This window comes from Vanacampus margaritifer, chromosome 14 (assembly GCF_051991255.1).
Source record: "Vanacampus margaritifer isolate UIUO_Vmar chromosome 14, RoL_Vmar_1.0, whole genome shotgun sequence".
NCBI lineage: Eukaryota > Metazoa > Chordata > Actinopteri > Syngnathiformes > Syngnathidae > Vanacampus > Vanacampus margaritifer.
In genome coordinates, this window is record NC_135445.1 from 17399995 (window position 1) to 17655927 (window position 255933).

The window sequence follows — 255933 nt, forward strand, 5'->3', positions numbered from 1 at the left end:
AAGAAGGATTCAAGGAATTCACTCTGGGGTAACATAACATAAAATTAATCTGTATGCCGATGATATTTTACTTTATTTAGAAAACCCGGCGATTTCGTTAGGGGAAGTATTTAACTTAATAACTAAATTCTCACAGTTATCAGATTATTCTATTAACTGGACAAAATCAACACTTCTACCTATTACAGAAAATTCATGGAACCCTGCAAGCCAGGACCCACACTACTCATTTCCTGTAGGTAATTTAAAATACTTAGGCATAAAAATCTCACCTAAATTAACTGATTTAATTCATTTAAACTTTTCTCCACTTCTGGATAACATTCATAGTGACTTGGAATGCTGGAATAAGCTTCCTATTTCTTTAATAGGACGAATAGCCACCATTAAAATGAAAGTTTTACCTAAAACAAACTATTTTTTCTCAATGATTCCATTTAAACCTACGGCTAACTGGTTCCAGTTGTTGGACTCAGCCGTTACAAAATTTTACTGGAATAAAAAAAAAGAAGCAAAGATTAGTCTATCTACTAAAGGAATCTAAGAGTTTGTGCAAGTGGGGGTTGCAGGAATGGAATGTTGCAGAACAAAGGATGCTAATTGCAGGGGGAGATGCAGAGCCGCGATAAGATCAAAGTATTTTGTAAATCACATTTGTTTTACACCGGGGCGGAAAAGTACAAAACAGGAGAAGCCACCCAGGGACGCTGCGGATGAAGATCGGCCAATGAAAAGCAAGCTAAAGTTAAACTGCAGAAAACACGTAGCCAATAGAATAATGTCAGGATGCCTTTGTTTCTGTGTCATTTAAATACTGTGTAGTATAACTATTCACTGGGGCAACTCGGATGAGACTACGTCGGCTGCTTGAGACAGAGACGTATAGAATTGTATTGATAGGGACCCGGGACCCCAGCCGTTTTGTATTAGATTTGAGTGTTAGGAATAAATCAACTCGTGTGTGAAAATGCCGGCTTCCTGATACCTTTCTATTGCAGAACGAGCATGCTATTGTTGGATGGGTGATAGTTTGGTAAGGTCACAAATTGGAGTCAGATTATTAACTTGAGTTTATATTAATATAGAAACAAATTCCAACAATTTATGGTGACCCCGACGTGATGCAAGAGAGGTAAAAAGAAGTCCGGGACTTCGAGAAAAACCACAAGAGTCTGGGACTCGGGGATCTGGGATCCACGTCCACACCAGGTGACGACCTGATAAAGAAGCCATACCTCCGACCGTCTTTTCTCTTGGGCCCACAGTCAAATAAGGTAAGCAGATTCCTTTTCAAATTCTGCACATTGGCAACGCTAAATTATAAGAGGAAGGAGGAGCGGAACGGCGTAAAAGTGTAACAGTGTGGACGTTAGTAGGGTTTAAAATCTGGGATTTACCTACTAGAATAGTTTGGAACTATTCGTGGTTAGATACGGTTTAAAATCTGGGATTTACGTATCGATACGGTTTAAAATCTGGGATTTACGTATCAGTGTGGAAGCGGTGTGAATGTAAAAACTAAAATTGTTCTGCGTAAAAAGTGGTTGGGACACGCGCGAGTGGATTTAAGGATGGCAGATAAGAGAAAGTGTGATAAGGGTCTCGGGTCCCTGAAGTCTGGTCGGAGATTAATGGTCATTACGCTAAGCTGGAATCACAGTTGATTAGTGGAATAGAAAGTAAGAAAATTAAGAAGGAAAAAGAACGGTGTCAGAAGTTGTTTCTGAAATAAAAGAAGGATGAATTGTTTCGCGGAGAACCTGGAACATGGGACATGGCAGTTACAGAAAAAGGAAAGCAGAATGTTGGCAAATATTCGAGATATGAAGGAGGAACAGAGCCAAGTCGGATGGCGACAGCGTAATAAACTTGAGAAGGAAGTGAAGGAAGTGGAGAGTGATGAGGAAGATGAGGTGATGTTACGTGAGCAGTGGCAGATGCTCAGAGCGCTGAGTGAGGAAGAGAGGAGGGGCGATAGTGAGGAGAGCAGGTCCAGGGGGGAGCGAGGCTATCACACGCGGAGTAAAGGGAGAATAATGGTAAGAAGGAAATCTGCATATTTTGAAAGGATGGGGGCCGTGAGCTGCTGTTTTAAGAAGGTGGTGATTTGTACTGTTGTCTGTTAAAATTAAATTAAACTAAATAAAAAGGACAGGGGGTGTGATAAGTTTAGTCCTCTCTCCCATTGTCTCCATTTGGGAGACTTGTAGTCTGTTGTGTGTGTGAATAGCAGGGGTCTTCTAATGCTAGTCTGTTAAAATCAAATTGTTCCTGTTATGCGGAAGGATATAGAGGTCTAGGTGTTAACTACAGGCCACTATCATATTATTTTTAAAATCAGATCTGTGTAATATAGTTGAATAAGTAATGAAACCAAATTTTAATTGAAATAGACTTTTCATTTTTGATTTTTTGATTTCCCCTGCATCTCTGATAACTTATTCGTAGGTGTGAAAATGATTTAACCTTTGTCCTTATCTGAGTCCCATTCTAGAAGTCTGAGAAGTCCTGGAATTTGAGACTTCCCTCCATGTGGAAGCATAATTTAAGGTAACATGTAATGAAGAAGGAGTCTATGGTAGACATATGCGTAAATATAGTAATACTACTTGCTATAGTGTAGTGAACATATTTAAATAAAACTACAAAATACATATTTTTTGAGAAAATTATATTTTTAATTATAACAAGCATATAAATCTCTTGCTGTGATCTCATCTCCCTCTATCTGTTCCGAGTGTATAAGTGTTTCAGGCAGGTTCAATCTTTGACTGAAAGGTGTTTCACTTGGGTGACTCAACCAAAAAGTGCTGGAAATGGAATGAACAGCATTCTCCTGCTATGCTTGATGTTCAGAGTGGAAGGCGAACTGAACAATGGTCACTTTCGGGGGGGGAAGTGACCACACGGACTGCGAAAAGGATGGTACACTGTAAATCCGCTCGTCCTGTGACTGTTCAATGACTCTTATGCATTGTTTGAGCATAATGTCCAGCAACTTTTTGAGCAGACAGGATTATCATCGATTCTGCCATGATGAACTTTTCCTGAGAACTCCAGTACACAAAGCCCAGTGCCCGCTTTGAACTTTGCCCTGCATAAACTGCTATCGACAAGGACAGGAAGGAATATGAACTCCAGTTGTGGACTCAAAGTTCTGGAATCATCTGAGTTTGGTGCCTGAGGTCGTATGTTGTATTCTGTTTGTAGACATTTGCACTCTGTACTATGTCAGAAAGGAGATGTGATCTATAGCAACGCAGTTTCGGAAATTGAGAACGGCTTATGTGAATTAGGGTAGTATAAAATTTATTCTAATCTTTAATTCTATATTTTCCGTTGTTTGATGCTTGTTGAATTTGGCCTTCTATTTTTTTCCCCATTTCTCTTTTATAACTTTGGCTTCTCAGAGTGGACTTAGATATGGAACACTTACGGCGAATTTGCTGGTTAAATTTTTAATTTTTGATTTAGGTCGCAGCACTGATTTTTAATTGGGTCATGGTCTGCAAAGTTCCCTGCTGTGTTTTTACAAAGCCCCCACTACTCTGTAGAAGAGGTGAGGTTAGTTAGCATTTTAAGAATACTTTTTGGGTTGGTTTAAAGTAGGGATTTTGTTTTGTTTTTCTGATTATAACTCGTTTCTTTTACTAGTTGAGATGGCAGATATTTGGAAGATTTGTGACCTGCAATAGATTAATGGGGTTGTTTAAAAAAAAAAAAAAGATTTTCTTCTCTTCCTGACCCTAAAAGTCCTCCGCTGCAGTATCTTAATTTACATCTGCTTGAGTTGTTTTTCTCACTTTAAGTTACCTGAACAGGATTCAAATTTACATTACAAACTCTTGCCTCAAAGGCTTTTGTTTTGATGGCTCATGGCTAGCTCAGCTGGAGATCTTTTTATAGTTCTGGTGTTGGCCAAATTGTCACAATTTGGTTGTTTTTTCTAATCTACAGGACACAAGGTGTCTGTTTTTTTTTCCTCTTTGAAGCAGCAATTTGGAAGCGGCTGCAGTTTTCACATTCAGGTCTGAAATGATCAAAATTGATCTTTATCAGATGGGGGAATGACTGGTCTGTCTGTGTATGGTTGAAAAGGAAGTCTGATGTGAGAATGGCTGGTCTGTCTCTGTATCAAAAGGAAGTCTGATGTGAGAATGATTGGTCTGTCTGATGTGAGAATGAAGTTTGGTGTGAGGAATTTACAGGCGAAGAATGGAGCGAGAATGGGGTGGATTTGACTTGGAGGAAAAGTAAGTTCTACAAAGATGACAAAAGACGACCCTTATAGCAGAAATACGGTAAGTATGTTCCATCTCAGAAACGATTGAAAAGTATCATTTCTAGAGCCCATGGAATATGCCATTTAGGTGTGGAAGGAACATTGACACACCTAGGTGACATTTTTTCATGAGACAAGTTGTTAAAAATAAACTGCGGTGTTTATTTAAGGTATAAGTATAAATCTCTTCTCAGACTGTTCATGGCCCGGCCGGACATGAATAGTTCTGAGTTAAGATGATGTTGTTTTTAAATGATTTACACTGCTGTAATAAGAAACCAGCGTTAAAAATACAGAAATTTGATGTACGACAAAGAGCAACATTATGCTCAGGCATTGGAGCTGTGGATTGAGACCACAGGTAAACACCCAGGCAGCTACCCTGAAGCTGAGATGATGTTCAGGACGGCGATGCTGAACGGCCTCCCAAATGAGGTGCAAGCGATTATGAGAATTGAAACTAAAGGACAAAAGTGGTACCATTACTCACAGTTGCGCCCGGCCCTAGACTTTGTGCCTGCCAATGGTGAGCTTAAAGATTGACTGCCCGGACGGGCAGGTCAAGAGAGGGAATGTGAGGATGGCGAGAATTGGATCAAAATCGGACTCGGAAGTGTCTGAACAAAAACGACGACGATGCAAATGTTTAACTTTATTGACTATTTTGTTTGCAGGCTTGTGCTTTGTGTGGACTATGTTAGCGTTTGAACATATGGTGCGGGATGATAGAAGTGATGGAACGAAAGGAGAACGAGTGATGGTGTATCATTCCTGTAATGGAACGGTATGGTATGAAGCAGAGCAAGATGGTGGTAAGACGCTGACACAGACACAACAACTACTGTTAAATCTGAAGTGTAAACAACCGACACAGGTATTTCTATGGTCACTAATAATTGTCTCCTGATGGCTGAACAGGCCGCTAAGAATACTAACGAGGATTGTTTGGTATGTTTAGGTGCAAGACCAGTTTTGAAAATCATGGCAGCAACTGTTGTATGCAAAACCTGTCTCTTTGGTTTCCTGTATAACAAAACTCTCCAAGGAAAGTGCAGCCAATTGGATTCGGTCTTTCCACTGACAAATATGGAAAAGCAAAAGCCCATTTTTGACATCCATGTTGCACAACAAAATTTTACCTGCCTAAAGTTACATGGGAGTGGCCCTGGGATTGGAAACATCCAGGAGTCATGGTGTAATGAAAATGTGTCTTTGCCAGCAGGAATACCTCTCGCTCGGGCTGATGTTTGGCTGTGGTGTGGAGAGAGAGTGTTGTACGATAGGCTTCCCCCCAATGCCTCAGGTAAGTGCGCCCTAGTAACGCTGATCATGCCAATTAGTGTGACAGCATTAGACATGGCTAGGATAAATTGGGAAGGAGTTAGACAGTGGGGAAGAATCCCCTTCCTTGGGAGGAAGAAAAGGGACATGCAAGAATGGTTGAATGCAGGAGACCCCACATACATAGATGCAATTGGAGTTCCGAGAGGGGTCCCGGATGAATACAAATTGGTGGATCAAGTGGCGGCAGGATGGGAGAGTATTTTTCTGTTTATTACAGTAAACAAATGTGGACCGGATTAATTATGTCCACTATAATGTCCAACGATTGGCGAACTTTACCACCTCGGCACTCCAGGCAGTGCACGAGCAATTAGCAGCCACGTCTCTTATGGCATTCCAAAATAGAATGAGTTTAGATATGGTGTTAGCTGAAAGAGGAGGAGTGTGTGGTATTTTTGGGGAGCAGTGTTGTACTCTGATCCCCAACAATACATCTCCTGATGGTCGCCTTACTAAGGCATTGGAGGGTCTGCGCACGCTAAGTAATAAAATGAAAGAGCATTCAGGCGTGGACACCAGTTGGTACTCTGACTGGTTAAACGTCTTTGGCAAATATAAAAGCTTGATTGCATCAGTATTGATTTCTATCGCGATGTTTGCCGCTATTATGGTGTTATGCGGATGTGGCTGTATTCCATGTATCAGATCATTGACTGTTAAGACAATTGAACGCACGTTGGGGCCACTACCGCCGGGTGGTCAGTATATGATGATCCCTCAGAAGGACCCCCAGGAAGCGGAGACAGCTGTGGCCCTCCGGGAGTCCGGGATGTGAGTATGTGAAGGTGGCCTCAGGGATCTGAGGCCATGAGAGAGAATGAAATTTTATACTGATTTTCTACTAGAATGAAAGTTTATACTGATTTTCTACTAGAATGAAAGTTTATTAACAATAAAAAACAAGGTATTCGAGTGATGACCTCAGTCGTCTGAGGTCATGAGAGGGAATAAAGGAATCTAAGAGTTTGTGCAAGTGGGGGTTGCAGGAATGGAATGTTGCAGAACAAAGGATGCTAATTGCAGGGGGAGATGCAGAGCCGCGATAAGCTCAAAGTATGTTGTAAATCACATTTGTTTTACACCGGGGCGGAAAAGTACAAAACAGGAGAAGCCACCCAGGGATGCTGCGGATGAAGATCGGCCAATGAAAAGCAAGCTAAAGTTAAACTGCAGAAAACACGTAGCCAATAGAATAATGTCAGGATGCCTTTGTTTCTGTGTCATTTAAATACTGTGTAGTATAACTATTCACTGGGGCAACTCGGATGAGACTACGTCGGCTGCTTGAGACAGAGACGTATAGAATTGTATTGATAGGGACCCGGGACCCCAGCCGTTTTGTATTAGATTTGAGTGTTAGGTATAAATCCACTCGTGTGTGAAAATGCCGGCTTCCTGATACCTTTCTATTGCAGAACGAGCATGCTATTGTTGGATGGGTGATAGTTTGGTAAGGTCACAAATTGGAGTCAGATTATTAACTTGAGTTTATATTAATATAGAAACAAATTCCAACACTACTCTTCAGAAAAGTAAATCCAAAGGTGGTCTAGAGGCACCAAATTTTATGTACTACTATATAGCCAACCAGCGCAATATATCGTTCTATGGGCACAACCCAACAGAGATACTAACTGTTGGCTGGAACTAGAACAGAAGGATTGTAATAACCTCAGACTTCTAGATTTACTCTTTATTACAACATCAATTAAGCGACATAATTGTTTTAAAAACACAATGATTTGCGCCACCCTGACTGCTTGGTGGAAGGCATTAGAAATTACAAAAGCCCAAGTGGAGCCCTGTGGGCTTTCTCCCCTATGGCATAACCCCGACTTTCAATTTAACAACCAACCATTTTATTTAGGTGTGTGGGAGCAGAAAGGAATTACACATCTCCATCATCTCTTCTCAGATAATATGTTTATATCATATACATCCTTGCTCCAAAAATACAAAATAACAAACGGAAATTTTTTACATTATCTGCAAGTTAAAAATATGATAAAGAAACACATTCCAACACTTCAGGGTACGCTCCAACTGCCTGTTTTAGCTAAAGATATTACCAAGCTTTCTCAACAAAAAATCTTTCAAAAATATATGTTACTTTCATATACGGATAAAATGTCTTTACCCATCTTAAAATGGGAGACAGACTTGTCTATAGCTCCGGAATCTGACTTTAGGATTCAAGTTTGTGAAAATGCATTTAAAATGACAAAACACAGAAATTTACAACTTATCCAATATAAAATTATCCATAGAACATACATTACTCAAAAAAAAAAAGTGGGACTCTCCGACTCCGACATTTGTCTCCAGTGTTTACAAAACACTACAGACACTTATTTTCATGCTTTATGGTTGTGCACTCCGGTTATGTATTTCTGGACTAAAGTCTTAGAAAAACTTTCCGCTATCTTGGACTGTAGGATACCTTTATCTCCAAACTTGTGTTTGCTAGGTGACCTAACAACAACTGACCTACCACATAAACAATTTCAATCTACACTTGTAGCCCTTACTATCGCAAAAAAAACAATTCTTGTTAACTGGAAAAATAAACAAACTCTGAATATCGACCAATGGTCTAACCTCCTCATAAATTACATTTTAATGGAAAAAATATCGGCCTCAAATAAAAAACAAATATCAAAATTCATAGAAATATGGTCTACGTATATAGAACATTTTAACCTAATTCTGGTTATTTAATTCTGCCTGTTAGCGAGAGCCACCACATCGTGATAATTTACATTGATGTCTCTGCATTTGGCAGTTTGCAACTAATGGTTGTGTTTTTATAGTCAGGAACCCAGTTGCTGCCAACAGGATCGAGCAGATTCACCTCCAATGGGCACTAAGGGCTAATATTCAGATTCACTGCATGCCAGGGGACTAATTCTACAGGCGCTGTCCCCCCCCTTGCTGGGCGTGGGCGGGTCTGCCCCTCTGTTGGCTGCTGGGTGGCGGCTGCGTCTTGGTCGTTCCCTGGGTCTCGTGGGGGGGTGCTGTGTTGCGGGGCTCTCCCTGGTGTTTGGGGTGGCGCCGCCCCGGCCCGTCGCTCTGGGCCCGGCGACGCGGTTCGGGTCCTGTGGGCCGCCGGGGTGCCCCGTGGTTCCCTCTCCCCTACCCCTTCCTCCCCCTTGCTTCCTCTCCCTCTTCGCCTCTCCCCGCCCGTCCTCCGCCTCCCTGTCCCTTCTCCCTCGTCGCCCTTCCTCCTCCTCTCCCCCTCTCTCTGCGGCCCTGCTGCTGCCTCCTGCCCTTCCTGTCGTCTCCTTCCCCCATCCCCTCCCCCTCCCCTGTCCGCCCTCCTCCCCCTCCCCTGGGCCGGGGGTTCCATCCGTGGCCCGGGTCTCGGCGCTCCGGGGGCCGGGAGGGTGGGCGGGATTGGTGTTGTGCCCGCCCCGTGGGGTCACACTCACGGTTTAGGGGTAGAGTTCGCCAGTCGGCGAGCTGGCGAACTCAGTAACAGGGTTAGTTTTTCACTTAGATCGTTGGGGTGACGACCGGGGCCTCTCCCCGCTGGGCCTGGGGTTCGGGGGTGCCGCCCGTCCTCCGGTGCCCCCATCTCCCCTTCTGCCCCTGGTGTTCCGTCCCTCCGCGTGGTGGGGGGTGGGGCGGGCGCGGATGCCCTCTCCGCTCGGCTGCCCGGCCCCTCTTCGGCGCCGATGCCTGGGTGCGGTGTGTCCCCGGGGTCTGGGGGTCGGGGGCTGGGGGGCTGTTGGTTGGTGGGGCGGGGGGCGGGGGCGGCTTGGTTGGGGTGGTGGTGCTGGGGTGGGGGGGGTGTCTGGGGATTTGGGGACCTGGGGGCGGTTGGGGCTGGGTTGGGGTGGATGGCGGGGGTGGATGGGGGCGGGGGAGTCGTAGGGGGAGCGGGGGTTGTGGGCCGGTGGGGTGCCTGGTGGGCCTGCAGTGCCCCGTCCTGCTGCGTTGGGTTGGGGTGGGGGGCGCTCCTGCTCCTGGGTTTGCTCTCCAGCCGGTGGCCCCTGCGGGGCCCGGGGGTCGTCCTTTGGCGCTGCCGCGGCCTGGGGGGCCCTGAGGTGTTGCGCTTGCTCTGTCCTGGCGGGGGTCGACGGCTCCCCTCTTTGGTGGAGATTTTCATGCATGACAGATCCACCACACCAGCATCTATCGAAACTCAGACACAATCTGTTTCTCCCTCAGGTCATTGAATCGGTGGAGGCTGGTGTCTGTGGATCTCACTCTGCTTCGTCTGTCCTTTCTACCTTTCCTCAGTTTCTCCTTTGGGCCCCTGAGGTCTCCCTGATTTGTTGGAATTTAGATGTCTCTGGGGTTGGTGAAGGACTCTGGTTAGTGGCCCGGTGGGTGGTGTCTGGTCGGTGCTGGGCTTCGCTTTCTTTTCTTTTCTTTGGTCCTTCTTCGGGTCTCCTGGCGGCCCCACGACTCTGGCTGGATTTTGAAGTGTTCGGTTTAGGTGAACGGTATGGGATTTTTTTTTTTTACACGCACGCACGCACGCACACACACACGCACAAACACACATCCACATACAAAAAAAAAAAAAAAAGGGAGAACAATGATGATGACATGTCAAATGATCAATACTGAGCTCTCCCAAAAAAAAAAAAAAACAACAACCAGCAAAACACCTAATATAATATTTCATAAAATAAATTACATCGCCATGGTGTCAGCTTCTCTGTCAGAGCTTTCAGAGCAAGATGGGGAACATGTACTCAATCCCTGACGGTGAAGTTGACCATTTTCAAGACTTTCTGCACTTTTCTCTCTTTTGTGTTCTTCTCACAGTGTAACAAGTGTATTTTTGTCAGCAGAGGGTCCCCTGAGGATCGTGATGATTGGAAGAACTGGAGTTGGAAAGAGCGCAGTCGGGAACACCATCGTGGGGAAAAAAGTCTTCCGCTCTTCAACAGGAACACAGTCAGTGACAAAACACTGTGAGGTGGAGCGGTTTCAGTGTCTGCGAAAGATTCATATTGTGGATACCCCCGGGATTCTGGACACATCTAAAGATCCTGAAAATGTTGGGAGAGAAATTGCCAAATGCATCCAGATGACTTCTCCCGGCCCCCACGTCTTCCTGCTGGTCGGGCAGATAGGAAGGTTTACAAAAGGAGAAGAAAAGAGCGTAGAAGCTTAGGAGAAATTATTTGGTCCTAAGGCATCCTGCTACATGATCGTTTTATTCACATGTGGCGACGAGCTGAAAGGAAAAACCATAGAGCAATATGTGACAAATGCCCATCCAAAACTCCAAGAGGTGATCTACAAATGTGGTGGCCGCTACCATGTCTTCAACAACAAGGACAAACGCAAGACAGATCAGGTGGTGCAGCTGATTCAGAAGATTGATGACATGGTGGCAGTTAACGGAGGTCAACACTTTACTGAAGAGATGTTTGAGGAGGCAGAAGAGACAATCAAGAGGCTAAATCTCGACAGAGATGTTGCAGATGGGCAACCTTACAAGTTCGCTTTCATGGGGCAACTGTTGCAGAGAATCAACGAGATGCAACACATGCTCATCTTGCTTCGAAAAGTAACCTTATCTGTGTGACAAGGGTTCTATATTACAAGATAGTTACAATGTGTTGGGTAAAATGTTCATGTGGGTGGGGGGTGGGGGGACAATAAAAAATAAATAAATCATTTGTGGACAGCAAAATCAATAATTTGTAGTCATGAATTAGCTGTGGCTCCCTACTGGATAGTAAATTCTCCAGAAACAGTAAGGTGCTGGTCAGCTAACGAAAATTGACAGATAGTATGATTGAATTTGTTTTTGGGCCGGAGAAAAACAGGAAAGACATTCTGGAAAGTAGTGAGCCTAACTGAACATATAGTCTAGTCTAGTGTGTGTGTGTGTGTCTGTGTGTGTGTGTGTGTGTGTGTGTGCGTGTGAAAGCGCGGGCTTGTGTGTTTAATTTCAAAATGGGATGTGGCTCAGAGGGCTTTCTTTTTCTTGGGAGGTGGTCCCAAGAAACCTGAACCATACCACACACAACTAATGCCTAGTTGAAATACAGCAATTTGCATGCCTAGTTTCTGTTTTTTTTTTGTTTAACTTCTTTATATTTGACAAAGTGTCAGGTCAGGTTTCTCTCTTTCTCAATTATGGCCATCTTGCAAGGTCGCTGGAAAAGCTGTCAGCTGGATGATAACTGCCTGACATCGAGTTATAATGGCCATAAATCATATGCTTTGCCACTCACGCATACACACTCACTGGGAGAGAGATTGCCAAATGCATCCAGATGACTTCTCCCGGGCCCCACGTCTTCCTGCTGGTCGTGCAGATAGGCAGGTTTGCGGAGGAAGAGGAAAAAACCGTGGAAGCTTTGGAGAAACTGTTTGGTCTTAAGGCATCCTGCTACATGATTGTTGTATTCACACGTGGCGACGAGCTGAAAGGAAAAAACATACAGCAATATGTAACAAATAGCTGATTCAGAAGATCGATGACATGGTGGCAGCAAACGGGGGCAAACACTTTACTGAAAAGAAGGCAGAAGAGACAATCTGGAGGCTTGATCTTGACAGACCCAAGGACATCGAGTGGGCATCTTTACCAACGCCACCTAATCTCGCTCTGGGTCTATCCCAGTAGGGATGAACAAGAACAGCATTATCTGTGTCTGTTTAACAGTCTAAATTATCTGTATCTGAACAGGTATTTGGAGGAGGCGGGGCCTAAACCATAAGTGTCCGTGGTTTAACCGAAAATGGATAAAACTGGAAAAAAAAATAAAAAATAAAAAATGTTTGAATTTGATATGGATTGATAAAAAGTTGCTCTATTTTTTTGTTTATTCTAAAAATGATTGACAAAAGAGCCTAATTAAGATTCAAATCAATGCTTTTGATCACAAAAGGACAATTTTTTCATGTTTCAACAAGTTTTTATAAACTCAGAAAATGGCCAAACGCAGAGATCCAGCAGCAGGCTGCAGCCGGCTCGCTGGGGGCATGGCAACCACACGGGGAGAGGCGGGGTTTTACCGAACTGGACCTCTTACTTCCGCGTAAAAAAAGAGAGTGATAGAACTAGTTTGTTAAAATGAGACAGAAACAGGTTGATTAAGGATACAAACAATGCAAACGTGCCCTTATTGTTGTTTGTGGGTTTAAATGTGGTTTAATTTTGAAGAGCCTGTTTAGCAGGTTGTTTTAAAGAATATAAAAGTCAGCTTCTCTGTCAGAGATTTCAGAGCAAGATGGGGCACCTGTACTCAATCCCTGATGGTGAAGTTGACCATTTTCAAGACTTTCTGCACTTTTCTCTTTTGTGTTCTTCTCACAGCGTAACAAGTGTATTTCTGTCAGCAGGTGGTCCCCTGAGGATCGTGATGATTGGAAGAACTGGAGTTGGAAAGAGCGCGGTCGGGAACACCATCGTGGGGAAAAAAGTCTTCCGCTCTTCAACAGGAACACAGTCAGTGACAAAACACTGTGAGGAGGCGCGGGTTCAGTGTCGGCGAAAGATTCATATTGTGGATACCCCCGGGATTCTAAACACATCTAAAGATCCTGACAATGTTTGGAGAGAGATTGCCAAATGCATCCAGATGACCTCTCTCGGTCCCCACGTCTTCCTGCTGGTCGTGCAGATAGGCAGGTTCACGGAGGAAGAGGAAAAAAGCGTAGAAGCTTTGGAGGAATTATTTGGTCCTAAGGCATCCTGCTACATGATCGTTTTATTCACACGTGGCGACGAGCTGAAAGGAAAAACCATACAGCAATATGTGACAAATGGCCATCCAAAACTCCAAGAGCTGATCTACAGATGTGGTGGCCACTTCCATGTCCTCAACAACAAAAAAACCTGCAACAGAGCTCAGGTGGTGAAGCTGATTCAGAAGATCGATGACATGGTGGCAGCAAACGGGGGCAAACTTTACTGAAAATATATTTGAGGAGGCAGAAGAGACAATCTGGAGGCTTGATCTTGACAGGCCCAAGGACATCGAGTGTGCACCTTTACCAACCCCACCTAATCTCTCTCTGGGTCTATCCTAGTAGGGATGAACAAGAACAGCATTATCTGTGTCTGTTTAACAGTCTAAATTATCTGTATCTGAACCGGTATTTGGAGGAGGCGGGGCCTAAACCATAAGTGTCCGTGGTTTAACCGAAAAATGGGTAAAACTGAAAAAAACAAAAAAAAATTGAATTTGATATGGATTGATCAAAAGTTGCTCTATTTTTTGTTTATTTTAAAAATGATTGACAAAAGAGCCTAATTAAGATTCAAATCAATGCTTTTGATCACAAAAGGACAATTTTTTTAAGTTTTTATAAACTCAGAAAATGTATGTGTATGAATGAATACTCACAGAACAGTCTGAACATTTATATTCATTGTTTTTCTAGTAACAAAACTATTTAAAGAACATGTGTTTTATAAACTTTTTTTGTTTTTGTTTTTATTGAGAGATGGACGCCACACGATACTCTCTATAAATGAGGATAGTAACGTAGATCGACCGATAAATGGAAAGCTTCCGGCTCAGCTCCCTCGACTGATACAGAGTCCGCAATGGATGTAAGTGCATAACATGATTATATTTAGAAAACCGTGCACTAAAAAGGAAGGCGAAAAAGAAGCAAGATAAGGTTAAAATTGAATTGAAAGTTTTTAGTTTAATTGAATATTTTGTTTGAATCTCTGAATTGAATGATAAAATATTTCATTATTTATGACACATTGTTGTGCAGATTATAAATGTATTGCTGTTGTTTATTCTATAATATTCGATAATTTATTAAACACAACCATAATTTCACTTCCTGTTTATATGAGAACATTTGTGACATTGAATTTTAATGGCGCCTGCTGAGGACGTCATGCCGTCGGATGGAAAACATGGGTAATTAACTCGTTCACTGCCAGACGTTTTCAGAAACGGGTTGTCCCCAGTGCCAGCCGATTTAAGCATTTTGACTGATCTTTCAAGGTCCACAGAAATTGTTGTGTTTGGACTATGGAAACACACATACTACCAAATGAAAGATTGGACTCTCATCTTTCATCAGAAAAAGTTTGTTTCTACCTTATTCCGTTCTTCAGTAATCAACAATAGAAAATGGTTACTTTCACCGAAATTCACTGTTTTGAAACAAAAAACGGAGAAAAAGCTTTTTGTGAAACAATGTTATTTCATGCACTCTAGTGAATTGTACACTTCTTTTTGTCCATGAATGATGCCACAAACACCTAAATACAGTAGTGCTTTACTTCTGTAAAACGCTTTCACCAACAAGTGTTTTTAGTTTGCAAAATACATTTATTTCCATTCAACAGTGTAACAATTTGACAAAACAATTTCGCAAACTATTTACAAATGTGTGCAACTGTAGTACTACAGTACTTACAATTATCTGGATGTTTCAAATACAGTTTTTCCTTTTGTAACGCTCCCCTGCGTGCAAGGAGACGCCAGGACTCGCACAACAGTTTACTTTCACTTTCGCATTTGTCCGTTTCGCGTGCAAACGTTACACTTTCTTGAAGGCCTTTTTTTCCGGGGAATAAATAGCAAGTAGCAGACTGTACACACTCCTCCGATGAATATGCATTGGACTCGGGGCACTCTCCGTCGTCCGATTGAACGTCAGCCTGAACGTGCTCGGTTGTGCTCCGCGTTTATGACGTGGTCATAGCCGCCGCGTCAGCGCTTCCAACTTCGCCGTCAACCTCGGATTCACCATCATCATCATCGATGATGATCATCGTCGTCATCAAGTGCTCTTTTAGCGTTGGTCGATGCCTTTCTTCTTGTAAGTGTAGAGCTGCTTGCAAACGGTCGCCTTGTCCGTTTCCTCCTCCTCCATCTAGCTCCCCCCCCACGTCTCCTACTGCCGCGTCAATGCTTTCCAACCACGGAGTCACCATCATCTCATCATCATCATCGATGATGATCATCGTCGTGTTGGAATTTATTTCTATATTAATATAAACTCAAGTTAATAATCTGACTCCAATTTGTGACCTTACCAAACTATCACCCATCCAACAATAGCATGCTCGTTCTGCAATAGAAAGGTATCAGGAAGCCGGCATTTTCACACACGAGTGGATTTATTCCTAACACTCAAATCTAATACAAAACAGCTGGGGTCCCGGGTCCCTATCAATACAATTCTATACGTCTCTGTCTCAAGCAGCCGACGTAGTCTCTTCCGAGTTGCCCCAGTGAATAGTTATACTACACAGTATTTAAATGACACAGAAACAAAGGCATCCTGACATTATTCTATTGGCTACGTGTTTTCTGCAGTTTAACTTTAGCTTGCTTTTCATTGGCCGATCTTCATCCGCAGCGTCACTGGGTGGCTTCTCCTGTTTTGTACTTTTCCGCCCCGGTGTAAAACAAATGTGGTTTACAACATACTCTGATCTTATCGCGGCTCTGCATCTCCCCTTGCAATTAGCATCCTTTGTTCTGCAACATTCCATTCCTGCAACCCCCACTTGCACAAACTCTTAGATTCCTTTAGTCGTCATCAATGTGCTCTTTATCGTTGGTCGATGCTTTTGGTCTTTGAAAAAAATGGCTCGGGCGTGAGCTGCTCGCAACCGGTCGCCATTTTTCCTTTGTCTTCCATTCTCATCTCTCGCTCTAGCTCCGCCTCTACTGACGCCCACCCGATCTTGTCAAAAGAGAGTCATCGCTGCCCTCTAGGGGCCAAAAATAGTCATTAGGCACAACAGACCGGCTGGAAACTTTCACCACAGCTCCGGAAGGCTTGCCCGCACCCGTTTCCAAAAAAAAATTTGTAAAAATTGGATGACGTCATTTAACGTCATTGGGAGCCCTCCGTAGGCTTTTACTTGACGTCTTTTAACGTCAGTGGCAGTGAAAGAGTTAATAATAATAATAATAATAATTAATGTCTTCAAGACACCCAAAAAAATTTTTTTTGGGGTGGGGGGGGCATCCAATGTGCTGTTCTGTGGCATTAAATGTTTGTCTTAAGACGTCTTAATGTACCAAATTATTGTTTAGTTTGGTTATGAAGACATTTTAGGACATCTTGAGACACTTTGATGCCTGGGAATCTATGGACTTTCAAGTGTTCTACCAGTTGCTGTATGATGCACTGGGTGGCGCTCCAGTGATTATTAGTGATGGTGAGATGACACTCCTTGAAGCATTGAGGCTTTCCATAAAATGGATGGCTGGTTCAACTCCTGTCGAGGCTTCAAGAAGTGGTTCAGTGAGAGAGAGACAGAGAGAGAGAGTACTGTACTGTATTTAAACCATATTGTCACTCTGCCAGACGCATATCAAACGATACTCCTTGCTGCACCGGCCCGACCAAACCGGTCTACCAAGTTGGCCAACTTTGTTTGGATTAAAATAATAATAATAATAAAATTAGAAAAAATCTGAAACCAGAATGACGAGAATAGAGTCTTCGGTTAACCTGCTGTACATGTTTTTGGACTGTGGAGGGAAATCCCAGAAAAATCCCAGGCAATCACAGGGGGCAAAAAATAAATAAATCAAAATTCTACATATGAGGGCGTCAGCTGATAAACTAAAGCTAACCCAGAACCACTAAATTACATTTTAAAATTACATTACAAGCTGTTATGCAGTAAAGTTTGAAACCAAAATAGTGACTTTTTTCTGTTGTTGTTTTTTTAAGTTTGATGTTGGAAGCCAATCCTCCATTATGCCTCGGTCCCTTACAAAGTGGACAGTGATATTGGAAAAATGCTGGCTTAGATGGCCATTAAAGAGGCTTCAGAATGTATATAATTGCTGTGCAAGAGTTTGCAGATTTCTGATAGTTGGTCTCCAGTAATTAGTATTGTAGCTAAATTGACATACTGCAAATCACTAAATATAAAATCGATTAATCATAATCAGTGAAAAGTCAATGTTAGTGTTCTTAAAAAATCCTGGTCACATCAACATTTCAGGATCTGGTCACTGTTGACAATTTAAATATAGAATATTATTAAAGATGTGTAAGATTGTTGTGCCTCTACTACTTCCTGTACCATCCTCGCTGGCGTTTCTGCGTGTAAGTCTACCAAAGTCATGATGATGTACCTTGGCAGGGGTAGGCGCGTGAACAAATTTTAAGTGTCTATCATTCGCCAACAGTCAGGACATCCTTCCATCATCGTCGATCTGTCAATATATGAGGCCCAACCACCCTGTCATCATCAGTAATTCGTCATCCCTCAGAGAAATGGGCATCCGTCAATGTTTCTGTTCTGCCATTCGTCAGCAAAATGGGCATTCTGTCATCGAGGATTTGATTTACGATTACATTGATGGATGAAAACCCACTTCCGACAATGCATAGTCCATCGGTTTAAAAAAAAAGTTCACCGTCATTCGTTAATCATCAACAAAACAGGTGTCCGTTACTGCCGTGCCCCATTCTGCTGCGTTGGGCTTGGGGCGCGGGCCGTGTTGGGGTGGGGGGCGCTCCGGGCTCCTGGATTTGCTCTCCAGCCGGTGACCTCCGCGGGGGGCGTGGGTCATACCCTGGCGCTGCCGCGTCCTGGGGGGCCCTGGGAGGTTGTGCTTGCCCTGTCCTGGCCGGGTCGATGGCTCCCTTCTTTGGTGGAGGTTTTCATGCATCCCAGATCCACCAGCATCTACAAAAATTCAAAAACAATCTGCTTCTTCCTCTAGTCGCTGAATCGGTGGAGGCTGATGTCTGTGGATCTCACTCTGCTTCATCTATCCTTCCTTCTTTTCTTCAGTCTTTCCTGTGGTCTCTTGAGGTCTCCCTAATTTGTTGGAATTTTGATGTTTTCGGGGTTGGTGAAAGATTCTCGTTTGTAACACTATGGGTAGTAGGTGGTGTCTGGTCGGTGCTGGATTTCACTTTTCTTTCTTTTCTTTGATCCTTCCTCGGGTCTCCTGACAACTTCATGACTTCATGAAGCGGGATTCTGAAGTATTCGGTTTAGGTGAAGGGTATGGGATTTTAAGGTGAATTAATGAGCACAAACTCACAAGCACGAACGCACGCACACACATATTAACGCACAAAAAAAAGGAACCTTTTTAGGTTCACCAGCTTGTCCTCATAGGAGAACCCTTTTTTTGGTTCCTGTTAGAACTGTTTATAAAAGTTCCACCTGGAACCCTTCCAAAGGGCTCTACCGAGAACATAGCAGGTTATTCCCAGGACCATGTATGAAAGGTTCCACACAGAACCCTGTATGAGAGGTTCAACAAAGAACCCTTTAAGGGTTTCATCTAAATCTCACACAGGGAGTTCCACTGAGAACTCTTTTGTATTTCAATGCGTTCATCTAAAACCTCCGCAAGATCCACAACCAACCCTTTTATGTAGCAAGAGTTTCATCAAGAACCTTCACAGAAAGTTCCATTGAAAATCCTTTTATATATCAAGGGTTTCATAGAGAACCTGCACAAGTTTTTTTTTTTTACAAGGGTGTTCATCATTATTGATGACACATGAGAAACATTCAAAAAATAAGAATAATGAGGATTTTGTTTTTATTGTTTAAAAATCTTACAACAATGATGGATAAGGACAGCAGACGGTCTAAGGAAAAGCTATTATGAAGGTCCCACAAGGAGGACAGGACAGAAGCAGCAACATGATAGCTAGACGCACGCAAGCCATGCACACCTGTCCTCAGCAGGAGGATTCATATCATCTCCAGCAATCGCCACATGGAAAGGGAGGACAAAAAAAAGACAGTTAGTAGCACCAATACAAGGCATACATACTGCACCAGATGAAGCCATTTATAAAAAGTTAAATAAAGCCATGAATGGTCAATGAGAACAGTCAGGGTATGCATTTATTTATTTTATCAGCACATTGTAATGGTGACAGTGGAACAGACTGAATCAGCCTGCCTTTGAACTCCTTTGTCCATTTGCACCGACGTCACCTGATCACGTGACTGCTCTATGACGGACCGCGGAAGGAAATTATTGTTGAATGGAAGTGGACGCGACCCGGAGCAACTTAGTGACTTGGTGACTGTTATTTTACAAATTAAAAGCTATTATTGCCCATAGAGCTATGGAATCTACTACTTCAACCGAAGTTCGCCTGTCAGTCGAAGTTGCACATTTAGTCGGGACTCATAGAGCACGATATTTACTGAAGTTGGAGATCGCTAGTTTGAAAACAGCCCTTTATCTTCTGTTGCCTGCTGTTTTTAACAAGTTACTGACTTTGCCGGAATTCACAGCACACGACCTATATCATTATGTAGTCAATGCCGTCTCTTCTCCTTACACCGGGGCTAATTCAAAAGCTTGTCGCTGGCTGAGTCTCTAGGACGAGATGCTAAGTTCACACCCGGGGACAATATACCTCGTAATGCAAAGGTAAAGTTTATTATGCAAACTGACTTATTTTTACACAGGCCGTTCTATATTGAAACGCTGTGATGATGTTATGTTACTATGTTTACTATCATGAAACAAATGACTATCGTAGTGGCAAGCTATGCAGTAATTTCATGAATATGACTCCGGCTCCAGAGTGAAAAACTCCAAGCACAAAGACAAAATCCCCCATTATTAAACAGTCAAATGCACTTAATAGTTTTGAAGAAGGTGCATTTTAAAACTAAGCTGTGTGTTCGTGCAGTTGGAGTGGACGCTAACTATCTGGCTCGTTAATGTGATTTGAAACACGCAATTCGACACCTCTGTTACAATCTAGTATATGTTTACTAATAAAATGTATGAACATTTATCTACTAACCTCGCAAAAAATGATCGCTGCAAATCCATGAATACCTTGTGGGCTGCCAGTCCTTTCTGTTAATTGCTGCTATCAATCGACGTCTTTTGTCGTCATTAGTAGGTATGTGATAAAAAAGCAACATTTGGTTTACTCCTTTGTCTGTCTGTACAACCGACCACACAAGCAAGACATGACCATTTTATAAAATAATCGATTAGATAAAGGACTTTATGCTGTACGAGATTCAATCGTTACAATACAGGCAAGTGGCTCTTTTGCCGTCTAGCGTCCTGTAGGGGGCATTCCCATGAGGGCTGTGACATCACGTGCAAAAGCCTGGAGACCGCCTCGTTTATGCGACTGCAATAGCGGAAGCGTGATGAACGGAAGTGGTTGAAGCCGGATATATATATATATATATATATATTATATCTGTGAAACTGTGGACAAATATGTTTTAAACAGATGGCTTTAAAGAGATGTTTCCATTTTTGGAAGGGTTTTATTAACATAGATGGAGAGCCTGTCAAGAGTCATCTACCCTGCATTTTCTTTACCAATTTCGACTAAAATGATTAAGATAATAAACACTATACATTTTAGATTCATATGGAGGAACAGATGCCAGTACATAAGGAAAAATGACATGGTCAAAAGGTATGAAGAAGGCGGTATAATGCCATTGATTTTGATGTTATGAATGGAGTCTTGAACTTAAGATGGCTGAAATGTTTTGTTACGAATCAGGATTCATTTTGGTTTATTGTTCCTAATGTCATTTTCAAAAAAGTGGGGGATATAGAACTTCTGTTGCGATGTGACTTTGAGTGTAGATCACTACCGGTTAAACTGTCTGATTTTCATCAACAAGCCCTTCTCTATTAGAAATTACTGTACTGTTATTTTACTCCTACAATACCAAATCTGGAATAATCGATACATATTGCTTTACAGGAAATCAGTTTTTAAGGCAGAGTGGAATTCAAAAGGAATATGGGCTGCAGCGCACTTGTTAGACAAAAATGGGAACCTGTTGTTGCATGAAGACTTTTGTCAAAAATACTATATAAAATGTAGTTTAACAGAATACACAAAGATAACAAATGCAATTCCGATCTCTTTAAGAGCGATGGTGAAAGAAGATATTTGACATTCTGAAGTCAATCAAAGATTGAGACAATTGTGCATTGGGGGACTGGATTTTTGTGGTTATAAGTGTAATAACAAGGTTATCAGGAAAGTGCTCTTAGATGAATTTGAGCCTAATCCAATTAAGAGGTCATTTATTTGGAAACAATTTGAGACTGACAAAATTAAAAGAACAAGAAAGAATGATATATCATTCCTAGTACCTCCCAAAGCAAAAGAGGTCCAATTCAAAATTTTGAACGAACTTTACCCGACGAAGGAGTTTTTAAGACTGAGTTTTGATTTGGATGTAAACAATTGTGTGTTCTGTGATTTGGATGTGGAAAACTTGAACCGTGTTTTTTTTTTCAATGCAATGTAGTACATTCCTTCTGGACTAATTTAAAGACTTGGTTACAATAAAAAAAAACATTGATCCCCCTGACAGAAGAGTCAATTTTGTTTGGTGTATTTTAGGAAGACAAGAAATTAGAATTTGTTTTGAATGTTTTGTTGCTTTAAGGGAATTTTTTTTATTCATAAATGCGGATATTTTAAAACAAAAAACGTGTTTACTACACTGGAAAAGTAACTTTCTATTATTTTGTAAGTCTTTGAAATTGGTTATGGACAGTAAAGCCCCTCATTTAGTTTTTTAATTGGAAAGATTTGATTTGTTGTCGTCCTTTTACAAATGTCATTTCTGTAATGTTCAATTATATTATTAGAATGCTTTTGCTCGATCTTTGTCATTTGATGATACATGTTTGCCTTATTTGTTTGTTATAACTGCTTAGTAAAAAAAATCTATATTTATTTTTCAAAATAATTAAAAATTAACGAGCGCCCATAAAGAAGAAGAAGAAGAAGGAGGAGGAGGTCACTGGTAAGTTACATTATGATGCAAAAGCCTATCTACAAAAGTAGACTTTAGAGAATGTTGTGATCTAACAATGGCGTCATGTTAGCGACTGAAATAAAATAACAATATGGAGTCACGGGTAAGTCGTGTCATTCTGCAAACGTAGCTCCACAAATGTAGACTTTTGATAATATTAGCTAACATTAGTGTATCATGTTAGCAGGTGAATTTAAATAATATGGAGTCACAGGATGACGTTTGCATAAAGACACAATGTCATTTGCATGGGTCCACAATTGTTTCTGAGTTGTACTTTTTCTTGTGCATTTATGTATTTTAGGATCTCCCAAGACAAGAAGGTGGCAATGGCTGTGAGATCTTCATTGTAATGGTACAATTGAATTTTGTCTGCATGCAGGTACTGTATGTAGTCACTCGATAACTTACAAGGTGTAAAATATTGTATACCGCTGATGTTTAGCTTATATTCTGTTCCATATTTTCTGTGGATACCGTGCAATAATTGTAATAAGGGACATCTTTTGTGATGATTACATTTTTCAGAACTTGAACAGATTGATGATTTCTCTGTTTTATTATAGTGCGCTTTTTACTTGGTGCTGGGGCCAAATGTTGACTTCTCAACAGTAAAGTGCCCGGAAAGCATCCAGAATAAACACTGTGCACTGTTGTCTTCAATGTTTATAATACTGTGTACTGATATTTTTAGGATGATGTACACAATCAGGAGGTAGTGATGTCTGTTTAGTTTGAATCCAAATTTAGTTGACGAAAATAAAGATCAATTTTAGTCGACGAAATAAAGAGCAATTTTCGTCGATTAAATTATTTTCCTTCAGCATACATTTCAACTTTTATACAGAAAATTATAACACGCCTATTTGTAACCGTAGTTTAACATGCAAGACACATTTAAGACATTAATGTCTTTATTATTTGTTTCAATGAAACATGTTGAACTGACAACAATATTCCGTCTTATAACTTAGTTTTCAACCCTAAACATAAATAAAGGATAACTCAACAGGAAGTGAGACTCTTGCTCCACCCTTCACTAAAATTTTTAAATCAGCGCTCAAAGGGGATGTTGCCTTGAGGACCGTTGGGTTGCGAATGGGGAGGGGGTTGGGCGTGGTCAGGCTGTGATTGACAGCAGCAACTCATGAAGAAGCCGTTTAAGGAGACGTGTACGAGAATGAGCTGGTGGGTGGCCGGGGCGACTATGTCATGCAGAACTAGTGACATAGTATGTATCGTCTCGTGTATGAGAGGACAACCAGCCAAATTTAGTTTATCCCAGTATGTTACCTGAAGATGGCGCCAAATACATGGTTTTTGCCCCAAATTTAAGCTTTCAACAAACATGCACTAAAATCTCAAAGTAATGACCAGGGCATGTAAACCACATTTGTAGACACCAGTTTATACAGTTTATCAGCAAAATTGATTTAGTGTTGAGTTATCCTTTAAACGGCTTCTTAGCGATTCGCTGTTGTCAATCATAGCCAGACCAACCCTCTCCCCATTCGCAACCCAACGGTCCTCCAGGCAACACCCCCTTTGAGCGCCGATTTCAAATCTTAGTGAGTCTGTCTCTTTCTAGCTTTTGCATGTCCCTTCATCTTATCTTAACCACATCCGCGTATGAGATGCAGCTGCTTTCCTACCTTCTTATCTGCTGTACCTTGTTCTGCCTTCTCAGTACCTCACACCCCCAGTCGGCCGCATCCAACCACTTTTACAGGATATCACCCTCATTCCCAATCCCTCTCCACACTCTCCATACTTACACTCACAACAACTCAAGTATCACCTTCTTACATTAGCTGCATGTCACTCCTTATGAAACTCCCTCAGATTTTTGAATCGCTGTTGACGTCCTCTCCATCCTTGTCAGCTGTGCACCTTTTCCGGCCTTATTCCCCCTTCCTCTTAACATCTGTTCATGTACTTTGATACCGCACTCTGTGAGCATCCATCTTCTTTTACAATTTCTTTCTAAGACCTTTTCTCCTTGTGGAGTGTGTCAATGGTGGTGTTCTGTACAACCATCAAGTCAGCAGCCTTCCCCAGGATTCTGAAGCGTACTAAACTAGACTCTGACCATTTAAAGGCTGAGGAAAACCTCTGCAGTTGTTTTGCATTAACTAGCTGACAAGATTGAGACAAAGGGATCGACCAGCTACTTGATGATACAATAAGTGGCAGTCCAGTGAATTATCCTCTTGCACCCCTCTGTCTGCTCCTCTCAACACTACCGGCACCTTTATCGGTATGGTGAGATATGCGCTGGCTCTTTTTTTTATTAAACAAGTTTTGAAAGGCAACATACAATCATAGATTAACACTTTGTTAAACTGGTCTCATTATAACCATTCAATACATTCAAGCTTCCTGCTCCAAATTTCTCAAACTTGTTTAAACCGCTCGTTTTTCTGCTGTATTGTCAACAGTCACCATAAAATTTAACACAATTGTATAATTTCGAAAATATGAGCAGAACTATTTTGCCTTTTAATGTCACTTTTTTTTTTTTTAAATAATGTTTGCGCTCAGGTTGTGTAAAGTAGGCTATTTCTGTCCTACAGTATGTCCTCTTGGCATCTTTGAAAATTAGAACCCTCACCCTAAGCCTCTAACTCTAACCCTGAAAATGATTTTCAGGTTTTGAATTAAGTTTTAAAATTTAAATATTAGCATGAATAATTTTTTTTGCTTAAAGCTTCCCAACGCAGAAAATTGAATTTCGAATCACTATGAAAAATTAAACTACACGCTCACTTCTTCACGTACACAATGCACACATAAAAAAAAAAATCACTAGCTGGTGGGCATAAGTACAAATTGGTCACGTAATGATTAGTCATGTGGCAAACAAGATGTCAACTACAAATATGGCAGACACATCCATACATGAACACCTATTTATGAATAGCAAAGAAACACTTTCTATAGGAGTAAAATAACAATAAACAGCAAAATATCATGAGTATGAATGATGGAAATTAAAAATGTATAGGATCACTGCAGCAGAAAGGGAATAGGCTACATTCTTAAACTCAAAATAGAGTTACAGAGGTGCTTTTGGCTAATAATTAAACAAGTTATGGCACCTGAAGGACCAAGTAAGAATTAGAAAAATTTGGTTAGGTGGCGTACATCATCACGTGAGTAATTGGTAGGGGAGACTTGTATCACGGGTAAGTTGTCACATCGCAATTTTGTTCTCCACCAGAGGGCGCTACTAGTTTTCTTCATCAAAATGGTCAGGTGTTGTGCACTGTCTGAGAAGAGAATAGCACATTGTGAGCTGACAGGAGTGCCAGTTATATGTTTTGCACAACCCAAAGTAATTTTTTAAAAATTTAATTCATTTTGAAACAGACGTCGTACATAGAGCAATTCTAGCAGCTAATCATGTGTACTCGTTAGAGAAGAGATTCAGGCATCTTGTCATGCCTCAGTCACTGCTCTGTTTTAAGTTAACTTTAAATTAGGGCAAGTATTACCCAACATGGTAGTTTGGGGCAACTTGTCTCAGTCATTTTGGGGTTTGTTGTCACATATGCAAAGAATGGGCCAATGAAAAATGCACCTCTTGCAACTCGGTTTACGGATGCTGGGATTGTTCTTCAGATGATAGAGTCTGAAGAGTGAGGACATGAATTTGCCATGATCTCTTTCATTGTTTAAAAAAAGATGTTCCAGTTGTTGGAACTTCAGTATGACCACATGTCAGAACTGGTTTAAGTTTAATCATGAACCGTCTATTCATTAACCGAAATGCTTTATTTTTTAAAATTCAATTTAATATCAAATTTCCAGTTTAAGGGAAGCAAAACAGGCATTTGAGGCTGAGAGCTGCTCTGACCTATATACCAGCAGTTCCTAAGGGACTTTAATCTCTTTCATAATATTTTATGTTAAAGTTTGCTTAATGACTATGGTAAATTTTCAAGAACAATGATAAACAATTTCTCTGGCTGAAAAAACAAAAAGACAAGAGATCAAGGATAATTTTGTCCTGGTTTTATTATGTGACATCCTACCCCATATAGTGTGACAACTTACCCATTGGTGGGGCAACATGTCACATGTTCACTCCCTCTATTTGATGGCTCTTAACTCTGCACTGACACACAGTATGAAAATGACATGAATACAACAACAAAAAATACCTAAGACCTTGGTCTTTCATCTGGTATACAGTTTGTTTATATATAATGTATTGTTTACAATATATAAAAGTATAATAAGTGATACAACTCCCCAACTTACACACACTTTAGTTTTACTTTGCTCTGATCAAGACATGCTAATATTGATACGCGTCGGAAGTCCATGCTCAATAAAGGACTTTTTACAGACTACAGCGTGCCTCTGACTTTTGAACCCCACTTGAGCGCTCAGTCACTCCATCTGCCTTCAAATAAATTGAAGTTCCTTTGGAAACATTTCCAGCATGAATTGATATCATTTTTTTGTAGTGCATTTTCATTTAGTGTCTGAAATATGGAAATATGAGCTGTATCAAATGTTGGTTCACGAAGCATTTGCTAGATGAGACATGAGTACTGACTCTACACGTCTATTTGTATCCCCTGTAACTACCTATATGTATGCCAGGAACACCAAAATGAAATGTATATCGCTGGTGTCGGGCTGAAACCTTGTACCTCCCAAATAGTTACTTTTCAAGAGACCCGTAATTTTTGTGAAACCATTAACATTGCATCCTCAAAGAGAGTAAGCCATTTCCCACATTTCAGATTGGTAAGTAATTTGTAGAAATAACACCATTGAAATAGCCATTCGTATATCACATAAATGCTCATGGCAGACAGCCATCTACAGATATTCTCAACCCTGGCTAAACCCAAAAAACATTTTGATTCATCCATTGTTTTTCATGTTATCATCACTTCATCATTGAGCGACTGAATGAATGAAGCAACACTGAGTACCATGCCCTTACAAGCTATTAAACTCAACACAATCTTTATTGCTGTTTCACTTAATGTATCTTTGTACAGTGTCATATATTTAGCCAGGACAGCCATTTAAGCATGTAAGTAATGATAGTTGAGTCTCAGAATGACAGTATAAATAGCTGGAGAGCAGTGTATCCACACAGAACTGCAATTCTTCATGTAAGGTACAGTACATCATCTCCTCTAAAATTATTAGCGTCAGCATGCACAAAAAGAGAAAGGCATTTAATAGTAAGGTTGTACAATTCTATACAGAATGTATGATCATGGACACAATTTCTTGATATTTGCAGGGAATTTGAAGCAGTTGCAACATGTCCAGGGAGAAGAACCTTCAGGTGGTTGGTTCTAATACTGCCATAATGAAGAACATCTGGAAAATTAGAGAGCGAGATTATGGACATAAACTGCATCAGGAGCAGAAACGGCTCCAGAACAGTGCCCTGCCCTCGTAAGAACCGCTAATTGTTTGCATTTACACACAAAGTGCCTGTTAAAAAGATCACACATTTTTTTGTCAATCATACAATTTGTTGACATTTGTTACATCTTTTAGGTAGAAAAATAATGATGAGAAGCTTAATTGCAGTTGTAATGTTTCGTTAAATATTATATGGACCACATTTGATATTGACGCTACATGAAGCCAAAGTACTGTATTAATGCTGTACTGTAATCTTAACTAACTGTAATCTAACCCTAACCCTAACCTTAATCTGATTTTTTATGTTGAGTGAGGTTGACTCTACCTACCATTTCTTTATCTTTGGTTTCATTAACTAAATGGTCCAGCCAAAAACTAAAAATATGAATAAAATGTTTCCTTTAGTAAAGCATACGATTATTCATTCACTATTTATTTTATTTAGTTTGGAGAGCAGACTTTAGCTGATTTTGAAAGCGATCTTGTAACTCACTCAATTGCGATTCGAGGAGGAGAAAATGGCTGTCTGGAAGCAGCGCATATCACTATTAATGTTCTTTAAACAATTATTTTATGGTTTCAAAATAATTTAAGTGTTGGTGAGGGAATGTTGTTTAAATAATTAAATTTTTGCAACTTGTGTGACATCCCCTAAAGTTCAAGTCTACCTGTATCTGTATAGTACTTTGTTACTTGTATTGTATAGGCTTGTAAAAATATAGCCTATACATTTTTCTCTAGTAACCTACATTTTCCCTAAACATCTCCGTTAGTTTTTCCTTTTTTTATTTATTTTTTATTTTTTTTTTTCTAAGGAGAGCTCAGTATTGTTCATTCGATTTGACATCATCATTGCTCTCCTTTTTTTAAAAAAAAATAATAAAAAAATGTTTTTTTGTTTTTTTTAAATTAAAAAAAAATATATATATATATATATACATTTTGTATGTGGGTGAGAATGTGTATGTGCGTGTGTGTGTCCGTGCGTGTGTGCGTGTGTGTATTCATCAGTTCACCTAAAGCCCATTAAAAAAATCCCATACTAATAAAATAATATAATAAATTGCCAAATGCAGAAACATCAATGTAAGTTATCACGATATAGTGGCTCTCGCTAACAGACAGAATTAAGTAACCAGAATTAGGTTAAAATTTTTTATATACGTAGACCATTAGTTATTCCTACAAAATAAACTCAGACGAAATTGCTCCCTGACGTAATGCTTGAATCATGGTGCTGCTTGGGAGAGGTCATGAAAATGAAATGCAGGGAATCAGGAAATTATTGTATGGGCGCACCGGTTGCTTCTTTCTGTCTCTCCATATCTGTGCCTTTCTTTCCTTATGGCTTGAGGCCAGCAGATGCCAGTGTCGCATGATGGCCTTATGAACTGCAGGTATTAGCCAATATACAGATCTTTAACTACTGCAAACCATTCACATAAACGAAATAAAAATGCAATTAACAATAAGTAAAAACTATCAAAATTCTAATTACTAGTTTAAAACAATATTCACAACACTTTACACTGACAATCAACGTCTATATTTTAACATATAGGTTTTGTGAAAGACTGTCTTAAACGTGTTTTTTAACTTTGTCTTCCCTGCCTTCTTATTTCAACAGCATTAATATGGACTGGGATAATCGTCTCACAAACAGGAGGGAAAACAAGAAAACATTTGAAACGAAGACTAAAATGGTGCATGGGGCTCAAAGAGACAACAATAATATTTGGAAGGGCAAACACGTCCCTAGTGTACCTACTATCAAAGATTCTTTTCTTCTAGTGAGGCGTGAAAACAAAAATGCAGGCTCATCTACTCCTGCTGTCAACAACTGCAAGTTTGAAAATTCCCTGATGCTTATTGCAGGGAATCAACCCTCTACTGTGGACTGGGGCAAGGCATGGCAGTACACTAAGGATTTGCCATCACCACTAGAGGGCACTGTTGGATCAGACTGGGGTCAATGCTGGACCTCTGTAACTGGGAAACACTTCTCTGGGATTGCTGAGTTTTATCCGTACAAGCTTGACAGGATGAATCGTCACAGCTTTCCTCTGTCTGGGAGACCTTTCTACAATGTGATGGAGTCAGCAACCTGGAATTCCCGTCACTCTGATGAATGGCTGAGAAAGACAAATGAATGTAAGAATAAGGAAGATACATTTCCCCTCCTGGGACATAATAGGCCCAAATCAAAATTGTTAGTGTTATTGGAAAAGAAACAACATGACACAGGATTGTTCTCATTAGAGTGGATGGATTCATGGAAATCCATCAAGCACACAAGTTGTCTGAACAATCCCAAGTTCAATCATTCTGCAATGGATACATTGATTGATATAAATCAAGACAATGGAGGTGAAATGAACTACAATGGAATGTTGGTAATTGTTGATAACTACAAGAAAGTTTGTACTTCTCATGAACAGGATTATACTATGGATGACTGTTGCCAAAAGAAAGCCTTGCATCCCAACAAACGTATGCTTAAGTCTACTGAAGAGAAGTTCACAGATTTGTGCATTCAACACGGCAAAAAAATGGAATTTTTTTCTGAATGGAACAGGTCCTGGCAGATGGTCAAAAACGACTCAAATTCAGGTGAAAAACTGGAGGAGGTTTTGAAGATTTTGCCATCAGAGGAGATATATCACCCAAAGGTCGATATTTCTCATTTGAGACTTCTTCTGGAACAACTTCAAGTTATCAAAGCTGTTTCAACTGATTGGAAAGAATCCTGGAAGATGGTGAAAAATAAAAGGAGGATTGACAAGCGAAGAATGAGACGAGACACATCAAGTCGCTTTGGAGACGCTACGAATGGAGGCAACATGAATCCTGTTGCCTCAGAGTGGAAAGGCTCATGGAAAATAAAACGCCAACGTCAGGAGCCTGAGATGTGGCAACAGGCTTGGCTTTTAGCACCCCAAATAAGAGTAGCTAGGTTGAAAGCCCAGAATTTATTTGAACCTGTGCTTCCGGCCAAGAACGGAGCAACCACGGCACAAAATTGGCTCGACTCCTGCAGGACTTCAAGGCAGCACGAGTATCCGCAAACCCGGCAGAGTTACGCACAAAACACCTGGAGTGGGGCAACCGAAACTTCCTACCGCCCTGCACATTCATATACACGCTGTAGGAAGACTAATTCAAATTCTGACTGGCAGGCAGCCTGGATGGTCTCAGAAACGGAATTCCATCACGATACACCGTCTTTTAACGAGTGGCTGGAGGCCTGGAGGTTCCACACGGGGAATTGGACAGAGCTGTATCCTTATGAGAAGTGATCAGATGGCTTCATGGAGATCCATGGCGTGAGCCGTTCTTCACAGGAAGCCAAAGTTAAACCTATCTGACTTTTAACACTCAAAACTTCAGTGAAATGTACAATATGAAGATTTGGAGTGCTGTGCCATATCTGAACTGTATCTCAGAGGTCAGAAAGCTCGTCCCTAAAATGCTATGAATTCATTTCAATTATTATAGCTGCCCTGTGTCACAATTTCAACAAAAGATATCTATAGACAATAAAGACGCATGGTAAAATCTTTTGTCCCGCGTTCATCTCATTTAGAAAATGAGTTCTTCAAAGAAACATGCAGACAAAAGTGTGAGTGGCACAGATGCTTAATTTGAAACAAGCTGGATGGAGAACGTTTCATTGCCAATGAAATAATGTATGATCATGAGCTGTAATTTATACGTAAGAGCATTGTTCTCCCTAACATTACGAATGGATTCTCAATAAAGGGAATGAAACGAACAATGTGTTCAGTGCGTTTTTTTTTTTTTTTTTTTTACAAAATATTGCCATGGCCCCTGAGATCCTCTTTGACTTTACTTTGTCACAGCAGCCACACCCCAGAAGCATCACGCTGACCTTTGGCTCCATGAGATTTATATATTTATATTTATTTCTATAGACACATAAGCATTCACCCACAAAAGGTTCACAACAGGCTTCAGAGGTGTTTATTTGATTTGGTTAGAATATACATTATCCATCCATCCATCCATCCATCCATCCATCCTTCAATTTTGCATACCGTTTGTCGTGTTCAGAATCATGGGAAGCTAGAGCAGGGATGGCAACTTTGCTGCTGCATGACAAGAACAGGTAGCGGCCGCAGGAACAGGGACGGTAGGTGGCTGCAGTTGCCATTTGGGAACGAGACAGGGAATACACAGCACAGTTCACATTGGTGGGAGTCCACTCGCTCTAAGGTCAAACGCATAGCCCTTAACCTCCTGTATTACTATGTTGCATGCTAAATGCTAACTGCTCAAGTGAAGTTGCACAAAGGCCACTAAAAGCCTTTTTAGATTTGTCTTGTGTTTTTGATACAAGAAATGCAAAGTTGAACTATAAACTATAAAACTATAAAATTATATTAATTTGAAATTGCCCCAGAGAAAATGTTTGTAGACAATAAAATAGTTTGCTGCTACGCACAGTGTAGATTTAAGAAATAAAATATTTTGACTGTATAAAAAAGGAAACAAATTATGATTATGATACATGATTAACCGGTAGAATTTTTCAAAGACCGAAATATCCTATAGCTGCAGCCCTTCATTAACCGCCCCGTTATATTGTGTATTGACATTCACTGATTATTTCAATGCCTCCATTACAGTTACCTTACCCTACAATATGAAGTACCCTACCCCACTACCCCCTTTACCCCACATCACTCCCCCAAATGCCACTCCTCCCATACTCCAACCCCCCTCCATTTCACCTACCCCTCTTTAGCTTGCCCTGTTCTGACCTCCCTCCCAGATTATACTGCCCCTGCATTCTGAGCTCACTTTTGATATTGCATGGGATGCGTCTGGGTTTTGAACCCAGGTTCGCAAGAACTCCACTCCATTTCACTGACCATCAGGCCACAATAGGAGCAAAGATTACTGTCCTCCATGCACGCTTGTTTTTGCAAATCTGCCATGGCACAAAACATAAAATTGATAAGTCCAGTCAAGTCAAGTTTATTTATATAGTCTTAAATCACAAAAGAAAAGTGTTGAAAATATACTGTATGGACGAGGAGTGGTAGTAACACTCGGGTCTTTGCTAGCTGACAATTTCCAGGCGGTCCCCCATCCAAGTCTGTTTAGCTTCCATGATGGGATGAGATCAGGCGTTCTCAGGGTAGTTTGGCCATAAGTGAAAGTGTTATTGAAAAATGATTTTTTTTTTTATAGCTGATACCGAGCTAGAAAAAGCTTACCCTGTAGACATTTAAAGGACATTTTGGTTGGGTGATATGGAATGTACTGTATTTAGATGATTCTTGAATGTATAGCCTGGAATTACAATATTTCTCGATAGTGAATAAGTGATCACCACAAATGCTGTACATTTGGTTTTATTGTAGTTGCTGTACACATCATATGTCACATGTGTTCAAGTTACTCTGAACAATCAGTCTTACTGCGGCTGCACTTGAGCAGCCTTTTTATTTATTTTTTAACTTCCGGTGAACCATTTAGACTACCTTTAGCCACAGAGAAGCTGCTTCTTCATTCAAGTCATTGTAGCTCAGGGTGACATCTCCTCCTTCTTCTTCTTCTTCAACTCCATCTCAGTCTGCATGCGCATGGACTAAAGGTAGGCAGAGGGACAATTATGGCTAATTACCAAACTACCAGGATTTTTTTTAATGTTAATGAGACCACAGTAAATCAATTGTACAAAAGTAGCATAAATTGCATCCGCCTGAAATGTGTACTTTTTTGATGCCCGATATTCAGTAGTTTAGAAGTGCTTGGAGTGCTTTAGGGGAGATGAAATGGGATGATAACAATTCTAAGAACCCATGACTAACATGAGTGCAGTGGGGTTTTTTTTCTCTCCAATTTGTGGTATTGTTAGTGCTTGGGCACAAAGTTATTTTGTACAGCCTCCCAAATCCCTGGTAGTATCCCTGTTAGGACTACAAAGAAAAGGGGAACAAGTGTGATAAAAGCTCAAAAGATACACGAATAATATTGTCGAAAAAATATGTAACGGCACAAGAATACAGTTGTTATATCGCAAAGAAAATGTAGTGTTTTTTTGTTGTTTTTTTTGGGATGAAAACTTCATGTAACCCTTAATACAACAGCGACAGTCCACCAGTCCAAAAAAAACAACATTTAACATTTCTGGCTGTGGAACAAACCCAACAACAAAGGATTTCAGTCCATGTAATTTACATAACCAAACATTGACTATCCGATTGTTGGTAATTATTTTTACAATTAGAATAAGTTTCTTGCTATCCATTATTTTGCTATCCATTATTTTGTTGTATTGTTTCAAATCATTTGACGGCAAGGGCCAAAAATGTACTGCTATTTTGAACTCTCTCTCCACTTTGACTAAAGCCTTCGTTCCATTTAAAGAAAAACAGCCCAAAAGCATAATATACCATTACCGTGCCTCAAAGTGAACATGGTGGTGTTCTGGGAATATGCAGTGTTTTTTGTACTAAGTCAAGACTTTGCTAGAAAATGCAACTTTAGACTCTCACATATTTTTCAACTGTCCACAGTACTCTACACACCCACATTAAAAATAGCATTACACAAATTAAACGATTAATGTGGGAAGATAAGTCCACCACATTGTGCTGCAAAAATCCACTATATCGTCTTTATTATATCACTGTACCTCCAAGTCTTTGGTGATAGCATGGTTGGGTCCGTGGGTGACCAAAAGAATGCCGTAAGCTTTGCAGATCATGCTATGGCCCAGCTCAGTCTGCCCCGACTGCCAGTGTATGACGCCTGCACGCATGATGGCCAAGCCCAGCTGGGCGTTGTTGTGGGGATACAACTTCCTGTTGATGAGGGCAGTGGGGGTTATATTTTCTCAGGTTGTAACACTATATATTCATTAGTAATACGTATATTATGTTTAATACCGTGTAAATGATCTGCTTATGTGCACACATGGCACACAACGTAACAATATTGTTACGACCGCACCCATTACATGCACTGTGTATTCCTCCGTCAAATACAACGATCATATTTACCATGATGTGGAACATTTATTTGCCATTTTCTCAAATTCTTGTTTTGTTTGTCCACTTCAATGTTTAAGATCATCAAGCAAATGTAAATATCAGACAAAGATAATCCATATAAACATAAACTACAGTTTTGAAATTATGGTTTTAATTAAATGGGGGGAAAAAAACAGTTCCAAACTATCTGGCCATGAGTGAAAATGTCAAACTAAACCTAATAACTGGTTGGGCCCCTCTCAGCAGCAACAACTGAAATCAAGCGTTATCTAAAACTGTCAATGAATCGTTCACATCTCTGTGGAAATATTTTGTTCAACTCTTCCTCGCACAATTGTTTTAATTCTGCAACACTGGAGGGTGTTTGAGTACCGATATGTATACTTCTTGCCCTCCTCGGGTAAGAGGTGGGGCACACTGGACTGATCACAAGCATATAGAAAAAACACAAATACCACTCACATTCACACCAATGGATGATTTAGAGTCTTCAGCTAATCAAACATGCATTTTTTTGGGAATGTGGAAGGAAGCCATAGTACCCACGCAAGCGCAAGGAGAACATTCACACTCCACACAGGGGTCAAATGTGAGAAACCTCAGAACGGTAGGGCAGACAAGCTAAGCACTTGGTCACTGTGCTATTGTGTTAAAATTATATCTGACATTTTAAAATTTAGTCCTAATTTTAGTCCAGTTTCAATCAAGCTTGTTAGTTTTTATCATAATTATTCAACATCACACAGTATTTATTTAGTCTATTTTTAGTCGACTATAAATCTAGCATGTTAGTCTTTAGTCCAAGAAATTCGTCTAGTTTTAGTCAACAAAAACTGTGAACGTTTTAGTCTAGTTTTAGTCGGGACAATCATTTTACCCCTGTATATTTTATTCCCTGTATATTTTTTTGTCAGCAGATAATGTTGAACATTTCGGATCTAAAACTTACACCTAAAATGTTCTCTCATCTTTCTCTCATCTTTTTAATGGAAAAACAACTTCACACACACTTACAGTATATCAACAAGTGGCTACTATGGCTCCATGATACGAGCTAGTAAATTAGCTAGCATTAGTTAGAGGTCGGATTAACATTACTGTTGGAACGTTTTAGCCGTTGGATTTATGTTACATTATCACTAAAATGTACTCTTTAAAAAGTAAATAAATAAAAAATATTTCACCATGAATCCACCTCCTGTCTGTCCCATGTGTTTGTGCATGTTGCACTCGCTATAGCTACAGATTTGCAAGAGGCTGTGTCACTGGGTGTCACATGACAATGTCAGTGACAGATTAGCAAAAACAGGATTTTACAAAAATCTAACAATTTCCGTCTCGTCTTTGTTAATGAAGTTAAATGTCCATAGATTGTGGTCCACTTTTCATTAAGTGAAGTACATTCTCATCTCGTCTTCATTAGACAACGAAAATACATACTGATTAAGTCCCATTATTTTGTTTTAATTAGGTTTTTAGTATAGTATAGTTTTCGTCCGATGAAAAATGTGTGTTTGACGGAAATATTTTTGCTTATTTTTTGTTACCGAAATTAACACTACTGTGCTATATGTAAATAATTACAGGAAAAAAAACATGGTTTTAAAATGTCCGTATTTGTTTGTGTTAATAGTAGGCTATATAACAGATTTGTGTTGTCTTGTGTTCAGAACAGGGGGGGGTTGGTGGGGGTTAGTGCTCGAGTGTACTGTGTTGTTCTGGTATGTAGTGAGGCATGCCTTACATGTATCCATCCACCATCCTCTGGGCGTACACTGCAGCTTCAGAAAACAACCGCTGGTATGAAAGCACTTCGCTGGCTACACTGAGCACTCGAAGTTTGTTCAGGTGAGTGTCAGCCAGGACATTCTCCTGCTTCTCCAAACATTCAACACACAGCTTCACCACCTAAGAGCACAATAGGCCAGTTAGAGCAAAGACCCGTGGCCATGGCCATGTCGGTTGGTCAGAAAATAAGTGAGGCTCACATGTTCATCTTCGGCAACCGCTGTCCTAACAGTTTCCATGTCTCGACCTCCACCAACACACCTGATTCGATTAACTAGATCGTTATCAGGCTTCTACATAGCTTGCTGATGAGCTGATTGTTTGAGTCAGCTGTGCTGGAGGAGGATGACATGGAAAACGGGCAGGACAGTGGCTGTTGAGGACCAGGGTTCCCCACCTCTGCTTTGGTGTCTCCTCCAGCCCACCTGCTTTCCTCAGTCAGTAATTTTGTGCCTCATGCCACCATGCCATACGTATACCATTTCATGGGGGCTTAGAACAACTAATGCCTGTGAGTAGAACTAATTTGCCACTCTATTGCATTCACCTGTGCTGTCCTCTTCGTAACTATATCCACCACTTGAGCCCAGCTGCTATTTATTGCATTCTCCAAGTTAGTACTCAAGACTTTAAAAGGGGAAGTCAACCACCTCAAAAATTCTTGACAATAATGTTATATGTGACCGCACTAGTCTAAACATGACATTCTGATTAATATTACATTTGTGGAAAATGAGTTAAGCAGCAAAATCCAGCCATTTTTATCCATCTCAGGTGCGGCCATTTTCCCACTTGCTGTCAACTGAAGATGACATCAATGTTGCTCAGGTCTCAGGTAACAACCAATCACAGCTCAGCTTCAGAAAACAGGTAAGCTATGATTGGTCGTAGCCAGAGTCCTGAGCAACATTTATACCATCTTCAGTCGACAGCAAGTGACAAAATGGCCGCCCCTAAGATGATAAAACGGCTAGATTTTGCTTCATAACTCATATTCCACAAATGTAATATGAATCAGAATGTCATGTGTAGACTCAGTGAGGTCACATATAACATATTGTCAAGAAATGTTTAAGGTTGACTTCCACTTTAAACTTATGTTGTAGTGATGATTTGTGCATTTGGGTTCAGAGACAAGATGAGACAAAAGCGAAGAAAACGCACCTCATGGAAGTCTTTCTCAGAACGGTACCTCTCGATCTTCTCCAGATACTTTTTACTGAAGTCAGTCACTTCTTTCAGCTTCTCAGCAGATGGCTATGAGGAACACACAATCATGAGGCACCTGTATTATGTGTGACTCTTCCAATCAAACTTAGACTCAAATATGCCCCGCCGCATCTCACTTTGCCCTCTGCGGCAGCCATCATCAGGTCATCCTTGAGGTGCTGGCTACAGTGTTGACACATGCACTCAAAGTGGTAACGTTCCATCAGCTGCTTCTTGCGGTCACCTGACAGGTTTAGGAAGTCGACGTAGCTGACAGTCAACTCTTGACCCTCAGGGATTTTGCCTAAAGCTCGCAGCTCGATCCTGAAAGGAAAGACCAAACTATTGTAGTTATCATGTCAAAGATTGCAAATGACAAAAGCAAAACATGTTTATTGCCACTATGCAGGTTTTGTTTTCATCGTTTGTTTGTTACCTCTGCCAAGGGTGAGAGGTTTCATTTTTTCCAAGAGTTTTGTGAGTATCAACAAAAGTGCGGATTTGGTGGTTCACTAACTTCACTTGTCTCATTTTTTATAGTCACAATGGGAATTCCTCCCAGTTTGAGAATGCTTCCATCTGAGAATGATGTATATGTCCATGGACCATGAAGGGTAATACAAACACTCCACCGCTTTTGTTGAAGAAGTGCATTATCTCTTTTTCAGTTTTGAATTACAGTGACCAGTACAGATTTCATAAATAACTGTGATGGAATCAACACATTTTTGCTTTTTTAAAATATCTAATATTCAATATTTTGAGTGTTATCCAATTGATCAGTCACCTTTGCTCCTCTTAGCCTTGCTGTGCACATTTGATCACCCCTATTCAATGTGCATTGTGCGCTGCATACTCACATGCATTTAGAGAATTATGAATTTTGTTAAGTATTGTTTTAAATCATTATCTACTGCTTATATTGGGGAGTCAAGAGTATGGGTTATTTTTAAGCGGCTGCCTTAATCACCCAATCACGCAATACTTGCATACATTTTGGCCACTAAGACTACAGGCTTCTCTACTTCACCCATTTGTATGCCAATATACAGTATAATTATGAATTTTGTTAAGTATTGTTTTAAATCCCTATCTATATACTGGAGGGAGTGGAGAGTGTGGATATTTTCTGATCCCCTCTACTTGTATGCATTTTGGCTGCTGAAACTATACACGCTTCACTATTTTATCCATAGGTAGCTCTATATACGTAAATATGAATTGAACTTGGCTCATGGTGAGAGATTGAGATCAAACTATTCAACTCTTCCACCCGAGATACTCAAACCAATTTTTATCCAGATCTGACCCAGAATGTGGATACCGCACAGTGTTTGTTTACCCCTTGAATAGTTCTTAGTATATATAATATATATATTATATGTTTCTATATTCATATCTGCTTCCTTTCAGTCAACCCAAAGATTTTCTTTACAATAATATGTTGTATGTGCCCCCACTAGTCTAAACACAGCATTCTGATTAATATTGTGTTTGGGGAATATGAGTTAAGCAGCTAAATCCACCAGTTTGTATTCATCTGAGGGGGTGGCCATTGTGTCACTTGCTGTCCACTGAAAATTACATCATAGTTGCTCAGGCACAGGTAACGACCGATCGCGGGTCAGCTTCAGAAAACAGGTGAGCTGTGATTGGTTGTTCCCTGAAACCTGAGCAACTATGATATCGTACGTGACAGTAAGTGACAACATGGCTACGCCCTCAGATAAGGACAACAAATGGCAAAATGTCCGCCCCCTGGGATGGATAAAAATGGGTGGATTTTGCTGCTTAATTCATATTCCACAGACACAATGTTCATCAGAAGACACTACACAGTTATAGACTAGTATGGCTGCATAGAACATACTATTGTAAAGACAATGTTGGGTTGACTTCCCATTTCAGTGATTTAATTCTAGCATTTATTTTGATAAACACATACCTCCTCTGAGAATGGAGAGCAGAGCTCATAGCAGTTTGGCTGCAAAAGAAAATGGAAAATTCAACATTTATTTAGGATGCACCAAGCACCCTTTATTAATATGATAGAGCAATAAAATAAACCAGCTACATAATTCTCTCTCTTCAAAATGTGAAGCAAATGGTTATATGGTTATATGTTATACATACTTGCCATGGTTGAGGGCAACGGAGCAGTTGGGCAAGCAGTCATGGTTGACCAGACTCAGGTTGGGGAAAAGCCCCACACCGACAGCTTGCAGCCCCTTCTGGTCCCTCATTGTGAAGCCATTACACATAATCTGCATGCACAAAGAAGAGGCATGTCAAGATGAATGTGGTAATACCAGAAGTGAAAGTAACGGATCTGATTGTTCAACGTTACAATGCCAAAGATGTGTGAGATGTAGTCGACTGAGTGCTGTTTCCTTCCATAGGACCAATATTGAAGGAAACTCTGAACGTCGGTCTCGAGTTGTTGAAAGTTCTTCTTGGGCAGGTCAGACACATGGTCGTCCAGCTGTTCCACTGAGATCAACTGACTGTCTGACACAATGCCAGTATCCTTGTGAAGACGCCACAGCACACGAGCAGCAAGACTGCAGGCGAAATAAAAGCAGTGAGAGAGAATGATAAATTCTTAAAAAACAAAATGGCTTGTTTTATTCTAGACAATCAAAGAGGCTAGTGTCATCTTCAAGAGAGAACATAATAATGTTGCAGCACATGATGCACAAAACTGCTCCAATCTGCATCAGGACAAGTCAAACAGTAAACATTATTATTGTCATTCTGATGCACTGCCTCTGGAGTGATTTTGAATCTTCTTTGACCCAATTTGAACAACATTAAACAAGATGAAAGAGACGGAGCAGGGGTAAAAGCTTGTTAATAACATTAGAAACCGAATGGGAATTATTTCCTTTTAAAGTGGAAGTCAACCTTAAACATTTGTTGACAATAATATGTTATATGTGACCTCATTAGTCTAAACATTGCATTGTGATTAATATTACATTTGTGGAATATGAGTTATGAAGCAAAATATAGCCATTCTTATCCATCTCAGGGGGCGGCCATTTTGCCACTTGCTGTCGACCGAAGATGACATCAATGTTGCTTACGGCTCAGGCAACGACTAATCTCAGATCAACTGTTTTCTGTAGCTGAGTTGTGATTGGTTGTTGTGGCAAAATGGTCGCCCCTTGAGATGGATAAAAACGGCTGGATTTTGATGCTTAACTCATATTCTACTAACTCAATATTAACCTGAACATTATATTTAGACTCTTGGGGCTGCATAGAACATTTTTTGGGGTTGACATCCCCTTTAAGGAATAGTTTTGAACTGATATCTGATATAAAATTTGGCAGGTCCATTAGAATTTGGCTTTGGGATCTGTGTGGAACTGCCAATGTGGAGTAAACATTTTTCACCAGCAAACACGTTTAACATTTTCACTGATTTTAAGACATGTTATAAACCAAACTAATAATAGATTCATAGTCAATTTATCTTGTACATTTTCCGCACTGCCAATTTGAAATTATGTGCTGCTTGAATGTAGTGAAGTTGCCCCAATCCTGCTAAAACATTTTCAACACAAACTGGGTTTGATCCAGATTAAAATCTACATTGGAATACGTGATTTCCTCTGATTTCAGAATCCGTTTTTTGTTCTAACAACCCATTATCAAGAATTGATCCAATCCATTATCCAAAATCCATTCAGATTAAAAAGGAATATAGGCCATAAATATGAAAAAATATAAACAAAAAGCCATTGTTTGTCCCAGCCGTCTACCTTTACTGATTTTCTGTTTAACTTTAAAAAACAAAAAACAAAAAACAAAACAATTAATCATTTGAGCTTTTTGGCATCTGCTTTTAAAGTTGCATGTTTGGGTTCAGCCCTGTTTTAGTTGTGACATAGTAAAAGGAAATATGAGTCTTCATATTATGAGACGATCAATCCCGTTTTCACTCATTTTAAAAGTGGACTGGATCTTTCTTACCGAACATTTTCATTGGGTGGTTTGCCAACTTTCTTGATGGCTGCACACTCCATCTTATGTTCATCCCAGCATGCAGTCTGGCAGGTGCGGTTGCAGTAGAAGGCAAATTGGCATTGGGCGCAGCGGTGTAGTTTGGCCTGCTGACGGAAGCAGCTGTGGCACACGTCCATGAACAGGCTGAGAGAGTGTAGAATAATAAAGTCTGTAAATGTTTTATGACACATTACACCAAAAGCATCAAATGAGCCTTGAGAGCATCTTCATTTAGTGCAGCTGTGTCCAAACTACGGCAACTCTATTGGGTTCACCTGACAACTAATAATAATAAACTTGATGTGCAATTAAACTATTTAAAACTAAAATAGTAACAAAATAATGCCTTATGAATTAAGATCCTGTATTTCCGTTTCAGAAGCAAAAATGGTTTCATCCACTTAATGCCGACAGTGTCTGATTTGTGAACATATCACATGAATGATTAAGATCCTCAAGTAAACACCGCTTAAAAAATTGTCATCTTATTGTCAATTACTCTTGTTTTGATTCTGGATGTGGGGATCTGCACAGGGCAAGGGTGGATCTATTCTAGTGGGATATAGGGCTGTTGGCACCCCAAACTCATGAATAGTCCCAAACGGGTTCCCTTAACACATTTAACAGCTAAAATAACTCTATAATGGATTAGGTGATTGGTTTTAGTGTGTTTCAATGTCAATTTTTTTTCTGTATGTGGCCCTCAAAGGAAACATTTTGGACATCCCTGTTTTAGTTGATATATTTTTGCTTTAATTTGGATATAAAGAAATTGAATCCAAGTTTGTTCTCCAAGTACAGCAAATTAAAATGATTTATTTTCATTACATTGCATGTATAGCTCACACAGTGAATTTATTGCACTGTGTGAATACTCGTGATAAGTTTTTATTTGTTTGTTTGCATAATGGTGCACAAGTGTCTTATATTTGTCACTCAATCATATTTTAATGATATGGAACTAAAAAATAAATTGTGTTTTTAAAGTCAGAAGATACTTTTACTGTGAATTTATTGCACTGTGTAAATACTTGTGATATAGTATTAATATAACTTATTTTTTTGTTTTTGCACAATGCTTTACAAGTGTCTTTTATTTGTCATTCACTCATTTTTTAATGATATGGAACTAAAAACTAAATTATATTTTAAAAGTCAGATGCTACTTTACTGATATTGCAGCGTCGACTGTTTTTTTTTAAGAACCATAAAAGTAATTGTTTTCAATTAGTAATTAGGATCCGAAGGTCACGCAAATAATACAAGCAAGTCCAAAATAAAATCATGTGCAGGTTTAAAAGACACCTTGTCAGCTACTGTATCTCGTTTCGCTGATGTCATGACAGTTGGAGAATTTAGAAATGAGCTCACATCGTATACAAGGCTGGTGGAGGCACCTTCAGTCAAAACAACAATAAACAACTCTTGTTGCTTTAGTCTGTCTAACAGAACAATAAACGGATCCTCCTACCTGTCAAAGACCACAGCGGCAAAGCTGGCCTCTGCAAAGATCACCTCCCCAGTGCTGAGGTCTCTGATAACTCTTAGGCCGCGACCTTTCTGCCCAGCATCAAACAGCTCAACACTATCCATATTTCCCACCGTCATTGTGCAGGCTGAACAAAACAAAAAGGAGGCTGACGGGAAGAGAACGGTAGCAGAAGGTGGGGCGGCCTAGAAAAGCTACAGGGAAGTGCTCGGTTCTCACAGAATTCTCAGACACGTTAAGGGGCGCTGGCTCCTTGGCCCGACCCCTGCCATGGCCAAAAATACATTCACCTTCTCTAAGGGGGGCTCCATGTCCCAAGTGTGGGACGGAAAAGCAGCAGAGGGAGGTGAGAGGGTCTGAGATGCCAAAGCTGGGAGTCGTTCCCTTGTTGGGTTGCCTCCCCCCTATTTATTTTTGTCCGCGGCAGCTGTCGCCTTTCATTACAGGCACATGAAAAGCGAGTCACTCCCATTTGTTTCGATTTCATGCGTGGTAAACAACCAATAGGTAAGATGTATGTGGGCAAAAGATTGATTACGTTTTATCATTGTTATGTTCTTGTTTGTGTAATCTTTTATTTCTTGTACATTATTTTATGGCACCATAAGTTTTTTCTCTCTTCAGTTTGATGACTTAACTCACACATAAACTTACATGAATATTTTATGAGACATATTTATTCCATAACTCTCATTATTGTTTTCATTATATTAGTCTGCCAAATATACCGTGCATAAAGTTTATTAGCCTGTTTGTTAAATTTTCAGAACTGCAGAGTGAGTGCTACCTAATCAGCATCTTGATATGCCGCACCTGAGGTGGATGAATTATCACGGCAAAGGAGAAGTGCTCACTAACACAAAGTTCAACAGAACTGAATCCTTTTGTGTACATGTAAAAAGTCTTAGAGTTTTGAGTTCAGCTCATGAAAATGGAAGTACTAACAAAAGTGTTGAAGTGGCTGCAATCCCCGAGCATCGTTTGTGCGCCGTAGATGCTGCTTCATGCTACGACAAGTGGTAAGGGGCTGGGAAAATGCTGAACTAGTTTCACTCAAGATTGGAATGTCAACCTGTGTCAAACAAGAGGAGGTTGGATCCAGTGAACAAGAGATTACTCTTATATGTTTTTTACTATAATTTTATTGATTTTGGGATATAGATGTATATATAATATATATATATATATATATATATATATATATATATATATATATATATATATATATATATATATATATATATATATATATATATATATATATATATATATATATATATGGTAATAATACAATACACATAAGTATCACGAAAAACAATTTCTTCCTGATTTGTCGTATGGAATGGTATCATTATGAGACATGCAGTACAACAACAGGAGAGGAAAATCTCAAAGACATTAAGACTTTGGTCCATTTTTCAATTAAGCTTAAAATACAAAGAAGTGATAGTACATGTGTGGTCCTCATTTAGGGAAAAGCTGATTCATAACTAAAAATCTGAACTTTTAATTACATTTTAATCAATATTGAACTTCAACCAAATGCTGTGCAGTCTACTTTCAAAGTGCAATTACCATGACAGATTTAAGGCCACAGAATCAATGTTATTTTAATAAATAAAAGGCTACGGGATGTATTCAGCACGTTGGCATTGGAGAAAAAAAAGAAAAAAAGATCATTGCTTAAAAAGTTTGAGCAACTACTGTGTTTAGAAATAACTTTGCAAATATGTACCATTGATTTTATCAAAATAAATGCAACTTCAATTGTATAGATATATAAGTGGAACAATATAACATACGTTTTCAAAGCATATAAAAAGCTCTGAGTTTCCTCGGGTCTATACGTCGTAGAAATCAACGTGTTCTCCTGATGTGTATTTGTCTTCTAGCAGCAGCTTCATCATCTTGGCACACGAGGCCTCACATGTGATCAGCTGGCCTTCGTCAAACATGTCTGAAAATGTCTTCCTTAAGCCCAATTCCCCCGTTTGTGTCCTAGCTATTAACTGCATATCTGTGTCCAAAGGACCTGGTTAAATGCAAAAAAGAGAGAAAACACATTTAAGAAAATATATAAATAAAAATAAATACATATACATGAATGTAAACAAGCCCTCACCTGGAGCATAGTTGAGCACACGCAGGTCTGGCTCCTCTTCTGCCAGAACCTTGAACATCATATCTCGGGCCGCCTTGCCAGTACAGTAGAGCACCCAGGAGCAAAATGGCTTCAGGGCGCACAGTGAGGAGATGTTGATCACGCAGCGGCGCAGACCTGACTGCTTTGGAAAGGCCTGCAGCATGCTGGCAGTAAGGCACAAAGCAGAGCTGACGTTGCAAGATAGGTAGGAGTTCACCTCGGCCATGCTGGTGAAGCTTTTGGTGAAACGGGACACGTCACCGAGTGCGGCTGAAAAGAGAGTGAGGAAGTTGCTACATTGAATATTGAACTTGACTAGATAAGTTAAAAAAAACATCCATCCATCAATTCTCCCTAATTGAATGTCCTGTTTTGGGTCACAAGGACTTTTCCCATCAAATATTCAGGTATTAAGAAAAAAAAATACAACATTTATATATTTTTGCTTGGTTACACAATTCTAAAAAACAAAACAAAAACACATTTCCACTTAATAATCAACTGTTTTCATTTAAAATTTAAATTGTGCGAAGGAGCATAGTGCTTTCCTCTCTAGTAATATAAATAAAAATTTAGACAAATCTCTTGATCACATAAGATTTTGGTCTATAAGATGAAGTGGCATCAGAAGCACAGTAGTGATTTTGCCAGCTAAACGGCACATTTAAGTATGGCGGGTTTGTTAAAAAATAATAAAAAGTGATCAGTAGGAACGGAAACTGTGACAGCCTGTCGGCATCAAAATGTGCAAAATCATTCAAGTCTATTGAATTGCCTTTGAAAAGTAATTTGATGGCTTGCATCAGCCAAGCGCTGCTAGCCGCTAACACTGAAGCCGACGCTAAATGCTGGCAACAGGCGTGGGCCCGTACAACACGTCATCTTAATTATGTCTTTTTTTAATTGGCTATTGAAAGTTATTTCAGGACAAGATGTGTTGTTGACTTCAGTTGCAACAGTTTGTGACATTAATTTAAACACCCCAAACACAAAGATGAGTCAAGTCAGCCATTAGCCGCCCCAACTTAAAAATAAGAGTAACAAGGCAATGATTTTTGTTAAGGTATGGTGTTTTTTTGGCCTTCACACTATGTGGAGATATTTATCTCAAAATTATTCACACAAACACATTTGTGATTTTCACATGTGTTTTTCACATCCACAAACATTTTCACGATTTTCAAGTGTTTTTCAGAGGCACCAATATATCCGCGATTTTCACGTCCTTTTGTGTGTGTATTTTCCATTGCTTATGGCGAGTTGTCAAATGTGCGTTTGTGGATCGTTGCGCATGCGCATTTAGACAAATACGCTGTTTCGAGATATTCACACATACAAGTCCTCAGATTTTCACGTGTAAGGCCCGTTTCTCCTCTGTCGACGCGGAGGCAGTATTGCTGTCTCCATTCATCCGGTTTGTTTCCCTTGAGCTTGTTTTACACTCTTCTTCTATTGTTACCTCTTTGGCCGCTGTTGCTTTAGCTCAGTAGAAGAAAAAAAATTAAACAGTAGAAGAAGAGTGTCTTTCGAGTGAAGGCAAAAGATGCTTAAGGGAAACAAATTAAGGTTGCAAATTGTTTCCCGACTTGTGCAAAATAAACACATTAGACTCATTTTCCGGTTTACAATTTCCAATTTTAAAGAAATGGCTCGTTCCCGTTCAGTGGAAACAGCAACACATTCTCCGCAGGACACGTGAATATCTGAGGACTTGTGTGTGTGAATATCTCAAAACAGCGTGATGTTTGTCGCACATTCGACAACACGCAAGCATAAGTCATGGAGAAAATGCACACACAAAATTAAAAAAGATGTTAAAATCATGAAAATGTTTGTGGATCTGAAAAACGTGAAAATCACGAATTTATTTGTGTAAATAATTTTGAGACAAATCTCTCCCTATATCTCACCGCATTGGTTTCAACCCTGCATAGTATGTACAATTGTTGCTGCATTTTGCTGGACAATTTCTTCCTGTTAATAAGCATGTATGAGGCCGGAAAAAAAAATGCCTCAAGCATTTCTTTTAACCGAGGTAGTTGAATTACTCAAACTCGTCTCCACCCTAGTTTTTATTTTGAATTGAAATTTTTAAATATATCCGTGTGTTCTTTTGTTGTTTCTGTTTTCTCGTACTCCCATGCACAACTGATATTCTATATATGAAAAAAAAAATTATGCCAACTTTTTCTATTTTAATTAACACGGTCTTCTTTAAATAATACATTGATTGGTATCATATTTATTCACTATTATTGCTGAAAGATAAGAAGAGTGAGTGAATGTTTCACTCTTTAGTGACATGGGTTGCGTTGACTTATTTTGTCCACTAGATGTCCCGCTTTCACCAGGGTTCTTGCAGGAATCACTAAATTATATTTTAGACATGTTTTTAAATCTTTTTAGACCATTATGAGAAACATTTTAGACCAACTTCAAGTCATAGCAAGCTGGTGCTTTCCGGCTTTCGCGTGTGAGTCAAGGGCCTTTACGCCCAAAGTCACCAACTTTATAAAAAAAATGTCATACTTTGCAACGAACAGAGTGTCTATCGCCTGCTACCTCTTCCAACCAGTTGGATAACTCTACTTTCAAGCCAATTCTTGGTAAACTGGCATTTAGCCATTTTTCAGAAACACGTTGTCGGCACTCCTCATTCTGACTAATTGCATAAACTTGGTGGAAACGAAAACTTGAAAGGTATGGTACGCGGTAGTGACCACATTCACACCAAAAGCATTGGGAGCGTTTCGTTTCGTTTTACTTACTAGCGTTTCGCTGCTGGAGTGTACACGGGCGCTTCATTTGCGCACACCGGAGAGAGGGCCTTTGCTTTGCTTCACTTATCGCAGCCACTTACACTACGGCAAAACTCCTCTCAGAAAAAAAAAAGTTTCAACATTGCAATCAAGTGGACAACACTGTGCTACAATGCTGTAGCGAATGCCGGGTTCTACGTTAAGACTTTTCGGGTGGTGGCCCTGCCAGAACCAGTTAGCCTGGCAAGTCACAACCACTTTCTTGAAAGAGAAAGTGGGTCTGGACAGGCGTCCATAGACAGCGATTTGGCTCTGGACAAAAACATGCCAGCCAATCAAATTTGTCTATTAGCATGACGTCGTCTTCATGAGCAACGTCACTCTTCACTCTGAGTTTTTCCCGCAACAACGACATAAGTTATTCTGTCTCTTTTCGGCTAGATGTTGGATTTTTACTCCGTCTCCGCAGAAAAAAGAAAAAAAAGAAAAGACTTCAACAAGTCGCTTTTCTGACGTCACTCGGCTCTTTGCTCATTGGTTCATTCCACTGTCTCAGGTTTGCCCCGCCTGAGAAATGCAACTGATAGGACGGTGGACCAGACTCTCCAGCAAAGCCGCGAGTGAGTCTGGATTTCCAGGCTAAGAACCAACACTGGCCCTTTATACCACTAGCCTTGGGCCGATACCTCACATCAGAATTTGGTCAATTTAACATTTTTCAAATCAATACTATTCATTGTCCCCACATGATTATTTTTCATTTATTCATGTATTTATTTTACAAATGATTCACCAATCGCCAGTGTTGAAAATGGCTTTCTTTCTTTGATGATCCAATGTCAGTGATTGAACAACCATTCCGTGTTTGACGATGACGACAACACAGCACATCACCAGAATTCATCACTTTATCACCGCAAGCACGACACCACTTGGCAAAACAAAAACACAAAAAAACATAGCTGTAATTTTCTTTTCTTTTCGACTTTTCTTTTCAGGGGTCGCCACAGCGAATCAGTTGCCTCCATCTAACCCTATCCTCAGCATCCTCTGCTCTCACACCAACTTCCTTCATGTCCTCTTTAACTACATCCATAAACCTCCTCTTTGGTCTTCCTCTAGACCTCCTGCCTGGCATTTGGAAAGTCAGCATCCTTCTGCCAAAACACTCACTATCTCTCCTCTGGGCATGTCCAAACCATCTCAGTCTGGCCTCTCTGACTATTTCTATTTCTATTTATATTACTTTAGCTTCTCCTCCACCTAGTCCCTGCTCTCACTATAGATCATAATGTCATCTGCAAACATCATTGTCCATGGAGATTCCTGTCTAACCTCGTCTGTCATCCTGTTCATTACCATAGCAAAGAAGAAGGTTCTCAGAGCTGATCCCTGATGTAGTCCCACTTCCACTTCGAACTCCTCCGTCACACCTACAGCACAGCTTACCACTGTCTTACAGTCCTCATACATGTCCTGCACCACTTGAACATACTTCTCTGCCACTCCAGACTTCTTTATACAAAACCCCAGTTTCATTCTGGGCACCTAAGCTTTCTCCAGATCTACAAAGACACAATGCAGCTCCTTCTGACCTTCTTCGTACTTTTCTATCAACATCCTCAAAGCAAATACTGCATCTGTGGTACTTTGCTCACAAATGTTCACCTCTGCCCTCAGTCTAGCTTCAATTACTCTTTCCCATAGCTTAATTGTGTGGCTCATCAGCTTTATTCTTCTGTAGTTGCCACAACGTCTCCCTTGTTCTTAAAAATGGACACCAGCAGACTTCTCCTCCATTCCTCAGGCATCTTTTCACTATCTAAGATCCTGTTGAACAACCCAGTCAGAAATTCTACTACTACCTCTCCTAGACACTTCCATACAGAATAAATAATGTAATGATTCCTAATAAGATATAAAGTAATTTACAATTAGTAAAACATAACACTAAAAAATTGTATATTATATATTAAAGTGTTGATTTCATCACATATATTGATCAAATTTCTAGGGCCATTTGTATTTTTACTGATGATCAGACACCCTGTAAATTAATTTTAAAAACTAAATGCGTAAATAAAACAAAAGGAAAAATACGGGCTGATTCAAAAGCTTGTCGCTGGCTGAGTCTCTGGGATTAGATGCTATGCTCACACCAGGGGACAATATACCTCGTAATGCAAAGGTAAAACTTGTTTATCATGCTAACTGACTTATTTTTACACAGTCCGTTCGATATTCAAACGCTGTGATGATGTTATGTTACTATGTTTACTAGCATGGAACAAATGATTATCGTAGTGGCAAGCTATGCAGTAATTTAATGAATATGACTCCGGCTCCAGAGTGAAAAACTCCAAGCACAAAGACTAAATCCCTCTTTATTTAACAATCAAATGCACTTAATAATTTTGAAAAAGGTACATTTTAAAACTAAGCTGTGTGTTTGTGCAGTTGGAGTGGACGCTAACTATCTGACTCGTTAATGTGATTTGTAACACGCAATTCGACACCTTTGTTAGAGTGTACGTTTATTAGTAAAATGTATGAACATTTATCTACTAATTACAACATTTATCTACTAACCTCGCAAAAAATGATCGCTGCAAATCCGTGAATACTTTATAAGATGCCAGTCTTTTCTGTTGATTGCTGCTATCAATCTACGTCTTTTGTCTCCATTATGTGTATGTGATAAAAAGCAACATTTAGTTTACTCCTTTGTCTGTCTGTACAACCGACCACACAGCAAGATATGACCATTTTATAAAACAATCGATTAGATAAAGGACTTTATGCTGTAAGAGATTCAATCGTTACAATACAGGCAAGTGGCTCTTTTGCCGTCCAGCGTCCCGTAGTTGTGACGTCACGTGCAAAAGGTCAATACTCGCCCATCTCAAATGATAACTGCGTGATGACCCGAAGCAGAAGCTTTACCTCGTCATGCTTCCAAATTCAATTTTCCGTCCATGATTGTGTTGAAATAACGGCCATCATTGCACCAACTCTTCATTGCTGATTCTTCTTCTTTAATGCTCTGGTTCTTGTATGTTTTCTGGGGACTTTTTGTGGCTGCACTACAGCGCCATTTCAGAATTGGCATATGCATTACAGCTGTTAAGTGACTTCTTGTGGACACACACAAGTCTTGAAGCGTTTACATGTGTACACATTTTTTGGGAGGAACGAAGCTGGCTCCGTTTCCGTGTGGACATGGACTCAGTTCGCTGGTTTATTTTAGTCTTGTTGGTTAATTTTTGCTGTCACATTAATTTAGTCATGTTTCCTTTTGCAGTGAATTTATTATTTCCTGTGCTTTGTTTCCCCTTTGATAATTTTGTATTTTGATCCTTCCCATTTGCAACATTTTTTTGAAAATAAATGCTTTTTTGGGAGCTCGATCAAGCCTTGCCTGAACCTCTCCGCTTCCCCGAATTCCCACAGTCCACATTGACAGACATTCTGCACTTAATTTACCGTACCCTAACTGGTAGCTACCCTAACCTAACTACCCTAACAAACAAACAAACAAACAAACAAACAAACAAACAAACATGACTGTAACCATAGTCTTCATTATATTTCAAGTATATGGTGAACTCCAAGTTCACACCTTTTTTGTTCATAAAAAAATAAATGCTAATTTTACAGTGTTGAATGTTTATTGATTAATTTAAATCATCCAAACATCAAAAGGTAATGGGAAAAAAAAACTGCTACATGAGTACAAATATTGTTACACGGAAGCCTCTCTAACAGAGTCAATTAAAATTTAAACACTTCACTGCTTTGAATATACATGCTAAGGCTTATTTGCTCACTATATATTCATTTAAACAAGGGTACATAACTGTGGTTTGCAAGAATAATCAGAAACCTGTTGTACAATTTGAGTATGCTTTTTACATAAAGGTAAGCTTTAATCAGTGTTGTACCTGAACGAGTTCATTGGCAAACGTGAACTGAATGCGTATCTCTGTTCCGTAAACGTTTTTGTGAACGAGTTCATCCTAGGGCCAATGAATGGTTTTGAACGCAGTTCATTTTTGTTCAAGGTTTGCTCTTGTTAGACTACAACAAGAAAAATTACACCGCAAGCGAACCTGAATTAGGCGGGAAAGGTAAACCCCAGAGACCAACAGAAAGTCACAAGGCTCATACGTCATCAAAATTCGATGTGTGCTTGTCCGATGTAAACACAGCAGTGATCTGTGTGCTGTTTGCGTAGCAAACGCAGAACGTATGTAATTCTGTTGTTCAGAAACATACTTTCAGCTGTTTAATTACATTACCGTCGGAGGTTACTGTGGAACTAAACGTACAATAAAAAGAATTACACACTTAATTAAACATTGCGGTGTAATTTGCCATTAGGCAAGGCAGGCAATTGCTTGGCGCCCCTTAACCAGCAGGGCCCCCCAGAGTCCAACAGATTTGACACAAACTGCATATCCTTCACATTAGCAGTGCAGCAATGACAATTGACTATCAGGTGAGTCAGGTGTTTTTCTTTTTTCTTAAAGGTGCATGTCGCAATATTGACGAAAATTGTAGTGGTAAAATAACCATATTTTTCACCCACACGTTTTAAGAATTGTATAATGGACAGGTCGCAAATCTGCGCAAACTCTGTATCTTGCGACATGACCTTAAAAAACAACAATAACCATGTATAGTAAGGCTGATTATTATTTTTTTTTTGTAAATGATCATGAAAAGTAGTACAACTTTTGTTTAAAAAAAAAAAATACCTTTATTCAAAATGACCGTAGGTTTTTTTTTTTTAAACAAACATGTATAAGTAAGGTGTTAAAAAACGAAAAAAATGACCACATAGATTAAGGTGTTTTTTTTTTTTGTTTTTTTTTAAACAACCATGGTGTTTGTTTTCAAACAACGTTGTTTTCTGACTCACTTAGAAGGCTTTTTGCTCTTTACTTAAACAAACTAAAACAAAACAAGTCACTTGAATGAAGCACAATTAAGGATGATTGTTTATTGAAGAAGCAGATGTGAAATTTTAAAATGACTTACTATGTATACTACGAATGGCCGCCAGGGCACCCAATCCCTTCTTGCTTGGGGCCCCTGGGGAATGTTGCTACGCCACTGCCTACAGTCATTTGTTGGTTTTTGGTAAATATTTTGGCACATTGGTAATTTTTGTCCGTTAAATGTCCCCAAATTGTCCAAAAAGAGCGATATGATAAATATTGGACCTGTAGTAGGTCGTTGCTTATCATTGCCAGTTACAATAGCAGACAGAATTAAAAAAAATATAAAAAAAACATTATGGTGATTTGATGATACGTCACCCTGGAGAATGTAATTTGTAGACGGTCCCTATGTTAGACGGTAGTAGTGAATATCAAACATCAAACGTCAAGCCAACTTTTTCTCGCTCTATCAGCGTGCAGAATTATGTGCAGTCGGAAAGTCAATAGTTGATCAAATCTGACGCGATTGGTGATTAAAGCACAAAAAATCAAGTAGTCAGATCCGCGGAGAGCAGCTGCAACATGTTTATTTTTCATTATTAATTTTTTCTTCATTTTCTTTAATTCCTATTTTAATGATATATTATTAAATATAATAACTTATTGTCTATTTTAATGATATATTATTAAATATAATAACTTATTGTCCATTATCATGATATAAGTTAGGGCTATACATTTTCCTACTCCCTTTGACCATGTAAATTCTGACTTTACTAATAATTATTTTCCTTTATCTTCTTTCTTTTAACTTTTACTTCATAATTTGTATTGCATTTACATGTTCAATAAACCAAACCAAACCAATTCATGAAGTATTCCAAAACAGCATCTGCAAAACAGTTGGTGCCCAAGTGTGACCTAACCTGCGTTATTAACCAGAATAAGGTGTTCTATGTCCGGTGAAAAGGCCTCTTTCGCGGTCCGGACGACCATCTCCGGTGCTTCCATCAGGGACAGATCCACCACCACGCAGCGGACCTCCAGGTCGGACTCGACCAGCTCTTCCTGAAGAGTCTGCAGCTCGTTACCGGATCGGGCTACCAGGACGAAAACCGACCTGGGCTTTACCAGCCGGGCCATCTCCTTCGCAACAGTCCGGCCAAAACCTCTGGAGGCTCCGGTGATGATGCACAGAACTCGGCCAAGCTGCTCCATTCTCTCTGCTGCGCAGTGTAGTGCGAGGAATAGTACAGTGACGTGGTAGAACTAAACGATGTGCCTGGCTGTCAGCTCGCTACACTTGTTTGTGGCTCTTCTTCTTTTATTTAATAGGCGTGGCTCGCCACCACTTGTTGCCCTATCGCCATCTGTCGGTTTCACGCTACTTTGACACAGATAATTTTACAATGTCACATGAAGAAACAAATTTATGATCACGCCCAAGTCACACTAACATACATTTGTGCAATAGAAAAGGTGTTAAAAGAGACTATAAGATATATTATTTGAAAATATCACTGGTCAACAGAAATTTATTTATTTATTAATCATTTATTCATTCATTTTCATCAGAGATGCATTTATGTATTTTTTATGCTGATTTAGAAAAAAATTCTTTACTTTTTTCAAGCACATTAGGAATATATATATTTTTGTTTGAAGTAGGAAATCTTTTACCATGGTTAACCAAAACAGGGTTGGACACTGGCTGCTGCACATAACCCTAATTTATGATTATTAGTAAATAATATATATTAATATCCTTGTTTTATTGTGTGAATGCTGACAACGTTCCAACATGTTACTAACTTTATTTTTATTGTGTGAATGCTGATCGAAAACTGTTTTTTTTTTTCAATTCAACATTTTTACCCCATAAATTCACATTCAACAATTGACTCCCACTAGAATTTTAAACTCTTCAGATCATCCAATTTATTTTGGATCCATTTTCAGTATTCTCCCCAAAAGTCCTAATTTTCCCAATAAATATTGCATATTTTTCAGCAACAGAATTTCTTAGGGTAGGTGGTTTGGTGAGGGTTAGGATTTATAAGGTTTGTATCGTTTCTATGAGAAAATCAGGGCCAAATTCCAAACATTTCCCTCATTTAATCTCCAGAAATTACTTAATCTAGTATTCAAAACCAAATGTCCTTTTTATTCAAAGTAACAAAAACCTGTAAATCCCAGTCGTGGCTGAAACAGGCCTGGCGATTGTGTGTGGCATAAAGGTGAAAGATCTAAGAGGCATTTCATATTCTCTATTGGTTCAAGTTCAATCACTCAAGCCCTTAAAATGCAAGCAAGGAAACTGAAGTAACACAATCCCACGGAGTCACCGACACACATAAACAGATGCACACACACAGTCAGTTAGGGTGTGTAAGAGTTAGCATGGGTGTGGAATGCTTGGACGTGACTTGTAGCCTATAAATTTTCGCACAAATATGCATTCTGTTGTCACTCGTGGATTTGTGGTAATAAAGTGATTGAAGTTCATCGGTGACTGTGTCATCCTTCACCACAGGCAAAGACATTACATCACGAGCTTTAAAAAAAGAATAAGAAAGAAACAGATCAAACAAATAATTTTCATTTTGACATACCTGTAGATTAAATTATAGACATGACTTGAAATATGAGTTTAATTTGTTCAATGGCCACAGACTTTACTCAGATATACACTCCAATCATATTTTTTCCTTTGAAATGAATGGAAATTGTATTTATGTGATCCAACCTACCCAAAAAACATTTTAAAATTTTAACAATAAAACGCTTACAACCGCCCCCTCATTTGAATAACATTTCAACCTGACAGAACATCTGCAGCTTGAAATAAATACATTTATTTATTGATTGATATTCATTTCTTTTTATATATTTCTTTTTGTACTTATTTCAACTTTTCCTTTTAGAAGCTCATTCTTATTATATTTATTTACTATGCGATATATATATTTATATATATATATATATATATATATATATATATATATATCTAATCCACAACCCCGAGATAAGGAGTCTCATGCTCTACCGACTGAGCTAAACAGGCTTCTACTTGTTCTGTACAGAGTGTTTAAATCTGGTTTGGAGCCTAGAATATGCCTAAAACAAGACAAAACAAACTACCAGCATAATGTGGGGCTTGAACCCATGACCCTGAGATTAAGACTCTAATGCTCTACAGACTGGAGATATCCGGGATTCTTCTTCTTCAGTACTGTGTCTTTAAAATCTTTTTGAAGTCTAGAATACACCTAATATTTAGGACAAAACAAACTACTGCTTAACATGGGGCTCGAACACATGACCCTGAGATTAAGAGTCTCATTCGCTACTGACTGAGCTAACTGAGCTTCTTCTTGTTAAGTACTGTATCTTTAAATCTGGTTTGGAGTCTAGAATACACCTACCACTTAAGACAAAATATTTGACGAAACAAACTATTGCCCAATGTGGGGCTCGAACCTATGACCCTGAGGTAGCCGGGCTTTTACTTGTTCATTACTGTGTCTTTAAATCTGGTTTGGAGTGTATGACATGCCTAAAACAGGACAAAACATAACAAACAAAAAAAAGCATTTATTTTTGTACTTATTTCAACATTTACTTTTAGAATCTCATTTTTATTATATTTGTTTACTTTGCGATATATATATATATATATATATATATATATATATATATATATCTAATCTACAACCCTGAGATTAGGAGTCTCATGCTCTACCTACTGAGGTAACCAGGCTCCTACTTTTTCTACACAGAGTGTTTAAATCTGGTTTGGAGTCTAGAATATGCCTAAAACAAGACAAAACATCCCACAAAACAAACTACCAGCCAATGTGGGGCTTGAACCCATGACCCTTAGATTAAGAATCTCATGCTCTACAGAAGGAGCTAACCGTGCTTCTACTTGTTCAGTAGTATGTTTTTAAATCTGGTTTGGATTCTAGAATGTGCCTAAAACAAGACAAAACATCCCACAAAACAAACTACCACCCAATGTGGGGCTCGAAAAGACTACCATGAGATTAGGAGTCTCATGCTGTACCGATTGAGCTAACCGTGCTTCTTCTTGTTCAGTACTGTGTCTTTAAATCCTTTTTGTCCAGGTTACACCTAAGATTTAGGACAAAATCAACTACTGCTTAACATGGGGCTCGAACACACAACCCTGAGATTAAGAGTCGCATGCTCTACTGACTGAGGTAGAAAGTCTTCTACTTATTCACTACTGTGTCTTTAAATCTGGTTTAGAGTCTAGAATATGCATTAAGACAAATCCCACCGCCCAATGTGGGGTTCAAACCCATGACACTGAGATTAAAAATTTCATGCTCTACCAACTGAGTTAAAGAGGTTTCTAATTGTTCAGTTCTTCTTTAAATCTGGTATGGAGTCTAGAATACGCCAAAGAATTCCCTGAAATATACTACCGTCAAATGTGGGGCTTTAACCCATGACCGTGAGATTAAGATTTTTATGCTCTACTGACTGAGCTAACCGGCCATTAATTAGTTCAGTACTGTGTCTTTAAATCTCTTTTAAAGTCTAGAAGACACCTAAAATTTAAGACAAAACAAACAAAAAGTGGGGTTCGAAAACACAAACATGAGATTAAGAGTCTCATGCTCTACTGACTGAGCTAAATGGGTGTCAATAAATTCAGTACTGTGTCTTTAAAACTGTACCCCCCCCCCCCCCATTTATATATATATCATTTCCCTCTGCTCCGGTTCACCTGCTCCCAATTTCAATGCACCACACACACACACTTGTATATACACTGGGTGGGGTCACGTTCAAGGTTTAGGGGTAGAGTTCGCCAGTCGGCGAGCTGGCGAACTCAGTAACAGGGTTAACTTTCACTAAGAACGCTGGAGTGATGACCGGGGCCTCTCCCCGCTGGGCCTGGGGTAGGGGGCGCCGCCCGTCCTCTGGTGCCCCCATCTCCCCTTCTGCCCTCGGTGTTCCGTCCCTCCACGCGGTGGGGGATGGGGTGGGCACGGGTGCCCTCCCCGCTCCGCTGCCCGGCCCCTCTTCGGCGTAGTATAGTATAAAGTATAAAGCAGATCTAGTTAGTATAATGCCTATTTTTGGGCACTAGATGGCAGCGATGACTCTCTTCGGACAAGATTGGGTAGGCGTCAGTAGAAAACGTGAGGCGGAGCTAGAGTGTTGAGGGGACAATGGCTGAGGAAGCCATAATGGCGACCGGTTGCAAGCAGCTCATGCTTGAGCATTTTTTTCAAAGACGAAAAGCATCGACCAATGCTAAAGAGCACATTGATGACGATGATGATGATGATGGTGACTCCGAGGTTGACGCCGAAGTTGGAAGCGTTGACGCGACGGCTATGATCACGTCATAAAGCCTCACCGGCTAGCGATGCTAACGCCGGAAAACGCGGAGCACAACTGAGCACTTCTGCTCAGGCGGACGTTCAATCGGACGACGAAGAGTGCCCCGAGTCCAATGCATATTCATCGGAGGAGTGGGTACAGTCTGATCATGGGGAAGACACCGGTTATGGACTACAATGCCACCATGACGGAGCGCATAAGATGGATCAACCACCCGGTATAGGAACTGAAGGACAATAAGGAAGTCAGACGAAACACCACCGTAACGTCACCGTATCATGATCCTGAGAGTAGACTTGATGGCAACATGGCCAAACACACACTGCAGTATATACTTGCTATTCCCCGGAAAAAAAGGCCGGCAAGAAAGTGTATCGTCTGCACGCGTAGGAGCCATCGCAGTGAAACTAATCTGTTGTGCAAATCCTGCTGCGTCCACTTGCACGTAGGGGAGTGTTACAAAAAGAAAAACTGTATTTGAAACATCCACACAATTGTAAATAGTACCACGGTTGCGCACATTTGTAAATAGTTTGCCAAATTGTTTTGTCAAATTGTTACACTGTTGAATGTAAATAAACGTATTTTGCTATCAAAAAACACTTTTTCATTGTTGGTGGTAGTGTTTTACAGAAGTAAAGCACTGTTTACTGTACTTAGGCCTATTCGAGACTCCATACCAGATTTAAAGACAAAGTATTTACCTATTAATCTCAGGGTCATGGGTTCAAGTCCCACATTGGACAATCTTTTATTTTATGGAAAGTTTTGTCTCTACTTAGTCCTATTCTAGACTCCATACCAGATTTAAAGACACAGTCCTGAGCTAGCTAACGCCTGGTTAGCTCACTTGGTAGAGCTTGAGACTCTTAATCTCAGGTTTGTGTGTTTGAGCCCGAGTTTGTTCGGTAGTTTCTTAAATCTTAGGTGTATTCTAGACTCCAAACCAAATTTAAAGACAAATTGCTTAACAAAATGCAACACGGTTAGCTCAGTCGTTAGAGCATGAGACTCTTAATCTCAAGGTCGTGGCTTCAAATCCCACATTGTGCGCTCATTTTTTTGGTCAGATGTTTTGTCTTAGATGTATTCGAGACTCCATACCAGATTTAAAGACACAGTACTGAACAAGGAGACGCCCGGTTAACTCAGTCGGTAGAGCATGAGACTCTTAACCTCAGGGTCGTGGGTTTGAGCCCCACATTGGGCAGCAGCTTGTTTTGTGGGATGCTTTGTTTTAGGTCTATTCAAGACTCCATACCAGATTTAAAGACAAAATATTTACCTATTAATCTCAGGGTTATGGTTTCAAGCCCCACATTGGAGGATCCTTTGTTTTATGGAATGTTTTGTCTATACGCAAGCGTATTTTAGACTCCAAACCAAATCTAAAGACACAGTACTGAACAAGGAGAGCCCGCATTAGCTCAGTCGGTAGAGCATGAGAATTTTAGTCTCATGGTCGTGGGTTTTAGATCCACGTAGTTTTTTTTTGTTTTGTTTTAGGCTTATTCTAGACTCCAAATCAGATTTAAAGACACAGTAGTAAACAAATTGAAGCCTTGTTTGTTTAGTTGGTAGAGCATGAGACTCTTAATCTCAGGGTTGTGGGTTCGAGCCCCACATTGGGCGGTGGGATGTTTTGTCTTGTTTTAGGCATACAGTATTCTAGACTCCAAACCAAATTTGAAGGCACAGTACTGAACAAGAAGTATCCCGCTTAGCTCAGTCGATAAAGCATGAGACCCTTAATTTCAGGGTTGTGGGTTCAAGCCTCACATTGGCCAGCAGTTTGTTTTGTGGGATGTTTTGTCTTAAGGCATATTCTAGACTCCAAACGAGATTTAAAATCATTGGACTGTTCAAGTACAAGCCTGATTAGCTCAGTCGGTAGCGCATGAGACTCTTAATCTCAGTGTCATGGGTTCAAGGCCCACATTGGAAGATGTTTTTTTTTTATGGAATATTTTGTCTATTCTTAGACATTTTCTAGACTCCATACCAGATTTAAAGTAACATAACAGAATAAGTATAACCCTGGTTAGCCAAGTCGGTAGAGCATGAGACTCTGAAACTCAGATTCCTGGGTTAGAGCCTCACATTGGTCGATAGTTAGTTTTGTGTGATGTTTTGTCTTGATTTAGGCTTATTGTTAAATACCTGTTTAGCTCACTCAATGGAGCATAAGACTCTTAATCTCAGGGTCATGGGTTCAACCCCCACATTAGACGATTGTTTGTTTCATGGAATGTTTTGTCTGTACTTAGGCCTATTCTAGACTCCATACCAGTTTTCTTTTTCTTTTTTTTCTTTTTGGAGAGCTCAGTATTGTTCATTCGGTAATTTTACCGATTTGACATGTCATCATCATTGGTTTGGAGTCTAAAATACACTTAGGATTTAAGACTAAACATCCCACAAAACAAACTTCCGCCCAATGTGGGGTTCAAACCCACGACCCTGAGATCAAGAGTCTCATGCTCTACAAACTGAGCTAAGCAGACTTCCACTTGTTCAGTACAATGATTTTAACAAAACATAGTTAACGTCTTTTGTGGTCCGTAGGATTTTACTAAATGTTATTAAACGTTTTTGGAGGTCAAAGAGTCTCATGCTCTACCGACTGAGCTAAACGGGTACCTTCTTGTTCAATACTGTGTTTTTAAATCTGGTATGTTTTGAACACACCTAAGACAAAACATCTGACTAAATATACAAGCACCCAATGTGGGGCTCAAACCCACGAACATGAGATTTAGAGTCTCATGCTCTACCGACTGAGGTAACCAGACTTGTACTTGTTTAGTACAATGATTTTAAATCTGGTTTGGAGTCTATAATATGCCTCAAACAAGACAAAAAATCACAGAAAACAAAACTTCCGCCAAATGTGGGGCTCAAACCCACAACCCTCAGATTAAGAGTCTCATGCTCTACCGAATGAGCTAACCGTGAGTCTTCTTGTTCAGTACTGTGTCTTTAAATCTGGTATGGAGTCTATAATATGCCTAAACAAAACATCCCCCAAAAGAAATAACTGCCCAATATGGGGCTGTACTTTCCTAAGATTAAGAGTCTCATGCTCTACTGACTGAGCTAACCGGACTTCTTCTTGTTCAGTACTGTGTCTTTAAATTTGGTTTGGAGTCTAAAATACACAGGATTTAAGACAAAACATCCCACAAAACCAACCGACATACAATGTTGGTCTTGAACCCACAACCCTGAGATTAAGAGTCTCATGCTCTACCAACTGAGATAACCGGGTATCTTCTTGTCAAGTACTGTGTCTTTAAATCTGGTATGGAGTCTCGAATACACCTAAAACAAAACATCTGACTAAACAAACGCACAGAATGTGGGCTTTGAAGTCACGACCCTGAAATTAAGAGTCTCATGCTCTACAAACTGAGCTAAATGGGGGTTAACTAGAGCAGTACTGTGTCTTTAAATCTGGTATGGAGTCTGGAATACACCCAAAACAAAACGTCTGACTAAATATACAAGCACCCAATGTGGGTCTCCAGCCCACAAGCGTGAGATTAAGAGTCTCATGCTCTACCGACTGAGCTAACCAAACTTGTACTTGTTCAGTACAATGATTTTAGATCTAATTTGGAGTCTATAATATGCCTAAAACAAGACAAAACGTCCCACAAAACAAACTTCCGTCCAATGTGAGGCTCAAACCGACGACCCTGAGATTAAGAGTCTCATGCTCTACCTACCGACTGAGCTAACCAGGTTTCTTCTTGTTCAGTGCTGTGTCTTTAAATTTGGTTTGGAGCCTAAAATACACAGGATTTAAGACAAAACAACCCGCACAACCAACTGACACCAAATTTTGGTCTTGAACCCACGGCCCTGAGGGTAAGAGTCTCATGCTCTACCGACTGAGTTATTCGGGAATCTTCTTGTTAAGTACTGTGTCTTTAAATCTGGAATGGAGTCTCAAATACACCTAAAACAAAACATCTGACTAGATATACAAGCAACCAATGTGGGGTTCCAACCCACGACCGTGAGATTAAGAGTCTAATGCTGTACCGACTGAGATAACAAACTTGTACTTGTTCAGTACAATGATATTAAACCTGGTTTGGAGTCTATAATATGCCTAAAACAAGACAAAACATCCCACAAAACAAACTTCCGGCCAACGTGCGGCTCAAACCGACGACCCTGAGATTAAGAGTCTCATGCTCTACCTACCGACTGAGCTAACCTGGCTTCTTCTTGTTCAGTACTGTGTCTTTAAATTTGGTTTGGAGTCTAAAATACACAGGATTTAAGACAAAACGTCCCCCAAAACCAACTAATATCCAATGTTGGTCTTGAACCCACGACCCTGAGATTAAGAGTCTCATGCTCTTTTTTTTTTTCTTCTGTTTTTTTATGGAGAGCTCAGTATTGTTCATTCGATTTGACATGTCATCATTGCTCTCCTCTTTTCTTTTTTCTTAATTTTTTTTTATACATATATATATATATATATATATATATATATATATATATATTTTTTTTGTATGTGGGTGAGTATGTGTATGTGCGTGTGTGTGTGCGAGCGTGCGTGCGTGTGTGCGAGCGTGTGTGTATTCATCAGTTCACCTAAAACCTATTAAAAAAAATCCCATACTAATAATATAATATAATAATAAATTGCCAAATGCAGAAACATCAATGTAAGTTATCACGATGCGGTGGCTCTCGCTAACAGACAGAATTAAGTAACCAGAATTAGGTTAAAAAATTCTATATACGTAGAGCATGTTTCTATAAATTTTGATATTTGGTTTTTATTTGAGGCAGATATTTTTTCCATTAAAATGTGATTTATGAGGAGGTTAGACCATTGGTTGATATTCAGTTTGTTTATTTTTCCACTTAGCAAGAATTGTTTTTTTTGCGATAGTAAGGGCTACAAGTGTAGATTGAAATTGTTTATGTGGTAAGTCAGTTGTTGTTAGGTCACCTAGCAAACACAAGTTTGGAGATAAAGGTATCCTACAGTCCAAAATAGCGGAAAGTTTTTCTAAGACTTTAGTCCAGAAATACATAACCGGAGTACATAACCATAAAGCATGAACATAAGTGTCTGTAGTGTTTTGTAAACATTGGAGACAAATGTCGGAGTCTGAGAGTCCCATTTTTTTCATCATATATTGAGTAATACATGCTCTGTGAATAATTTTATATTGGATAAGTTGTAAATTTGTGTTTTGTCATTTTAAATGCGTTTTCACAAACTTGAATCCAAAAGTCAGATTCCGGTGCTATAGACAAGTCTGTCTCCCATTTCGAGATGGGTAAAGACATTTTATCAGTATATGAAAGTAACTTAAATATTTTTGAAAGTTTTTTTTGTTGTTGTCGGAGAAAGCTTGTTAATATCTTTAGCTAAAACAAGCAGTTGGAGCGTACCCCGAAGTGTTGGAATTTGTTTCTTTATCATATTTTTAACTTGTAGATAATGTAAAAAATTTCCGTTTTTTATTTTGTATTTTTGGAGCAAGGATGTATATGATATAAACATATTATCTGAGAAGAGATGGTGGAGATGTGTAATTCCTTTCTGCTCCCACACACCTAAATAAAACGGTTGGTTGTTAATTGAAAGTCGGGGTTATGCCATAGGGGAGAAATTCCACAGGGCTCCACTTGGGCTTTTGTAATTTCTAGTGCCTTCCACCAGGCAGTCAGGGTGGCGGAAATCATTGGGTTTTTAAAACAATTATGTCACTTAATCGATGTTGTAATAAAGAGTAAAACTAGAAGTCTGAGGTTATTACAATCCTTCTGTTCTAGTTCCAGCCAACAGTTAGTGTCTCTTGGGTTGTGCCCATAGAACAATATATTGTAGCTGGTTAGCTATATAGTAGTACATCAAATTTGGTGCCTCTAGACCACCTTTGGATTTACTTTTCTGAAGAGTAGATAGACTAATCTTTGCTTTTTTTTTATTCCAGTAAAATTTTGTAACGGCTGAGTCCAACAGCTGGAACCATTTAGCCGTAGGTTTAAATTGAATCATTGAGAAAAAAATAGTTTATTTTGGGTAAAACCTTCATTTTAATGGTGGCTATTCGTCCTATTAGAGAAATAGGAAGATTATTCCAGCGCTCCAAGTCACTATAAATGTTATCCAGAAGTGGAGAAAAGTTTAAATGAATTAAATCAGTTAATTTAGGTGAGATTTTTATGCCTAAGTATTTTAAATTACCTACAGGGAATGAGTAGTGTGGGTCCTGGCTTGCAGGGTTCCATGAATTTTCTGTAATAGGTAGAAGTGTTGATTTTGTCCAGTTAATAGAATAATCTGATAACTGTGAGAATTTAGTTATTAAGTTAAATACTTCCCCTAACGAAGTAGCCGGCTTTTCTAAATAAAGTAAAATATCATCGGCATATAGATTTAAATTTCATGTTCTGTTACCCCAGAGTGAATTCCTTGAATCCTTCTTTCCTGGCGTATGGCTAATGCAAGTGGCCCAATAAATATTGCAAATAATAAAGGGGATAGTGGGCATCCCTGTCTTGTGCCTCTCTGTAAAGTAAAGCTCTGAGATATAATCCCATTAGTAGTAACTGTAGCTTTAGGAGAATCATATAATACTGATACCCAGTGGATAAATGATTTCCCAAAGCCAAATTTATTTAAAACAGCAAAGAGGAAGGACTAGTTAACTTTGTCGAAAGCTTTTTCTGCATCCAATGATATAATAACTGCCTTTTTATCATGCCGCTGTGACATGCTAATAAGGTTAAAGAGTCTCCTAATATTATTAGTAGAGTGACGATCTTTAATAAAGCCTGTTTGGTCGCTATGAATGATTGTCGAGATTACTCTTTCTAGTCAAGATGTGAAAGCCTTAGTGATAATTTTAATATCAGTATTAATAAGTGAAATCGGACGGTAACTTGATGAAAGGGTGGGGTCTTTTTCTGGCTTTAATAAAAGTTTAATTGCTGCTGTATTCATGTGTGGGCGTATGTAACCATTAGTTTTGATTTCTGTTACTACTCTTAAGAATAGTGGAGCAAGCATTAACCAGAAGTGCTTAAAAAATATAGCCGGATAACCATCCGGGCCAGGTGCTTTGCCATTAGGCATACTATCTAGCGCACTGTACAACTCGTTTATAGTAAGTGGCGCATCTAACGTGTCTTTATATGCGGTATTTAACTGAGGTATATTTAAGCTACTGAGGAATGCCTCAATATGCTCAGGGTTAGGCTTATTAGTTTCTGAGTATAGGTTGCGATAATAGTTATAAAAATTTTGATTAATTTCTTCTGGTGATTGTGTACATTCACCAGTTGTCCTTTTAATAGCCGTTATAAAACATTTTTCCCGATTGCGCTGAAGTTGGTTTGCAAGAAATTTACCTGATTTGTTATTATATTCAAAGGTGTTGTATCTCAATTGTTGTATTATAAATTCTGTCTTTTTAGTTAGCATATCGTCTAATTGTATTTTTGTATTTTGTAAGTCAATCCATATTTGGTTATTTGGGTTTATTGCGTACTCATCCATCAGTTGTTTAATTTTATCTTCCAAGTCTTTTTCTAATTTTTGCTCCTGTTTCTTTTTATAAGATGAATATGATATAATTTTACCTCTAATTACTGCTTTCCCAGCTTCCCAGAGAAGAGATGGGGATAGGTCTGAAGAATCATTTATTTCCAAAAAGTCTGCCCACTCTTTTCTTATAATTTTATCAAACTCTGCGTCGTTTAGCAGTGAGATGTTAAAACGCCATGTCGGTGGTGGTTTAAAGGTATAATCAACTTGTAGGGAAAGGGAGACTGGTGCATGGTCGCTAATAATAATAGGATGTATTTTTGTAACAGTTTTATCAGCAATAGAGTTATTTGTAAGAAAATAATCGATTCTTGAAAAAGACCTGTGCACAGCGGAAAAGAAGGTAAATTCCTTCTTATTTGGATTTTTAAGTCTCCAGCTGTCGACGAGGCGAAAATCATCCATATATTTCCGTATTACTTTAGTAGATTGTAATCGCCTTATACATGTTGTATTATTAGAACGGTCAATTTATAGATTTAAGACTGTGTTAAAGTCTCCTCCAACAATAATAGTAGAGTTCGCTGCTAAATCAAACAGCTGAGAGAAAAATTCATGGAAAAAGGGCGAATCATCATTATTAGGGGCATATAAATTACCAAGTGTATATATTTTATTAAATATAGTCACCTGAATAATAATGTATCGGCCCTCTGGTAACCTAAGCGAGATTTTTTATTTAAATATACTTTAGATATAGTTATGTATTTAATAATATATTTATAATATAGCCTAAACATAATGAGTATTCATTCGAACCCACGACCCTGAGATTAAGAGTCTCATGCTCTAACGACTGAGTTAAACACATTTCTTCTTGTTCAGTACAATACACCTAAGACTTAAGAAACTACCAGACAAACTCGGGCTCAAACACACAAACCTGAGATTAAGAGTTTCATGCTCTACCAACTGAGCTAACCAGACTTTAACTAGCTCAGGACTGTGTCTTTAAATCTTGTATGGAGTCTCGAATACTGTACACCTAAGACAAAACATCTGACGAAACAAACTAGCGAACAATGTAGGATTTTAACCCACGAACCTGAGATTAAGAGTCTCATGCTCTACAAACTGAGCTATCCGGGTATTAACTAGCTCAATACTGTGTCTTTAAATCTGGTATGGAGTCCGGAATACACCTAAAACAAAACATCTGACTAAACATACAAGCACCCAATGTTGGGCTTGAACCAACGACCGTGAGATTAAGAGTCTCATGCTCTACCGACTGAGCTAACCGTTGGTTTGGAGTCCATAATACAGACGCTCCCCTACTTACGAACATTCGAGTTGCGAACAACGGTACATACGAACATTTCTGCGCGTACAGTATGTCGAAAAATGTTTGGAAAGAAATGCTGTAAGTTAGATTTTGTATTGCGCGTAGTGCTTCTTTCCGCCGCTAATACCGACGATTGGCGCTGTGAGAGCTCATTGGAGGCTGAGCAACGTGGCGAGGAGGAGGAGGAAGAAAACGCCGGTCCCCATGAAGCAGGAAATAACTTTTGAAGCCGATTCCAGCGACGACGAAGAATCTCTCATGATATAAATTCCTCCTCTTCCTCCTCCTACATCATCTCCTTAAGCATCGAGTACATCTTCCAAAAGTAAGTTAAACTTCATTTTATTTATCTTATTACGTACATGTACATACTGTGTGTGTGTGTCTCTCTCTCTCTCTCTCTCTCTCTCTCTCTCTCTCTCTCTAACATACGTAGTACAGTACAGTACTGTACGTATTCTCTCCATTTTATTAAGTTTTTTTCAGTACAAACCAATGCAGGTTACTTGTACAAGCCTTAAACATACTTATATAAACCTTCAATATACTTATATAGGCTTTAAACATAAATTATAATACAAAATATAGCACTGAAGCAATTTGCGAACAAATTCACCTTATGAACGAGTTACGTTCCGGACGATCGTTCGTAAGGTGAATTTGGAGAGCGTCTGTATGCCTAAAACAAAACAAAACATCCCACAAAATAAACTTCCACCCAATGTGGGGCTCAAACCCACGACCCTGAGATCAAGAGAATCATGCTCTACAAACTGAGCTAAGCACACTTCCACTTGTTCAGTACAATGATTTTAAATCTGGTTTGGAGTCTATAATATGCCTAAAACAAGACAAAACATCCCACATAACAGAACTTCCCCCCCAATGTGGGGCTTGAACCCACGACCCTGAGATTAAGAGTCTCATGCTCTACCGACTGAGCTAACCGGATGTCTTCTTGTTCATTATTGTGTCTTTAAATCTGGTTTGGAGTCTATAATATGCTTAAAACAAGACAAAAAATCCCGCAAAACAAACTTCCGCCCAATGCAGGGCTTGAACCCAAAACCCTGAGATGAAGAGTCTCATGCTCTACTGACTAAACTAACCAGGTATCAACTAGTTCAGTACTGTGTCTTTAAATCTGGTATGGGGTCTGGAATATGCCTAAATATGGACCCTGTATACGACCCTGAGATTAAGAGTCTCATGCTCTACAAAAGGAGCTATCTGGGTATTAACTAGCTCAATACTGTGTCTTTAAATCAAGTATGGAGTCTGGAATACACCAAAAACAAAACATCTGACTAAATATACAAGCACCCAATGTGGTGCTCGAACCCACAAACGTGAGATTAAGAGTCTCATTCTACTGAGAATCATGCTCTACAAACTGAGGTAACCAGACTTGTACTTGTGCAGTACAATGATTTTAAATCTGGTTTGGAGTCTATAATATGCCTAAAACAAGACAAAACATCCCACAAAACCAAACTTCCGCCCAATGTGGGGCTCAAACCCATGACCCTGAGATTAAGAGTCTCATGCTCTACCGACTGAGCTAACCAGGTGGATTCTTGTTCAGTACTGTGTCTTTAAATCTGATTTGGAGTCTATAATATGCCTAAAACAAGACTAAACATCCCTCAAAACAAATTTCCACCCAATGTGGGGCTCGAACCCACGACCCTCAGATTAAAAGTCTCATGCTCTACCGACTGAGCTAACCGGGGATCTTTTTATTAAGTACTGTGTCTTTAAATCTGGTATGGAGTCTCGAATACACCTGAAACAAAACATCTGACTAAACAAACAAGCGCAGAAGGTGGGATTTGAACCGACGACCCTAAGATTAAGAGTCTCACTCTCTACAAACTGAGCTAACTGTGTGTTAAGGAGCTCAGCACTGTGTCTTTAAATCTTGTATGGAGTCTGGAATACACCTCAAACAAAACATCTGACTAAACAAACTAGCGCACAATGTGGGATTTGAACCCACTACCCTGAGAGTAAGAGTCTCATGCTCTACCAACTGAGCTAACCGGGGATCTTCTTGCTCAGTACTGTGTCTTTAAATCTGGTTTGGAGTCTATAATATGCCTAAAACAAGACAAAAAATCCCACAAAGCTAAACTTCCGCCCAATGTGGGGCTCGAACCCACGACCCTGAGATTAAGAGTCTCATGCTTTACCGACTGAGCTAACCAGGGTCCTCGTTGGTTAATCCTGTGTCTTTAAATTTGGTTTGTAGTCTAAACTACATTTAGGATTTCAGACAAATCATCCCACAGAACCAACTGAGAGCCAATGTTGGTTTTGGACACAGGACCCCGAGATTAAGACTCTCATGCTCTACCGACTGAGCTAACCGGGTATTAAGTAGCTCAATACTGTGTCTTTAAATCTGGTATGGAGTCTTTAATATACCTAACCAGACTTGTACTTTGTTCAGTACAATGATTTTAAATCTTGTTTGGAGTCTATAATATGCCTAAAACAAGACGAAACATCCCACAAAATCAAACAAACCAATGTGGGGCTCAAACCTACGACCCTGAGATTAAGAGTCTCATGCTCTACCGACTGAGCTAACCAGGGGTCTTCTTGTTCATTATTGTGTCTTTAAATCTGGTTTGGAGTCTATAATATGCTTTAAAACAAGACAAAAAATCCCGCAAAACAAACTTCCGCCCAATGGAAGGCTTGAACCCATGACCGTGAGATTAAGAGTCTCATGCTCTACAGACTAAACTAACCAGGTATCAACTAGTTCAGTACTGTGTCTTTAAATCTGGTTTGGAGTCTATAAAATGCCTAAAACAAGACAAAACATCCCACAAAACAGATTTCCGCCCAATGTGGGGCTCGAACCCACGACCCTGAGATTAAGAGTCTCATGCTCTAGCAACTGAGCTAACCTGGCGTCTTCTTGTTCAGTACTGTGTCTTTAAATCTGGTTTGGAGTCTATAATATGCCTAAAACAAGACAAAACATCCCACAAAACAAATTTCCGCCCAATGTGGGGCTCGAAAACACGACCCTGAGATTAAGAGTATCATGCTATACCGACTGAGCTAACCGGGCTTCTTGTTCTTGAGTACTCTGTCTTTAAATCTGGTATGGAGTCTCGAATACACCTAAAACAAAACCTCTGACTAAACAAACTAGCGCACAATCTGGGATTAGAACCGACGACCCTGAGATTAAAAGTCTCACTCTCTACAAACTGAGCTAACTGTGTGTTAACTAGCTCAGTACTGTGTCTTTAAATCTTGTATGGAGTCTGGAATACACCTAAAACAAAAAATCTGACTAAACAAACTAGTGCACAATGTGGGATTTGAACCCATGACCCTCAGATTAGGAGTCTCTACCGACTGAGCTAACCGGGCGTCTTCGTGTACATTACTGTGTCTTTAAATCTGGTTTGGAGTCTATAATATGCCTAAAACAAGACAAAAAATCCCACAAAACAAATTTCCTCCCAATGTGGGGCTCGAACCCACGACCCTGAGATTAAGAGTCTAATGCTCTACAGACTGAGCTAACAGGGCTTCTTCTTGTGCCGTACTGTGTCTTTAAATTTGGTTTGGAGTCTAAAATACACTTAGGATTTAAGACAAAACATACCACAAAACCAACTGACAGCCAATGTTGGTCCTGAACCCATGACCCTGAGATTAAAAGTCTCATGCTCTACCGACTGAGCTAACCTGGCATCTTCTTGTTACGTACTGTGTCTTTAAATCTGGTATGGAGTCTAAAATACACAGGATTTAAGACAAAACATCCCACAAAACAAACTGACAGCCAATGTTGGTCCTGAACCCAAGACCCTGAGATTAAAAGTCTCATGCTCTACCGACTGAGCTAACCTGGCATCTTCTTGTTACATACTGTGTCTTTAAATCTGGTATGGAGTCTGGAATACACCTAAAACAAAACATCTCACTAAACAAACTAGCGCACAATGTGGGATTTGAACGCACGACCCTGAGATTAAGAGTCTCATTCTCTACAAATTGAGCTAACTGTGTGTTAAGTAGCTCAGTACTGTGTCTTTAAATCTTGTATGGAGTCTGCAATACACCTAAACAAAACATCTGACTAAACAAACTAGCGCAAAATGTGGGATTTGAATCCACGACCGTGAGATTAAGAGTCTCATGCTCTACCGACTGAGCTAACCAAACTTGCACTTGTCCACTACAATGATATTAAATCTGGTTTGGAGTCTATAATATGCCTAAAACAAGACAAAACATCCCACAAAACAAATTTCCACCCAATGTGGGGCTCGAACCCAGGACCCTGAGATTAAGAGTCTCATGCTCTACCGACTGAGCTAAACGGGCTTTTTCTTGTTCAGTACTGTGTCTTTAAATTTGGTTTGGAGTCTAAAATACACTTAGAATTTAAGACAAAACATCCCACAAAACCAACTGACTGCCTTCCAATGTTGGTCCTGAAACCCACGACCCTGAGATTAAAAATCTCATACTCTACCGACTGAGCTAACCCTGGCATCTTCTTGTTAAGTACTGTGTCTTTAAATCTGGTATGGAGTCTGGAATACACCTAAAACAAAACATCTGACTAAACAAACTAGGGCACAATGTGGGATTTGAACCCAATACCCTGAGATTAAGGGTCTCATGCTCTACCGACTGGATTTAGGATTTAAAACAAAACATCCCACAAAACCAATTAACAGCCAAGGTGGGATTTGAACCCACGACCCTCAGATTAAGAGTCTCTACCGATTGAGCTAACCAAGCTACTTCTTCGTCAGTACTCTGTCTTTAAATCTGGTATGGAGTCTCGAATACACCTAAAAGAAAACATCTGACTAAACAAACTAGCTCACAATCTAGGATTTGAACCGACGACCCTGAGATTAAGAGTCTCACTGTCTACAGACTGAGCTAACTGTGTGTTAACTAGTTCAGTACTTTGTCTTTAAATCTTGTATGGAGTCTGGAATACACCTAAAACAAAACATCTGACTAAACAAACTAGTGCACAATGTGGGATTTGAACCCACTAACCTGAGATTAAGGGTCTCATGCTCTACCGACTGGATTTAGGATTTAAGACAAAACATCCCACAAAACCAAATGACAGCCAATGTGGGATTTGAACACACGACCCTCAGATTAAGAGTCTCTACCAACTGAGCTAACCGGGGGTCTTCTTGTACAGTACTGTGTCTTTCAATCTGGTTTAAAGTCTATAATATGCCTAAAACAAGACAAAACATCCCACAAAACAAATTTCCAAACAATGTTGGGCTCGAACCCAGGACCCTGAGATTAAGAGTGTCATGCTCTACCGACTGAGCTAAGCGGGCTTCTTGTTGCTCAGTACTGTGTCTTTAAATTTGGTTTGGAGTCTAAAATACACTTATGCTTTAAGACAAAACATCCCACACAACCAACTGACAGCCAATGTTGGTCCTGAACCCACGACCCTGAGATTAAAAAACTCATGCTCTACCGAATGAGCTAACCTGGCATCTTCTTGTTTAGTACTGTGTCTTTAAATTTTGGTATGGCGTCTGGAATACACCTAAAACAAAACATCTGACTAAACAAACTAGCGCAAAATGTGGGATTTGAAAGCACGACCCTGAGATTAAGAGTCTCATGCTCTACAAACTGAGCTAACCAGGAATTAACTATCTTAATACTGTGTCTTTAAATCTAGTATGGAGTCTTTAATACACCTAAAACAAAACATCTGACTAAATATACAAGCACCCAATGTGGGGCTCGAACCCACGACTGTGATATTAAGAGTCTCATGCTCTACCGATTGAGCTAACCAGACTTGTACTTTGTTCAGTACAATGATTTTAAATCTGGTTTGGAGTCTATAATATGCCTAAAACAAGACAAAAAATCCCACAAAGCCAAACTTCCGCCCAATGTGGGGCTCGAACCGACGACCCTGAGGTTAAGAGTCTCATGCTCAACCGACTGAGATAACCAGGGATATTTTTATTAATTATTGTGTCTTTAAATCTGGTATGGAGTCTCGAATACACCCAAAACAAAACATCTGACTAAACAAACTAGCACACAATGTGGGATTTGAACCGACGACCCTGAGATTAAGAGTCTCACTCTCTACAAACTGAGCTAACTGTGTGCTAAGTAGCTCAGTACTGTGTCTTTAAATCTTGTATGGAGTCTGGAATACACCTAAAACAAAACATCTGACTAAACAAACTAGCGCACAATGTGGAAGTTGAACCCACTACCCTGAGAGTAAGAGTCTCATGCTCTACCAACTGAGCTAACCGGGCTTCTTCTTGTTCAGCACTGTGTCTTTAAATCTGGTTTGGAGTCTATAATATGCCTAAAACAAGACAAAACATCCCACAAAACCAATTGACAGCCAATGTTGGTCCTGAAACCACGACCCTGAGATTAAGAGTCTCATGCTCTACCGACTGAGCTAACCTGGCATCTTCTTGTTAAGTACTGTGTCTTTAAATCTGGTATGGAGTCTGGAATACACCTAAAACAAAACATCTGACTAAACAAACTAGCACACAATGTGGGATTTGAACACACAACCATGAGATTAAGAGTCTCATGCTCTACAAACTGAGCTAACCGGGCATTAACTAGCTCAATACTGTGTCGTTAAATCTGGTATGGAGTCTTTAATACACCTAAAACAAAACATCTGACTAAATATACAAGCACCCAAAGTGGGGCTCGAACCAACAACCATGAGATTAAGAGTCTCATGCTCTACTGATTGAGCTAACCAGACTTGTACATTGTTCAGTACAATAATTTTAAATCTGGTTTGGAGTCTATAATATGCCTAAAACAAGACAAAAAATCCCACAAAACAAATTTCCGCCCAATGTGGGGCTCGAACCCACGACCCTGAGATTAAGAGCGTCATGCTCGACCGAATGAGCTAACCAGGCTTCTCCTTATTCAGTACTGTGTCTTTAAATCTGGTTTGGAGTCTATAATACGCCTAAAACAAAACATCTGACTAAACAAACTAGCGGACAATCTAGGATTTGAACCAACAACCCTGAGATTAAGAGTCTCACTCTCTACAAACTGAGCTAACTGTGTGTAAACTAGCTCAGTACTGTGTCTTTAAATCTAAAAAAAAAAACACTACCCTGAGATTAAGGGTCTCATGCTCTACCGACTGGATTTAGGATTTAAGACAAAACATCCCACAAAACCAATTGACGGCCAATGTGGGATTAGAACCCACGACCCTCAGATTAAGAGTCTCTACCGACTGAGCTAACCGGGCGTCTTCGTGTACAGTACTGTGTCTTTAAATCTGGTTTGGAGTCTATAATATGCCTAAAACAAGACAAAATATCCCACAAAACAAATTTCCGCCCAATGTGGGGCTCGAACCCACGACCCTGAGATTAAGAGTCTCATGCTCTACCGACTGAGCTAACAAGGCTTCTCCTTGGTTAATCCTGTGTCTTTAAATTTGGTTTAGAGTCTAAACTACATTTAGGATTTAAAACAAGACATCCCACAAAACCAACTGACAGCCAATGTTGGTCTTGAAGCCACGACCCTAAGATTAGGAGTCTCACGCTCTACCGACTGAGCTAACCGGGCTGCTCCTTGTTCATTATTGTGTCTTTAAATCTGGTTCGGAGCCTATAATATGCTTAAAACAACACAAAAAATCCCGCAAAACAAATTTCCGCCCAATGCAGGGCTTGAACCCATGACCCTGAGATTAAGAGTCTCTTGCTCTACTGACTAAACTAACAGGGTGTCAACTAGTTCAGTACTGTGTCTTTAAATCTGGTATGGGGTCTGGAATACGCCTAAGTATGGACCCTGTATACGATCCTGAGATTAAGAGTCTCATAATCTACAAACTGAGCTATCTGGGAATTAACTAGCTCAATACTGTGTCTTTAAATCTGGTATGGAGTCTGGAATACACCTAAAACAAAACATCTGACTAAATATACAAGCATCCAATGTGGTGCTCAAACCCACGAACGTGAGATTAAGAGTCCCATGCTCTACCGACTGAGGTAACCAGACTTCTACCTGTTCAGTACAATGATTTTAAATCTGGTTTGGAGTCTATAATATGCCTAAAACAAGACAAAACATCCCACAAAATAAAACTTCCGGCCAATGTGGGGCTCAAATCCACGACCCTGAGATTAAGAGTATCATGCTCTACCAATTGATCTGACCGGGTGTCTTCTTGTTGAGTACTTTGTCTTTAAATATGGTTTGGAGTCTAAAATGCACAGGATTTAAGACAAAACATCCCACAAAATCAACTGACAGCCAATGTTGGTCTTGAACCCACGACCGTGAGATTAAGAGTCTCATGCTCTACCGACTGAGATAACCGTTGGTTTGGAGTCTATAATATGCCTAAAACAAAACATCCCACAAAACAAACTTCCGCCCAACGTGGTGCTCGAACCCATGACCCTGAGATTAAGAGTCTCACTCTCTACAAACTGAGCTAACTGTGTGTTAACTAGCTCAGTACTGTGTCTTTAAATCTAAAAAAAAAAACACTACCCTGAGATTAAGGGTCTCATGCTCTACCGACTGGATTTAGGATTTAAAACAAAACATCCCACAAAACCAATTGACGGCCAATGTGGGATTAGAACCCACGACCCTCAGATTAAGAGTCTCTACCGACTGAGCTAACCGGGCGTCTTCGTGTACAGTACTGTGTCTTTAAATCTGGTTTGGAGTCTATAATATGCCTAAAACAAGACAAAATATCCCACAAAACAAATTACCGCCCAATGTGGGGCTCGAACCCACGACCCTGAGATTAAGAGTCTCATGCTCTACCGACTGAGCTAACAAGGCTTCTCCTTGGTTAATCCTGTGTCTTTAAATTTGGTTTAGAGTCTAAACTACATTTAGGATTTAAAACAAGACATCCCACAAAACCAACTGACAGCCAATGTTGGTCTTGAAGCCACGACCCTAAGATTAGGAGTCTCACGCTCTACCGACTGAGCTAACCGGGCTGCTCCTTGTTCATTATTGTGTCTTTAAATCTGGTTCGGAGCCTATAATATGCTTAAAACAACACAAAAAATCCCGCAAAACAAATTTCCGCCCAATGCAGGGCTTGAACCCATGACCCTGAGATTAAGAGTCTCATGCTCTACTGACTAAACTAACAGGGTGTCAACTAGTTCAGTACTGTGTCTTTAAATCTGGTATGGGGTCTGGAATACGCCTAAGTATGGACCCTGTATACGATCCTGAGATTAAGAGTCTCATAATCTACAAACTGAGCTATCTGGGAATTAACTAGCTCAATACTGTGTCTTTAAATCTGGTATGGAGTCTGGAATACACCTAAAACAAAACATCTGACTAAATATACAAGCATCCAATGTGGTGCTCGAACCCACGAACGTGAGATTAAGAGTCCCATGCTCTACCGACTGAGGTAACCAGACTTCTACCTGTTCAGTACAATGATTTTAAATCTGGTTTGGAGTCTATAATATGCCTAAAACAAGACAAAACATCCCACAAAATAAAACTTCCGGCCAATCTGGGGCTCAAACCCACGACCCTGAGATTAAGAGTCTCATGCTCTACCAATTGATCTGACCGGGTGTCTTCTTGTTGAGTACTTTGTCTTTAAATATGGTTTGGAGTCTAAAATGCACAGGATTTAAGACAAAACATCCCACAAAATCAACTGACAGCCAATGTTGGTCTTGAACCCACGACCGTGAGATTAAGAGTCTCATGCTCTACCGACTGAGCTAACCGTTGGTTTGGAGTCTATAATATGCCTAAAACAAAACATCCCACAAAACAAACTTCCGCCCAACGTGGTGCTCGAACCCATGACCTTGAGATTAAGAGGCTCATGCTCTACCGACTGAGCTATCCGGGTATTAACTAGTTCAATACTGCGTCTTTAAATCTGGTATGGAGTCTGGAATACACCTAAAACAAAGCATCTGACTAAATATACAAGCACCCAATGTTGTGCTCAAACCGACGAACATGAGATTAAGAGTCTCATGCTCTACCGACTGAGGTAACCAGACCTGTACTTGTTCAGTACAATGATTTTAAATTTGGTTTGGAGTCTATAATATGCCGAAAACAAGACAAAACATCCCACAAAAACAAACTTGCACCCAATGTGGGGCTCGAATCCACGACCCTGAGATTAAGGGTCTCATGCTCTACCGACTGAGTTAACCAGGGATATTTTTATTAAGTACTGTGTTTTTAAATCTGGTATGGAGTCTCGAATACACCTAAAACAAAACATCTGACTAAAGAAACTAGCGCACAATGTGGGATTTGAACCCAGGACCCTGAGATTAAGAGTCTCATGCTCTACCGACTGGATTTTGGATTTAAGACAAAACATCCCACAAAAACAAATTTCCACCCAATGTAGGGCTCGAACCCACGACCCTGCGATTAAGAGTCTCATGCCCTACCGACTGAGCTAACCGGGCATCTGCTTGTTCATTATTGTGTCTTTAAATATGGTTTGGAGTCTACAATATGCTTAAAAAATCCTGCAAAACAAACTTCCGCCCAATGCAGGGCTTGAAACCATGACCCTGAGATTAAGAGTCTCATGCTCTACTGACTAAACTAACCAGGTATCAACTAGTTCAGTACTGTGTCTTTAAATCTGGTATGGGGTCCGGAATACGCCTAAGTATGGACCCTGTATACGACCCTGAGATTAAGAGTATCATGCGCTACAAACTGAGCTATCTGGGTATTAATTAGCTCAATACTGTGTCTTTAAATATGGTATGGAGTCTGGAATACACCTAAAACAAAACATTTGACTAAATATACAAGCACCCAATGTGGTGCTCGAACCCACGACATAGAGATTAAGAGTCTCATCCCACAAAACCAAATGACAGCCAATGCGGGATTTGAAACCACGACCCTGAGATTAAGAGTCTCATGCAGTATCGACTGAGCTAACCGGGCTTCTTCTTGTTCAGTACTGTGTCTTTAAATCTGGTTTGGACTCTATAATATGCCTAATACAAGACAAAACATCCCACAAAACCAATTTCCGCCCAATGTGGGGCTCGAACCCACGACCCTGAGATTAAGAGTCTCATGCTCTACCAACTGAGCTAACCGCGCAGCTACTTGTTCAGTACTGTGTCTTTAAATTTGGTTTGGAGTCTAAAATGCACTTAGGATTTAAGACAAAACATTCCACAAAACCAACTGACAGCCAATGTTGGCCTTGAACCCACGACCCTGAGATTAAGAGTCTCATGCTCTACCGACTGAGCTAACCTTTGGTTTGGAGTTTATAATATGCCTAAAACAAAACAAAACAAAACATCCCACAAAACAAACTTCCACCCAATGCGGGGCTCAAACCCACGACCCTGAGATCAAGAGTCTCATGCCCTACAAACTGAGATAAGCAGACTTCCACTTGTTGAGTACAATGATTTTAAATCTGGTTTGGAGTCTATAATATGCCTAAAACAAAACAAAACATCCCACAAAACAAATTTCCACCCAATGTGGGGCTTGAACCACCGACCCTGAGATTAAGAGTATCATGTTCTACCGACTGAGCTAACCGCGCAGCTTCTTGTTCAGTACTGTGTCTTTAAATTTTGTCTGGAGTCTAAAATGCACTTAGGATTTAAGACAAAACATTCCACAAAACCAACTGACAGCCAATGTTGGTCTTGAACCCACGACCCTGAGATTAAGAGTCTCATGCTCTACCGACTGAGCTAACCTTTGGTTTGGAGTTTATAATATGCCTAAAACAAAACAAAACAAAACATCCCACAAAACCAAATTTCCCCCCAATGTGGGGCTCGAACCCACGACCATGAGATTAAGAGTCTCAAAATCTTGTATGGAGTCTCGAATACACCTAAAACAAAGCATCTGACTAAACAAACTAGCGCACAATGTGGGATTTTAACCCACGACCCTGAGATTAAGAGTCTCATGCTCTACAAACTGAGCTATCCGGGTATTAACTAGCTCAATACTGTGTCTTTAAATCTGGTATGGAGTGTGGAATACGCCTAAAACAAAACATCTGACTAAATATACAAGCACCCAATGTGGGACCCAAACGCACGACCGTAAGATTAAGAGTCTCATCAATATCAATATCCTAAATAATTTATAGTCCAGTGGTCCATTTCACAAAGCAGGTCTAGTGAGAACCCTGAGTCTGTTAACCCTTAAATGAGAAAAATTCTGCATTTTCCATTTCAGAAAAGAAGGTGTTGAGGGTGTGATTGGAAGGCACGGACCTCACTAAAATTAGAACAATACACTAAAGGCTGGAAAATTACTGGAGAGCAAGGACATATGATGCAACCATGAAAGCAAAAATCATCTTGCACAGGACAGGAGTTGGGAGCCGCCTTAAGAAGCCGGCTGATTGCTGACTCCATGCAGGTGTTGCTGTAAATGAGCTCTGCCCCGCCTTAGTGTACTGCCCTGGCTGAGAGAGGGAGAGTGAGGGAACAGACAAGCCCACAACCACAACAGTAACCCCCCTCCCTTCCATGAAGGTAAGTCTTTTAAGAAACACAGCCTAAACATTCACATCAAACACGGGGTGAATGTTTCCCCTTGCTTTACTCGCTAGTGTTTAATTGTGAGAGCAGACCAGGTCAATTGAGGCCCCGCAGCAAAATACAGTAATGGCAGGCCAATATTTTTGCATGCGCACCATTGATTCACAGTATACTGTACAACCCATACATTTAACTAATGCATCCATATTTCAAATATTAATCAGATTTTGTTTCACTGCAGAAGGTAATTTAAACTTCTCATCCCAACTGACAGTATTTTTAGTATATGGTACCAAATCTCGTTCAAAAGTGTGAAAAGAAAGTAGTTGTGTTGTACTTTTTTCAAGCTTATAATCAAGTATGGAAACTCACATATATATGTTGTTTTAAAGTCAAGTAAAGCAAACTGTAATAAACAATCAGGGTTTTAAAATAACTTTTTTGATCACCAACCCCTGTTAGTTGCCAGCGAATCAGAATTTCGACCAGACTGGTTGCACTCTAGACGGTAGCATTATCAGCATTAGGGCACAGTATTTAAAAAAAAAAATGTAGAAGTCATTGTAGACTAAAGCATATCCAAGGTGGGCATTGTTTGAATTTGAACACATTAAGCTGCATTGTACAATGCTAATTACAAGTACCTTCGACATTGACTGGTAAGGCAGAACAACAATATGGAGGTAAATATGGTGCAAAACTCACTTGTAAAAAAAGTCTAAATTTGTATCTGTAAAAGTCGTGATTTGTAAATGTAAAAAAAAAAAAAAAAAAATTGTATCTGTAATAAAAATTTGTCCGTCCGTCCGTCTGTCTTCTTCCGCTTATCCGGGGTCGGGTCGCGGGGGCAGCAGCTTTAGCAGGGAAGCCCAGACTTCCCTCTCCCCAGCCACTTCAGCCAGCTCATCCGACGGGACCCCAAGGCGTTCCCAGGCCAGCCGAGAGACATAGTCTCTCCAGCGTGTCCTGGGTCGTCCCCGGGGCCTCCTGCCGGTAGGACATGCCCGGAACACCTCCCCAGGGAGGCGTCCAGGAGGCATCCGAACCAGATGCCCGAGCCACCTCAACTGGTTCCTCTCAACGTGGAGGAGCAGCGACTCGACGCTGAGTCCCTCTCGGATGACCTAGCTTCTCACCCTATCTCTAAGGGAGAGCCCGGCTACCCTGCGGAGGAAACTCATTTCGACCGCTTGTATCCGGGATCTTGTTCTTTCGGTCACGACCCACAGCTCGTGACCATAGGTGAGGACAGGAACGTAGATCGACCGGTAAATCGAGAGCTTTGCTCAGGAAAATGAGATGTCATCCCTTGATTGTGTCATTTGACAAATACCTCAGGCGTAGGTGGTATCACTTTCTTAGATGTGGTAATCATGAGCCAGTGTAATTAAGTAGGGGTGTGAATTGCCTAGTACGTGGCGATTTGATCCGTATCATGATTCGTAGGTCACGATTCTATTCAATACCAATTAATCCTGATACAAATCTATAAGTTGTTTATTGCGTGTGTTTGTTTGTTTTTAACTCAAATTTAGAAAATACTCATCAGTAAACTTGTACGTTTACACTGTAAGATTAGTATGAACATTTATTTATTTACTAATACTAAACTTCAGGCTCATAACTGTGAGCCACTGTATTTAACAAACAATCTGTTGAAATCTGTTTGATGTTTGAACAGCATTGAAATAAAATATTAAGGCTTAATGTCCATTAATATAACATTATTCCATGTTTAACGTATGAACCCTAACCCTAAAGTAAGACGTTTGGTTGAATATCTCCATTAAAAAAAATTGAGGTTTAAGAATAGATTCGGCCGCATATCAAATTGATTCAAGAATTGTGCTGTGCGCTGTAATTTCGTGATATATTGCTGAATCTTTTTTTTTTCAACACCCATATAATTAAGTCATTAGTATCAAACACTTCACAAAAAAGAACAGACATACTGCAACAAAATATTTACTGTATATTAAATCTGAAATATGATATACTATCCAATATGATAAACAATGCAATATTAGTTTAGGATTATTTACAGTCCAGCTGGTTTTCAAACCTCAACATCAAGAAGCTATATGACTTCCTTAGAGGATCTATCGGCGGACCCGTTACTTAAGCTGACCCATGAAATCTTTTCAGTGGTCCATCCTTGTTCCAAGATGTGTCTTTAAAACAATTTACTCCCTCCTTAAAACGGCTGCATAAGAACATCTTTTGAGTTGCTTCCAAAGATTTGAGGGACAACTTGGAGCTCCTAGTTGTATGTTTCAATTAAGACAATCGAGATGAGCCCTTTTGTGTGATTTGTAGTGCTGTAGTTGGTTGTTTCCCCCTCTTTTTTGGGAATGTCTTGTATTTGATCCATTAAACAATTATTTAATTAATGTATCTTTTCATTTTTCAGCTGTTCTTCACATGTGACAACACATCCTTTAAGTCACTCAAAAATCTCATGTTCCAGCTGTCTCTAATTGCTGTATGTAGCCTTCGCATATCTCTATATTTTCAGAATACACAAAATGTGGAATCAGCAGTCCGTGTGCTGCTTGACTGCTTAAGTCATCAGCTTGTAAGCACCACAAGTTCTACACCTGTTGCTCAACTGATTGATCTGAAACTGTTGGAGTTTGATTCAATGATGTAACGGAGATCTCCGGAATAAATCATCCTGCGCAGGAACTCTGTTCATTTCTTATCCCATAATTTGATTTATTGGACACGCAAAAGTATGGATTTTTAATATACCTTCTTCAGATGGTGACAACCTGACTACAGAGACGTTTGACGGTTGTGGCGTTCGCGGACGGTTTGAATTCCTGGCGCCATATTAACTGAGGTAAGTGGAGTAATTATCCACGTTTAAGGAATTCTTTCTGTTTGGGACCGCTCCGCCATGCGTTTTGTAAATAACTAAATCAAAGGTGGGATTTGTGTGAACAGAGGTATAAGTTTAAATTGTTTGGTTGTATGGAGTCCATGATTGTGGATTTTCCTACAGTATTTGAAAAATACACATGTGGTGACGAGCAATGTTTATGAAGATGCTGTCACGTTGAATTGAGTGCAACTGCATGGGGAAGTCATCTTAAAAAGCATTTTGTTTTTATAAGCGTTAGATATTTGGATAATTGGTTTGAAATCCATATATATGTGTTGAAGTTGTTTGGATAAGTGGTTTGAAGTCCACATATATGGGTTGAAGTTGAGAGGAAGTCAGCTTAAAAAGCATTTTTGTTTTTATAAGCGTTAGATATTTGGATAATTGGTTTGGAGTCCATATATATGTATTGAAGTTGAGAGGAAGTCAGCTTGAAAAGCATTTTTGTCTTTACAACAAAAGCATTTTGTTTTTACAAGCGATAGATTCTTGGGTAATTAGAAATGATCCTTGAATAAAATAAAGTCAGCGGATAGACGCAGCAGAGAGTACAACTGCTGTTATGTAATCGGGACAAGATATTTGCTCAACTTATGAAAGTCAGATTGACATAAAACGGACTTAATATGCCGTTTTAAGATCAATCGCTAGGTCTTTTGAATAATTGGTTATTGATATTCTTAGACAAGAGATATTTGCTCAACTTATGGAAGTCAGACCGACATAAGAATATTTGGAACTCCTTAAGATCGGTCGATAGGTCTTGGAATATTCGGTTATTAAAATTCTTAGACAATACTGTTCAGCTGGGACAAGAACAGTTATCCGGATTTTATATGTTTTGATATGTCGTACAAAGCGACATGTCTTGTCTGTCCGTTGTGTGTGTATGCGGTCTGATCGGTGAAGAAACTCTAACGTCACGGTAAAATCTTAAAGTGACCGCGACGAGAACAGTTGACTAATTCTGTTATAAGTGAGACGTCACTTCATTTTAAATACTAATACGACTGAACTATGATAATCTACAATATAATATAATAAGCTACAAAATACGGTAGTTAAGAATTAAGAGGAAACATGGATTCTCTATTCGAACGCGAAACAGAATGGTTTGACCCAAATGAACTTCCGTTGAATTTGGACGGGATCACGCTAATCAAACAAGTTGGTAATGCATGTGCAGTCGCGATTGGAGTTTTACCTACTAAACAAAGACGTGAAATAAAGAAAGAACTGCACGACTGGATGCATGAATGCTGTGGAAAAGGTTATTTCCCGCCGTTGCAATCTGAAATATGTCTAATCTCTTTGATGAAGAACGTTGAACTTGCGTGTGTGAAAAAACGTCATGAACTAGATGAACTGGTACGAGACACATCTGTAATTTCTTCGAGTGGGAGAAAAGCCAGAAATGAGCGAAAACTTGTTGACAAGATGATGAGTAATGCTAGAATGCTAGCTTTAGGAAGTTCTGTAAAAACATCTCGTATAGCCGTGTCGCAAACGACTAATAACAAAGAGGCTGAAATGAATGAGAAGCTACTAACTCCAACTGCACCGCTATATGGTGCGCCAGTAAACCCGTTTACAAACTCGCCATATGCTGCTGCTATACAAATGCTACACGATGTACAAGCACCAATAATGACGGTAAACAGTGGTAATTTGGATGTGACTTGGACCGGTGAAAATCGTGATATGACTGCCGAACGTCACTCAGTCTCGCAAGCTTCTAATGCGTTGGCGGCAGGCGTAACGGCGTCCGTTGAACAATTACGTGAAAAATTAAGTGTACTATTGAATATGAGAGGCGACCCACAAGAAAAAGTGGATAGAGCGGCAACTTTTCAATTAGAACTGACTAGACATGCGGAAATACCACAAAAGCTGCGTAAATCATGGCTTTCTACTTTAGCTCGCTTCGAGAGAGCGGCGAACGAAGAATTGGCAGAAATAAACCGTCAACAACGGATTGAAAAAGCGGAACACTATGAACAACAATGTTCTTCTGTAAGGACTCATACCTATCAAATTGATGACCTTCAGAGGAAGTTGTCTGCGCTGACAGTTGCTGTTAGAGGTACGGGGGAAACAGATGATACCCAAATTCCCGAAGAGGCTATTGCTAAAGCAACTCGCTCAGGAAAAAAAAATAAAAATAATATACAAGCTCCAATGTTGAGAAAGGTGGATCCTGCTTCAGGGTCTTCGGCTACAGTGTACAAACCCTATCTTCCGTCCGATTTAAGTGTGCTGTTGCAAAAACTTCCTCCAATACAGTCTGGAGGAGAAAATTGGCTTAGATCTGTGCAGAGAGAAGTCATAGGTCAAATTTTGACAGCGGGAGACATGCGTGCACTTTTAACTAATGCATGTCCCTTATCTCAGCTAAACGCGCTGATGGATGCTTCAGAAATGTCACCCTTGATGGATGATGAAGCATTAGTACGGGAAAATTATGAGACACTATTTAGGACATTAGGCGAATTATTCCCAATCCCGGATATTGTCATATCTGATTTGGTGTTCACGCCAAAAGCTGATGAGGAAGCTGCTACCTTCATTGACCGTGCCCTTGTTGAATATTCATTAAAAACTGGACACCTGCCAACTGACTCTCCATTATATTCACAAGTTTTCAGAGCAGCTGTGCTGAAAGGAATTCCTAAGTCTGTTGTGCAGGCTTTGGACTCAAATCCAGACTTGCCCGGTGCAGACCATGCCAGATGGTTGGCTCATCTTAAACATCATTTGAGAAGGTATGCAAAAGATATCGACTCAAAAACTGAAAAACGTAAGATTACTGAATTACAATTAGCAATTATGCAATTGCAAACTTTAAAGAAAAAAGAGGATTTCGGTCAGGTCCTTTTGTGAGTCGAGAGCAATGCTACAAATGTGGTCAAATTGGCCACTGGTCAAAAGAATGCCGACAGCAACCACATGACGATTGGAACACAGGTCGCAGCGAGCAGAGAGGCCGAATGAGCCCCTATCAAAATCAAGATGGTCGCCGCTTCTATCAACAATATGGTCCTGACTTCTATCAACGCCGTGGCCGTGGCAATTACTACCGTCAGAAGGGGCGTGGCTCACGTGCGCGAGCAGTGTCACAACAATATCTGCCTTTTCCCCCTAATCAGCATTATCTGCCGCCACCTGCCGGACAAGAACAGTTCCTGCCGCCTCCTGTCGATCAGCGATACCCACCCCAATCTGATGAACAACATGGGTTCCTGGCGCCACCTGGTGGACAGTTTCCGCAATGACTGGACCCTCAAGTCACATGTACAGGTCTGGATGAACCAATGATTGACATTTCAGTATGTGGGACTTCCTTATCATTTATGGTAGATACTGGAGCTCGTCACTCTACCATTATGACACTGTCACCTGGAATATCCCTCACCACTGATGGCATTTCGCTGATTGGATTTAAAGGAGAACAAGCTACTCTCAATCTAACAGCTCCAGCACATACACAACAATGCTTCACCCAAACATTTCTACATGCATTTGTGTACGCACCGAACTGTCCCGTGAATCTTATGGGAAGGGATCTTCTCGTAAAAACTGCTCCATTAATCCAGTGTGGGTCGAAAGGACTTACGCTTCATTTCCCAGATGGACATACTCATCACTGCACGGGTAACTCCGCCTTCACCCAGTTTCCTGTGGCGCCTCAACAAGCTATGACGTGTACCACTTCAGACGTCTACTGGGCTAAGATTGACACTGATTCTTCCGGGTGGAGGGATGCTGAAAAGTTCTGGACAAAATGGACTACTTGGGTTCGTAACCTACACTCATACAATATGGTATCTGACTGCATCCATTGTACTCTTTTTTTTATGACAGATGTGGTGATGAGGTATACAGTGAGGAGTTCCGTACAATTATGGATAACGTCTGGGAGTTGCGTATAGGTCATCTGTTCGCAGGTAGGCCCGGTGTGGCTTTTTCTGTGAATTTGACTGAAGAGCAATCCCGCTGGTACAAAATGGCGGAACCAGCTGATAAATCCGTGCTGCCATGTTATCCTCATGTATCACTGATGGTGTCACCCCGGCACACAGCGAAAGACTTGGGTCCATTTGTCCTGGCTTGCACAACAGCTACTGATTGGCAAAGCACTATACGCAAATTTACTTTATTCCAACACTCTTGATGCTTATTGGATTAAATCTGATATGTTTGCTTCCATGTCAATTTTAGAACATCAGCTTTTGGACCGACACCATGGGAGGGAAACTTCTGACAGCGATTTTGCGGATAACATATTAAAAACCCTGCCCGCTGCACTGTGGTCTGACGGCCCAACTGATGTGGGTTTGTGTACTGTTGCTCCAGTGACTTTTGAAATGAAACCTGACTCAGTTTGGGTGCCACGATACCGAATGAAAGATGAAGGCCGACTTGGCATCTCAACAACAATAGATGGTTTGCTAAAAGCGGGAGTTCTCTGTAAAATTGAGAGGTCAAATTACAATACTCCCATTCTCCCAGTAGAAAAGAAAAATACTGGTAAATATCGTATGGTGCATGATCTCAGAGCTATTAATGCTAAAGTTTTGACACCTGCATTGCCGGTGCCAAATCCCCATTCTGCTCTGTCACAAATTACTCCATTACATACGCATTTTACTTGCATTGACCTTGCAAATGCATTTTTTTGCATCCCTCTTCACACATCTATGCAAAAATATTTTGCATTTATGTGGAATAATGAGTGTTACTCCTATACCCGACTGCCACAGGGGTTTGTGTTGTCTCCTGGTGTTTTCAATGCTTCCCTTCGACAGCTGCTGTCACCTCTCCAACTTCCTACTGATGTCCTTTTGGTGCAATATGTGGATGATCTACTTTTAGCTGCACCGTCCGAGGAGACCTGCTTGCAAGCGACACAGCTCATTCTGAGCCACCTGGCTTCGGTGGGCCTAAAATGCTCCAAGGACAAACTCCAAATTGCTCGAACTCAAGTTTCTTTCTTGGGACGACTTATATCAAAACATGGAACAGGTATTTCTCCGTCACACAAGGATGACATCTTGCACCATCCCAAGCCGACAAATGTAAGACAAATGTTGGTTTTTCTGGGTCTCTGCAACTATTCCAGGCACCATGTTCCAGACTTTGCTGAACTGACTTATTCTCTTAGACAATTAGTGAGGGAAAAAGGAATGAAAAACCTGTCACATGTTCTTAATTGGACTCAAACGGCGGACAACTCTTTTGTTCTGCTGAAACAATTTTTGTCATCAGCTACGGCTCTGGTGGTCCCTGATTATAAAAATATGTTTTTTCTTGATGTGTCGGAGAAGCCTACCAGTGTGTCAGCTGTTCTTTTTCAAAAGGGGGAGAATAATGATAGGCATGTTTGCCTGTACGCCTCAACACCTCTTGAAAAATATGAACAGCGACACCCTCTTTGTGCAGCTTTTGCTTCCGCACTAGCTCGCTTGATTCAAAAAACATCTCATATTGTATTACATCACCCGCTGACAGTTCGCACGTCACACAGTACTGTGCAGTACGTAACTAGCCAAGCATTTACGATGACTGGTGGGCGACAGAGAAAAATTGAATCAGTCCTGACACAACCTCACATTTTGTTTATACATGAGGGAATTAACATGGCAGAAGGCATGTTGGAGGGCCAATCCCACTGCTGTACTCAGCGAATTGTGGAAGAGAACACATTAAGAAATGACCTTTACTATATCCCACTAGATAACCCAGACTTGACGTTATTTACGGACGGATGTTGTTATAAGGGAGATAAAGGACTCCAATCGGGTTTTGCTGTAATACAAATGACTGGAACAACTTTTGACCTGAAAGTGGCAGACAGACTCACAGGGCCTCAGTCAGCTCAAAGAGCGGAATTGGTAGCTGTGACAACTGCCTTGAAATTAGCAAAAGATAAGACTGTGAACATATACACTGACTCGGCTTATGTGATAGTAGTGATATACACGGCTATTAACGAATGGAAGAGAAATGACTACATGACTGCTTTAGGGACACCTATCAAGCACTATCAAGACATCCTTGAGTTAAAAGACGCAATACTACTACCTAAGGCCGTAGCAGTGATTAAATGTAAAGGACATTCGAAAAATGATGATTTTGTGTCAGTAGGAAATGATCATGCCGACAAGGCCGCAAAACAAGCTGCAGGCTACAGCTCAACACTACAACTGGTGGTGAGTGAAGGTGAATTGGAGGACGGACCAAAAATAACTTCAAAAACAATAAAACGGTGGCAGGAGAAGGCGAGTCCAGAAGAAAAGAGTGTGTGGCTGGAGAAAGGGGGAAAAAAAGATGAAACAGGTATTTGGAGAAAAGAAGGTAAATATATCCCATCCCAGAAACAATTAAAAATTCTAATTTCCGAAGCCCATGGAATGTGCCATGTTGGTGTAGAAGAAGTAATGAGATGATTGTGCAACTGGTACCATCCTTATATGAGACAAGTGGTTAAACATGAACTGCGAAACTGCACTGTTTGTAATAAATTCAACAGTATGCCTACTTCGAAACCTTTTCCCGGCACTCAAGATCCGGAAGTGACTGGTCCGGGACAAGTAATTTCAATGGATTTCACCGACATGATAAAGCCAGTGCAAGGATACCGATACTTGTTGGTGATAGTGGATTCCTTTTCCGGCTGGCCGGAGGCATATCACTGTAAATCTGAAACAGCAAAGGAGGTGGTAAAACATTTGATTAATCATTACATACCATCACATGGGTTTCCCAGGAAGATTCGTTCTGATAACGGATCTCACTTCAAAAACGTACATTTGCAGGAAGTAGAGAAAGCATTGGGGCTAAAACATGCATTTGGTTCTGTATACCATCCTCAATCGCAAGGACAAGTTGAACGAATGAATAGAAATATTAAAGAAAAATTGGCTAAAGCACTCGCCTCATCAAAATTGAACTGGTTACAAGCACTTCCTGTTGCTTTAATGAATGTACGCATGTCATTAAATTCAGCTAAAGGCTGGACTCCATTTGAAGGTCACAAAAACAGACCATTTCCGGCTCCTAATGTGCCGCTGGGAGAGTCGCACATTGCAGGACCTCCAGTACTCAAAGAGATAGTATCTACGTTCTCTAAGTTAACAAATGAACAACCAGATGTTCCTCTAAAAATGAATAATTGTGAATATGTGTGGTTAAAAGTTATTAAACGTAAATGGTGTGCCCCCAGATGGACCGGACCCCACAAGGTGACAGAGAGAACAACTTGTGCCGTGCGCTTGCATAACAAGGGGGACACCTGGTTTCACCTCTCATCCACAAGGCCTGCTGGACCTGGGCCAAAACCCCCACCAGTGACCTGACGAGCCAACTGAGAAACCAGTCGACTGCTTCCCGTGTCCAGTTGACGACCTGAGGACATCACTCAATGGAGATTGAGTTTCGTTGAGGACATCCCTCATTGGAGATAGGAGGCACGTGTCCCTTTTCCGGGGCATTCCACAAAGAATGAATCACAACTTGGGAAGATAAATCCCGGTGATCAATCTTGCATCTCTGGCAGTTGGAGAGAGGCTGAAAGACCCTCTTCAAAAAAAAAAGGGCTCTGTTCGACCTGCTAGAGGGGCCTGCTGAATGCTGCTCATGATACCTGAATGCACCATTTACACAAGAAAATAAAGAAAGTGACAACTGTTTAAAAAAAAATATATATATAAAAAATAAAAACCTGCACAGACCATTCAACAAAGACCTTCATCACGAGATGGCTGCTTCGAAGAGACAATGCGTCTTCAATTGCGTCTGCACCATGACACTCTTTCTTATACTGACTGTTATGCCAATTTTGTGTTTTTGGGATCCCCTATCCACAACTGTGAGTGTAACCACAAGAATTCGTGTTAAGCGAGACATTAACTTTCCACACATTCCCTGGGTCATATCCAAAACGTATAATGATTCAGTTACTGTGACAGTTGCCCCAAACACGAACACTTCTGTCAAAATTCCCATTACATCATTGAAGGGATATAGAGGAGGGAGAGAGACAAAGGGAGGAATATGGGTGAAATATTGGTGGTATTTGACAGGGAATGTTGCGCAACTAGATTGGGGTACTTTTATAACCACCCAGAGTGGACAATATTGGCCACCGGGAAAGAGCAAGGAGGCTGTCTTCTTTTCTAAAAGGATAACACTGCGTAAAATGGGAGGTCAACTTGAATTGACCTTTTCCATTCCCGACGGGAATATACGACCGGCTAATGTAACTCTATATAACACCTCCTGTTTTGGATTACTGTTATGGGCGTGGTCCTGTGGAGCTGACCCACGTTTTCCCATTCTAATCTGTGTAAATAGGACTATGAGTAAGATAGACCAACCAAAAATGACTAAATACTCGAGGGAGAATGGGGTAAAAGCTGCAAGTGTACCGATTGATGGTGTAATTGAATGGTTTCGTGTTACAACAGGAGTGTCCAAAGGCAGCAACAACTGGCTACTGCTGGCGAACGAGGCAGGACACGCCTCTGGTAAGGATTGTGTGGTATGTGTGGGACCACGACCTTTATTGCGAGTAATCCCAGCTAAAATCGAGAAACAATGTATAATGGAAATTATGAATAAAACTGTCCCAAATACCGAATGCTCTCAATGGGACAAGGTGTTTCCACTCGTGAATTGGCAGACAACCAAACCAATATTTTCAAATGAAATTGCAGATGGTAGTTTTTCATGTATTAAAATGACAGGTACCGGAGAACAATTGGGAGAACTAAATCACATTTCACACTGCACTACAATAATAAATGTGGATCAAGAGTTCAAGCCTCAATCAAGAGCTGACATTTGGTGGTGGTGTGGAAATAATCAAATATTTGACAAGTTGCCTTGGAATGTGAAAGGATATTGCGCTCTCATTACCCTCCTTCTGCCAGTACAACTTTTCCCCACCTCGGTTGATAACCTTTTACAAATGATTGACACTTGGGAACCACAAACTTCTCCTTTTCAGAGAATCAAACGATCTTCTTGGCAACAGCAAAATGTCCCCACCTACATTGATGCAATTGGAGTACCAAGAGGTGTGCCAAATGAGTACAAATTGACTAATCAAATAACTTCGGGATTTGAATCCCTAATTTGTTGGTGGTGCACCATTAACAAAAACGTAGACAGAATTAATTATGTACATTACAATGTACAAAGACTAGGAAATTGGACTCAATCTGGTTTCGAGGCTGTACATGGCCAATTGGCTGCCACATCTTTGATGGCTTTTCAAAACCGAATTGCACTAGATATGTTATTGGCAGAAAAGGGAGGAGTTTGCTCAATGTTTGCAGATCAATGTTGTACCTTCATTCCTAATAATACTGCACCGAATGGAAGTTTAACTATTGCAATTGAAGGCCTCCGGACACTCAATAGAAAGATGAATGAACACTCTGGTATAGATACTTCAATATGGGATAATTGGATGACTGTATTTGGCCGCTACAAAACCTTAATTTCCACAATTTTGATATCTGTTGCTGTATTTATGGCTCTGTTAACAATATGCGGATGTTGTTGTATACCCTGTATACGTTCACTTTGCGAAAGGATTATTTCGGCCGCGATTGAAAAACAGGACGTACGAAATAAGTCTTCTTATATGATGATGGAGTCTGTTGCTTCCTCAGTCCTGCCTGCTGCAACATCCGATGCAGATCCTGCTGGAATCTTTGTGTAAAAATGTTTAAATGTTTAGTTATTGGGCTTTGTTTAAGAAAGCCCAAAGGGCGGACTGAAAGATATTATAACATTTTTAATACTTTATTTCATATATTAACCATTGTTATACATTATTAACATTTTAATTCTTTATATTAACCATGTGGAAATGTTTTATAGATGTGAAGTAGGTGAAGTAGTTTTGAACTCAGTATAGTTTGACCTTAAGGTGGGACCCATTGTTTGGTCTAGAAGTTCCTTCTCTGTGCGAAAACACATTTCTGTTCGTGAGAGAGAGCGCACACTCATATAACTATGTTACATTAGGAGCTGTTGAGTTCAACTTGTTTGTGAGATTTTGTTATGGGAGAAAGTACTGAGAAGTGCCTTGAAAGTATATTTTGACTAGAGACGAATACAGCTGTATCTGTGTCCTGAGAACTCTGTTTTTCAACCTGTATTTTTCCATTATATAACACATTTACTTATTCATGAGGGGCGGTGTTGGAGACACTGTTCTTGCGATGTGATTGTAATAAAGTGTGGGCTCTTCGAAAGAGGAGTAGCATTATTGATCTGAAACTGTTGGAGTTTGATTCAATGATGTAACGGAGATCTCCGGAATAAATCATCCTGCGCAGGAACTCTGTTCATTTCTTATCCCATAATTAGATTTATTGGACACGCAAAAGTATGGATTTTTAATATACCTTCTTCAATATCTACCGGTACAGTATGTGGAAAACGCCTTAAGTAAGCAACACGCCTCTTTCCGCGTGTGTGCGAGAGGGCGCAGGAAGATAGCTTCACGCACTGAAGCGCTCGCTGGACGTGCACTGCTCGTGGAGAAGCATGAAGCACTAATTAAGCTTATTAAGTGTAGTGCTCGCTGGACGTCCACGTAAGCTATGCAACAGCATTGGCATTGCCTACGCATGTTTTCAATAAGCACATGAAGAACACGTGTGGTTTTCAATTTTCAGTTTTAGAAACGTTTTGTGACAAGAGCAAATGTTTTTCGTGAAGAAGAAGAAGAAAAAGCAGCAATCATTCCTGCAGTGGACTTAGGGTGCGTTCAATGAACAGGCACACAGTAGGAAATCACAATTATGCATAGTAAAAGCTCAGTGAACAATTCCAACCTTGAACAAAGTCTGACGAGAAATCAACAATCACATGTTGTTTCCCTCAGCAGGATACAGATTTCATTGTTAAACTGTTGAGACCACAACATCAGCCTTCACACAATTAACACCCATGTGTGGATTGACCATTTGTATAAATTAGAGAGAAAATTGTAAAATTGAATGAATTGGTTCAATGCCAACTATGGTGCCATAATGATTGTCTCATTTGCTGTCCTAGGTTGTTTTGGACCTAATCAAATGGACTGAGGAATCTGGGTTGGACGATGAAGATGGTTACTCCGTTGACTGTAGATGTAGAATAATGGGGTACTTGCGTCAGTTTGTGAGGACAGGTAAATTACATGTTGATATTTGTACACATTTTGTAATGCATAAATGCAGATTTTCAAATGTGGTTGAAAATTAAAAGTTTGTTTTAACCATTTTTTCTTGTTTATGAACACAAGTTGTATTATGAGTATTAAGCATAAGCATACACATATTGCTACAAGGCAGAATTTTAATCAGTTAATTATAGGAACATCTGTGATTTGATTTTCTTAAATGATCATCCTCTAGCAGGGATCACTTTTTTTCCCAGATGTTGCAGAACCCCTGTTTTTTTTCACCCCAAAAAAATACATAAATAAAATAAAAACAATTATAAAAACTGTAATCTAATTGATTATTGTTACTTAATAGCATGCACAACTTAATTTCACTTTTTCTTCTTTTTTTTTTTAGAGTCTCAAGAGAATCTTAAAAGGCTCCTAAAGTTCTGGGTGGGATGGGAGATACCCATGCCAGATATGAAAGTGGAGGTGGTGAGAGCGGAACATTCCACGTCTTCTACATGCTTCCAAAACTTAAAGTTGCCTGGCCACTACAGCCATTACACAGAATTCAGTGACCATTTAAAGAACTGCATAGCCACAACTGATACTGGTTTTGGTTTGGTATAGATCAAAATCTTTATTTCATTACTTTAAATAATGTAGTTCTGATGTTTCGCTAGATAGGTTCTTATTACAGTTCATTGTCCATTTGTACGAAAAGACAATTCAAATAACTATCAACGTTTTAGTGTAGTTTGCAGCACAATCAATGAACCAAATTGTTATGTCAATGTCAATAAAGAGTCTGCTTGCTGATTGAATAGTTTCTTTTTAAATATACATTTACTGTAAATGAATGTGCTCCACTTTTAACAGGTTGTTTTCTTAAAGTGTAAGCAATTAAAAAAAAATACAAACTTAATATAGTACTAAATCATAAAATGTAATTTAGTGCAGGCAGTTTTAAACAAATAACAGCCCAGAAGTGCTTGGCTAGGCCCTCCACATAGTTTATACTGTGCATGCAGTTCACTGCAGCCAAATAATGGTCTACTCCCACGCACGTAGAAGGTCCTGCTGGATCCACAGCAGCATGGAGTCCAGCCAGTTCTTGAGGTGTCAAAGGGCAGTCAGTTTCAGGCACATAGACACAAGAGTCGGTGTCGCTGGACACAAGGCCACTACTCTCCCAGTTTATCAGGGGGATGTTCAAATCCTGTAGTTGATATGAAAAAAATAATCATTGTCTACTGTTTAAAGTAAGTTTTGCTTACCAATTTTTTAAAAGTACTTACAACATCATTAGACTCTTGTAAATTATAGTGCAGTCCCATGTGCCACAGTTGGTTCGGGGTACGATTTCCCTCGCTGCTCATGGGATGACTGTCCCAGCCATCTTTAAAAACATCAAGCTGGGCTTGTAAGCGAGGAATGAAGACATAATGGCAGCAGAAAAGGTGAACACTGCTGGACAGGTCCAGGTGATCATCTTCCTCCATTTGGTGCAACACAGCATAGTAGAGGCAAGTGACTGCTGTGTAGACATCTCGCCAAAGACGTTCAATTCTGTAAAGTCAATGTAATTGTGCCCCCCCCCCTTTTTTTTTAATTAAAGAAGACATATAGATAACCTTTTAAACCATGTAAAAGAGTGAATCATATTTGGAAAAACAAGCAACTGGGTGCAACAATTAATCAACTACTTGGCTATCCAATTAATTATTTAATCATTTTTGAGAGCATGTTTGAATTGTTCCAAATCCTTTTAAATGTAAGCATTTCAATAGCAAATGTTTTTTTTCCATTATCAACAAAAAAAGTAGTTTAAAATGATAAATGCAGTTTCATAAATGAAACAAATATTCCATTCATTTCAATTAATGAGAAAGTAAGGGTGATTAAAAAAAGAACACAGCGGAATTCTTTACCTTTATTTTGTACATTATTACTATTTGTATGTGTTGGAATGTCACCTTTGAAAATTAGATGTTGCATCTCAAGGGGATATCCTGTAAAGCTACAAATCAAATGAAAATTAAAAATCATGCGATATTGCAAAAATGAAAAACAATGGAAAACTGTAGCTTGGACTTGTGTTGTAAATAGCTTCAAGTTTTTAGGTTTTACAAGTGGCTAGTGTCTACCACTGGCAGTAAAGACAACCGTAAGTTGCCAATGTTGATTGCAACTGTTACTCGGTCTTTCATGTAATTGATATTTGATGGAAGTGGTGGAACATAAACTTTGTCTTTAACATACCACCACAAGAAGAAAAAAATAAAATCACACACACTGAGGTTCTGCCAGGCCAATCACAGCCATCGACTGCTAAGTGAAGTTTTCATTCAGTTAAGCTCTTTTCTCTTTTTCAAATAAGCTAGATGTTGCCCGTGCTGCTGGTGGTGGCCACATTAACCACTTCAAAAACAAGAATAATTTGAACGTATTTACAACATGTGTCTAACCGGAAGTTTTCTGTGTTGTTATTATTATTATTATTTTTAATATTGTGTATTGATTTTGGGGTATTCTTTTTTTTTTTTACTCACCTTGTAAACTTACAAGGTTATGAATGTGGTAGTTCCATAAAAATGAAGTGTCTTCTAACGTACCTCTGATTATGCACACTTTTCCCTGCAATGAAGCTGTTTCTGCCGATTCCTCTTGTGGAGAACATCAGCTGGGCTACATCCACATTTTCCACCCCATGGTCACCACGAACCCTTTAGAAGAAAATGTAACAAAAATGAGAACTCCTATTAATTATGCATTACACTTCACTGAAACGAAAACCTTAAAACAAGTCAATGGTTAGAACAGGTAGATTGACATTATTAAGAGTAGGATAGGCTAGGTGATGATGTCTGACTAACCTTTGAGGTAAGCCATACTTCTCAACAGCTTCATTGAAGGAGGCAAGGGTTGTGGAGGCTCTGTTATTATTTGCAACAGCAAGATACATTATCTATGTGAGAAGAATATAATTGTCCCATTATGACTTCAAACAACTGTACTTTTTATTTTCAAATGATCAAAGTGGGTTAACAATAACAATATCAATTTTAAGTGTCAATTTCAAAGCTCTTAACAAATACAATTTCAATAACCCCTAACAGTCATGTAGTAGTTAAAACAGGATTATATTTAAAAAGGTAAAATGCAACAATAATACTCAATGCAATTGGTGTAATGGCACTAGTCTTTATAAAATGTCAAAAAAGAAAACATGTAATCTAATTCTCAGACGAAGAGTGCCAGCGAAGTCTTAGCATAAAGTAACAGGTAACAGATGATGGACTTTTGATTTGTTACTGTAAGTGCAATTAAAGCTTTACAACTAAAATGACTGTAAGTAAGAATATTACAGTACTATTATGTTACCATTGAAGAATACAAATACAAAGGTGCTCCCAAAGAAAATAAAAACGATTTCTGAGGTAGCCATCCTAAACTAGTGCTACAATCTGAACGTCTTCAAAAACAAAAAACAACTAATCACAATTTAAATACCTGATTCGATGACAAAAAGTTTAGACGTTTAAAGGGAATATCCAATTATTTATACCTTCCTTGAGAAACCATCGATTCCTCCAAATATCACCATATTGTACCTTCAATGACATTTGAGATAAAGAAAAACATTAGGTATTATGACTTTTTTGTACATAGTTAAGTCATGTACAGGCAATATGTTTTGATTTGAAAAACATAACCAACCTTATAAGTTTGTGTTTTGTGTCTATATGCATCAGCGATCTTGGGCCTGGGACAGAGTATGTTCTGCGAACAACACACCTCAACACTGACATTCTCAGCACAATTCCTGCTGTGTCAACCCTATGCATCGATTCACGAATCCTCTGCCACTACACGATGCCCCTGTGCCCGCAACAATCCCATCATTAATCTGTACCCAGCATGTGGGTTGCAGAGGTGTGTTTGTGACACCAGGTTGTCCAGCTCATCATTAGTCAGTTGACTGTACAAGGCCCTAACAGAAATACCCCAGCTGTTCATGTTTCTCTGCAGCGTCCACTTAGAAACTCCTAAAAGTCTGGCAATTTACGTTGCAGATAGCCTATGCTGAGGAGCTCCGAAACATATTCCCTACATATTAAAATTTTTGGACAACCAGGTTTTGTTCTCCCCACAGGAACCGTTACATGAAGCTCCATTTCATCTTGGGCAGAGAGTAGACCATGCACATCAGTAAGGGCTTCATACACTTGCTGAGGGATCTGAATTTGGTTAGCTAGTGCACTCAGTAAAACCATGTCCTGTGAAATTATAAATTGCAGATAGTCCAGGTCCAGAGGGGCACGCACAAGGGCACCTGATAGTCTGTTATGGAGTCGGGCCAGTAAAAGATTCAGCAGCAGTTCCTAGAGAGAAATACAGGGTGTCCATAACATCTGTTTACAATTTTTAAAACAATATATTACAAAGGCAGTTGTTGAGATGTCTTAACCAGATTTGTTTTATTTTAACCAGTGTTTATTAAATAAAGTATTTATTCATATTGAATTTATTTGTTTCAGATACTGTGTTGATGGATGGTAAACGTACAGCAAACATGGCAACAAATCGAGCACCGTTTTCATGTGCCTGGTGTAAATGATGATGACCATATAGAGGTCTATTAAATTAAGTTTTAAAAAAAACCTCACAAAAATAAAGGTACTTAAAATATCTCAAAATTGTTATAATTGGAAAGAGACTTTTGGGACACTTTGTATACCTGATACCTGCTTGTATCCTTCCGCGACCGCGAGTCCCGCCACCGTCGTTCGCTAAACCAATGAGTTTGCGCTTCAGTCCGCTCAAATCCTTCTCACTTGATTGGTCAAAACAACCATCCATTGCACAAGAGCCCGCCCCCTTCTCTACAAGTACAAATCACGGCGCTCTACAAGTACAAATCAATTTGCCCCATACGTCGCGGTACATTTGGTGCAAAACTCACGTCACTGGAAAGCAGCAGAAAAAACATTTGTGACACCTAGTGGCGACTTCTTTGACTACAAGTTGTCATTTCTACAAGTACAAATCACAACTTTTACAGATACAAATTTACATTTTCAGTACAGGTACAAATTTTTTTTTGTACAGGTACAAATCATGACTTTTACAGGTAAAAATTTGTTTTTACAGATACACATTTTTTTTACACATACTGAAGGAATTTATAGGAATTTTGTCCTCTTTGCGTGTTCCAAAAATGAAGATAGGTTTAATGTAAGAAAAATACACCTTTTGCAAAAATGATTTAATAAAAAACAGCGAATCTCTGGACAAATAACGCCTCTATCATCACTTAAAGAACGTGGGATTTCAGAGCGTCAAATGTGCTCTTCTACGTGTACAATAGCTTCTTATAGTTAAAAAGCCCTCCTCCTTTTCATTTGTAGACTAAACATACTCTCTGGTACTTTTCCGTGAGCAGATGGCGTAAACAAGGTCAGGTGGATGTTTTTGAGACAGAATGTGTTATATAGTTGAAGGATTTTCCCATAGCAAAATCTCACAAACAAGTTGAACCAAATTTACGGTGGCCGTGACTGATGAAGAAAGTAAAGAGTGTGTGTGTGTGTTATTTCAAAACTAATACTGTTTTCATGACCGAGATGTGCGTGTACAGATAAAACAAGGAATTTTGGACCAATCAGTGTGTACCAGCCTAAGGAGTGTGTGTGTTTTTGAGACAAATTCTGATTCAAGGGATAAATGTGTTTTCGCACAAAGTGCTGAGAAGGAACTTTTTAGACTAAATAGTATGTCCCAGCTTAAGGCCAGGCCATACGAGGTCAACATCATGTGCTCTGCTCAGGACACAAAACATTTCGACAAGGTTAATATGAAAAATTTAAATATTCATAATGTGTAACAATAGTTGATATATGAAATTAGGTATTAAAAATGTTATAATATCTTTCAGTCCGCCCTTTGGGCTTATTTAAAATAAAGCCCAATAACTAAATATTTAAACATTTTTACCAAAGGATTCCCGCGGGATCTTCATCATCACAATGGCAGGTGCAACATAGGAAGAGGAAAAATTAAAACATTCTTTTTATCAGGAGAGGAGGTCAGTCATATGTCAAAACAATGTGATTCATTAAAAGATTTTTTGTTTTTGTTTTTTGTGGGGTTTTTTTTCAGTAAAATAAGCATATCATATATGACAGTGTGTTGTGATTATGTTCAAAATTTGTGTTGGGGGATCCCAGAAATAGCAATTTGGCATGAGAGTCAGTATGAGAAAGAGTGTCGTTATGTACGTGCAATTGGAGACGCGATTGAAGACTTGTTGTCGTTTGGGCTAGGGAAGTTTTTGTTGACGTTTGTCAGTTCTGTTTTCGTTCTTGCGTTTGTTTGTTTTTTAAACCGAGTCCTTCAGCTTTGCGATTGGCTGGCAACCTGTTCAGGTTGCACTCCGCCTACTGCCCGAAGCCAGTTGGGATAGGCTCCAGTACCCTCACAATCCTTGTGAGGGCAAGCGGTCAAGGGAATGGATGGATGTATGGATGGATCCTGCAGCTTTTTAGAACCCACATCAACTGCCAGAGATGATCACCGGGCCCAAGGTGTGACTCATTCTTTGTGGAACGCCCGGAAAAGGGACACATTCCTCTTATCTCCATTGGGTAATCCTCGGGTCGTCTGGTGGAAACTGGAAGTAGTTGAATGGCCTCTCGGCTGGCACGTCTGGTCACTGGAGCAGCTGGCTGGTCTCTCTGTTGATTCCCGGTGGTGGCTGGCTCCTGAAGGTGGGGGTGAGTAGAAAGTGGACCCGGCAGGTCTGATAGGCCAGATGTGGAACCAGGTGCCGCGTGGACTGGACTACATTGACCCTTCCATCACCTCATTCTGGGAGCAGGACATTTTCATTAGTCACTAATAAACATTTATTCACATCCCTTCTTTTTGAAAGAGCATTTTGGTAGTGTTATTAGTTAGGGGTTAGTAAATATTAGTAAAGTTCTGTAGGCCTGTCCTGTGGGAAAAATTCTGTTTGTTGTGACATTCAATTAGGATCCAGCCTTTGGCTGACTTTAATGACCTGAGCACATTCTTAAATGCAAAAAATGAAAATCTTTAGCCAGTTCAAATCTGACGAGGCCAATTTTGTTTACAGAATGTAATAATTATTGGAATGTTTTATTATAGTATTTATTGTTATAGATATAGCATGGATGTGCTTCCGGCCATTAAATAAATGCAACTTTCGTCAACAAATAAAATCAAAAAATAACATTTAACCCCAGGGACCCAGGGGAAAAATAGAAATAGAAATGGAACATATTCACCTTATTTTCGCCGTCTCTGCCAAAACTTACTCCTTCTCCATGGTCAAGGAAATCCCCAATTGTCCTCCTGTAAAATTCATTCTCACGGACTATCTATAATTATCGCATTAAGACTAACTTTTAATTTTAAATTTATTTATTTAACATGGACTGTTTGTGTCCTTCGCGACGATATACCCAGACCGACCAATAATTCCCCCATCTGAAAAAGATCGCTTTAGAGAATTTTTCAGACTAATATATAAAGTTTTGCAGTAAATAAATTTTGCTTGCTTTTTGTTTAAAAAGAGGGGAAAATTTTACATTCAACCAGTAAATTCAACAATGCGTCCCAAGCAACTATTTAGATTTCAAAAGAGAATTTGGGAAAATATCAAAAGACCAAATTTAACAAAAGTAAAATATAATTAAGATTGAAATAAATTGTATCTTATCTGTATTCACATTAGCTGTTTTCAACTTCTGAAACCAGACAAAATTTACCAGTATTATCTTTTGTACTTTAAAATATTATAGCTTAACCAATGAATTTTACAAAGAATCTCAGTTTTCAGCCAATCCATCAATTATTATTAATACATAAAAGTTGCCCTTAGTTTTAATGTTACCATTAAGCTTGCTAGTCCCCCTTGTTGATGTATGTCCAAAAAACTGACTGTTTTAAAATAGACAGAGATAAACAAATCAGATCAAATCAAAATAGACATCAAACGTTTTTAAAATGTAATAAATCTGTGTGTATATAGTGTTGTCAATCAGTTCATTATATTTACGAAATGTTTTACTGTAAATGTTATCACTTTATATCTGTCAAACATATAGGGTGCAATGTAAACAGTCAGTATCACATCATATGGTCTGGTATCACTAACTCGAGGCACAGGACAGTTCTGGACGCAGGAATGCTTTAAGGACGCTTGTGCAGAGCATATGGAGCAGTTTTTCATAGGACAGTTCTGGACGCAGGAATGCATTAAGGAAGCATTGGAGCAGTTTTTCATTTAAGACTTTTGCATGTGAGTTCAGGGTGCAGTCATTGTGGCATCAGGTGGCGCTAGGAACTTCCGTTGTCCATCAGTTAGTGGCATGGCCGAGCAGGTGGAGTCAGGTATATTTTGTGATGATGGCTGCATCACGCCCCTCTGGTGGTGGTCTTCGTTGGTGGGAGTTTTGTTTTGAAGAGATCTGTGTCCCGCCAGCTGACTTTGTTCTGAAATAATGACCCCTGACCAATAATCCTCACTCGACTGAAAACATTAAAATCTGCCCCATCAGTATTTAGGTTATAACATGTTAGTAAATATTAAAAACAAAAACTTCCTTTATTTCAAAGAGATTAAAAAAAACTTCCTTTATTTCAAAGAGATTAAAATCTTAGGAAATGTTCCTTAAATTTAAAAAATAAAAATTAAAACAATGAAAGTTTACAATTTTAAATAATTGGTAATTATATGTCAATATTTGTTATGGTTTACAATATTTAATTTAATATGTTTTGCATACCTTCATAAATACTTACTCTAACAATTTACAAATATAGTTAATTAATAAGTGTGTAGTTTTCAATTAATGTTTTCTCAATGGAGGCCGCAGCCCGTAAAGTCAGCCTTTGGTCAAACGTCAAAGCAGGAATGATTTTTAAATTACATAGCACCTCAAATTATGTCAAAAATGTGATTCTTCCAGATAGCTTCCCCAGTCTGTTTGTAATGAGACTTCAAATGTCGAATTCAAAGGTTAAATATATTCAGGAGAGATTAAAATTATTTTCCTATTTATAAACATGGGAGAAAAAAATAAAATAATAAAAATAATAATAATAATAATTAAAAAAAACTCCTTTTAAATTATAATTAACACATTACTTCATCCCCAGGACCGGAATATGGCACTTTGGTGGGACCCCAATTGTCCTTAATGGGTGTGGCTCCTGATTCTGAAAAGATATTTAAAATTTATTAAACAATGTTCTCGCGCACAAACAAAATTATAAGGGAAAAAACAATCATCTATATAAAGAATTATTCCACATTAATTGCCATCCAAGTTATTCGTTTTTAGTTATTATTATTATTATTATTATTATTATTATAAGAGTAGAGACTAAACTATTTAATCTAAAAACAATCCCAGAAAAATTAAATATATATTTTCTCATTAAACTTTAAAAGCAGATTAACAATCACACAATTAACATTACCTTTTATAAAAACATTTTATTTGACCTCATTACAAAGATTGATGGCTGTTGGCATTTTTTAATTTGAAAAAGGGGACATCTGGTGGTCAAAATGAGTCACAGCAACTAAAATTTCCAGTTGACTCACGTCATTAATTTATTAAAGGGTGACACCTAGCGGTCAGCTAGAGTCATAGCAACTACAATCAGTCAAAGTTATTTATGTTCTATAAGCATAAGATATGCATCTAAATTTTATAATATCTTAAAACTATACCTCTCTATGTTATTTGTGTATTAATATTCGTTCGTTTTATATCAAACATAATTTTAAATATGACGTATTTGCACTCGTGAAGCCAGTTTAAGTATTCAACATTAGTGCTTAAGAAATTTATATAAGGGGCTTATAAAATCAGTTACGGCAACAATTTATATAATGTCGTTCAATTATTTAACGCAGACGCTTGCGGGTTTTAGCGTTAGAAGTTTTATTAGTAATTTTACCGTCTAATTAATTTATCCCGTTTAGCGCTTATTAAACGGTTTAATTTGTTTTATTACGTAAATTCAAAATCATACGAGCTGTTTGTATGAAACAATCGAAAGTCAATATTACAGCATTAATCATCATTTAATACACTTTTCTTAAAGTTACGTCCGGGATATTCCTCTATCACAAAACCATCGAACAAATGTCATATCTTATTAGAATAAACTAACCTTTTCCACAATATAATCAAGTCCCGTCGTTCAATATTAAATAAATTTTAAGTCATTATTCAACGGTAACATTTTAATCCGGAAACTTTAATTCCGTCTAGCGGAATTAATATCAGGTCAAATCATTTAGTCCTTCAAAATAAAAGTTTACCGTAGCCCCAAATTTTTAAGTCATTATTTAAAGTTATATAAATGGTTATAACTTCACAAAAATACCTAAAGCTAGTATTCTAGCATTATTCATCATTATCTTATCCAAAATACACGATTATGTGTCGTTTTTATTCCACTCGTAAACGCGTTCTTATATCTCGTATTTTACCTAGAACGCCCGGCGGCACAAGCCTCAACGTCCCCCATCAATAGAATTAACTTACCGTAGTTTATAACGGCGCCATAAGATTCATTCCACCGCAATCGTGCAACCAGTCGTAAAATTATTTTATTCCTCGTCTTTTATTTCATGGTTTTCCGCTGACACCAGCGCATGCGCACTCAACCTTTCCTAGCGTCATTCCGTAGTTTGACGGAAGCTTTTCGGGCCAAAAAATTATATTACGCGCTCGAATAAAGCGTCCATTTTTGTAGTTTCAAACAGTGACCATACTTTATATTAATTATTGCCCGTATCTTATAGCTTATTATATTATATTATATTATATTATAGTTGAGTCGTATTAATATTTATTAATGAAGTGACGTCTCACTTATAACAGAATTAGTCGACACAATAGCTCTTTGCGCCCCCGTAAAAAAATAACAATGACGTCGACTACTACCACATACAAATTATACACAACAAATATCATGATCTTCTCTCAAAATAATAAATACCGCTTTAAGTCAATTACGAAGCAGTCTCTCGACTAATATAGCCTGTCTGTTTACAATTACTCGATTCAATTGTGCAGAAACCCCTCGTAACGTTACGTACCAATCTCTGGTAATATATCCTCATCTGCGCATTCATCTTTCTGTTGTCTGTCAGCTGAACAGATCTGTCCATGAATATCCATATTCAATCATCCAAGGACCTCGCGATTGATCACAAAACGGCGTATTTACTCCGCTTATTGCCAACCTGACTACCAAAGCTGAATATATATGTTCTCAGATCTTAACGACGTCAATCAGGGCTGTACAATTCCGCTGTATATTTCGTAGTTCCTCCGCAATTTCATCTGAGAATCTCCCGTTTGCGTTTAACAAACTGAATTGCTTGCACAAAGACCTTTAAACAAATTATCCAAAAGTGCCTCTCGCCTGCGTGAACACAGCTGTTTTCCATTTCAGCTTCATTTTATGCAAGGAATTGATGTCAATTTCCCAAGCATCTCTCGTCTTGTAAGAACAGAAAATGTCCCTCAAAACTGACTACCAAGCAATTGCGTACAACTCCACGTGCAGCTTTTATTATACAAGGAAATTATGTCAATCTTCCAAGCATCCCCCGTCTGTAAAAACAAAATTATAAAAACAAAATGCTTCCCAGACTGACTTCCGAGCGATCGCGTACAATCTAACGTGACAGCATTTCCGTATACAATGCTACGTCACCACGTGTACAGTTCAAACACCGTGGTAAAATCCGAAATCTGGGACTTCGCGTCCAACCACACGATTTCAAAATTTATCACTATTTTTCTTACACAAACTCCATCCTCAATATAAATTTACAAGACGAATTTACCAGCCGCAGCGTTCTGAAACAGACAGAATTCCTAAAACGTGGATAAAGTGTCCACTTACCGTAATTAATATGTGGCCGGGGAATTCTGCCCGTCTCTGAACGCCCCCGCTGTAAAACGTCGCTACGTCTGGGGTTACCATCTGAAGGAATTTATAGGAATATAATATCTTTCAATACACATTTTTTTTTACAGGTATAAATTTTTATTACAGATACAAAAAAAATTTTTACAGGTACAAATTTTTATTACAGATACAATTTTTTTTTTACAGGTACACATTTTTTTTACAGGTACAAATCACGACTTTTACAGATACAAATTTAGACTTTTTTTACAAGTGAGTTTTGCACCATATTTTGCAGGGAACACAGAGATGAACAACCATACTCACAATCACACCTATGGACAATTTGGAGTGTTCAATTAACCTGCATGTCTTTGGAATGTGGGAGGAAACCCACGCAAGCACGGGGAGAACACGCAAACTCCACCCAGGAAGGCCGAAGCCTGGATTCAATCTCAGGTCCTCTGCACCATCCGCCTTGGATGTGCTAACCAGTCATCCACCAGAAACCACAACCTAAAAAAAAGAAAAAAAAAAAAGAAAAAAGAAACCACAAACTCAGGGATACTAGACGACCACAGCCATGCCGCTGCTGTTTCAAAGTGATTTTAGATTACATGAAATTCATACTTAGTTGGTAGTGCTCATGCCCCATAAGCAGAGGCAGCATCCCTATAAGTTCAAGTCCAATTCTTGGATTTGCATATTATTCACACTGTCAAACTTTCCCTTTTCCCTGTATCTCATTAGATGTCCTTTCAAAATAAATGTCAATTAATGCTACCATCTAGGAAATTACAATAATTGTAGTTTTATTATAAAAACACTTGTCAATTAAATAATGTATGCATGAATAAAATTATTGAAACTTGAATTTTGGTCCATTTTCTTTTTTTAGTAATATCAGTTTACATTGAATACTATAAAGCTGAAAAATATTATTTTCAAATATTATTTTACTATTAATTACAATGAAGTCTATTAAATAAAAGTATGCCTAACTTTAAGGTTATTAATTTTAGTAAAGGTGAACATTTTAGGCCATCAATTACATTAAAATGTAGAATAAAAGCTAATGAGTTCCACTATAAACATTTAAAAAAATGTTAATGCATATCTTTAAAAACAACAGGCAGATTTGCACGAGCCTCCTAACAATAGAATGACAATGCTTAAAATTACTTGTTTGGATTTTTATTAACTTTCATAGAATATATAAAACAAAAGAGAAGAATAAAAGCTAATCATTTCCACTAAAATAATATTTATAAAAAAACTTTATGCATAACTTTAGAAATAATAATAGGCAGGCAATGAGAACTATGGCTATAATGACTTGTTTAGATTTGTATTGACTCATATCAGTTAAAAGAAAACTGCTTTGCTCATTTAATGCCTTCGATTTCTTCTTTTTTTTCCTGGTCTTATGTTATGCCTTCGATTTCTCATTAAACTGAATTTAGAATGCTCATAAATCAAGGTTTGACCAGTTTAGGCATGTGAGTGATATTTCCTTACATCAGGTCGGGACTCAAACCAATTTCTGGCAAAGATGCGATTCCTCTCGCGAGACACGCGATGGTTCAGCGTTTCCACTATCCGCAGCTGGGCCCGGGAAAAGCCACGAGGCCTGCATTGAAGACAAGTGACGGTACCACTGCCACCCAGAGCCCAGCTCGGGTACCACTGCCACCCAGAGCCCAGCTCGCTGTCTAGCTGTAAACTCGTAAGCGTTTAACCCTTAAGATTGTTTAAAAATACCTTAAGTACAAATCATACGTAACACAGTATTCCGAAATGTGATTTTATTATTATATATTTTTTTCTCCATCACGACTTCCAACCAATCCTGCTGCGTGACGTCTTCGGTACAGTTGTGCAGGCCGGGGAGCCGAAGGACCAGACCAGTGTTTTTCCATGACGTCACTCACTTGGCCGTCACACGCCAGCATCCCGCGTCTAGCTAGTACCCAGGCCAGTATTTTTCCATGATGTCAATCACAACGACGTCACACACCAGTTTCCCGCGCATGACGCTTTATAATCCGAAAGTGACGCATTTGTTCGGTTTGACACTTACAGTAAGGACACGTACCGAGGGGGATGCCGGAGAAATGTTTGTTGGACACGAGCGTTATTGCGGAAACGGTGGTTTGGGTGCGGATCTGCACCCAATAACCGCGGAAAAAATGCGGAGAAACGGAATGGACTACGGAAAACAGCACATTTGGAAACCAGGTCGGTAGTATTTGTGTGTGTAAGTGTGTGGCGGGTTTAGGTTGGCTGTGTCCAAATTCACAAGGCTCGGTCCGCGAAGGCCGAGTTTGTCGACCGTTGAGTACATCCCGGCGTGACTCGACTACACTCACGGAATTTATATATAAATGGTTTGTCAATGAGCCATTACCACTCCGTCTTTAGATCTGGTACCCTTACCGGTATTTTCTCCATTAAGTCAACGTGTTACCGACAAGCAGCATTGACAGTCCATTCATATGTAAGTCTGTGTCTTGTCGAGTATCGCCGGGGATGACGCCATACGGTCGACAAATTTGGCCTTCGGGGGACCCAACCATGAGAATTTGGACACAGAGAAAGTCCTTCGGCTGTGTTGTAGCGGGGTTGTTAGTCTTTGCAAATAATTATGGTAGATGGTCCAATGAAACAGATACCTTGACGCTTGTTTCGGATTTCGTCAATCAGTGTTTCGGATTTCGTCAATCAGTGTTTCGGAGTTTGTATCATTCTGCAAGTATCACGTAACCGATGACGTTCGAAGCTTCACACGTCTCAGTCTCATTTGTTTGACAGTTTGTTTTGGCGCTAAGTGCTAACTACCAAACTATTGAATGGTCTGTGCTTGTGTTAGTAATGGTGATCAGTATAAAAGTGGCGTTTGGGACCGTTTGAGATTGTGGGAAGAGGCTAGAAAATACGTCGACTTCATTCTATCCCCCCAATTTCCAATAATAATAATAATGATGATAATTATTTTTTTTACATGCTTTTCAGTATTCATTGAATACATTTTAAAAACTGTTTATGATTGTAAATACTGTCATTTTGTCTGTTTTTTAAAGTAATTTTTCTGCTGCTACCTGCTGTCCTCTTAGATCGATTATAGGCTGCCTTTTTATTTAGTCCGCCCTACCGTCGACCTGTCTAGCTGGGCTAGCAGGGTTGTGAAGGGTAGGCTAATTTATTTTCGTATTTTTTGTTATTGTTTTTGTATTGTTATTCTCGGGTCACTTACCTTTATAATAGTGATGCCCGATTGGCCACAGTGGGGCCGCGCATAGGGCTTTGCTGTTTGCAGCGTTGGGTGCCATATCCATATACCTCGAGGATTGCAATTGGTGAACCCTGCTTTAATATTAACATTTTTTAACTGCACAATCATTGCACCTTTAAGTAATCCACCCATTAGTTGTACACGTTTGGACTAAAAGTCTTGGCCTGCATGAAAGTGTTCAGGTTTCTCTTTGAACCAGACTGGTTCAAGCTTGAGTTCGACAATATGATACAATGCAAGTTAGACCCTTTTCCTAATATTTCATGTTACAATAATATAATTTATCTTGATTATTTTGGCCACAATGGTGACATGTTTTCTAATTATACAGCCTCTATTTTCAGGAAAACATTTGGCGACATTGGCAAGCACGATGATACTGCTGGAGACGGATGTCACTCTGTTCTGTAACAAATAAAGACAAGAGTGGAGTATCAAAATAGGACGACTACGCTTGCTTAACGCCACAGAGAAGGAAGATGGATGGGTATGCGGCAATAACATATACAGGTAAAACCATCAATTTTGACCAATAGCCCGGCTGAAACGAGATAAAACATACTTTTTTCTTGCCTACTTTGTTGACATTTGGCATTGACACTTTTCACATCCAACATGTGGTGTCAATTAGGGCTGAGCGATTATGGAAAATAATGTAATTGTGATTTTTTTTTCCCACAAAATTTTCCGATTGCCATTTACTATGCGATTAAAAAAAATTAATAAATTAGGTCGTGTTCTATTTTTCAACATACACAAATAAATCCATGTTATAAACATAAATCAACCAATGAGAAGCATTATAACTTTTATCTATAAACTTTTATCATAGAAGTGCAAACATTTTTAATGTTCTGTACTTTCAAAAAGTCACAAAATGAATTAACACAAAATATGTGTACACTATATTCTCATTCAAATTTGAAAATAAAAAACTCTTTTGAATACCAATGAAAATATTAAATTAACTCAGTAATAGCAATTTATGAGCAAAATAAGTATAGCACTCTTAGCCACAAAAGTTGTTCTGTATAATTGTGAGTACCTCACAGTTTTTTTACTAGGAAAACCAGCATGTCAACTTATGCTGGTTTTAAAGATGAACGCAAGTAACTTCAAGGTAATAATTTTTGCAATAAACACATTTTTAACCTCTGTCCCTCACACCCGGTTTATCTCTAACCCTTTCCCCCCTCCCTCCCGCTCACGCTGTCTCTCTCTCGCTTTCCCGCACACACGCATTGACCCTCTGCTCACACACACTGAAATTGAAACACTGGTCGCTGGCGTTTTAGTCATAATGCAGCTATCATTCAGTGCTGTGTGGTGTGGGTTTTTTTAAGCGCTGAAAAAGGTTCGTATTGTCCCCTCTTGAGGTAGCAACGGGAGGGAGGCAGATTCTGCACGATGCTTTACATTGCGTAGCGTCGTTTTTATAGCCAAAATTCATCCACACAATTGCCTTGCTGGTACTAAACTTTCTGTTGCATCCGCCATTATAGCGTCGTGTTGAAGTCGGCTCTACACTTCCCTCCATCCTGGACCGTTCCACTCGGCCTCGCTCGGCCCCACCACTTTCCTGCCTACCCCGCGGCTCCTACCCCTCCCCTACTGAAATGACTCCAGCTAAGACGCACGCATGTTTTCAAACCGCAGTCAAATCGCAAATGCAATTAATCGTTCAGCCCTTGTGTCAAAAGCGTAGTAGACAGGTGTAATTAAATGTGATTATGGCCCTGGTCCATTTATGTTTTAGCTGAGTCAGGGTGTGGATATTGTGCATAGTGGCACTTTGGCATGGCTGTGACAGTGTGAGACACTCAATAAAGTGTGACCTTAATTAATTTGGTAAAATACACCTGTGTGTACCCCACTATGACAATGCAACATGAATGCTGTGTAATGTGTCTATTTAGTTACAGAACCCTGAATGAAACTGCTGACCCTTCAGTCATGAGACAACCTACTCCAAATTCTGAGGTATAAATTCCCCTATACAATTGATACCCTGTGATGCCATCCACTGTGTGTGTGAGGTGGGGCTTAGCAGATTTGCCAGAGGGGGAGACAGAGACAAAGTTGGAGGATATAAACTCAGGCATGCAATCTACTGTCGGGACGTTAAAAGTCTCCCCACCCATGGAAAATGCATGGACACAGAGGCGTCTCTGTGGGCTGGGAGATTTGGGGCAATAACTTAACCCATTATGAATGGGATGGGATGGCAGAAGGCCGGAAAATGTTGCAAAAGATGGTGAACTATGCCCGAGCAGGGCGAACCCAGAGGAAACTCTGGTGGAGGCCCGCAGCGGTCCTGTCGTTGTACCGCTGGAAACGAGCTTGATCGGCCAATGTGATGCCCACAGGGTGTGTGTCTAATAAACCTCTCCCTGAAAAAGAGATCTGTTGCGTGGCGGTACAGGTGTCCGATGAAGGTGTCAGAAAGTGCACAGACACAGAGGCGTCTCTGTGGCCTGAGTGAACTGGGGCAGTAACAAACCCATTACGAATGGGATGGTTTGGCAGACGGCCGGAAAATGTTGCGCCAGCGTGGAGCGGGACGTTAAAAGTCTCCCCGCCCATGGAAAATGCATGGACACAGAGGCGTCTCTGTGGGCTGGGAGATTTGGGGCAATAACTTACCCATTATGAATGGGATGGGATGGCAGAAGGCCGGAAAATGTTGCAAAAGATGGTGAACTATGCCCGAGCAGGGCGAACCCAGAGGAAACTCTGGTGGAGGCCCGCAGCGGTCCTGTCGTTGTACCGCTGGCAACGAGCTTGACCGGCCAATGTGATGCCCACAGGGTGTGTGTCTAATAAACCACTCCCTGAAAAAGAGATCTGTTGCGTGGCGGTACAGGTGTCCGATGAAGGTGTCAGAAAGTGCACGGACACAAAGGCGTCTTTGTGGGCTGAGTGAACTGGGGCAGTAACAAACCCATTACAAATGGGATGGTTTAGCAGACGGCCGGAAAATGTTGCGCCGGCGGGGAGCGGGACGTTAAAAGTCTCCCCGCCCATGGAAAATGCATGGACACAGAGGCGTCTCTGTGGGCTGGGAGATTTGGGGCAATAACTAACCCATTATGAATGGGATGGGATGGCAGAAGGCCGGAAAATGTTGCAAAAGATGGTGAACTATGCCCGAGCAGGGCGAACCCAGAGGAAACTCTGGTGGAGGCCCGCAGCGGTCCTGTCGTACTGCTGGTAACGAGCTTGATCGGCCGGTGTGTGTCTAATAAACCTCTCCCTGAAAAAGAGATCTGTTGCGTGGCGGTACAGGTGTCCGATGAAGGTGTCAGAAAGTGCACTGACACAGAGGCGTCTCTGTGGGCTGAGTGAACTGGGGCAGTAACAAACCCATTACGAATGGGATGGTTTGGCAGACGGCCGGAAAATGTTGCAACGGCGTGTAGCGGGACGTTAAAAGACTCCCCTCCCATGGAAAATGCATGGACACAGAGGTGTCTCTGTGGGCTGGGAGATTTGGGGCAATAACTAACCCATTATGAATGGGATGGGATGGCAGAAGGCCGGAAAATGTTGCAAAAGATGGTGAACTATGCCCGAGCAGGGCGAACCCAGAGGAAACTCTGGTGGAGGCCCGCAGCGGTCCTGTCGTTGTTCCGTTGGTAACGAGCTTGATCGGCCAACGTGATGCCCACATGGTGTGTGTCTAATAAACCTCTCCCTGAAAAAGAGATATGTTGCTTGGCGGTACAGTTGTCTGATGAAGGTGTCAGAAAGTGCACGGACACAGAGGCGTCTCTGTTGGCTGAATTAACTGGGGCAGTAACAAACCTATTACGAATGCTATGGTTTGTCAGACGCCCGGAAAATGTTGCAACGGCGTGTAGCGGGACGTTAAAAGACTCCCCTCCCATGGAAAATGCATGGACACAGAGGCGTCTCTGTGGGCTGGGAGATTTGGGGCAATAACTAACCCATTATGAATGGGATGGGATGGCAGAAGGCCGGAAAATGTTGCAAAAGATGGTGAACTATGCCCGAGCAGGGCGAACCCAGAGGAAACTCTGGTGGAGGCCCGCAGCAGTCCTGTCGTTGTACCACTGGTAACGAGCTTGATCGGCCAATGTGATGCCCACAGGGTGTGTGTCTAATAAACTTCTCCCTGAAAAAGAGATCTGTTGCGTGGCGGTACAGGTGTCCATTGAAGGTGTCAGAAAGTGCACGGACACAGAGGCGTCTCTGTGGGCTGGGTGAACTGGGGCAGTAACAAACCCATTACGAATGGGATGGTTTGGCAGACGGCTGGAAAAAGTTGCGCTGGCATGGTGCGGGACGTTAAAAGTCTCAGTCCATGGAAAATGCATGGACACAGAGGTGTCTCTGTGGGCTGAGTGAACTGGGGCAGTAACGAACCAATTACGAATGGGATGGTTTGGCAGACGGCCGGAAAATGTTGTGCCGGCATGGAGCGGGACGTTAAAAGTCTCCCCGCCCATGGAAAATGCATGGACACAGAGGCGTCTCTGTGCGCTTGGAGATTTGGGGCAATAACAAACCTATTATGAATAGGATGGGATGGCAGAAGGCCGGAAAATGTTGCAAAAGATGGTGAACTATGCCCGAGCAGGGCGAACCCAAGGGAAAACTCTGGTGGAGGCCCGCACAGTCCTGTCGTTGTACCGCTGGTAACGAGCTTGATCGGCCAACGTGATGCCCACGGGGCGTGTGTCTAATAAACCTCTCCCTGAAAAAAAGATCTATTGCGTGGCGGTACAGGTGTCCGATGAAGGTGTCAGAAAGTTCACGGCCACAGAGGGGTCTCTGTGGGCTGAATGAACTGGGGCAGTAACAAACCTATTACCAATGGGATGGTTTGGCAGAAAGCCGGAGAATGTTGCGCTGGCGTGGAGCGGGACGTTAAAAGTCTCCCCGCCCATGGAAAATGCATGGACACAGAGGCGTCTCTGTGGGCTGGGAGATTTGGGGCAATAACTAACCCATGATGAATGTGATGGGATGGCAGAAGGCCGGAAAATGTTGCAAAAGATGGTGAACTATGCCCGAGCAGGGCGAACCCAGAGGAAACTCTGGTGGAGGCCCGCAGCGGTCCTGTCGTTGTACCGCTGGCAACGAGCTTGACCGGCCAACGTGATGCCCACAGGGTGTATGTCTGATAAACCTCTCCCTGAAAAAGAGATCTGTTGCGTGGCGGTACAGGTGTCCGATGAAGGTGTCAGAAAGTGCACAGACACAGAGGCGTCTTTGTGGGCTGAGTGAACTGGGGCAGTAACAAACCCATTACGAATGGGATGGTTTGGCCGATGGCCGGAAAATGTTGCGCCGGCATGGAGTGGGACGTTAAAAGTCTCCCCGCCCATGGAAAATGCATGGACACAGAGGCGTCGCTGTGGGCTGGGAGATTTGGGGCAATAACTAACCCATGATGAATGTGATGGGATGGCAGAAGGCCGGAAAATGTTGCAAAAGATGGTGAACTATGCCCGAGCAGGGCGAACCCAGAGGAAACTCTGGTGGAGGCCCGCAGCAGTCCTGTCGTTGTACCACTGGTAACGAGCTTGACCGGCCAACGTGATGCCCACAGGGTGTGTGTCTAATAAACTTCTCCCTGAAAAAGAGATCTGTTGCGTGGCGGTACAGGTGTCCGATGAAGGTGTCAGTAAGTGCACGGACACAGAGGCGTCTCTGTGGGCTGAGTGAACTGGTGCAGTAACAAACCCATTACGAATGGGATGGTTTGGCAGACGGCCGGAAAATGTTGCGCCGGTGTGGAGCGGTACGTTAAAAGTCTCCCTGCCTATGGAAAATGCATGGACACAGAGGCGTCTCTGTGGGCTGGGAGATTTGGGGCAATAACTAACCCATTATGAAGGGGATGGCAGAAGGCCGGAAAATGTTGCAAAAGATGGTGAACTATGCCCGAGCAGGGCGAACCCAGAGGAAACTCTGGTGGAGGCCCAAAGCGGTCCTGTCGTTGTACCGCTGGTAACCAGCTTGATCAGCCAACGTGATGCCCACAGGGTGTGTGTCTAATAAACCTCTCCCTGAAAAAGAGATCTGTTGCGTGGCGGTACAGTTGTACGATGAAGGTGTCAGAAAGTGCACGGACACAGAGGCGTCTCTGTGGGGTGATTGAACTGGGGCAGTAACTAACCCATTACGAATGGGATGGTTTGGCAGACGGCAGGAAAATGTTGCGCTCGCGTGGAGCGGGACGTTGAAAGTCTCCCCGCCCATGGAAAATGCCTTGACAAAGAGGCGTCTCTGTGGGCTTGGAGATTTGGGGCAATAACTAACCCATTATGAATGGGATGGCAGAAGGCCGGAAAATGTTGCAAAAGATGGTGAACTATGCCCGAGCAGGGCAAACCCAGAGGAAACTCTGGTGGAGGCCCAAAGCGGTCCTGTCAATGTACCGCTGGTAACGAGCTTGATTGGCCAAAGTGATGCCCACAGGGTGTGTGCCGAATAAACCTCTCCCTGAAAAAGAGATCTGTTGCGTGGCGGTACAGGTGTCCGATGAAGGTTACAAAAAGTGCACGGACACAGAGGCGTCTTTGTGGGCTGAGTGAACTGGGGCAGTAACAAACCCATTACGAATGGGATGATTTGGCAGACGGCCGGAAAATGTTGCGCCGGCGTGGAACGGGACGTTAAAAGTCTCCCCGCCCATGGAAAATGCATGGACACAGAGGCGTTTCTGTGGGCTGGGAGATTTGGTGCAATAACTAACCCATTATGAGAGGTATGGGATGGCAGAAGCACGGGAAATGTTGCAAAAGATGGTGAACTATGCCGGAGCAGGGCGAACCCAGAGGAAACTTTGGTGGAGGCCCGCAGCGGTCCTGTCGTTGTACCGCTGGTAACGAGCTTGATCGGCCAACATGATGCCCACAGGGTATGTGTCTAATAAACCTTTCCCTGAAAAAGTGATCTGTTGCGTGGCGGTACATGTGTCCGATGAAGGTGTCAGAAAGTGCACGGACACAGAAGCGTCTCTGTGGGCTGAGTGAACTGGGGCAGTAACAAACCCATTACGAATGGGATGGTTTGGCAGACGGACGGAAAATGTTGCGCCGGCGTGGAACGGGACGTTTAAAGTCTCCCCGCCCATGGAAAATGCATTGACACAGAGGCGTCTCTGTGGGCAAGGAGATTTGGGGCAATAACTAACCCATTATGAAGGGGATGGCAGAAGGCCGGAAAATGTTGCAAAAGATGGTGAACTATGCCCGAACAGGGCGAACCCAGAGGAAACTCTGGTGGAGGCCCGCAGCGTTCCTGTCGTTGTACCACTGGTAACGAGCTTGATCAGCCAACGTGATGCCCACAGGGTGTGTGTCTAATAAACCTCTCCCTGAAAAAGAGATCTGTTGCGTGGCGGTACAGGTGTCCGATGAAGGTGTCAGAAAGTGCACGGACACAGAGGCGTCTCTGTGGGCTGAGTGAACTGGGGCAGTAACAAACCCATTACGAATGGGATGGTTTGGCAGACGGCAGGAAAATGTTGCGCCGGCGTGGAGCGGGACGTTAAAAGTCTCCCCGCCCATGGAAAATGCATTGACACAGAGAAGTCTCTGTGGGCTGGGAGATTTGGGGCAATAACTAACCCATTATGAATGGGATGGCAGAAGGCCGGAAAATGTTGCAAAAGATGGTGAACTATGCCCGAGCAGGGCAAACCCAGAGGAAACTCTGGTGGAGGCCCAAAGCGGTCCTTTCAATGTACCGCTGGTAACGAGCTTGATCAGCCAACGTGATGCCCACAGGGTGTGTGTCTAATAAACCTCTCCCTGAAAAAGAGATCTGTTGCGTGGCGGTACAGGTGTCCGATCAAGGTGTCAGAAAGTGCACGGTCACAGAGGCGTCTCTGTGGGCTGAGTGAACTGGGGCAGTAACAAACCCATTACGAATGGGATGGTTTGGCAGACGGACGAAAAATGTTGCGCCGGCGTGGAACGGGACGTTAAAAGTCTCCCCGCCCATGGAAAATGCATGGACACAGAGGCGTTTCTGTGGGCTGGGTTATTTGGGGCAATAACTAACCCATTATGAATGGTATGGGATGGCAGAAGCACGGGAAATGTTGCAAAAGATGGTGAACTATGCCCAAGCAGGGCGAACCCAGAGGAATCTCTGGTGGAGGCCCGCAGCGGTCCTGTCGTACTGCTGGTAACGAGCTTGATCGGCCAACGTGATGCCCACAGGGTGTGTGTCTAATAAACCTCTCCCTGTAAAAGTGATCTGTTGCGTGGCGGTACAGGTGTCCGATAAAGGTGTCAGAAAGTGCACGGACACAGAGGCGTCTCTGTGGGCTGAGTGAACTGGGGCAGTAACAAACCCATTACGAATGGGATGGTTTGGCAGACGGCCGGAAAATGTTGCGCCGGCGTGGAACGGGACGTTAAAAGTCTCCCCGCCCATGGAAAATGCATGGACACAGAGGCGTTTCTGTGGGCTGGGAGATTTGGTGCAATAACTAACCCATTATGAATGGTATGGGATGGCAGAAGCACGGGAAATGTTGCAAAAGATGGTGAACTATGCCGGAGCAGGGCGAACCCAGAGGAAACTTTGGTGGAGGCCCGCAGCGGTCCTGTCGTTGTACCGCTGGTAACGAGCTTGATCGGCCAACATGATGCCCACAGGGTATGTGTCTAATAAACCTTTCCCTGAAAAAGAGATCTGTTGCGTGGCGGTACCGGTGTCCGATGAAGGTGTCAGAAAGTGCACGGACACAGAGGCGTCTCTGTGGGCTGAGTGAACTGGTGCAGTAACAAACCCATTACGAATGGGATGGTTTGGCAGACGGCCGGAAAATGTTGCGCCGGTGTGGAGCGGTACGTTAAAAGTCTCCCTGCCTATGGAAAATGCATGGACACAGAGGCGTCTCTGTGGGCTGGGAGATTTGGGGCAATAACTAACCCATTATGAAGGGGATGGCAGAAGGCCGGAAAATGTTGCAAAAGATGGTGAACTATGCCCGAGCAGGGCGAACCCAGAGGAAACTCTGGTGGAGGCCCAAAGCGGTCCTGTCGTTGTACCGCTGGTAACCAGCTTGATCAGCCAACGTGATGCCCACAGGGTGTGTGTCTAATAAACCTCTCCCTGAAAAAGAGATCTGTTGCGTGGCGGTACAGTTGTACGATGAAGGTGTCAGAAAGTGCACGGACACAGAGGCGTCTCTGTGGGGTGATTGAACTGGGGCAGTAACTAACCCATTACGAATGGGATGGTTTGGCAGACGGCAGGAAAATGTTGCGCTCGCGTGGAGCGGGACGTTGAAAGTCTCCCCGCCCATGGAAAATGCCTTGACAAAGAGGCGTCTCTGTGGGCTGGGAGATTTGGGGCAATAACTAACCCATTATGAATGGGATGGCAGAAGGCCGGAAAATGTTGCAAAAGATGGTGAACTATGCCCGAGCAGGGCAAACCCAGAGGAAACTCTGGTGGAGGCTCAAAGCGGTCCTGTCAATGTACCGCTGGTAACGAGCTTGATTGGCCAAAGTGATGCCCACAGGGTGTGTGTCGAATAAACCTCTCCCTGAAAAAGAGATCTGTTGCGTGGCGGTACAGGTGTCCGATGAAGGTTACAAAAAGTGCACGGACACAGAGGCGTCTTTGTGGGCTGAGTGAACTGGGGCAGTAACAAACCCATTACGAATGGGATGGTTTGGCAGACGGACGGAAAATGTTGCGCCGGCGTGGAACGGGACGTTTAAAGTCTCCCCGCCCATGGAAAATGCATTGACACAGAGGCGTCTCTGTGGGCAAGGAGATTTGGGGCAATAACTAACCCATTATGAAGGGGATGGCAGAAGGCCGGAAAATGTTGCAAAAGATGGTGAACTATGCCCGAGCAGGGCTAACCCAGAGGAAACTCTGGTGGAGGCCCGCAGCGGCCCTGTCGTTGTACATCTGGTAACGAGCTTGATCGGCCAACGTGATGCCCACAGGGTGTGTGTCTAATAAACCTCTCCCTGAAAAAGAGATCTGTTGCGTGGCGGGACAGGTGTCCGATGAAGGTGTCAGAAAGTGCACGGACACAGAAGCGTCTCTGTGGAGTGAGTGAACTGGGGCAGTAACAAACCCATTACGAATGGGATGGTTTGGCAGACGGCCGGAAAATGTTGCGCCGGCGTGGAACGGGACGTTAAAAGTCTCCCCGCCCATGGAAAATGCATGGACACAGAGGCGTCTCTGTGGGCTGGGAGATTTGGGGCAATAACTAACCCATTATGAATGGGATGGCAGAAGGCCGGAAAATGTTGCAAATGATGGTGATCTATGCCCGAGCAGGGCGAACCCAGAGGAAACTCTGGTGGAGGCCCAAAGCGGTCCTGTCGTTGTACCGCTGGTAACGAGCTTGATCGGCCAACTTGATGCCCACAGGGTGTGTGTTGAATAAACCTCTCCCTGAAAAAGAGATCTATTGTGTGGCGGTACAGGTGTCCGATGAAGGTATCAGAAAGTGCACGGACACAGAGGCGTCTCTGTGGGATGAGTGAACTGGGGCAGTAACAAACCCATTACGAATGGGATGGTTTGGCAGACGGCCGGAAAATGTTACGACGGCGTGGAGCGGGACGTTAAAGGTCTCCCTGCCCATGGAAAATGCATGGACACAGAGGCGTTTCTGTGGACTGGGAGATTTGGGGCAATAACTAACCCATTATGAATGGGATGTGATCGCAGAAGGCCGGAAAATGTTGCAAAAGATGGTGAACTATGCCCGAGCAGGGCGAACCCAGAGGAAACTCTGGTGGAGGCCTGCAGCGGTCCTGTCGTTGTACATCTGGTAACGAGCTTGATCGGCCAACGTGATTCCCACAGGGTGTGTGTCTAATAAACCTCTTCCTGAAAAAGAGATCTGTTGCGTGGCGGTACAGGTGTCAAATGAAGATGTCAGAAAGTGCACGGACACAGAGGCGTCTCTGTTGGCTGAGAGAACTGGGGCAGTAACAAACCCATTACGAATGTGATGGTTGGGCAGACGGCCGGAAAATGTTGCACTGGCTTGGAGCATGACGTTAAAGTCTCCCCGCCCATGGAAAATGCATGGACACAGATTTGGGGCAATAACTAACCCATTATGAATGGGATGGGATGGCAGAAGGCCGGAAAATGTTGCAAAAGATGGTGAACTATGCCCGAGCAGGGCTAACCAAGAGGAAACTCTGGTGGAGGCCCGCAGCGGCCCTGTCGTTGTACATCTGGTAACGAGCTTGATCGGCCAACGTGATGCCCACAGGGTGTGTGTCTAATAAACCTCTCCCTGAAAAAGAGATCTGTTGCGTGGCGGGACAGGTGTCCGAAGAAAGGTGTCAGAAAGTGCACGGACACAGAAGCGTCTCTGTGGAGTGAGTGAACTGGGGCAGTAACAAACCCATTACGAATGGGATGGTTTGGCAGACGGCCGGAAAATGTTGCGCCGGCGTGGAACGGGACGTTAAAAGTCTCCCCGCCCATGGAAAATGCATGGACACAGAGGCGTCTCTGTGGGCTGGGAGATTTGGGGCAATAACTAACCCATTATGAATGGGATGGCAGAAGGCCGGAAAATGTTGCAAATGATGGTGATCTATGCCCGAGCAGGGCGAACCCAGAGGAAACTCTGGTGGAGGCCCAAAGCGGTCCTGTCGTTGTACCGCTGGTAACGAGCTTGATCGGCCAACGTGATGCCCACAGGGTGTGTGTTGAATAAACCTCTCCCTGAAAAAGAGATCTATTGTGTGGCGGTACAGGTGTCCGATGAAGGTATCAGAAAGTGCACGGACACAGAGGCGTCTCTGTGGGATGAGTGAACTGGGGCAGTAACAAACCCATTACGAATGGGATGGTTTGGCAGACGGCCGGAAAATGTTACGACGGCGTGGAGCGGGACGTTAAAGGTCTCCCTGCCCATGGAAAATGCATGGACACAGAGGCGTTTCTGTGGGCTGGGAGATTTGGAGCAATAACTAACCCATTATGAATGGGATGTGATCGCAGAAGGCCGGAAAATGTTGCAAAAGATGGTGAACTATGCCCGAGCAGGGCGAACCCAGAGGAAACTCTGGTGGAGGCCCGCAGCGGTCCTGTCGTTGTACCGCTGGTAACGAGCTTGATCGGCCAACGTGATGCCCACAACCTGTGTGTCTAATCAACCTCTCCCTGTAAAAGAGATCTGTTGCGTGGCGGTACAGGTGTCCGATGAAGGTGTCAGAAAGTGCACGGACACAGAGGCGTCTCTGTGGGCTGAGTGTACTGGGGCAGTAACAAACCCATTACGAATGGGATGGTTTGGCAGACGGCCGGAAAATGTTGCGCCGGCTTGGAGCGGGACGTTAAAGTCTCCCCGCCCATGGAAAATGCATGGACACAGAGGCGTCTCTGTGCGCTGGGAGATTTTTGGCAATAACTAACCTATTATGAATGGGATGGGATGGCAGAAGGCCGGAAAATGTTGCAAAAGATGGTGAACTATGCCCGAGCAGGGCGAACCCAGAGGAAACTCTGGTGGAGGCTCGCAGCGGTCCTGTCGTTGAACCGCAGGTAACGAGCTTGATCGGCCAACGTGATGCCCACAGGGTGTGTGTCTAATGAACCTCTCCCTGAAAAAGAGATCTGTTGCGTGGCGGTACAGGTGTCCGATGAAGGTGTCAGAAAGTGCACGGACACAGAGGCGTCTCTGTGGGCTGAGTGAACTGGGGCAGTAACAAACCCATTACGAATGGGATGGTTTGGCAGACGGCTGGAAAATGTTGCGCCGGCTTGGAGCGGGACGTTAAAGTCTCCCCGCCCATGGAAAATGCATGGACACAGAGGCGTCTCTGTGCGCTGGGAGATTTGGGGCAACAACTAACCTATTATGAATGGGATGGGATGGCAGAATGCCGGAAAATGTTGCAAAAGATGGTGAACTATGCCCGAGCAGGGCGAACCCAGAGGAAACTCTGGTGGAGGCCCGCAGCGGTCTTGTCGTTGTACCGCAGGTAACGAGCTTGATCGGCCAACGTGATGCCCACAGGGTGTGTGTCTAATGAACCTCTCCCTGAAAAAGAGATCTGTTGCGTGGCGGTACAGGTGTCCGATGAAGGTGTCAGAAAAAACACGGACACAGAGGCGTCTCTGTGGAATGAGTGAACTGGGGCAGTAACAAACCCATTACGAATGGGATGGTTTGGCAGACGGCCGGAAAATGTTGCGCCGGCGTGGAGCGGGACTTTAAAAGTCTCCCCGCCCATGGAAAATGCATTGACACAGAGGCGTCTCTGTGGGCTGGGAGATTTGGGGCAATAACTAACCCATTATGAATGGGATGGCAGAAGGCCGGAAAATGTTGCAAAAGATGGTGAAATATGCCCGAGCAGGGCGAACCCAGAGCAAACTCTGGTGGAGGCCCGCAGCGGTCCTTTCGTTGTACCGCTGGTAACGAGCTTGATCGGCCAACGTGATGCCCACAGGGTGTGTGTCTAATAAACCTCTCCTTGAAAAAGAGATCTGTTGCGTGGCGGTACAGGTGTCCGATGAAGGTGTCAGAAAGTGCACGGACACAGAGGCGTCTCTGTGGGCTGAGTGAACAGGGGCAGTAACAAAAGTAACAAACCCATTACGAATGGGATGGTTTGGCAGACGGCCGGAAAATGTTCCTTCGGCGTGGAACGGGACGTTAAAAGTCTCCCCGCCCATGGAAAATGCATGGACACAGAGGCGTCTCTGTGGGCTGGGAGATTTGGGGCAATAACTAACCCATTATGAATGGTATGGGATGGCAGAAGCACGGGAAATGTTGCAAAAGATGGTGAACTATGCCCGAGCAGGGCGAACCCAGAGGAAACTCTGGTGGAGGCCCGCAGCGGTCCTGTCGTTGTACCGCTGGTAACGAGCTTGATCGACCAACGTGATGCCCACAGCGTATGTGTCTAATAAACCTTTCCCTGAAAAAGAGATCTGTTGCGTGGCGGTACAGGTGTCCGATGAAGGTGTCAGAAAGTGCACGGACACAGAGGCGTCTCTGTGGGCTGGGAGATTTGGGGCAATAACTCACCCATTATGAATGGGATGGCAGAAGGCCGGAAAATGTTGCAAAAGATGGTGAACTATGCCCGAGCAGGGCGAACCCAGAGGAAACTCTGGTGGAGGCCCAAAGCGGTCCTGTCAATGTACCGCTGGTAACGAGCTTGATCAGCCAACGTGATGCCCACAGGGTGTATGTCTAATAAACCTCTCCCTGAAAAAGAGATCTGTTGCGTGGCGGTACAGGTGTCCGATCAAGGTGTCAGAAAGTGCACGGACACAGAGGCGTCTCTGTGGGCTGAGTGAACTGGGGCAGTAACAAACCCATTACGAATGGGATGGTTTGTCAGACGGCCGGAAAATGTTGCGCCGGCGTGGAACGGGACGTTAAAAGTCTCCCCGCCCATGGAAAATGCATGGACACAGAGGCGTTTCTGTGGGCTGGGAGATTTGAGGCAATAACTAACCCATTATGAATGGTATGGGATGGCAGAAGCACGGGAAATGTTGCAAAATATGGTGAACTATGCCCAAGCAGGGCGAACCCAGAGGAATCTCTGGTGGAGGCCCGCAGCGGTCCTGTCGTTGTACCGCTGGTAACGAGCTTGATCGGCCAACGTGATGCCCACAGGGTGTGTGTTGAATAAACCTCTCCCTGAAAAAGAGATCTATTGTGTGGCGGTACAGGTGTCCGATGAAGGTATCAGAAAGTGCACGGACACAGAGGCGTCTCTGTGGGATGAGTGAACTGGGGCAGTAACAAACCCATTACTAATGGGATGGTTTGGCAGACGGCCGGAAAATGTTACGACGGCGTGGAGCGGGACGTTAAATGTCTCCCTGCCCATGGAAAATGCATGGACACAGAGGCGTTTCTGTGGGCTGGGAGATTTGGGGCAATAACTAACCCATTATGAATGGGATGTGATCGCAGAAGGCCGGAAAATGTTGCAAAAGATGGTGAACTATGCCCGAGCAGGGCGAACCCAGAGGAAACTCTGGTGGAGGCCTGCAGCGGTCCTGTCGTTGTACCGCTGGTAACGAGCTTGATCGGCCAACGTGATGCCCACAACCTGTGTGTCTAATCAACCTCTCCCTGTAAAAGAGATCTGTTGCGTGGCGGTACAGGTGTCCGATGAAGGTGTCAGAAAGTGCACGCACACAGAGGCGTCTCTGTGGGCTGAGTGTACTGGGGCAGTAACAAACCCATTACGAATGGGATGGTTTGGCAGACGGCCGGAAAATGTTGCGCCGGCTTGGAGCGGGACGTTAAAGTCTCCCCGCCCATGGAAAATGCATGGACACAGAGGCGTCTCTGTGCGCTGGGAGATTTGGGGCAATAACTAACCTATTATGAATGGGATGGGATGGCAGAAGGCCGGAAAATGTTGCAAAAGATGGTGAACTATGCCCGAGCAGGGCGAACCCAGAGGAAACTCTGGTGGAGGCTCGCAGCGGTCCTGTCGTTGAACCGCAGGTAACGAGCTTGATCGGCCAACGTGATGCCCACAGGGTGTGTGTCTAATGAACCTTTCCCTGAAAAAGAGATCTGTTGCGTGGCGGTACAGGTGTCCGATGAAGGTGTCAGAAAGTGCACGGACACAGAGGCGTCTCTGTGGGCTGAGTGAACTGGGGCAGTAACAAACCCATTACGAATGGGATGGTTTGGCAGACAGCCGGAAAATGTTGCGCCGGCTTGGAGCGGGACGTTAAAGTCTCCCCGCCCATGGAAAATGCATGGACACAGAGGCGTCTCTGTGCGCTGGGAGATTTGGGGCAACAACTAACCTATTATGAATGGGATGGGATGGCAGAATGCCGGAAAATGTTGCAAAAGATGGTGAACTATGCCCGAGCAGGGCGAACCCAGAGGAAACTCTGGTGGAGGCCCGCAGCGGTCTTGTCGTTTTACCGCAGGTAACGAGCTTGATCGGCCAACGTGATGCCCACAGGGTGTGTGTCTAATGAACCTCTCCCTGAAAAAGAGATCTGTTGCGTGGCGGTACAGGTGTCCGATGAAGGTGTCAGAAAAAACACGGACACAGAGGCGTCTCTGTGGAATGAGTGAACTGGGGCAGTAACAAACCCATTACGAATGGGATGGTTTGGCAGACGGCCGGAAAATGTTGCGCCGGCGTGGAGCGGGACTTTAAAAGTCTCCCCGCCCATGGAAAATGCATTGACACAGAGGCGTCTCTGTGGGCTGGGAGATTTGGGGCAATAACTAACCCATTATGAATGGGATGGCAGAAGGCCGGAAAATGTTGCAAAAGATGGTGAAATATGCCCGAGCAGGGCGAACCCAGAGCAAACTCTGGTGGAGGCCCGCAGCGGTCCATTTCGTTGTACCGCTGGTAACGAGCTTGATCGGCCAACGTGATGCCCACAGGGTGTGTGTCTAATAAACCTCTCCCTGAAAAAGAGATCTGTTGCGTGGCGGTACAGGTGTCCGATGAAGGTGTCAGAAAGTGCACGGACACAGAGGCGTCTCTGTGGGCTGAGTGAACAGGGGCAGTAACAAACCCCTATACGAATGGGATGGTTTGGCAGACGGCCGGAAAATGTTCCTTCGGCGTGGAACGGGACGTTAAAAGTCTCCCCGCCCATGGAAAATGCATGGACACAGAGGCGTCTCTGTGGGCTGGGAGATTTGGGGCAATAACTAACCCATTATGAATGGTTTGGGATGGCAGAAGCACGGGAAATGTTGCAAAAGATGGTGAACTATGCCCGAGCAGGGCGAACCCAGAGGAAACTCTGGTGGAGGCCCGCAGCGGTCCTGTCGTTGTACCGCTGGTAACGAGTTTGATCGGCCAACGTGATGCCCACAGCGTATGTGTCTAATAAACCTTTCCCTGAAAAAGAGATCTGTTGCGTGGCGGTACAGGTGTCCGATGAAGGTGTCAGAAAGTGCACGGACACAGAGGCGTCTCTGTGGGCTGGGAGATTTGGGGCAATAACTCACCCATTATGAATGGGATGGCAGAAGGCCGGAAAATGTTGCAAAAGATGGTGAACTATGCCCGAGCAGGGCGAACCCAGAGGAAACTCTGGTGGAGGCCCAAAGCGGTCCTGTCAATGTACCGCTGGTAACGAGCTTGATCAGCCAACGTGATGCCCACACGGTGTGTGTCTAATAAACCTCTCCCTGAAAAAGAGATCTGTTGCGTGGCGGTACAGGTGTCCGATCAAGGTGTCAGAAAGTGCACGGACACAGAGGCGTCTCTGTGGGCTGAGTGAACTGGGGCAGTAACAAACCCATTACGAATGGGATAGTTTGGCAGACGGCCGGAAAATGTTGCGCCGGCGTGGAACGGGACGTTGAAAGTCTCCCCGCCCATGGAAAATGCATGGACACAGAGGCGTTTCTGTGGGCTGGGAGATTTGAGGCAATAACTAACCCATTATGAATGGTATGGGATGGCAGAAGCACGGGAAATGTTGCAAAATATGGTGAACTATGCCCAAGCAGGGCGAACCCAGAGGAATCTCTGGTGGAGGCCCGCAGCGGTCCTGTCGTTGTACCGCTGGTAACGAGCTTGATCGGCCAACGTGATGCCCACAGGGTGTGTGTCTAATAAACCTCTCCCTGAAAAAGTGATCTGTTGCGTGGCGGTACATGTGTCCGATGAAGGTGTCAGAAAGTGCACAGACACAGAAGCGTCTCTGTGGGCTGAGTGAACTGGGGCAGTAACAAACCCATTACGAATAGGATGGTTTGGCAGATGGCCGGAAAATGTTGCGCCGGCGTGGAGCGGGACGTTAAAAGTCTCCCCGCCCATGGAAAATGCATTGACACAGAGAAGTCTCTGTGGGCTGGGAGATTTGGGGCAATAACTAACCCATTATGAATGGGATGGCAGAAGGCCGGAAAATGTTGCAAAAGATGGTGTACTATGCCCGAGCAGGGCAAACCCAGAGGAAACTCTGGTGGAGGCCCAAAGCGGTCCTGTCAATGTACCGCTGGTAACGAGCTTGATCAGCCAACGTGATGCCCACAGGGTGTGTGTCTAATAAACCTCTCCCTGAAAAAGAGATCTGTTGCGTGGCGGTACAGGTGTCCGATCAAGGTGTCAGAAAGTGCACGGACACAGAGGCGTCTCTGTGGGCTGAGTGAACTGGGGCAGTAACAAACCCATTACGAATGGGATGGTTTGGCAGACGGCCGGAAAATGTTGCGCCGGCGTGGAACGGGACGTTAAAAGTCTCCCCGCCCATGGAAAATGCATGGACACAGAGGCGTTTATGTGGGCTGGGAGATTTGGGGCAATAACTAACCCATTATGAATGGTATGGGATGGCAGAAGCACGGGAAATGTTGCAAAAGATGGTGAACTATGCCCAAGCAGGGCGAACCCAGAGGAATCTCTGGTGGAGGCCCGCAGCGGTCCTGTCGTTGTACCGCTGGTAACGAGCTTGATCGGCCAACGTGATGCCCACAGGGTATGTGTCTAATAAACCTCTCCCTGAAAAAGAGATCTGTTGCGTGGCGGTACAGGTGTCCGATGAAGGTTACAAAAAGTGCACGGACACAGAGGCGTCTCTGTGGGCTGAGTGAACTAGGGCAGTAACAAACCCATTACGAATGGGTTGGTTTGGCCGACGGCCGGAAAATGTTGCGCCGGAATGGAGTGAGACGTTAAAAGTCTCCCCGCCCATGGAAAATGCATGGACACAAAGGCGTCTCTGTGGGCTGGGAGATTTGGGGCAATAACTAACCCATGATGAATGTGATGGGATGGCAGAAGGCCGGAAAATGTTGCAAAAGATGGTGAACTATGCCCGATTAGGCCGAACCCAGAGGAAACTCTGGTGGAGGCCCGCAGCAGTCCTGTCGTTGTACCACTGGTAACGAGCTTGACCGGCCAACGTGATGCCCACAGGGTGTGTGTCTAATAAACTTCTCCCTGAAAAAGAGATCTGTTGCGTGGCAGTACAGGTGTCCGATGAAGGTGTCAGAAAGTGCACGCACACAGAGGCGTCTCTGTGGGCTGAGTGAACTGGGGCAGTAACAAACCCATTTCGAATGGGATGGTTTGGCATACGGACGGAAAATGTTGCGCCGGCGTGGAGCGGGGGACGTTAAAAGTCTCGCCGCCCATGGAAAATGCATGGACACAGAGGCGTCTCTGTGGGCTGTGAGATTTGGGGCAATAACTAACCCATTATGAATGGGATGGGATGGCAGAAGGCCGGAAAATGTTGCAAAAGATGGTGAACTATGCCCGAGCAGGGCGAACCCAGAGGAAACTCTGGTGGAGGCCCGCAGCGGTCCTGTCGTTGTACCGCTGGTAACGAGCTTGATCGGCCAACGTGATGCCCACAGGGTGTGTGTCTAATAAACCTCTCCCTGAAAAAGAGATATGTTGCGTGGCGGTACAGTTGTCTGATGAAGGTGTCAGAAAGTGCACGGACACAGAGGCGTCTCTGTGGGCTGAATGAACTGGGGCAGTAACAAACCTATTACGAATGCTATGGTTTGTCAGACGCCCGGAAAATGTTGCAACGGCGTGGAGCGGGACGTTAAAAGACTCCCCGCCCATGGAAAATGCATGGACACAGAGGCGTCTCTGTGTGCTGGGAGATTTGGGGCAATAACTAACCCATTATGAATGGGATGTGACGGCAGAAGGCCGTAAAATGTTGCAAAAGATGGTGAACCATGCCCGAGCAAGGCGAACCTAGAGGAAACTCTGGTGGAGGCCCGCAGCGGTCCTGTCGTTGTACCGCTGGTAACGAGCTTGATCGGCAAACGTGATGCCCACAGGGTGTGTGTCTAATAAACCTCTCCCTGAAAAAGAGATCTGTTGCGTGGCGGTACAGGTGTCCGATGAAGGTGTCAGAAAGTGCACGGACACAGAGGCGTCTCTGTGGGCTTGGAGATTTGGGGCAATAACTAACCCATTATGAATGGGATGGCGGAAGGCCGGAAAATGTTGCAAAAGATGGTGAACTATGCCCGAGCAGGGCGAACCCAGAGGAAACTCTGGTGGAGGCCCAAAGCGGTCCTGTCGTTGTACCGCTGGTAACGAGCTTGATCGGCCAACGTGATGCCCACAGGGTGTGTGTCTAATAAACCTCTCCCTGAAAAAGTGATCTGTTGCGTGGCGGTACATGTGTCCGATGAAGGTGTCAGAAAGTGCACGGACACAGAAGCGTCTCTGTGGGCTGAGTGAACTGGGGCAGTAACAAACCCATTACGAATAGGATGGTTTGGCAGATGGCCGGAAAATGTTGCGCCGGCGTGGAGCGGGACGTTAAAAGTCTCCCCGCCCATGGAAAATGCATTGACACAGAGAAGTCTCTGTGGGCTGGGAGATTTGGGGCAATAACTAACCCATTATGAATGGGATGGCAGAAGGCCGGAAAATGTTGCAAAAGATGGTGAACTATGCCCGAGCAGGGCAAACCCAGAGGAAACTCTGGTGGAGGCCCAAAGCGGTCCTGTCAATGTACCGCTGGTAACGAGCTTGATCAGCCAACGTGATGCCCACAGGGTGTGTGTCTAATAAACCTCTCCCTGAAAAAGAGATCTGTTGCGTGGCGGTACAGGTGTCCGATCAAGGTGTCAGAAAGTGCACGGACACAGAGGCGTCTCTGTGGGCTGAGTGAACTGGGGCAGTAACAAACCCATTACGAATGGGATGGTTTGGCAGACGGCCGGAAAATGTTGCGCCGGCGTGGAACGGGACGTTAAAAGTCTCCCCGCCCATGGAAAATGCATGGACACAGAGGCGTTTCTGTGGGCTGGGAGATTTGGGGCAATAACTAACCCATTATGAATGGTATGGGATGGCAGAAGCACGGGAAATGTTGCAAAAGATGGTGAACTATGCCCAAGCAGGGCGAACCCAGAGGAATCTCTGGTGGAGGCCCGCAGCGGTCCTGTCGTTGTACCGCTGGTAACGAGCTTGATCGGCCAACGTGATGCCCACAGGGTATGTGTCTAATAAACCTCTCCCTGAAAAAGAGATCTGTTGCGTGGCGGTACAGGTGTCCGATGAAGGTTACAAAAAGTGCACGGACACAGAGGCGTCTCTGTGGGCTGAGTGAACTAGGGCAGTAACAAACCCATTACGAATGGGTTGGTTTGGCCGACGGCCGGAAAATGTTGCGCCGGAATGGAGTGAGACGTTAAAAGTCTCCCCGCCCATGGAAAATGCATGGACACAAAGGCGTCTCTGTGGGCTGGGAGATTTGGGGCAATAACTAACCCATGATGAATGTGATGGGATGGCAGAAGGCCGGAAAATGTTGCAAAAGATGGTGAACTATGCCCGATTAGGCCGAACCCAGAGGAAACTCTGGTGGAGGCCCGCAGCAGTCCTGTCGTTGTACCACTGGTAACGAGCTTGACCGGCCAACGTGATGCCCACAGGGTGTGTGTCTAATAAACTTCTCCCTGAAAAAGAGATCTGTTGCGTGGCAGTACAGGTGTCCGATGAAGGTGTCAGAAAGTGCACGCACACAGAGGCGTCTCTGTGGGCTGAGTGAACTGGGGCAGTAACAAACCCATTTCGAATGGGATGGTTTGGCATACGGACGGAAAATGTTGCGCCGGCGTGGAGCGGGGGACGTTAAAAGTCTCGCCGCCCATGGAAAATGCATGGACACAGAGGCGTCTCTGTGGGCTGTGAGATTTGGGGCAATAACTAACCCATTATGAATGGGATGGGATGGCAGAAGGCCGGAAAATGTTGCAAAAGATGGTGAACTATGCCCGAGCAGGGCGAACCCAGAGGAAACTCTGGTGGAGGCCCGCAGCGGTCCTGTCGTTGTACCGCTGGTAACGAGCTTGATCGGCCAACGTGATGCCCACAGGGTGTGTGTCTAATAAACCTCTCCCTGAAAAAGAGATATGTTGCGTGGCGGTACAGTTGTCTGATGAAGGTGTCAGAAAGTGCACGGACACAGAGGCGTCTCTGTGGGCTGAATGAACTGGGGCAGTAACAAACCTATTACGAATGCTATGGTTTGTCAGACGCCCGGAAAATGTTGCAACGGCGTGGAGCGGGACGTTAAAAGACTCCCCGCCCATGGAAAATGCATGGACACAGAGGCGTCTCTGTGTGCTGGGAGATTTGGGGCAATAACTAACCCATTATGAATGGGATGTGACGGCAGAAGGCCGTAAAATGTTGCAAAAGATGGTGAACCATGCCCGAGCAAGGCGAACCTAGAGGAAACTCTGGTGGAGGCCCGCAGCGGTCCTGTCGTTGTACCGCTGGTAACGAGCTTGATCGGCAAACGTGATGCCCACAGGGTGTGTGTCTAATAAACCTCTCCCTGAAAAAGAGATCTGTTGCGTGGCGGTACAGGTGTCCGATGAAGGTGTCAGAAAGTGCACGGACACAGAGGCGTCTCTGTGGGCTTGGAGATTTGGGGCAATAACTAACCCATTATGAATGGGATGGCGGAAGGCCGGAAAATGTTGCAAAAGATGGTGAACTATGCCCGAGCAGGGCGAACCCAGAGGAAACTCTGGTGGAGGCCCAAAGCGGTCCTGTCGTTGTACCGCTGGTAACGAGCTTGATCGGCCAACGTGATGCCCACAGGGTGTGTGTCTAATAAACCTCTCCCTGAAAAAGAGATCTGTTACGTGGCGGTACAGGTGTCCGATGAAGGTGTCAGAAAGTGCACGGACACAGAGGCGTCTCTGTGGGCTGAGTGAACTGGGGCAGTAACAAACCCATTACGAATGGGATGGTTTGGCAGATGGCCGGAAAATGTTGCGCCGGCGTGGAGCGGGACGTTAAAAGTCTCCCCGCCCATGGAAAATGCATGGACACAGAGGCGTCTCTGTGGGCTAGGAGATTTGGGGCAATAACTAACCCATTATGAATGGTATGGGATGGCAGAAGCACGGGAAATGTTGCAAAAGATGGTGAACTATGCCCGAGCAGGGCGAACCCAGAGGAAACTCTGGTGGAGGCCCGCAGCGGTCCTGTCGTTGTACCGCTGGTAACGAGCTTGATCGGCCAACGTGATGCCCACAGCATATGTGTCTAATAAACCTTTCCCTGAAAAAGAGATCTGTTGCGTGGCGGTACAGGTGTCCGATGAAGGTGTCAGAAAGTGCACGGACACAGAGGCGTCTCTGTGGGCTGTGAGATTTTGGTCAATAACTCACCCATTATGAATGGGATGGCAGAAGGCCGGAAAATGTTGCAAAAGATGGTGAAATATGCCCGAGCAGGGCGAACCCAGAGGAAACTCTGGTGGAGGCCCAAAGCCGTCCTGTCGTTGTACCGCTGGTAACGAGCTTGATCGGCCAACGTGATGCCCACAGGGTGTGTGTCTAATAAACCTCTCCCTGAAAAAGAGATATGTTGCGTGGCGGTACAGGTGTCCGATGAAGGTGTCAGAAAGTGCACGGACACAGAGGCGTCTCTGTGGGCTGAGTGAACTGGGGCAGTAACAAACCCATTACGAATGGGATGGTTTGGCAGACGGCCGGAAAATGTTGCGCCGGCGTGGAACGGGACGTTAAAAGTCTCCCCGCCCATGGAAAATGCATGGACACAGAGGCGTCTCTGTGGGCTGGGAGATTTGGGGCAATAACTAACCCATTATGAATGGTATGGGATGGCAGAAGCACGGGAAATGTTGCAAAAGATGGTGAACTATGCCCAAGCAGGGCGAACCCAGAGGAATCTCTGGTGGAGGCCCGCAGCTGTCCTGTCGTTGTACCGCTGGTAACAAGCTTGATCGGCCAACGTGATGCCCACAGGGTGTGTGTCTAATAAACCTCTCCCTGAAAAAGAGATCTGTTGCGTGGCGGTACAGGTGTCCGATGAAGGTGTCAGAAAGTGCATGGACACAGAGGCGTCTCTGTGGGCTGAGTGAACTGGGGCAGTAACAAACCCATTACAAACAGGATGGTTTGGCAGACGGCCCGAAAATGTTGCGCCGGCGTGGAGCGGGACGCTAAAAGTCTCCCCGCCCATGGAAAATGCATGGACACAGAGGCGTTTCTGTGGGCTGGGAGATTTGGTGCAATAACTAACCCATTATGAATGGTATGGGATGGCAGAAGCACGGGAAATGTTGCAAAAGATGGTGAACTATGCCGGAGCAGGGCGAACCCAGAGGAAACTTTGGTGGAGGCCCGCAGCGGTCCTGTCGTTGTACCGCTGGTAACAAGCTTGATCGGCCAACGTGATGCCCACAGGGTGTGTGTCTAATAAACCTCTCCCTGAAAAAGAGATCTGTTGCGTGGCGGTACAGGTGTCCGATGAAGGTGTCAGAAAGTGCATGGACACAGAGGCGTCTCTGTGGGCTGAGTGAACTGGGGCAGTAACAAACCCATTACAAACAGGATGGTTTGGCAGACGGCCCGAAAATGTTGCGCCGGCGTGGAGCGGGACGCTAAAAGTCTCCCCGCCCATGGAAAATGCATGGACACAGAGGCGTTTCTGTGGGCTGGGAGATTTGGTGCAATAACTAACCCATTATGAATGGTATGGGATGGCAGAAGCACGGGAAATGTTTTAAAAGATGGTGAACTATGCCGGAGCAGGGCGAACCCAGAGGAAACTTTGGTGGAGGCCCGCAGCGGTCCTGTCGTTGTACCGCTGGTAACGAGCTTGATCGGCCAACATGATGCCCACAGGGTATGTGTCTAATAAACCTTTCCCTGAAAAAGTGATCTGTTGCGTGGCGGTACATGTGTCCGATGAAGGTGTCAGAAAGTGCACGGACACAGAAGCGTCTCTGTGGGCTGAGTGAACTGGGGCAGTAACAAACCCATTACGAATGGGATGGTTTGGCAGACGGCCAGAAAATGTTGCGCCGGCGTGGAGCGGGACGTTAAAAGTCTCCCCGCCCATGGAAAATGCATGGACACAGAGGCGTTTCTGTGGGTTGGGAGATTTGGGGCAATTACTAAACCATTATGAATGGCATGGGATGGCAAAAGCACGGGAAATGTTGCAAAAGATGGTGAACTATGCCCGAGCAGGGCGAACCCAGAGGAAACTCTGGTGGAGGCCCACAGCGGTCCTGTCGTTGTACCGCTGGTAACGAGCTTGATCGGCCAACGTGATGCCCACAGGGTATGTGTCTAATAAACCTCTCCCTGAAAAAGAGATCTGTTGCGTGGCGGTACAGGTGTCCGATGAAGGTTACAAAAAGTGCACGGACACAGAGGCGTCTCTGTGGGCTGAGTGAACTAGGGCAGTAACAAACCCATTACGAATGGGTTGGTTTGGCCGACGGCCGGAAAATGTTGCGCCGGAATGGAGTGAGACGTTAAAAGTCTCCCCGCCCATGGAAAATGCATGGACACAAAGGCGTCTCTGTGGGCTGGGAGATTTGGGGCAATAACTAACCCATGATGAATGTGATGGGATGGCAGAAGGCCGGAAAATGTTGCAAAAGATGGTGAACTATGCCCGATTAGGCCGAACCCAGAGGAAACTCTGGTGGAGGCCCGCAGCAGTCCTGTCGTTGTACCGCTGGTAACGAGCTTGATCGGCCAACGTGATGCCCACAGGGTGTGTGTCTAATAAACCTCTTCCTGAAAAAGAGATCTGTTGCGTGGCGGTACAGGTGTCAAATGAAGATGTCAGAAAGTGCACGGACACAGAGGCGTCTCTGTTGGCTGAGAGAACTGGGGCAGTAACAAACCCATTACGAATGTGATGGTTGGGCAGACGGCCGGAAAATGTTGCGCTGGCTTGGAGCATGACGTTAAAGTCTCCCCGCCCATGGAAAATGCATGGACACAGATTTGGGGCAATAACTAACCCATTATGAATGGGATGGGATGGCAGAAGGCCGGAAAATGTTGCAAAAGATGGTGAACTATGCCCGAGCAGGGCTAACCCAGAGGAAACTCTGGTGGAGGCCCGCAGCGGCCCTGTCGTTGTACATCTGGTAACGAGCTTGATCGGCCAACGTGATGCCCACAGGGTGTGTGTCTAATAAACCTCTCCCTGAAAAAGAGATCTGTTGCGTGGCGGGACAGGTGTCCGATGAAGGTGTCAGAAAGTGCACGGACACAGAAGCGTCTCTGTGGAGTGAGTGAACTGGGGCAGTAACAAACCCATTACGAATGGGATGGTTTGGCAGACGGCCGGAAAATGTTGCGCCGGCGTGGAACGGGACGTTAAAAGTCTCCCCGCCCATGGAAAATGCATGGACACAGAGGCGTCTCTGTGGGCTGGGAGATTTGGGGCAATAACTAACCCATTATGAAGGGGATGGCAGAAGGCCGGAAAATGTTGCAAATGATGGTGATCTATGCCCGAGCAGGGCGAACCCAGAGGAAACTCTGGTGGAGGCCCAAAGCGGTCCTGTCGTTGTACCGCTGGTAACGAGCTTGATCGGCCAACGTGATGCCCACAGGGTGTGTGTTGAATAAACCTCTCCCTGAAAAAGAGATCTATTGTGTGGCGGTACAGGTGTCCGATGAAGGTATCAGAAAGTGCACGGACACAGAGGCGTCTCTGTGGGATGAGTGAACTGGGGCAGTAACAAACCCATTACGAATGGGATGGTTTGGCAGACGGCCGGAAAATGTTACGACGGCGTGGAGCGGGACGTTAAAGGTCTCCCTGCCCATGGAAAATGCATGGACAAAGAGGCGTTTCTGTGGGCTGGGAGATTTGGGGCAATAACTAACCCATTATGAATGGGATGTGATCGCAGAAGGCCGGAAAATGTTGCAAAAGATGGTGAACTATGCCCGAGCAGGGCGAACCCAGAGGAAACTCTGGTGGAGGCCCGCAGCGGTCCTGTCGTTGTACCGCTGGTAACGAGCTTGATCGGCCAACGTGATGCCCACAACCTGTGTGTCTAATCAACCTCTCTCTGTAAAAGAGATCTGTTGCGTGGCGGTACAGGTGTCCGATGAAGGTGTCAGAAAGTGCACGGACACAGAGGCGTCTCTGTGGGCTGAGTGTACTGGGGCAGTAACAAACCCATTACGAATGGGATGGTTTGGCAGACGGCCGGAAAATGTTGCGCCGGCTTGGAGCGGGACGTAAAAGTCTCCCCGCCCATGGAAAATGCATGGACACAGAGGCGTCTCTGTGCGCTGGGAGATTTGGGGCAATAACTAACCTATTATGAATGGGATGGGATGGCAGAAGGCCGGAAAATGTTGCAAAAGATGGTGAACTATGCCCGAGCAGGGCGAACCCAGAGGAAACTCTGGTGGAGGCTCGCAGCGGTCCTGTCGTTGAACCGCAGGTAACGAGCTTGATCGGCCAACGTGATGCCCACAGGGTGTGTGTCTAATTAACCTCTCCCTGAAAAAGAGATCTGTTGCGTGGCGGTACAGGTGTCCGATGAAGGTGTCAGAAAGTGCACGGACACAGAGGCGTCTCTGTGGGCTGAGTGAACAGGGGCAGTAACAAACCCATTACGAATGGGATGGTTTGGCAGACGGCCGGAAAATGTTCCTTCGGCGTGGAACGGGACGTTAAAAGTCTCCCCGCCCATGGAAAATGCATGGACACAGAGGCGTCTCTGTGGGCTGGGAGATTTGGGGCAATAACTAACCCATTATGAATGGTATGGGATGGCAGAAGCACGGGAAATGTTGCAAAAGATGGTGAACTATGCCCGAGCAGGGCGAACCCAGAGGAAACTCTGGTGGAGGCCCGCAGCGGTCCTGTCGTTGTACCGCTGGTAACGAGCTTGATCGGCCAACGTGATGCCCACAGCGTATGTGTCTAATAAACCTTTCCCTGAAAAAGAGATCTGTTGCGTGGCGGTACAGGTGTCCGATGAAGGTGTCAGAAAGTGCACGGACACAGAGGCGTCTCTGTGGGCTGGGAGATTTGGGGCAATAACTCACCCATTATGAATGGGATGGCAGAAGGCCGGAAAATGTTGCAAAAGATGGTGAACTATGCCCGAGCAGGGCGAACCCAGAGGAAACTCTGGTGGAGGCCCAAAGCGGTCCTGTCAATGTACCGCTGGTAACGAGCTTGATCAGCCAACGTGATGCCCACAGGGTGTGTGTCTAATAAACCTCTCCCTGAAAAAGAGATCTGTTGCGTGGCGGTACAGGTGTCCGATCAAGGTGTCAGAAAGTGCACGGACACAGAGGCGTCTCTGTGGGCTGAGTGAACTGGGGCAGTAACAAACCCATTACGAATGGGATGGTTTGGCAGACGGCCGGAAAATGTTGCGCCGGCGTGTAACGGGACGTTAAAAGTCTCCCCGCCCATGGAAAATGCATGGACACAGAGGCGTTTCTGTGGGCTGGGAGATTTGAGGCAATAACTAACCCATTATGAATGGTATGGGATGGCAGAAGCACGGGAAATGTTGCAAAATATGGTGAACTATGCCCAAGCAGGGCGAACCCAGAGGAATCTCTGGTGGAGGCCCGCAGCGGTCCTGTCGTTGTACCGCTGGTAACGAGCTTGATCGGCCAACGTGATGCCCACAGGGTGTGTGTCTAATAAACCTCTCCCTGAAAAAGTGATCTGTTGCGTGGCGGTACATGTGTCCGATGAAGGTGTCAGAAAGTGCACGGACACAGAAGCGTCTCTGTGGGCTGAGTGAACTGGGGCAGTAACAAACCCATTACGAATAGGATGGTTTGGCAGATGGCCGGAAAATGTTGCGCCGGCGTGGAGCGGGACGTTAAAAGTCTCCCCGCCCATGGAAAATGCATTGACACAGAGAAGTCTCTGTGGGCTGGGAGATTTGGGGCAATAACTAACCCATTATGAATGGGATGGCAGAAGGCCGGAAAATGTTGCAAAAGATGGTGAACTATGCCCGAGCAGGGCAAACCCAGAGGAAACTCTGGTGGAGGCCCAAAGCGGTCCTGTCAATGTACCGCTGGTAACGAGCTTGATCAGCCAACGTGATGCCCACAGGGTGTGTGTCTAATAAACCTCTCCCTGAAAAAGAGATCTGTTGCGTGGCGGTACAGGTGTCCGATCAAGGTGTCAGAAAGTGCACGGACACAGAGGCGTCTCTGTGGGCTGAGTGAACTGGGGCAGTAACAAACCCATTACGAATGGGATGGTTTGGCAGACGGCCGGAAAATGTTGCGCCGGCGTGGAACGGGACGTTAAAAGTCTCCCCGCCCATGGAAAATGCATGGACACAGAGGCGTTTCTGTGGGCTGGGAGATTTGGGGCAATAACTAACCCATTATGAATGGTATGGGATGGCAGAAGCACGGGAAATGTTGCAAAAGATGGTGAACTATGCCCAAGCAGGGCGAACCCAGAGGAATCTCTGGTGGAGGCCCGCAGCGGTCCTGTCGTTGTACCGCTGGTAACGAGCTTGATCGGCCAACGTGATGCCCACAGGGTATGTGTCTAATAAACCTCTCCCTGAAAAAGAGATCTGTTGCGTGGCGGTACAGGTGTCCGATGAAGGTTACAAAAAGTGCACGGACACAGAGGCGTCTCTGTGGGCTGAGTGAACTAGGGCAGTAACAAACCCATTACGAATGGGTTGGTTTGGCCGACGGCCGGAAAATGTTGCGCCGGAATGGAGTGAGACGTTAAAAGTCTCCCCGCCCATGGAAAATGCATGGACACAAAGGCGTCTCTGTGGGCTGGGAGATTTGGGGCAATAACTAACCCATGATGAATGTGATGGGATGGCAGAAGGCCGGAAAATGTTGCAAAAGATGGTGAACTATGCCCGATTAGGCCGAACCCAGAGGAAACTCTGGTGGAGGCCCGCAGCAGTCCTGTCGTTGTACCACTGGTAACGAGCTTGACCGGCCAACGTGATGCCCACAGGGTGTGTGTCTAATAAACTTCTCCCTGAAAAAGAGATCTGTTGCGTGGCAGTACAGGTGTCCGATGAAGGTGTCAGAAAGTGCACGCACACAGAGGCGTCTCTGTGGGCTGAGTGAACTGGGGCAGTAACAAACCCATTTCGAATGGGATGGTTTGGCATACGGACGGAAAATGTTGCGCCGGCGTGGAGCGGGGGACGTTAAAAGTCTCGCCGCCCATGGAAAATGCATGGACACAGAGGCGTCTCTGTGGGCTGTGAGATTTGGGGCAATAACTAACCCATTATGAATGGGATGGGATGGCAGAAGGCCGGAAAATGTTGCAAAAGATGGTGAACTATGCCCGAGCAGGGCGAACCCAGAGGAAACTCTGGTGGAGGCCCGCAGCGGTCCTGTCGTTGTACCGCTGGTAACGAGCTTGATCGGCCAACGTGATGCCCACAGGGTGTGTGTCTAATAAACCTCTCCCTGAAAAAGAGATATGTTGCGTGGCGGTACAGTTGTCTGATGAAGGTGTCAGAAAGTGCACGGACACAGAGGCGTCTCTGTGGGCTGAATGAACTGGGGCAGTAACAAACCTATTACGAATGCTATGGTTTGTCAGACGCCCGGAAAATGTTGCAACGGCGTGGAGCGGGACGTTAAAAGACTCCCCGCCCATGGAAAATGCATGGACACAGAGGCGTCTCTGTGTGCTGGGAGATTTGGGGCAATAACTAACCCATTATGAATGGGATGTGACGGCAGAAGGCCGTAAAATGTTGCAAAAGATGGTGAACCATGCCCGAGCAAGGCGAACCTAGAGGAAACTCTGGTGGAGGCCCGCAGCGGTCCTGTCGTTGTACCGCTGGTAACGAGCTTGATCGGCAAACGTGATGCCCACAGGGTGTGTGTCTAATAAACCTCTCCCTGAAAAAGAGATCTGTTGCGTGGCGGTACAGGTGTCCGATGAAGGTGTCAGAAAGTGCACGGACACAGAGGCGTCTCTGTGGGCTGAGTGAACTGGGGCAGTAACAAACCCATTACGAATGGGATGGTTTGGCAGACGGCCGGAAAATGTTGCGCCGGCGTGGAGCGGGACGTTAAAAGTCTCCCCGCCCATGGAAAATGCATGGACACAGAGGCGTCTCTGTGGGCTAGGAGATTTGGGGCAATAACTAACCCATTATGAATGGTATGGGATGGCAGAAGCACGGGAAATGTTGCAAAAGATGGTGAACTATGCCCGAGCAGGGCGAACCCAGAGGAAACTCTGGTGGAGGCCCGCAGCGGTCCTGTCGTTGTACCGCTGGTAACGAGCTTGATCGGCCAACGTGATGCCCACAGCATATGTGTCTAATAAACCTTTCCCTGAAAAAGAGATCTGTTGCGTGGCGGTACAGGTGTCCGATGAAGGTGTCAGAAAGTGCACGGACACAGAGGCGTCTCTGTGGGCTGAGTGAACTGGGGCAGTAACAAACCCATTACGAATGGGATGGTTTGGCAGACGGCCGGAAAATGTTGCGCCGGCGTGGAACGGGACGTTAAAAGTCTCCCCGCCCATGGAAAATGCATGGACACAGAGGCGTCTCTGAGGGCTGGGAGATTTGGGGCAATAACTAACCCATTATGAATGGTATGGGATGGCAGAAGCACGGGAAATGTTGCAAAAGATGGTGAACTATGCCCAAGCAGGGCGAACCCAGAGGAATCTCTGGTGGAGGCCCGCAGCTGTCCTGTCGTTGTACCGCTGGTAACAAGCTTGATCGGCCAACGTGATGCCCACAGGGTGTGTGTCTAATAAACCTCTCCCTGAAAAAGAGATCTGTTGCGTGGCGGTACAGGTGTCCGATGAAGGTGTCAGAAAGTGCATGGACACAGAGGCGTCTCTGTGGGCTGAGTGAACTGGGGCAGTAACAAACCCATTACAAACAGGATGGTTTGGCAGACGGCCCGAAAATGTTGCGCCGGCGTGGAGCGGGACGCTAAAAGTCTCCCCGCCCATGGAAAATGCATGGACACAGAGGCGTTTCTGTGGGCTGGGAGATTTGGTGCAATAACTAACCCATTATGAATGGTATGGGATGGCAGAAGCACGGGAAATGTTGCAAAAGATGGTGAACTATGCCGGAGCAGGGCGAACCCAGAGGAAACTTTGGTGGAGGCCCGCAGCGGTCCTGTCGTTGTACCGCTGGTAACAAGCTTGATCGGCCAACGTGATGCCCACAGGGTGTGTGTCTAATAAACCTCTCCCTGAAAAAGAGATCTGTTGCGTGGCGGTACAGGTGTCCGATGAAGGTGTCAGAAAGTGCATGGACACAGAGGCGTCTCTGTGGGCTGAGTGAACTGGGGCAGTAACAAACCCATTACAAACAGGATGGTTTGGCAGACGGCCCGAAAATGTTGCGCCGGCGTGGAGCGGGACGCTAAAAGTCTCCCCGCCCATGGAAAATGCATGGACACAGAGGCGTTTCTGTGGGCTGGGAGATTTGGTGCAATAACTAACCCATTATGAATGGTATGGGATGGCAGAAGCACGGGAAATGTTTTAAAAGATGGTGAACTATGCCGGAGCAGGGCGAACCCAGAGGAAACTTTGGTGGAGGCCCGCAGCGGTCCTGTCGTTGTACCGCTGGTAACGAGCTTGATCGGCCAACATGATGCCCACAGGGTATGTGTCTAATAAACCTTTCCCTGTAAAAGTGATCTGTTGCGTGGCGGTACATGTGTCCGATGAAGGTGTCAGAAAGTGCACGGACACAGAAGCGTCTCTGTGGGCTGAGTGAACTGGGGCAGTAACAAACCCATTACGAATGGGATGGTTTGGCAGACGGCCGGAAAATGTTGCGCCGGCGTGGAGCGGGACGTTAAAAGTCTCCCCGCCCATGGAAAATGCATGGACACAGAGGCGTTTCTGTGGGTTGGGAGATTTGGGGCAATTACTAAACCATTATGAATGGCATGGGATGGCAAAAGCACGGGAAATGTTGCAAAAGATGGTGAACTATGCCCGAGCAGGGCGAACCCAGAGGAAACTCTGGTGGAGGCCCACAGCGGTCCTGTCGTTGTACCGCTGGTAACGAGCTTGATCGGCCAACGTGATGCCCACAGGGTATGTGTCTAATAAACCTCTCCCTGAAAAAGAGATCTGTTGCGTGGCGGTACAGGTGTCCGATGAAGGTTACAAAAAGTGCACGGACACAGAGGCGTCTCTGTGGGCTGAGTGAACTAGGGCAGTAACAAACCCATTACGAATGGGTTGGTTTGGCCGACGGCCGGAAAATGTTGCGCCGGAATGGAGTGAGACGTTAAAAGTCTCCCCGCCCATGGAAAATGCATGGACACAAAGGCGTCTCTGTGGGCTGGGAGATTTGGGGCAATAACTAACCCATGATGAATGTGATGGGATGGCAGAAGGCCGGAAAATGTTGCAAAAGATGGTGAACTATGCCCGATTAGGCCGAACCCAGAGGAAACTCTGGTGGAGGCCCGCAGCAGTCCTGTCGTTGTACCGCTGGTAACGAGCTTGATCGGCAAACGTGATGCCCACAGGGTGTGTGTCTAATAAACCTCTCCCTGAAAAAGAGATCTGTTGCGTGGGGGTACAGGTGTCCGATGAAGGTGTCAGAAAGTGAACGGACACAGAGGCGTCTCTGTGGGCTGAGTGAACTGGGGCAGTAACAAACCCATTACGAATGGGATGGTTTGGCAGACGGCAGGAAAATGTTGCGCCGGCGTGGAGCGGGACGTTAAAAGTCTCCTCGCCCATGGAAAATGCATTGACACAGAGAAGTCTCTGTGGGCTGGGAGATTTGGGGCAATAACTAACCCATTATGAATGGGATGGCGGAAGGCCGGAAAATGTTGCAAAAGATGGTGAACTATGCCCGAGCAGGGCGAACCCAGAGGAAACTCTGGTGGAGGCCCAAAGCGGTCCTGTCGTTGTACCGCTGGTAACGAGCTTGATCGGCCAACGTGATGCCCACAACCTGTGTGTCTAATAAACCTCTCCCTGAAAAAGAGATCTGTTGCGTGGCGGTACAGGTGTCCGATGAAGGTGTCAGAAAGTGCACGGACACAGAGGCGTCTCTGTGGGGTGATTGAACTGGGGCAGTAACTAACCCATTACGAATGGGATGGTTTGGCAGACGGCAGGAAAATGTTGCGCTCGCGTGGAGCGGGACGTTGAAAGTCTCCCCGCCCATGGAAAATGCCTTGACAAAGAGGCGTCTCTGTGGGCTGGGAGATTTGGGGCAATAACTAACCCATTATGAATGGGATGGCAGAAGGCCGGAAAATGTTGCAAAAGATGGTGAACTATGCCAGAGCAGGGCAAACCCAGAGGAAACTCTGGTGGAGGCCCAAAGCGGTCCTGTCAATGTACCGCTGGTAACGAGCTTGATTGGCCAAAGTGATGCCTACAGGGTGTGTGTCGAATAAACCTCTCCCTGAAAAAGAGATCTGTTGCGTGGCGGTACAGGTGTCCGATGAAGGTTACAAAAAGTGCACGGACACAGAGGCGTCTTTGTGGGCTGAGTGAACTGGGGCAGTAACAAACCCATTACGAATGGGATGGTTTGGCAGACGGCCGGAAAATGTTGCGCCGGCGTGGAATGGGACGTTAAAAGTCTCCCCGCCCATGGAAAATGCATGGACACAGAGGCGTTTCTGTGGGCTGGGAGATTTGGTGCAATAACTAACCCATTATGAGAGGTATGGGATGGCAGAAGCACGGGAAATGTTGCAAAAGATGGTGAACTATGCCGGAGCAGGGCGAACCCAGAGGAAACTTTGGTGGAGGCCCGCAGCGGTCCTGTCGTTGTACCGCTGGTAACGAGCTTGATCGGCCAACATGATGCCCACAGGGTATGTGTCTAATAAACCTTTCCCTGAAAAAGTGATCTGTTGCGTGGCGGTACATGTGTCCGATGAAGGTGTCAGAAAGTGCACGGACACAGAAGCGTCTCTGTGGGCTGAGTGAACTGGGGCAGTAACAAACCCATTACGAATGGGATGGTTTGGCAGACGGACGGAAAATGTTGCGCCGGCGTGGAACGGGACGTTTAAAGTCTCCCCGCCCATGGAAAATGCATTGACACAGAGGCATCTCTGTGGGCAAGGAGATTTGGGGCAATAACTAACCCATTATGAAGGAGATGGCAGAAGGCCGGAAAATGTTGCAAAAGATGGTGAACTATGCCCGAACAGGGCGAACCCAGAGGAAACTCTGGTGGAGGCCCGCAGCGTTCCTGTCGTTGTACCACTGGTAACGAGCTTGATCAGCCAACGTGATGCCCACAGGGTGTGTGTCTAATAAACCTCTCCCTGAAAAAGAGATCTGTTGCGTGGCGGTACAGGTGTCCGATGAAGGTGTCAGAAAGTGCACGGACACAGAGGCGTCTCTGTGGGCTGAGTGAACTGGGGCAGTAACAAACCCATTACGAATGGGATGGTTTGGCAGACGGCAGGAAAATGTTGCGCCGGCGTGGAGCGGGACGTTAAAAGTCTCCCCGCCCATGGAAAATGCATTGACACAGAGAAGTCTCTGTGGGCTGGGAGATTTGGGGCAATAACTAACCCATTATGAATGGGATGGCAGAAGGCCGGAAAATGTTGCAAAAGATGGTGAACTATGCCCGAGCAGGGCAAACCCAGAGGAAACTCTGGTGGAGGCCCAAAGCGGTCCTTTCAATGTACCGCTGGTAACGAGCTTGATCAGCCAACGTGATGCCCACAGGGTGTGTGTCTAATGAACCTCTCCCTGAAAAAGAGATCTGTTGCGTGGCGGTACAGGTGTCCGATCAAGGTGTCAGAAAGTGCACGGACACAGAGGCGTCTCTGTGGGCTGAGTGAACTGGGGAAGTAACAAACCCATTACGAATGGGATGGTTTGGCAGACGGACGAAAAATGTTGCGCCGGCGTGGAACGGGACGTTAAAAGTCTCCCCGCCCATGGAAAATGCATGGACACAGAGGCGTTTCTGTGGGCTGGGATATTTGGGGCAATAACTAACCCATTATGAATGGTATGGGATGGCAGAAGCACGGGAAATGTTGCAAAAGATGGTGAACTATGCCCAAGCAGGGCGAACCCAGAGGAATCTCTGGTGGAGGCCCGCAGCGGTCCTGTCGTACTGCTGGTAACGAGCTTGATCGGCCAACGTGATGCCCACAGGGTGTGTGTCTAATAAACCTCTCCCTGTAAAAGTGATCTGTTGCGTGGCGGTACAGGTGTCCGATAAAGGTGTCAGAAAGTGCACGGACACAGAGGCGTCTCTGTGGGCTGAGTGAACTGGGGCAGTAACAAACCCATTACGAATGGGATGGTTTGGCAGACGGCCGGAAAATGTTGCGCCGGCGTGGAACGGGACGTTAAAAGTCTCCCCGCCCATGGAAAATGCATGGACACAGAGGCGTTTCTGTGGGCTGGGAGATTTGGTGCAATAACTAACCCATTATGAATGGTATGGGATGGCAGAAGCACGGGAAATGTTGCAAAAGATGGTGAACTATGCCGGAGCAGGGCGAACCCAGAGGAAACTTTGGTGGAGGCCCGCAGAGGTCCTGTCGTTGTACCGCTGGTAACGAGCTTGATCGGCCAACATGATGCCCACAGGGTATGTGTCTAAAAAACCTTTCCTTGAAAAAGAGATCTGTTGCGTGGCGGTACCGGTGTCCGATGAAGGTGTCAGAAAGTGCACGGACACAGAAGCGTCTCTGTGGGCTGAGATAACTGGGGCAGTAACAAACCCATTACGAATGGGTTGGTTTGCCAGACGGCCGGAAAATGTTGCGCCGGCGTGGAGCGGGACGTTAAAAGTCTCCCCGCCCATGGAAAATGCATTGACACAGAGGCGTCTCTGTGGGCTGGGAGATTTGGGGCAATAACTAACCCATTATGAATGGTATGGGATGGCAGAAGGCCGGAAAATGTTGCAAAAGATGGTGAACTATGCCCGAGCAAGGCGAACCCAGAGGAAACTCTGGTGGAGGCCCGGAGCGGTCCTGTCGTTGTACCGCTGGTAACGATCTTGATCGGCCAACGTGATGCCCACAGGGTGTGTGTCTAATAAACCTCTCCCTTAAAAAGAGATCTGTTGCGTGGCGGTACAGGTGTCCGATGAAGGTGTCAGAAAGTACACGGACACAGAAGCGTCTCTGTGGGCTGAGATAACTGGGGCAGTAACAAACCCATTACGAATGGGACGGTTTGGCAGACGGACGGAAAATGTTGCGCCGGCGTTGAACGGGACGTTAAAAGTCTCCCCGCCCATGGAAAATGAATGGACACAGAGGCGTTTCTGTGGGCTGGGAGATTTGGGGCAATAACTAACCCATTATGAATGGTATGGGATGGCAGAAGTACGGGAAATGTTGCAAAAGATGGTGAACTATGCACGAGCAGGGCGAACCCAGAGGAAATTCTGGTGGAGGCCCGCAGCGGTCCTTTCGTTGTACCGCTGGTAACGAGCTTGATCGGCCAACATAATGCCCACAGGGTGTGTGTCCAATAAACCTCTCCCTGAAAAAGAGATCTGTTGCGTGGCGGTACATGTGTCTGATGAATGTGTCAGAAAGTGCACGGACACAGAAGCGTCTCTGTGGGCTGAGTGAACTGGGGCAGTAACAAACCCATTACGAATGGGATGGTTTGGCAGACGGCCGGAAAATGTTGCGCCGGCGTGGAACGGGACGTTAAAAGTCTCCCCGCCCATGGAAAATGCATGGACACAGAGGCGTTTCTGTGGGCTGGGAGATTTGGTGCAATAACTAACCCATTATGAATGGTATGGGATGGCAGAAGCACGGGAAATGTTGCAAAAGATGGTGAACTATGCCGGAGCAGGGCGAACCCAGAGGAAACTTTGGTGGAGGCCCGCAGAGGTCCTGTCGTTGTACCGCTGGTAACGAGCTTGATCGGCCAACATGATGCCCACAGGGTATGTGTCTAATAAACCTTTCCTTGAAAAAGAGATCTGTTGCGTGGCGGTACCGGTGTCCGATGAAGGTGTCAGAAAGTGCACGGACACAGAAGCGTCTCTGTGGGCTGAGATAACTGGGGCAGTAACAAACCCATTACGAATGGGTTGGTTTGCCAGACGGCCGGAAAATGTTGCGCCGGCGTGGAGCGGGACGTTAAAAGTCTCCCCGCCCATGGAAAATGCATTGACACAGAGGCGTCTCTGTGGGCTGGGAGATTTGGGGCAATAACTAACCCATTATGAATGGTATGGGATGGCAGAAGGCCGGAAAATGTTGCAAAAGATGGTGAACTATGCCCGAGCAAGGCGAACCCAGAGGAAACTCTGGTGGAGGCCCGGAGCGGTCCTGTCGTTGTACCGCTGGTAACGATCTTGATCGGCCAACGTGATGCCCACAGGGTGTGTGTCTAATAAACCTCTCCCTTAAAAAGAGATCTGTTGCGTGGCGGTACAGGTGTCCGATGAAGGTGTCAGAAAGTACACGGACACAGAAGCGTCTCTGTGGGCTGAGATAACTGGGGCAGTAACAAACCCATTACGAATGGGACGGTTTGGCAGACGGACGGAAAATGTTGCGCCGGCGTTGAACGGGACGTTAAAAGTCTCCCCGCCCATGGAAAATGAATGGACACAGAGGCGTTTCTGTGGGCTGGGAGATTTGGGGCAATAACTAACCCATTATGAATGGTATGGGATGGCAGAAGTACGGGAAATGTTGCAAAAGATGGTGAACTATGCACGAGCAGGGCGAACCCAGAGGAAATTCTGGTGGAGGCCCGCAGCGGTCCTTTCGTTGTACCGCTGGTAACGAGCTTGATCGGCCAACATAATGCCCACAGGGTGTGTGTCCAATAAACCTCTCCCTGAAAAAGAGATCTGTTGCGTGGCGGTACATGTGTCTGATGAATGTGTCAGAAAGTGCACGGACACAGAAGCGTCTCTGTGGGCTGAGTGAACTGGGGCAGTAACAAACCCATTACGAATGGGATGGTTTGGCAGACGGCTGGAAAATGTTGCGCCGGCTTGGAGTGGGACGTTAAAGTCTCCCCGCCCATGGAAAATGCATGGACACAGAGGCGTCTCTGTGCGCTGGGAGATTTGGGGCAATAACTAACCTATTATGAATGGGATGGGATGGCAGAAGGCCGGAAAATGTTGCAAAAGATGGTGAACTATGCCCGAGCAGGACGAACCCAGAGGAAACTCTGATGGAGGCCCGCAGCGTTCCTGTCGTTGTACCGCTGGTAACGAGCTTGATCGGCCAACGTGATTCCCACAGGGTGTGTGTCTAATAAACTTCTCCCTGAAAAAGAGATCTGTTGCGTGGCGGTACAGGTGTCCGATGAAGGTGTCAGAAAGTGCACGGACACAGAGGCGTCTCTGTGTGCTGAGTGAACTGGGGCAGTAACAAACCCATTACGAATGGGATGGTTTGGCAGACGGCCGGAAAATGTTGCGCCGTCGTGGAGCGGAACGTTAAAATTCTCGCCGCCCATGGAAAATGCATGGACACAGAGGCGTCTCTGTGGACTGGGAGATTTGGGGCAATAACTAACCCATTATGAATGGGATGGGATGGCAGAAGGCCGGAAAATGTTGCAAAAGATGGTGAACTATGCCCGAGCAGGGCTAACCCAGAGGAAACTCTGGTGGAGACCCGCAGCGGTCCTGTCGTTGTACCGCTGGTAACGAGCTTGATCGGCCAACGTGATGCCCACAGGGTGTGTGTCTAATAAACCTCTCCCTGAAAAAGAGATCTGTTGCGTGGCGGTACAGGTGTCCGATGTTAAAAGTCTCCCCGCCCATGGAAAATGCATGGACACAGAGGCATCTCTGTGGACTGGGAGATTTGGGGCAATAACTAACCCATTATGAATGGGATGGGATGGCAGAAGGCCGGAAAATATGGCGCCGGCGTGGTGCTGGGCGTTTAGTCTCCCTGCCCTCAGAAAGTGCCCAGACGCAGAGTAGTCTCTGTGGGCTGACAGATTTGGGACAGTACCTTGGATAAGGAGGCGTCTATGTGGGCTTCAAGAACTGGGGCGGTTACTAACCCATTACGAATGGAATGGTATGACAGAAGGTCGGAAAATGTTGCAAAAGATAGTGAACTATGGGCGAACCCAGAGGAAATTCTGGTGGAGGCCCGCACCGGTCCTGTCGTTGTACCGCTGGTAACGAGCTTGATCGGCCAACGTGATGCCCACAGGGTGTGTTTCTAATAAACCTCTCCCTGAATAAGAGATCTGTTGCGTGGCGGTACAGGTGTCCGATGAAGGTGTCAAAAAGTGCACAGACACAGAGGCGTCTCTGTGGGCTGAGTGAACTGGGGCAGTAACAAACCCATTACGAATGGGATGGGATGGCAGAAGGCCAGAAAATGTTGCACTGGCAGGGAGCCGGAGGTTTGTCTTCCGGCCCGCCGAAAGTGCCGGGATACAGAGGCATCTCTGGGCCAAGAGTACAGGGTGTTAAACCATTGCGAATGGAATGGATCAGCAGATGGACGGAAAATGTAATGTCGGCGTGGGGCTAGGCGGGGGCCGGGTGTTTAAAGTTTCCCCGCCAAAAAGTGCCCAGATACCAAGGTATCTCTATTGGCTGAGAGACTGGGGCGGTACCTAACCCATTACAAATGGGATGAGATGGCAGAAGGCCTAAAAATGTAGCGCTGTCGTGTGGCTGGGCGTTAAGTCTCCCCACCTGCGTAATATGCCCAGATACAGAGGCCAACGCAGCGTCCAAGAGAACAGTCTCTGATTTAACCGCTCCCTGAACAAGACATCTGTTGCGTTATTGTACAGGAGCCCAATAAAAGTGCCTGCAAGTGCCCAGACAGAGGCGTTTCTCTGGGCTCAGAGAACTGGGCCTTTAACTAATCCAATATGAATGGCAGAAGGCCAGAATATGTTGAGAAAGATGGTAAACTATGCCTGGGAGAGGAAAAAGCCAAAGGAAAACATGGTGAAGGCCCGCATTGGATCTTTCGTGTCCTGCTGGTCATGATTTTGCTGGGCCAAAACAGCGCCCAATAGAATTGTCTCCCTGAACATGACATCTGTTGCGTGACTGTACAGTAGTGTGATAAAGGTTCCAGCAAGTGCCCAAATACAGAGTATCTCTGGGATGATAGAATTTGGGTAAATAACCCATTACAAATGGAATAGAAAGGCAAAATGCTGGAAAATGTGGGAGGACAATGACGGCCTCCCCCAGGTCCCGGGACGACTGTCTACCCCCCAACAGGCTGACGCTATGTCAAAAAAAGCCAGAGGAAAACCTGGTGGGACTTCCGCAGTGGTCCTGACGTGTCCCGCTGTTAATGAGTTTGCTGGGCCAACGCAGCGTCTAAGAGAATTGTCTCTGATTAACTGCTCCCTGAACAAGAGTTGAGTTGTGTGACTGTACAGGAGTCCGATAAATGTGCCTCCAAGTGCTCAGACAGAGGCGTCTCTGTGGGCTCAGAGAACTGGGCCTGTAACTAATCCAATATGAATGGCATGGAATGGCAGAAGCCCATAAAATGTTGAGGAAAAATGCTGAACTATGGCTGGGCTGGAATAAGCCAGAGGAAAACCTGGTGGAGGCCCGCAGTAGTCCTGACGTATCCAGCTGATAACGAGTTAGCTGGGCCAATGTAGGGCTCAAGAGAATTGTCTTTGATTAACTGCACCCTGAACAAGACATCTATTGCGTGACTGTACAGGAGTCTGATAAAGGTGCCAGCAAGAACCCAAATACCAAGGAGTATCTCTGGGCTGATAGAATTGGATCGGTAACTAACCCATTACAAAAGAGCTGAAAAGGCAGAAAGCTGGAAAATGTTGCGAAAGATGGTGAACTATGCCCGGTAGGCAGAAGCCAGAGAGAAACCTGGTGGAGGCCCGCAGCGGTCCAGACGTGTCCTGGCGGTAATGAGTTTGCTGGGCCAACGCAGCGCCCTAGATAATTGTTTTTGATTAAACGCTCCCCGAAAAAGACACCTGTTGCATGATGGTGCAGGAGTCAGATAAAGTTGCCTCCAAGTGCCCAGTTACAGAGGAGTCTCTGTGGGCTAATAGAACTTGGGAGGTCACTAATCCAATACGAATGGCATGGAAAGGCAGAATGCTGGAAAGTGTTGCGAAAGATGGTGAACTGTGCGTGGGCAGGAAGAAGCCAGAGGAAAACCTGGTGGAGGCCCGCAGCGACCCTGACGTGTCCCGCTGGTATTGAGTTTGCTGGGCCAATGCAGCGCCCAAGAGAATTGTCTTTGATTAACTGCTTCCTGAACAAGAATCTGTTGCGTGACTGTACTGGAGTCCGATAAAGGTGCCTGCAAGTGCCCAAATACAGAGGAGTATCTCTGGGCTGATAGAATTGGGGCGGTAACTAACCCATTACAAAAGGGATGGAAAGGCAGAATGCTGGAAAATATGGGAGGGCAATGACGGCCTTACCCAGGGCCTTTATTCCCGGGACTGCTGTCTCCCCCCCATAGCTGACGCTATGTAAAAAGAAAAGCCAAAGGACAACCTGGTGGACGCCCACAGTGGTCCTGACGTGTCTCGCTGGTAACGAGTTTGCTGGGCCAACGCAGCGCCCAAGAGAATTGTCTCTGATTAACCGCTCCCTGAACAGGACATCTGTTGCATGACTGTATAGAAGTCCGATAAAGGTGCAAGCAAGTGCCTAAATACAGAGGAGTCTCTGTGGGCTGATAGAACTGGGGCGGTAACTAGCCTATTACAAATGGGATGGGGGAAAAAGAGAGAGCAATGATGACATGTGAATCGGTAAGATTACGAATGAACAACACTGACTCTCTCTCTCTCTCAAAAAAAGGTAACGATTTTGCTGGGCCAATGCCAAATATGTTGCGCTTGCGCATGACTGGGGTTTAGGTCTACCCGGTACCCGGGTACAGTAGTGTCTCTGTGGGCTGAGAGAACATAGGTCGTAACTAACCCATTACGAATGGGGTGGATTGGTAAAAGGCCAGAAAATGTTGCGCCGGAGTGGGGCTAGCCGTTTAAAGACTCCTCACCCGTGGAAAGTGCCCGGCTACAGAGGCCTGTGGGTTGAGAGTCCTGTGGCGGTACCTAACTCATTCCAAATTGGATAAGATGGCAGAAGGCTGGAAAATGTTGCGCTGGCACGGGGCCGGGCGTTAAAAGTTTTCCCGCCCACCAATAGTGCCCGGATACAGAGGCGTCTCTGTGGTCTGAGAGAACCTAACTCATTACGAATGTGATGGGGATGGCACAGGGCTAGAAAATGTTGCCCTGGCACGGGGCCGGGTGTTTAATGTCTTCACGCCCGCCAAAATTGCCTGGATACAGAGGCGTCTCTGTGGGTTCAGAGATCTGGGACAGTACTTAACCAATTACAAATGGGATGCTATGGCAGAAGGCCGTAAAATGTTGCGCTGGCGCGGAAAGTGCCTATATATCTTATATATTTCTCTTATATATTTCTTCTTTCTTTCTATTCTGTTGTTTTTTCCTTACTGTAAACTGCAGCTGGACGGAGTCCAGGAAAAAGTTCCCCACGGGGAAACTAAAAGTATATCGTATCGTATCGTATCGTATCGTATACAGAGGTTAGTACCTAACCCATTACGAATGTAATGTGATTGGATGGCAGAAGGCTAGAAAATGTTGCACTGGCGCATGGCCTTGCGCTAGGTTCCCCCACCCGCGAAAAGTGCCTCGATACAGAGGCGTCTCTGTGGGCTGAGAGAAAAGGCGCGATAATTAACCCGTTACAAATGGGTTGGGATGGCAGAAGGCCGGAAAATGTTGTGCTGGCGCGTGGCCTTGTGCTAGGTTTCCCCACCTGTGGAAAGTGCCCGGGATACAGAGGAGTCTCTGTGGGCTGAGAGAAAAGGGGCAGTAATTAACCCATTACAAATGGGATGGATTGGCAAAAAGACGGAAAATGTTGCTCTGCGAAAAGTGCGCGGATACAGAGACATATCTGTGGTCCGAGAGAACTGGGGCAAGTGCAACTTTGCAAACAGACCAAACCAAATTGTACAAATTGGTGCATCTAATTGGGTTCAGCAATTAGGTTAAATTTTGGTCCCATGTTTGCCCATGTTTGTTCCGGTTCCCTTTTTAAAGAAGGATGCAGAGAACGGGGACCGGAGGGTGTGCTCCAACTATAGAGGGATAACACTTCTCAGCCTCCCTGGTAAAGTCTATTCAGGGGTGCTGGAGAGGAGGGTCTGTCGTCTCTGGTATTCAGGAGGAGCATTGTGGTTTTCGTCCCGGTCGTGGAATAGTGGACCAGCGCTACACCCGTGGGTCAAATTAGTTACTATGGGAAATGTTGCTTTCAAAAGTTTAATTTGTCCCTTTTCTCCCCATTCCGCATTACAGCAACAATAGTTTTGTTAGCCAGCAAAACTTTACTTTACCTTATTGGGACATCTGTCGGTTCGACAACAGAATATGGCCTTCAATCAATCAGCCTATCTACACAATCATGCATTTAATCGATGTGAATTATAAAAGGATTGTTGCTATCTGTAGGCTGCCTGGGTCCCAATCACCCACAAATAGCAGGGACGCACTATTGTGGTGATAATTATAACTAAATTTTTACGCAGGTAACTTGTAACTCTAACGGAATAAATTTTAAAAGTAACCCTCCCAACCCTGACTACTGATTCCTTGAAATAAGGCTAAGTATCGGTACTCCACCAGCTGTAGGTGAGCTTTGCCACAAAGGAGTGTGATCGATGGTCTGAAGTTGAACTAGGGGCCTCATCAACAGAAGACCGTTTAAGGGCCAATTGACTGTAGCGATTATTTGGGTTGCCGTAATGGCTTAATGAGAAATTTAGATGGTACTGAGGGGAGTTGTAATTTCCTAAGCAACCTCTGGGGCACCACGTTGACTTTGCTTGTTTGAAGGAGCAAAATAAACGCTAAAAATCCTATTGTCAAGTATTCATAATCTTAAATTGCTACTTTAGTTAATCATGGAGTTCTTTGCTTTCATAAGAGAATTACTAATCTACTCAGTAAACACAAATGATTCGCCAGAAATTTAATTTCTAGACAACAAATTTATTTAGTAAATACACATAAATCAGTCACAGCCTAACCTATTAATGAAACGGAATAAAAATGTGAATCAAAGATAAAAAGAAAACTTGCAACCTAATTAACTAAGATAAAAGAAGGTAGATGAAAAAGTCACCAACTCCTTCAGTCGCACAGGAGAGAGAGAGACTCGAACGTCGATCCTCGGTTGACTGCTGGAATGCTGCCTGGGAGTCTCTGGTTGCTGGTCGGTGATGCACGCGCGGCCTGAGGTCTGCAGGTCCTTGTGTGAGCGCTATGGGGGCCTCGGACTCACGGCTGGAACAGACAAGCACACCCTGGGGGATGCGCAGGATGCCTGCGAGTCCTTGCTTGATGCGCGCCTTGGGACGCGCGCTGTGGCTCAAAGAAAGAAGCCGCGTCTTCACCCTCAGCGACCACGCCTCTCGTGATGATCAGGAAAAGTTCATGGGGCCAGACATGAGGTGGAGAGAGGGCGGAGGAGTTGCAGGAATGGGAGAGTCCTTGAGCAGTTCAAAGGGCGAAGGAGAGTTCGGGAAAAGAGAGCCTTTGAGCAGTTCATGGGGAAGAGAGTTCAGGAAGAGAGCGTCAGGAAAAGAGAAGTTCCTTCGCGCGCTTGTTTTAAAGCTGTCAGCAGGGGGGCCGGGCTGCAGTCGCAGGGGAGAATGAAGCAGACTTGGTCAACTGAGACCAAGCTTTTGGGATAGTTTTTGATAATTTTTGGATCAGAATTGACAAGCCAGATGCTTTATTTATCATTCTGAACACATTTCAAACATTACAGCGATCGTAAAGTTATAGAATCCGCTAAGCTTACTAATTAGCTAAACTTAATTGGCTACAGAAATTACACACATCATTCATTTGAGATAGACATACAGGTTGTGTACAAAGATAAACAACAGGAGTTATTTGATGTCAGTCAAGTACATATAGTCCGTGTATGTCCCAAATTATGTAGACTTCAGATTAATTAGGAGCGGCAGGATTCTTGAGAATAACCATACAACTTCCAAGGGGCATTGTTTCCCCAAAAAACACATGGCTAATTCCTGTGAATAGGCCAGACCATAAAAGAGGGTCTGGGAACTGCTTATCAGACAGGATTTCAGGTCTGTCGGAGCTGTGGTATGCGTTTCCTGGGGGTTATAAAACGAAGTCCAGTCCCTGCTGGAGGGAAACTCAAAGAGTCCTTTTGAACTGAAAACACAAAGTTAAGACACGCACACACATTCCCCAGGGGGAAATGTTAAAAAAGGCACATAAAATGGAAAAATTGAGGGTGACGGGCAATATTCGTTACATGACACTCAAAAGGGACCAAGCCAGACATCGCCGATTCGTACCACTCAGATCCTGGGATCATGTTCCATGCAAGCACGACCACAGAAGGAGCCTCTTCATCCAAAGCACCTTCAGGAGACTGAGCTGAAGCAGCAAGTTGTGCTGAACACAGCATGTCTCAGCCCAACGCTACAAACCTTTTCAGGCAGTTTGGACCAACCAACATGCGATGCAACTGATCAAGTCAGAGACAATCTCTCAATACTTTTTCATCTGACTTCATCCTCTATCATAAATTCAGGGTAAGATTAAGATGTGTTAACTACTTTCAACTGTTTTTGTTCAGGATTCTGTGGCAGTCCATGATATACGGCCCTTTTCAGAGTTCAGAGTGCCTTTCAGTCTGCGTGTATAAAATCCATGGAGACCGATCAGTGGTTCCCCTATTGTCACATGTTTAACAAGATCTGGATTTTGCAGGATGCAATGGTGTGTGCGTGTGCGTCATCTCTACATCCCATTTATACAGTGTCCCCCTGCAAGCGGAGTCTTTGTGTGGTGCACAAAAAACAATTTAACAGCCTCTGTTGTTGACTTGTGCATGTGGATTCTTCTCTGGTCGCATAAACACATGTGGCCGGAACCTGACAAGAACTAAAGTGAACGACGCAGGAAAACAAGCTTTGTATCAGGAGAAATGTTTGTCACCATCCTGTTTGGAGGTTTGAGATATTCACATTGACATATTTTACACTTGTCACACTTTGCCATTGTGTAAAAGTTTTATTTGAGATTCTGTGTGTTTTCTAAAATTATGCTTGAAATGTAATTTCAATGTGTACATCAATCTGGTAACACTTTATGATAACTATTTGTTTTAACTACTAATAGATCATTAGTAAACTGTTAATGAATCATTAATGATGTGTTTAAGTCAATTAAGGATTTATAATGATGCCTGTAGATAGTTAATATATCATTAATAAACTGTTCGGTAATGATTTATAGTAACTGATTTAAAACTATACCTACAAAATGAGTAATGGATCATAAACAAACTATTAGTAAATTACTAGTGATTTGTCAAGTATCAGTTAATACTTTAAATATGTTATAGGAGCATTATTCTTAAATTTCAACTAATCTTCATTAACTGTCAGTAAATAATTAATTGATTAACAGTTTATTAATGATCTATTAACTAGCTATAACAGATAGTTATAAAGTGTTACTGTCAATTCTAATTCTCAATTTTCTTGATAGAAAGCCGAATGGAAATGTTTAACATCAACTGCAAACTGATACACTTTGTCCACAATTTAAAGGAACGTTGTGGTGTGGACTTGAAAGGTATCCACTAATGTGCTCATCAGTTGTGCAAGTTGTGTGCTTTTTTTTCCTTCTTCTTATAGCTGTCACTTTTAAACACACTAACTCGCTTTATTTCCTTTTTGGGCTGAGTAAAATACAGTAGTGGGGCTTTTTGACAAGGATCGAGAAAAGAAGAGAAATTTATGTATTATTTTTTCTGTTTATCGAAAATGCTGCATACCATTAGGATGGTGAAATGTGTTAAAAGTAACAGCATACAGGAAACAGACTAAACATTTTTTTGTCACAGCTTCATCCAACTTTGAAAAATATGTGTCGTAACAAGGCACTGTCATATCCTACAGACTGTGTGGACCTAATGAACCCCAACGGGACAGTAGTGAACTTAGAAAGCAAGCAGCTCAGTGTTGATCTGGCCAGCAGCCTGCTGGCGGAGAGGCAGCACTCCTTCAAGTTTCTCGTGAGTTCTCCTCCTCCTCCTTTTCCTCTCTGAAGACAGATAAAATCGCATCAGAATCAGGAATCTCTGTAGCAAAAATACCAAATTGTTAAACTGGTATCACTCTAACAGTATTAATAAATTCCTACATTGATTTTAGAGGCGGTGACAAGACACTAACACAAAATTAAAATGTAGAGGAGACTAGTTGTATCACGTGTAAGTTGTCACATTGCATTTTTCTTCTCCACCAGAGGGCACATCAAAAAAAGTTTTCGTCATATATGGTCAGGGGTTGTGTACTGTCTGAGAAGCACATTGTGAGCTGAGATGAATACAAGATATCTATTTGCGCAAAACAAAGTAAACATTTTCAATGTCATATTTTGAAACAGGCGACGTACTTAGACAAATTCAAGCAGCAAATCATGTGGACTTGTTAGAGGAGAGATTCAGGCATCTTGTCATGCCTCAGTCACTGCTCTGTTTTAAGATATCTTTAAACTAGAGCAAGTATTAGCCAACATGGTAGTTTGGGGCAACTTGTCCCATTCATTTTGGGGTTTGTTGTCACATATGCAAAGACTGGGCCAATGAAAAATGCACCTCTGGCAACACGGTTTATGTATGCCAGAATTGTTCTCAAGAGTGAGGAAATTAATTTTGTTTCATTGTTTAAAAATGGATTTTCCAGTTGTTGGAACTACAGTATGCCCACGTCAGGACTCTGGTTTCATGATGAACCATCCATCCATTACCCGAAATGGTTTATTATTTTTATTTTTTTATTTAGTTTAATCTCAAATTTCCAGTTTAAGGGAAGCAAAACAGGCATTTGAGGCTGAGAGCAATGACCTACATGCTAGCAGTTCCTAAGGACTTTAATCTATTTCACAATATTTTATGTTAGTTTGCTCATTGATTATGGTAAAATTTCAAGATCAATGGTAAACAATATCTCTGGCGGTAAAATAAACAAACATAAAAACAAGAGAACAAGAATAATTGTGTCCTTGTTTTATTAGTTGCAAAATCCAGTGTGGCATCTTACCCCATATAGTGTGACAACTTACCCATTGGTGGGGCAACATGTCACATGTTCACTCTATTTGATGGCTTATAACGCTGCACTGACAAAGTATGAAAATGACATGAATACAAAAATATAGCTAAGACTTTGGTCTTTCATCTGGTATACATTTTGTTTATATATCATGTATTGATTCCAATAAATATATAAAAAATATAAAAAGTGATACAACTAGCCCCAATCTCCCCTGCATGTGCTTTCTCTTTAGGAAATGATAACGATGGAGACCGGAAATATATTTCCCTCTTACACAATGTCAGCCAGAGTCATCCAGAATTAAAAGGTGACTTCAACGAGCAAGTGGCATAATTAATATGTTAGTGAAAGTTTGAAGAAGTTCAGCTTTAACCGCAGTATTTGCAAAAGTTGCACAGTAATCTGTGAGTCAATATTTATCATTCGTTTTCTACACTATTTCCCTTCTTGAGGGTCATGGGTGAGCTAGAGCTTATGCCAGCTAGCTTCAGGTAAGAGGCGGGTACATCAGTGTCTGCAATTTATACACAAGTACAACTTCCATCCATTTTCTTAACTACTTATTCCTCACAAGGGTTGCGGGGGTGCTGGAGCCTATCCCAGTTGGCTTCGGGCAGAACACTCTAGAAAGAGAATTGCTGAACCAATTGAACCAAAAACCAGCCAACCAATAAAAAGATTACAAATTGAATTGTTGACCAACTTTTTAAAAAAACGATTCAAGTGGTAACAGACGTTTGAATTAAGTTCATCCCAAGTGAATATATTAAGTTGAATGTTAATCCAAAGTGAATATACTAAGTTTAAAGGTGCATTGTGCAGTTTATAAAGGTAATGTTAAAGCTTTTTCTACATCATGCATGCTCCACCAATGCCCAGATGCATACCTGTCAACTTGTACGTTTTATACGTATTTTATACGTTTTTTTACCATTTCAAATCATGTACGCCGTACACCGACTTTTGTACGGGGAAAAAAAATGCACTGACATGCGCATGCGTAGATATACATAGAGTAAATATCGTGGAAGCAAGCATGGAGGAGCCACCTAGTAAGAAACGAAGAACTCAAGGATCGGGTCGACACCAGAAAGAATGGGAGTTACTTCAAGGTGAATATGCTGGCTGGATTAAAGCATCGTTAAGAGGCACTCAATTCTCATTCTGTGTCCCTTGCAATAAAGACGTGAAAGTTGCTGCGAGTGGATTTTACGATCTGAAGAGCCACTTTAAAACTGCCGGACACGTGGAGAATGTGAAAAAAAACAATTCACATGTCTCATTAACCAAGCACTTCGTCTCTACCGCAAATCCTGCAGCATCCCACAAAACGACAAATGCGGAAATTCTCTTCTGCCATTTTCTTGCTGAGCACAACATTGCTTTCACAGCTGCGGACCACTTCTCGGATTTGGTGAAAGTTATGTTTCCGGATTCACAGACAGCTAAGGTAATTTATTATTATTATTATTATTAGTATCATTCATATCTACAATGAATCAGCATTTATGGCACCGTGTCAAAAATTAAAATTTTATATTTTAATATTATATTTTTGCAGGAGTTTGCATGTCGGAGGACCAAGGCTACGATGATTGTTAAGGAGAGCCTTGCACGTGGCTACACCCAAGACGTCATTCAGTACTGCAGAGCTCACCCATTTGCCCTCATGATTGATGAAAGCAATGATCGTACTACCAAAAAGCGACTTGTTGTGTTAGCTCACTTCTTTGATGGGGAGAACACAAATACCAGACTCCTCGATTTACCAGAGTTGGCATCAGGCACAGCAGCATCAATCTTTGCCGTTATTGACAACATTTTACAAGAAAATGACATTCCATGGAGTAAGGTTGTGGGATTTGCAAGCGACAATTGCAACACCATGGTTGGAAAGAAAAACTCTGTCTTGTCTAGGATAAAAGAAAAAAATGGGGCTGTTTTTAGTGTTGGATGCATTTGTCATCTTGGCAATCTGTGTGTCAAAGATGGACTGAAGACATTGCCAGTAAACATAGATGACTTGCTGGTGGATATATTTTATTTTTTTAAAAATAGTTCCAAACGAATTGAGGATTTTAAAGAGTTTCAGGACTTTACAAATTCCGAGCAAGAAAAAATCCTAAAGCATTGTCCGACACGATGGTTGTCTCTTCAAAAAGTGGTTGAAAGAACATTGTCTCAGTACGAAGCACTCAAAAGCTACTTCGCTAGCCATGCGGATGTTGAAAGGGCAGGTAAAGTGAAAAGCATCCATGATCGACTTCAAGACCCTGTTACTCTCCTCACACTCCACTTCCTCAGCTTCATCCTGCCTCAAATAAATCAATTCAATATTGTGTTCCAAACAGAGGCATGTATGATTGGAGATTTGTTACCAGAAATGGAAAGACTCTTAAAGAAACTCTTGGTGAAATTTGTGCAAATGGAACATGTCAAATCTGCTGATAGCCTGCTGGCAGTTGATTATACAAACAGATGCCTGCAGCATGAAGATAGCAGGCTTGCTGTTGGCTTGGGCACCAGGGCCCTCTTCCAAGACACCAATGAGGAGGATGAAATCAGGCAAAGCATCACACCAGCCATGCAAGCAACTTTTTTTTCCTCTGTTCGCTCCTTCTACGAGGCTGTTGTAACTAAAATGATACAAAAATTTCCATTTGAGAATACAATACTGAGTGACTTGGTGGTGTTGGACCCAGGAAAGAGAGAGATGTTGGATTACACAAGTATTGTTAAGCTTGCAAACAGGTTTACACCAGACTTTGATCAGGAACAATTAAAAGATGAATGGGAAGACTATCAACTAATACCTGATGATCTTCTCCCTCAGAAAAGTCAGGATGGACAACCAATTCGTCCAGAGACATTTTGGCCTCATGTGTTCAAAATGAAAACTGGTTTGGGGCTGGATCGCTTTCCACTGATGAGAAAGATGTATCTAATTTTACTCAGCCTTCCTCACAGTAATGCTGATAGCGAGCGGGTTTTCAGCCATGTGAGGAAAATTCATACAGAGTACAGAAAGACAATGGGAACAGACACTCTTACTTCTTTATTACAGATGAAATTGAACTGTGACAAGTGTTGCTCACAAGTGAGACCCTCATTAGAGCAGATAAAGTCTGCTAAATCATGCACATTGGCTTACAATAGGAAGCACTGACGGCACAGTTTATTGCATTGTAAACTTTTTAAATTGAATAAAAGACTTTGTATGCAAATTACCTTTGTTATTTCTATTACACTGTCTGGTTACCGCGAGTAAACATGCGTCGTACGGTGTTTGTAAGGTTTTTTTGGGGTTTGTAAGGGGAATCATAATCATTTCTAAGGGCAGTTATCGGCAGAGGTTGACAGGTATGCAGATGAGTAAGAAGAGCCCTGACTGTTTTACTCTGACTGCATCTATCAGCTTTTATCTTCCCTTTATAGTAGAGTGTGCGGACCCTCACACTCCACAGTTTCTTTGGGGAGGGGAGGGGCGGAGTTTTTCTTACCTCATTTGAAGTCATGTCTTCATTTGTCAACTGTGGCTGTCGCTTTAAGATCGCGCACGTACTCGCACGCGCACCATCGACGAGCCTGACACAGATGCTGCAGTTACGCTTTGGGCCAGAGGTGGCAGTCGCTGGTTAGGACCGATATATCCCGCCATTTCTTTTTTTGTTTACTTCAGGGTCAGCGAAAGAAATTGATACTATCCAAACAAACCTTGGCACTCGCCCAAAAAAAAGAAGCCGGAAGTTTTCTGCTGACGAAGAAAATGTTATTCAATATTTGAAGCAATTTAGTAGTTTTTGTGAATTGTTTTTTTTTATTATTCATTATAATAAATGTTTTCCCCTACTGTGTTATTTTAATTTTATTTGTTTCTACTGTGTGTATTTTTGTGAATATTTTGTGTAATATTTTTGTATTTTTTCCAATATTTTTGTAGCATAGAATATTACATGTTTTTGTCTGGATTTGTTTCCCATAAATGTGTCTGTTTTTTTGTCTAACATATTTGTATTTTTGACTGATTTGTATTTTCTTGTAATATTTTGATAGAATAGTTTTGAATTATTTGTCTTGTTTTTGTATTTACTGTACATTCTTCTAATATGTGTGTATTTATCATCTAATATTTGTTATTATTACTAATATTTGTAATAACTGTTTTCAAATAAAATTAATAGTAAAATTATTATTAAATGTAATTTAAATTTAAATTAATGTAAATGTTGGGCAAGCCCCCTCTTTGTCCATTTTTAGAACTAGTCTCAAAAAACACATTTTTATTCTTTCTCTTTTGATTCAGCATAAGACTTAACTTGAACAACCGGGCCCAAAACAAGATAACAGTGTCGTTAAAGTTAACCGTCGGTTAAATCTACTTAACCAGTGGTTAAAGCTATAACTGAGTTTGAACAACCGGGCCCTTGTGTTGTTTTTATTACATTTTAACATTATTCTCAAAGTACTGTCTTTTGTGTAGTAAAGTGTTAACATTGTTTCCCTTGACTGACAGCATTTTTTGGCCAGTAAAAAGTATGCGTGTCACAAAGGAAGTTGAATCATTTTGTGACTCATGCAGGCTAATCAATAAAAGCTGAATATTCTGTTGAGTCGAGTTGGTTTGGTCATGTTTGTCATTTCTGTCCCAAAAAACCGAATGTGAGTTTAATCTTTTTGTGTGTGTGTGTGTGTTCAAAATATACAGAAGTAATAACAAAAATCTCAATAATCCTTACTGGGCATTCTTGGTTATTTTAACCACTGTTTAACCTCTAAGCGCCGGTTAAATTATTAACCCACTGTTAACTAACCGACCCTTAAATATGCGTTGTTCAAAACATAGCTAGTCACGCTGTTAGTTAACCGTGCTGTTAATCCCACAATTCCTTTTTTTGTTTACTTCCCGGTCGGCGAAAGGAATCGATACTATCCAAACGACCAACCAAACAAACGTAATTCAATCAATGATTAAAGCAAGTTTTTGTGAAATAATGATTATTTTTTAATTCATTATACTTTTTTTCTAGTGTGCCTTTTTAGTGAATGTTTTGTGTAATATTTTTGTAGCATAGAAAATTGCATGTTTTCGTTTGATTTTGTTTCTCATATTTTTGTCCAGGTTTTTTTTGTCTAACGAAATTGTATTTCTGACTGATTTGTATTTTTTGTGTAATATTTTTGATAGAATTGCTTTTATTTGTCTTGTTTTTCTTTTTACATACTTCTAATATGTGTGTATTTTTTCATATAATACTTTTAATGAATACTAATATTTGTAATTACTGTTTTAAATTACAACAAATAACAAAGTATTATTATATTAAATTTAAATGCAACATAAATAATTAGCCACTATTCACAGTGTTGTCTGTTTGATTATTGAGGTGAAAGCAAACAAGAAGCATTACAGGTAACCTCTCTTTGGAATCACCTCCCACTAAATGTTGGGCAATCCTGTCCATTTTTGTTCTTAAAAAACACATTTTTATTCTTTCTCTTTTGACTCAGCATGAGACTTAGCATTGTATTACTGCTAAGCGGTAGCGTGTGTGTAACTCTTCAAAATAATCACCAATGTCAAAGCCAATACCTCGATAGATTCTCTTTTTCTTGCCCTCAACGGGCATCATGAAGGCAGCATTAGCCACGAACACAGAGTTAACCACACTGTTAAAAAGTTAGCGGCGGTCCCTAGGTTAACAGCCGGTTAAAGTTAACAGAGTTTTGAACAACAAGATAACAGTGCCATTAATGTTAACGGTCGGTTAAATCTACGTAACCAGTGGTTAAAGACATAACCGAGTTTTGAACAACCAGGCCCTGGTGTTTAAACTTTACATGAGCAATTCTGTTTTGTTTTGTTTCAATCATTTGATTGTTACTGCTCATGACCTTTCCAAGTCAGTTAATGAGCAACTTTAGCAAACAGCAGTGGCAAGAGGTGTGTCAGTGTGACGTAGCGCTGCCGATGATACAAAAACTAGAAGAAACACAGTTTTTGCAGTGCTGCGTCCCGAAAACCTGTCTGCAGGCCAGTTTCAATCGCTGGAGTCAACTCTGGAGACGTACATTCCAGAAGCGGAGCTGAAAGAGGTCAAACGCATCTTGTTTGGCAAGGAGACTGTTAGATATTATTAACATTTAAATTCTTTATTTTCATATATTAACCATTGTTATACATTATTAACATCTTAATTCTTTATATTAACCATGTTGAAAGGTTTTATAGACGTGTAAAGCAAGTAGTGTTGAACTCAGTATAATTTGACCTTAAGCTGGGACATAATATTTGGTCTAGAAGTTCCTTCTCTGTGGGAAAACACATTTGGTCCTTGAGAATAGAATCTGCTTCGAACACGCACCCCTGACTCTGTTTTCGCCATCGCTCACGGAAAAGTACATAGAGAGTATGTTTTGTCTACAAATGAAAGAGAGGCGGTCGGTTTTAACTATAAGAAGCCATTTCACACGCGGAAGAGACACATTCGGCACTCTGAAATTCCACCTGTTATGTGATGTTTGGAGACTGTCACGATGTCCAGAGATCTCTGTTAGATTAAAATCATTTTTGCAAAGGTGTTTTTTCTTACATTAAATCTGTCTTCAAGTTTTGGAACACGCAAAGAGGACAAATAATGTTATTCCTCTTTCAAGACCAAGTGAGTTGAAATAGTTTGCTGCTCTCATTTACTTTTGCAATCTTTTGCCTCTTCTGTTTGTGGTCAGTTACTGATTCGGATGAGTGAAGAGGACTTTGCTTCGTTTGATCATTGTGCCACATGGTGATCTTTACCCTTTTGTGCTAGACTAAACAGCTTGTTTTGCACAAGGCAAACACGAAAGTTCTGCACAGTGTATTTGTATAGTGAAGCTTAGCTGTTAGCACTATTGCTAATCATCCCAGTATACTCTATTTCAGTATTGGCTCAGGTTGTCTGTAAACACTTGTAACTGATGTTGTATTGGCAATCTGATATCATCTGACTTAATAGCAGAGTTGGATAGAGTAGTAATTTTTTTACTCGGGTAAGAGTAGAGTTACTTCAAAATAACATTACTCAAGTAAATGTAATGCCTTGGTCAGACTACAAGACAATAGCCCGATTTTGGCCCGACTGACGTGTCGCGGACAAACGGGGCATGTCGTGAACGATTTTAAGGTGTCTTGACGTGCGTGACACGTTCAACGATTGGTCGCCTGTTGTCTGGGTCGATTCACGACCATCACGACAAAAGTCACAACGATTTTTTGCTCGTCTTGTAGCACAAAAAAAAAACATGACGTTAAACTATTGGAAGAGATGTGATAGACGTGTTTTGAGTCAGGCCATTAACAAAATCTAGTGTCCCGCTCCGCCCGGACTCGAGCTGTAGCTTGCCGGCAGCTAGCTCCATCGCAGAAGCGATCCTCCAGCCGCGTCTTGCTTCTCCTGGAGGTCAAAAGGCGGCTTCCCCGTGTCCCCGCCGCCTATGCAGCCTCATGGGATGAGTTTGACGCCAATAGCAAAAAGCTAATATCGCATTTGGCTCAGGCGCTCTGGACCATTCTTCAGATACAATAAACAAGGAAAGAGGTGTTTTCCTGACAAATGCTACTTTAGACATAGGAGCGTCGTAAAGGTAATGAGTGATTATAGCTACAAATTATTTTTGTTATAAGTGCATTTAGTGGGATTCAAATCTATGGCAAATTGCACGTTTAAACAGATTTAAAAGTTGTAAAACAGAATATAATCTATTGGAAGATTTTTGTGGTATATTTTTAATGTTCAATATAGATGTCATAATATTAAAATTGGAGGCCCTGCAAAAGTCCTTGGTGACAAGTCGCACTTCTCTCCAAAGAATGTGTGCGAGCACGTGTGTGTGTGTGTGTGTGTGTGTGTGTGTGTGTGTGTGTGTGTGTGTGTGTGTGTGTGTGTGCGTGTGTGTGTGCGTGTGTGTGTGTGTGTGTGTGTGTGTGCGTGCGTGCGTGCGTGCGTGCGTGCGTGCGCGGGAGCGCTCGTGTGTGGGCAGTGGATGGGGGGAAAAAAATTGGGGGAGGGGGGGGGGTTTGGTTAGCTGGCCAAGTTTTTTTTTTTTTTTCACCGGGGCCTCTCAGCATGGTGTTACGTCACTGGACATACCTACGTCGTCGTCCTTTTGGTTTTGCAGCATTGATCAATCGCGAGAGGGAGCGAAACGTCAATCACACACTAACAAGCACGTTCTAGCTCTTTTTTTCCCTTTTTTTATTTATTTAAATGTTTATTTATTTATTTATTTCTCTCCTGGATATATATACTACATGGCCGCCTAAAAAAAACTTACTTGACTGTTCTTTTTTTTCTTTCATAAAAGCTTTACTACTATTAATGACATGTTTGTTTGTTTTAAGAAAAAAAACTATGGAGGTAAATATGGTGCAAAACTAACTTGTAAAAAAATTTTGTGCCTGTAGAAAAAAGTCTAAATTTGTATCTGTAAAAGTCGTGATTTGTACCTGTGAACAAATGTGTACCTGTAAAAAAAAGTGTATCTGTAAAAAAAAATTGTACCTGTAAAAAAAAAAAATTGTATGTGTAAAAACAAATTTGTATGTGTAAAAACAAATTTGTACCTGTAAAAGTCATGATTTGTACCTGTACAAAAAAAAATTGTACCTGTACAAAAAAGTGTAAATTTGTATCTGTAAAAGTTGTGATTTGTACCTGTAGAAATGACAACTTGTAGTCAAGGAAGTCGCCACTAGGAGTCACAAGTGGTTTTTCTGCTGCTGTCCAGTCACGTGAGTTTTGCACCAACTATCTCGCTACAAATGGTGCAAAACTGATTCGTACTCGTAGAGCACCGTGATTTGTACTTGTAGAAGAAGAGGGCGGCCTCTGGAGGATTTGGGCGGGCTAAAGCTCAACCCAAACGACAGTGGGTTGAACTCAAATGACGCCACATTTTTATCATTAATATGCACAAATCCGAAATTCCAAACAAACAGAGTAGCCACACCAGTTTACGCGTCATTTTGGAAGAAGAGGACGTCCCAGCGTTAAAATTTCAACATGGTTCAATATACAAACACCGTGTGGAACAGCTTAAACGTTGGTTGACATGTAGAGCCCTCCAAGTGGGCAGAAAGAAAGAAGTTTTAATATGAAGGTAAGATTTATTGTACAATCAAAGCTTGTAATCCGGTGCTAGCTAGCTCATCTCATGTTGTTAATTGTCACGAAAACTGAACACATTGAAGTCACGATTTTTATTTCAAGATTTGAAGCCCACCAGTGTAAACATACAATCAATAGCTTGTACCTGTAAAAAAATAAAAATAAAATAAAAATCATGAACTGCTGCTTAGTGCTTAGATGTGAAAATTACTATAGAGCTACAGAGAACCCTATTGAATGTTTTACAAGATGACCTAAACCTATAACCAAAAGTGGACAGTACTCAGCTACTTGTATTTGACTAACATTATATTTAAGCATTTGTACTCTTTCTATCATAATAAAATGAAAACAAAATGTTTTTACTGCGAGTGGATCTTTAAGCCGCTACAGGTATTTTAATCTCAACCCTTTATCCTCTGTATTTAATCATTTTATTTTAAATATTAAAATGTCTTGATGAATGTCAGTATTTTTGCAATACTGAGTAGTATTTTTTGAAGTACTTTTACCAGTTGTTAGGGTATTTTCATAACATGCAGTAAGTCTCCACATTCATCCACAAGAGACTGTTTACAGCAATCAGCGGGTACTGCTGTTTCACTTCACAAAGGTTCAAATAGGTAGTGAACTTTTCACAATGTTCCTAGTTCTTAAAATTGCTTTATTTTAAGATGCAATATCCAAGTTATTACAGATATTTGTCATATTTTCCCCTTGCTTAAACAAACCTGGTTTAGTAACCCCTCCAGTTATTCACAGGCGAACAAATTTCGTGTATATGACAAATTAAAGATGATAATAACAAAGAAAGATGATAATTTACAAAAAAAAATCATTTGTGATCCAACAATTAAAACAAAAAAACATTTCATTTGTGATCCAACAATAACAAGCATGCAAGAACACACATATTGAAAATCCACACACTTGAGATCACAGGAGACCATCAACACTTGAGTCCTTGAAAGAGGAACATTTCAAAGTACATCCTTGTCGTGCCAGTAATGAGCAAATGTGGAGGATGTAACCCGAGTTCAAATATTTAATCACTTTACAATAAAGCACATTCTAAGGCAGACAAAAAGGAGTAATTTTCATGGTGTGACCTCGAAAAGGCAGCATGTGAATTCCTCCATGACCGCATGCCTGGGAAAGCAGTGATGAGTTTAGGTGGCAGAGGAAATGACAAGCGGTAAATTCTGTAACTGTAAGACCACATTTGTAAACTTGCTTGGTTTCAAGGCAGAAGAATGGTTGTAAACCTGTAAAAAAAATAAATTGTATCTGTAATAAAAATTTGTACCTGTAAAAAAAAAAATTGTATCTGTAATAAAAATTTGTACCTGTAAAAAAAATGTGTATCTGTAAAAACAAATTTGTACCTGTAAAAGTCATGATTTGTACCTGTACAAAAAAAAATTGTACCTGTACTGAAAGTGTAAATTTGTATCTGTAAAAGTTGTGATTTGTACTTGTAGAAATTACAACTTGTAGTCAAAGAAGTCGGCACTAGGTGTCACAAGTGGGTTTTCTGCTGCTTTCCAGTGACGTGAGTTTTGCACCAAATGTACCGCGACGTATGGGGCAAATTGATTTGTACTTGTAGAGCGCTGTGGTTTGTACTCGTAGAGAAGGGGGCGGGCTCTGGTGCAATGGATGGTTGTTTTGACCAATCAAGTGAGAAGGATTTGAGCGGACTGAAGCGCAAACTCATTGGTTTAGCGAACGACGGTGGCGGGACTCTCGGAAGGATACAAGCAGGACACATCGTCGCCAACCACATACAATTAAGAAGACTACAGTCTCTTTTGGTTTCTGGTATTACAAGGTAAGTATTATGTTACTTCATCATTCTTTCAAATATTGTTGTTTAAACGCTGGTCATCCAACCTGTTTTTATGATTAGCATCACATATTTCGCTTTCTAGCTAGCTGGCATTTGATTTCATGCTAAAGCAGTCTAGTCGTTATCGTCATTTCTGGCGCAACGGACTTAATTGCATCTCATGCTTTGGAATACTGTGGCTATATGACAACAATGAACAACTAAACTACTTAACTTAAACTTATATGCCAAGAATGCGCTGCTCCCCTGTGTTGGTTAAAATTGTTATTTCTTGTATTAAGTTAGCTGGCTAACAAACGAATTCATGTCGCTGACATATGCGCCATTGACAAGTACTGCAGGGAAGATGCACCGAATCGATGTTATGTATGTACACATTTGACTCCATAGTGTACTTTATCTTGTTTTGCCTTCTAGAAAAATGACCGATCAAAGCAACAGCTCTTCGCTGCAGCAGCAGGTGAGCGGAATATCGCTACTGTCTTGACATTAATGGGTTTTTTTTAAGTGGGTGGTCGACATATAGTTCACCAGCGCTTCCTTGAGCGTCTCGTAGCTTTAACTCAGCGTCTGAGTTATTTTCAGGTCTGCTTTGCATACATTATTCAGCACGCACACCATGGGCCTGGTGCGGTTCTTGTCAAAGTAGTCTAAACGCAAAGTTGTGAGCCTGATGTAGTTTAATTAAGGGGCGTTACCGGTAGCAAGTTTATATGTATAGCATATATATATATATATATATATATATATATATATATATATATACAATAGTTACATAACAACTAATGGACTAATGGGAGTTTCCATTTTTAATATTAATTGATCAGTTATGATGCCGTACTACTACTACTGTTACTGGTTAGTGGAGCCAAAAATACATTGTTGGTTTAACGCTGGTGCAGATAAGCGGGTGGAATTCTTTAGCACAGCCACACATGGATTGATGATATTTCCACTCAAGGTATCCAAACATGCAAGCACACCTGCGGTATGTATCAACCAATGTGGGAAGTTCGTGCTTGAACATTGTTGAAACAATTGTGAGTTAAGAAAAAAAAAAGTCATGGTTGCACCAATGTGGTTCCCATAAGGGGGAGAGGACTTCACTCATACAAACACATTTTGTGAATAATGTTAACCAACGTTAGCGGTGTAGCATGCACACACTGGGCAGAACATAAACAAACATGGATGCACACGGTATTTTGGAGTGACCACATTTACAGGGACTGCTGTGTACATAAAAGTAGATTTTTCAGGTGCAATTAACTTTATTTACTAAAATCGACTTTTTTTTTCTTCTTCTTTTTCTCAGTCAAGTCAGCTAGTGATCTCAAACTGACGGCTAAGGGTCTTCTATTTGCATATTTTGTGGCGAACGAATTTCATGTATATGACAAATAAAGATGATAATAACAAAAAAAGATGATAATTAAAAAAATAAAAACTTTTCATTTGTGATCCAACAATAACACGCATGCAAGAACACACATATTGAAAATCCACACACTTGAGATCACAGGAGACCATCCATCAACACTTGAGTCCTTGAAAGAGGAACATTTCAAAGTACATCCTTCCGCATGCCTGGGAAAGCAGTGATGAGTTTAGGTGGCAGAGGAAATGACAAGCGGTGCATTCCGTACCTGTAAGACCACATTTGTAAATTTGCTTGGTTTCAAGGCAGAAGAATGGTTGTAGACAGTTGCTGTTATCTCACTGAGTGCACACTTTATTTGGTACAACTGCACAAGTGAATCCTAATACACCATTTCATAGTTAAAAAAAACAAACGTTTTGATATTTGTTGAGGATTTTTTTAAGCAGCTCTTGGTATTGGATCTCATTAGATGTGGGTGTACCTAATGAAGTGACCAATTCACATAAGTACAGTTGGGCCCAAAATCATTCAAAAACCGAATTTTTATGTATCGTTTATTTAGAAGTGACACAAGGACATGGTTTATGATGTTTAGTATCATAACAAAATTCATATGTGACAATACTATACTAAAAAGTAAGGATGTTTGATAACAATTGTTTTTCAGACCGATGCCAGTATGATTACTCAACTCTTGATTTGTCACCGACACCAAGTACTGATACTACTAGTGCTTTTGATACAGTGCTTTTTGTATATTTTTTTTTTTTTTCTTCAAGCGGGGTTCATACCCATCGCCTCCGCTGCGGCAGCTCAACACTTGCCACTCCGCTAAAGTTCTGGGCCACCATCAGCCAGTGCACAGTCTGCCAGCCAACTCTACCTCCCATTTGCCGCACAACGAAAAACGGACAATTTCAAACCCGCCCGGACGCCCGGAAAGAATGTAATAAAGTGAACATCTCCCTGTAAAACAGCCTCATTCCTCACAAAATCAAGATAGCAATAGCAATAGCAATGCCAAACACCTTGCAAAGTGAAACATCCACAAAGCCAATCTTTCCTTTTACACCATTCTTTGTGAAAGGTACGAATATTTCTTTGTTCCGTAATTTGCTGAAGATCCGGTAGCTAAGGCGTTGGTCTCCCATCCTTCAAAAGATGGCGTTTTCCCTCAAAAGAAAGGCGTGAAAATAGTTTCAGCAAATAAAGTTAGTGGTAATTTTATTTGCTTCAGTCCATATATTAAAATGTTAATTGCTGAGCGCATTTAAACCGTTGCTAACTCAAACAGCAGTACCTCCCAAGACAAGGAAACATTTTGTTTTCCATTCTTGTTTCAGTTGACACACGCTGTATGACATTGTTTAAAATATATATTTTTTTAAATGCACAAATATATTTCTGCAGTTGATTAAACAAAAATAGTAACAATGGTCACTAAGAATATTTTTTACATCATCTTGAATACATCACGAGAGGGTTCAGCATACAGTACACTCCATGTTTTTTATGCCATTTTTGTTTGGTGGTGTGTGACATTTTTCTAATGAACGTTTTTGTGCCCCGGCTCAGTGAAGGTTAAGATATTATCACAATGACAGCTGCTGGCATTTATCGGAGCCTTCATCCGTGTGCACAGCAAGTTTTAATCCTAATCCTTTTGCATCTTGTTTTTATTTGAAGCGATAGTGAGACACTTGGCAAAGCTATTAGCGCTGGCAATAGCTGTGTGACTGCACAGGAAGGGGGAGGAATCCAGTTGCAGCTGGGCCGAGAAAATGGAAAGTTTCATGGAGAAAATGTGGCTCCTGTGAGAAAGTGGGGAGGATTCAAACTGGCCTGTCTTGGCAAGGTAAAATCTATTGGAGTCTTTTCAATTGATTATGATTTGAACATGAAACACGACATTTTCTGTGTTATTTTAGAAAGTAAAATGTTAAATAACCATCAGTTAAATCATTTTCAGTTGGACAATCTCGGAAAGTTCTGAGCTCTTTTTTCTCAACTTCGTAACAAACAATACTGTCACATATTAAACACACTGCTTGTCTATCTTGGGATAGGGAAAAGCGCAAAGGATCATGGGATGCAGCATGGGAAAACCGCGCCCGAAGCAATGTGACAGAGGTGACACTTGTATTTGAAGAGGAAATCAACCCCTTTTTTTTTTTTTTTTACAATAATATGTTTTATGTAGCCCCACTAGTCTAAACACAGTATTCTGATAAATATAGTGTGTGTAGAACATGAAATAAGCAGCACAAAATCCAGCCGCTTTTAGACATTTGAGGGGGAGACCATAAAAATGGTGAGCCGTGATTAGTTGCGATCAGGCTTCTCAGCTTGCTGATGAGCTGGTCATTTGAATCACCTGTGTTGGAGGTGGGAGACTTCAAATCACTTCCTGTTTATTTTAGCAAACGGCTTCAAGATACTTTTTTTTTTAATGTCTCGGGCTCCTTCATTTCTTCCTTTTGTAGATCTTGCTGAAACATACAACCGGAGTTGCTTTGTTAAAAATTTAAAAAAGGAGGTGCTAGTTTTTGTAAAAATCACACAATACACTATACAATTTTGCTCAGCTTGAGAAAACAAGTGAGCTGTGAGTGGTTGTTAACTGAGCCCTGACCAACTGTGATGTCCTTTTAAGTTGCCAGCAAATGGCAAAATGGCCGTCCCCTCAGATGGATAAAAATGGGTGTTGCTTAACTCATATTCCAAAAACACAATATTATTCAGAGTGCTGTGTTTAAACTAGTGGGAGCACATTCAACAGAATCAGCATCATATTGTAATGAACATTTTGGGGTTGGCTCCAGTTACAACATTTTTTTAAATAATTAAAAAAAAAAAAAGGCATTGATTTGTGTTCTTTCTGTCTTTCCCAGTAAGTATTTCTGTCCCAGGTAAACAATTAATTAATTCCATTGCATTTTTGTTAAACTGTGTTTAATATTAAATTTTGTTCAACTTTATGCGCACTGTGAAGCTGCTACCGGTGAGTGTTTCTACCAAATAATAAATGCGATTTCCTCAAAAGATTAGTTTCATTTTTATTTATTTTTTATTGCAGCTATCAGAGCAGCTCTGTTGATCCAACGCTGGTACCGTCAGTATGTTGCCCAGCTGGAGATGAGACGCAGATGCACTTGGAACATCTTCCAGTCTATTGAATACGCCGGAGAGCAAGACCAAAACAAGGTGAGGACAAAAAAAAAGACATTGCATTCATTCCTATGGGGGCCAAACATCACATCATTCGTAGAGGTGGCAATTTGCTATCCAGTTTTAGCTATGCTATGCTAGTGTCAAACAAACCTGATGTCATATTTGTAAAGGCAGGCTTTTCAATTGTACTCTTGCATTAAACATCCTAAAATCATGTTTATTTAAATGTTCTCTCCTTATCATGCATTTTCACCAATTGTGTGAGTGTGTGTGTGTGTGTTTGGATTCATTGTAGTTTTACTGATTCAAGACGTCACCTAGTTTAACTGGTTTCCAAGCTATTTGTGAGGTCATTTGTGATAATCAAACCACAACCTTCACATTGTCTTTCATCCTTGCAGCTGTGCAATTTCTTTGGCTTCCTGATGGACCATTTCACCCCAGCCAGCAGCGAGCGTAAGACGGCTACAGCCAGCTTATCTGGTGAAAATGTAATTTTCTCTCACAAGATGTGCTTTCCGTGTGCCGAACCTTTGATTCAGGAAATCTGATATCGCACATCTTCCGTGAGAGCGACATCTGCCTTGATACGGAATGGGAGCTGTACTTTTGCTACAAGAGTATTCAGGTGCCCGGCAGCTACACAGGCCCACGGTTAACCTTTCCATTGACCTTCTGCGGTGTGTCCAAGCTGGTGGAAGCCTTCAAGCAGAGACAAGTAGGCACATGAAGCAATAACAACATAAAGTGGGCTAAAAGACACACAATTGTGAAGAGAAAGAGGCCACAGATGGGATGGTTTGACCGATTTTTCCCTACCAGTAGCAGCTCCATGCTCGCTATGCTCTGCAGCTTCTTGGAGAGACTTGGAGGCTGTTGCGAATTCTGCCAAATATCAACCACGTCACCGTCTGCCATATGAAGGAGCTAACCATATGCGGTAGGTAGCCCTAAGCTTCACATTGACAATGAGCGACCTCCCCAAAGGCTGAACAAAAGTTAAAAGTTCATGAAGTGGCAAGTTTTTGCTTGTGCTTCCATTAGCTTGTTAGCAACAGTGGCTTAGTGCCTAAGTTGACTCAACTGTCAATCAAAGACCACTACTACCACCTGGAAAATGGAAAACACATCCCGTAATGATATTAATATTGGCTTAAAACTTCGAGTGTCTGGACCATTTGTGTTCTACGCAGTGACGAGATGCCCTAGACACTAGCTAGCTTGTGAGCTAACAGTCTTGGACTTAGCAGCAAAAAATAATAATAATAATAATTCAGCATTACTGATCTTCCCTAGTAAGTGTTTGTCACATTACAGACCTTGGGATTTACGGTTCACTGTTAAAGTTCAGGCCAATTTTGTAGCAATTGGTGAAGCTGGTGTGTGTGTGGGGGGGGGGGGGGGGGTCGCCCGGGGGGTTCCCCCAGTGGGTGCTGCTGAGTGAGTTTTGGAAGGTCATGTCCAGGACCACTAAAATATATCAATATACAGTTTCGCCAAGATACAACAAACTGAACATTTTTTTAAAATGTTTTCCACGAGGTTGAAGCCTCCCAAACAGACAATTCTAAGAGGGACCCAAATTGCTGCAAGAACACTAAGGACATCATGTTTGCATTCACAGGAGATTTACATGGACACCTTGAAGATCTATTACTGATATTCTACAAGGTACTTGCTAAGGCCACCCAGTCAACTCGACGTTCTGTCACAAATGTCTCGAATGTGTCCAGAATGGATTGCCTTCCCCTGAGAAACCGTACGTGTTCAACGGAGACTTTGTGGATCGAGGCAAGAACTCGTTAGAAATCCTGCTCATCCTGTTTGGGTTCCTGCTGGTCTACCCCAACAATGTCCATCTGAACAGGGGAAATCATGAGGACCACATAGTTAACCTGAGGTACAAGTGCAATGTCAAGGCGAATTCACGTTTCAGTCAAAGAGAGCTAAGATGTTGCTGACACTCTCTTGTTTGTGTGTTCTTCCAGGTATGGATTCACCAAAGAAGTGCTGGGAAAATACAGGGTATGTCCTGAGATCATGTTGCTTTCATCTCAACTAGTGGCAATATACTCAATGCAAAAAAGTCAAGGTTAGGAATAAGTGGGAAAGTGTATTTGAGAGGTGTGTGGGTGGTCTCTGTGAAGAGGGCCTTTTCGGGTAAAAAAATGTGATTATATAACCTGATTTACATGAGCTAGACTGGACAAGGAGGGAGTAGCTAGCAAGGTCAATAACAAATAAATCATTTCTTGTTCCAAAATTAAGCAGATTCATCCTTGTTGCATGCTCTACCGGGCCGTGAAAAAGTAAAAATCATGCTGGTATGTTTCACATCATCTTAAGTGTGTATCCAAACCAAAAAGCAAAATAATCATTCTGGCTCTCGTCCCTTGACAAAGCAGAGAAAGAGCCTCAACTCCTTTTATTGTGCATCAGCAGGAGCAGCAGTCTCCTAAATAAGTAACCCAATTATGGATTGAGTTGCAGTGGCATGGCAAAAAGATCCTCAAGCTCCTCCAGAAGATTTTCAGCTGGTTGCCACTGGCAACCGTGGTGGATGACAAAGTGCTCATTGTGCATGGAGGCATCTCTGAATCCACAGATCTTAATATAATAGCCAGACTGGACAGACACAAAGTAAGATAGGCCAACAACATCAAACTAACTGGGACATTCAACAGACTATAGGTTCTGATCGATACTAACTTGTTTTGTCGCAGTATGTTTCCACTCTGAGGCCTCCCAAACAAAGCGTTCACACTGCAAGTAGCAGCTTTAAGATGGCAGACTGTGATGGTCTGACGCAAGGTCGACGTTGGGTTTGCTCCCTGACGAGCCGGAGCCTGAGGCTCGATATCCCGCGCCGCTCGCTCCAAAACTACCAGTCGTATGGTGAAATGAAGACGTCCGACTATGACTCTTCTCCAGAACCCGGGGACAGCAGAACAGTCGACCTTGAGTGGAAACAAGTAAGAACACATTTACAATTATATCAACAGTATATGCGCTCATGTGATGGGTTGCCTGACAGAAGAATTTCAAACCAGATAGTGGATGTGTTGTGGAGCGACCCCATGCCCCAGAATGGCTGCTTCCCAAACGAAGTGCGAGGCGGCGGCTGCTACTGGGGCCCCGATGTCACGGAGGATGTTCTCAGACGTCACAACCTGCAGCTCCTCATCCGCTCTCACGAGTGCAAACAGGACGGCTACGAATTCTGCCACAATCGTCGGGTGAGGGCACCATGAGGGGAAAGTCGACAACTGAATTTGAGCACAGATCTTTTCCATGCAGGTGTTGACCATATTTTCAGCTTCCAACTACTACGACGTGGGCAGCAACAGAGGAGCCTACATCAGGATGGGCACCAATCTGAACCCTCACTTGGTCCAGTATCAAGCCAGCCGGGCATGCAGAGATCTAACCCTGCGACAAAGGTATGGTGGACCACACTTCATTTGTGGTCATTGCTTGCTCTAATTCTACATCTGCTGCTGCAGAAACCAAACACTAGAGATTAGCACTGAGTAGAGCACAGACTTCTTCCAAGGATGGAGAAACCTAATGTGGATCCAAACCAACCATCTATTGATCCCCTGGGGCAAGTTATATTTAGAATGGTGTTGAAACCCCTTCGTTACAAGAGCCCTCTCTACACTCTAAAAACAGTTGGGTCAAAAATAACCCAATTTGGGGACAAAATGGGACCGCTACTTGGGTCAATTTAACCCAACTTTCTGGATCTTTTTTTTTTCCAAAACACCCACACCTGCCCCCATCCTCCAAAATTGGGTCATTTTGTACAAAGCAACCCAGAAAGATGCGGTTTGATCCCGTTTTGACCCCCCTAAAATACAACCATTTTTAGTAGAGTCTACAGACTCTACTTGGATCAATTTGACACAACTTTATGGGGTCATTTTGTACAAAATAACCCCCCACAAATTGTGTCATTTTTTACAAAGCGCAACACCCCCCCCCCCCCATAAATAATAAATTAAATTAAAACGACAAAAAAATTGTGCTAAATGAAAAACCCAATTGTGTCGATCACTTTTTGACCCATAATGCGTTTTTTTTTTTTTTTTTTACCCAATTGTTTTTAAAGTCTACAATCTAGTTTGGCTAATTTAACCCAACTTTCTGGGTTGATTTGTACAAAATGATCCAGAAAGTTGGGTCAAATTGACCCAAGTTCATTTTGACCCAAATTGGGTTATTTTGGACCCACCTGATTTTAGAGTGTAACTAAAGTTGTGTTCTTGTCAGTGTCTCCTGGACAGAGAAGTCGGCCTTGCAAGCTCTCCGGCAACAGCTGTTCTTCCACAAGTCAGATCTCAGCAGTGCCTTTCAGGAGTTTGATCCAAACAGAACAGGTACTCGCTGAAAAGTGCAATTTCACCGTACTACATATACGGTACAACAACGTGGTAGTTTAACACCACCTGGTGGCAGAATCGTTCCACAACAGCTGCTCTGTGTCACCAGGGTTGATATCCATGAGAGACTGGGCCAGTGCCACAGAGAGCGTTTTAAAATTGGGTCTACCCTGGAGGGTTCTGCGCCCTCAGCTTTTGAGCAGCACCCATCACGGCATGGTGGAATACCAGCACTGGATTAGGGAGCTCTCCCTCACAGAGCCTCACTTGGAGGTGCCTCTTGAAGAATTGAAACCCTTTTTTGTCTCTTTAGTGGTCAATTCTAACATATATGAGGGTGATAGTAACAATTGGATGAGTTAGGGACATTTGAACAGTGAGTGCCTTTTCTGGCTAGGTTCCTTTGGTAACAGGCACCATCCGTTAAGGGGAAGTCAACCCAACAATTTTCATTACAACAATATGCTCTATGCAGCCTTGTCTTAACACGGTATTTTGATTAATGTTGCATTTATGGAATATGAGTAAAGCAGAAAAATCTCTTTGTTTTGATCAATCTCAGGGGGCGGCCATTTTGCCACTTGCTGTCGACTTAAAATGACATCACAGTTGCTCAGGGCTCAGGTGACGACCAATCATGGCTCACCTGTTTTCTGAGTTTGGTCATGTGACATTTACAAGCCACGATTGGGTGTTGCCTGAGCTCTGAGTAACTGGGATGTCATTTTCAGTCGACAGTGAGTGGCAAAATGGCCGCCCCCTGAGATGGATGAAAACGAGTTGATGTTGCTGCCTAATTTATATTTCACAAACAATATTACAATAATCAGAATGCCACGATTAGACTAGTGGGGGCGCAAATAATTTATTATTATAAAAAACATTTTTGGGTTGACTCCCTCTTTACTCACTATTTCAGATGTTTCAGTAGGCAGATTTTGATGGTTGTACTGTACTGTAAATGTGCAATTGAAGGATTTCCTTATCTTTCTGAAAGATCTCGGACACCAGCATCCTGGAGATCATGTACAAGAACCACTCCAGTATCGAAACCATCTTCCGGATCATAGACACAGATCATTCCGGTCTGTACAGTCGGTAACCCTCCACTGTATTTGATTCCTTCATATAATCTCGTCTCATTCTCCTTCCAGGTCTGATCTCACTGGAGGAATTCCATCAAACCTGGAAACTGCTGAGCTCTCACCTCAAGATGGAGATCAGCGACAAGTCCGTGGCAGACTTAGCTCAGAGCATCGATTTCAACAAGGACGGAGTCATCGATATCAATGAATTCATGGAGGCATTCCGCTTGGTGGGCATCTCAGCACACAAATAGACGTGGTGGCGGCCTCACTGTACAAACTTAAGCTAAGCATGCCTGAAAACCTTGGAAACCTTTGATGGACTTGAGGGTATTACTAGGGCCACTTATATAGACCCCTTTATTTTAATGATTTGATAAAACAGGATGTGATTAATGCGCTACATTTTCTTGAGTGTTTTCTAGTGCTACATTGCATTCGCTACTTTTGATTGTGTAAACTCGACAAACTATCAAGCAATTTTGTATATGTTGTGGCACATCGTGTACTACATGCATCTTGCAGGTGCCTGCCGACATTAACCAATGAACCTTTTTACCAATAAATTGCTTTGCAATGTCATGTCATCTTAAATAAAACATCTCCTCCTGATTATGTTTAGTGACGTTTTTAGATTTTTCAAACTAGATTATCTGCTGTTTGGTCAGAATAGATTTTTGGAAAGACTTAACATCACGCGAATACAAAAACCATTCACACGTTATTCTACCTGTGTTATTGTTATTATTATTATTATCATTACACCTTTTTTGTCCTTTAACTACATTTCTAGACCAATTTAAACCATTCCAACTTCAATGTGTTCCAAAAAATCATGGTTCAGGGGGAATTCTTTTCTCATTCCTAACTTTCACAGTATTTTCCAAAATTCTAAAATTTTCAACGCACCCCCACCACCCCCCCCCAAAAAAAAATAAAATAAAATCCCCATTTATTATGAATTCAAATGACAGTATAAAAAGAAATAAAAATCACTCCCATTCACAATTCAAACTTTTAAACTCATTCAATTCACATTGAAGTTAATTTTCAGCACTCCCCCAATTCTCACATAGCAAAAATCCCATGTTTCCACTAAATATTGCATATTTTTCACCAACAAAATTTCGTAGGGCAAACGTATGGGTTAAGACTTAGGTTCATATCCTTCCTATTAGAAATTCCGCATTGTTCCTATTCCTAATTCAAACGTTCACCTCATTCAATTCAATTTGCCATTCAATCTGATATATTTCACTATGCAGAATCTTGGACTGGACTGCTTTTTTTTTATATATATATATAGCACTTTATCTACACCATATGGTGCCCAAAGTGCTTTACAAAGCCTCACATTCACCCATTCATACACCAGTAGTGGTCAGCTGCTGCCTTGCAGGGCGCTGCCAAGTCCACTGGGAGTACATTTGGGCTCAGTGTCTTGCTCAAGGACACTTCGAAATGGTCACCAGGGGTGAGGATCGAATCCACATTCTATCGGTTGGGAGACGGCCACTCTAACATTGAGCCATGCCGCCCCGCATCTCTCCTTGAACATACCCATCTTCAAGCTAAAGCCAATCATGGACAGCTCTAGTTAACCAATGGAAGAGGTCTAGAGGTCTGGAAGACCACTGCACATCAAAGCTGTATGAATGAGTGAGAGGTTTGTTCTTCTGCAAAGCAATGAACAGCTACTGTAACTGCTTCAAATCAAACTGTGGACTCACTGAGGAGCCCGCCAACGCTCCATTGTAATAGCCCGTATAATGATAATCCTGTGCCAAGAGGAAGGTGGATCCTATCCTTGCTGTATTACAGTGGGCAGTGGTGTAAACTCTGAATTGATGACCAGCCAATCACATTACAGTACTAAAACATAGAGAAATGAGAACCATTCCCACTCACATTCACATCTATGGCCAGTTTAGAATATTCAATGACCTAACATGCATAATGACCATCAATGGGAGAAATCTAGAGTACAGGCCATAAACACAGATAGATAATGAATACAATGCAAAAATATTTTTATTCCACTGATCAATTTTAATAGTTAGGGTTTCCAACAGTATTTACCTCCCATATAGTGGTTATTTTCTCACACCTTAAATGAATCGTATTGATTAAAAACGCCAATGTCCACATGTATTTTTAATATTATTAATAGTGGGAATAGAAGCCGAATATACAGCTTTAGGACGTTACATTCAATATTTTTAAGCAATACAGTAAAAATAATTGGTGGGAAAAAAATAATTATAATACTCATGGTTTGACACAGTTTTAGCCTGCAGCCTTCTTTTTTGAGTGTTTTTGGCTTTATTTTAAAAATACAGTACTGTACTTCAATTATCTAATTGCACACAAAGCTACACACACAATTCTTGCATGAAGATAATAAGATATTAAATTAATGTACATTCATTCAAGTAATAAATATACAAAACCACCAGTCCTATGTAAATAAAGGAGTCTTTGTTATTTTGGATGGAAGAGGAATGTATTAAAATCATCACTTGTTGAACAAGATAAAACCAATGGTAGTGTGAAGTCAGAGGGAAGAGCGACACCTCTCAAAACAAAACAGCATCAGTTGGTTGCACACTATTAAAAGCTGGAGCAGATAGTTAGGGAGAACTACATGCTTGATTCGTTGTGACCACGTTTGTCATTTTCCAAATCACTATCCTGTGAGATGAGCTTGTATGGTTTCTTCCTCTCTTTCTCCTCCAGCACAGAGTTTCCCATCTCCACATCCCTGCTGCGAAGCTCGTTCCGCGAGAGGAACTCTATGATGCCGGCTCCGATTGAATCCCCCAAAACATTGGTGGTGGTACGCAGACGATCGCTGTCACACAAGAGAAAGAGGATTTTGAAGAACATTGATTTATATTTGAAAATCAAACAATATGAATCTTTCATTTTAGTGGTGGTAATGTGGTTAATCATGGTTTACCCGTTACACAGTTTTAAGTCTGATTTACAAACAAACTGCCCTCTGGTAAATAATGTTCTATATTATTCTGTTGTACTATGCACTATAAAAAGTTCATATTTGGACTATACTAGTTGAGGAGAGAGGGATTTTTCCACATTGCCCCAGTTAGCTGAGAAGGGTCTTCTAATTGGAATTATTAATTTGGGAAACCTAATTATGTTTCTATGTTAAAACCCACTCCAGAAAATATTCAACACAAAGGGAAAGATGTAGAGCAGGACTTCAGGGAGAAGGGAAAAGTGTGTCACTAGGTGGTAGTAGAGATGGGGATATTTTTGACCTTTAAAATGACAAAGATGATTCATGTCCACATGTGAAAGCAGTCTCTGCTCTTCACTGTGTCACATGATTATATTTTTTAAGACACAGCATACTCACAGGAACCAATCAACTGCAATGATTAGAGTGATGTCATCAGTAGGAAGTCCAACAGAGGTCAATACAATCACCATAGTGACCAGGCCTGCTTGTGGGATTCCGGCAGCTCCGATACTAGCTGCAGTTGCTGTAATACTTGATTAAAAGACAGACAATCAACTTGTAGATACTGTAGTTTTTGGACTATAAGTCGCTCCGGATAATAAGTCGAAGGTGAAAAAGAAAAAACATAGCCTACAAGTCGCACTGGACTTTAAGTTAAATTTTGGGTGGAAATATAGTTTACAAAAACAGTAGAGCCCAAAATCCCCGTTCCCTAATTCTTTAGTCAGCAGCACACGAGTTCCAGTCGGATTCGAAACTTCCGCTTCTAACTATGGAAGAGTTTTTCTTTTTAGTTTAAAATGGTTTACCTTAACTAGAATTGTGTGTTGTGTTAACTGGTCAGTTATTGTGCCTTTGTAAATCCTAGTGGCGGCGGACTACGCATGCTAAATTAGCTAGCTTGCTGTAGGCTATAGTGACAGTCACACATCAGTTGCCATGACTGCTTTCTTTGACTTCTTTTTCTTCTTCTTCTTCCATTTCTTCTTCTATTTTCTTTTTGTGGTTGGCAAATACTTTGCATTACTGACACCTTCACCTTAAGGTAAACCATTTTAAACTAAATAGAAAAACCTTTCTGTAGTTAGAAGCAGAAGTTTTGAATCCAAGCAGATATTGTTTACTGCTGTCAACACGATTAGGGAACAGGGATTTTGGGTGCGAGTCAGAGCTCTATTTATAATATGTACAAGTGTATAAGTCGCAGGAAGAGCCAAACTATGAAAAAAAAGTGCAACTTATAGTCCGAAAATACGGTATATTTTATACTTTACTGTAGTCCTCCTTTGTTCATTCTTACCTAATGGTAATGATCTGACCAAAGTTCATCTCCATGTTGTTGACTTGGGCAATAAAAATGGCCGCCAGCGCTTCATAGAGAGCCGTGCCATCCATGTTGATGGTGGCACCCACAGGCAACACAAAACGAGTAATTCGCTTGTCTATTTTGTTGTTCTCCTCCAGACATTTGAATGTGACAGGGAGGGTGGCTGAGCTGGGAGACAACAGCCTAGAAATGACACACAATTCCTCCAAAGCAGACCTCAGCTTGGAATATTAAAGATTGTTACAATGAGTTTGCTAGATTCAGGCCTCACCTGGACGAGGTGCCCAACGCAGTGACCAGAGCTTGCAGAAGCCCAGCAATGAAAATGAAAGGGTTCTGCCGAGTGATGACAAAATACAGGGTGGGAAGAATGAGAATGGCATGGATCATTAGACCAATGATAACTGTGATGGTATACATGCCCAACTGGCCACCCATTTGTGTAAGATCATCCATCTCCACTATTTTTCCTGCGATGAGGAACAGGATACCAATAGGAGCATACCTGACAGCAGAAGGAGGTAACGTTAAGAGAAATGTGGTTGAAAGGCGAATTTAACAGGAAGTGAAAAGTCCCACCACATGATGATAGCAACAAGCTGCATGATCGCTTCATTGAGGCTGTCAAAGAAATCCCTCAGGAGTTGGCCGTGCTCCTTCATGTTGCCAATTATCAGCCCGAAACACATAGAGAAGACCACCAACCCCAGTGCATTAACTCCATTCACCTGACCAGGCACTGGTATCACTTCCTCTCGGGTGATCTCCATGACCTCCTGGGTGCCATTGGTTGTATTAAAGAGGGTGTCGTTAACTGTCATGGTCACATGAATGACTCGTTTTCCATATTTGGTTTTGAACTGGAAAAGGAAATGATGAAGGAGTTTGGTTAGATGGGCAAGCTCACCACAGTTGCACACATTATGATCAAATCCATCCACTATCCCAACTTGCGTTGACATACAGTGGCGTGAAGAAGTATTTGCCGCCTTACTGATTTACGGATTCTGTATCAGTCTGTCGTGGTGACGAAGGAGCTTAGCTGAGAGGCAAAGCTCTCGATTTACCGGTCAATCTATGTTCTAACCCCAATCGTGGCCCTGGCATGTGGGTTAGATGTCTACACTAGAGGACACCTCCCTGGCGAGGTGTTCCGCGCACGTCCCACAGGGAGAAGGACCCAGGTACGACCCAGGTCATGCTGGGAATGTCTTGGGATTGCCCTAGAATGGATGAAGTGTCTGGGTAGAGGGAAGTCTGGGCTTCCCTGCTAAAGCTGCTGCTCTCACGACCCAAGTGGAAGAAAATGGATGGATGAATGGATCATTAATTTGGTGGCTCACCTGTTGTGTGCAGGCTTGGACCAAGTTTGGAGGGAACATATTTCTGAAATGAAAAGGCAGTTAGAAATGCTTGAACTAAGTAAGCAAGAATATTTCACGCATTCTCTAATCGTCTCCTGTTGCCACTCGCTACCTGATCAGATCCAAAAAGGCATCTGCAGGACTGACTTGCTCGATCATCTGTTGCTTTCCAAACTCATCTTTAGATCCTTTTCCTGGGTGGATGATCAGGACAATGAGGATACCAACGAAGACTGCAATAAAGGTAGTGGTCATGTAGTAAATCACAGCTCTCATGCCCATTTTCCCTGAGGCTTTGCTGTCCAGTGCTGCCATTCCTAAAGCACACAAATGTGGAAAACAATACAGTATTTGAGAATCTGGACACGAAAGCTCCACACAACCCAGACAAACCCTGGAAGAATATATACTGTACACACTTATGCCACAAACTGTCTTGGGGCAGGGCCCCAGTGTTTGGATGAACAGTCAAAAGTTCTTCACATTTGTGCATGATAACCGTTTCACATCACTTGACCTCATTGATAAAATGACCCAATTAGGGTATGGGTCCCTTGGTACACAAAGAAAATACTGGCAAGTTTTTTTTCTTTTAAATAATACTGTGCACTCATCTTATGATCTTATTATGGCCATGATTTTACAGGACAGTAAATGTTATTTCAATTGTTCAATTGTCTTGTATTTGCAGTTATTTAACCATTTTACAAGATGGTGAAATACTGTAGTTTTGTTAATTGTTGGTTCCTGTCATGGATTTTCATGGAATCTTTGTGTCCATAAGATGTCAAACAACCAATGCCAATGCCAAATACAAGCTGCACATTTCTTTAGCTGCCCAGGTATGTATATACTGTATAACACCATGAGGTACAGTATATCACCCAAAAAAATCATAGCAGCAGGACCCTATAAAAGTAGTTCACAGTGAATTCAACAGTAGAAAACAAAGAAACATAAATGTTTTTAAATCTTCTTTCTGTTGTAAAGTATTTAATTTTCCTATATTTCAGTGGGACCACCATTAGTTTCTGACTAAAGGAATAAACACAGGTGAGTAAATAAAAAATGAGCATGAGGCAGTAAGATGTTCCTTCCTAGTGTGACAAGGAAGAAACAGTTCTCTGTCAACAAACAGACCTGAGCATTTCTGCCTGCAGCCTTATACAAGAATTTCTGGAAATATTTAGAACACACCCAGCCCTTGCTAACCCCCCTCTTTCTGCCCTGCAGCCCAGATTTGAATCCACAACCTCTAAACATTCCCGACATGCAAACAAGTTGTCTACAAAGCCTACAGTGCTAGAAAGGGGGGAAAAAAGCTTAACCGCTTATTCTCAGAAAACTCCAATCAATTGTCATCGGAACTCATGTGCACATCTCTACTAGTGCGTTCTCCAACCCCTTAAAATATTAGAATGATCACACCAATATTTTAAATTTTTACGGCCGTTAAGTCTTTCCCCTCCATAGAAAAAGTTTAGTCACTTGATGTCAGAAAACGGTGATCAAGCATCACCAACATTTATGTGAAGTGGACATTTCTACTTATGGCAACTTCTACTGGTGCAAATAGGAGAATGATTGCCCCCCAAAAAAAGGGGATTTTATGGACATTAATGTATTAATTTCCATAGGCGCTCACTACAGCTTATTGTCGCTTAAAGTTGCATTGTGGAGTTTAAAATGTTAACATTAAAGCTTTTTCTACATAATGCATGTTCCACCTATGCACAGATGAGTACATAGAGCCCTGACTTTTTAACTGTGACTGCAGCCATCAACTTGTGTCTGTGGGGCAAACACCCCACGGTTTCTTAGGAGGGGTGGAGGGGTGGAGGGGTGGAGGGGTGGAGGGGTGAAGGGTGATGTCATACTCATCCCATCACATGTGCAGTGTTGTGTTCGCTACCGTAGTACACAATTGGGATGGAAACTGAAAAAAAGTGACAAACTCCTCAATGCACATTAATGAGGAAAACGCCTAATGACCATAAAATGAAAAATAATGAGTCATTACAGTACAGATGTGCACATTAATGTTGGTGACAATTTATTGCTGTTTTCTCACATCAAGCAATTCCTTTCTCTATAGTGAGACTCTTAGGAGACAAAAATGCTTAATGCTCAATAAATCCAAAATATCAGGGCAATCAGTCTGATATTTTCAAAGGTTGAAGTGGCTATAAGTAGAAGTGTCCACGTAATTTTTTTGTGAAGACTGACTGCAATTTTTTTTTTTTAAAGCGGTGTTAAGATTGTTTTACTGTTACATTAAGCATTTTAAACTGTCCCAAAATATATACAACGCTACTTTATACAGGGGTGTCAAACTCATTTTAATTCAGGGGCTACTTTCATCTAAATTAGACCTATAGTGGGCCAAACCAGTAAATCCGTGGCCTAATAAGCTATAAATAACCACAGGTCAAAACATTTCCTGTTTTTTTTATGTGCAAATAATTACAAGTGCTTTATGTAACTATTCCCATTTAATATTATAATACCACAGAGTAAACTGACATTTTTTTTAAACAAAAATTTGTGCAAAGTGTTTGCATCAAATTCTGAGTGACAGCCAAATTTCAGAATGTCATGTAGGTGGTTGTAAGTGCACCCTCTAGTGGATTTTTTTTTTAGCAACTACTAATAATTTTAATGAACATCTACAGTTTGTGTTCTGTCCTCACGAGCCATATGTTTCACACCCCTAATTTAACACATTAGCCCCTTTCACAAATCGTGGAATTCCACAGACCCGTTCAAAACACACCAAATTATGGTCTGTTTGTATGTTATCCACTGACAGATTTGTGACCAAGACTGTGAATTTTTACCTGTTATGAGACTGGAGACCAATAAGGGTAGAACAAGCATCTGCAGCATTCTCATCAGTAGTTCTCCAGGGAAAGAGAAGTACTTCACCTCTCGATAGGACATCTTATAGGGACGCAATGCAAATCCCAGAATAATTCCTATAAATACAATGAAAGTGCGGGACATGACTGATTAAATTCGTATTTACTTTTCTATTTGGTGTGATGAGGCATACATACCTACAATTACTGCACCAACCGTGAACAGAACAAAGGCATTCTTTTTTAGGAAAGTCTGGATGTCCTCTTTGGAGATCTCCTCCACTTTCCTCTTGGCTTTCATGGTGCGTATGTGGATGCCTTCTCTGAAACGCTGCATCCTGCTACAGTGAACCACAAATATATAGTTAGTGATGTTGACAAATGGAACTGGATAGTGCATGTATTGATTATTCACTACTGCTTTAGTTCCAACTTAGGTTAGTCTCATTCTAAATACGTACATGTTAGGTCAACAGAATATTCAAAATTTCGCACAGGTCTGAATGTGAGTATGTATGTTCGGGGTCAAGAATGATGAGTCGGAGTCTATCGAAGTTAACTGTGGCCGAGGAACGAGATACACCCTGAACTGATGGCCACCCAGCTACAAGAAGATAAGCCACACTCACATTCACACCTATAGACAATCTAGAGTCAGCAATTGACATAATATGCATGTTTTTCGAATGCAGGAAGAAACTAGAATACACTCCCTTTGCCTATGATTCATATCGCAGGCATCGCTGAAACCTTATACCTGCAAAATGGTCACTTTTCAGGAGACCCCAAAAAACGGCATGTTTGGTCACCCATTAACATTAAATCATCAAAGAGATCCATTTTCAACACTTTAGACACTACAACACTATTGTTCAATAATTTGTATATATATATATATATATATATATATATATATATATATACATACATACATATACACACATATATATATATATACATACATATACACATATATATATACATATATACACATATATATATATATATATATACATACATATACACATATATATATACATATATACACATATATATATATATATACATATACACATATATATACATAAATACACATATATATATATGTATATATATACATATACACATATATACACATATACATACATACATATATATATATATATATATATACACACACCTATTAATGCAATTTCTACCATGTAAGCCAGCACAAATGATGGTTGTCACATACCTCTGAAAATTCTGTTCTTCTCAGCTGAGGGTTACCTTAGAGGCGTGATGAGAGAAGCCGCTTGGGTTCTTTTAGGATTCAGGAGAACAGAGTGATGAACTGCTGAACATAGAATATGAGGAGGGACGGTGCTCTCCTACTCATATTATAATTGGGAGGGGGGAGAGCAAAAGAGACAGGGCGGGACACCGAAGAAGACAAATTATAAATGGCTGCTTATTCCGGTGACACATTTTCAGGCAAAATGTAGTTGTGTCATTTCATCCTCCACTCGACTCTTTTTCTCCATCCTTTGTGTTTACGCTGCTTGCTTTGATGTAACCATTTCTACAACAGAAAATAAAAACACAGTTCTAAAGAATACACATCGCGTCACTGGGGACATGTTATAGTTTGAGCCGTTTTCACAGAGGACATGCAACTTCACAATTAGCTGCAAAAAAGCAGAGCTTCTGCCGTCATGACCTCAGTCTGTGGAAAAAAATAGTCCCTGATGAAGTAAAGAACAATTGGAGTAGAATACCCCTAAAATCAGGCGGTTGCTTTTTCTTTTCAACATTCAAACGTGACTTTGCACAATAAGATATGCAGTATGATAACAACCCCTCAACAATGTGAGTGGTATGAGCTCAATTGGATTTAGATCAGGGCTTATAGAAGACCACTTCAGAATAGTACGATGTTTTGCTGTAAGTCATTCTTGGGTGTTTTTAGTTGTGTTTTGGGCATTGACGTGCGATGGGGTTCATGACTGGTGAGTTTTAAGTCCCAGTCTAGGGCAGGGATAGCCAAGTTCGGTCCTAGAGAGCCGCAGTCCTACATGTTTTCGGTGTCTCCTGCCTCCAACCCAGGTGTTTCAAATCATCAGCTCATAATTACGTTCTGCAGGAGCCTCTCAGCTGTGTTTGAGGAGGGAGACATCAAAAACATGCAGTATTGCGGCTCTCTAGGACCAAACTTGCCTACCCCTAGACTCTAGGGCAGTGGTGGGCAAACTTGGTCCTGAAGGGTCGGCGTCCTGCAGGTTTTGGAGGTTTCCCTGCTGCAACGCAGCTGATTCCAATCAACAGGATTGTTACCAAGCTTATGCAGAGTTTGCTGATGAGCTGATCATATATCAGCTGTGTTGGAGAAGAGAAACATCCAAAACCTGCAGGACTCCGGCCCGAGTGTGCCCACCCCTGCTCTAGGGGAACCTTGGACACACCATCCATAAGTGCTCCCCCAGTCTTCCCTCTCCTAGTAAGGCCAGCAACACCAACAAAATCAATTAAAAAAGTAGCGGTTTATTTTCTTCAGAGAGAAAATAAGGCCAAAATTAACAAACACTCTAATTGGACCTACCGGTACATCTAATTTCCAGTACACACAACCACAGACCACGTGCAACCACACCAGCCCAGGACTTCCACGTCCAGCACGTTCACCTCCACGATCATTTCAGACCAGCCACCCAGACAGCTGCTGCAACAATCAGTTTGCATAACCAAAGAATTTCTGCACAAACCATCGGAAACCATTATCAGCCTACAACCAATACATTTCCTCGATGTGGGGGCCAATAAATTATACTTCTTAAAGTAAAAATAGAACAATCCTGTTTCTTAGTGTTGTTTCATTGTTTTGCCAGATTTTCATTGTTTTGATTTCATAAACACAATTCATAAATCCACATGTATAATCCCTAAAAATCCAATCCATAGCCTACAAACCTCCACAAACACTAAATAAAAAAAGTGTTTTGCAGGTGATATGACATGGTGTTGATGCTGTTATTTTTAATCATGTTGAATATACAATATGCAATGCTTCCTTTTAAGGATTGAAGAAACTAGAGCTGTAGGTATCACTTGTGGCAGGAGTGACTTTCATACGTTACGTACAGGGGTCATGATAATTTAATGTATCTAGTATTTTAGAAACTCTTTAGTTTAATTGAATTTTTAATAAGTAAGAAAACATAATTTACACGTTGAACAAATGTATATGTTACCAAAGACATTTCATTACTAAATTACAAGGTTTTAGTAAATTATTTTTTACTCATCAATATAAGATGATAGTAATGATCAACAGCAATTTATTTAGTCTTCTAATAATCGTACTATCATGAACGCACCACAAGCTCAATAACTTTACTAACAGAACACACCCACCAATCCGACCTCACCTTCTACGTAGCCAATAAGAGTGCGTTACGCAATTACGTAAAATAAATACGTGCGAGTTTTTGTGAGGACTGTACGGGAAGCCCCATGGTTGAATCAAGCACTGCAAGCAGGCATTAGGTCTGCTCTTGTTTCGGGACTGGACGTTTTACGTCGTGTATTAAGATCCTGTCGAGAGTGTATGTAGGACGCAGATTTAATCCAATATGCGATAAAATTTAATCCAATATGCGATAAGATTTAATCCAGTCGGTACATCAATCATGGAGCTTCTTGTTTACGTTTTTGAAGCAACGTGCTAGCTTTCAACTATTCACGTAAGGCTAGCTTGTGCCCATAATAACATACAAGTGGGCACGAGAACTACTTCGATTGCTAAATTGGACTGTAGTCCACCGTTACATGTTACCGAAGCGATTGGATAATTATTAAAAATAGGCTAAGAACATTTAATCTATGACCGTGACCTTTCAGACTTTTTGTATCTACTCCCACTTCTTGAATAGACACTCGATCGCCACTACAGAAGGATTAATGGCTTGACATGACGCGTTCTGTACTAGTAACACCGAACGGGAGCGTCATTCAGCACATCTTGCGGGACTTTTAGTTTTGTATTTTTGCACTTCTAAAGTATGCCTTGCCGTTCTGTGACGAAGTTGATGTGTCTTGGGAATCACGTGGCGAGTCTAACCTTCTTACGCGGAAGCCCACTTCTCCCAATTCACACGTCCTCATGCAACTTTTCAACCAAACCAAAATATGGATTCAAACCCGAAAAAGTAGCAGTAGTTACCAAGACGACCCGATATGAGTTCGAGCAGCAACGTTATCGCTATGCAGGACTCTCCGAGGAGGATCTAAAGCAGCTGGTGAGTCTGTTCTTACTTGATGCTAATTGCTAATTAAAAAAACGTCCTACATGACTTCTTTGAATGTGATTCGCAGCTCGCTATGAAGGGCTCCAGCTACAGTGGCCTGCTGGAAAGACACAACATCCACACGAGTAACGTGGAGCATGTCGTGAAAAGTCTTCAGTAAGATACCACCCAAAGAGAGAATTTTAATCGCAGCTGCATTCGTCTATATATAATTGCATTTTGGCTTTGTTGCTATTACAGTTTATGTGTGTGTGAGTGAAAGCTGTTTTGAAATATGTGTTTGAAGGAAAGAAGGAATTGAAGTGAAAGTGGTGAAAAGGGGTGAATATGATACCGAAGTAGTGCAGTGGGCAGATGCCATCATATCTGCTGGAGGTAAGAATGGTTGTTGTTTATAGATGAATAATGGTTCTAGCGATGGGCAAGTACCGATACCAGGTATCTGTATCGGGCCAATGCCAGGCCCGGTATTGGTACTGATGATGGTGACTAATACTGATACTAATACCAGTATCGGCCAAGGTCTTGTGGATGTTTTGAAAAGAAAATTGCCATTGATTTAATGCAATCTTAAGGAAAATGTACTGTGTAGGTCTTTCTTTAAAATTGTTTGCCATTATTTAAAATTATATCTATCCAAATAAGGGGGGGGATAACAATGAGATATATTTGTTATATTTCTGGGCAAGTAAACAGAAAGGCTCAAAACAGTCACACATACAAAGGTTTCAGTTAACTTGTACAATTAACAATACATGGTCTGTAACTGCAGTTTGTTTTGTTAGGTGATGGGACAATGCTGCTTGTTGCCAGTAAGGTTTTGAGCAAAGACAAACCAGTTGTTGGCGTAAACACAGACCCTGAGAGGTACAACACAAACATGTTTTGAGTTTCACTTGAGAACTAATTGTGAATGTTAAACACAATTACAACATGGTGTTTCTTCTTTTAAGTTTATGCTACAAGGTATTGTTGCCTCATACCCCTCTTTCAAAAAATGACAAATTGTATTTGGTTCTCCAATAAAGGTCTGAGGGTCATCTGTGCTTGCCTGTAAAGTACACTCGCAAATTCCCAGAGGCATTGGGGAAACTCTGCCGCGGTGAGTTCAGGTGCGTATTTACTCAAATATATTCCGAGGCTTTCGGTGAACTGTTAATTCAATAATTCATCGTGTGATACCACCTTTACACAGCAGCGTAGAAAAAGAAGGATAGGCTTAGATCGGAATCAGGTCTCTTTTTTTTAATGCAGATAAAAGTGTGATTCATATTCGGTATCTGCCAATGCGATACGCTCATTCAATTTGTGCTTGGCGTCCTCAAGATACAGTGGTATCCATTCACCCATCCACATGCGATAGGTTAAAATCTGTTTAAATTAGGTGTCAGCCGATGAAAACTTTTAATCGCATTACTTCAATAATTAACTCACAAGTAATCGCAAATTAATCACGTGTTTTATATCTCAATTTATATCTAAATTTACAATAAAATGTAAAAATTTTTCCTTCTAATTTTTCAGAATCTTGTTAACATAAAAGTGGGAAGAATTGTTAACCTAATAGAAATCTGGTTGCATTTTTTAGTCAATGATACAGTAATTTCATAACAATTCATAAAAAAAAAATATGTACTGTGCTGTAAAACAAAAAAACGAGTTTGACATTGATTTGTGTTGGTCATTTTTCTGTCACTACATGGCATAATTGCGTTTGTAAGACAATGGTGACAGCTCCGTGCATTTTTCTTTTCTAGAGCTGACTAATTTTTAACATAAAGTAACTTGTGAACTTCTGCACATTTTTAAAATTGTAAAATACAACTTGACCCCAATCCCCACAAACATACGCATTGTTATTCAATTTATTACTGCTAAATTGTGTTACAGTGACTCCTTTGAATGACATTGAATGCTTTTATTTTGTTAAATTCAATACGGATGCGCGTTGTAAAATGACTAGAGTTGTCAAATGATTACATTTTTTAATCAGATTAATCACATTTTAGAATTTTGATTAATCACGATTAATCACTTAATAAAAAAGGCATTTCCCCCCGCCAAATTTGAAGAGCACCGGTTATGTGTTAATTTTTTTGACATTTAATGTTATGAAGTCGTCTTCAACATTTTTTGATCCACTGCACACGCTCGTCCTCCTCTTTTTTTAATCAGTTAATTGCTTGCACAATTTAAAATGGGAAAAAATGACCCCAATATTTTGACATGAACAAATATTTTAAATGTCATACGCAAACATTTATTAAATGCTCTACTTAAATGCATGTAATTATGTTTATTGCTCAAACAACCTGTGCTACCTTAAACATAGCCATCCACTGTCACGCCAAAGGATAATCTATGGTCAAAATTAAGAGTGCGCTTAATCTGTATTAATTCATGATTAATGCAATATTTTTTGTGATTAATTAATCAGTTAATGTTTTAACTTTGACAGCACTAAAAATTACGCAACTTTACTATGAACGAACCAGAAACTTTTGACGTGTTCTTTTTATATTAAGACCTTTCTAATTTTTAACATAAAGTAAATGCTACTTCATTTATATAGCGCTTTTCCACCTTGCATAACTTGCGACCTTCTGCACGTTTTTAAAATTGTAAAATACAACTTGACGCCAGTCTCTACAAATATATGCATTATTATTTAATTTATTACTGCTCTATTGTGTTATAGTGACTCCTTTTCACAACGTCTGAACACTTCTATTTTGTAAGTTCTCAGATGCGCATTGTAAAGTGACGTCGCTTTACTGAAAGCAAACCAGAAAGAACACATTGATGTGTTACACTTTAACACTTACAAGCTATTTTGTGGAGTTGCTGAATAAAATACGCCTCACATCTAAAGATCAAGTAGCTTAGAGTCACTCCAGGTGACAAGACGGCATCCATTCGGCTCTTGGCTCTCACAGCTTTAGTAACCTAGCTCGGTGCTAACGGCTAACCAAGCAGAGAACCGGCGGTAGTGCTACACTGTCCAAATGGCTTCTCCACACTAACATTCTGCCCCTTAAACATTGTGTGTTTTAGCTCCAGTGCAGCACAGTGCATTTCTATTGGGTAATTTCAACATGGATGTTTCTGCTGCACCGTGACTGTAATTCCCTTCCAAAAAAGGGAGCGGTCGTTAATTGAGCGTAAAAAAAAAAATAGTGGAGTTAAAGGAACTTTAAATAACGTAATATTAACGTGATAATTTTGCCACTTTAGTTTAAACAAAGTAAAACTCACTTATTAAAACACACTTTTCAACTATCCCAAAGCAACTATTCTCACTTTTTCACAGACAAGAAATTGGGATTTTAACACTTTGAGAAAACAAAATGAAAACTGACTCAGCCAGTTGTCCAAATAGAATGTGTGCTTGCCTCAAGCTGGTTATTTGTCACTCCTAGTCGAAGTTTACTGTAAAACAGACCCATTGAACAAAAATAATTCAACATTTTACTTTTAAACACTAATTAAATGATATACAATTCCTATTGAAAAACGTCTTTGAAATGGTGACTTTTTTGTCATACAACCTGAAGTCAAACTCCATTTGAAGAGGAAGTTAACTCCCAAAATTTCTTGACAATAATATGTTCTATGCAGCTCCACTAATCTTAAGATTGTATTCTGATTGATATTGTGTTTGTGGAATATGAGTTAAGCAGCAAAGTCTACCTGTTTTTATCCATCTCGGGGCGGCCCACTTTCTGTCATCGAAAAACGACATCACTGTTTCTTAGGGCAAAAGAACAGTTTAGATCATAGGTGTCAAACTCCAGTCCTGCAGGTTTTGGAGGTTTCCCTCTTCCAACACAAGCAGATTCCAATCAGCAAGATTGTTATCAGGCTTATGCAGAGCTTGCTGATCATATATCAGCTGTGTTGGAGAAGGGAAACATCCAAAATCTGCAGGACTGCAGCCCTCCAGGACCAGAGTTTGACATCTATGGTTTAGATGATGTTGTTATAAATCCCACTGGGAATCTAGGCAAAGACCTGCACTGCTGCAACATAACTGGCAAGGAAGCCTGCCGCTTTAAAATGGAATTCATAATACGGTTTTCCTCAGTGTATCCGTTTGTCTTATACTGCCCCCAGCTGGCCAAGTCTGGCACATCAGAAGTAGCTGCATGTAGTTGATGCAGTGTGACAAAAACGGTTTAATTCTATTTAATTATGCCACTATTATGTTTTTATAAAGTATAGTATTATAGAGTTCTACTTTCCGCGTTAAATACACGTTACAATGTTTTCTTTTTTTATGGGGCAGATCTATGGCGTTTTTATTCATTTCACTGGGAAAAGATTATTTGAGATGGGCGTTCAAATTGAACTTTTTGGGAGGCTAAATGAATATCAGTTCACTCATTATTCTTCATATCATTTTACAATTTCTAACCAGTGCTACACATATAACCACGGCTGGGCTTTGTAATTGTCACTTGTATCATGTGTGCCCGGCTGCAGTCATGCTGCCATCATTTCACGGACAATCCTGAACAGGATAAGCAGTAGGAATGGGCAATTAATCGAAACGTAATTATGATTTTTGACTTGGTTTTTGGCTCACGATCATGAAAACAATGTGCGAAATGGGGTTGTGCGTGTTTGCAAGTTCCTATGTTGTGAAAGCACTCCGAATGCACTGTGTTGACGGAGAGTGAGCAAATAAATCCGTGTTCACCTTCCCTGCATCCCATTCAGGTGGCAGTGGCGTCAGAGGATTCGACTGCACCTTGAGGGCACTGGAATAAATCCCACTCCGCTAGACTTGCATGAACAGCAGCTGAGCCTGGAGCAGCACAGCCAAGCCCACCGAATCACCACCATGGACCACCAGCAGAGTGAGGCTTTGTCTGCGTTCTGTGACCCTAACTACATGTTAACACTTCTTTTTTGGGTGGGGGTTTGTTTGGCTTGCTTCACAGAAACTGGAACACTGAACGAAAGCTTTTCCAATTCCAGTCTTCTCCCTGTCAGGAGCCTGAATGAAATCTTCATCGGAGAATCTCTGTCGTCCAGGTACACTCGCCCACCTGCTGCATTGTTTATCTCATGAGCTCTTAATCTCAATCACTACAACTTTTTGTTCTTTCAGGGCGTCATACTATGAAATCTCAGTGGATGACGGGCCATGGGAAAAGCAGAAGAGTTCGGGTCTCAGTATTTGCACAGGAACGGGATCCAAAGCATGGTAGTCCCATTTCCGCATTTGTGTTGTTTCATTGACAATTGTGAATTTTTCCCTTCTTCAACAAAACAATGTTGCTTGCATCATGTGGGCAAATAAAATAATATACTCTACCTACTGTAAATAAACAGCAGGCTCAAGTTCGGGTGCTGCTTTGCTAAATCCAGCACAAGCCGTCTTGAATGTGTATGTACTGTGGAATTTCAAAACTATCAAGACATTCTGGAGCCTGTGAAATAAATGACAGGATCCAATTTGATTAATAGTGCAGCCTGTGCAATTGTAGTTGTAATTGATTTACTTTTTTCCCTGTTTCCTGTCTACAGGTCATATAACATCAACAAACTTGCTGAGCAAGCGGTGAATGAGATCCTAAAAATAGGTGCATCATCATTTTAAAGTCCTTGATGGATAAATATGCGTACATTAAACCTCTGCCTAATTGGTAACTTCTCTTCTTCTTTTTTTTTAGGAAAATGTCAAACCGGCCTTGCTATTCCATTAAACCTTGAATTTATTGAGAAAAGTGAGTTTATAAAACACTATTATTCATAGTTTCTTTTCTCAAGTCACGTTTATTTATATAGCCCATAATCACACGAGTCCCAAAAGGCTTCACATGCCCACAGTTGACAAATATCAACGACATCCCATAATCGAACCACAAGAGGGTGAGGAAAAACTAAATAAAAATTTAAAAAACAGGCAAAGAAATGAGAAACCTTGAGAAGAAACCGCAAATGTGGTAATCATCCCCTTCCAGGATGATCAGGCTGCAATGGATGCCAAATGGGCAAAAATTTCCATAGTTTGTGATACTAAACATTATTAACTAGAAATTGTGTGAAAGTCCATTGAAGAAATTGAAGCACAGCAAGAAGAAGTCTGGTTCTCAACACTTATCTTTGTGTGTTTAGTTACTGACGAGTACAACGAGTCACTGGTGTTCAGCCCCGAGGACAGACACTTGTTCTTCAGCATCCGAGAGCCCATCGTAAACCGGGTGTTCTCCAGCAGCCGGCAGAGAGGCTTCGCCAGCAAGTCCGTCGCTGACATTCCCACGTGGGGTCCAAATGTTCCCTCTCTGAACTCTGCTCTCTTTTAGGGTGTGCGTTCGCTCTCGGTGCTGGGACGCCTGCATGGTGGTGGACGGCGGAAGCTCGTTTGAGTTCAACGACGGCGCCATTGCAACAATCAGCATGAGTGACGACGATCAGCTCCGTACGGTTGTTCTGCATAACTGAGGAAAGGCATATGAGACTGGATTTTCCTAAAATGAGTAAACCACTACAGAAACGTGTGGTTAAAGGGATATACTTTTTGTAATGCCTAGAACAAAATGTTTTGTGTACCGTAATTTTTTTTTCTCCCTACTTGCATTTTAGTCTTTATCCCACAGTCAGTTAGGTCAGGCCATGCAACACTTGACTGAATGGACCCCAAAAGAATAGACACAAACTAGACACTGAGCTGAGTGGGAATTATGTTTGTGCGTGTTATTTCATTTCAGTATTCAGCCAAGTGGGTGTTCCTATTTATTTAATCTATCCCCCTGTTTTCTTTTTAGAAGAGGAAAAGCACACAGATTTGTTTGAAAATATATTTTTGTAGTCGCGCTAGCTTTAAGTGCACTAAAGAGAATTTAACACCAAGAGCAGCTTTATGCTCCTCGACTTAGGTCAAATGTTTGGTAGCAAAAGCAATATGTTATGATTCCGAGATGACTTTATAAGCAGAATTGCATTTGAAAAGGTTTAATTGTGGACAGTGGCAAAGCTCCAGACAATTTTTTTTTTTTTTAATTGGGAGCACCTTCAACCTGATATTTTAGGGGCAATCTGTAATTTCAAAGGAAATATCCCACTCATTTTCACTATATGGCAGAGGAATGGACTTAACAGTGGAGCAGAAGTTTGGCAGCAACTCAAAAAAATTAAATAATTTAAAAGTGTGTGTGTGTATACACATTTTTGAAATTTTAGGGGCAAAATGTGTTTTCAACTCCCCAGTAAGGAAAATGGGCTGTCAAGCTATAAGTCACTAAATGGCATTGCCTAATTTGCATAAATGCCAATTTGCATGTAATAGGCATGAATGCTGTATGTAGGAGGGAGGAATAACTTGTTGCTAGATTTGTTTCTAGTCGCTTTTGATGAAAGAAAAACGCTTTGGAAAGATGCCAGATTTAGCAAGAAAGTCGCCAAATTAGTAACACTGGCAAAATGCCACAGTTTGGGGGCAGTCTGGACCCCTGCAGTTTTTTTATTCATTACGGTGTCATTTTTTACGATCCAGAATCACGTGTGCTGATACATTTAAGGTGCGTATTTAAACTGGGAAGGCTTTTAAGTATAAAGCCATTAAACTGTGATATGCAATGTGCCATGGGGACTTTTATTTGAATGTTTTTAATTCTCATAAATGGTTTCCAAACATTGCCTGTTTCATTTAATTTGCATCATTCTGACATCTACAATAAAGGTATGATTGGTGCTTAATTTAAACTCAAACTAATTTTTACTTGGGGAATATAAAGAAAAATAGTCAAGAGTCAGCACATTGAACTAAAAAGCAAATTAGTTCAAGTAACGGTTTTGGCACAGTTTTATTTTTTATGAACAGATGTAAGACAATTTCACATATAAAGTCAATTTAAATTGAAACTACAAACAGGAAATGTACCGAGAAAAGTATGATGAGGTACCAACTTGATGCCCTTGTGGAAAGCAGCTTGCAGAGACCTGGATCAGTTGTGAACACATTTGCTGCAAGTTTCATTTTATGAAAGGTTTATTTGACCAAGACATATGCCTATACTGACGTTCCTTGTAGAAAAATATAATATTAACACCAATAACACCGAATAGAATACAGGTTAAAGACAAACTGTCACCAATATTGAAAGACATGCAATGGTCCCATTTGGCCTCACACTATGCCAACATGTTTACATTAACCTGTGCAGATTCATTAAAACTTTCCTAACATACCGGTAAGTAGATTTAAAAACTTTGCTCAACAACCTACAAACGTTTGTTTCTTATTTAGAACATCTTGACTTAGACCATTAATACCAACAAACTATCGTTCATGCACTGTGTGCGTTTTGGGGCCAACTGTAAACATCGCTATATCTTGAACCTGAGTCGACTTTTCCTGTTCCACATGCTGTGGCCGCCACAAGTGCCCATGATGCTGGCTGGCGTGGGTCTGGCGATGGCTGAGAACGGCAAGGAGTTGATGCAAATGCCGGGGTTTTCCGTCCTCAATGAGGACAAGTGGCTGTCATTAACAAGGCCGAAGACCTCCAGGTAATGCAGCATGGGGAATGTGTTCCTGAGGTCACTGCAGGCACAACTCAAGTTAATTGGAATGACTGCTCAAAATGAGAGCGGCGTGGAGGGCGGGTGGAACCTACGTGAGTGCGGCAATGTGAATGTGGTAGCAGCGGCTCAAGGACAGATGCTGCAGATGTTTGAGCTCGGAGAGCACGGCGAAGCAGTCGACCATCAGCTGAGTGCTGTCACTGGAGTGGAGGAATTCACATGACATTACACACAGGAAGAACTTGCTAAAAATATCCACTGAGTGAACTGTACAACTAGAGTTTAAAGGAGAAGTCAACCCAAAAATTGTCTTTACAATAACAATAGCCAAACATGATATTAGACTATGGTTGACACATTGTTTCGAGTTGCACTTCTTGGTGGTGTCTTGACATTGCGCTAGCTCAACTGGCAACTCCATCAGGCGCCTGAGGGCTCTGTGACAATTTAATTTAAACATTTGAGTTTGGCTGCACTCATTTTCTTTAATATTGCCTTTTCTGGACCAACCTTGGTCTTTCCGTGATCTCGTTTTATGTTTGACTGCACCTCCTAAGACTGTATGAAGCTAAACAAGTCATGACAGAACGTAATGCTTGGCTGTGGGCCAAACACATTTTGACCTGCAGCAAACGTGCCTTCTCGCAATTTTGCTTCATTTATGTATTTATCTTATTTCATAAGCATTCCATGCAGTTCAGTAGTTCATCATATGGGCATACTGTCACATACGTTGTGTTACGTGGAGTTATGTTGAATATTTATGAATGAAGAAAGCTATCTAGTTTTATACTCCAGTAAATTGCGTTTTACCATTCACGGTATGTGTTTCCATAGTGGTCGCCATTGTAGAGTGACGTCACATCAAAGTCGGTTGGTGAAGTCGGGGTACTTATTTTTTTCCCAGACTTTGCAAGTAGGATTTCCGAGTTTAAGTGGACATCCTCGTACACACTTCCCGGTTTGCAGTCTGTAAAGTCTGACTAAAGAACATCCTCCAATGCAGCATACGACCAATCACAGCTCAGGTGAGCCGTGATTGGTCATAACTGCCTGAGCAACTGTGATGTCATTTTCTAGCAAAAGCAAGTGGCAAAATGGCCGCCCTGAGATGCATAAAGAAGGTGGATTTTGCTGCTCAATTCATATTCCACGAACGCAATATTAATCAGAACGTGTTTAGACTAGCTGGGGCACATAAACATATTGTAAAGAAAATGGGACTGCCATGAATGTCATGTCTCTAATGAAAGACAGCGGCTGCTGGAATCCAAAAGTAGATACAAATAGAAGACTCATTATTTGATGTTGTTGGTGTGAAGACTTGGTGAACATAAACATACCTCAAATCTAAAATCTTAATATCAGGACATCTTGCAACCAAGACCTTCACATCTAGAAAAGAGAGAAACAGTCATCTTAAATAACAGATGAAAATTTGAATAAGACAGATCTCCCGCACTCACCATTTAGTGTGAGGCAATCTCGGTATCCGCTGATGTTGAGGTGCGCAACAGTGGGGCTGACGTGACTTACCACGCTCTTCACATGATCGCTGTTGAAGTGGCACCACGATATGTTCAACTGCTCTATTCTGTAGGAAAGAGACAACCGAAGGAAATGAAGATGACGGTGTTCTGTTGCATGGGATGGGGGTTTGCAATGAAGAATGGACCTGGAGCAGGATTGCAGCATGTGAGCCAGACGGTCAGCAGAGAAATCGGAGCAGCCACTCAGGTTGAGCTGCCGTAGACGCACATTCTGGGCCAGACTACTGCAGGAGAAATTCAAGCGTCAACAGCCTCACTTTAAGGTCATGTGCAAATTGTTCATTCCAACCATTTTATGGATACACTGCCTCTTACGGCGATAAACAGCAGCAAGCTGCCGTTTCCAAAAACTACACAAGACACTACAGCGAGGAAAGAACTAACCTGATAACGTTGTCAGAGAGTTGCAGACCCTCCAGACTAAGACACTCTAACAGATTACAGTTACAGATGATGCTCTCAAGGGTGGGTGTGGTGATGGTGGAACTGGAAAGGTCCATTTCAGCAACCTGCAATGTGCTAACAGCAGGAGAAAAAAAAACTAGAGTTTAAACAACTCCGGATAAAATTACAGTACGGCTTGAAGAAAACAGACGTGTACAGTATCTCACAAAAGTGAGTACACCCCTCAAACTATTGTAAAAATTGTATTGTACCTGTTCATGGAACAACACTTTGCTACACACATCACACAATTAAGTATAACATAAGCCCAATTAGCCATTTTCTCTCCCCAGTGTCATGTGACTCAGTTGTGTTCAAGGGTCTTAGCTCAATCTCAAACCTTATAAAGGAATTCAATATTGCGCCTAATGGCAAAAAACAACAACAAAAAGACACATAAAGACGGCCCAGGTGATGAGAAGATTACCAATACCCTGAATGGTAGCTTTAGCACAGTGGCCGAAAAGACACAAGACAAATTCCACTCAGAGTCAGAAAGATACTGAACCCCCCAGTTGCTCCTATTGAGTAATCTCAAAGAGATGGAGAAGCAAGCACAAGGTCTCGAAATGTGGAATGGAGGAGTAGAAGAGGACGCCAGTGGCAACCTGAGAATTTGGTCATTTCCTCTTAGGAGTGTACAGTTTTCATTTTGCTGTCAATAGCTTAGATAATAAAGTTATTGAGAGCAGAGTTAATGTACTGCTATGCAAGTTGTAAAGTGACTATTTTACAATATAACAAAATTTCATTTCAATCAGAACTGTCCCATGAAAATATATAATATAATATATATATAATGAAATATTTACAAGTAGTGAGGGGTGCACGTCACTTTTGTGAAATATTATATATGATCATGTGCAACACCATTTTAAGTAAATTCTACTAAACTCCTTATTTGAACCAGACCAATTTTTTTTTTTTTTTAAGGCAGATGCTTATTTTGATATTTGGCAGAATAAAATTCCATTAACACATTAACAGACAGACCAATTAATTAAAAAATATAAAATGAATAAAATAACTTATTTTTTGGTCCTATAGCCCTTACAACATGCTTCACAGTGGATACATTATTCGTGCGCTCACACATTCACACTGTGGTGGCGGTAAGGTACTTAAGTAGCCACAGCTGCCCTGGGGCAGGCTGACGGGAGCGTGGCTGCCAGTGTGCGCCTACGGGCCCTCCAACCACCACCACTTCCAAACACCAGTGTGAGTAGCACTAGAGGCAATGTGTGTGACGTGTCTTGCCCAAAGACACGAAGACACATGACTTGGTGAGAGCGGGGATCGAACAGCCAACCTTCCGGTTACTGGACGACCGTCTCTACACCCTGAGCCACGGCCACCACATATTTAACAGTTTTTTTCACCTTTAGTATTTGTTTAAAGTTACAGCAGTGAAAATTTGGCAAAAATCTGTTGATTCTTCTTTTTTTTTTAAGGCTGGGGTTAAATTTGAAACTTTTTTTTTTTTTTTTAACAGCCTATTTGATTTAATCAGTCAGGCCCTACTACTAATACTGTTGCTATGCAGGTATGAGATCTTTGACCAATCTGTGCCTTTGTGTGCAATAGTTCAGCATTTACGTTTTCTTTTATTATTACTATTATAATAAGTAACCCTGATATTTTACTCTTCTGTTGTATAGTTGAGACATTCTTGCACATCCAAGGTAATAATAATTTTTAAAAAACGTTAATGACTGATTAACTTTCCAGCCAATCTGGTAACTCACTAAATGCCGATGGACAAGCCATATTGACTCACCAAATGCCCGTAAAGTGCAGGTTGTTTATGAAAGAGCGAGGACATCGTAACCTGCGCACCCCCGTCTTCAACACCTGTTGCAGTGCTGGACCCATATTGGTCACCCCCTCTAGGTCCACACTCTGCCACAGCGACTCATCAAAGCTGGAAGACATAGAAGAGTGAGACCATCAACTGTAGGGATTGTCAAAGTGTGGGCTTCCTTTAGTGGAGCGGTTCTCAAACTTTTCACACCAAGTACCACCCGGGAAAAAAATTGTATTGTCTTTTGCTCTTCAAGTACCACTATAATGACCAACATTTAAATAGAGTAGCTTAGTAGGCCTAACTGTCCACAAAAAATGAAAATAAGTAGGTTTTTTTTGTCTGATGCAGATTTTGGCAGAAAAAAAAAGATTTCCTGATTAAATTAACTTTAAAAAACAACAACTAGCATTTAGGAACATTTAACCAGAGACTTATTGCAACACAAGTTTGTCATCTTGTTCTTAAGGCACCGTTTAATTCAACTGTGGTGTCTCAGTTAGCATAATAGCATGACTTAGAAGAAAAATAAAGGCACAAAGAAGAAATCTGATGTTATGTTGAATACTGTAGGGCTGTGTGAGACTCATTGTTGAGCTTCGGTGATCGGTAGCGGAACAAAGCTAGATGCTAATGCCAGCGCTAGTGACTCACTTAGCGATCAGCAAGCTAATATCTTGCTACAAAAGCATGAATGCTGCAACTGCCGTGATAAATCGCAGCCTAGCCCAGAGACGTTGGTGCCGGCAATATTCCCATCAAAGGCAACGCATGAATGAAAATATGAATGAAATTATGCAAGAAAATAAGTAATACAGCAAGTTAATCATTTCGCAACCGGTTTTCATGAAGCTTTTTTGATAACGCTAAAAAGCTTGCTCTCAACAGAAGAAAATGTATCCTTGATTTTTGATGACGTCCATGAACATGAAACACTTTGCTTGTACGAGCTTTAACGCCGCCATGGGCGTGTCATATCTTCATACCGTTTGTATGGTAAAACAACTCGCTTTCCTGAATGCATTGTTCAATACTTTAAATTAATAAAGACGTTAATCCTGAAAATGTGTCAAAATTAAAAAATGCGTAATACATTTATGTTATTGCCACTGATATTGACTGATTGATTAATGGACTAGTCCCTCTAAATCAGTGGTGTCCAAACTCGGTCCTCGAGGGCCGGTAGTCCTGCAGGTTTTTGAGGTTTCCCTGCTCCAACGCACCTGTTCCAATCAACAAGGTCGTTATCATGCTTATGCAGAGCTTGCTGATGAGCTTCAGCTGTGTTGGAGGAGAGAAATATCCAAAACCTGCGGGACTACCGGCCCCCGAGGACCGAGTTTGGACACCACTGCTCTAAATTATGGGCCTGTCTCTTGGGGTAAAATGGAGAAAAATAATAATTTAAAAGCACTGCATTGGCCCCAAAAGTCTGCCAGTATGCCAGATGGCCAGTCCAGCCCTGGTCAGGCCCCAATTGTAGGCCACTGTAACATGTGCAATTTCCTATAATAAAAGTACTGAATTAATGTTAAAACTGTGCATAATGTTACAGTGGCTTACAAACTAGCAGAGTGACAACTTGTATTTTGTTGACACACGTACGCCTACTACACTACACTAGCTTAATGTGAGAATAGTGGTACTTTGTGTAATACTTGTGGACCGCCGGTCTACTGTACTGTATATACAAATAGGTACTACAAGTTAAAACAAATAGCTCAGTGAGGGTTTATAAATTAAAAAACAAACAAACTTGGCATTGCTAATTAATAATCAGTCACTCAGAATTGAATGATCAGAAGTATGATTTTTCATCACTACAACGATCTTTTCGTCCTGTTGCTGTCGAGTGTAAAGAATCTAGTAGTCAACTCAAGACTTACACCAATCGATGCCAGCGTCTGCAAATGACTGATGTCCTGAGGAGGTCATGCATTGGGAGGAAAAAAAGGATCCTGAGGATCAACTCGTCCGGAAGACAGTCCCATGAAATGCCTGCCGGACATAATCAACACATGAAAGATTAATAAAAGTTGGTTCAAAGATATGATTAAATCAAGCTCTGTCTTGCCTGATACTGAGTCTTTCCTCTTCCTTGATCGTCTGGAAATGGCAAAAGGCTTTCCGTCATTCTCTTTGCCCTTGCATGCATCGTGTGGCGGTATGTGTCCAGGTGACCACTGTTGAATGAGCTCCGTCGGGGTGCATTCAGTGTCCAGGCACTCAGTCAGGGAGTCTGGCCACTTGCGCTTGTTGTTCCTCTCGCCCTGGCACAACATGGAGCCTTGGACGTCGAGGCAGAGCAAATCCTGCAGAGGCACGCTGGGAGGAAAACAAATTAATAGGAATTTTGGTTTGGATTCTTAATGCGGATAAAGTCTGACAATATTTCGTTCGTTTTTGTTTAAAATCTGTGGAAGACGCAAGTTAGTTTGGGAGACAATATTTTCCTGCAAGATAGCTTTACCCGCCATGTTGAGACAAACTTTTGGCCGCGCAAAATACAGGAAAAAGTCATTTTAAATACTAAAACAAACGTGCATACAACTTTTAGGAAAAGTTACACTAACAACGACTCTATATGCAACCTTTCCCCCACTAATATAAGGTTTATTAAACTAAGGAGAACAGGTAGGTTGGGCGGGCGGCTCGCGGACGACAAAGCGCGGTTGGTTGCACGCAATGGGTTTAGTTCATTTTGTAATCTGGCAATTATAGAGGGACGTGTTGCTCGATGCACGTTTAACATTACGCATTTGCGAACTAGAAATTTGTTAAGCATTGAAGAATTAGCCATTCAAGAACCGGAACACCCCCAAGATTGCAGTTTCGTTTCACGGTGTATGGAATACCCAAAACGAATCGCCTGATCTGTAATTTCAAGTCGAGCACAAATAAAAAATAACCATACCTGTCTCCTGGCATCACCTCCGTTTCAGGGGAATAAAGTGCCAAAAGTAGAAAACAGCATGCACAGGAGAAGAATACTACTATTACTACTTCTCCCCTCCAACTAGGACACTTTGAAACTCAGCGCCAGCTGCAGGGCGCCTTGCACCTTTACGTCACTTACCCCCGCGCCTATTCTACATCCGTTTTCAACAGTAGATTGATCAGCGCAAACATATAAACTAAACAAAATAAAACCAATAACATAACAAAAAGAGAAAAATAAAAGAATACAATATCATCCACATAAATGATAAAGTTTACAATAAAAGTCCGTTTTTACCGCTTTCGGATACATACAACCAGACAATGCTGAAAAATAATTTCTCATGTATATAAAACATTCAACAAAAGACGGTTTCTTATATGTAAATTTAGATTTGTGAATATAAAATTTTGCTAAAATAAGATTTATCAAATAAAATTGCGTATAGATATTTTTATCAAAATTAAAATACACCAAATAATACATGTTTCCAAAATATGGAGAAGTCTGGATAAATGTGGACTATAATAAATTGTGACAATCTACCCTAGAATTGCTTTGTGTATGGACAATGCCAGAATAAATGGACTAATGTTTTTCTTGAATCATCACAAAAACTGCACTTAACTCTTTGACTGCCAGACGTTTTCAGAAAAGGGATGACGTGGGTGCCAGCCGATTTAAGCATTTTGACTGATCTTTCAAGGTCCACAGAAAATTATGTGTTTGGACTATGGAAACACACATACTAGAAAGATTGGACTCTCATCTTTCATCAGAAAAAAAAGTTTGTTTCTACCTTATTCCGTTTTTCAGTAATCAACAATAGAAAATGGTTAGTTTCACCAAATGCTCTGTTTTGAAACAAAATACGGAGAAATCAAGCTTTTTGTGAAACGATATTATTTCATGCACTCTAATGAATTTGACACCTTTTTTTTCCATGAATGATGCCACAAACACCTAAACAGTGCTTTACTTCTGTAATACACCACCACCAACAATGAAAAAATGTTTTTTGAAAGCAAAATACGTTTATTTACATTCAACAGTGTAACAATTTGACAAAACAATTTGGCAAACTATTTACAAATGTGTGCAACTGTGGTACTATTTACAATTGTGTGGATGTTTCAAATACAGTTTTTCTTTTTGTAACACTCCCCTGCGTGCAAGGGGACGCAGCAGGATTTGCACAACAGATTAGTTTCACTGCGATTGCAGACGCTACACTTCTTTGCTGGCTTTTTTTTCCGGGGAATATAAGTATATACTGCAGTGTGTGATTGACCATGTTGCCATCAAGTCTACTCTCAGGATCATAATACGGTGACGTTACAGTGGTGTTACGTCTGGCTTCCTCATGTCCTTCAGTTCCTATACCAGGTGGTAAGAGATGTTCTGATCCATCTTATCCGCTCCATTCATGGTGGCATCGTAGTCCATAGCCAGTGTCTTCTCCGTGATCAGACTGTACTCACTCCTCCGATGAATATGCATTGGACTCGGGGCACTCGTCGTCATCCGATTGAACGTCCGCCTTGTGCAGAAGTGCTCGGTTGTGCTCCGCGTTACCCAGCGTTAGCATCGCTAGCCGGTGAGGCTTTATGACGTGACCATAGCCGCCGCGTCAACGCTTCCAACTTCGGCGTCAACCTCGGAGTCACCATCATCATCATCGTCGTCATCAATGTGCTCTTTAGCACTGGTTGATGCTTCTCTTCTTTGAAAAAAACGATCAAGCGTGAGCTGCTTGCCACCGGTCGCCATTTTCGCTTTCTCAGCCATTGTCCCCTCAACACTCTAGCTCCGCCTCACGTCTTCTACTACTGACGCCTACCGATCTTGTCCAAAGAGAGTCATCGCTGCCATCTAGGGGCCAAAAATAGTCATTATGCTAACTAGATCTGCTTGATACTTTCAGCACAGCTGGCCAAGGCTTTCCTCCACCCGTTTCCCCCCCCCAAAAAAAAACAACTCGGTGAACGTCTTTTAACGTCTTTGGCGCTCCTCCGTAGGATTTCACTAAACGTTATTTAACGTTTTTGGCAGTCAAAGAGTTAACTTCAAGGTCTTTCTTAAATTTCAGCAGATACATGTTCGTTGGGTAAAATCTATGCACCATTTTAAATTAAATGAAACTTTGTTTGTAATGAAAAATGTATGTGGCAAAAGCCAAACCTTTTCCCAATTTATATTATTAACATATGAAGACCAATACGAAATTGCAGAGGGTGTGGAGACAATGTCTCGTTGAAAAAAAATAAGCAAATTAAGCTGTTCTTATTCTTACAGTTGCCTGTAAAACAAAATTTTCCAATATAAATTTCAATAACATCCAACATTCAATACATAGGTTGAGTGTCTCTTCCAAAGGACGTTCAGTAAAGTGCAACAATACCTGGTGGAATGGCATCAAACACAATTGAAAAGTCTTTCGGAGTGACCGGGAAATCATAGCGAGCCCAAAATTCAGAATAAGTATAAAGTTGTCCATTTTGGTTAAACAGTTGACTCAACAACAAAATATCATTGTCAAAGCACCTCTGTAGAAAGATTGACCTATGTTTATACAGTATGTGTTTATTGGTCCATATGAAAAATGTATGAGGAGTAAAGTTGTGTTTGTACATTAAGTTCCAGGCTAGTAGCATTTGTTTATGCAATAAGGACAGCTTAAAGTAAACTTTGTCAGCGTTGTAGATGCATAATAAAAAAAAATTCAGCCCGCACTCCCAATCAATTCAGCCACAAAGATGAACGGATAATGTCACACGCAGCTCATATTAGGGGTTATTGCAAAAGAGTGAAGACATTTAATATTTTCAATTTGATGTTTTACTGTTTATTAATTTACTTATAGGCATATCAATGTGATATAATCATGAGTGTTTAATAGAATACAGTGGAATAATGATTTTGTGAACTTTATTTTATCCTCTCACCCTCAAAGCTATTGAAGATAGGAATGTGCATGATGTTAGTTAGAGCCTTTTGGCATTGGAGTCTAAAAGTCTGGGGTTAGATCCTAATTGCATTTGTTCCCCCAGTCAAGAAGGGGAACTGTATGTAAATGTCTGTTTACTAATAAGATTACACCTTTGGCCAACCTGGAATCAACATGTCTGTATGTAAACGTCTGCTTACTAACAACATTACACATTTGTTCACTAGGAGATGACATGTCTGCCCTTTGTTCAATCAAGAGCCAGGAGGAGGAACCTTTTATCTTTTTTGTATAAATGAGTCGATGTTCTGTAAATTGTCACACACTTGGGGGGATCCACGTTGCATTCTGATGTGGTTGTCCTGACTGTGTCTTTAGAGGCCTCTAAATAAATTCTTGCAAGAAAACTTCTTCATCAGATCCTGAATACAATTATTTTGGACACGCAAAGATTACACTTAAAATAGTAATCAAAATATTCCTTCAAAATGGTGACCCCGACGTGATTTCTTGAGACGTTTTTTCAACAGCTGGGATTGATCCTGAACACCGGATTTCTAAAGCGCAAAAATATTAACGAGGTGAGTGGACATTTTATCCACGTAGAGAAATTCTGGTTGTTTAGGATCAATACGGTTGCATTTCGTCTGTGCTAAGTTGTATTTGGGATCTGTGAACAAGTTAGGGGGGTTGTAGTAATATTTCTTACGGTGGGACGGAAAGTCCTCGATTTTGAAAATTACTACGACATTGAACCATGCATGGGAGTTTTTTCCGCGTGGAATAGGTTGTGTTTTTATTTTTTCGTATGAATAAGCCGTCAGTATATAAGATACTGGGAGTGCGGAGTGGATTAGCCGCCTGTGTGGTAACAAGGTGTGTGCTGTGTGGAATTTCTAAACCGAGGGACATAATTCCTCGGTGTGTGTGTGTTGTGTTAAATAAAAAGCCGGGAAAATATTAAGACGCGCATAGAAATGCCCCGTGTTTACGGAAGTGACGTCAAGTCGAAGCGCTTCGCCGTTTTAAACGGCATAAGACATTGAGTACCACGGAGGAATAGGCTGTTTCTGTTGTTGTGGTGTTATAAGCAGCTAGTGGTGATCGCACTATGTGTTGCGGATGTGTGTTGTGAAATAAGCAGCTCGCGTTGATCACGCGTAGTGTTTGCTGAGCTAAACGCCCGTATGTCGCGTAGTTCGCTACGGTGCGTGGATTGATATAAAAGGAAGCCTGCCGTTTTTTCGGTTCAGAGCTGTGTGATATAGCCGCCCGTGAAGATCCAGGATATATTTGTTGAAGTCGCGCAAAAGGTATTTAATATCTGTTTCGTTTTCGTCTTGTTTGTGTTTGTCTGAAAAAAAAAAAGAAAAAAAAATTTTTTTGGGGGGGATTAATGAGAATACTTTTGATCTGTTATATCGTAGTATAATAAGTGAGACGTCACTGACTTTATAAATATTAAAAACGACTAATTACTACATATTATGGACGGAAAAATTCGAACGTAACTAAGGAGGTTCGATTTGCATAAACTTCCGGTCGAGAGTCAGAATTGGTTGCTAAGCGAACAGTGAGTTCATGATGCTGGACGCATTTCCACCACAGCGTCAACGTAAGTATGAAACTCTTTTAAATGTATGAATGCGCACAAATTGTGATAGTGGTTGGTTCTCACCGTTGTAAAATGTGGTGTGTTTGTGGAATTTGATTGTGTAAACAGCGCCAGACGCTGATTACCTCCGTGAAAAACACTTCTATAAGTTTCTTCGAATGGAAGAAAAGTTAGACGGTGTGGGGTCGTGAGCCAAATGTTGGTTTGTGCTAGAATGTTAGCGTTGGATAGCTCTGTGAAAGTTGCGCGGATGGCGGTGTTAAGTGATTTTGAGAATGAGGAAACTGATGCTAAGCTAGCGGCTCTGCCAGCGTACGAGTTTTGCGCAGGAGATGAGTTTTTGGTAAGATGCTACCGTGCAAATCTGTTTTTAAGGCTAAGGATGAGTTAGCTGCGGGCAGCCGCATCTGTTAAGAAATTGGAACATAAATTGGATGAAGTGTTGACTGTGAAAGATGACCCGCGGGGAAAATTTGAACCAAGCGAGAGCTCTTGGCTTAGAAATGAATTGTTGAGTGTACGCGTTTGTTTGTTAAGCTCCATGGTGTGTTGTGGTCACGCGGTTTTTCGTTGGTTGTCTTACAATGTGCGCGACGTGTCTGTGTCGCAGCCGTAATGTTGCGATGGATTGTGCGCGAATAAGTCGACATTTGAGCTATAAGTACGTGGTGAAGTTATTATTAGACGAATAAACGGTGTATTTTACAAATGAGTGCACACTTCAGAGAGGTTTGTGTTCGTCTGTGGTTCAACAACTGAGACGCCACTGAATTAAGTTGAGGAGTTTGTGTTGTGTGAGTGTTGAGCCCAGTTGGTGAAATGTTTGGAGCATGTGTGGATTGTGTGATTTTTTCCTTGTTTGTGTGCCTGCAGGGAGTTTGTGACTGTTTGTGTGACTCTGACAATGGGAAAGGTGTGTTGTGTGATGTTCTAGCGAGATTTTAGAAATCAAAATGGCCGTTTGGTCTGTTTCTCCTCACTGCCTTTGTGGAGATGAGAAAAGTGCAGAAGTTAAGTGAATGGAAGTGTAAGTTTGTTTGAGACAGTGATTTTTAAGTGTAGGAAAGAAAGAAAAGACGGGTGGAAAGTAATTTTTTCCCTCCAAAATCCTTTGTCCTCAAAAAAGGGTGAAAAAGAATGGTAAGCAGGAAATCTGCATATTTTGAAAGTAGGGGAGAATTCTGCCTTTGTCTGTGACAATTTTTAAAGCTCTTCCCCCCACGCTTGATTAGGGACTAAAGGTCTGTGAGGATGGGGGCCGTGAGCTGCTGTTTTAAGAAGGTGGTGATTTGTACTGTTGTCTGTTAAAATTAAATTAAACTAAATAAAAAGGACAGGGGGTGTGATAAGTTTAGTCCTCTCTCCCATTGTCTCCACTTGGGAGACTTGTAGTCTGTTGTGTGTGTGAATAGCAGGGGTCTTCTAATGCTAATCTGTTAAAATCAAATTGGTCCTGTTATGCGGAAGGATATAGAGGTCTAGGTGTTAACTACAGGCCACTATCATATTATTTTTAAAATCAGATCTGTTTTTTTTTTTATATATAGTTGAATAAGTAATAAAACCAAATTTTAATTGAAATAGACTTTTCATTTTATATTTCCCCTGCATCTCTGATAACTTATTCGTAGGTGTGAAAATGATTTAACCTTTGTCTTTATCTGAGTCCCATTCTAGAAGTCTGGAAAGGACTTCCATCCAAGTGGCCAGGGTGACTGACAGCTGTCACATTTTCTTAAATTTGAGGTAACACGTAATGAAGATGTCTATGGTAGACATATGCGTAAATATAGTACTACTACTTGCTATAGTGTAGTGATCAAATTCAAATAAAACCACAAAATAAATAAATGAATAAATTAAAAATAGTTTGAAAAACAAAAGATTTTGGGGGAATTTTTTATTTATTTTTTCTTGGAAATTGTATGACAACAAGCAGTGTTCTCTTGCTATGATCTCATCTCCCTCTGTCTGTTCCGAGTGTATAAATGTTTCAAGCAGGTTCAATCTTTGACTGAAAGGTGTTTCACTTGGGTGACTCAACCAAAAAGTGCTGGAAATGGAATGAACAGCATTCTCCTGCTATGCTTGATGTTCAGAGTGGACGGCGAACTGAACAATGGTCACTTTCGGGGGGGAAGTGACCACACGGACTGCGAAAAGGATGGTACACTGTAAATCCGCTCGTCCTGTGACTGTTCAATGACTCTTATGCATTGTTTGAGCATAATGTCCAGCAACTTTTTGAGCAGACAGGATTATCATCGATTCTGCCATGATGAACTTTTCCTGAGAACTCCAGTACACAAAGCCCAGTGCCTGCTTTGAACTTTGCCCTGCATAAACTGCTATCGACAAGGACAGGAAGGAATATGAACTCCGGTTGTGGACTCAAAGTTCTGGAATCATCTGAGTTTGGTGCCTAAGGTCGTATGTTGTATTCTGTTTGTAGACATTTGCACTCTGTACTATGTCAGAAAGGAGATGTGATCTATAGCAACGCAGTTTCGGAAATTGAGAACAGCTTATGTGAATTAGGGTAGTATAAAATTTATTTTAATCTTTAAATACTATATTTTCCGTTGTTTGATGCTTGTTGAATTTGGCCTTCTATTTTTTTCCATTTCTCTTTTATAACTTTGGCTTCTCAGAGTGGACTCAGATATGGAACACTTAGGCCGAATTTGCTGGTTAAATTTTTAATTTTGATTAAGCTCAACAGCACTGATCTTTGGATTCCACGGGGAATGCACAAAGGCAAAGTTCCCTGCTGTGTTTTTACAAGCCCCCACTACTCTGTAGAAGAGGTGAGGTTAGGTAGCATTTTAAGAATACTTTTTGGTTGGTTTAAAGTAGGGATTTTGTTTTGTTTTTCTGATTATAACTCGTTCCTTTTACTAGTTAAGATGGCAGATATTTGGAAGATTTGTGACCTGCAATAGATTAATGGGGTTGTTTTAAAAAAAAAAAACATTCTTCTCTTCCTGACCCTAAAAGTCCTCCGCTGCAGTATCTTAATTTACATCTGCTTGAGTTGTTTTTCTCACTTTAAGTTACCTGAACAGGATTCAAATTTACATTACAAACTCTTGCCTCAAAGGCTTTTGTTTTTATGGCTCATGGCTAGCTCAGCTGGAGATCTTTTTATAGTTCTGGTGTTGGCCAAATTGTCACAATTTGGTTGTTTTTTAATCTACAGGACACAAGGTGTCTGTTTTTCCTCTTTGAAGCAGCAATTTGGAAGCGGCTGCAGTTTTCACATTCAGGTCTGAAATGATCAAAATTGATCTTTATCAGATGGGGGAATGATTGGTCTGTCTGAGTTTGTTGAAAAGGAAGTCTGATGTGAGAATGATTGGTCTGTCTGATGTGAGAATGACTGGTCTGTCTGTGTATCAAAAGGAAGTCTGATGTGAGAATGAAGTTTGGTGTGAGGAATTTACAGGCAAAGAATGGAGCGGAGAATTGGAGGTTTTGACCATGGGAGGAAAAGTAAGTTCTACAAAGATGACAAAAGACAACCCTTATAGCAGAAATACGGTAAGTATGTTCCATCTCAGAAACGATTGAAAAGTATAATTTCTAGAGCCCATGGAATATGCCATTTAGGTGTGGAAGGAACATTGACACACCTGGGTGACATTTTTTCATGAGACAAGTTGTTAAAAATGAACTGCAGTGTTTATTTAAGGTATAAGTATAAATCTCTTCTCAGACTGTTCATGACCCGGCCGGACATGAATAGTTCTGAGTTAAGATGATGTTGTTTTTAAATGATTTACACTGCTATAATAAGAAACCAGCATTAAAAATACAGAAATTTGATGTACGACAAAGAGCACATTTATGCTAAAATCTACAACAGTAAATATCATGGTAAAATATTTGATTAATCATTATCTACCATCATAAGGGTTTCCTAGGATGATTGGATCAGACAAACCCACTTGAAAAAACAAAACTTCATAAGATATAGAAAAGGCATTGAGATTAAAACATATTTGATTTAGTATATTATCTCTGATCTCAAGGACATTAAAGAAAAATAGAAATATTAAACAATTGGCCTCATAAAGTTTCAATGGCAACAAGACTTTCATTATTATGCCATTGAATGTACAAATGCCATTAAACGGATTCTGTTTGAATGCCACAACAAAAATAACTTTTTCCGTCTCCAACAGCATGTTTCAGGACCTACAGAACTTAAACAATTAACATTTGCTAAAAAATTACCAGGTGCTCTTTTCAAAGTAAAGAATGAAGACTATGTATGTTATGAGTGACTAAATGAAAATGATTTTGCACACAGATTGGTTTGCTGATCATAATGGTGGGGGCCACATCCACCACATGTGAGCCAAGAGGTCCCAGCCTCATCAAATCACATCAATTGACTCCGACTGAGGGGGTTGACTAAGCTGCTGATCTGCGTCCACACCAATTGGAGCCATCTAACGGATCCCACCACACCCGGTTCCAGTGTCTACCTGAGAAGCTGCCCAAGGACACGGAGGAAACAAGATTCATTGGAGTGCCTTTTCCCTGGGTACGGATTGACACAGTTGGAAAAGCTGATCAAGTGTCAATCTGCTGTTTGAAAGGGGGAAATCACTCAAATCCCCTTTTCATCAATTCACAAGGATAGAGTCACACTGGGAATGAAGTCCCGTGACCTTTCCTGCGATCTCTGGCAGTGAGCCAGGGTTCGGAAAGAGGCTGACAAACGCCTCTTCTTAAAAAATTTTGACCAACTGTCGAACGCACTTTTCATTCAACAAGACCTTCATCAGGAGATGGCTTCGAGGGACGGACACATCTGCTAGTGCGTCGTGACACTTAACCACATCACATAGTGTTATGCCTCACATTTATTATGCCCCTTCCACTGATTTTTTTAATGAATCAAACTGAATTTTGACTGCTAAGCCCCTCTATCTATTTCTCTCTCTCTCTCTCTCTCTCTCTCTCTCTCGCTCTCTCTCTCTCTCTCTCACCTGCTATTCTTATTTCTAAACTCCACACATAAACATTGCTTCATTTTTGCGACGATCAAGATTCGCGCTGGACTTTCTCTCTAGACTATTGTGGGATTAAATGTCCGGTTTTTGAATTTATAGAAGTTCAATGGTAGGACTGAAGACATTTAATATTTTCAATTTGATGTTTTACTGTTTATTAATTTACTTATAGGCATATCAATGTGATATAATCATGAGTGTTTAATAGAATACAGTGGAATAATGATTTTGTGAACTTTATTTTATCCTCTCACCCTCAAAGCTATTGAAGATAGGAATGTGCATGATGTTAGTTAGAGCCTTTTGGCATTGGAGTCTAAAAGTCTGGGGTTAGATCCTAATTGCATTTGTTCCCCCAGTCAAGAAGGGGAACTGTATGTAAATGTCTGTTTACTAATAAGATTACACCTTTGGCCAACCTGGAATCAACATGTCTGTATGTAAACGTCTGCTTACTAACAACATTACACATTTGTTCACTAGGAGATGACATGTCTGCCCTTTGTTCAATCAAGAGCCGGGAGGAGGAACCTTTTATCTTTTTTGTATAAATGAGTCGATGTTCTGTAAATTGTCACACACTTGGGGGGATCCACGTTGCATTCTGATGTGGTTGTCCTGACTGTGTCTTTAGAGGCCTCTAAATAAATTCTTGCAAGAAAACTTCTTCATCAGATCCTGAATACAATTATTTTGGACACGCAAAGATTACACTTAAAATAGTAATCAAAATATTCCTTCAAGAGGAAAGAATGTTTTTCATTGTTTATACATTCGTATCTCAGACGAGTTAGTCATCAGTACAGTACTGCAATTACAAGTGTTTTTAAATGTAAATGTTTTTTAAAAACAAACAATTTTAACATTTAGGCTTCTGCAGGGTGACTGTTCACGCCTGCAATACTTAAAGAGAAGTCAATCCAAAAATGTTCTTTGTTTGTGCCCCCACTGCCAACAGTTTTGCAGAGTTAAGCAGTAACATCCACACATTTTTATCCATCTCAGGGGGCGGCCATTTTGCCACTTGCTGTCGAGTGTCGACTGAAAATAACATCACAGTTTCTCAGGGCTCAGGTAAAGACACACGTCATTGGAAGAAGTAAAGCCACCGGCGGCCATCTTACATTGCCATTCACTAAGGCCGGCTAACTTGCATACATTGATTTATCCACGGCGTCTTCACGTTTTTTTCTGTCTCCATGGCGAAAATGCCAACGTGTATGACATACAGTTGTACTTGCACCAATAAGTCTGGGAGAAGCGCTACATTTACTCTTATAAGTTATCTCTCTGGGTGCTACCCAAAGATTTGACTGAATCACGTCAGAGCAATCAACAATTAAGTGAAAGCAAAGCCCATCAGGAAAGTTTGTTGCTAAATATAAACCTGACGTATGTGAGTCACAATTCATGATGAGATAATATACTCTAAATGATTGATACAAACAATGAAGTACGCATTTTATGAGGCTCTCATTACTTCATACATGCGGAAAAACGCACACTAGTGTTTTCAGTGGAAAAAAATAAGTTGTCAGTGAAAGTGGAAACGTAAGATGTCTGCCCCACCACCTTAGCCATGATAAGCTAGCTATTGACAGTGTGTTCATATAAGTCCGGGAGTAAAATGGTTCAAAACAGGTGAGCTGTGATTGGTCATTACCCGAGCAACTGTGATGTCATTTTCAGTCGACAACGCCCCCTGGGATGGATAAAAATAGGTTGATTTTGCTGCTTAACTGATATTCCACAAACGCAACATTAATCTGAATACTGTGTTTAGACTAACAGGGGCACGAAGAACATATTGTAAATAAAATAAATGAATATATAGTACATATACTGTCATGTATTGCACGATTAAAATGCAAAGGATAAATATTACAATAATCAAAAGACAAGACAGTGTACAGAATTAGATTCTTGCAAATAGTGTTATTTATTTACATGAAAAGCTGTAAGTCAAATGTGGAGGAATAAAAGCAGGAAGAAAAAAAGACCAAAATGTGGTCAAGTATTCCACCAAAAATGTTCTTCCAATATAGACATGTTTATTTTATTGAAAATACAAAAAAATAATAATACCAATAATAATTAGCATTTGGAATCAACGAACTACAATGTCATATTATCTTGTTTTGATGAATGTAGCCGTCACGTAAACACATTTGACTTCAAGTGGGACTTAAGACTTTAGTTAGGCACTGTTGCACTGGGGCCATTCTGAGTGGGGAAACTAACTGCCTTGCTCCAAATGACCCACACCAGGTATCGTTAGTGTCACTCTTATTAGTGTGGTAGCCCCAAATATATATATTTTTTAAAGAGACATTCATATTCCTGCATTGGAATCCAATTTTTGCCAGATTCAAATTCATAGCCCATTTACTTGGAGGATTCAGGGACAAGATGTTTGAGTGCGCCTCCCACCAGGTGGAGGCTTCCAGTGATAAGGACGTGGATCTCTTCAGCATCGCACAGTGGAGCAGCTTTAGCAATCACGCTGGGTTTCAACGCCATCACTTTTTTGGAAGGGTCCACTAGCACTGGATCCCTACCCTGTGTGATCCACTGAAGGGCGCTGAAAATGCAGGGAAACACCAGCGTGTCCGCTTTCTCCTTGGGGACCAACGACAAGCTGTCCGAAATGAGTAGTGGGGTGCCACTAGTGTTCCCCGCACTGTTGTGCAGACGCCAGCTTCTCTCGTTATCCAAGCAGCGAGTCAGCATGTGCTCCACTGACACGTTGAAGTTCTGTTGGTCTGAGAAGCAGAGGGAGGACAGATGATCCAACGACAGATAGAAAGTTCCTTACAATGTCCAGTCTCGCTGATGGAACGGTGGTGTAGGTTAACTAACCAACAAACTACATTAGAAAGCAGCCAACAAAAACAAAGCAGTTGTGGGTGTAGGGAAACTTTAAAAGTGGGGCATATTAAGGTTTTGCTAATCTCAAGACTTCACATTATATGCAGTGCCTTGGATGTTTTTTGGAATGTTTCTCCCAAGTTGTTCCTTTCAACAGTGCTTTCAACTCTGGATGCCTATTATGGATATGTGCGCTTGCTAAGATGCATCAACAAATGACAGTAAAGAATATCCTATAAGATTAGCTGAATGCTACTTGGGTTGCCTTAAATATGTGTCATGTCACTGACTTACATAAGATGAAATGTACGGTAATTCTTAACTACAACTCCTAATACCCCTTACGTCAGTGGTCCCCAACCTTTTCTGTACCACGGACCGGTTTAATGTCTGACAATATTTTCACGGCCCAATCTAAAGGTTTAGCTGATAAAAACAAAATAAAATGACAAGAAAAAAACGTTGGTATTTTCTCTATAATAATAATGAACGTAAATCTACTGTGTAATCATGTGCAACTTTATTAACGGTGTCCGTAACGTCGCACCAACAACAGAGTTGTCAAGTGAGACGGATGCAACAGACAGAATCCGGCCACTTTTCAAAATAAAACATAATTTTCTAAAAAAATAATGCAATTTTTTTCTTTCGGTACCAAATGACCCACGGCCCGGTACAAAATGACCCACGGCCCGGTGGTTGGGGACCACTGCCTTACGTAACCACGTTCAATTCTGTTCTCATCGTGTCTTCAACAATGACTAAAAATACTATTTGATTAAAGATTTCAGCTTTTATTTTCAACAGAAGAGACTGGACACGTATTTTCTAAACCTTGGATTTAAAATGGGGAGGGTACAGTTATGTTGTCTGGCTCGCTCGTCCTTAAAAAAAAAAAAAAAATGGTTGGTGACTCCCAGAACAGTTACAATGGTGCCTTGAGATTCAAGATTAATTCAGTCCGTGATCATGCCCGTATCTCAAAAACACACACACACAAAAAAAAAAGAACATTTCATTTAAATGAGTGGAAAGACAATTAATCAGTCTCAAGGGTGCATATAAACGGTGCGCTGGTACGCATGAGCACTGGAAATTGAGTTAAAGTTGTGCTGCAGTTCAAGTCTGTCATCACACTTTTAATAATAATGCAGCTTAGTCATTTAGCTTAGCGGCAGTCAGGCTAGCCTCAATTTTAAGTCAAGTCAGCCGCAACGATTGCTTCTGAGGGCCAACTTCAAACAAAAGCTAAGTAAGGAATTGATATAGCATAGGTGTCAAACTCCTGTCCTGGAGGGCCGCAGTCCTGCAGGTTTTGGATGTTTCCGTTCTCCAACACAGCTGATATATAATCAGCTCATCAGCAAGCTCTGCATAAGCCTGATAACGATTCTGCTGATTGGAATTGCCTTGTGTTGGAAGAGGGAAACCTCCAAAACCTGCAGGACTGCGGCCCTCTAGGACCTGAGTTTGACACCTATGATGTACAGCATTATTTGGTTTGCTTCTATTTTGAAGTTGACCCTCGCAAAATGTTGCTTAGTAGCCACAGTTGTGCGCCAGCCATAATCTTGCCTAGGGCACCACAATGGACTGAGCAGGAAGGCCACCAACAAGACAGTTATTTCCGTGCCAATGCACCGCGGCTTTGACGGTCCATCAATACATGTTCTTAGGCGAAAGTGGTCCGTGGTGGAAAAATAAAAATAAAAAAGGGGGACATTGGTCAGCTGCCCTTAGAGAACTGTGCTAAGATAGCTGACCACAGGGACCCATACCGCAAGTTCAAGCTTAATTTTTTTGTACAAGCTATGTGACACATTGTGTTAAATATATTTTTTGTTTTGTTTATTAAAACTTTAAATTGTATTATTTTAATAAGCTGCCAATGTGTAGCCCTGGTATAATTATGCCGTTATAATTAGGAAATTAAAGACTGAAAAAAGGTTTATTCAGTTATATTAAAAGGACATCCACACATAACAATAAACCTTGGCCAGATATGCCGTAAGTTTCTAGGTTTAGCCATGAGGTTGGTGGGTCTGTTGCTGCACCGTTTGTGTTTGGATTATAGCATTGCAACAAAGATGCTAATTAGCATTCGTATTCAACTAGCAGACTGAAACTCAAGGCTAATATAAACTCAAGGCTAATATATGTGGTTGTTTTAAATACACAAAGTGTAATTCACTTAGTTTTATTTTTAGTTTGATAGTAAATTTCAACTGTGAGTGGAAATAAAGAGTTTGAAGCATCTTTTTTTGAAGAATTGTTTACTATTTGACAAAGTACTGTTGCTCATTGCTTATAGAGTTGAGTGGATGACCACGACAGCACTCGTATCATTTCAGTGGACTTTTTTATCATTCTGTTCAATTGTTTTATCTGAAATAAAATATTTACAGAAAATAATACCAGAGTAAAATATTATTCAAACACTCACACACCTCTGTACATTATTGAAAAACATTGTAAACGATTTGCCGGAGTGCAAAAGCACCTTTTCCGCCAACGAAGATGCTGTAGGACTGAATGATCTCACCTGCATTGCAAGAAGTGATGGTCTCGGTGATGTTCGGACAAAACACAGCAAAATCAAAATGGCATGGCTGAAACAACAGAAAAACAAACTTATAAACCAGGTGTTTCTATTAAAATTGAATCTACAGTAATACTTTCCAAATTCGGAGGAACTAAATTAGCAAACTTATTGTGTAATCGTCTAAGTATGTAATCATTAGTCAGCTGAGAGCCAAAGAGATTCTGAGGGGAGTCATTGGAATATTATTGTATGCAGTGTGTCCGTTACGCGTGACACAAAATAGTCTGTACTATTCACACACACACACACACACACACACACACACACACTCTATCTATAAAAAAATATATATATATTTTTTCTTTTTAAGTTGCCTGTTTATATTAAGTGAAATCCATAAGCCTGATTTTGTAAATAAAAATAATTGTTAAATCAAAATAGGTTGTCTTTAAAATGTTACCTTTTAAAGGTATTAATTGTACATGAAAAATTATGAAGTTAGACACATTCATTATAGACAAAATATCTTTTTACTGCTTATATTTGATGGCTAAATGAGTTAAGTATCCCTTTAAAAATGCACTCCCAATTAAAGAGGATGTCAACCCAAAAATTATCTTTACAATATGTCGTAATTAGCATTCTAAGTAATATTGTGTATTTTAATATTTGTAAGTGTCATTCAAATGTCAAAATTAACATCTATTTATATCAGAAAGTTGCTACAGACTACTCACCGCAAGAAGTTTAATCATGGCTGCACAGTCTCTCTCTCCAGTGGCATTAAACAGCAAGATTCTTGCAACAGGTCCACTGCAACACATGTCAAGGTTTTGCATTACAAATGCTTTCTGGACATGTGCCGGCCGGGATAATGGCGCTAAATATGAGCAACTAGAAAACACCAGAACGGATGAGTCTGACCAAAGCTTAAGCTAGCCCAGGGGTGGGCAAACTTTTTGACTTGCGGGCCACAATGGGTTTGAAATTTTGACAGATGGGCCGGACCAGGAGCATTTGGACCTCATAGCACAGTAAAAACACACAGATAAATGTACAACCCAATTTACTTGTAGTGTGCACTTAGGACTGCGTTTTTCAAATGTGCAAATTCCACATATTTAAAACAGCTTTTCCAATAGCTTAATTTTTATTGTTTTAGCTCAACTTTTGCTGTGTTTTTATGCTTTGTAAAGTGACCTTGGGTGTTCTGAAAGGTGCTGTTTTTAAATGAAAATTATTATTATTATTATTATTATTATTATTATAAAATAGCCCTAATCCAGGTAGTACGTTTGCCTCAGTGAATATGCAAGATGCGGCATTTACACACTATTTGGCAAAGTGGGAGGAGAAATTTAAATAGATTATAATAGCACATACACTGTGATCTGTCAAACCTGGTGACTGCATCTATTATTAATAGATTTCAATTCAAGGCGTAAAGTTAAAGATTTTTTTTCCATTGGCCCACCCATTTTTAACCCGGGCCCACAGTGCGTGTGACACATGCGGCTGCATGATAGCCGCTGCTGCCTGTCACGCGCTGAGGACAAAGCGCGTACATCCAATCCATCTCTGACCACTTTTCCATCTCCGTGGGGGACGCATAGCACACGGTGTTTGTGCAGCAGCTCAAAAAGAAGCCAAAAGCCAACGAGGAAACGCTCATAGAAGTGCTCGACACACGCCCCGGGGATGTCTTCACCAATATCAACAGTCTCCTGCATGCGCGCTCCTCACCTCACCCATGACAACATGTAGAAAGACTATCTTCAGCTGTCAAAAGGATCAAAACACGCAACAGTGCCACAATGTTGACTGATAGACTGAACTCTTTGTCCCTGCTTTCTTTCAAAAAAGAATTGACAGATTCTCTGGACTATCAGGACATTATTGCTGTATTCAACACAAAACCCTGCCGTCTCCTGCTGTAAATATCCAAATCCAGGAAGAATTGTATCTTATGAATCAGTTATCTTGAGTTAAGCTTACTGCCATCCTCCCGTTTATTTTTATAAATTGCAAACGTTGTTATGAATGTGCCCTGCGTATCTTTCTGTGCGTAAAAGAGCAATTTCCGTGCGTAAACGAGCTTATCAGTGAGACCCCGACCCAGTGATCATATTTTCCGGGTGTGTAGAAGTTACACAGGAGTGACTCTGGTGTAAAACATAATCTGCACAGGAGTCTGAGGGAAGTGGATCCCAACACCAGTCATCCACTGCTCGTACTGCTGCAGCTGGAGAGCGCGTTCTCCAGCTGTACCCGTCACTCACAGCAGTCCTTCACTTTACGTGAGACCGCGCCAGCGATTATATTTTCTGCGCCCTCGTAATTAAAGAAGCGAAATAACGCCATAAAAAGTGTGTGTTAAGAGCGGCAACTTAATCGCTGTCCTTGGTATCCGCGGTAAAGCACTATTAGGGACGTGAGGGGAATCTTTTTTTTTGCATATTTTCTCTGGCCCACCCATTTTTGACCCATCCCCTGAGGGAGCGGTGAGCAGCAGCAGCGCTCGGGAATCATGTGGTGATCTAACCTCCCAATTCCAACCCTTAATGCTGAGTGTCAAGCAGAGTGGCAATCGGTCCCATTTTTATAGTCTTTGGTATGACCCGGCCGGGAATTGATCCCACGACCTCCCAGTCTCAGGGCGGACACTCTAACCACTCTCCACTGAGCTGAAAAAAAAAAGAAGAAGATTTTGAATTTTTTTCTAGCCTTATTGGATAAGTTCGGCGGGCCGGATTGAAACGCATAACGGGCCGTATTTGGCCCGCGGGCCGGGGTTTTCCCATGTCTGAGCTAGCCTCTCAAAGGTGAGGAAATTACTTAACGTGTGTTGCTCTATTTATTTCTTACAGTTCAAAGCACATTGTAAAAAGCATGTGTCTTCTGCTCAGAAGGTGAATGCAGTCAGAGCAGTTAATAAAACAGTTAAAATTATGGTTTGGGCTCATGGTAAAATATTAGTCAGGCTACAATCACACACAAAAAAAAAAACGCTTTTTAGCATTACTGTATTAATTATTGTTGCTTATATTTATCCTCTGTCAATTTGGATTTCTGAGACTGATGCTCACCTTGTGTTTGCTTCTTGCTGGGCTGCAGTCTCTCTGAACCAATTTACACAGGCCTGCATACTACGCATGGTGTGAGCACCATCCAAGAAGTATGTGACTGCGCCATGTTTAATCGTTTGATTTCTTCCGGCCCACTCAGTATCCGCCAGTCCTGACATCACAGGAAGAAAAACAGAAATCAGTGGATTCGGTCACATTCATTTGGCTGTTTGTCCTCTCATTGAACGAGCACGGACAACTGATATCACATGATTCTATATTGTGTTTAAAAATAAAATAGATTGTTTTTTACCCAAGTGCTTCAAAGGAGATAATTTTAGAGCTGTCATTTTAATACCGTGATATTGATCTTACCGTCAGAGAATCTAATACCAGCCCATGCCTAGTGGGGTTCCTTGCCCGATTTGAAAATTGTATTCTTCTAAATTGCAGTGTTGATTTGAATTTGATTCATTGTTCAGCCCTAGATTGGGAGCCAGAACAGTATTACTTGTTTCTATTTGGGGGGAAATACAAATGAATCAAATACAGTCATCTTTTATGGTTTGAAAATATATCAACAGAGATGCTACTTTTTTAAAAGCTGTACCTTTCTTCATGCTGGGCGAGGGCGTGAAGGGAGTTGCTTCAGGTATACTTGAGGTCTCAACAAAGGTAGACAAAAACTTTTCATCTGTTAAAAAAAACAAACAGCCTTGAGTCTTTACAATTTATTAAAAGCGTACATTTCTACATGGTGTGTGGATTTCAAGCCTCCCACCCTTTACCTGGTCGACATCTCCTTTGCAACCAAGTGTGACTCAGCTGCAGGGCCAGTGAAGCATTGGACCACTGGTGCTGTCCTGCCAAGCCCAATTTTAAAGATCCACAGTTTGCCTGATAGTCCTCAAAGTCCGGACACACCCACAGAGGACACTACAACAACGGGTCAGGTGGAGTCAGTCACACAAAATTAATTTAAAAGGAGACATATCGTGCATTATTTACACAATTTAAAACGGTTTCCAAGTGTCTAAATTAAAAGTTATAACATTTGCTTTCCATTGTATGCCATCCATAAAAAGGTTTATCAAATGGATGGCTGCTTACTAGTGGTGTGCCCCCCCCCAAAAAAAAAGATTCTCATAAGAATCGCAATTCTCATTTAGTACAATTCAAAATCGATTTTAAATGTCCCAAAATCAATTTAATTTGAATTATTTTATACTGTCTTCCCTTTGAGTGCTGTTCATGTTGTACCCGATTTGGCCACTTAGGGGCAGTGTGGTTCCACGCGGTCTGATACACTGTTAAGTTGTAGATAAAAGTGCCGCAAGTGACGCACTAATTAGCATTAGCGAGTCAGACTGGAGTAGTTCATTACTTTACCCTGAACATGTATAAATTGAAGCAAAAATCATTGTCAATCAAATCATTGTGAATAGAAAAATTGTTCGAATCGAAAATCGATTCTGAATCGAATCGCACACCCAAAAATCGGAATCAAATCGTGAGACATTCAAAGATTCCCACCCCTACTGCTTACGTTGATCTTTTTGGCCCTGTCCCTCAGCACGTCCATTGCCTCTTCTGCCTGTTTTACTGTGAAAGCAGGGACTCCTGGCTAAAAAAGAAAAGTAGACAGAACATGCAGATGAGGAAAGGCAGAGGAGATAAAGCAAACATATTGTTGCATGACAGGCACACTTAAGACTCAATATTTGGTATTCTTGAGGCACTACTAACTGGAGTAAATCATGCAATTTTGTTAAGCCTAAAAAGAACATTACAGCCCCACCGTGGCAGCTTTTCGTGTCACATAAACAATAAGGAAGCCCTTCATAGTTAACTAGGGATGCACGATAATAATCGGCAATTATCAACCAATTTGACATCATACAGTCTACAGATCAACCAGATAGTAAAGAAATCCACCGATAATAATAGACATGCCACATTGGTCCATCTGTTGTGGTTCAAGTTGTGCCCAACTCCTTAATCCCTCCCTCTCCTATGGTAGTGTTGCACATTTGTGGCGTCATAATGCGCGCAACCTCGTGTTCAGAGAAGATGCATCATGGCGCCATGACAGTCGCCAGTGTGGGCTTTTCTTTACTCCCCAAAATGTTAGCCTCGCAGTTTTTTGTTGTAATTTTGATAACATGACTGTTTTGTTTTGACAAACTCAAAATGAGTTACTGGTTGTCTTTGAAGCTGAGATATCAAAAAAATTCAGCTTCTTGGTGCTTTACACATTGCTTCAATGTATTTAGACTTATAATAGGATAATAGCAATAAGAGTACCCACAACGGCTCTGCGTCTCTCACCGTGGGCGACTCCAGAGTGGAAGAGAGTCCGGCCCCTCTTAAGAGGACTGCTACCGGAGCCGAGAGCCCACCAAGTTAATAAAACGCTGGGGAAAACTCTGCAGTATCGTACAGTAATTGCATGTGTGATCCCAACACTGACCTTAAAAATGCCCCCCTTTTGCCATGCAATCTTCTTTATTGTGTCTCCAAGAATCTGCGTGTGATCTATCCCCAGAGAAGAGATGCCACATACCCATGGCCTCCTGTGGAGGTGCAGAGTCAAGTAAAGAGGAAAATATTACAACATCAGTAACTGAAATGTCCAAAACTGGTCTTTGTCCATCATTTAGTTATAGAGCATTTCATTATTACAGGGGAAATAGTTTATTTGACCTTATAATGTTGGTGCAGTCATATGCACCACCAATCCCAACTTCGATCACAGCCAAATCCACCTGAATAAAAGACCGAGATGAAACATCCCTGTAGATCACTGAAGGGATTTCTTCTAAATACAATTCATGCTTCTTGTCTACATATCTTGAACAATGTAGTTTGACAATTAGAGGGGCAAGCTTTTTACTACGGTGATGGGGAGATACAGTATGTGTCAGATCATAATTCAGATCAGGTCCAAGGTCCAAACAATGTAATGTGAATGCCTACCTTCTCCTGAAGGAAGACATGGAAGGCCAAGATGGTGAGGAAGCGGAAGTATGCAGGCATTGTCCCATCATGGGCATCCTAAAATTTAAAAGGAGATGAAATAACTTCAACAAGAAGGACTACGTGACATCAATTACATTATTCATAGTTAAGGCCAGAAGATTTGACCTTTCTGCAGTCCCCCGAAACTGGAGTAAAGTAGCTTTAATTACTAAATGCATTTTTATGAAACCTGTTTGAGTTGAAAGTCTAAGTTTTTATATCAAATAAACAATGTTTGGGTGCAAATGTAAAATCCTAACGAAATCAGTTACTGTTTAAAATGCACAAATGTAAAATCCTAAACAAAATACTTCCTGTTTAAATGCTTTTGGACCTAAGTGTACATAGCCGAATATCACCTTTTTAAGATGTTATTAACAGTGACCATAAATAAGGCTCACACCTCACCCCCCTCTTCAAAGCTACTCCCCAGCCATACCACATGCAACTTGGCATCACATTTGCAAGTGGTTTACTTAAAAATCAAATGTTAGATAGCAAGCAAAAGTACTCCGCAGCAAAGTCAGTTCCATCAGGAAAGAATTTTGAGTCACTTAATGCAAGTAATGTGACCCAACTGCACTGTCACGCGCGGCTCATGTTCATCACGATGTCAAGGGCCTTATTTTGTACGGCACAATCCAACAGGAAACTAACATCACACATCTGACAGGAGACGCATTCAAAACACACCAGAACTTAACATGCAACAGAACACGGTTTACAATAACCGTGATAAATTTTCTAATAATTCAGTAACAAGAGTATGAAGGGAAATTAAATACTGCAATGTGTGTATGACTTGCTTCACAACCCACCTTTGTTTCATCTAGCCGTCCATAAACCTGCCAGAAATATTTAGTAAAGAGGTCTTTTCCAATTGGCCGTCCGTTGATTCGAATCCTCTCTCTTACTTGGACCAAATGTGGGGAACTACGAAAAAACACACACAAACAAAAAAAACTGTTAAAAGGAACCATGACTGTAATGACAAGTTTGCTCTGTATTATTTAGCCACCCTCACCCACACCGTGCTCTCGTCATTCCCCAGACGCATTCAAGAGTTTTGATCATCCCTTTCGGAACGCTACGGAGGCTTACCTTGCTTTCTTTATATGTGTTTCACATTGCTCGGCAGAGAGCCCGACACCATTCTACGTAACTACACACCGAATGCGTTGCGACGTAAATAACAATGGCGGCGTACGTCCACATAAAGTTTCTACAAAATGTATTAAACTGGAAATGATTTTTGAAAAATGAATCTCATAGTTAAATTAGTAACAACCAAATAAATAATATAGTGCAAACTTGTCATGGCAGTTGGGGTTCCTTTTAAATAAAACAGCTAGAAAGCTTTAGAAATGTAAACATACTGCATTACAAATAATAAATGACAAATCAATCTTGTTATTTGTAATGCGCATGCCAATCCACAGAGATGATCTCAAGGCACATTACATATAAGCAAGCATTATACCGATAGAGAAGAGGAAAAACCCTGAAGGAAGAACAATCAAACAGGACCGAGACTACATATTTTTCTGCAAGTTGAGATTTTAAATACATACATTTTCTTTACCTCTCTTGCTATAGTAAAAAAAAAAAAAAAAAACTAAGTGAATACAGATGAAATTGTAGCCATTTCAAATTTTTATCCTCTTTACTAACATATAGCGTGTCTGAAAGTAGTGGTTATAAAGACGTGAACCACAGAAGCAGACGACAAAGAAAAAGATGAAACACAGTACACGACGGTGGAGGGGGGAAAAAAAAGACAAACTCATAGCGGAAAGCAGCCCATGTAATTGATATAATTTCCACCTATAGAGAGGGCCCTAAAAGACAGAAATATCAGTGTATTTTGAATTTTAATAGACTAGTTATACATCTAGGTAGGGGAAAAAGCTGCCACGAAGGGGGCAAAATAACTCAGATCTATTTCACTCAATAGGATTGCAATCGCTGCCATATTAGACATTTTAATGAAACTATGTCAGGTCTTGTATGCAAACAATAATTTTGGTTAATGCTGTACACGTACAATTTATTTTTCAATTTTTAGACTTGATCTCATTATGACCACTTAAACACTATTCTGTGACTCCATACATGAGTTGACTTTTTGCCCAAAGATAATAAGTTAACAGTACAGTACTTTAATTGTCACATGCACAATAGTCATCGCAATTTGTTCACTGATCTCAGCCCAACCTTGAGGAGCAGTGGGTATGACCACTAATACAGTCAACCCCTGCTATTCGCGGGGGATAAGGACCCGGTTGGCGTGTGACTAGCAAAAATGTTTGCATAATTGAAATGCATTGAACATTTTTATTTTATTTTATTCTCCAAACCTCCCAAAAATATTCTAAAATGCTAATAAACATTCAATACACATTTTCTACAAAAAATAGGGGGTGGGGTGATTGCGGTGGGTAATAAACAACCCTAATAAATACTTATTCTTTTTTTTTTTTTCAATCTGCAAATATGCAAATCCATGGGTGTCAAACTGTGTGCATATCATAATCATACACTGAACTTTTACCTGTAAAATCCTGTTCGGAAGCCATAACCTCTCAAAATCTGCTCAGTGAATGCACACGTTGACCCCTGAAACACACACACACAAAAAAGAACACTTGTAAACATCTGTCAAACCCTTCTTATTCACTCAACTACATTCTTATGGCAACAAAAGCTGCAGCTGTAACAAAGTGCTGTATATAAAACGCAAGACAAAAATCAGGTCAATATTTTCTAATTAAAGTATGCAAGAGCGCCCTTTACATTTGTGCTTAGGATACAGGAGGTGCAGAAATGCATCCCTTCTTGTCGCACATGTGTGAAGCTGATAGTAGATGAGAATGAGAAATAAGGCCCTGTTTACACGTAGCCGGGGGTTTTACAAATGGGAGATATTTTTCTGCAGTTTGCCCTGTCATAAACACGTCCGCTGAGATTTTTTTCATTAAAAACAAAGGTTTCCGGCCAAAGTGAAGATTTGCATATTTTCCCGGACCCGCGTTTGTCCGTCGTAAAAATAATTTTTTGTCGTTGCGTTACACATAAATGAAACGCATTCTTCAAGTTGATAAGAAAGAAGAAAAAGCAGGCAGTGTGGATTTGCTTCCCCACCCGGGAGACCATGTTTGTATGTGCGTGTGTTTGGATCAGTGAGTGGGGAGAAAAAAAAAACAACAAAAAAAAAACAACAAAAAAAAAAACATATGTTTACAAAATAAAAGACAAGTGAAGCTTTTTTCAATTTTTTTATTTATCCTCTTTGTTTTCCTCTGTGCTCCGTTTATGATATACTCACTCTAATTGACTGTTTGGCAAGTATTTATTTTTTTTAAGTCTTGTGTGCTCTGACAGTCCGTGCTTGTGTGACAAATGGTGGAAGTGAGGTCAAGAGACGAGCTGTATTTGGCATCCATCTCATTGTCGGCCTAAAACCCAGACGGAAGCGTACTCTGATTGGATAGGATTTGGGGAACTTTTGCCACCTTAAAGTAATTTGTTATGCCATTGTTATGAATGTACTTAAAAACATATTAATGTGGTTAGCTGTGGATGTTTTCTCTTCTACAAACGTGGTGGGGTGAATGTGTACACAATTTTTTTCTACACAGGGAGAAAGAAAATAGCAGTTTTTAAAAATATCCTGCTACGTGTGTAAATGGCCTAAAACTGGCATTTCCAACGACCAGTATTAGGACATCTGGATCATAGATGTGGATGGCTGAAAGATTGAAATTGTAATCTCGCAATCACAGCCTGGATGACGTTACACACGTTAGCTATAAGCCGAGTTTGAAAGTTAACGAGCAACTGCACTTTTCTAACAGTACTTTTCTGCTAGCAAGTGGCATGCATACAAAAAGACTGGTTAGATTCTTCTCACATCTACACCAGGTCAGCTCACCTTGCCCTTTGTTCCTGTGACGTGAATGATGTTTAGGTGGTCCAGTTCCTTCACCTTTGAAAACCACACATAAGATAACCAATGACATAGTAAGTAAGTTTGTAAGTACTGAAGCGATCACATCAAACAATAGCTTTCTTTGTAATGATTAGTCATAGAATGTGACCTTCGGACTATTTGAGTTTAAAACTGTACTGTACTCACGGTGAGGCCAGCCCGTTCCAGGAAGCCTTTCATGGCTTGAAGTTGCAGCTCAGGGTTGCTCCGCTCTCGCCGGACTTGCTCCAGAGAACTGGCGTTTGTCTGTAACGTGTTGAGGGTACAAATGGCATCCTGAAACAAAAGCAGTAAAGCCTTTATAACATATTACTATGGAATTCATCATGCAAGGGCCTCAGTCTTGCTGATGTAATACAATTGTAAATGATTGGAGTATTGATTTACAGATTTAAATCCAGCTGGCATTGCTCATTGGTGAGGCAACACCTTTGTCAACGAACAAAGGTTTTACAAGTACCATTTGATTAAATAACTGATTAAGCAATCAACAAAAACATTAAGCAAAAAAGCTGATGATTTTTTTTAATTTTAAGGGGCAAGGAGTTGGAGATTTCCCAAATGGGACATCGCTGCATTGCGACTCTTTTTCAAGCTTCTCTTTCCATGTAACTTTTTTTTTTTTTTTTACAAACAAAAGCTATAAGTTGAACTGTATTAGTCTTTACACAATCACAATTTTGGAGTTGGCCACTGATCAGCGAGTTTAAAAAACGGTAACCGATCCTATTAGAAGCTAATCAATGCAATGTAAACAACTTGGTTATTTACTGTACAGTTGAGCCCTGCTATTACCCACAAATAGGCAAAATTTGCATATAATTGATGCCCATTGAAATGCATTAGGAAAAAATAACAATTAAACCCTAACAATTCTCCCAAACACGCTGATAAACATTCAATACCCGAAAAATTAGGTCAAAAAAGCCTGTGTGTATGTTAAAGTAGCAGTTGTTTGAAGGTTTACAATTACCATAACATCAGTGCTATTTCACCTTAGCCAGTCAGTGGTGTTTGGCATCATATGTTAGCAACAAGCTAACAGACATCCATTAGACAAAATTACATAGTTTGGTCGAAAATGTTGGTGTTTAAATATATAATGCTTCAATTTCTTTTAAATTTTTGTGTCAGTTTTAAAGTAAACTTTAGCTAGGAGAACTGCACAAGAATCTTTTTACCTCCTCAATGTGAGATTACATAAAAAGTGTCCCTTTTTTTCTTCTCTTTTTTTTTACCGAGATCGCATGCAAACAGGTGCCCAAAAACACTTGCAAAGCTTGTTTTCTAAGTTTAAGTTTGTTTAAGGCAAAAAATTGGGGTGGGGTTGATTATTATTCAACGAATGAGAAATGAATATTAAAACAGAACATTTTTGACTCGACTTCCACTTCAATGCATGTTCCCACTTGATCACTTTTACTTTTACTTTTAAGTGAAATGCTTGAGTTGATACTTCTACTATAAGTATTTTTAAATGGCAATGTCCGTACCTCTACTTGAGTATTGGACATGAATAATTTTGACACCTCTGATCATTGTTTCATGAAACATGAACAAGTTAATATGATAAAATGACATATTTCCCTTTTCCCCACTCTTTCTTTCGTTTCTGGCAGAATTTTGTGAAGCTGCCCGAGAGAATGGCGAAAAGTCAGTCAAAGTAAACAACTGTAACGAAAGTAGCTATGTAAACGGTATTTCATGTTTATTCATATTTTGTTCAATTTATGTTTGTTCAGTTTAATTTATTGCTAGATAGATAGATAGATAGATAGATAGATAGATAGATAGATAGATAGATAGATAGATAGATAGATAGATCGCAATACAGAAAGAAAATATCGATTTAGATTATTTCTCAAAATCGTTCATACGGTCCTATAAACACTCCCTGAACGGTGACAGCGACACGGCTTGCTATGCGAGACGTCAGCAGCATATGACGTTTACTCCAAGTTGAAGGGACGCAATCAAAGTGTCGACCGACTAAACATAATAATAACAACGTTAACGCCAGCTCTTATTATTCAATTCGTAAACAGGATAAGCACGTGTTGCGTTCGCTATCTGCTTGCACTTTGACGTTTGGCTAAGTCACAATCATTCCATGTGGCAGTTAAGTGGAGCCAAAAGATCCGTCCACGCTTCGGATGACACAGGCGCACTAGATTCATACTGAACTAATATGAGGTTCCGCTGACAGGGTCAAATAAGGCCTATTCGGAGTGTACTCCTGTCAGCCATGCTAACGACTGACAGGAAACTTTGATGCGGCTCTAAAGTGTCGATTAAAACTTGGCAGACTAGCTAGCCAGGGAGAGCTAGCAAGCGGCGTGCCGCGGAAGGTTCGTATGGACAGCGCTCACCTGGTACTCCATTCCCGGAATATGAGGAGCAGTCTTCGTGCTGTAGTGTTGGACTGGAAATCCCGCCAACCTGCACGACCAGACTTGCCGTCTGAGCTTTGCCGCTAACCCACACGGCTTCCACACGCGCGACATGCAGACCATTATTGGACGCTGAGCTGTCAAGGGAAGTCGGCACCAAATATGGTGTGGGGGGCGTGACGTGTTTGCTGACGTTGCGGAAGACAAACTGTCCATTCAGATTCTTACTGTGCAGTAAATTATGGAATTTATTTTTGATCAACCATCTATGTTTTGCAATAAAGAAAAAAGTACGAGATTAAAAAACGTATAATAAAAAAAATCAATGCATAAATTCAAAACAAGAACAAGATATTTGGGAAAAAAAACATCAATTTACAAACAATAACAAACAATATATAAATATTTATAATACGGCCTTGGCGTCGCAACGTGTTACCTCCAACACAACTACCCAGAACTGGCTAAAAACATGCAAAATATGATTGTTGTATTTATTTTTCAGCTATTACTTTTGATTTTGATTACTTGCAAAAATTGTATGAATTCCGAGTGCTTTTAAATGCAGCTGTTGTGAGTTTTTCAAAATCGGATGGACGGTAATTGGAAAGTGGATAGCAACACACCAGGAAGTGAGATCGAAGCACGGATTTATTTTTGGAATGAGCAGTAACCGTTACTTCAGTATTGGCGATGATGGCCAATACCAGTATCGGCTGTCCTCTTGTGGCCGTTTTATCATCAGAACTAGAAATGTGAAATTAAAAGAATATAAAATTCCTGTTTATTCCATGAATTTTTAAGGAAACATATATGTAGGTCTTTCTTTAAAGTTATCATTGTTTTGGGGGGATTTTTTAATGTATAAAATGTACTAGTGCCTCGTGGTATTGTATTGATACTTTGTATCGGTATCAGTGACTACTCAAGAGTTGAGCACTCATACTGGTATCGGTCTGTTAGAAGAAAATGGTATCAAACATTCCTAATATGACTTCATAAAGTCCGTGGTTAGAAGTTGATTATAGGAGAGATGGCAGCTGGAATACAGTGGAAAATATGACTTTCAAAAAAAGCTATGACAAAACCGGGTCAAGGATGTTAAAGAATGTTTGTTTATTTATGTATTTGTTTGTTTGTTTGTTTATTCATTCATATAATTTATTGATTATTATACATTTTTTATGTACTATCGTATCATTGACTAAGGTGTCACTGAATGCCATACAGTGCAAATGTTAACTCCACCAGTGCCAACAAGTTTTAGGTTGGATAATGCAAGCAAATAAGCGATGGTGAGTGGTTAAAATCTGTACACCATGAAGTAATTTTTTTTTTTAAATGCTAGCTGCTCATCCACACTCCAGTCCGATAGGTGGCGGTGGTGTGCTTGAACGCTGGTTGGCAACCTCAGCCAAACAAAATGAAGCAGCTCCTACCCTACGCAGTACGCGCGTACGTGCAACCGGCAAACTTGAGAAAGCAGCCATGCAGCGAGAGAAAAACAATAACTCCGCGGGTGCTGAAAAGTAAGACTGCCTTCATAAAACACATCTAACTACTGTGGTTTATTTGAAGTGTTAATGTACACGTAGGTTTGTTCGGTGTGTGTAATGTTAGCTTAATACCAACCGCAATGTCTTTTCTACAGGCCTGACCGAGAGGCCGCCATTATGTCCAAATACTACGATGGAGTTGAATTCCCTTTCTGCGACGAGTTCTCCAAATATGAAAAACTAGCAAAAATAGGACAAGGTACATTTGGGTGAGTATTGCATGTGTATACCTGAGAGAGAATCGTGGCTCCCCCTTTAACGAGCAGTACCAAGCTTACCGCTAGCGATTTTTAAACAAAACAACCATTCGCTGTGTTTACGGCTGGGAAATATTTACCAGTGGTTGCCACGCTAATCTATCCTTAACCTCTTCAAATTAGGTAGTATTTAACAAATTGGTTGCGACTGTGTGTATGGTTATAATGGCATTAAAGGGACAGTGGCTATTTTGCCGTGACCGGCAACTCTCCTGCCAGCGTTATTTTGCCATGAACGGCTCTAATTGGTCAACCGATGGACCTAGTCATGCACTGGGCGTGGTTCCTGCCTCGCTTCACCCCGTCTGTGTTTTTTCACGAAGTCTTCGTTTTGTCTTTCCACCGAAGATAGGCATTTCCCTAACCCTCAGAACATAGGGCGTTATCAGCATCACCAGACTAACCGTCCATAACCCTTAGACAATATTGTAGTAAAAATAATGTTAAAAAAAAGTACGGAATTTGTACTTGTAGTTCTCGCGTGATTCACGGCAAAATAGCTCTACTTGGCGAGTTGGCAGTCACGGCAAATATCCACTAAGTATTTATACCCTATAGCCTACATGTTGCGTTTATAATAAAAACACTTAATTATTTGAAAGTTTAATAACCTGATTTCATGTGAGTGTCTGAACAACTTTTCTCATTTATCCTGTCTTTCACAGGGAGGTGTTTAAAGCAAAACACAGACAGACTGGAAAAAAGGTTGCATTGAAGAAAGTTTTAATGGAAAACGAGAAGGAAGGGGTAAGAAGTCTTCACTCTACTTTTAACACTAGACTGGCCCCTGCTATGTGAAGGGGAAAGGGCAGCCGCAGCAAACGTGGGCACAGCCAACGTATTTATCCACTCTAGACTGTCAGTAACAAATATAAAATGACTCATGAGAAATTCACACAGGGGCAGCCTTCTGCCACAGAAGTTCAGTTGAGAAGAAGTTTGGTTGAGTGGACAAGTAGATTAATGTTCTCTTGGTATATTTATGACAGTCAGTAACCGTTCATTGTGTCAATTAAAGAAACACCATCCATTAAACAGACTTTTTGCTGCATTTATTATTACTATTATTATTATTTTCAGAAAATCACGACTAGCTAGAATTCTGTGATTAATAACAAAAAATATCTGAATAGGTGAATTTGTGAATGCCAAACTGCAAATGTGCAGTGGTCCACTGTCCTGCCTTTCATAATATGTTTTACTAGAACCTTGGGGTGTGAATTGCCTAGTACCTGGCGATTCAATTCGTATCACGATTCATAGGTCACGATTCGATTTGATATCGATTAATCGCGAATACGAATCTATAAATGAATTATTGAGCTTTTTTTTACTCAAATTTTGAAAATACTAATCAGTAAACTTGTACATGTACACTGTAAGATTTGTATGAAAATGTATTTATTTATCTGAAAATTCAGGCTTGTAACTGAGCCACTGCATTTAACAAACAGGTTGCAGTCTGTTTCATGTTTGAACAGCACTGAAATAAAATATTAAGGCTTAATATTCCATTAATATGACATTCTTCCATGCCTAATGTGTGAATCCTAACCCAAAGCAAGACGTTTTGTTGAATATTCCCATAAAAAATGTATGTTTAAAAATCGATTCAACCGCATATCGAATCGATTTGAGAATTGTGCGCTTTAATATCGCGATATATTGCCGAATTAAAATTTTTCTAACACTCCTACTAGAACCATAGTTTGTTTTCCTCTGAATGCATTTTTTTTGTCAGGTATTGGCACAGTAATTAAACTCTCTGGCACAGTTCGGTTCTGGCGAAAAGGGAATTAAAACCTTGTTCTGATGGCATGATGGTCATGAGTGCCAGAAGGAAATTCTGCTTTAGAGGTCCCTACTAGAATAGGAAATTGTGCTGTGTATCATTTTGTTTTATTTATTCAGACACTTTTTATAAATGTATCATTGTATGGCCAGTTATATATCAAATTGCTCTCTGGTTGCTGTAACAGTTCCCAATCACCGCTCTGAGAGAAATAAAGATCCTACAGCTGCTCAAACATGAAAATGTGGTGAATTTGATTGAGATCTGCAGAACCAAAGGTTAGTGTCAAAATACTGTCATTACTATATTTCAAGGTTTATTGTCACACAACTGCTTTGTCCTTTTTTCATACTATGTTTATTTCAACTTAAAAAAAAAAGCTTTGCCATTTACTTGCTACTAGGGGTGTGAATTGCGTAGTACCTGGCGATTCGATCCGTATCACGATTCATAGGTCACGATTCAATTCAATGGCGATTAATCCCGATACAAATCTATAAATTGATTATTGCGATTTTATTCTTTCTTTTTTAACTCTGATTTAGAAAATACTCATCAGTAATTTTAGTGATTTGTATGAAAATTTATTTATCTGAAACTTTAGGCTTATAAGCCACTGTATTTAACAAACAGGTTGCAGTCTGTTTCATGTTTGGACAGCCCTGAAATAAAATATTATGGCTTAATGTTCCAATAATAGAACATTCTTCCATGCTTTAAATGTGAACCCTAACCCTAAGTAAGATGTTTTGTTGAATATTTCCATCAAAAATTGATGTTTAAAAATCGATTCGGCCGCATATTGAATCGATTTGAGAATTGCGCACTGTAAGATTGTGATATATAGCCGAATCGATTTTTTTTTAACACCCCTTCTTGCGACAGTGGTTAAGGGATGAGTGTCATGCTTTTTATAAGACAGTAAGTGTGTTAAATTGTTTGAAGTTGGATTGCTTGGCTGATGTTTGTCATCATTCTTCTAGCTACCCAGTACAACCGATACAAAGGCAGCATCTACCTGGTTTTTGACTTCTGTGAGCACGACCTGGCCGGGCTGCTTAGCAACACAAATGTGAAGTTCACCCTGGCAGAGATCAAGAAGGTCATGCAAATGTTACTCAATGGATTGTACTACATCCACAGAAACAAGGTAGGACAAATATGCATCTTAAAGTTTTGTTTAAATAGAAACACATGGTAATAAAAAAAAAGGCAAATGTTAATTGTTGTACTGACAGTAAAGTCACCCAGTTTGATTATTAACCTCAGGAATAAAGTACATAATCATGTTGTGGTTTATTGCCAGATCCTTCACAGAGACATGAAGGCAGCCAATGTGCTCATCACCAGAGATGGTGTCCTCAAACTGGCTGACTTTGGTTTGGCTCGGGCTTTCAGCTTAGCCAAAAACAGCCAGGGGAACCGCTACACCAACCGTGTGGTCACGTTGTGGTACAGACCTCCGGAGCTGCTGCTCGGTAAGGAGTCAACACAGGAACATATACATCACAGATGGGCTGCAGAAATAGTTTTCATTTCTAGATTATCATGTTGATTTGCAAATCCAGGTTGTAGAATTTACTGCCATCTAGTGGTGAACTAATAGAATGAAATGACTTGATATTATAAAAAATGCACTTTGATATGATAGAACATATATTTTTGCATATTATTGAAAATAAGAGTGGGTTTGTATAATAAACATTGGAAAAAAAAATCCACTCTGTCCCTTTAGCAGTTCAACCAGGGTAGAATTCTGATAACTCCCCAGTGTTATTGTAGATCTGTTTTCATAGACGTCCCAAATAAAAGTGGAAAAGAATCACACATACTGGAATATGCCGCTTAGGTTTTCTGAAAGTAACATGTACGAAAGTGCATCAAAGCTCTCGGAGCAAGACAAATTTCTGTGTGCTCCAAAACTTGACAGTCTTTGTTTTGTGGGCCTATAGGCGAGCGAGACTACGGCCCCCCAATTGACTTGTGGGGAGCAGGCTGCATCATGGCAGAGATGTGGACAAGAAGTCCCATCATGCAAGGCAACACCGAGCAGCACCAGCTCACTCTCATCAGCCAGCTTTGTGGCTCCATCACAGCTGAGGTACGTCTTCTAGAAGGACGACATGATTTCACTCAACTATATATATAAAAAAAAATCTTAGCTCTGGAAAGGAACTGCTATTTTTGGTGACGCGGTTTCTCAAAAGCCACCACACTGGTCTTACATTCACTAACCGGCAGACATTTATTTTGTTGCCACTTTCTATCCATCTCGTTGTTGGAAATTTTCTAAATAAAAACTCAACATTAAAATTTTTGCCTTATGTTTGAACCGTTCCAACTTTGAACTGTTCAGCTCTTAACTATTTCAATCTTTATTTAGAAAATTTTAAAATAGAAGACAAAAAAATAGATTTCTAAAATATTTACCTCTAATTTGCCCATTTGTTGACTGATTCAAACTGTTAAGCTAATTTCAATATTACGTTATTTCAAAATTTGAAACATCCATCCATTTTTTTACCCGCTTGTCCTCACAAAGGGTCGCTATCCCAGCTGGCTTCAGGCAGTAAGTCTAAAATGACAATTTTAAAGAGAATTTTGTAGTTATTAATCTCAGGGCTGAGCTTTAGCGCTCGCCAATGGCGATTAAAAACGACGTTGGGCGAACTCAATTTACAGTACCATTCCCCCGGATGGCGACCTGAAAATGATTGCAATTGGAAGTATGCACACAGACTCGTGACAGCACGCGCTATAAAACTACGTTCATTTGGTGACGGAACCGAAAGAAGACGGCACTTAGCATTGCTCAAACACCGTGATTTTGCGACTAGTATCGCAAGACCTCTTCCATACTTTCACTTTTCCCATTCGAGTGTGCAACGAGTCGAGTTCAGTTGCGTTCACTGTGGCCGTTAGCATAGCATGTAACATCGTTGCGATCCAATCACGGCAGATAAAAGCCTTCGATCGTTGCAAATGTTCTTAAATTGGAAGGGGATCACGGTCTATGCTTGTAGCGGACATTGGGTTCGATTATCTGTGCAGTATTCTCAGCAATCGGTCTCCTATTTATATTTAATCCCGATGCTAAAATCCATTCATCATCCGTGACTTTCTTCTTCGGCTGTCTCAATGAAGTATGAAGTATGTCATTACGTGCGTGCCACCCGGTGTTCAAACTGCGACACCACAGGTTGTGTTGAACTCTAGATAAATGTGAGCTACTGTACTTCTGTAAATATTTTTGGGGCGTATTCTACAGGTTGTCCATATATAGTCTGGACACAGAGTTGAAAATACAATTGGCCTTACACATTTCATAAATAAATGTGATGAAATCAGCAGTTTTAATATACAATATTTTTCACTCATCTTTTAGTATAGGAATCATTATTTTATTTTATTACTTATATTTAATTATTTGTTTAGTTAACTTATTGGTGAATAATGAGACTAATAGTATAGATTTAAAGAAATATATATATATATTTTAAATTGGCCAAATTATGATATGTGAGGTATCGGACCAAGCGAGCAATATACAGGGACAGTGCTGGTGATTTGGTTTTTGGCCACCACCCGAAAAGGCCTAACGTGTAACCCTGCATTATTTTCAGTGTTGTGATGATATGACTTGAAAAAAATTGCCATATTTCTTATCAAAGGGTTGGGCTACCTCATTTTCCCACATTAGGAGCCCGACTGGCTAAACCTCAGGCCTGTAATCTGTGTTTTTTGTTTTTATTATAAAGTATAATGTTATAGGGTGCTGTTTTTCCTTGTTAAAAACACAATCAAAATGTTTTGGATGAGGCTGGAACGGATTAATGCCATTTCTATTAATTTCAGCGGGAAGAGATGATTTGAGTTATCAGTGTTTTGTGTTCTGAGCGTGGTTACACAATGATTTAAACTAATATCTCAAGGTACCATTGTATAAAAAAAAATATTTTAAAAAGTATAAATATTAAGCTGTTATTATGAAGTGTAATTAAGCCAAAAGTTGACACACACACACGCACACACACACTGTATTATTTGTGTGTTTACATGCTTTTAAGAGGCGTGGCCTAAGTTCAAGTAGACCTTTTACCACACACTTTGCTCAGTGTGAGCTTCTACTCCATGCTCCTTACAAGTGTTGTCATTTTAAATTATTATTTGAATCAACACCATCATGACGTCTCATATCTTGGAGCACTCGATTGTCGACGCACTGCAGTGTTTTCATTGGTTTTGTCTCTCCCGAAGGTGTGGCCAGGTGTGGACAAGAAGTATGAGCTGTACCAGAAAATGGAGCTGCCCAAAGGCCAAAAGAGGAAAGTGAAGGATCGTCTCAAAGCTTACGTCAAGGACCCGTATGCTCTGGACCTGATTGACAAGCTGCTGGTCTTGGACCCAGCCCAGCGTACAGACAGCGACGACGCACTCAACCATGACTTTTTCTGGTCGGACCCAATGCCGTCCGACCTGAAGAACATGCTGTCCACACATAACACCTCCATGTTTGAATATCTGGCTCCTCCTCGGCGGAGAGGCCACATGCCCCAACAGCCGCCCAACCAGAACAGAAATCCTGCCACCACCAGTCAGACTGAGTTTGATCGCGTGTTTTAGACCAGATTTTTCTTTTCTTTTCTTAAAAGAGCTCAATATGTTTGTTTGGTTTGAAAACAGAGGACAAGCAGCCTCGTTTTAAAGAAAACTACTTGCTCTTTGACATCTCCAGCTTTGTTGCATGGCCACTTCCTGCTTGGGATGATTTTACTGCAGGCAATCGTGACTGATAGTCAACCCAAAACCTGCACAACCTATGTTATGTTTTGGCATAATACTTGGTTGACAAGTGAGAAGATGGATGATAACATTCCAGAACACCTTCACTGAACAATGGCCATGTTGGAGTATGAAATCAGAATGTCTTGAGTTTTCTTTTTCTTCTTTTTTTTTTATTTCCCCACTTGTCTGGATTTTTTGACACAGGTGGTGTTTCGAGGGATTAAAGTGTGAATAGCCACACTCCACTCATGGGCAACTGTGACATACACAAAATGCATATTTGGACAGAGAAGGACTGTGGAAATAGTGGATTTTGTTCTGTACAGAAATAGTCTGTTTTAATTAAAATCAAAACCCTGAAATGCGTTTAGACATCCACCCATCCATTTTCCAAACCGCATATCTTCACGAGTGTCACATTTATCACAAAAGTGTCACGTGTAGATTATAAATCACAGAAAGATGGGGGGGTCTATTTTGGGGCCATCCTCATGGAACATCAGCAAAACTTTAAAACATACGAGCAGATGTGGTTATTATTATTTTACACCTTAACCTTAAAAAAATACTTGACAAAAAAGTTTACAAAAATTAGGTTCAGAAAGATTAGGTTGTTATTGACTTGTATGAAAAAGATAGTGTCTAACCAATCACATTATCAGTTACATATCACTGTACATATATTACAGTAGTACGGCCCAAAAAAGAGAAATGTTGCTTTATAATGTAAATATGTCACATTTTGTTACAGTACAACCTGCATTTCATTACACAAACAAATATGTACTGTACGGCATCTTCTTTTTAAATTAAAAAGAGATCATCTGCCTCCACTGGCGCACACTCATTTAACCTGTGTGCAGGTTTTGGAAAAGTGTTCCTAAGAAGTCAAAATTTGGAACGGGATTGAGCAAAATGCCTCACAATTGCTTTTTCTTTGGCTTTTTGGGGTGGATACCAACACTGAAGTGTACTGGTGATGCAAAGAGGAAAAGCAAAATGATAAACATAAGATGTCTGGCTGATCAGTATCAATACACTTAGTTACATATCACACGGTAAGGGAGTGTATGACACGGAAAACACAATAGATAAATGCTTGCAAAATTACCACAGTATCTTGACAAACAGCAGTTTTTTTAAAATTGCAAATGTGAAATTGTTTTATAATGTACAACCAACAATTGGCCACTTGACCAATACAATCACAAAGCTTGAGTTTAGAAGCTCTGCCGACAGACTGATAGGTGGCACTACAGGACAATACAGTATTCTCATACTCACACGTACCCACCATGTCTTTTTGTATAGTGTACAGTACGTAAACTTCTGTTTTCAACTGTATACAATTCCACTAGGTGGCAGTATTGTTCTGCAACACCTTCCAGTTCTCTCCATTTCCTATCAGCAACCTTCTCGGCTCAGTAGCTGGATCTTTTTAGCAGTTTTGCACGATGGTCAACTTCTCCTAATCACTGTATGTTTTTTTTCATAAAAATATTACTGAAAACATTGCCTTTATTACGTTTTTATGATGGCGTGTTTTTAACAATTTGGTTAAGTCGACAAACATTTCTTTTCTGTCATCTATACTTCAACCAGTTGCATATTGGAAAGCATAACCATGCATTTTGAGCTTCCTATGCGAAAAAATAGTTGGTTGATAGATTTATGCATATTCGTATAATACTGTATATTAAAATATTTAAAAAATAGTATTTCAAAATGAATGAATTGTGGTTTACTCAATGTGAAAGGTTTGATGTCGATCGCTACTCTTTTGGGGTCACATTTATAAACAGTAAAATAATATGAAGAGATAGACTAGGACTATATATCGTTTCTTTCAAAAAGTTCGAGATAAATTGAAAGTGGGATGATATGGCTTATTAGCGATGCCACAGCATGGTAGAAATCACAAGTGTGCTATGACGTGTGAAGGACACAATTGGTTGAACTGCATCATTACAACGCAGTGTTACATAGTGCAGTACAGAAAAACCTCAGTTTACTACGCTATGTTCCTACGTCACTGTCATAAGCCAGTTTTTGTCAGAACATATGTTTCGAACACAAACTTACTGTAATAGGTTGTACACAGAAAGAGGTGCAAACGATGTCATCGTGCAGCGTTCGTAACCACGCCATATATTGTAGATGAGTCATATTTGAGTGCACGTTTGATAGCATGTATAAGGCAGAAAAAATGTGCCAAAGTGTGCTTCTAAAGCTTAAAAGTTTTAATGTTAACATGTGAGTAAATACTATGTGTTTTTTTAGACTGACATTAATCACTTTCATGAGTACATAGCCATTTTCAAATGTCCGTATTGACAAACATAACATTTGCATCTAAAATATCATAAAATAGATTAAAGATTTGTATTATTTCCATGAGTATAAGTGTGTCACCGATTCCATAAACTATATTTATTAAAAATAAAAAAAACTATTTTTAATAAAATGTGTATCATTTGTGTGCATCCCTCAGTTTATTTTACCCCTGGTCCGTCCGTCAACTTAGGCTACTAGTTTTGTCTATAAATTACTGACTGCTGCTTTAAGTGACATCACAAAGAGAAAGTGACATCATTTGAACGTCTGGACCAACCAGGAAGAATGAAGGCAAGTTTTGACATTCTTTTTTTGTTTTTTCATGTTAGGTTCGTCAAGTTCAACCTAACCACACCATCATGCAATATTTATAGGGAAAATGTTTTTTCATCAAAAATGTAAAGAAAATGATATTTTCAATTGAAAGTATAAATACGTTTTTGGGACCAAGGTAATATTTAAAATAGAATGTACTACAAATGAGCTGACAAAGATTTCATGTCTGTGGTGGAGGATTAACATATCTTTCATGTTTTGGATTTTGCAAAAAGTTTTCTCAGCATGAACATTTTACAAATTGCAAGGTGAAACTGGCATTTCGGAGAATGACCCAGGTGGCGTGTGACCATTGTAAAGCACCACCGAGGACACCCGTGTAGTACTCAATATGGAGTACTATTGGCTGTAATTACTATACCACCCAGCACTAACGTAATTTTATCATTTTAATGGTATTATTAATGTACCTGAATTGACTGGCAACCAGTTCAGGGTGTACCCCGCCTACTGTCCGAAGCCAGCTGGGATAGGCTCCAGCACCCCCGCGACCCGTGTGAGGAGTAAGTGGTTAAGAAAATGGATGGATAGATTTTTAATGTAATAAATGTAATATAATAGCTTGTGAAAATCCCGTGAAAGCAGTTAACTAAACAGCATTCAGATCAGTACTTTTCTTTGCGCTTTCAAGCAAACAAATTCCTACTCCTTTCTGACCGAGGCTTGTCTATATTGCAGGCAGTCATTTAGTTTTAAAGTCACTTTAATATGACTTCTGATGTCTGTCATGAATCACCTCAGCTCTCTCTCCTCACTGTGTGAACTGTCAAACTAAAGCTCGACTCAAATGATGGATTGCTCTTTTAATTCTAGTGCTCCACCACTGTCACATCCATAGAGAAAGAAGCTGTGTGCTGACAGCACTGACAACAACAACTAACATAAATTACAGAGCGCTCCAGTGGACAGATGGGCATCCGACAGCATCCTGCATACAAATGGATCCCAACTCTTCTATGTCATAGGTATTGCACTATATCTGCATAGATAAGAGGTTGGAGCAAAGTGATGCTGTCATCTATGCCAGGTTTGTGCCACGGGAGTTTCAACTTGGAAATGATTCTAAATGACTTTTTGTGATACACTTGGTGCTTGAGGCACATGCTAATTTGGGCTAAATGTCATTTCTTCTTTGTACATTTAGGTTTTTTTCATGGATATCTACGTGGCAATGGAGTACAAAACACAACAAGTAACTAAACAGCCAATGTAACCCTATAAAGCTAGAACCATGAAATATATGAAAGATATACAATTCAGATTCTTTGTAAATAGAATATTTATTGGTCTTTTTGAACTTTTTTTTTGTTCGATTTGTGTCATATTTGATACATCCAGTCACAACGCTTTCAATTTGTACATTTATAACTGTCACAAATATAATAATAAACAGACATATCAATATATATTATTAATATGTTTTTCTGCTATGTCATTGCCGTGGGCATTTTTCTTTTTTTAAATAATTCATTAGTTACAGTAGTTTGGGCTCATTTGGGCCATTTCTAGATATAATTGTGTGTCATCTGCATAACCATGATAGCCAACATTAGAGTTCTGAAGAATTTGACCCAAAAGTAGCATATACAGGCTGAACAAAAGGGGTCTGAGGACTGACGTTGGGGCACCCCACATGTCATAGCCATTCAATCAAATTCATAGCTTCCAATGATCACAAAATAACTAATTTCTCCAAGTAGGACCTGAAACAATTTAGGACTGTTCCATTTTGTTATACCCAAGTTTCCAACCTTTTTTCGAAAGTTATATTATAATCTACTGTATCAAATGGCACGTGGAGATCCAATAAGACTAGAACTCACACCTTTCCTGAGTCAGTGGTCAACCTTATCATTTATCAGCAGACTCTATACTGTGATGAGGTCGCAATTTGCAAACCAGATTGAAATTGATCGAGAAGTCTATTTTAGGAGGCAGAGTGTTGGGAAAATCCATTGTCTACGCAAACTAGTTCAAAGTTCAGCTCACAAATTTGGAAATGAACTAGTTCGGTTAATAGTTCATAACATAATATATATATTTTTAAACTAAGTTAATTGGTCCAAAAATGAACTAGTTGTTTTTTAACTACTTAATGTTAATACAAATAGTTTTTCACAGCTTGGGAAAATAAATTGTGCCTTTGAGTAGTGTTATCTTACCTGTGTGTATGTTTTTCCAAAGCATTTGAGTCTGCCGTTATTTGAAGGAATAACACTTCCAACGTTGATCCTATTAGGCATTGAATAGGATCCGCCATTGACTTAGCATTAGTGCAAGCGATGTTTTATAAACGAAAAAAGCTCTGTATATAAAAATACAATGTGTGTATTTTTTCTTGTTATGGATTACTCTTAGGGACGGCAGAATCCGCGTTTATTACACAAGCTACACACAGCGATGCTCTGAGTTACATCGGCCGGGCAAGCAAGCGTCGCATTTCGATGATGTACACTACTCACAAAAAGTTAGGGATAATTGGCTTTTGGGTAAAATTACAGGACAGGCGTAAAATCCATTCAAACCTTTACAGGTAAACTTAATGTGACCTTCTCTAAGCTCTTGAATGCACATGTCCAACTGTTAAATGTTTCTGAACTTTTTGCACAAGTTGCTGTTCTCTAAGGAGGAGCTTAACGGCAAAATTCTCAAACGACAATGCTCCGGCTCATGGAGGTGGCATCATCAGGGAATGGCTGTTGGGGACTGGTGTATCTCAAATGGAATGGCCTGCACTTTCTCCAGACCTGAATCGAAAACCTGTGGGATCAGCTGAGTTACTGTGTAGAGGCTGCAAACTTTGCACCCCAGAACCTCAATGACAGAGGGCTACCCTTCAAAAAGAGTGGAATGCCATGTCTCAGCAGACAATGAGTCGACTTGTGAACAGCATGAGACGTCGTTAAGCTGTAATTGATGCTCAAGGTCACATGACGAGTTATTGAGATGTTGAATTTTTGTTGTTGTGGTGTTCCCACCATTGTTGTTGACTTTTGTTTCAATGAATTGTTTGAGATGAGGAAATCACCGATGCATCCTTCTTTTTAAATGTCCTACTTTAATGATATATTACTGTAGTGAGAACTTTTTACATTTTCCATCAATTTTACCAAAGCAAAAATATCCCTAACTTTTTGTGAGTAGTGTCTTTACTCTGGTTTTCTAACAAGAGAAAACTTGGCAAGCTGGGGAAAAATGAACTGTGTTCAAAGCCGTTCATTTGCTCCAGAATGAGGTCGTTCACAGAAACATTCACAAAGCAAAAATGCACAACGTTCAGTTCACGTTCACCCAAAATATGAACAAGTTCAATGAACGAAAGTTTAACACTGGGTATGGGTCAGTTGTTGGAGCTTCAGACAGAGTCTGTTATCCCCCAGCTAACTCTCTTTCCTAAATCTGCCAAAAATGTCATGACTATCAACAGCCAAGCAGAGTTAGAACCTGTCAATCTGGATACACAGAAATGATAGCTCGATGTACTGTCCTCGCTCCTCCTCCTCGATGTCATGACAAATACACGCAAACACACAAAAATACTCCAGGATGTTGACAACTGACCATTATAGGAAAGGGCGGTACATTATGAGATTTTCCCATAAATACGTTTCCACTCTGTGCATATAATCCATTGAGAAATATATTTTTGTTGCATAAGGGTAGGTATTGAATACAAACATAAGTCAACAAAATCATACGGTGGCCACGAAATACAGGAAAAGTTGTTGTTCAGAGGTTGACAAGCTCTACTAAGTTTCCTCATTAAATTGTTGATTCTCAAGGTCCGGCTGTTGTTGACTGTCTCCTCTGGGCCCCATGACAAAGATGCTCCTCGCTCCTCATCCTCAGCTCTTCCAGTCTTCCATCCATCCAGCCGTACCATCGCAGACAGTCCAGCAGCGCTGACATTTCTGCTGAACAACATGGGGCTGCTGCAAAACTGCTGCCTACTTGGGCACAAAAAAAAACCAAGTGCCCTGCAGCCATAAGTAGCAACGGTAGATTAGCGTTGACATTCCCCTCAATGGAAACATGATAGACCTAATGCAAGGATGTGCTGCCGAAAAGGTGCAAACATCAAGCAGCGATATTCTCTCTCAATGAATGTCATGGCTAGAAATGCTGAAAACAGTCAACAACTTGTCCACATTGTAGAAGGCTGTCAACTCAATGGCGCCAACTTATACTAGGATGCACATACAACAATGCTTCCAGGCACCTCTCTGCTCTGTTAGAACAGTGACAATTATCGGAGCTCAATTGGTGATCTTCTCTGCCTCATCTTATTGCTATTAATTAGACTGCATCTCCTCCAGTTGAGCTCAGCACTGCCCAGCACTGAATGTGAGCCATCTAAATAAAAAACTTTCCTGTACATCAGGCAGTCCAAAATCTTTTTTTTTTTTTTTCGTGGGCTACCCTGTGGTTACGGTTTCATTATGACTTTAAAATCATATAAATGTTTAATCTCCTCCTTATATTATTATTAGGGGTGTCAGGCAATTTAAATCTTTAAATGTAATTTATCGCATGACTTCAATAGTTAACTCGCGATTAATCGCAAATTTTTATATCTGTTCTAAATATACAATAAAATGTTAACATAAAAGTAGAAAATGTTAAACTAATTTAAATATGACTGCATCTTTTCGTCATTGATCAAGTAATTTCATAAAAATTCATAAAATTGAATTAAAAAAGATGTACTGTAAAAAAAAGATGTGATGTTAACTTGTGTTGAGGTCATTTTTCTGCCACTAAATGGCAGAATTGCATTTGTAAGACCTTGGTGACAGCTCAGTGCATTTTATTTTCATATTATTCTTGAACAGAAAGTAACTTGTGAAATTCTGCACATTTTTTAAATTGTAAATTACAACTTGACCCTAGTCTCCACAAACATATGCATTATTATTAAATTTATTACTGCTAAATTTTGACGTGGATGTGTCTGCTGCATTGGAACTAGAATTACCCCAGTACAGACTTTCCAGGTAAGGTCATTAATCGCGCTTTAAATTTTTTTGTGGCATTAAAGGAACATTAAATTAACTCAATATTAACACACTAATTTTGATATCCCTAATTATTACATATAGAGTACACAACAAACTGATGGATAACTACTTTTGAAATCAGAAGTAATTTGTTCAACTACTGTTAAAGTTACTGTAATAACGTAATGCTTGCAAAAACTCAACATTCTTATTTATTATTACAACTTGAAGCTTTGATACAGATTTTAGCAAACATGATAGAATTTGACATGTTTGATTTGTTTTCACAGGCCACATTAAATGATGTGGCGGGCCAGATCTTGCCTCCAGGCCTTGAGTTTGACACCTGTGCCGTATACTGTGAAAATCCATAAAATGATCGCTTAAAAATTTGCATCATGGAACAATGAATCGCAATATAGGCTACTTTGTTCTTGACAAGTTACTTTTAGGAGCCATGGAGGCCGAGCAGTCAGGTGAGAAATATTGCTTTTTTTGTTCGGTGCATCACTCCATCATTCCTCCCTCCCTTTCTTTTCTGGTTCCCTCCTTCGCCAACCCTCTCAGTCAGCCAAAGGCGTTTATATGTGGCTGATGGCATCCGGCGTGCAGGGCAGCACACATGAAAGGGGTCCTGTCAGTCAATTTGAGACAACCATATGTGTGCCTGCATGAGCTCTGTGCCAGCAGCAGGCTGCCTCTGCCAGAAGACATTAGGGAAGCAGCAGGGTGTCATTAAGGCGGCGCGATGATTGATTAACCGTATCGTGGGCATGAGACCTACCAGTCTCGGTTTCTGCCTCTATGTTCCTTCACACCAAACGCACACACACACTCACAAAGTCAGAGCAATAGGCTGATGCCGAGCAAGAAGAGACAGAGAGAGCCCCCTGCAGATACAAGGGTGTAATTGCATTAGGTGCCCAGTGGGGAGAAGATGAGCTTGGGTTGCTCTGAAATGAACTCAGTCAGGGGGGCACATTAAGTCATTAGTAGAAATAGAGCCCTTTGCTTCACTCCTGAGGCACTTTTTAGATGCAGCTTTACTGCAGCGACTCGCAGAGCTGTGGCGAGATAATGGCAACTCCCGGTTGATTATCCAAATATACTAAAGGTCTTTACGCAGAGGATGAAAGTCTGATTTTAATGTTACACTATGAATTTAGACTGTCAACCTTCAGGACTGAACAATGATTAGAATCCCGGAAAAAATACATTCGTTTTGTGGGATCCAATCCCATGGTGTTTGGCATTTCATGTGGATGCAGTTACAAAAATAGTCACCAGCAAGTCCCATCTTTTATGGGAAAGGTTGAGGGAAATTGTTAACACCTGGCATTGAATTGTTCTTTTTTTTTTATTATTTGTTTGGATTCAATTGGCATAAAATCTGCTTGACATGAATTGATTCAATACAGTGCTATTTATTCAACCATCTAATGCAGTGATGGGCAATTGATGGCCTGTGCCTACACTGAGTGGCTCCTTGATTAATTAGGAAAAAAAGTACTAGTTTTTGGAATTATAAACATGTTTCCACTAATACAGTGGATTCATTCCTTTTTTAGTTTTTTTCCTCCCGCATATTGGGGGTTTATCTACGTCTTTTGAAGAGTTTTCCCCCCAAAATTATTGATTTATTTATTTGTCTATCCTCCCTCCCCCATCCTTCCAATTTTCACAATGTATTTTATTGAGCGTCGATCATATGCACAGTTTCACAATTTATTACAAAGGTTATTTGAAGGCACTTTACATACAGTCAGAGCTGGACTGGCACGGAAAAATAATTACCCTGCCATTTTGACTTAGGCCACAGCCTGACATGTAGTTCTGCCACAGATGTTTATTGATGATGGTTCAGTTTGATATCAATATTCTAACTGGATTAACGGATTAGTCCCTCTAAATTGTGGGCCTGCCTCTTGGGGTAAAATGTAGGAAAATAGTAATTAAAAAGCACTGCATTGGCCGGCCCACCAGGCATCTGCCCTGTATACCAGATGGCCAGTCCAGCCTTGCATACAGTATGAAGTAAGTTCACGATGACCCACCTGATACTGTACATGGGGTAGGGAACCCTGGTCCTCAAAATCCATGGTCATGCCTGTTTTTGATGTCCAAAAAAAGTGACTCCAATGATCAGCTACTCAGCAAGCTCTGTAGAAGCCTGATAACAATTTTATTCATGAAATTAGGTGTGTTGGTGGAAAGAGACATAGAAAATAGGCAGGACAGTGGCTCTTGAAGACCAGGGTTCCCAACCCTTGTTGTACATGAAAGCCAATCAAACCCTATATGAGTCTGCACATCAGTGACAGAGAAGGAAAAACTCCCTCTAACAGGCAGAAACCTTAAATTAACCCTCAGTGTGGAGCAGCCGACTGCCTTGAGATAGAACGATAGAGAGATGCAATGAACATAGCAGCAGTAATAAGGATTAACCTAAAATGATATCACTGGCATCAGGCCAAAACCTTGTACCTCCAGAATCGTCACTCCATTTTTGTTTAACCATTAATATTATATAATCAAAGAGAGCAAGCCATTTTCAACACTTTAAATTGGTCAATAATTCATAAAAATTACATCCACACGTGTGGACTGATTTTTGAAAAAATATGTGATTTAATTGTGACTTATTTTGAGGTTTCGGCCCAACACCAGCAATATGCAATAAAGACCACTTTTAACAGGACTATTGTTGACTGACAGATAAGAAGTTCCAGCAGTTGTCATTGCCCTTTGTATCACATCTCAACTGGATTTCTGTAATGCATTTTACTTTACGCCCAATTCACACTGACTGCGGAACGGCCACGGTGCGTTTTTCGTACGGCCGCCGCACGGACTGCAATTCACACCGCGTGCGTTGCGTGAGCTGTCCGTGTCCGAAAATCTGCACCGGCCAGACCACAAGATCACGGGAGTTCACGCTGGTGATTTGAGTTCACGCAATAACAACCGTGTATATATAGCCACACTTGCCTGTTGTCACTTCGATATGCTTTTGGACATTATTTCTGTGACTTCTACCATGGCTCTTCTACCATGGGTAAGTACGTTGTGTGTTTAACCCCTGGGCGTTATTTGACGATTTTTTGGCTTTTTGTTGGTTCTGACCAAGCCATTTCAAAATAAAATAACGCCCAGGGATTAAAAAGTGTTATTTTGTCATGTTTAATTTAATCTGAGCTGAGTTTTTTGTCTTAAATGTCCGACTCATGTCATACTATGTAGTTAGCTAGCTTCCCTCCCCTCAAAAATGCAAGCAGCTATGAAGGGCCCTCACAGCCCGGGCCACTGGTGTACTTGCACGTTCGGGTACTGGTACATTGGAATTAGAATTTTTTGAAAATGACACGATAACCGTAACATATGGATTTTTTTCGTTTTGTGTCAGTCCTTACGTGCATTCAAAATACAATTGATTTTCATGCTGTAAGATTTTTGTTTTGTTGTTGGCATCTGAGTTGGTGACAAACAAATGTCAAACAAATGTGATGGAATCAGTATTGCAAGCTCTTCATTTATTTGTTTTTTCAATCACCAGCACCACGATTAAGCTGATCAGCCATGACACATACAACAGGCATCTTTTTCAAACAGATTTTTGAAACAGCCCTAAAAAGTTCAAAAGGAAGGCTCCCTCACACACGCGTGTTTGGCCCACCCAAATCAGAAAATATGTCTTGGCAAACAACGCATAGCTACATCAACAGCATTGGGCAGAATAATTTTTTTTGATTTTAATTAGCAACATATTTAGATGACAAAACCACAGATTCAAGTCAACCGGATAAAATCTGTGGAACGAGATCTTTAAAATGTGACCTTTTATCAGCCAAAAATGGGGCAAAAATCGGAACAAAATCCAAATAAGTGAGTTAAACATATGGCTCCAAGAGCCTTTTTTTGGTAGGTTGAGCAAGTTTCATATGCATCCAACTTGTAGATCTAAGTGAAGCCTAAAAGCGGGGCTGCTTTTTTGAAAGTTTGTATGGAGCATTACTGAGCCTTTTTTTAATGTCACTAATTAGTAAACTATTAAAATATTGATTACTTACTTACTGCCAGGCCTAATGTGTTTGCCAAGTTTCATGAGTTTTTTATTCATTTTAAAACACACAAAAAAAACCATGCGTGTAGAACACAATAGATTATCAGTCAACCACCTTAACCACTCGGTCACCTCATCGGCTTTTGTTAGGTCAAAAAGAGTCCATTGGCCTTAAAATTAACTGGATAGAAACTACGGCAATAGACACTGGGCATTTTCCTTGTTGCAAAGAAACTTTCCAAATATGTCTTGTTTTTTACTTATTTTGCTAACTTGTCGTCGAGATAATTAGCATCTTGACATGCGTCAAGAGTCCGTCGTTTTAACAGAGAAAATCCAGTCACTTTTCAATGTAAAATATTTTTAAGCCTCTGATAGTCAATTAACCGGAAGTACAGTAAATGATTTATTCTTTCAACTGTGCGGCCTTCCACGGCCAAAGTGGCCAGCTTCCCCAATCCTGGTCATTGAGAGTCGTAAGCTCATTTATAGAGCTTGCTGATGAACTGAGTATTAATAAGATCATCAGCAAGTTCTGCAGAAGCCTGATAATGATCCTGATCTTTAGAATCAGGTGTGTTAGAGGACGGAAACAACTGAAACCTGTAGGACTCTGGCCCTCGAGAACCAGAATTGGCAAAGCTTGCTCTACAGTATGTTACAATTTTGTTCATTTATTTATGTATTTTTCCCACAACTTTAAACTATTGGTCACTCTGTATGAGGGTGTTTTTTTCCAACAATTAATTGATCAATCTTAAGTATTGAAAATGGCTTACGCTCTTTGACGATGCAGTGTTAACGGTTGAACAAACATCCTGCTTTTGGGGTCTCCTGAAAAGTGATGATATTGGAGGTAGGAGGATTTCACCCGACGCTAGCAATATATAATAATTAGGGGTGTCAAAGTGTACGTTTGTAAGTTTTTACATGTATGGCAGGTTAATTGAGCGCTCTGAATTGTCCCTAGGTGTGATTGTGAGTGTGAATGCTTGTTCGCCTACTGCCCGAAGCCCGCTGGGATAGGCTCCGGCACACTCCCAACCCTTGTGAGCAATGTTAGGAAAATGGATGGATGGAAGTTTTCATACTCTTGAGAACATAAAAGTGGAAAAATGTTAAACTAACATAAATATGGATGCACCTTTTAGTCATTAATACAATAATTTCACAATAACTCATAAGA

General features: G+C 41.5%; 10 protein-coding genes, 2 long non-coding RNA genes and 22 other non-coding genes across 41 annotated transcripts; 9 read left to right on the forward strand and 25 right to left on the reverse strand.

Moving 5' to 3' along the window:
* Window positions 1-7729: 7729 nt before the first annotated feature.
* Window positions 7730-13630, forward strand: LOC144034217 (GTPase IMAP family member 8-like). Its single transcript, XM_077542814.1, is given in 5 exon segments — window positions 7730-7755; window positions 10442-11153; window positions 12527-12539; window positions 12938-13496; window positions 13498-13630. Coding segments are annotated over 5 exon segments (1443 nt in total).
* Window positions 13631-33108: 19478 nt separating this feature from the next.
* LOC144033936 (histone-lysine N-methyltransferase Smyd1-like) lies at window positions 33109-43633 on the reverse strand. The gene is made up of 10 exons (XM_077542356.1): window positions 43248-43633; window positions 41744-41920; window positions 40113-40326; window positions 39899-40029; window positions 39711-39749; window positions 37903-38089; window positions 37721-37813; window positions 36513-36676; window positions 34411-34579; window positions 33109-33360 (listed from the first exon to the last, which is right to left on the reverse strand). Exons 1-10 carry the CDS (start codon window positions 43382-43384, stop codon window positions 33298-33300), a joined length of 1374 nt encoding a protein of 457 aa, XP_077398482.1. The 5' UTR covers window positions 43385-43633; the 3' UTR covers window positions 33109-33297.
* Window positions 36898-40266, forward strand: LOC144033937 (uncharacterized). The gene is made up of 3 exons (XR_013288116.1): window positions 36898-37067; window positions 38306-38379; window positions 40165-40266. It is a non-coding gene; the product is annotated as an uncharacterized LOC144033937 (long non-coding RNA).
* Window positions 43634-44748: 1115 nt separating the features above from the next.
* LOC144034347 (sepiapterin reductase-like) lies at window positions 44749-54427 on the reverse strand. The gene is made up of 3 exons (XM_077543117.1): window positions 54037-54427; window positions 45388-45678; window positions 44749-45297 (listed from the first exon to the last, which is right to left on the reverse strand). Exons 1-3 carry the CDS (start codon window positions 54326-54328, stop codon window positions 45107-45109), a joined length of 774 nt encoding a protein of 257 aa, XP_077399243.1. The 5' UTR covers window positions 54329-54427; the 3' UTR covers window positions 44749-45106.
* Window positions 54428-59469: 5042 nt separating this feature from the next.
* trnak-cuu (transfer RNA lysine (anticodon CUU)) lies at window positions 59470-59542 on the forward strand. The gene has a single exon. It is a non-coding gene; the product is annotated as a tRNA-Lys (tRNA).
* Window positions 59543-59626: 84 nt separating this feature from the next.
* Window positions 59627-59699, forward strand: trnak-cuu (transfer RNA lysine (anticodon CUU)). Its single transcript has one exon. It is a non-coding gene; the product is annotated as a tRNA-Lys (tRNA).
* Window positions 59700-60048: 349 nt separating this feature from the next.
* On the forward strand, window positions 60049-60121 carry trnak-cuu (transfer RNA lysine (anticodon CUU)). The gene has a single exon. It is a non-coding gene; the product is annotated as a tRNA-Lys (tRNA).
* A 799-nt stretch (window positions 60122-60920) lies between these two features.
* Window positions 60921-60993, reverse strand: trnak-cuu (transfer RNA lysine (anticodon CUU)). Its single transcript has one exon. It is a non-coding gene; the product is annotated as a tRNA-Lys (tRNA).
* A 6251-nt stretch (window positions 60994-67244) lies between these two features.
* On the reverse strand, window positions 67245-67319 carry trnak-cuu (transfer RNA lysine (anticodon CUU)). Its single transcript has one exon. It is a non-coding gene; the product is annotated as a tRNA-Lys (tRNA).
* Window positions 67320-68235: 916 nt separating this feature from the next.
* trnak-cuu (transfer RNA lysine (anticodon CUU)) lies at window positions 68236-68308 on the reverse strand. Its single transcript has one exon. It is a non-coding gene; the product is annotated as a tRNA-Lys (tRNA).
* A 546-nt stretch (window positions 68309-68854) lies between these two features.
* Window positions 68855-68927, reverse strand: trnak-cuu (transfer RNA lysine (anticodon CUU)). Its single transcript has one exon. It is a non-coding gene; the product is annotated as a tRNA-Lys (tRNA).
* Window positions 68928-69014: 87 nt separating this feature from the next.
* trnak-uuu (transfer RNA lysine (anticodon UUU)) lies at window positions 69015-69089 on the reverse strand. The gene has a single exon. It is a non-coding gene; the product is annotated as a tRNA-Lys (tRNA).
* Window positions 69090-69330: 241 nt separating this feature from the next.
* On the reverse strand, window positions 69331-69403 carry trnak-cuu (transfer RNA lysine (anticodon CUU)). Its single transcript has one exon. It is a non-coding gene; the product is annotated as a tRNA-Lys (tRNA).
* Window positions 69404-69493: 90 nt separating this feature from the next.
* trnak-cuu (transfer RNA lysine (anticodon CUU)) lies at window positions 69494-69566 on the reverse strand. Its single transcript has one exon. It is a non-coding gene; the product is annotated as a tRNA-Lys (tRNA).
* Window positions 69567-69881: 315 nt separating this feature from the next.
* trnak-cuu (transfer RNA lysine (anticodon CUU)) lies at window positions 69882-69957 on the reverse strand. Its single transcript has one exon. It is a non-coding gene; the product is annotated as a tRNA-Lys (tRNA).
* A 249-nt stretch (window positions 69958-70206) lies between these two features.
* trnak-cuu (transfer RNA lysine (anticodon CUU)) lies at window positions 70207-70279 on the reverse strand. The gene has a single exon. It is a non-coding gene; the product is annotated as a tRNA-Lys (tRNA).
* A 559-nt stretch (window positions 70280-70838) lies between these two features.
* On the reverse strand, window positions 70839-70911 carry trnak-cuu (transfer RNA lysine (anticodon CUU)). Its single transcript has one exon. It is a non-coding gene; the product is annotated as a tRNA-Lys (tRNA).
* A 566-nt stretch (window positions 70912-71477) lies between these two features.
* Window positions 71478-71554, reverse strand: trnak-cuu (transfer RNA lysine (anticodon CUU)). The gene has a single exon. It is a non-coding gene; the product is annotated as a tRNA-Lys (tRNA).
* Window positions 71555-71639: 85 nt separating this feature from the next.
* trnak-cuu (transfer RNA lysine (anticodon CUU)) lies at window positions 71640-71712 on the reverse strand. The gene has a single exon. It is a non-coding gene; the product is annotated as a tRNA-Lys (tRNA).
* A 1401-nt stretch (window positions 71713-73113) lies between these two features.
* Window positions 73114-73186, reverse strand: trnak-cuu (transfer RNA lysine (anticodon CUU)). The gene has a single exon. It is a non-coding gene; the product is annotated as a tRNA-Lys (tRNA).
* A 405-nt stretch (window positions 73187-73591) lies between these two features.
* trnak-cuu (transfer RNA lysine (anticodon CUU)) lies at window positions 73592-73664 on the reverse strand. The gene has a single exon. It is a non-coding gene; the product is annotated as a tRNA-Lys (tRNA).
* Window positions 73665-74230: 566 nt separating this feature from the next.
* Window positions 74231-74303, reverse strand: trnak-cuu (transfer RNA lysine (anticodon CUU)). The gene has a single exon. It is a non-coding gene; the product is annotated as a tRNA-Lys (tRNA).
* A 436-nt stretch (window positions 74304-74739) lies between these two features.
* trnak-cuu (transfer RNA lysine (anticodon CUU)) lies at window positions 74740-74812 on the reverse strand. The gene has a single exon. It is a non-coding gene; the product is annotated as a tRNA-Lys (tRNA).
* Window positions 74813-76145: 1333 nt separating this feature from the next.
* trnak-cuu (transfer RNA lysine (anticodon CUU)) lies at window positions 76146-76218 on the reverse strand. The gene has a single exon. It is a non-coding gene; the product is annotated as a tRNA-Lys (tRNA).
* Window positions 76219-77779: 1561 nt separating this feature from the next.
* On the reverse strand, window positions 77780-77852 carry trnak-cuu (transfer RNA lysine (anticodon CUU)). Its single transcript has one exon. It is a non-coding gene; the product is annotated as a tRNA-Lys (tRNA).
* A 585-nt stretch (window positions 77853-78437) lies between these two features.
* Window positions 78438-78510, reverse strand: trnak-cuu (transfer RNA lysine (anticodon CUU)). The gene has a single exon. It is a non-coding gene; the product is annotated as a tRNA-Lys (tRNA).
* A 16083-nt stretch (window positions 78511-94593) lies between these two features.
* LOC144034060 (uncharacterized) lies at window positions 94594-105718 on the reverse strand. 3 transcript variants are annotated; one of them, XR_013288148.1, is made up of 6 exons: window positions 104572-105122; window positions 97551-103228; window positions 96859-96950; window positions 96598-96708; window positions 95281-95551; window positions 94594-95201 (listed from the first exon to the last, which is right to left on the reverse strand). It is a non-coding gene; the product is annotated as an uncharacterized LOC144034060 (long non-coding RNA). The 3 variants fall into 3 exon arrangements; XR_013288149.1 differs by lacking the exon at window positions 104572-105122 and adding an exon at window positions 105129-105718 and having other exon boundaries at window positions 96859-103228; XR_013288147.1 differs by having other exon boundaries at window positions 96859-103228.
* A 2296-nt stretch (window positions 105719-108014) lies between these two features.
* Window positions 108015-162700, forward strand: LOC144034058 (uncharacterized). 3 transcript variants are annotated; one of them, XM_077542586.1, is made up of 10 exons: window positions 108015-108187; window positions 109586-109751; window positions 111158-111221; window positions 155595-155970; window positions 156512-156598; window positions 156925-157040; window positions 158318-158392; window positions 158538-158576; window positions 158660-159535; window positions 159647-162700. In XM_077542586.1, the coding sequence occupies exons 4-7, from the start codon at window positions 155946-155948 to the stop codon at window positions 158387-158389; spliced, it is 300 nt and encodes a 99-aa protein (XP_077398712.1). In that variant the 5' UTR covers window positions 108015-108187; window positions 109586-109751; window positions 111158-111221; window positions 155595-155945; the 3' UTR covers window positions 158390-158392; window positions 158538-158576; window positions 158660-159535; window positions 159647-162700. The 3 variants fall into 3 exon arrangements, 1 of the variants encoding a protein (XP_077398712.1); XR_013288145.1 differs by lacking the exons at window positions 108015-108187; window positions 109586-109751; window positions 111158-111221 and having other exon boundaries at window positions 149643-155970; window positions 156870-157040; window positions 158318-159535; XR_013288146.1 differs by lacking the exons at window positions 108015-108187; window positions 109586-109751; window positions 111158-111221; window positions 156512-156598 and having other exon boundaries at window positions 149643-155970; window positions 158318-159535.
* A 6128-nt stretch (window positions 162701-168828) lies between these two features.
* On the forward strand, window positions 168829-179708 carry LOC144034018 (serine/threonine-protein phosphatase with EF-hands 2-like). 2 transcript variants are annotated; one of them, XM_077542529.1, is made up of 20 exons: window positions 168829-169059; window positions 169495-169537; window positions 171238-171404; window positions 172145-172313; window positions 172525-172588; window positions 173535-173662; window positions 174031-174085; window positions 174172-174347; window positions 174455-174569; window positions 175254-175300; window positions 175363-175529; window positions 175618-175654; window positions 176120-176269; window positions 176353-176601; window positions 176680-176865; window positions 176927-177069; window positions 177902-178008; window positions 178121-178284; window positions 179009-179096; window positions 179166-179708. In XM_077542529.1, the coding sequence occupies exons 1-20, from the start codon at window positions 168884-168886 to the stop codon at window positions 179348-179350; spliced, it is 2616 nt and encodes an 871-aa protein (XP_077398655.1). In that variant the 5' UTR covers window positions 168829-168883; the 3' UTR covers window positions 179351-179708. The 2 variants fall into 2 exon arrangements, with proteins under 2 accessions (XP_077398655.1, XP_077398654.1); XM_077542528.1 differs by lacking the exons at window positions 168829-169059; window positions 169495-169537; window positions 171238-171404; window positions 172145-172313; window positions 172525-172588 and adding an exon at window positions 172618-173459.
* A 1422-nt stretch (window positions 179709-181130) lies between these two features.
* On the reverse strand, window positions 181131-192070 carry LOC144063983 (excitatory amino acid transporter 1-like). 2 transcript variants are annotated; one of them, XM_077586087.1, is made up of 11 exons: window positions 191827-192070; window positions 188863-188998; window positions 187827-187969; window positions 187608-187745; window positions 184883-185087; window positions 184750-184792; window positions 183986-184266; window positions 183678-183911; window positions 183380-183589; window positions 182476-182610; window positions 181131-181947 (listed from the first exon to the last, which is right to left on the reverse strand). In XM_077586087.1, exons 3-11 carry the CDS (start codon window positions 187963-187965, stop codon window positions 181737-181739), a joined length of 1596 nt encoding a protein of 531 aa, XP_077442213.1. In that variant the 5' UTR covers window positions 187966-187969; window positions 188863-188998; window positions 191827-192070; the 3' UTR covers window positions 181131-181736. The 2 variants fall into 2 exon arrangements, with proteins under 2 accessions (XP_077442213.1, XP_077442214.1); XM_077586088.1 differs by having other exon boundaries at window positions 181132-181947; window positions 183380-183574; window positions 191827-192066.
* nadk2 (NAD kinase 2, mitochondrial) lies at window positions 191081-199554 on the forward strand. The gene is made up of 12 exons (XM_077586090.1): window positions 191081-191902; window positions 191979-192067; window positions 192198-192286; window positions 192697-192778; window positions 192940-193023; window positions 196631-196770; window positions 196855-196948; window positions 197025-197120; window positions 197444-197499; window positions 197590-197643; window positions 198035-198158; window positions 198223-199554. Exons 1-12 carry the CDS (start codon window positions 191666-191668, stop codon window positions 198359-198361), a joined length of 1284 nt encoding a protein of 427 aa, XP_077442216.1. The 5' UTR covers window positions 191081-191665; the 3' UTR covers window positions 198362-199554.
* Window positions 199555-199703: 149 nt separating this feature from the next.
* skp2 (S-phase kinase-associated protein 2, E3 ubiquitin protein ligase) lies at window positions 199704-207317 on the reverse strand. Its single transcript, XM_077586091.1, has 10 exons — window positions 207153-207317; window positions 206313-206563; window positions 206125-206236; window positions 204215-204358; window positions 202378-202512; window positions 202119-202217; window positions 201910-202037; window positions 201787-201838; window positions 200536-200643; window positions 199704-200462 (listed from the first exon to the last, which is right to left on the reverse strand). The coding sequence occupies exons 1-10, from the start codon at window positions 207164-207166 to the stop codon at window positions 200246-200248; spliced, it is 1260 nt and encodes a 419-aa protein (XP_077442217.1). The 5' UTR covers window positions 207167-207317; the 3' UTR covers window positions 199704-200245.
* An 11357-nt stretch (window positions 207318-218674) lies between these two features.
* Window positions 218675-234785, reverse strand: fpgs (folylpolyglutamate synthase). 2 transcript variants are annotated; one of them, XM_077542969.1, is made up of 15 exons: window positions 234610-234785; window positions 232388-232516; window positions 232184-232237; window positions 230804-230868; window positions 229071-229185; window positions 228211-228288; window positions 227938-227999; window positions 227705-227807; window positions 226781-226858; window positions 226023-226170; window positions 225845-225928; window positions 225256-225406; window positions 222907-222982; window positions 222170-222236; window positions 218675-219521 (listed from the first exon to the last, which is right to left on the reverse strand). In XM_077542969.1, the coding sequence occupies exons 1-15, from the start codon at window positions 234751-234753 to the stop codon at window positions 219145-219147; spliced, it is 1731 nt and encodes a 576-aa protein (XP_077399095.1). In that variant the 5' UTR covers window positions 234754-234785; the 3' UTR covers window positions 218675-219144. The 2 variants fall into 2 exon arrangements, with proteins under 2 accessions (XP_077399095.1, XP_077399096.1); XM_077542970.1 differs by having other exon boundaries at window positions 232388-232486; window positions 234610-234779.
* Window positions 234786-236014: 1229 nt separating this feature from the next.
* cdk9 (cyclin-dependent kinase 9 (CDC2-related kinase)) lies at window positions 236015-243386 on the forward strand. Its single transcript, XM_077543056.1, has 8 exons — window positions 236015-236159; window positions 236282-236395; window positions 237109-237190; window positions 238423-238513; window positions 239219-239385; window positions 239542-239713; window positions 240188-240336; window positions 242493-243386. The coding sequence occupies exons 1-8, from the start codon at window positions 236119-236121 to the stop codon at window positions 242856-242858; spliced, it is 1182 nt and encodes a 393-aa protein (XP_077399182.1). The 5' UTR covers window positions 236015-236118; the 3' UTR covers window positions 242859-243386.
* The last annotated feature ends 12547 nt before the right edge of the window (window positions 243387-255933 follow it).

Excerpts from the sequence above, each read along its gene's own strand:
- LOC144033936 (XM_077542356.1), bottom strand. The coding sequence starts at position 43,384 with ATGACGGTGGGAAATATGGATAGTGTTGAGCTGTTTGATGCTGGGCAG. Across the intron at positions 41,921-43,247 it reads GCCGCTGTGGTCTTTGACAG|CCTGTTCATGGACGTGTGCC; the intron begins GTAGGAGGATCC and ends ACACTCTCTCAG. Across the intron at positions 34,580-36,512 it reads AGGATGGTGGATGGATACAT|GAAGTTGTATCCCCACAACA; the intron begins GTAAGGCATGCC and ends CCTCATCAACAG.
- LOC144034347 (XM_077543117.1), bottom strand. The coding sequence starts at position 54,328 with ATGGAGCAGCTTGGCCGAGTTCTGTGCATCATCACCGGAGCCTCCAGA. Across the intron at positions 45,679-54,036 it reads TATTCTGGTTAATAACGCAG|CCGCACTCGGTGACGTGTCC; the intron begins GTTAGGTCACAC and ends CTCTCTTTTCAG. Across the intron at positions 45,298-45,387 it reads TGTGCTCAACTATGCTCCAG|GTCCTTTGGACACAGATATG; the intron begins GTGAGGGCTTGT and ends GCATTTAACCAG.
- LOC144034058 (XM_077542586.1), top strand. The coding sequence starts at position 155,946 with ATGTTTGTCACCATCCTGTTTGGAG. Across the intron at positions 155,971-156,511 it reads TGTCACCATCCTGTTTGGAG|AAAGCCGAATGGAAATGTTT; the intron begins GTTTGAGATATT and ends TTTTCTTGATAG. Across the intron at positions 157,041-158,317 it reads AGCACTCCTTCAAGTTTCTC|GAAATGATAACGATGGAGAC; the intron begins GTGAGTTCTCCT and ends CTTTCTCTTTAG.
- LOC144034018 (XM_077542529.1), top strand. The coding sequence starts at position 168,884 with ATGGATGGTTGTTTTGACCAATCAAGTGAGAAGGATTTGAGCGGACTG. Across the intron at positions 172,314-172,524 it reads AACTGGCCTGTCTTGGCAAG|GGAAAAGCGCAAAGGATCAT; the intron begins GTAAAATCTATT and ends ATCTTGGGATAG. Across the intron at positions 174,348-174,454 it reads AAGCCTTCAAGCAGAGACAA|CAGCTCCATGCTCGCTATGC; the intron begins GTAGGCACATGA and ends CCCTACCAGTAG.
- LOC144063983 (XM_077586087.1), bottom strand. The coding sequence starts at position 187,965 with ATGCAGCGTTTCAGAGAAGGCATCCACATACGCACCATGAAAGCCAAG. Across the intron at positions 184,267-184,749 it reads TCCAAGCCTGCACACAACAG|TTCAAAACCAAATATGGAAA; the intron begins GTGAGCCACCAA and ends TTCCTTTTCCAG. Across the intron at positions 183,912-183,985 it reads CTTGTTGCTATCATCATGTG|GTATGCTCCTATTGGTATCC; the intron begins GTGGGACTTTTC and ends TTCTGCTGTCAG.
- nadk2 (XM_077586090.1), top strand. The coding sequence starts at position 191,666 with ATGCCTTGCCGTTCTGTGACGAAGTTGATGTGTCTTGGGAATCACGTG. Across the intron at positions 196,771-196,854 it reads CACCATGGACCACCAGCAGA|AAACTGGAACACTGAACGAA; the intron begins GTGAGGCTTTGT and ends CTTGCTTCACAG. Across the intron at positions 198,159-198,222 it reads CAGAGAGGCTTCGCCAGCAA|GGTGTGCGTTCGCTCTCGGT; the intron begins GTCCGTCGCTGA and ends GCTCTCTTTTAG.
- skp2 (XM_077586091.1), bottom strand. Across the intron at positions 202,513-204,214 it reads CTGCACTTTACGGGCATTTG|CACATTGCAGGTTGCTGAAA; the intron begins GTGAGTCAATAT and ends TCCTGCTGTTAG. Across the intron at positions 201,839-201,909 it reads AGATTGCCTCACACTAAATG|ATGTGAAGGTCTTGGTTGCA; the intron begins GTGAGTGCGGGA and ends TCTCTTTTCTAG.
- fpgs (XM_077542969.1), bottom strand. The coding sequence starts at position 234,753 with ATGGTCTGCATGTCGCGCGTGTGGAAGCCGTGTGGGTTAGCGGCAAAG. Across the intron at positions 232,238-232,387 it reads TGGAACGGGCTGGCCTCACC|GTGAAGGAACTGGACCACCT; the intron begins GTGAGTACAGTA and ends TGGTTTTCAAAG. Across the intron at positions 228,000-228,210 it reads ATGTCTTCCTTCAGGAGAAG|GTGGATTTGGCTGTGATCGA; the intron begins GTAGGCATTCAC and ends TCTTTTATTCAG.
- cdk9 (XM_077543056.1), top strand. The coding sequence starts at position 236,119 with ATGCAGCGAGAGAAAAACAATAACTCCGCGGGTGCTGAAAA. Across the intron at positions 237,191-238,422 it reads TGGAAAACGAGAAGGAAGGG|TTCCCAATCACCGCTCTGAG; the intron begins GTAAGAAGTCTT and ends TTGCTGTAACAG. Across the intron at positions 238,514-239,218 it reads TGAGATCTGCAGAACCAAAG|CTACCCAGTACAACCGATAC; the intron begins GTTAGTGTCAAA and ends TCATTCTTCTAG.